At 43.5% G+C, this 256045-nt stretch overlaps 10 protein-coding genes across 29 annotated transcripts; 7 read left to right on the top strand and 3 right to left on the bottom strand.

The window, feature by feature from the left end:
• Positions 1-10648: 10648 nt before the first annotated feature.
• CTNNBIP1 (catenin beta interacting protein 1) lies at positions 10649-33643 on the bottom strand. 5 transcript variants are annotated; one of them, XM_077190375.1, is made up of 6 exons: positions 33508-33643; positions 32279-32408; positions 21516-21605; positions 18637-18758; positions 18117-18207; positions 10649-12594 (listed from the first exon to the last, which is right to left on the bottom strand). In XM_077190375.1, exons 4-6 carry the CDS (start codon positions 18730-18732, stop codon positions 12467-12469), a joined length of 315 nt encoding a protein of 104 aa, XP_077046490.1. In that variant the 5' UTR covers positions 18733-18758; positions 21516-21605; positions 32279-32408; positions 33508-33643; the 3' UTR covers positions 10649-12466. The 5 variants fall into 5 exon arrangements, with proteins under 5 accessions (XP_077046490.1, XP_054503677.1, XP_054503679.1 ...); XM_054647702.2 differs by lacking the exons at positions 32279-32408; positions 33508-33643 and adding an exon at positions 31824-32056; XM_054647704.2 differs by lacking the exons at positions 32279-32408; positions 33508-33643 and adding an exon at positions 31824-31867 and having other exon boundaries at positions 10649-12625.
• Positions 33644-36719: 3076 nt separating this feature from the next.
• Positions 36720-43376, bottom strand: LZIC (leucine zipper and CTNNBIP1 domain containing). The gene is made up of 6 exons (XM_054647934.2): positions 43238-43376; positions 41000-41135; positions 40418-40516; positions 39869-39964; positions 38029-38110; positions 36720-37121 (listed from the first exon to the last, which is right to left on the bottom strand). Exons 1-6 carry the CDS (start codon positions 43336-43338, stop codon positions 37063-37065), a joined length of 573 nt encoding a protein of 190 aa, XP_054503909.1. The 5' UTR covers positions 43339-43376; the 3' UTR covers positions 36720-37062.
• On the top strand, positions 43375-48593 carry NMNAT1 (nicotinamide nucleotide adenylyltransferase 1). Of its 4 annotated transcripts, none has more exons than XM_077190374.1 (5): positions 43375-43641; positions 45913-46080; positions 46531-46714; positions 46856-47001; positions 47376-48593. In XM_077190374.1, exons 2-5 carry the CDS (start codon positions 45963-45965, stop codon positions 47783-47785), a joined length of 858 nt encoding a protein of 285 aa, XP_077046489.1. In that variant the 5' UTR covers positions 43375-43641; positions 45913-45962; the 3' UTR covers positions 47786-48593. The 4 variants fall into 4 exon arrangements, with proteins under 4 accessions (XP_077046489.1, XP_077046488.1, XP_077046487.1 ...); XM_077190373.1 differs by having other exon boundaries at positions 43375-43700; XM_077190372.1 differs by lacking the exon at positions 43375-43641 and adding an exon at positions 43940-44066.
• A 1145-nt stretch (positions 48594-49738) lies between these two features.
• Positions 49739-51905, top strand: RBP7 (retinol binding protein 7). Its single transcript, XM_054647971.2, has 4 exons — positions 49739-50288; positions 50814-50992; positions 51252-51353; positions 51663-51905. Exons 1-4 carry the CDS (start codon positions 50216-50218, stop codon positions 51711-51713), a joined length of 405 nt encoding a protein of 134 aa, XP_054503946.1. The 5' UTR covers positions 49739-50215; the 3' UTR covers positions 51714-51905.
• Positions 51906-54446: 2541 nt separating this feature from the next.
• Positions 54447-88019, top strand: UBE4B (ubiquitination factor E4B). 3 transcript variants are annotated; one of them, XM_077190124.1, is made up of 29 exons: positions 54447-54820; positions 60702-60888; positions 63651-63786; positions 64292-64379; positions 64593-64737; positions 65295-65523; positions 65984-66394; positions 67251-67364; positions 69508-69649; positions 70145-70245; positions 70933-71047; positions 72555-72638; positions 74161-74217; positions 74578-74694; positions 74803-74901; positions 75342-75455; positions 75944-76142; positions 76344-76482; positions 78503-78602; positions 79311-79438; positions 79797-79895; positions 80263-80498; positions 81223-81349; positions 81584-81728; positions 82795-82929; positions 83305-83496; positions 85655-85829; positions 86263-86409; positions 86728-88019. In XM_077190124.1, exons 1-29 carry the CDS (start codon positions 54797-54799, stop codon positions 86784-86786), a joined length of 4044 nt encoding a protein of 1347 aa, XP_077046239.1. In that variant the 5' UTR covers positions 54447-54796; the 3' UTR covers positions 86787-88019. The 3 variants fall into 3 exon arrangements, with proteins under 3 accessions (XP_077046239.1, XP_054503629.1, XP_054503634.1); XM_054647654.2 differs by lacking the exon at positions 67251-67364 and having other exon boundaries at positions 54448-54820; XM_054647659.2 differs by lacking the exons at positions 65984-66394; positions 67251-67364 and having other exon boundaries at positions 54451-54820.
• Positions 88020-91908: 3889 nt separating this feature from the next.
• On the top strand, positions 91909-170123 carry KIF1B (kinesin family member 1B). 11 transcript variants are annotated; one of them, XM_077190116.1, is made up of 49 exons: positions 91909-92049; positions 97075-97255; positions 110694-110770; positions 111857-112036; positions 112389-112454; positions 113220-113398; positions 114068-114179; positions 114306-114383; positions 114541-114606; positions 115353-115370; positions 115534-115609; positions 115908-115986; positions 116279-116421; positions 117568-117609; positions 120065-120198; positions 121214-121293; positions 121642-121717; positions 124077-124156; positions 125548-125654; positions 126078-126161; positions 126326-126506; positions 126880-126952; positions 138151-138247; positions 139005-139153; positions 139381-139559; positions 140544-140681; positions 141406-141654; positions 146675-146793; positions 147858-147943; positions 148091-148220; positions 148575-148734; positions 149349-149439; positions 149980-150098; positions 150619-150674; positions 153312-153420; positions 153995-154061; positions 154842-154926; positions 155187-155292; positions 158851-158965; positions 159498-159631; positions 160103-160164; positions 160871-161016; positions 161276-161515; positions 161924-161995; positions 162600-162721; positions 163483-163632; positions 163968-164160; positions 164738-164856; positions 165615-170123. In XM_077190116.1, exons 2-49 carry the CDS (start codon positions 97150-97152, stop codon positions 165655-165657), a joined length of 5373 nt encoding a protein of 1790 aa, XP_077046231.1. In that variant the 5' UTR covers positions 91909-92049; positions 97075-97149; the 3' UTR covers positions 165658-170123. The 11 variants fall into 11 exon arrangements, with proteins under 11 accessions (XP_077046231.1, XP_077046228.1, XP_054503925.1 ...); XM_077190113.1 differs by having other exon boundaries at positions 119987-120198; positions 138151-138244; XM_054647950.2 differs by having other exon boundaries at positions 119987-120198.
• Positions 170124-170832: 709 nt separating this feature from the next.
• PGD (phosphogluconate dehydrogenase) lies at positions 170833-180448 on the top strand. The gene is made up of 13 exons (XM_054647951.2): positions 170833-170985; positions 171319-171394; positions 171823-172002; positions 172139-172204; positions 173280-173398; positions 174410-174479; positions 174836-174970; positions 175395-175584; positions 177413-177543; positions 178000-178133; positions 178462-178561; positions 179474-179596; positions 180135-180448. Exons 1-13 carry the CDS (start codon positions 170978-170980, stop codon positions 180252-180254), a joined length of 1452 nt encoding a protein of 483 aa, XP_054503926.1. The 5' UTR covers positions 170833-170977; the 3' UTR covers positions 180255-180448.
• A 958-nt stretch (positions 180449-181406) lies between these two features.
• CENPS (centromere protein S) lies at positions 181407-183584 on the top strand. The gene is made up of 5 exons (XM_054647959.2): positions 181407-181550; positions 181641-181764; positions 182110-182143; positions 182339-182405; positions 183167-183584. The coding sequence occupies exons 1-5, from the start codon at positions 181434-181436 to the stop codon at positions 183320-183322; spliced, it is 498 nt and encodes a 165-aa protein (XP_054503934.2). The 5' UTR covers positions 181407-181433; the 3' UTR covers positions 183323-183584.
• A 375-nt stretch (positions 183585-183959) lies between these two features.
• On the bottom strand, positions 183960-187846 carry DFFA (DNA fragmentation factor subunit alpha). The gene is made up of 6 exons (XM_054647954.2): positions 187713-187846; positions 187371-187532; positions 187125-187255; positions 186129-186318; positions 185588-185742; positions 183960-184896 (listed from the first exon to the last, which is right to left on the bottom strand). The coding sequence occupies exons 1-6, from the start codon at positions 187807-187809 to the stop codon at positions 184693-184695; spliced, it is 939 nt and encodes a 312-aa protein (XP_054503929.1). The 5' UTR covers positions 187810-187846; the 3' UTR covers positions 183960-184692.
• A 90-nt stretch (positions 187847-187936) lies between these two features.
• Positions 187937-254951, top strand: PEX14 (peroxisomal biogenesis factor 14). Its single transcript, XM_054647956.2, has 9 exons — positions 187937-188066; positions 191977-192027; positions 219733-219817; positions 240149-240271; positions 246383-246468; positions 247088-247190; positions 248432-248529; positions 251614-251705; positions 253103-254951. Exons 1-9 carry the CDS (start codon positions 188031-188033, stop codon positions 253563-253565), a joined length of 1137 nt encoding a protein of 378 aa, XP_054503931.2. The 5' UTR covers positions 187937-188030; the 3' UTR covers positions 253566-254951.
• The last annotated feature ends 1094 nt before the right edge of the window (positions 254952-256045 follow it).

Below are 256045 nucleotides of genomic sequence, written 5' to 3'. Positions count from 1 at the left end.
CAAAAACACATTTTAAAAGAGCTCTGCATTTCACTTGGGCTGTATCATACATTTTAACAGGAGAAAGCAGAGCACCATGGAGCACAGTGAGAAGGGGACTTCAGTGTTACCATCAGGACTCGTTTAAATTGTTCTGATTCTGCAGAATTAGGAAGAAGAGACACTTTTAAGAGAAGAAATGCTATGTCTGGGTAAACCTTATTTATTACACAATGACACTACCAGCTGAGATGAATTAATCAGCTGAATCAGTCATGCTGAAACTGGGAAATTTCCAAGGAAGGAGAAGGCATTGATGGCATTTCACTTTCTAAGCAAAACTCCTCCGAGTCAGTTGTGACTAAGGCACTGATTCAGTAAAGCAAACAATTCTTCAGGCTGTATTTTAGGATCAATTCGATGGCTTTGCTTCCTTGGGTGACAGAGGTTTGAACAGGCAGTTGAGAGGTTGGTACAGACAGGAAGGGCCCTGCGCACAAGGTGAGGCAGCCACATGAAATCCTGATCCCTGTCACCACGGATGTTCCACTGGCACTTACTCTGGAAGTGCAGCAAATACAACATCCTCTCATTTTGTGTCACAAAACTCAATTTGATTTCAATCACCCAGTGTGGCACCTGCTGAGCACCAGTCCTGTTTGCTGTTAGGCAAGATCTGTCCTGTTCCTCCTGTCTGCCAGAGAAAACTGCATTTCCCACGCTGACAGAGATCCTCACTCTATCCCAAATGCCACATACCATTATTTCAGAGAAATTCAGGGAACTAACTTCAGCAACTTCATTTTACCACTTATCTCCCTCCTACTCTCTGACCTGCTTCTCCGGTTCCAAAAAACCATTGATCTTTATTTTATTGGTAAGCAACAAAACTGGAACAAATGGCTCCTGGCAGAACATGTTTTCTGTTTCAGCTGAAAACCTATCGGCCTGATGTCCTTGAAATGCACACTGTGACTAATGCCTGGCTTGCAAGGACCCAGGAGGACACATTTATTGTGCTTGTCAGAGTGGAGCTGAGCAGCCAGAACAGGAAAGATAGGGTGATAGGGGAAAATGAATGCATTTGCCTGCTCCTGAAAGGCAGCAATGCACTCTGAATACAGGGAGCAGCAGGACATGCTCGGGTGCATCAGCATCAAATCTGGATCTGCCTGTGGGAGCTCAGGATCATAAACTATTCTGAATACATGCAGAATATTAGACTTGACTCTTGTTTAAAGGGGGACGAAAGGGAAAGGGCCCAAACTTCAAATAGTCTAGAGCTGCATTGAGAAAATGGTTATCTTTAAATAAAGGGTCTGGAACCAAGTGTGGGCTTGTTTTTCATCTCAGTGCAATTAATGTCTGCATAGTAGTGTGTTTGCAGATGATGATTTCTTTTAATGGGAAGTTCAAATCCAGCTTTATCTCCTCCACCAGTTTATCACAGCTGCTCTGAAACCACTTCTGAGAAGGGACCAATTGCCACAGAGACTATGCAGTAATTAAGCTCATGAGAGAGCTCCAGGCACACCCAAGCTAAATATTAGATGAGGGCAACCAGAGAGCAGCCTATGAGAAGCTGTAACAGCACCACTCGAGCTGCCCCCATCCCCACTGGAAAAGGAAATAGGACAATCCTGAAATATTTGGGGAATTTGAATTTTGGTTTTTTTCTGGTTCTGACATGGCTGAAGAACAAACAATTATGAGGCTAAGAAAAAGATAATTCGGGATGAAGATAAAGAATTAATTCTGCACAACAAGGTCTATGAAACCCCAGAATACTCTCATAAGGCAAGAGGCAGTAGTGGCATCTTTTGGGTCATTCAAAAGAAAACTCCACAACACAATGCCAGAGCAATGCCCCTGCCAGCTGGAAGACAAAGCACACATAGGTGACCTGTTAATTTCTAGTCTTGCTGTCCCCAATATGCGCACTCTGAACACAGGCATAAAACTTGAGCGTTTTTAGATTCAGTAGATTAAGACTTTATTATTATTATTTTTTAATGCTTTGGAACCTGACTGTATATTTTAGAGGAGAAAAAATTACAGGACTGGTTTTCCCCACACTTGAAAATTTCCAGAACTGCTTTGATCATGTATGAGAATTGATTTAGGGGATGCAAATGAAGGCCTTGGCAATCTGAAGGAGAAAATCTTCTCCCCTGACATTTCTGAACGTTCAGAGAATTCTCAACAAGCCATTGAAGTAGGGGTTCATCAGAGAGACAAAAAGAAAATTCAATAAGCAAAGAAGTACATGAAACCAACCAGCTCCCTCACAAGAAAAGCAGCAGCATTTGCAATCTTTCTACCTTGTTCAATTCTTCTTCCTGCTCAGACTCACCTTCTGTAGCAAAATATGCATCCAGAAACATGAAAGCAATGAAGGGGAGATGCAAGTCCTTCCTTACAAAAAGAGACTGAATATTCTGCATCATCATTATAATATTTTACAACTCATTAGCACCTTCCATCCCAGGATCTCCGAGCATTTACAAGCGTTAATTAATGCACTCTCACAATACCTCAGTGAAGCAAAAGGCAGGTGTCTGGATACTGTGGTGACAGGTGCATTACAATTGAATAAGACAGAATTTCTAGGCTTTCCATTTACATATTTAGGAAAGAAGGGAACAAAGAAGGGAAGGAAAATTAACAAGTGCTGCAATAGCTTGAAATACCTCAAATCAAGATATACTGTAAATACCTTGAAATACCTTGAAGAGACTGGCCTTCAAGTCTTTACCTGAAAAGCAATACTTGTTAAGGACCTCAATAATATTTAGGCTTTAGTAACATAAGTATTTGCTGAATGAAGAACTCTGTTTTTCCCCAGTTCTGTCAAAGATGTCCCTCAGTGTCTTGCCCCTACCCCATTTCTTGGTCTGTAAACACAGTCCAGTAACACACCTGGTCTAAAAGGGTGGGTGGACAAACCAACTCCTGTATTTGCACCAGGTACTGCTGACTGTGTTCCAGTTCTCAGCTTACAGATGTTTTGTATTCGTTAGGCTCATGGTATTCTGCAAACATCTGGTCACACAATGAGGTTTTCCTCTCTGCCTTCCCCCTGCAAGGGAGAAGAGCCATGTGCATGAGTATTCCCCTCCCCAAGAGCCATATGGGAATGTAAAGGCATTCTCTGAATTCATTACCCGGCCCCACAATATGATTCTGCCTTTGTACGGGCAAGAAAATGGATGTTAATTTATTCCTTATTGCTAATTTGAAAAGGAGCACAAACACAACAGTTCCATTGCAGAGACTTCTACCAAGGGTGTACTTTAAGTCCAATTATATGCTATTAGTACATTTGCACTTTATTCCTGTGGCATATTAATTACATGTCTGGTATTCTGATAATTAACACAATTACACTCTTTATTTTCTCCTTTCGTAGCCAATGTTCTTGCATTTTATTCTGAAAAGTAATTTTCTGTAGGTAAAAGGAGCCAAATCATCACATATTAATAAAATCAAGCAACGGGTTTTCTAATGAGCTTATACAGAGAAGTTCCAGCAGTGTTCTTCAGCAAAAAGAAAGGCAGATGCTCTCCTGTTGGGCTGCAGCCTATCTCAGAGATTCCAAAATGAACCAAATTACTGTCCTCTAGTTGTGTATCCAGCATGGCAATCAGCCTGAAGCAGCAGGGCCATAAGGACTGTACTGGCACTGCCACACGCAGCTCTTCCAATGCCATCACACGTTCAAAGCCTCCCTGGTACCAAAACCTCTGATCTCCCACTGGCATCCGTGAAACTCAATGCCATTTAGCAAATACAAGTTACCAAGATGATTTACAACTGCACAGGTCATCCACAAATCAACACTTGGCAGATATTGCAAAGGAATATTAAGGAACAAAACAAAACAAGCAGTCTTAGTGCTGCAAAACATCAAGGTGGGTAGATTTTACTTAGTTAAGTACCTACAGACACCTCAAACATTTGGGGGTTTACCTTCAGGACAAATGATTGTTCCTTGAAAAACAAGTTACTGTTTCTCTGAGGTTTTCTCTAAAAGCAGATCTTGAACCTCCCACTGATCTCATTTGCTATTGGCTACAAAAGCCCCACAATGGAAAGAAAGATTGCAGCAGTTTCCTTCTCTGTTTTTTCGGAAAGGAGGAGAAGAAGGAGCAAAATGTTACATCATTCTGCAGTGGTAGAGAACTTGGTGGAAGGTTGCTCAGCAGCCTGGCCTCCCAGTCCCGTGCCCAGGTGTCCAGCAGCTCTGGCTGCAGTACAGCTGTGTGTGTAGAAATTGGGGTGTCCCCCACAGAACCCAGGTCCCTGCTCCTTCCCACAGGCAGCAGCGGGCACTCCTCACTCCTTGCTCTCTGGTACCCATTTCACCACATTTCACCACATTTCACCAATGAGGAAACCCAAGGCTGCAGCCACAACCCCAGGAACAAGTTCCTCTGCACAAACCCCATTACGCTGCTTGGTATCAGTGAATCAGTTTCCAGGATCTGCACTGTGCATAATTTTCCCAAATTCCCCTGAGGCAATGTTTTACCTATATAACCTATCTCTTAAAAAGTTTTTAAAAGTCCCTTTTGAAATTATCTTGTCAGGAGGAAAACCCAATTTTGTTTTTATTTCTTTCCTCTCTTTTTTCCCCCCCTCTGTCTAAAATTCCAGCTCTCCCAGCTCTTCCTGGCAGTGCCCTGGCTATTTAAGTTACAGCCTCCCCAGACACGAGTGCAGCTAAATCCTTTGTCATCTCCCATATTTATTTCCGTTCTGACAGATACCAGTGCTGACCCTTCCTGCAGAAGCCACTGCCCTCCTGGCCTCCTCTCTAATTGCAGCTTTGCTAATCACGTTTTGATCAGCAGCCCTGGAATCGCTGCCCCGATGGCCGAGAAGGGCCCGCAAAGCCCGCGGGGCTGCTCGGCCGGAGCTGAGGCTCCCAAATCAGGCAGAACAAACCTCGGCACTCAGCAGGTCCCTCCCCAACCAATCCAATATATGCAAATGAATCGGAGGGATTTAGAATAATTACCCCATCCCAACGTGTGCTGCTTTAATGTCTCCGTTGGATTGTTAACTCCATGGTTTCCTCTGCCCAGTGAGGGAAGGTAAAACATTTCCAGTGATTAACCTTTTGGAAAATTATATGCCCACCTCTTTCATGGGATCTACTTCTGCTGGACCCCACAGGATCTCAAGGACCATCCCACTACTCACACAAACATTCAACAGCCACGGATTTCCACTTCACCTGGACCTTTTAACATTCCAGGCTTTCTCTTATTTTCAATCTGGACAAAGAGCCTCCCAACTGAGACTTTTTACTTTTTCTCCTTCTGCTCTACCCACTGCTGTCTGTCAGCAGTGGATCAGCTGGAGAAGTGGGATGACACACTGTCTTCTGCAAAAGGAAGCGGGGGGAGCTTTAAATCCATGTTGTGTTAAATGCCTGAAGTACAGAGCTTTGTAGTGCATGCTAACAGCACACACTGCTCCCTGTTTACTGCTGCTTCAATGAGGCATTGTCCATTGAGTGGAAGTAAAAAGCTTATGAGATGAGACAGGCATATCATCCTGTCTGAAGCCCAGCTTACACAGGCAGCTCGGTGTGGGAGTGAGGAAGAGCCTCTGGGAATGACAGGCGCCTGTGGAACACTGAAATACAGCCCAGCACAGGTCAGGTATTTATTGACCTGATCTAAAACTCAGCCTGATGCCCAGGTTTCACTGAATGGAATGAGGGGTATATGATGACAGCTGAAACTCCAGAGGCACTGCAGTGACTGAGGAGCCTCAAACTGAGCAAGATGCAGAGGAGTGAGTCTGTCTGCAGCAGAGTAAACAGGATAAACCTTTTCCATTTGTTAAAGCCATGATTTATGTACAAGATTATCATACGCCATTCTACAGTCCTAATCCTAGACCTTGAAGCAGCAGCAGAGATTAGAGCCTCTGACCATTTTCTAAAGCAATGTCACTAGAAACCAGTGACACATCTCAGGCAGAAAAAATGCTAAAGCAACCAAAGGGAAAAACACCCTAATTGTCTGTAGAATATCCTTTTTTTTTCCTCCACTGAAAGGCACACAAAGCCACATATCACACAGCAGATATGCACAAGAGAATTCAGGACTAGAACATCTTAGAATCCTTTTCCCTCAAGCATCTCTGCTCCCTTTGCTGCCCAGCTCTCATTCTGCCTAACAGCTCCTTAATCACAGTATCTGTCACACACATAAAATATTATTTAACCTCCAGCACAGAGGAAAATGCATTTATAACCTACTGGGGTTTCCCCTTTAATCTCTCTCTTTCTTCCCTTACTGCTTCCCCTCTCTTTTTAGTAGCTCTGAGAAAGAATGGTGCTAACAACCCTCACAAAGACTTATTCAGGTCCAGACAGAAACCAGCCCTGCACACTTGTCAAGACAGGAGACTAAAAAAACAACACACACGACCTCTTCTTTCTACCCAGGTGACAGAACACACTCAAACACATCACAAAAGCAGTGTGGCCTCTCCTGCAGAGATGCTAGTAAGAATTACAGAACCAATTTAATTGTGACTGAGGCTCAACGGAGCCACAACCCAATCCAGCAGACAAAATGTTATGATCCCTCAGTGACATTTAATAGTACTTGTGTTTCAAAAGTATTTTTGAGTCTTTGCTCTGCAGCAGCCTGACACAGCTGAATTTAATGTTCCTTCTGTTGACTTTCAGCTTTAAGCATGACCAGGTCTAGGATCTGACTATGCCAAAGGTCTCATTCTCTGGGATCCATCTCATCAGTACTTAAGTCAAGGTGCTGTTCCTGACAAATTCTCTATTTAAACCCCCAAGGACCTTCTCTGCAGAAGGATATGAGCCAGCAATCTTTGCACAGGCAGTGGTACCAGGCTAGTCTACTACTTACTAGAGCAGGTACACTCTGAGCTCTGCTGCTTTTGGTCTCTGCAAAACCCTCATTGTTACTGGGATGTAGTTTATCTAAACACTTCTCAGCTATCCAAGTCTCCCCTCCTCCTTTTGACAATGGCACTGAAAGTGAAAAGATTTAATTTAATTCCTTGCACTGCTCCAATCCTCTGACATCCAGAATTTGCTACATTTAGAGAGCAGAAAAAAAATCAGGTAAAAATGATGATGCAGCTACAGCAGCCAGGGTAAGTCCACATGTCCCATATAGTCTCAGAAGCCTGTGACCTCAAGGTCAAGGTCAGACTAAAACAAAGGCACTGCTGGACACCCATATGGTGTGAGAGCAGGTAAGCAGGCACAGAACCAGCACAAGGCACAGCTCCTTTTAGAGGGAGACCCTGAAGTGCTGCTGGCAAGGCAAGGCAAAAGCTTAAGATTCTGTCTAGCTTAATTATCATCTTTCTGCAGGCTGAAAGAAGCTTATGAGAACACAACAGAGAGGCAGAATTCTCCTCCTGTGCTTCCACCTACAGAAACTCATCCCTTCCTGACCTGCCCCTACTTCCCTCCCCACACACCCCAGAGATTCTGCAGAATTGAGCCATTCAAAGATAAATCCACCACAGAGGAGAGACCATGCTGTGAGCTGTGGTAGGAGCTGGCAGGAGGCAGGGCTGTGCCTCCCAGTGCTCAGGCAGCAGCACTCACCCACTGCAGGCAGGGCAGCAGGAATGGCAGCAGGGCAGCAGGAATGGCAGCAGCACTGCAGGAATGGCAGCAGCACTGCAGGAATGGCAGCAGCACTGCAGGAATGGCAGCAGGGCTGCAGGAATGGCAGCAGGGCTGCAGGAATGGCAGCAGGGCTGCAGGAATGGCAGCAGAACTCACTCACTCACTGACTGCAGGAATGGCAGCACTCACTCACTGCAGGAATGGCAGCAGCACTGCAGGAATGGCAGCAGAACTCACTCACTCACTGACTGCAGGAATGGCAGCAGCGCTGCAGGAATGGCAGCAGCACTCACTGACTGCAGGAATGGCAGCACTCACTGACTGCAGGAATGGCAGCAGCACTCACTCACTCACTCACTGACTGCAGGAATGGCAGCAGCACTGCAGGAATGGCAGCAGCACTCACTGACTGCAGGAATGGCAGCAGCACTCACTCACTCACTCACTCACTCACTCACTGCAGGAAAGGCAGCAGCCCTGCCCAGGCCCTGGCTGCACACAGGAGCAGGGGACACACGGTGGTGTCTGTCTGGCTGCTCCAGGCACTCCACGCAGAGCACAAAAGGCTGAAGGCAAATGCTCGCTGTCCATTCCAATCAGGTCAGGGCAGTTGACACTGTGCCCTCTGATTAGGAGGTCACAGGCAGAGCTGAGCATGGATTACAGAGCTCCTGTGTCCCTCCTCGATGGAGGAACTCCCTGCACTCCATTCCATGGCACAGACAGGATCCTCTCCTGCCCTGTGGGATTGCTGCACTTGTAACTGCATCAGGAGGGAGCAGCAGGAACTGTAGATGGTGAAAAACTAAAGTACAGGGGCATCAGTCCACATCTGGGTTGGAGTCACTATTACAGTTGTAAAACAAGGGCTGAAAGTGAATTTCCTGAGTTTCAGATGCCTCTAGAGCACCATTTATTACCAAGGAGAGTCAAGCTGGAAAATGTCAAGGCAGCATAAAGCTCTGTGCATAGAACCATTTCATGCTGATACACGAGGCAGCTTGTGAGCAGGCCAGCTTATAAGGCTTCAAATTTTTTTTCTCTTTTCCAAAATAAACAATCCCCAAACTGAAGTTCTTCAGGCTACAAAGGAAACCAGCCAGGTTGTTTACAACATACAGCAGGAATCCTGCTTAGGGCAAATCAGCTGCAGAGCAAATGAAAGCAGAGCTCAGGAGGCAGGAGATGATTTTTCTTTGCATGGGAACCTACCTCAGTCTGGCAGGGAACAGATCCAACCTCCTACCTTGGAAAGCAACAACAAAGCTCCTCCCTGCTGTACAGCACTTTGATATTTGTAAAACTCTAACTCAGAACTGCTCTGCAGCTCTAATGGAGCTTCCTAAACGCCCTTTTTTAGCCTCCAAGCTTTGGAACACTTGGTTTCTGATGGTAACAGTGAGGAAAAGATGCTACTCACTAGGGACTTCCTTTTCTGCAGACTGAATAGAGCTCGAGATTCCTTAAACTTCCAGAAACTGTTCTTCCTGCACTCTTGGTTCCTGCTGGTCCCAGTGCCCTGCAGCCCTTTTTGCTGTCAGCTCTGCCACAGCTCTTGAGGAGGCAAGAGACCAAAAAGAAAACTGAAGGACTGATCTTAAATGACTCCAAATCATATATTCCTCTCTCTGCCAGGGCACTCAGTGTATTTCATAAATAATTTCTAACATATTTTATACATTGAATTCAAAGCTTTTAACTTCTAGCCTTTATTTTTCCCTTTTGCAGTGCAGAACACTGGTAACCTCAGGCATGGCACTGTTCTATTCTTGTAAGGGATTCTGAGTAGCCATAGGAATTTATCCCACAAATGATCCCCATGTCTCATTTAGACAATCTCTGCTATAGGTGTTGGGTCTCTCTACTTCATGGGCCATTAATTCTTCAGCCTTTAACGGAACTAATGAGGCTGCTGGTGAATTGGAAAATAGACTCTGTGGAACTGAAACAGATGTAATGGTCAAGCATTAGAAACTCTCACACAGGCCATGGAGGATACAACTGCCAGTAACTGCTTACCTTAGGTAGGAACAAAAAATCTCAAGAGATTTTTTAATTTAATCAGTGATCCAAGCTTCTTTCAGGCAGTATCTCCCTCCAAAGTGTTGCTGTGCCTCCAGCTCACAGGTTCTGTTACTCCAGGGTTTATTTTAGGACCTGGGAGAATCAGACTCAAGGCCTGTGTGAATGGTGGAGCCCCATTTTCACTTACAACAGGCCATGCTCAGACACAATGAGCTTCCAACAACGGCAGCACCTGCTGCCCACCTGGGCAGAGAGCAGGGGTGGGATTCAGCTCTGAATCTTCTCCTCAAGCTCTGCAAAACACAGGGTGTTAGGAGAGGCAGATGAGCAGCCTGGCAGGGAAGGTACAACAGCACATTTTGAATCTCTAAAGGAACATTGCTCCCCAGAAGACCACCCAGAGCGTGTGCTTTTCTTGGAAGATGCCTCTAAAGCTTTTACACTCCCTTTCTGAATGCCTTAAGCACTATAGGGTTGATAATTGGACTACAAAGCCTTTTCTAGTTACAAACATATTTCAAATTAGATCTGTGCTCAACTCTGCCCTCTAAAACATTTGATTTCCTGGTTTTATTGGTAATGGTTTACTCGAGAAGGCAAGAGCACAACAGCAAAGCTGGAGAAATTTGTACAACAATAAACAAGTCCCCCATGCTGATGTCCTGTGTCTTTCTCAAAGGTGAAGCCAGGTGTTTTTCATTTGGCAGCTGAGCAGTGTAACAAATCAATATGAAACAACAGTAGATATTAAAAACTGTATTTCCCCCCCTGCCCAAGAGTTACATTTTTAGTGAAGAGATTAAACCACAGAAACAGTTCACTTTCCTTCTTGAGAAGCCTTAGCTGCTGAGGAGTGCCCTGGACAGGCAGGGAGGATCAGTGTCAGCCCTGGGAGGCCACCCCAGAGCCACAGGAGCCCTCAGGTAACGCTGAGGGCTGCCCCCCTCTGCACCAAATTCACATCAAAGCGCTGCTCACGCCACCAAGTCAAAATCTAGAGAATCCTTTGGGCTCATTCCTGGTTTATTTTAATAAAGAAATTTCTTATCTGGCCCCAACAAAAAGGGGTAAAAGATTTACTTTCACATAGAACTTTACAAAGCTGCAACTAAATCAAAAGGAGCATTTTCATAAATAGATGTACAGTTGCTCTCATTACACAGTATTTATTTGCTCAAGATAATTTCTTCCTCGTGCTCACAAGTCTATTCTTCCTTTTGCAGACAGTCCATGGTTTCTCTCCAGCTTTTCCCCCATTTTGAGACCACAACAGCATCCTGTCAGCAGAATTTCTGGCCATGAAAATGGTCATGTTGTCACAGTTAGATTCTAGAATTGTCACTGTAAATAATTAACAACCATAGGAAAAGAACCAGGAACAGGTAAATTGAGTTCAGGTTTAATAGATTCTGAAACATCTTGAAGTCAGTGCAACCCACAGCAAAATCCAGAAGTTTTGTAAAAACCACTTGCACACATGAGAGAGAATGAAGTGCTTGGTTTTAGGCAGCAGTGCTGGAGACTGTGTGCAGATTCCTGAACAGTCAGTGCACCTCAGGAATTCCACTGCAGGTTTTTCAGCCTGTCAAGGTCTGTGTGTGTTTTAAGGCCCTGCAGCTGCAGAGAGTGAACCTGAGAGTGTCACCTACACTCAGTGCTGGACAGCCTGAAGCAGCAGTGCTGCCTCCTGAACAGTCCTCAGGAGCATGCTGCTCTCCTGGCATCCAGAGAATTTCCCTTTCACCAAACAGCTGCAAGGAGGGAAATCATATACAATTTTTCAAGAGACTAGAAACTTCAGTTTATTAAAGCCCAGTGCAAGCTGAATTTAAGGTAATGATCATTAATTGTTCCTAATGTGAGAGCTACTCTTGTGCAGCAGTCAAAGGGTTAAAGTGGAACTCTGCAGTATTTTAAACAAGTTCACACATTCTCTGTACAAATTTGGCAAATTCATGTCACAGCCTCAGATCTCATTCCTGCAATTCCTGCAGAACATCTCCAGCTCCTCTGTGGGAAGCAGAGAGAAGCCCTGGGCAGCCAGGAGTGCCAGGGCTGGGGCACAGCCCCCTGTGCCCACCAGGGCTGGGCATCCTCAGCCTGGCCAGGTGGACTTCCTGAACCAAATCTGCTTTGACACATGCTCCCAAAAGAGCTCCAGGCCATGGAGCAGCTGAGGATGGAAAAACTGATTGCATCAGAAACACTGCAGCCAAAAGGAAATCAAACCATGACTTCAAAGCCAATCAAAAAACCAAAACAACCCCCCAAAAGCAAGCGTTTATATGTGTGTAGATGTAATAAATATTGCAAAGCACATTTGTCTTTCCCCCCCCAAGTCAATAAGTATAAAGAAATAACCAATGCACCAAAACATCAGCTTCCTGCAATGAAAACGCTGGAGTCAGCAAAATACCTGCAAGCCAGCTGAAGGGAAAGCTTTTGCATTGTCACCCAATCACAAGTTGCTTCCAGTTCTATGCAGCCAAATCAAACCCTCTTCAAATTCACAAGTTTGACCTAAATAAGCACCACAGCATGAAAAGCTTCTTTAGAAGTGGGATGTCAAGAGACTTTGTTTAAAATATAAAATAAAACATGAGATAAAAGGTTTCCATTGGTCAAGTTTGAAAAATTGCCTTCCTTTATCCAACCACAGCCTGTCCCTTTGAGCCAACCAAAACCACACCTTTGGGTTTGTCCTTAATGAACACAGCCCGGCTGAGTTGCAAAATCTGACAGGAACAGATGGCTGTGAGATGCATTCTGAGGGTTGGGCAAAGGGAAACAACATTACAAAGGAGAAGGAATACCAAGGAACAATTAGGGTGGGCAGAGGAACTTATTAATGCTCAGCCATCCTCCTCTATCTTCAGGGATCTCACTGTCCTCTCCAGTTCTGTGTTGTTCAGGTGTCCTGCAGTTACTGTCTTCTGTCTTCTGTCTCTGACCTGGAAAATGCCATCACAACATCCTCAGCACCTGCAACAACAATGGATACAGGAAATCTGTGCCATAATTACTTCCTTTAAAGAGCAGGGGAGAGATGCAGAACCCAAAGTGTCATTCTAAACATCCATACAACCAACAGGAAAGGAAATGACAAACCAGGGAGTGCCAAACCACCACCACTGCCTGTCCCACAATTGCTCAGCTCCACAGAATCCTCTTCCAGGGCTTTACAAAGTTCAAATTCAACTCAGATGGAGCACAGCATGCAAAACTCCTCCAGTCTTTTACCTGAAGCATTTCAACAAGCAAATCTCAGTTTTGTGCCCCAAGCAACTTCTGCCCATACACCTGCACACAAGGTAAAAGGGGACTAATAAAAATGCCTCATCTGATCTCATTCTATGAATTCCATTTCTCAGTTATCTAATCTGCTCTTCAGTTGCAATATAGCAGGAAAAGTGGTCAAAATGGTTGTAAATTCCCCTTGCTAATGTCCTTAAAAGCTAAATCAATGCTCCTGAAATGCAACTGCACTTACTTTTGTACACTTCACAATTTATTTGTTATATGTACTCAAAGGAGGAAATATTAAGGACCAAGCAGTAGTAGTTTGTTTTTCATATGTAGGGCCCTTATCTTATATAAAACTACATCAAAAACTGCTCTGATGCACCCTCTTGCCAGCATTCAGAAGCCCTGCAGTCATCTCCCTTTTCATCTCCTGCACAAACTGTTTCTTCCTTGATCAAAACATAAATGATATATAGCACCAGGATCCAGCTCAGAATTAACAAGCTGCCTTGTTGGTTTTAAAACATGCAAGAACTACCAGCCCCTGAAGAAAAACAAGGATTTCACTTGCAAGGATGGTGACAGAGCCCTGGGTGCTGGGGAGGCTGCAGCAGCACCTCTGGCACAGAGGGCTCCAGCAGCCCTGGAAGGTGCAGGAGCAGCTGGAATCTTCTGGCAACCACAGAGCCTCACCCAGCACGGCATCAGCTGCCCTCCTTCACAGACCTGATGTTCCCCTGGGCTCTCCCCTTCCCAGGGTCTCAATGGCAACAAAATTCCTGCAGGTTTCCTTGCCATCCCAGATAACCCCAGAGCTCTGTGCTCCTGCCTGCCCCAGCAGGAACCTCCCAGAGGCCACTGAGGGCACCTGGCAGTGTCTGGAGATGTCCCCTAACAAGAGAACCTGGGTGACATTTGTCCAGAAAAGGTCATCCACGTTTTTCAGCATAAAAGCAGGTTTGGTTCCAGCCCTGCCCTATAACCCAAACTCCCCAGAGCCAAAGGAAACCAAGCTGGTGAGGCTGCTCATGAAGCAGCTCTCCAGTGCCTGTGCAGACACAAACACTGCCAGAGAACAGAGCTGGGCCTTCTGTGTGCTCAGGGAGAGCAGGGAAACCAACCTGAGCTGCTCCTGCAGCCCCACTGGGCTCCCACAACGGATGTTTTGTTACTAACCAAGTAAAGTAATGCAAAAAGCAGAGCACAGGTTATAAAGTGAAACTGCACATGGCCAAGAGGCTGTGACTGAGACAATGGGATGTGAACCACGTCTGCTTTGAGCACATCCTTCACTGAGCTCTGCACTTCCAGCAATTAATGTCCAGAACAATGACAAAGGCACACTTTTACCTGACCTGCATCTACACATGCAGCTGCTCCCTCCACAGCTGTCCCTTTCCTGGGCACACATTTCTACCCTGAAATAGAGACTCACAACATTCCCAGTGAAATACTCCTTATCTTTTATGAGCAAAGCATTAATTGCCACAAACCTTTAGATATTCAGATACTTCTCTCACTGAATCTGCCTCACACTTCCTCACCCTTGTTCTTCCTACAAATTAACAATAATTAACACGTGGGCTTAGGTCCTATCTTAGAAAATAACAGTGACAATCTTACCCCACTAAATTCCAAAAAAATCCCACTGAGATTAAGTTCCAATTGCAGCTGGTTGAATTGCTGAACTTAGAGTTCTTTTACACCACTTGTTCTTCAGTCTTAGCAAGCCAAGATGAGCTGAAGGTCAAATGACTTTACTGCAGGGCAGGGAACTGCAGCCTGAGCTCAGTGTCCCCAGCTGCTCCCTGCCCACCTCCATGGCAGAAAGCTTCCCCAGGGGGGCTGGTGCCAGAGCAGGGACCTGGCCCAGAGCATGAACCCAGCAGGGTAGGGCTGCATTGAAACCACACCACCTTAACACCAGAGGAGATGCTGACACCTCTAACAGCTGCTGCTCCCAAGTGCTCTTTGAATGAGAAATAGATCCGTACACCTGATTTGCTTGTAGTCTCCTGCAGAATTAATTAAACCCCAAAAGCATTTAGAGATCAGAAGGTTTAGCCTGTTGGGAATTTCTAAAGGCTGCCAAAATTAAAAAAAGAAATTCTTCACTTCACACAAGATCTTTGCATACATACATTTCTTCAACCACCTTCCAGCAACAATCTTCTAAACATTAACTCTTCCCTGGAATTCCCAGCATTAGCATCCTAGGCTGGCATTCTAAAAATACCCCATGCACTGCTGAGAGCAGCAGCACACTAAAACAAGCCTTATGTTCAACAGAATAGAAGTGCTCTGAGCAGAGCTCCATCTCCATTCTCCAGCAGCATCTGCCAGGCCATGGGCAGGGTCCCCTGGAGCCCCACAAGCAGCCTGGGGGGTTGTGGTGCCCCAGCAGCCAGGGAACAGCCTCACCCAGGCAGGCACGTGTCTGCATCTCAGCCTTGCCCTCCCCACGGGAGCAGCTTCCTCCAGGAACCAGCACCACACTCCTGTTGCTATAGGAACACCAGAGCTGCAATCACCAAGGTCTCAGCACAATTCCCATCTCGTGCTTCCTCCCTGCACTGCTCCCATTTCCAGAGCTGCCAGAGCAGAGCCTGCAGCGAGCCCAGAGCCAGCCCACCCTTGGAAATGCAAGGAGCTGGGGAACAGGGCAGGTGGGGCTGATGCAGGAGATGCTTCTGGAACAGAACTTCCTGAGAGGCATTTTGCTTGTACTCAAAAATATGTGAGAAAACCTGAATTTCATTAAGTGTGAGCTGTGTTAGCTCTTGCTGCAATGCAGGCAAGACCAGTGTGTGAACATCCCAAAACAGCTCAGGATTACATCCCCTCTCCAGCACACATACTGGTTGAACTGAGATGCCTCAGGGCTCCTCAGTTATTCTTGGAGCCATAAAAACAAACAACAAACACTCCACAGATGTCAGCTAAAGAGCTCCCAGGGTAAAGAAAAACACCCTGGATTTTGCACTTTAGTATAGGTGTTAACAATGACTGAAAAATCAAATGACATTAATATTAGACTCAATTACCATAACTCCTCTTCCAATAAAAATAAGGATAAACTGAAGGGGAGTCTTTGCCTTCAGGCTTGATTAAAAATTACAGAGATATTCCAAGACGCTTCTTGATCCAAATTATCTTCCATTGCTGGATCCTTAGACAACAAACAGAGTCTCAAGGAGGAGCTTTAAATGTCAGAGATATTGGCATTAGCAGTGGCTCCTGGAGGGTTTATGGCACGAGCCTGAATTCAGCAGGGACAGTAAAAACTCCTTCCTTAGTGCACTGCCACATCCTGGCACAATGGACACAGAGGCTGCAGTGGCTCCCTGTGGGCAAACAAAGGGGCTCAGACAGAGCCACAGACCCTGCCCAGGAACCACAGCAGGGACAGGCTCAGCACAGGGACAGGCTCAGCACAGGGACAGGCTCAGCACAGGGACAGGCTCAGCACAGCAGGGACAGGCTCAGCACAGCAGGGACAGGCTCAGCACAGGGACAGGCTCAGCAGCCCTGCCCAGGTCACTGCTGTGGGGCCACAGGCAGACACACAGCTCACAACTCTACACCATCCATCCTCTGCACTCTTATCAAGGAGACCCCACACACCAAAACAACCTCCTGGAACCGGAGCCAGGCTGCAGCACTTGAAGGGACACACAGAAACCTGCAGGTCCATGACAAAGCCCTCAGAGTGCTCAGGCCAATGATGATGTCATTCTGGTTTTTGGGACAAAATGGGGATGTGAAGTTACCTTTGTGTCTTTTGTGCCTGCTGGAGGAAAATGGCTCTAAAGATACATCGGGGACACATCAGGCTCAGAGCAACCTGTCCTACTGTGGAACAAAGGACTCTGAAATCCACTGAAGTGCTAACTTGGTGTGAGTTACTCCCTAAATAACACCTCTTTTTGTTGTTGTGTAAGACAAGCTGCATAAAGGAAAAAAGAAATCCTCCAGAGGAGATTCAATGAAAACAGAAAAGCAGGGAAGAAAATTCCTTTAAGCAATCTTGGAGCAACATAACAGGGAGTGTGTGGACTTGCAGGGCTTTTCCAGCACCAGGCAATGCCATCTAGTGGAGATGGGATCTCCCTTAGGGTGGCACATCCCACACCTATGCCATGGTATCCCCAGGAACTCCATACTCAGCCCTTCCTGTTTCTCTGCCCCAGGACACAGCAGAGGGCACAGGCAGCAGCAAGCAGGGAGCATTATTGTTACTGACTGAGAGAAACCTGGAGAGATTTCTAAGCAAATCAAAGTCCTGAGCAATAAATTATAGTTGCTTCTGTCTGTGGAGCACACTACAGCTTCAGCACCACTGTAGGAAGTATCTGTGTCCCCTGGCTGGACTTCTGATTTTATCACCTTTTCTTTGCCAAAGTGCAGGTAATTCAGCATTGATTTCACTGGGAAAAATGTAACTTTGAAGGATAATGCTGAAAAATGCCAACTGCAGCTAAGTCTCTCTTAACCAAATGTGTCTACCCCAGTTTTTGACAAGAAACAAGAAAATTCTCACTTTAGACTGGCAGAAAAGTTGTGTATTTTGGCTCAGAATTCTTCAAGCATATCCACCTCCATCAGCCCCCAGCTATGCAAGGAATGAGCACAGCAGCAAGTTTGTGCAGGTTGTCTTTGTGATGGATTTCTAGATGTCTCAGATCTATACTAAATTTCTGCTCAGATCTTTCTGGCACGACTCTTACAATGCTCCTTCCATTCCAAACTGCACCTTATGAACGTGACCTGGCACGAGGGCTGTGCAGGGGAGGGAGAGGAACCCAGTAAGAAACATCCAGGTTCAGAAGGGATGAGTGGACCCAGAGCAGCTCCACACAACTGTTTACCAAGACTTCTCACAGAATTAACAAAGCCAGCGCATCCTGGCCTGCGGGATGGGTTTCAGCAGGTGGCAAACGATGCTGGAAGTTCAGGAGGCTGCAGGTGGTGTTTGCTGAGGCTGCTGCCCAGGGAAAGCAGCTCCAGGGCAGAGGGAGGGCACTGGGGGGGCACTGGGGGCATTGGGCGGGTACTGGGCAGCACTGGGGGCACACAGGGGGCACTCACCCTGGTCGATGGAGTGCTGGGGCAGCTGGGGGGCATTGGGGGCACACTGGGCAGCACTGGGGGGGCACTGGGCAGCACTGGGGGGCACTGGGGGGGCACTGGGCAGCACTGGGCACACAGAGGGCACACAGAGGGCACTCACCCTGGTCGATGGAGTGCTGGGGCAGCTGGCTCAGCTGGCTGTTCACCACCCCCGCGTACGTGCGCAGGAACTCCTCCTCGCTGGCCGTCAGCTGCGGGCACAGAGGTGACAGAGGTGACACCTGAGCCCCCAGCAAGGCACAACCCACCCCAGCAGGGACAGGCACCACAGCACCTCTGCTCCTGCACCAGCCCTTACTTGTGCACAGCAGCCAAATGGGACATCATGAACTCAGGGGCAGGATCAGTGCCACCTTAAAACAGCTGCTTCACTTGGCTCTTTCTCCAATGATGAAGAAGTTGAAATCATTTATCTATATATGGTAGTTCCAGGCCTCACAAGCCTTACAGTGTTTAAGCAAAAATCAATTGTGTTTAAGTGATAACGGTTAAATTCAGGATGGCTCAAACAATTCAGCATTAAAAGCAGACCATCACCTGCCCATCTCAACAAGCACTACCCCAGTTAGTCCAAAGTGGCCTGAAAACCCACAAAGGATGGGCTGTGAGGAGAATCTTACGTTTGATCCCATCTTCCTGAGCATGAGCAGCACTCTCACTTTCTGCTGGATGTACATCTCCTCCGGACTCTTCCCGGGGACGCCCTCACGGTTCATTCCCCTCCTGCCAGCTCCTGGATTTCCTGCAGATACAGAATCAGGAAAGCACAAACTAGAATAGGTAATGGGGTCTAATAGGAAATAGAGGAAAAGTTTAATTTCCAAAATACCTGTTTTCCACCCGTGGGCAGATCATGGAATATCCTGGGAGAGTAAGGAATCACCTCCTTCCCCAGAGAAACCCTTAAAATGTCAGCAGCTAAACTGGGCCTTACACATCCAACTGAAACATTCACAGAGGCTCATGCTCACATCCCCACAGCTCATTATCTGTGGTTACATTACTGCTTGAGTAGAAAAGGAATTGTAAGAACTAGATGAAAGAATCACCCTGACAGAACAGTCCGTGGTTTGGGGTTTTTTCCATAAATAAGCACAAGCAGAATGAAAACAGGATGCAGAATGCACAGCCATCAAGCCCACAATGGCTAAACAAAAGCTGTGTGAAATCTAAACTCTTAAGTCTTCCTCCTCTTTTTCTTTTTTCCTTTATGTATCATATAAAAAGGCCATTGTGTTACTGTAAAAATTACTAACATTTATGAAATGGTTTTGGAGAGAAAGCAGAACTAAGAGGAGCAGGGAAAGAGTATAATTTAAAAGCTGAGTTTTTGCTTCTTATTTTAATAAAAATAATTATGTTCTGGAATAAACAGACTGTGCTATCCAAATTCTATAGCACAAAGCATTATTATTATATGAGTATCTGGTAATTATTTAAGTTCCACAACAGGGTGTTTACCATGACAAAAAAAAACCCCAAACATTCAGGCATTCTCTTCAGCTACTCCTAAAAACCATCCTGAACCATGTTTATTATGTCAACAATAGTAAAAACCTTAACCTGAAATGTAGAAAGTAAAGGTGCCTCAATTACACCCAATTGCAGCAGTGTCACAAACAGGTGGCACTGGGAGGGCTTTGAGGTCCCTTCCCACCCAAACCATTCTGTGCTCCCATGAGTGGATGGAGGTGTGACCCAGCCACTCCTGCACCCCACACACCTCACAAGTGGCTCCAGAACAGGTCTTCAACCACTTCTCAGTCCCAGAGCTGGGTTTGGTCCTACAGCAGCCTATAAATGTGATTTCCTGAGCCCCAGTAATGAAGGGAACACACGACCCAAGGCTTGCAAAGGGAGGGCTGTATCCCAGCAGGTTCAAACAGTTTTCCCAGTAATGTTCTCCTGCAGTCATTACTGACCTCTCCTCTCACTTCATTTCCATTATTACTTTTAAGGGAAAGTAATCTGGGTGTGGAAACCGTTTAAAATTACACAGAGGCCCTCCTGAGTGAGTCAGAAGTAATGCAAACTTCAGCAGCAGCTGCTGGGACAGGCTTTGCCACCCACACTAGTGAGCATGGAGATAACAGCAGGAACAAGTGAGAAAGATCCATCACCAGTCCTTCTGGAACATGTTTCAGTGGGAAGATCTGCATGAAGCTGATTTGCTGTGGATGGCTCTGCTTGGAAACCTGCAGCCTGTACATGTGCAAGGTGGTGACTGTTGGGGCTTTTTATACAACCAGCAAACTGCTCTCTGAAGGGGGAATTAAACAAACCCATAATTTTGCCTAGTGTCAACTCAAGTAAGTAAATTGGATTATGCTACTGGGTTTATACTCCACAGTGCAATTTACTGAGTGCTAACAAGTGATGTCAATAGTAAGGCAATGAACAAAATAAGATAGTGGGCAAGAGATATTAAGTTATACACATCCAGAGACTGATAATAAATATTGATCAAGATATCCAGGTAGTCTGAAAGTTTGGGACTGGTTCCTAATATTGTAAATACTTCTCAAAAAATATTGTACTTGAAAAGGGAAGCTGCTGTACTAGTAACCAATCAACCTAGGAAAGAAAAATCACAAGGAAAACTGAAATGCAGGAAGACATCTATTGTTTAAAAATGAAACAAAATGGATGGGATATCAGTAGGTGGCACCATCCACAAGCACCAAGAAAATGCCACAGCCACCCCCATGCAACGAGGAAGACCCCACTTCAGCACTGCTCTGCACATCAGGTATCACCAGACCTGCTTTGGTTACTATTCATTGTTTTCCACCATAGCTACCTTCCAGTTGTTTATTAATTTTCCAACTTTAAAAAGTGATGGGAATTCCTATCCAAGCCTGGCTCTTCTGAAATAACCTTCAGCCAAGATGGGTTTGTCATGAAGCCCCCTATTTAACAGGAAGGATAAAATCCTAAAGCCTCCCCATTCAGTGAATGCTTCACACAATTAGGAAGCAGAATGGGGGGAAAAAAGCACCCAATATGGCTCAAAAAATATGCAGAGAGAGGTAAACTAAGCTTTCAGAGGAACAGCACTTTGCTCTCCCCACACCACACAACCACCCTGCCAGCACAGCTCTTCCTACTCAATGACAGCAAAGTGGAAAGACAAAGGTCTTAAAACAGCACTCAGACCCCAGCATGAGAAATGTGAACATATCTCTGTTTTCTTGTTACATAAAGCTTTCAGAAGACACAGTTTAGGATGACAACATTACCCAGCATATGCTACATGAGAAAATTTCCAAACCCACAGACAAAGCTGGTCCATGCCCAGAAGACAGCATGATCCACATTTGCAAATGAAGGACTGAAAAATCTTTTCAAAATACTTATCAACTTAGTTCTCTGCAGAAAGCTGCATTAACATGCTACACGTTATGAAATGCTCCTTAAGCACCATTTCCCTGCCCCCACAAATCTCTCTGGCTCATGGATGAGTGGCCACTGCCCCATACCCAACCAACAAAACACATACCTGCTTCTAAAAACCACAGGAGATCAGATAATCCACGTGTGCTGTCCTGATCTGTGACTGGAGCTGGGAAAAATGTATGAGGGAACTGCCCTGTGAAAACAAATGAGCAAAGAATTACAGAACATGCTCAGCTGAAGCCCAGAAAGATCCTTAATTCAATACATCTTCACTCCCAGCCTGCTTTAGAACACACTCTAGGTAACATTCAAAAAACTGCACCATTGTCTGGAGCTGTTAAACATATGAACCTTATTATGTTTAAAGTTTTTTAAAATCAAGCCATTCTTCAGCTGCAAGATTTCCACCCTGGCCATACCAATGACATTCCCAATCACTCCAGAATGAATTGCATTCAAGCTTTGCATTCTTTAGGCAGCTTTCAGCACAAAACCCAACTGACAGATCCTGGCCTCAGCAGAGAAGTAATGGGATTTCAGCTGAATCTCTGGGAATTGTGTGCCTGGCACTGCAGGAACAGAGGCCAGAGGCTGGTGAAGCCATTGAGAATGCACTGTTCTATCAGATCTGGAGCTGTTCTCTCCAGCTAAGGGTGAGGCAGATGTGCAGAGCCAACAGCAAAGTTTGGGCTGCCTGTGCTCACCTCTGGAGCTCAATGTGGATCTACTCCCCAGTGCCACTTTCCCATTCCTTTCTCACAAAGAACAGTGACCCCTGCATTTCAAAAGCTGCAATGTTAGTCAGGAATGACTGAATTCTTCACTAAACTCTGTTAAAAGAATAAATGCTTCAAGCTTGTCCTGCTGCATCCAACACACTGCAAATGGACATAATTGGGTCACCTAATTCTTCCTTGTTTGCCAGGCACAGGCAATGAAATTTAGTTCTCATTTACTTTAAAGATGATTCACAAGACAGAATAATAAACAACAAAGATCTGTATATTACAGCCAACACTGCCAGCCCAGCTTTGCCAAAGCAAAGATGTGAGTGTGCAAACACCCTCCCCTTGCCCAGCAGCACAGGAATTGTCCTGCAGGCCAGCACTTCCCTCCCCAGCGCCTGCAGTGGGCTGGGTGAGGATCCCAGGAATTCCTCCAGCTCAGCAGGGCCCAGCATGTGGACTGGGCAGAGCCAGGAACGCCTGACATCCCCATCTGTGTCCTTCCAAAGCCTCTCCTGGGCTGGGCAGAGGCTGTGCACCCCTGGCACACCAAGCACGAGCAGCACCTTCCCACTCAACGCCCTGGGCTGAAGCTGCAGCTCTGGCAGGGCAGGAAGTCAGAGAGCAGAGGAAACCAGACATGGGATTGGAATGAGCAGGTGGAGGAGGTACTTCTACACCTAAAAACACCTGGGCTCCTTTGCAAGGATATTACCCAAGTAATGTGAGAGCTAAGTGCTTCCAATCTTCCCACTTCCAATTTCCTCACCTCTCTTCATTGTTCCTTGTTCTGAAAGGTCTCTAATGAAAATAAAATATATTTTTTCCCAAAATGAATTAAAAGACCACAGTGGCTTTCTCTTCAATCACTGACCCCAGATACAACAGTACATAATGAAAAACACTGTAACTGCAGTTAGTCTTCTTCCCTTTTATTCTTCTTTCCTAACTAGGTTTAGAACATCAGCTATTGGGGTTTCACTTCAAAAAAATGTAGACAGGAGAAATCTGTACTCAGTCTCAGTTTAACTTGTCTGTTTTACCAACAGATGGAAACAGCTCCTCAGGAAACTCAAGCCTCACTCTGCAAGAACTGTTTTGACTGAACGCCTTCAGAAGAAGATTCCAACACACAGCAACTGAAAATTACAGATTTGTAACTCTATTTCCTTCACTTCCACCTACACTGGTACGAATTCAAAACCTGGAAGGGACTTTCTGCTGGACAACGTCACAGGTAAGTTCATAATTAAGAACTCCCAAACTCTTCTGACTCCCCTCCTGTTACCTTTTTAAATAAACAAACAAAAATGTCACATCTCAACAGGAAAAGAGACATGCTAAAGAAAATGCATCTTTATAAATTTTGCATAAAGGAAGTTACTTAAGCATCCCATTCAGTTTTAAAGCCATGCTTATTTAATGCAATGAGAAAGCAACATGAGCTTTTGTTCCTTCAAATTTCATATTCTCCCCCACACTGTAGTCCTATGTAATGCTGAAATTCATAATGACCACATTTTACTGGAATGGGAAAACACAAAGTGCAACTGAGGAATCTGCACAGCCTAAATTAAGGGGGACAAAAATAAAAAGGCAGTAAGCTGTTGGAAAATGTAGTATTTTACATATTCAGTCTTAATAATTTAGGGTACTTGGAGCAGCCATCTGGCAAGTTCTTTAAAGCCTAAGTCACAGCTGACTCCCTCTTTAATATCTTGTAGCATTTCCAGTTATAGCCAAAAGAAACCCAACAGGAGTTAGTTCAGCTACAATTTATTTTTTTGTTGAATCTGACTGGTTCTGTAGAAGGCACTGAAAACCCTCAATTAATGGGAAAGGATTATAAAGCTTAGCTAAGGAGTAATGGTGAATAAACCCGAGCACTGCAGGTTCCCTTTGCTCCACACAAGTGGAGTTCAGAGCAGCAGGAAGGGTCCCTTTGACTCTCTGATATCATTATCAGGGTTAAGCCATTCCCCTCCACAGTGCCACCACCAAGCACTTCAGTGCTTAAGCATGGCCATACTGGGGAGCTTGGAAGTGCAAGGGGATCCTGCCCCTCATTTAAGCCTTGTTAATTTTCAAATGCCATTTTTCAGAGAACAGTTAAGAGCCCAAAAAACCTTCCAAGCTGGAGCCAGAAACCTGAAGTCAGGAACCAGAGCCTGCAAAAACCCTGCTACAAATTTTCCTCTAATTCATTCTGACTCATGACCTTCAGTCACAGGCAGCTGGAGACTGGATTAATTCCCATCTCCAGAGGGATACAATGAAGAATTCATAACAGCTACCTATTTATAGGTGAACAGTGTGAACTGAAATATTTAATACGGGCTTTTTTTTTGTCTTCCTTTCTATGTTCAGTGCTACCTTTTAGCTGACTTCAGAATCTGAACCCAGTGTCAGATTTAGGTCAATTTACTGCTGGAACTCCCAGATGTGGTAGGTTCACATCTCTTAAATGTTAGATTTAAATTTTTAACGAGACACTCCAGCCCTCCTTCTTGAAGGAGGACAGGAAACAGCCCCAAACACTGCCAGTTATTCATGAAACATTTATGAACACAAGCAGGGGTTTTTCTCCCCAGTGCTGGAACTCCTTTCAGAGCTTCAAAATGAGCTTCAAAAGTACCAGTGAAGTGCATTCCACAGAGCTACCCAATATACCAAAACAGTTCTTACATCAACGCTCAAGCTGACTTAAAAAATAAATTTAAAAAAGTCCTACTATCATAATCACCACTTTAATGAAATTAAAATTTGCCTCCTGACCTCCAGACACACACAAACCAGACGATTTCCCCCCCTTCTCTCAAGGACAAGACACCTCTCACATCTCATGCAGTTAAAAGAGGCAGCACAGGGTTTTAGGTAGTTCACGTCAGTCAACTTGAAGCCTCTGAAATTAAACGTAGTAACAGCAACAAAACCTGAAAAAAAGCCTTTCATTTCTCTAAGGTATTCACACTTCAAAGATGAATGTGTCAAAAATTCTTAAAAAAGTGATAGCACTTTATAAAGAGCAGTTTATCCACAAATTGCACCCCAGTCCAAGAGACAATTCCAATTCTTTACTCACGATGGTCCCCACAGCTGCATGGGTAGCTCTGCTCCTGTCCCAACATGGGCTCTTCTCCTATTTAAAACAAAGCTACAAATCCTCTAGGCAGGAAATTAGGCACTAATGACAGATAGCCAACAATTTAATTGCCAGGTATCCCACTGAAGAATTACTGCTAAAAAGTGTTCAGCATCCATCATTAAAATAGAACAGTGCAGCCAAGCTTTGTATAGATCTATCTGTAAATATTTTATTTCAGAAACAGAAAATTTCTGGAGAAGATTTCAATGCCATTTCTGGAGTGACCAACTTCTCCCAGCCCCAGCACACAGTGCTGGGTGCATTTAGCCTGAAATGGCAGAGAGCACACGTGGTGGCACAGAAAGGCTCTCTCCCCTGTGTGTGCACATATATTTACACATTTTTTATATAGGTATTTATAGGCATTTCTCTGGTACTCATCTACACAGGATCTACAGACAGACAGGTATTAGTGAGAGCTCTCAATGTGCTGCCCTGTAATTTTTACTGACATCTGAACATCATTATTGCCAGGTCACAGCCATTTCACACTGCAAATGCCTATAAATCTGTTATTGTAGAAAGATTATGGCTAACAAGATTTTTTTAAAGCAATTAAAATGTGAGATGTTATTAGGTTGGTGACTAGTTAGCATTTTAGTATTTTGCAACAGTGTATCAGAGTACATTGTTAGGACCAGAGACTCTCAGATTAATAGTTCTTTACTACCAAAATTGTGTAACCATTGGACAGCAAAATTAAATAGTGTCCTGGCCTCATACATCAATAAAATCTGCTGTAAAATGTGGCAAGCACAGCCCCTTATGTCTCCCAGTTATCTTGCCTCTTTAGGAAAAAAACCCCAAACTTCTGTGCTGCTTTCCCCATGGATACTCTGAATAATGAAAAAGAGCAAAGAAGAGGTTTCAGTTCTGAATCAAGGTTTCATTTTCAAAACCATTTAAAGAAAACCATTATTAATAGCTCTTGCTGTGAGTTGAACTAAGAATTAATGGCTCTTTGTCTAATAAGGCCACATGCCTTGATCATGTCTGTGGGACTAAGCAGAACACAAACTCTGCCTCCTCAGTGACCCGTGAGCAGCAGCAGTGCTCCTGGAGAATATGGGACCTTTGCTCCTAAGACCTTCATCAAATAATAACACACAAGGCTTTTCCTAGATAGTGTTCCATAGGTTGGTCTCAGCAGAGTATGCCAAGTATGCCAGCTTCTCTCTTCTCTGAAGGACTCACTAGAAACAAAAAGCACAAGAGGAGGTTTTTTGTTCCTTTCTTAGGTCACCAAACAATTCTGTGCTGCAAAGATATCTGATGGACAGAGGAGGGAGGAAGGAAAAAAGTCCTTGTCAGTTTTAAGAGAGGACTTTTAACATTCACTAGTTTAAAACAAATTCCTAATTACACACCAATTTTACCATGAACATTTTGCTTTCCCTATGTTTTGGCCAAGGGGGATTGCAAGGAAGGAAATCTTGCCTTCAAGAGACTTCGTATTTCTCAGGAAAATGGATGCAATTTCCTTCCTGCCTAGCCACAATTCTGAATGTTACCTTAGCTCCACGAGTGGAGTGAGAGCTGAAGAGTCCCCTCAGCACTGAACAAACACAGACCAGGCTGGAGAGAAAACCCAGGGACTGCAGGGCCTGGGGGCTCCTGCGAGCCCCCATCGGTTCTGGGACTGAGCAACTCCTGAGCACAGGGGAAGGACACAACACACATGTCAAAGGCAACCACATGTAAAAACACTAATTTGGATTAATCCAACTGCAATACATAATGATAGGAACAACAGGAGTTAGCCCAGAGACCATTCACAACAAAGCTCGAGAGTGGCTGATCCTTACATGAGTTAAAACCACTGCAAGATCCCAGAGCACCTCAGGAAGGTGCCAGGAGCAGCCACCACCAATTTAAGGCAGAATGGGCAAAGAGAGTGGCTGGAAGAGCAGGCAGATTTCTGCCAAACCACAAGCACCATTAGGTACACCTCTGCTATGGTCAGCTGCTCAACAAAAGGCAGGAGCTGATAGCAGTTCCATCTAAAACTGCAGCTACCAAGAGCAATGAAATGAAGCCATGAAAAACAAGGGCCCAAAGTGTAGTGCCTCATACGTGCTGTTTCACACACAGTACTTTATTTAAAGATTAAAAGGTATTTTGTAAAAGTTACTGAACTAAGAATCTGGACAGCGAAACAGTAACAGAATGGTTGCAGCTTGATGTGAATTGTGAAAAGCTTATTTTACCAAGTTCATTGTAGCTGCTGACCAAGATTTCAGCAATAAAAGTTCTGTTTAGCAAAACCTGATGTTTCTGACCTCTGAAGTTAAGCAAAACCTTTCACGAATTCCACATAAACCTACGAGTATTATTTGGCATCTACAGACATTCCTGAAAAAAGGCAGCTAAGAAGACATGAATGCTCCTATTTTTCTCAATTTGGCATCAACTCTTGAAGTTAATTATATTTTAAGTGTTATTGCTGATTGGTTTTGCATAAACATTCAGTTAACTGTGTTTATCTTGAAGTCTCATATTGCCTCCCCCGACCAACTGAGCAAGCTGCCAAGGCACAAAGAAATTTCCAGTTTTCCACATAAGATCCAACACATTCAAAGTTAGGAAACTCCATTAAAATTACATTAAAATGGCAACAGGCACCAGAGATCCCTGCAGCTGCACTATCCCCTCCTCAGTTCTACAAAAAGCCTTCCTTCAGTAGTTTACCTGAAGTTGTTTCAGGATTTATATTCCTCCTTCACAGCAATTCTGCTGTAAAAATTTAGGTCACATTTCCTTTAAGGGTGCACGTCCATGTGTACTTATTTAAAGCTCAAGGAAATTAATTAAAAGCTCCTCACTGACTTCACTGTGCATTGAATCAGGACCTGGATGAGTTCAGAGGCAAAACAATTACACTTTAATTAAACATCTCCACCTTCATGTGAAGTAGTCAACTAATTTTATGGAAGGATAAACTGAGTCAGAAGGTTTCTGAGCCTGGTCATGGTCATAAACAGAGTTGATTACCTAAGTTGTTTCCATATTTTTAGCTGCCCTTATAACACAGAGAAAATGGACTTGGTGAAAAATCAAATAAATTCCTGGTCTGTGTATTTGCATGGAATAAAATAGAATGTCCTGAGACAACTGGAATGGTTGTACAAATTTACTGACTCCACCTCTGTTCCCCAATCAGTAGCTCATTTAGTCAGTCACAGGAATTCCAATAATGCAAGAAGTTGAAATTATTAGAGGGGTTTTTTGAGATTTTTAGGCTGTCTTGTTTGTTTTTAAATATCATGCCTAATAATATCTATATTATTTTTGAAAACAGAAATAGGCTTGGCAGATTTGATACTTGTAAAACCTTGGATGTATTTAATGAAAAGCAAGAAGCATGACTCCACTTTCTGAATCCAGACTGACATTTAAACCATACAGAAGCTCTGTAGTGTTCTGTCAGATCACCAGCAGTGAGCAGAAACAAGAATGAGCTTTCCTCACTTTTTCAAGCATTTGTTATATAATGCTTCCTCAACACTAAGGCTGAAAATAAATCTGAGAGTCAGGAGAGCGTTCTCCTCATTCTAGTACTAACTAATGGGGTTTGATTAATTTGCTGATCTTTGATGTCTTCTCACCTCTAGTTCTGCTCCCTCTGCTCTCTCTGCGCTCTCGTGCCAATGGAAGCTCATGGACAGTGCACAGCTCTTCAAAGGGAAAAGGAACTGTAAGAGTCCTCCATTCTCAGAGATACAACACTGAACAAAGTGGTCTGGGGGTTTTTCTAAATGAAGTCACTTGGTAAAAAGTTTTCAGCACATTTCAAACCCATTTACTTATAGTTTCTCCCTCATACTTAGAAGTAAGACCATTGAATTACCAACACTGGATGTGGAATAGGTGGCAATGTTTTCATTCCAATAATTTGTATCTTTGGTGCACATCACCATCAAAACCGGGACTAGTCACACAATAGCTTTAGCCCAGAACATAACATTTGGCACATTTGGCAGAATTGCAATTTTCCCAATCACTTCTGCACTGCACACCCGATGGTGTGGTGCAGCTGCAGCAGCTGCCTCTGTCCTTGCTGCATTTCAGCAGGAAATCCAATCTGATGACAGCCTGCAGTAAAAAGAAGTAGAGTTTTGCCTGTGGATGTATAGAAATATTTCTGATACCAAATCCTTTTATTTTGGAAAAAATTCTCCTGGAAGTTTCTCCCAGCATCTCCAACAGCAGCCTCCAAAGCCTATTGCCTTTCTGTGCACAGCACTTGGGTGGATGTTTGATGCTTCAAACTAGGTCAGATGCTCAGGAGGGTGCTTTGTAGTCAACAACCAACTTAGGAACTGAAATACTTGGTAAAAAACATAAATGTTTGTGTTGGTTACAGATGACAAATATTTTGGAGAGGAAAATCTTATATTAAACACATATAAATAGATCTAATTCTGACAAGCTGTTTCCTAGGCAAAGCATCAACCTTGAACAGCTTAACCACATCAGGCACTTTTAGGTGTTAGCTCTGTTTGCCCATATGCAACTGCAGGATGATTTTTAATTTTTGGCAGCAGATATGTATCACAGTCATTGTTAGTAGTTACAAAATCTAGGTTTTGTTTCCGTTCACTTCTGGTTTTGTTTAGAAAACAACACAAATTGTTTTGGAAACATCTCTCTCCTCTTGCAAAGTGAAGCACTCTCAAACCCTGGAGGGGGGAAAGGAAGGAGGGGAGCAGAAAAGAACACAGCTACAGATTTCCCATAAACCTGGGATTCAGAACTGGCTTTCCCCAACACTCCACAGGATGTCCTGTCAGTGACACGAGCAGTAACCAATTTGTTCAGACAGGGACAGGGGCTCCTGCTCACTGTGAGCCACAGCCCTGCCAGGGCAGCCCCAGCTCTGCTGCTGGCACAGGGACTGGCACAGGGACTCCTGCCAGCCCAGGGATGCTTTCCCTGCTGAAGATTTCATTGCACTCCACCTGCACCTCAAGAAGAATCCTGAAAGCACTCTTCTGCCCTGTGTAACTTTTCCATAACTTGTTGCAAGGTTTACAATGAACTAAAAGAGAAAATTGCTTTAAAGCAGATTTGGGTCCAGCCCATTACCAGTTAAGCTTTTCATAAATGGCCTTTGCTCCTGCATTTGTTCAGTCCTTCTTCAGAGATTTATTCTTTCTGTGTACCACATCAACTAAGACAGCACACAGTCCCCCAACAACTCTAAATTACACTGAGGGAGCTGCCAGTTTCTCCCACTATGCCAAAGACACAATAACTGATGATGCTTTTTCAGTTAAGGGCAAAGTGAAGCAACAGAAATGTATCTGAAGTACACCTGTCACCATTTTTCAAATTAATTTGTTTGTCAAGGCAAAAGTGGCTTGTAGCTTGGTAAGAAAACCAGCCTGTATTTTCTGTATGCTCTCTCACCTGAATACCTGTACTTTCAGAATAAACCCCACTGAAGTACATATTTAGCCTCATATTTTCACCATTTACATAGAGGTTCTCTTTCAGCAGGCTATTTCACATCACACATGAGCTCCAAAAATAAGCAAGGACAAAAGAAACTGAAAGTCTGTGAGTTCAGCAGCCAAAAAAAAAAAATAGTAGGATTTTGTAAATGTATTTAAAAATACGTTCTTAAATCTCTCTAATCATGCCTCTCACCATATTGGAGCCAGCTTAGACCAGGACTGTGAACCAGCACACCTAACTTGTCTCCAAAGTCTGCTAGAGTATGGTGTTTTGATTCTTTTTTTAAATCCTCACATCTGCAGAATGTCTCATGCTCATCTCACAGAGCATCAAAGCTCATCCCGTTCAACATGCCAAGATGAGGAACGGACAAATAAAAGATGATATACAACAGAGCAAAATATTCTCGTCTTGAAGAGAAAGCAAACCTGAGTCTGTGAGGCAAACATGCCCTGATGAAGCACATCTGGGTGTCGAGCAAAAAGGAGGATCACGTCTCATCTGTCTCTGATACATTCTGATCCGGAGGGTGATGCTGTCCCTCTCTCACGTATCTTCCCAACAGGTAAAACACTAACGTGTGCCAACAAATACCGCCCATGTACACTGAAAGTTACCGAGTGCTGCCTCAGAGGCTCTAGAAACCCAGTTTTTAGCCAAGGCAGGATTACCCCGAGGGAAGCCCTTTAGTAACCACTGTCCGAGAGGCGTTTTCGCAGGCGAGGGCCGGGATGCCGAGAGCGCCGCGGGCGCAGGGGCTGCCCCGAGCCGGCCGTGCAGCCCCGGCGCTGGGTGGCACCTGCCGTCCGTGCCCGCGGCCCCGGAACACCTCGGGCAGCTCCGGGCACGGCTCCGGCTGCCACCGCAGCGCAGCCGTGCCGGGGTGGGACCCCGGGAACGGGCGCCTCGTGACGCAAGGGGTGATGCCAGAGACGAGAAAGGCACCTCCCGTACCTGTGCGCGGGGCCGGGGCCTGCCAGGGGCCGGGAGCGGAGCGGGGAGCGGGGAGGCCCGGCCGGCGGAGCGGAGCCGGCCCGGGCCAGCGCCTTTGTTCGCGGCCGCGCACAAAGGGCACCGCGCTCACCTGGTGCGGGGCCCGCGGCCCCGGCGCTCCGGCGGCTCGGGCGGCGGCGGGGCGCGCTCGGCACGGGCGGGCGAGAGCAGCGGAGCGGAGCCGAGCGGAGCCGCCTCCTCCTCCGTCGTGACTCACCGCGGCGGCCCGAGGGAGGTGCCTGGGCGGCTCCGGGGGAGGGACCCGCCGCCTCCCGGCGCCCAGGGCAGCGGCGGCGCCGCAGGCAGCACCCGAGAGCCGGCCGGGAGGAAGGGGCGGGGACGCGGGGCAGGGCCGGGGAAGGGGCGGGCAGGCCGGGCAAGGGGCAGCGCCGGCCGGGCAGGGCCGGGGAAGGGGCGGGCAGGCCGGGCAAGGGGCAGCGCCGGCCGGGCAAGGGGCGGGCAGGCCGGGCAAGGGGCAGCGCCGGCCGGGCCCCGTCCCCGTCCGGCCACCGGAGCGCTCTGCCGGACGGACCGGCACGCACTCACCTGAGCAGCATCCCCTGGAGGGACGCGGTGCCGAGGTCCCGGGGCTCCTGCTCTCCCTCCCGGTCCGGGGCTGCCGTGCTCGGGCCGCCCAGATCCATCCCAGCGGGGCGCGGGGCTCAGTAACGCTGCGCTAAGAAAGTTAAAGACACTGCAACATCCAGTACAGCTTGGGCTAATTCAGCCAATACAGAAAATGCCAACCTCCAGCTAGAATAAGTGGTCATTTGGTCATTGAAGCACTCAAAAATAAAGTAATGCCTCACCTACATTGACTGAAGAAGAGTAAAACCCCAGTGAACACAGAGGAATTAATTAAAACTAAAATCCAAAGAAGACAGAAGCCACCAAAGGCTCTTCACCCTGCTCCATCACTCCTCTGCATTATGGTTTCCCACTAGGTTAACAGTAACCCTGCCTCCTTACAGGGTGCATTGGTGAGGCCAGCAAGGTAAGTACAAAATTCCTGGAGATGAAAATGCTTTGTGAACCAAGTGTTATTTAGTAAAATGCATCTGTTCTCCACTCGGCATTTAACTTAATTGCAAAAAGATAGTCACAGTAATGAAATAGGTGGCACTTCCTTTAACAGCTTGATACTTAATGACATCAAAGCCCGATGCCACTGAAATCCAAACCCCACTGCCAGCTAATGAAGGGCTTAACATGAAAGCCTCTGCAAAGAGCAAACCCAAGCCTCTGACAGGAACAGGAATGGTGCAAATGTGCTGGGATCTGAGATCACTGGCACATACCCACAGCACAGCAGGCAGTAATGATTATTAATTATTTAAGAAAAGAACATAAGAGCTCCAGCATAAGCTGAAAAAAATATGCAGAAGCATTGCACTGGGATCCTCCAGTTGGATTACTGTTAATTAGCACAGTACATGAGTCTGAGGGAAAGATCTAAAAGCATCTTATGCTAGTGGGAGCATATAATTAAGCCATCATTTGCATCCTTGCAATAGTATGAATTTCCTTACTGATAACATCACGGGCACAACACCATTTTATGACTAAGTACTGTCTAGCTCTCCTAATTCAGCTGGCTGACTGTACAGCAGTGCAATGCAATCTTACACATCATCAATTTAACATCCTGCATTTATTTAGGAAGAGTTTTAGCAGGGAGAGATACCACAAGGCTTCCTCTAGCCTAGGAGAATTTTAGATTTATTTTCTTCAAACTGAGCTCCTGCCCCACCTTAGTTTGTTCCCTTCAAGCTTACCGAGATGTTTAGCTATCAAGCAAGGTGACATCTTGCCATCAGTCACTTGTATCATCATGAGACATGATGGATGCTCAAGAGGCCTCTCAACTATGCTAGGTCTGCAAGAGATAGAGTAAAATATTGTTCATGTCCCATGGGAATGCATGGAGCCTCCCAAAGCACACAGAATGCAGAACTGCACAGATCAAATCCGTTACCCTCCCAATCATCACGCTGCTTGACCTAACCCTCAGCAAGGGAATGTTAGAAGTTTAATTATCTAAAGGTTAAGTCTAACATTTTTACAAGTATTGGATAAAGACTTGATATTATTTTACCAAAATCTATCAGATTAAATGGATTTTTCTTTTCAATAGCTTCTAATCTCTTGTTTAATGAGGCTGCTGTTTATTCTAGTAAGCCAAAACTTCATGAAACCTTTTCCTCTGAATCCCTGCTTGACTTAGAAAAATTCTCTCAATTCACCCTGTCCTTCCTGATCTCCATTTGTTTCTTAATCAGCTCTGAAATTCATTTAGGATTCCTTCACAGCACAGCTGCTCCCACCCTCCGTGTCCCTCTGTACTTGTTGGCATCCCCCTCTCATTAAGGGCTTCCAGCAGCATCTGCACACACAATCCCTGCTTTCATTATCCATGATTCAACCACACACAACAATAATGAAAACTCTTTCTCTCCAAGATGTGTGTGGGGTACCCAGTGAAGGACTTGTTTTTAGTTTGGAATCTCTTTTGTTAATATTTTATATGTCAGACTTAGTCTGATAATTCAAATCCATCAAAATCATGCATTGATCCCACCTCAGCCACCAGTGATAGAGCCTGAACTGCCTGGCCATAGGGTGTCATTTACACAGAGCTCTCTATCAAAATGAATTTGACCTTTACAGGCAAAGTAGCATGAGAAACTAAGGGATCTCTTAAGAAATCTTGTATTTTTTCTTCAACACAAAGGTAACTTGCTACTTTTCCATTCAAGATCAAAGAAGAGAAATAACACAAGGAGACAAAGATAGAAGAAAGAAAGACAGGATATTTGAAGCTTCAATTTTCTAACACTTTTTCCTTCAGATCAGTACAATCACTGAATTCACTCTATAGAGAAAGAAGATTAAAAAAAGGAGGTTATATACGGCCAAAAAAGGACTCTGGGAACTTTGCTGATGTGTTTAAAGCTACTGTAGTTTACAGTTCTTATATCAGAAGTAAAATGATAAACAAAAAACAAAGCACTTTTAATCTTCAAAGCAACGTATGATCAATAACAACTTCACAGCACTCAATATTTAAGGATCATAATCTGTATTTTACTCCAGGAAAGAAAGATGTGTACAGAATGAGTGATCTGCCCAGGTCCAGCACGGAACTGGGGATGGAACTCACACATCACAAGCTTGTTTGTTAAACACAAACCCATGCTTTCATTTAGCAGTTGTTCTTTTGTTATCAGTTTTTATTTGAGGAAATCATTATTATAATAAATAGATTATGGACTTTTTTTTACAGCCCCTGCAGAAACATTTGAGATGGTGGTGGAGGTACATCCCAGGATTATTCAGCAAAGTATTTAGCACAACACACCAATTAACTTACTATGCCTTAAATCAATCTAACTATTTCAAGAGGTTACTTAACTCTGTGAGGGTCAACACATGAATAGCTTCACATCAGCAGCAGCTTCCTTGTTAAAGCACATTTATGGTCAGGGCATTCTGCAGGACACAGCCAGTCTCTGGGTAGAGCTCTGATTTCTGACCCTTCACAGCTTCTGAGAAGAGAAGTCTGACCCAACACACTGAATCTTGCAATACTGGTACTGATCTCAGTCTCATCTTTGTCCATCTAAACCACCAGGGATCCTTCCAAGAGCAGAAGCAGCAGATGTTGGAAAGATGTTCAGTCAAGGATCAATTTAATTGGAATGTTACAACTGCCCGCAGTACAGGTATTTGCAAAAATCCTGAAATATTTACAAACCAATTTAAAAAAGTTTCTCCTGGAAACTTACACCTGTCAAACTACAAGGAAAAAGATTTCCATGTCATTGTACTGTAAACTTTTTGTGAGTGCTGAGAGATTTAATTTACATAATAATGCTGCAAGCAGGCGTGGGGTGTATGGGGAGAGAGTTCCTTAGCACCAGTAATGAGCAGAAGGGAAAAGAAGGCAGCTCCAGTCCTCACAGACTGTTTTGCTTCCCATAATTTCAGAGTCTAATAACGCCTTTTAATAAGCTGCTCTCAGCTATGAAGCTGCAATCAGCCTTTGTCAGAGAACACAATGCTGTCCCAGACAGAAAACAGTTCTGCTGCAATGGACAAAAGACCTCTCCTCAATAAAGGCTTTCTAATAACAGGGAGAAAGAAGTTTTATCAGTGAAAAACAAATTATGCTATCTCTATCATGTATCCTTTCATTTCTTAAATGCTAGATGTCAACAGTATATCTGTTAAAGCAAAACACAGTCTAGAAACACATTTTCTAGTCTACTCCAGTCCCAGTTTACAATTAGACAAACTTGCTAATTTATAGGGTATTTATGCCCTGTAAGTGCACTCTAAATGACGACTGACCACGTTAATTTTCTGTTTATAGTCAATGCTACCCACTTAGTCTCTGAGCTAAAAATTCAACTACATGGGATTTCAAATCCTCCTAAGCCAAGTTTATTCAGGATCCAGTGGAGACACAGACCCTCCCCTCTCCATAGCACCACCACTGAGATTGAACAACACTTGCACTGATCACATAACGGGAGCTGGTTTTGTTTCTACTTGCAAGCTATTTCATGCCCCCTCTGAAATAACAGCAGCGTGCAGTTACACACCAGAGCTGAAGGAAGAGCATCTCATTGCCATGTCCTATCAATTCCTGTCCTTTCAACACACAAGGTTAAATGACTCCAGAAGCCTCCCCACAGGGCTGCCATTGTCCTCAGGCAGGGCTGGGACACAAAGTGCTCATTCATGTGCACGGCAAACAAGCAGCCAAGGGCCAGTGATCAGCATCCAGGCTCATTTTGGGTCTTCTGCAAACAGTTTGTAGAAAGATGGCATTTCAATAAACTGCATCAATTTTCCAGAGCTTCAATGCTTTCCTAGCACAAACTACTTAGTGGGGAGTCCAGACAAAAATTAAGACAATGTGAAGAATCACCCAAAAAAACCCATCAGGACCACTTCGTAAAAAGATCTGCTTGCTACAACCACATGCAAAAAGATTAAGTTTTAATAGTTAGAGAAATACACATTCAGAAAAGTTCAAAACAGCTGACTCTTTCAAAAGACAGTCATACCATGCTTTTGTTTTAGAGTTCCACTTAGTGTTCAGCCTCAGAGCTTGTATTACTTAAAGGGTACAGACACCAAGGTCCCAAAGTGCACTTAAGGCTGTTTACTTCATATCTTCTGGTTAAGGACCCAAGAGATTTAGGGCTTGGGTTTTTTGTTTTGCTTTGCTTTTTTTTCAACATGTAAGAAATAGAAAAACCAAACGCAGAATGACCAAAATCCAATGCTGCTGATCACTGGAGACACAAGCCTCACGAACCTCTTCATTGTTTTGCCTTTTCTACTTCAACACTTGCAAGAGCAAAGACTTTGTCTCCTGATCCTGAGGGGGAAAAAGCATTTTCAGTAAGTATTAGTGGAAATTGTGAATTACCTTATATACAATTTAAATCAAGCAAAACATTTGAGATCCAAAGAAACCAAACCTACATTGTGGAAACTTGAACACTTGAGCTAATTAAAAAAAAAACCCACACAGGCTTGCCAGGTCTAGAGCAGCCATGTCCTCCTGTGCCTGCCTGGGATGGAGCTCCCTTTCCCCAGCTTCTCCTGTAGAGCTGTGCTTTGTGTCTGTAGCTGGAATGGTGCTGGAAATGCCCCCACACACAGAGCCCAAGTCCCCTTGGGAAGAGAGGGTTCTCACCTTGCTTACACTTCCAGGGAGGGCACCCAGACACTTTATTTGTACCTAGTCTGGCACGTTCCTGCCAGTCACAGCTCTTTCATCCCAGTTTTTACTACTACTACAATGAACTGTGTGCTTATTTAATGCCTTTTGTAACTCAACTCTTGATCCTGTCAACACAATCAGAGGTATGACAATCATAGCAGGAAGAGTGCTTTAAAGCTGTATTTTGACAATGTGGCAGTAACTGCCAAATTCTCTGCATCAAGCAGAGGCCACAGCTCTCCTGAAGAGAGTCTTTAGTGCAAAAAAGATCTGTGTTTAATTCTAAAAGCAGCATCTCTGCCTGAGACAGATTACTCAAGCCTTCAGCATGATGGGCACCCTTGGCATTTCATGGATGTTTGGCATTGGATTTATTTGTTGTGTTACTTTTTCCTCATAATAGTGTATCAGAATTTCATTGTTAATAAAACATATATTAACATTTAATGGCATGAATCTCTCATTCATATATTCTCTTTCATAGGGGAACCAGACATACTTCTATTAATCAGTGTTCAATGAGGCAAAGGAATCAGAAGTTATGAGAATGAAGACTTACCAAGGTCAGTGGAGACTCTCTCAAATTGGCTCAGAGCTGTACCAGCATTTGTTGACAAGAACATCTCATCATCACCAGTGAGCTAAATCAAAAAAAGCCACAACTGTGAAGCTGATACCTTACCTGTGCATGTCCCACCATCTACTTGTGCATCTACACGAGCTAGGACAGGTTACAGCAGTTGTCCTTTTGCAGTTTTTGAGTGGCAGTGTTGTCTGCCACACTGAAACCTAAAACAAAACCAGGAGCTACTTCCCCTAGCACTGAATCTTCCCTCGCTGGCTCCTTTAGCCCAGGAAGGACAGCATGTGCAGTGTCAGACATGCCTGCACATGCAAGTTTCAAGTTGATTTGTGGTGATCATTTTTTATTAAAAGGTCACACTGTACCTGTGTATCTGAACTATGCCAAGGTGTCAATAACTTTTTTGTCACAAGGTCAGTATGGTAATGAACTAAGATCTAAGCTTACTTCCTATCATCTACTGAGGAAAGCAAAAAAAAAGCAGTCACTGCCAGCTTTGACCATGTTAAGAGCCAATGACCTAGAAATGGTTCTCTTCCTTTAAAGTGACATTTCCCCATGTATATTTTACTTTTATGTACGTGCTCTGATGCCTTGTGACAGATGCCCATAAAATATTTACAATAATGAAGCAGTAACCTACATTTGGAAGGTTCAGATATGCTAAGTTAAAAGTCATTTAATTAGCCTCAGATACACATCTTTATTACAGCAAAGCATGTGTGTCAAACTCTTCACAGTGTTTGCGTCAGTTTATTTATTAGAAATATAAAAATCAGGTAGAGATATTCAGGATGATGTTGGAATGAAGGAAAACATCTGGAGGAGCCATACCTGCCTTTGCTGGCTTTGTTTGCAAGCATGCAGCTACTAACACTTTGCAATGTTGTGCAGACAAACGTGCAGCATTTGCTGTCATTGTTCACATCATTGTTCACATCCAGAACAATGTGAGACTGCAGCCCTAGCAAGCCCTCAGTGCAGCAGGCACTGATCATTCAAAGGATGAAGAGGATAGGTCAGTGTGGTGAAGTGCCTTGATGTTGTGGTCCAAGGAACTCATCCCGAGAGGATTAGATAGCTTCATGCATTCAGCTCACAACCTTAACTAGCTTTTACATATTTGCAAAACTTTTTTTTTCCTCTGACACTCAAGCAATAAAATATTGGGAAAGCCTTTGCTTTGGAAACTACTTGGATTGCAGCTCCTTTAAGTACTGCACTTGATCTTTTCCATGACTTCCTTCATTTCCTAAAAAAGCTGAAGTACAGAGATACACAGCAACCCATTTTCTTCATATACCATCCACAAAGTAACTTCTCTTCCTCCCTCTGGTGGCAAACCCAGGGCTTTTTCTGTCACTGGGGCAACAACGAATTTATCACTCATCTCTCCAATTTCCTTTTCTCATACCCAGGGGGAGGCACAATCAACACTATAACAGTGAAGCTGGATACATGTCAGAGGTCTTGGATAGTTTCTGATGAATTGGTGGTAGATGGCCAGTAAAAGATTTGTTCTGTAGCTTTTATAAATACCATCACCTTGTACCAGCTGGTGTGTGATTCATGCATACAGCCCACCAGAGGAAGTATTTAAAAGTAGAAACCGCCATAGAGAAAGGTACCAAACTATTTCATACATGTTCAGCTTCAGAAAGTTTGGCATTAAAATGGAAGGACATTTATGTAATGTCACAGCAAGTTGCATTTTATCATTTGTTTATAAAATAGTAATTTCTTATTTTAATTATTTCTAATTCCTCCTAAATAGGCAGAAAACTCTACTCACCTGACTATCATACCAACCCCTTACCTTCTCACCAAGCTTTCTGAGGGCAGTCAGGATTTCCAGTTTCTGTTGGGTGTACAGATCTCGTGGCAACTTCCCAACCATTAAGTCTCTGTCCATCTGCATACCAGGGGAGAAAAAGTCAAAATATATAAGCTTCCATTATTATATACCCAACACAACAGCCTGTGAAATGCAACAGCCTAAAAATATCATCAGTAGTAATGGACCCACATCATCTGGATCTTCAGTTTAGATCTCTGAAACATCGAGTGCACTCTCCAGCCCTCAGTACAATCACAGACTTTCTATTGCAGCTTCCTCAGTTCACTCTGTTGATCCCATTTTTGCTTTGAAGCAGGAAGATAGAAGATAACTCAGGAAATACACATGGTTGCCCCCACTACCTCAATAAACATTTAAGACTGAACAAATACTGAAAGAGAACTTCTCCATCTCTTTTGGACTTTATGACCAAGTTTTCCAGCACTCAGTGCTTTCCTTGCAATCCTGACACACTTGAATCAGTCTGCCTCAAATAAACAGCTTTTGCAGTAGAACTGAAGCCTTCACCTCTGCCAGCCTTGTCCTCAATTGCCTCGGCTGCTTCTTTGCAAACATTCTAATCACTTCTGGAGTTTTAAATGCTTGGCTGATGGCTGCTTGTATTGCCTGCAAGGAGAAGAGCAAGATATGTGATTCCTGTTAGTCCTGGTCAAACTACAGCAGCAGGACAAAATTAATGAGGGCTGGAAAGCATCATTAGTATCCTCTGCATCATATGATATACAGAACTCATCTTTTTTTCCATAGCCATGGAAGCGAAATTTTTAAGAAAATTACCTTTATGGAGGGCTTAAAGAATCCTCTAATTAATGTAACTACATTGAGAAAGAGCTGTGAAACTTTTCATTACTGTCCAGGTCTTAATCTCCTACAATGTTAAGGTTGTACTTCATCAATGGGTTTTTTCCCTTTTTCAAATTAAGACACCTATCCAAGTTTTTTACATATACAAGTGTATTAAATTAGGAAATACATTAGTTACATAGATCTATATTTCACATAAAAATTCTAGTGAATCACTTGTATCTATTTGCTATTTCATCAACTCCAAGCAGAACATGAAGTTTTTTAGCAACACATCATCCTTACCAGTTGCATGCCACTGAGCTCATCCACCAAAGTCATATCTCCAGACATAATCTTCTTCAGGGAGTCATTGAATTCACTCAGCTGCTCAAGAGTTTCTTTTTTGGTCTCTTCGTACTCATCTGCATCCAGCTCCTCTCTAGGGAGGACCCAAGAAGGCACAGGTGAATCACAGGATGCAGCCTGAGACACCCATGGGGCACTGGGCCATGGCACAGAGCTTGGTTCCCCAGGCTGCACTGAGGGGTTCCCATCCCTGCAGCCTGAATTGATCTGCTCTGCTCTGCTCCCATCCCTGCAGCCTGCTCTGCTCTGCTCTGTTCCCATCCCTGCAGCATGAACTGCTCTGCTCCCATCCCTGCAGCATGAACTGCTCTGCTCTGATCCCATCCCTGCAGCCTGCTCTGCTCTGCTCTGTTCCCATCCCTGCAGCATGAACTGCTCTGCTCTGTTCCCATCCCTGCAGCATGAACTGCTCTGTTCCCATCCCTGCAGCCTGAACTGCTCTGCTCTGCTCCCATCCCTGCAGCCTGAACTGCTCTGCTCTGTTCCCATCCCTGCAGCCTGAACTGCTCTGCTCTGCTCCCATCCCTGCAGCCTGAACTGCTCTGCTCCCATCCCTGCAGCCTGAACTGCTCTGCTCCTATCCCTGCAGCCTGAACTGCTCTGCTCTGTTCCCATCCCTGCAGCCTGAACTGCTCTGCTCCTATCCCTGCAGCCTGAACTGCTCTGCTCTGTTCCCATCCCTGCAGCCTGCTCTGCTCTGCTCTGTTCCCATCCCTGCAGCCTGAACTGCTCTGCTCTGCTCTGTTCCCATCCCTGCAGCCTGAACTGCTCTGCTCCTATCCCTGCAGCCTGATCTGCTATGCTCTGTTCCCATCCCTGCAGCCTGCTCTGCTCTGCTCTGTTCCCATCCCTGCACCCTGATCTGCTCTGCTCTGCTCCCATCCCTGCAGCCTGAACTGCTCTGCTCTGCTCCCATCCCTGCAGCCTGATCTGCTCTGCTCTGTTCCCATCCCTGCAGCATGAACTGCTCTGCTCCCATCCCTGCAGCCTGCTCTGCTCTGCTCTGCTCCCATCCCTGCAGCCTGAACTGCTCTGCTCTGTTCCCATCCCTGCAGCCTGCTCTGCTCTGCTCCCATCCCTGCAGCCTGAACTGCTCTGCTCCCATCCCTGCAGCCTGAACTGCTCTGTTCCCATCCCTGCACCCTGCTCTGCTCCCATCCCTGCAGCCTGAACTGCTCTGTTCCCATCCCTGCACCCTGCTCTGCTCCCATCCCTGCAGCCTGCTCTGCTCTGCTCTGTTCCCATCCCTGCAGCCTGCTCTGCTCTGGCCCTCTCAGCTCCCATCCAGCTCATGCCCTGCTTGGGTTTGCACCCCTCCCAGCCACCTGCATGGTTCTACCCTTACTGATGTTTAAAAAATCCTAGTAATAAACAAGATACCCCACACCTGAAGCAGTATTTAGAAGTATTTTTGGATCTCAACAAAATTTTGTGGTGAGATTGTCTTGCCCAAAGCTGCAGTGAATGGGATTATCTGAGAAGCCGATCTCCTCACCCAAAGCCATCCCCTTAGGAATAACTGATCCTGCTGTCTAAACCTTGCCCAGCTCCCAGAACAGCACCACCACCCCTCGGCAGTTCTAATTGTTCCTGGAAAAGATACGTACTGCTAGGACAAGTTAGAACTAGAGTCAGAAACCAGCTAAACACAGGGGGCTTAAATGCAACTGTTAAACAGATAAAAGCCCGACCTTCCTGATAATTCACTGTCTCAAATTGTATCAACACACAGAAGATTATTACAAAATCACATGAAGAGTTAGACAAACAAAAAAGTAAACAATGCAACCCCCCCCAGGGATCTATAATTATAAGAAAAACCAAAAGAGCCCCAAAAGCTATTTGTTCACTCCTATTAAAAATCCCATAGAAAAATTGTGATTTTTGTGAACAGCTGTTTAAAGTTTAAAAGTCACACTGAAATATAACATTTCAAAGAAAATACATAGTATTTCTGCTAGCATTTTTCCTAGATATATAAAACAATCTTAATAAAGGTTTTTAAAAAGACTTTTTACTGACACCAATATCCTACCTAATTTAAAAACAGAAAGCCACAGCAAAACACAAAAATAAATAAGCCCCCTCCTAAGATTTTTGAAAGGTACCACTTTCTTCTGCCAACCACTTTAGAAAAATACTATCATATAAGAGGAAAGCAACTATTTATATTACCTGCACTCTTCCAGATCTTGAAGTTGTTGCATTAATCTGTCCAACTGCTCCTCCAAGTTTTGTTTTAGTTTACTGGTCTCTGTTGTTCCTCTTGAAGCCATTTTCTGTTTTCACATGAAAATGTTTTTACATGACACTCCTAAGAGAAAGTACATTTTATTGTTTGTATCAACAATTTAAAACGTATTTCAAACACTCCAAATATTAAAATTATGCAATATCTTTCTGACGGAATGTTTAATCACAACACCCGGAGATCCTTGCAGTGGAAATACAGAAATGCCAGGCTGCGTGCACAGCATTATCTTCAGAGCAAGAGGCGGTTCAGCAGGGCACTCCAACAGCCGCAGCACATACAATCAAGCAGCAATTACTGAAATACAGAGGCCTCGCTATATGACTCAGTAGGTTCGACTCTTCAGCGGCCCCTTGGACCGCTGTTCAGGAGACAGCCCCGGTGCAGGTGTGCGAGGCGAGGCAGCCGGAGAACCGGCGCTCCCCGGGGATGGTGCCGGGGCGGACACGGCGGCCAGCGGCCATCCCGGCCCCACAGCCGCCCTGAGGGAGCGCGGCCCTCGCTCCGGGCCGAGCGCGGCCTGCGGGAGGAGCGGGCGGAACTCGGGCGCTGCCCGGGGCCCGCTGCCCGTTCCCCGGCCAGGCTCCGGCCCCGCTCTTCCCCCTCCGCCCGCCTGGCCCCGGGCCCCCTCACCCCTCAGCCGGGCAGGCCGCGTCAGGGCGGGCTCATCCCGCTCCTGCGGCGCCGCTTCCGCCGCGCCCGGGCCAATGAGCGCGAGCGGCCCCGCGGGCCCGGCCGAGGGCGCAGCGCGGGGTGAGCGGGCACGGGGAACGGGGCCAGCGGGGACAGGGAACGGGGACAGCGGGAACAGGGAACGGGGATAGCGGGGACAGGGAACGGGGACTGCGGGACAGCGGGGACGGGCAGAGGGGGCGAGCGGGCACAGCGCGGGGCTGAGCGGGGCTCACCGGGGATGGGCAGCGGCGGCGGGGGTTGCTCGCTGGGCGAGGACCGGACCCCCGTGCAGGCCCGCGGGGGCGGAGAGCTGCGGAGGGCGTTCGTGAAGCGCCCAGCGACGCCCACATCACGCTTATATTCTATGTATATACCCATATATAAACATATCTGCCTCTGGAACATAAATGAGATTGAGCAAAGCATCCTTGCCTGCTTATCCCCTGAAGGTGACTGGCAGGGTGGGCTCCAGAGCCATCCCAAGACCTGCTGTAGGCATATTTTGGTATCTGTTAGTGCAAGGTGAGTTTATGAGGCAATGATTGCCTGTTTCTGTAAACTGTAAAATTAGGAGCATGAAAAGGGACATTTGACTAACTCCCGAAAAAGGCACTCTATATTTCCATCTTAAAATTTTCTACTTTTTTGGCACTTTTTTTTTTTAAGGAAAAAAATCAATCTTTTCCAGTTTTGCAGCAGGTGTCACTCTGTTGAAAGTAGGATTTGTGCATTACAAAGGCAGTCTAATTCCTCTCCTCCCTGTTCCCATAGTAACTCTCCTAGACGTGCCCCTGTGAAGGCTGCATTTCAAGTACCACCAGCCGTTTCACTGCTGAGCTACTCTGCAGTAATGAAGAATATTTTAAAAGTTTGTGAAACTATTGAAAGCACAGAAAAGTACTAGCACTTACAAAATATGAAGCCTTGCAAGTGTTCCTTTCATCCACAGGCTGTTTGATGTTGGGACACAGTCGCTGTTTCAAGGTTTGGCTGTGATGGTGTCTCGGCGCTGTGGCTGCTGTGAACATCACTCAGCCTCTCTGTCAGGGACACACAATGTGAGGATGACCTCGTGGGATTTTTCCCGGTGGTGATGTTGCTGTAGAAACAATGGCAGACAATTCTGTGCTCCTCAGGATGTCTCAGACATCTCGCAAACAGCAGCAGCCCATTGCAGTTCTCCTTCGTTAGGCCAGATGTGGGAAAACATCTTGGCAGAATATTCTCAGGAAAGAATACAGAAGCAAAAATGTGTGTGAGGTGTGAGGAGAAATTGAATGATAAATAGTGAAATTTCCTTATTTTCAGCAATTCTTAAGCAGCTTTCTGAAACTGAAGCTCAGAAGCGGAACAGAACTGTGGTATTTTAGAAAAGTGGAAAACCCCCAGTGTTGAACAAAGAAATGTTGATGCTGTTCTCCTCTAGAATTTAATACAATATAATATGTGACACAGTCTTGGTTTTATAGATCTTGCTGGAAAGGGTCACTGCAGTTGAGTAGCAAGACTAGGAATGATCACAGGATGCTCTATTTCTCCCTGTAAGCACTAGAAGGAAGTTACTTAACAAGGAAGTTCCCTGCCCACATGTCCCTTGGCAGTTGATTGGCACTGGCATCTTAAAATGGTGCAAAGTTCTAATAAAGTTTGTCCTGCAATCAGGACAGAAAATCTCTCTGCATGAAGTTTAAAGCATGAGCTGCTTTTCCTCAGAGTGGGCAGTACACCATCCTCTCTGGGCAGGCAGCCTCTTTGCAGTGATTTCATATTTTAATCACTTAGAAATTGGACAAAGAAGTGTCACATGAACAGTCACAGGCCAGCATGATGGAAGAAAAATACAATTTGATCTTAAAATTTTATCTTCTGCTTATTGGGAGCACAATTAAGTAACAATAACTCTTTCTTATCCCATTTCTTGTAGTGGCTGGCACCAACATTGTCCACTTGGCTCCGTGGCTGTGAGCAAAGGCCATGGAAGATCCTGACACGAAGACTGAAGTGGTGCTGCTGGCCTGTGGGTCCTTCAATCCCATCACCAACATGCACCTGAGGCTGTTTGAGCTGGCTAAAGACTACTTCCATGAAACAGGTAGGATGGTTATTTCTATCATTCAGAATAGCTTTGATAACCAGACACTTCAGTGTTAAGGTGAATATTTTGTGTCTATGAATGCTTGACAGTGACAGATATTTAGCAAATGCTAATTAGATATTGAGGCTGATTTATGTTTATGTCTTATACAAAACCACGTAGGCCATTATGAGAGAACTCATATATGTGTTGCTTATTACTGATTTCAATGAGCTAAAGAACAGGGTTTATAGTTTGTAGAAATATATATCTTTCTAATACATCTTACTGACTCCTTCATTCATAACCCCTGACTGTGCAGGAGTATCCTGTATTTTTCCACAGGGCTGGCTATCAGCTGCCATTGCACTGCATAATGGTTATGTCACAGGTTAAATACAATGCAGGGGAAGTAACATCTGCTCAAGCACTTCTCATGTTCTTGTGTTATGTGGTTTTTTTCCACAGGAAAATACAAAGTAATCAAAGGCATCATTTCACCAGTGGGTGATGCATATAAGAAGAAAGGTCTGATCAGTGCGAATCACCGAGTGACTATGGCAAAACTGGCTACAAAAAACTCAGATTGGGTGGAAGTTGATGATTGGGAAAGCTGCCAGAGCGAGTGGTTGGAAACACTCAAGGTTTTAAGGTATTCTTCAGCCAGCCTCTAAAAAGTCTCACGAACCTATAGAAGGATTAAGAATGGTGTTGACTAACAAAAGTTGGTAGGCCATACTATCCCAATTTTTTCCTACATCTTTAAAATACCTAAAATACATTTGTTTTGCAGGTATCATCATCAAAAGCTTCTCTCTGCTGATGTCACTAATAGTCTGCAGGATGATGTACCCATAACAAAGCTGGGACGGAAGAGAAAACAGGAGCCAAACAGGCATGAGCCCATTAAAAAGAAAAATCAGAGTCCAGCTGTAAAAAGTTAAGTCTGTTTGCAAATTAGATGGTTAATGATCCTTGTTATTTCAAGAGAATTGCACCAATGAGTAACTTTTATGGTGGCTCCTGGTTCTGATGCACTCAGTAACTCTATTCCCTTAGATTCCACAGCATAAGGCATTAGATCCCTTTAATGAAGGGACTCCCATGATCTTTATTCAGAAAAATCCTGTGTTATGGCTACTAATTATAAATTATATGCTCTGAATCTTTTTTTTAAATTTCATTCCATTGTCTCATCTTAACCAAAGATACAGAGAGAGAGGGAGCCGAGAAATTAAACATCCCTGTCAAATTTGCTAAAATCTGCCAAGCCCCAAACCAAGCCCTATTTCTCATTGAATTTTCTCTTTCAGGTGTCCCACAGGTTAAACTGCTTTGTGGAAGTGACATGCTGGAATCTTTTGGAGTCCCCAATCTGTGGAAGCTGGAGGACATCACTGAAATTGTGGAAAAACACGGCCTTGTGTGTATCAGTAGGGCCGGAAACAATGTTCAGAAATTCATCTACGAGTCGGATATTTTGTGGAGACATAAGAATAACATTCACCTCGTGGAAGAATGGATCACAAATGATATTTCCTCCACCAAGATCCGCAGAGCCCTGCGGAGGGGCCAGAGCATCCGTTACCTGGTGCCCGAGGTGGTGCGGGCGTACATCGAGAGGAACGGGCTGTACAGCGCCGAGAGCGAGGCCCGCAACGCGGGGCTGCTCCTGGCCCCCTTGCAGAAACACGCCAGCGACCCCAGGAGCTCACAGCACTGAGCAGCTGACCCACTGCTGCTCTGAGAGAACTACATTGCATACAGGAAAGTGTGTTTTCTAGGGGCTGGCTGGGGCCTTTCCTTAGGGAAAGAGTGGGCTAATTCCGTACATCTGTAGTTAGCAATGGGGCTTGGTGCACTCAGTGATTGGACGTACACAACTTTTTTCAAGTCCAGTAATAAGATTTTCACATTTTAATGTTTTGTCCCAGTGCACTGAAGGGAGTATAAGAATTCACATCGGTACATGAAAATTGCAAATTATAACAAATGAAAATGTTCTGATTGGTTTTAACTCAAACTGCTCTGCTGTTTATAAAATGATAACACAAATATTTTTAATAACTTACAGTGTCTTAACAAAGTTATCTGGTTTCAAGATGTACCATTTACTTACAGTAAATCTATGTCATTTTTTTTTTAATTGTCAACATGTGTCACCTCAAAAAAATTATTTGGCTCTATCCTGGAAAGGTAGAATTTCCTCCTGGCTGAAGTGGTGCTAGGTATAGCATGCTTTGAGCTGCTTGCCTTTGAGATATGCAGCTGCTTGTTTGTTGTCATGCAATTTGCTTCCAGAAATGTCTTGTACTTTACTTTTCTATTCATGTTTCCAGGGCTGTAATGTTAAGCTCAGAATCGTTTCTGATGGAAGGACAAACCTACCTCAGGAACTGGTTTAAAGCCATTGATTTAATAGATAGAAATTAATAATAGTGTCACTGCACAGATTCTGAGACACTTGTCCCTTTATTACAAATAACGCATTGATTTCAAATAATAAAGTTTCTTTTACTTTTGAGCCATAAGTAGAATATAATTATATTTAGCCAGAATTGTTTTCTGTTACTAGAGAGAAAATTGTAGTATATCAATACTGCTCCTAAGTGAAATACTTTTCTTTTCTGGAAATCTGGTTTTGAATCTAACAGGGTATTGTCTATATTATGTGAACATAAGCTAGAGAGGCACTGTGACTGTTGTGGTGATAGAATTCTAACTCCTTTTATTTTATTTGCTGCTATCTCATTTTTGTTTGGATTATGTGCCTTATTAAGAATGCCAAGGTTTGCAAGCCACTTCTCATGAATCAACAACTCTCTAGAGGTCTTTGTGTGAGGTTTAAGTACTGATTTACAGAAAGAAGGACCACACCCCAGCCTATCTGCATAATTTAAATTAAAATGTTATATCTGGACTTTGGCACAGGATTTACCAAGTCCTGACTTCTCTTTGCTCGCAAGAGGCAATAGTATTGCAACAGTGCTTTACTACCATAACCTCAGAACACCAAATTGTGGGTGAAATGTTACTATTTGAGTCAAGAGGAAACAGTAATTTTCATTTCTCAGTGCCATTCCTGTTTTAGTGTAGGTTAGAGAACAATATCCAGCTGCTAACAGGAAAGAAGCTTTGACGTCCTGAGTTCCTACTCGCATGATTCTGTGAGTCATAGCAATCAAACTGCCAGCTCCAAAAATGGAGCTAAACTTTGGGGAAACTTCTCTGCAAAATACTGTCCTTCTTATTCAGCCTAACACAAGTCAGTAAATAAATAAATGTAGTAGGTATAGGTGTGTTTCCTCACCTCGAAATCCCTTATTTCCTCACTTCAAATTCTCTAAGTCCTTTCTCTTCAAAGTCAAGCATTTTTTAGTCACTTTTCAAAACACATTGCTGGGTCATCAGGGATTTCTGTCACTTCTTTGCTGAAGGTGAAGTCCAGCACTGAAGCTTATCTGCTGCATCATGCACTCTGCTGCCTGTGTTCTGCCACAACATGTAGCATCTAATAAAGCATCAGTGGGAACAGCTCCTGTATCAGCTCTCCTTTATGTGTCAAGAACAGAAAGCAAAAGCAGGAGCTACATCTCCTATATACACAAGATTACTTTTTGAATTCTGTTTACTACTCACTCCAGACATAAACCAACATGATGTAGTTCTTATCTCTGTGCCATAGGTATCACTTTAAAATTTGTTGGTATAATACAATCCACAGTTTACCAGTCAGTCTGTGTCTGTTAAGTACAGCCTGTCTTTACAGGGGTACATCACCTTTTCAACAGATATCTGGATTTCAGATCATAAAGCCCAGATTTAATAAACTTACAGGAAAACTTAGTAATGACAAAATCAGTCCCTTTAAAGTATACAAGATGGACAAAATGGTTTAAACCAGTTTTTGGCTTGCATTGTGGCTCTTGGGCTATTAACATTTGCTAACACAAAGATTTCAGACACGTTGAACTTTTCCCTCCAGCACAGCTGAAGCCATTCTACAAATACCCTCTCACCCACTGGCTCAGCACCCTTCCCCTCCAGCAGAAAGGTCCTGGGATGTAATCCCACCCACAGGCTGCCCTATAAAAGGTCTAGCTAGAAAACGACATTTGCATTTTTGACTGGATCTTCCTCCTTCTGTGTGGCAATGCCTGTGGATTTCAGTGGAACCTGGAACCTTGTCAGCAATGACAACTTCGAAGGTTACATGGTGGCCTTAGGTAGGTGAAAATACCTGCTTCTGTCCTTTCTCCCTTCTCCCTTAAGGGGCTTCTTGAATTTTAAGGCCTGTCCTTTATTTCACCCTGTTTAAGGTATATAATGCCTTAAAGAGAGTCTTGTTAATTCTTTCATTGCCTTTCCTCCGACAAAGGATGAGAATGGGCATTCACCTCGTATGGGTAAGGGGGAGTAAAGTCTGAAACCAAGTTTGGGTGTCTCTGTGGGGGAAGCCAACTGTCTCCAGGAGTCTTCTGTCTGAAAGTCCTGGAAATGCTGCTGCATAGGAATTGTACAACATCTGAATAAACTGGTTTTCAAAGAGTAAAAAGTACAAGAGGACGACTTAGTTCGTGTAACATGCAGCTTTAAACAAAACAAAAGGTTCCAGTAAAACAACAAAATGCTGCATAGCAGTGAGGTCAAACCACTGTAAGAAATGCTTCTGGTAGTAATAAAGGTTAATTCCTGGCTGCCAGAATGACTGGTGATAAATACAACTCTGATGTTTTTGTCTTCTGTCCAAGGTATTGACTTTGCAACACGCAAAATAGCAAAAATGCTGAAGCCTCAGAAAGTGATCAAACAGGACGGCGATTCATTCTATATCCATACCACTAGCTCGTTCAGAGATTATTTGCTTGAATTCAAAGTTGGAGAAGAGTTTGAGGAAGATAATAAAGGCTTGGATAACAGAAAATGCAAGGTAAGAGGGAATATATGAGGCTGTGGCAAAATTAAGATGCCACGATCAGTCCAGATATTTGAGCTGAAATTGTTTCAAGAATAAGATTTGTAGTGCAAGACAGCAGCAGGAGCCTGAGTTACAGACAAGGAGTGGCACTTTCAGTCAGGGGTGATATCTAGGTCCTCTTTTATCCAGGAAAATTTTCTGTGAGTATCTTGCAGAACTGAGACAGACATGCAGAAACAACAGAAACACCTTTTTGTTCCCTGTTCTATAGAGCCTCGTTACCTGGGAAAATGACAAACTCGTCTGTGTCCAGACCGGTGAGAAGAAGAACAGGGGCTGGACTCACTGGCTCGAAGGGGATGACCTCCACCTGGTATTGACTTCAGATTTCTACTAATTATATCTCTGTATGGCGAAAATTAGATTTATAATGTGTTCATGGTGTGTCTTCTAGCTCTGTAGGCTGTGTAATGGATGGTAGATTGTGAGCACATTCTGCTTTGAAACAGCTTCATTGTTTCACTGTCACGTGTAGTTAAATTCAAAAGTGAAGTGTAAGCTATTAGTATGGCCAGGGTGGTGTTAAAGGATCTATGTTCAATTTTGGAAGCAGTTCCTTTGATTACTGTAGAAATCTAAACTCTTGGGTTTTCTGTTTGTTTGTTTTTGGTTTTTTTGGTAGGAGCTTCGTTGTGAGAATCAGGTCTGCAGACAGGTCTTCAAGAGAGCCTGAGTCTGTGTGGTGTGCTGGGTCCTGCCTGCAGGGACAGCTCTGCTCAGGAGCCGTGTCCAGGGAGGGCTCTACCAACAAGAACTGGCTCCTGTACCTGTTAACCTGAATGGTCTGAAGTTTCTGGCTCAGGAAATAAGTCTGCTGTTGCCAGTGTTAAAGGTCTGATTTTTGCTAATAAATGCCTCAAACGAACCTTAAGTATCTTGGTTTTGAATATGTTTTTGGAGGAAAAAAAAACCAACCCAAAACATGAGTGATGAGGCCTGGGTCTCTAGGTTATCAAAAGTCAATTAAAAGGAGAAAACCTGCCAATTCTAAGAGGAATTCAAAGAGGCAAATAAAACGGGGGTAATGGGATGCTGATAGAGAAGGGAAGATAAATAATGAAGCCAACAACAAAAGGTATGGATTTATTTTTCAAAATGCTTCTCTTTAAGGTGTAGACTACTACTTTACCTGCTTGTGTCTTTCATGCTGTAGTGTGAGGCACCATATTGTGCCAGAGCTGCTTTGTTCTCAAAAATAATTAAGTTGAGCTTACCAGAGGAAACAAAGCTGTGGTCAAATCCCAGAACCATGCAGATGGGTCTGAGTGATCCATGAAGATTCCAGTCTGCAAAATAATTGAATTCTGTAAGCACTTATACAGAGGGAAAACAATGCTGCTTTAGTTCAGCTTTGTTTGCATACAACTGTTAATTAGAATAAATATTTTTCTTTATCACCGTGTGCAGTATTGCATAGAAAAGTTTTTCTTGCGTGAACATGTAAGTTGTCAGATAATCTAGGTAGTTACAAATTAAATTAGTTGCTGCACATTCTTCATTGCATATTCTTGAAGAACTGTAGCTTAAGTTTAGTAACTTAATTACTTTATATGAAATAAATTGTCCCTGACATTCTGAAACAAGTAGCACCACCTTTCTGATACTTCTTATCCATTCAAAACGCTTACAGACCCCATCAGAGTCAGACAAAAATCTGTTGAAGCATGGAGGGCTTTTGATTAGATTGAAGCTCTCCCCTAATTACCAGACTTACATAAATTTAAGCTGGTTTCCAAAATAAAAAGAACAGGACAAATAGCCTTTATACAGTTCGGGAAATGTGGGGCCCAGCAGTAAAATGCCTGGCGTTTAAGCTGTGGATTCTGACAGCGTCTTCCTTCTGGGACTGAGTGGTTTCATTTGCTTGAAAACAGAACTGCTGTTAGAGCGTTCTGTGAGTAGGAATCCCAATCCGGGGCAGCAGCCCCGCTCACAGCCCTTAACAAACTGCAGCAGCAGCAGCAGGCAGAGCTTTCTGCGCCAGCGGATGGCGCCTCTGCAGCGCGGCTCCTCCACGGAACGGGCCGTGCTCAGTGCCGAGGGTGCAGGGGTTAAACACGCGGAAATTCCGCAGAAATTCTCCAACTGCTTCCAAGCTGCGCTCTCCAGCAAAACCGCTGTGAGACGCAATACAGAAAGGCAGTAATGACCTTGAAGGACGAGAATAGAACTCCCCAGAGAAGCACTTGAAGGGTTTTACTCAAAGGTGTTTCAGACCACTTCAATTATCTTAAAAAAAAATCCCAAGGAGATAAACACAAAATGAAGTGTAATGTAAAAATCAAAGGTAACAGTGTACGTCTATTCTATAAAAAGGCTGGCAGTATATATTATGATCCAAGTATTGGTTTCCTTTCTGAGCACCCTGGTTAAGTCATCAAAATATTTTGTTCAAAATAATTTAGATCAATAAAGTACAATAAAGATGTATATGAAAACATAAGGCCAGATAGCCTACCTGCCTCATCTCTGCATTTAAAAAATGGATCAATTCTACTGCTATATAATTATTTGCAGCGTGTATGAAAATATGTCCTAATAGTTCATATGGATCAGTTTAGTTCCATCTTAAGAACATCCAGTTTTTACGGGATTCTTTCCCTTGCTGACTCAAACCACACTGCCCCATGCACGGCTCACTGTTCAGGTCACATTATTAGTGACTGTTCATCCTGGGCTAAAAACTTGCAGATGCAACCCTCAATTCGTTTATCCTTTGCCAAAAGAGCTACTTATAAATATACTTTTCTCTTTCATCTACGTGTATTATAACTCAAACAAGATGAGCTAGGGATGAATCTCCTATGTACTTACATGCAACCTGGCTGTTTTTTTCTGTGGCTGAGTGTGAGGGAAAAGACTAATATCTTCCAGAAATATAGTATTTTGTGGTACAATGAGGGAATTAGGTGCAGAAAAGTTTGTAATAAGGAAAAAAAAAACCGTAATGTTCAAACTACACTTATAGAAGTCCGAGACCAAGTACCCAACGGGGTCTTGGCATCTTGTTTTTTCCTTGCTGTGTTACTCAGCTCGCAATAATTAGATTTACGTCCCGTGAATTCTCAATCACCAGTCACTGAGAGGGGGTTAATATTTACGGGCCCATTGGAGAGGGAAGGCTTCGGCAGCTTGACCAACCCTGGGGTCGCGGTGTCCCTGAGGGGCAGCTGCCCCCTTCCGGGCCGTGTTCCTGCTCTCGTTCCGGGCCTCGTTCCGGGCCTCGTTCCGGGCCGCGTTCCCGTTCCCGCCTCCCCGGGCCCCTCACGAACCGCGGCCCCTCACGAGCCCCGGGCCCGCCTTTCCCGGGCCCCGCCCAGGCCCCGCCCCTCCCTCCCCTCGGGCCGCTGCCATTGGCCGGCGCGGCGCGCGCGCGGCCCCGGCGTGCTCCGCCCTCCGCGGGGTCACGTGATCCCCAAGATGGCCGCCGCCGCCCTGTTGTTTTGATGAATAATCTCTGCGCGGGGCAGCGGCCGCGGGCGGGCGGGGGCCGGGGCCGGGAGCTCTGAGGGTCGCGGGGGCACCGGGAGGGCAGCTTCCCCTCGGCCGCGGCGGCAGCTGAGGCGCGGGTGGGCGGCGGGGAGCGGGCCGGGGGCGGCGGTGCTGCCGGCGGGCGAGGCGCGGCGCGGTCGCCCCGGAGATGCCCTTGTGAGGCGGCCCGGGGGGCAGCGGCGGCAGGAGAGCGCTGCCTCGGAGCGGCCCCGCGGCGGGGCGGAGGAACGCGCCCCTCCTCCGGGCACCATTAAGAGGAAGGCGATGGAGGAGCTGAGCGCGGACGAGGTGAGTGCGCGGGGCCGGGGCCTGAGGGGCGGGTGGGCCCGCGGGGAGGGGGCGCCAGGCTGTGCTGGGCCCGGCTCGGGCCCGAGGGTGGGCACGGAACCATCCTGAAGAGCTCTGCCTTCGCCCCCTCTCTGTGCTCGGTGGGTTTTTCTCCCCTCCTGTCCCCGGGCTGGCCCTGACCCGCGACCCTCCGGCTCGGCCACGGGGTTGTGTTGCTGCTCTCCTGGTTAATTGTTTATTCTCTGCTTCCATCTGCTAGGTAGCCTTTGTCTGCAGCGTGTTCCCTCTCTGTGTCAATACTAGGCGTTTATGTGTTCTTTGTGTGTGATTCGAAACACCCAACCTTTTAACATAGTAAAACACTTGAAATTTTGCTTCCTTAGACTCTTTGCTGAGAAGCAAGATGGGTGTGTTCGTGGTCTTATATTTAGTATCATTTCTTCTTGAAGCAGCTTGAATCAGGCTTGTCAGTTTTCCACTGTTTCCTTTGATTTTCTTTATTTATTCAAGCTCTTCATCTTTCACTGAAGAATTCTAGTGTTATGCTGTAGTTGGAAAACGTCTATAATGTATATATTCTATTCACATAGAATAAGGTGAACTATTCATTGTTTCTCTTTTAAAGGATGCAGCTTCCCCTGTTTTTTAATATATAATTAAGGTCTTAAGGTTTGCCTATATATTAGAGGGTTTTCAAATTAATTATTTGGGTTATTGTAGCAGGATCCAGGGAGTTTCCCAGTGATCCTGTGTAATCCTGAAATCAAAATGTGTTGTACTGGACCTGCTGCAATACAGACTCAGTGCTATACTTATAATCCAGGGAGGATCAAAAGAAGTTATTTTTATTCTGTCCATATCTCAAATAGTGGGATGGTAGGGCAGGGTGGCTGCTGTTGGCACTCAGATTTGTATTCCAAAAAGTTGGGATGTTTTTGATGACGTTGTCTGTCACAATTTAGTAATCCTCCTGTGTTGCATCACGATCTAGGAGAAAACACTTTTTGCTGTTTACTTGGTGGAGGTCCTCATGCTCTGTGGAAGCACTGAGAAAAGGAGAGCAGTTCCCATGTTGGGAGGAGTGGGATGGGACACTGGTGGTGTAAGTCTGCTGGGAAAAAGGATCTCCAGTTTTACAGGTGTATTTCATGAGTGCTTTGTTTACCTGCAGCTCTTCTCGTTGTTAAAGTGCCCTGATCCTGAGGTGTTTTATGATTAATTTCAGAATTATTTAACCTATGTAGGCTTATTTGTGTCACTGCCTCAGCACATTACTGACATCATCAAAACCACTGCATCATGGATCTGAGGCTGCAGGAAAGGAGTTCTCCAGTGAGGACTCATCCACCTTTTTTGGCCAAATGTTTGTCTCGAGTGACTTTCCATGTCCTTCTTGTCCAGTTCAGCAAGGACCAAACCAAATGGTCTTTTAGGTGATTGCTTGTGACAGTCTTGTATCATTTTAACAGAGTCACAGTGTCACTTCTTGTTATTAATGGATTGCTCACTGAAAAGTCAGAGCCAAGTTGATTTTAATTTTCCTCCACATCTCCACTTTGCTGTTACTTGGCACAGTGGGCCTGGATGAGATTATATTGAAAAATAACCTTCTGAAATATACTTCATGTTACTTCTTCAGATTCAGACTTTTTTTCAGGCAACGACTGAAGGTGAGAAAATACTTAATGGAAGTTTAATTGCAAGGCTCTTACAGATAAGGTTATCTTCTGTTATCAAGCCATAATTAAATATAACACTAACGGGTTGCAGCTTCAAAAGAGGAGATACACAATTGATCACACTTATATTTTAGTTTCAAGAAGATCTTTTCCCCTCCTATTAACAGTGTCTCTCACTGACATTTTCTTACTGTTCTCTTTGTTAATGCACTAAAAGTTGTAATTCATTACAGACCATAATAAGATTTTTAGGAGAGGGGAGAAAGAAATTTCCTTCTTAGTATGTGAGTTTTAGCACAGTAGATAGTGCAAGATGAGAACAGGGACTTCACAGAATTGAATAGGAGATTTATTTACAGTCTCACTAAGCAGTTGCCACTCTAGCAGATACGGATACATAATGTTTTTAAACTGAGAATGTGTGAGCCTGAGGGACTAGTCTTCCTGGTTGTATCTTTATTACCTGGTGCCAAATTAATTTATCAGTTAACCATCTTTAGCAGGGTGCTCTTTTTACATTTTTCCTTGTGGTTCATGCAGCTAACAGCTTTTAAGAAGTCAATTTAGATCAAAAATGTATTTCTGAAAACTGCTATTTATAGATCTAGTCCAGATGTGTCCAGCAAAAACTGTACTATACTGTACCAGTTAAAAAGCAATGTGCTTGTCCCATTCAGCCAATTAGGTGTTTTTTTTTTAATTAGGCTTTTAAACTGTGTGTTCTGGAGCTGTGCTCTGCAGGGAAGATGGGCTGTGGAGCAAGCAATGCCCATGTAATAGGACTGAAAACCTTGTCACTGTTAGGTAACATAATGACACATAACAGCTTTGTCATATGTCACTGGCTCAGATCTGCAATCGAGGGTTGGGGATTATTCAAATGCCCTAAACTTCTCTAAAATATTATTTGAGACCCCAGCTTTGTGCTGCTGGGTGGTAATTTGGAGGCTCATTCAGTCTGAAATGGGAACAGGTTATTGGAAGGAACTCCCATACTTCTGAGGAGGGATTTGTGTGCAGGTGGAGTCTGGATTGTCTCTTGTGTTGTGCAAACAAACTGTGTCTCCTGAGTCCCCAGCTGTGCCCATCTTCCCTTCTCTCCCTTCTGTTCAGCCTGAAGATACAGGGAATTCACTGGATAGAATGTGTCCACCAATTTTATGCCATCTTTTCAAACTTGGCCTGTACTTGGCCTTTTTAGCATAGTATTGCTCTTCTTTTATCTCTTACTTAAAACTTTCTAGTCTTCACATCAAACTTCAGATTCCTGCAATAATTTTATATAAACCTGGAGGAATATGACAGCTTGAGGTATCCAAGAACCAGATCTGGTCCTTCAACATGTGCTTCATGCACCCTCAGTTGTGAAAGCTGTAGTGGTAAAAATATTCACAGTTTGTTTATATTTTAACATTAGTTTGTTCAGCAGTAAGGAAGGTGATTGTAAACTGCCCATCATCCTTAAAGGGGCAGGGGAACATATTGCATGAGTTTTTATTGCAATCTCTTGACTCAAAGCAGCAGTGTCTGAGCAGATGTTTGTTCCAGGCCCTGCTCAGACTGTTTTGCTGGGGGCCTGCTCCCTGAGAAAGGCGGGTGCTTGATGGGCTAAGGGTGACGAATACCAGGCAGGAGATGGGTCTGGGTGTCCTCCTGTGGCAGCAGTGCTGACTGCAGGGGGATTTGCTGTGACACGGGCATGGATCTTGCCTAGGGAGGGCAGGGAAGGAATGCCAAGTGCCACTAGTGTCCTCAGTTATCTGCCTGCCACTGGGAGAGGGTGAAGAGGGGACCTTGTTTGAGTAATCAATGGACTGTACTTGTGAATTAATTCAAAAATGTGTTAGTTATCATCTCTGCCCTCTTCTCCTCACATATCTCCTTCCTTGCTCTGATTTGGAACTCACTAGCAAGCATTAATGGGAACAGTTGTGGAAGAGCTCCATATCACATTAATTATATAAAAAGCAAGAAAAAAAAATCATCTTTCTCCTTCAGACACTGGTGCATATATGGAGTGCATGTGTGTGTATTTGTTGTATTTGTGAGCTGTGAACACTTAATTTGGATTCAGATATGGGGACATGTAGCTGACACTTTCTCAGTTATACCTTTTAGGGCTGAGGTAGTTCTGGAGTTTTTTTAGATAATCACTTGGATGAAAAACTGAAAAATTGAAATATGAGGTATAAATGAAGAAGGAGAAGACCCTAATATGTATTACTTTTACCTAAAGACAAAGCTGAACAATTTATTTCTGCATTAAGCTCCCCTATTTTGCTTGACAAGGAGGCAGGATTAGAGATTCTATTCATAGCTATTTTTTTGAGTCTTAAAAAAAATGTAGCTGCCTTCCACGTTCATGTGGTGACACCTGTCGTGGAGGGAGATGTAGTTCCAGACACTGTTTTCTCACAGGTTTTGAAGTCTGATTTAATTTGATCTGTTCTTCTTCCTGTTGGAGTAGGTTTCACAGGCCATTAAATGATACAGCAATGTAGTGTAGACATTGACTTGACACAAATCTTTTGTTCACTCTTTCAGTTGCCTGGCAGTTCTTTAGGACTATGAGCAGAAATGAAAACTTTTAAGTTGTGTGCAATGCCTGAGTGTCATAATACGAAGAGAATAACAGGAATTGCTGATTTTTGCAGGGAAGGGAGCTGACATCCTCAAATATACTTTTACTTTGGGCCCGTTTCAAGCCAAAGATGTAAGCTTTGGGCAGAGATCCTGTAAGGCAGCCTGTGATAATAAATAATTTATTTTCTGATTTTTGTTTGTGCAAAGATTAAAGCATTATGAATCTAGTTTCATAAGTTTTGTCTATTTCTCATGTATAATATTAGTGTTATGTGATCACATGCCAGTTTTAATAAGTAAATTTGTAACAGTTTTCTGTAGTTGGATTTTGAAGGCAGATGCTTCTATCTTAAAAGGAACATGCAAAAACTGTTTTTAAAATTCTTTGTGATGGAATGCCTCTAGGTGATAAGAGGATGTTTTTTACTCTGTCTTTACTTGTCAAGGTGCTTCTGTCCATCACACAGGGTGCAGTTTTGGTGTTGCAGTTCTGTTTTGGACTAATTTGGACAGTGGTGGTCTTGCATAACTTTCAACTGGACCTTCTTTAGCACGGGTGTGTTGGTATCATGTGGTGTGAAGTTAAAGCAAAGGTCACATTCGTGTTGTCCCTTTTATCACATCAACATGGCTTGTCAAATGCCAAAGTAAATGGGGAGGAGTATTGCAGGTTTTGAAACTGCTGAGCAGTAAACGTTAAACGGGTCTTGCACAACCCCTCAAGGGACAAACACAGCATTCCCAGTGCACGTGGTCTTCCAAGGCAGCAAACACATACTTTGAATTTGAACACGGAGGGTACTGTGTGCTGTGACACAGAGCAGTGGAAGGGCAGCCAGCCCAGCTCCACTGAGCAGGCTTCAGGTAAGGCTGCAGTGTTGTGTTTGCATTTGCAGGAGACAGGGGGGTTCACTGGGCTCCTCTCCCTGACAGGGGGATTCACTGGGCTCCTCTCCCTGACAGGGGGATTCACTGGGCTCCTCTCCTGACAGAGGGGTTCACTGAGCTGAGCTCCTCTCCCTGGCAGGGGGGTTCACTGGGCTCCTCTCCTGACAGGGGGGTTCACTGAGCTCCTTCCTCTCCCTGACAGAGGGGTTCACTGAGCTCCTTCCTCTCCCTGACAGGGGGGTTCACTGAGCTCCTTCCTCTCCCTGCCAGGGGGGTTCACTGGGCTCCTCTCCCTGACAGGGGGGTTCACTCACTCCTCTCCTGACAGGGGGGTTCACTGAGCTCCTTCCTCTCCCTGGCAGGGGGGTTCACTGGGCTCCTCTCCCTGACAGGGGGGTTCACTCACTCCTCTCCTGACAGGGGGGTTCACTGGGCTCCTTCTTCTCCCTGACAGGGGGGTTCACTCACTCCTCTCCCTGACAGGGGGGTTCACTGGGCTCCCCTCCTGACAGGGGGGGTTCACTGGGCTCCTTCTTCTCCCTGACAGGGGGGTTCACTGAGCTCCCCTCCTGACAGGGGGGTTCACTGGGCTCCCCTCCTGACAGGGGGGGTTCACTGAGCTCCTTCCTCTCCCTGACAGGGGGGTTCACTGAGCTCCTTCCTCTCCTTGACAGGGGGGTTCACTGGGCTCCTTTCGCTGGGCTCCTTTCACTGCTCTCCTCTCCCCGCAGATCCGGCGGAGGCGCCTGGCGCGGCTGGCGGGCGGCTCCTCGTCCCAGCCCACCACCCCGCTGACGTCCCCTCAGAGAGAGACCCCGCCGGGGCCGCCGGGCGCAGCCCCAGCGCCGGGGCCCTCGCACAGCCTGGGCCTCAACGTGCACAGCATGACCCCAGCTACCTCTCCCATCGGGGCGGCAGGTAGGCCCGCAGCTCCCGGCTGCTCCTCCTGTGTCCGTGCGCGTTCCTTACTCAGCTCCTCACTGTACTCAGCACTGCTGCTGCTCCTGCTCTTACTGAGAGTCATTTTCAGAAACAAATGTTGCAAAACGGTGAAAGAAGGTACTTCTTGTTTTCATTTTCCAAGTAATAAATGGTTTTCCATGTATTCCATTTACGCTTGTTTTCCAGGTGTGCGTAAACTCTTGACATTTGCAATATGGGTTACCAAAGCTTAAAAAAGTTTGTAATAAAGTTCATTATTACACAATATTATGGAAAAAAATATGTCAAGGAGACAGGAAAATCCCTTTCAAGTTTTGCAACACAGTCTCTATTGATTGGTTTCTAGGTACATTCTAGCAATCGGTCTCAAGTTAATTTTTGATCTTTAGTTGCAAGCAATCAGCAGAATTAAAAATAGCAAGCCGTGACTGGGCATTGTCAGTGTAAGAATAAAGTATTTGCTTTCTGCTTTGTATTACTCTGCCAATTTCACTATTTACTGGAGGGAATACAAGCAGGATATTTACAAATTGTATTTATTTCAGAAGATACAACAAATAACTGATCTGTTAAAATCATACAAATGCAGCAAGCAGGGGAAGTCGGGAGGGTTGCTCTATAGAGAGGGGAAGACAAAATTAATGTATTTATACCACATTTGACCTGACAGAAATTAATTTTGATTTCAAATTATCTGACTTGGGAATCAGGACAAATTGACGTGTTTTCCAGTATTGTGATCTTTATCTGAAAACTGAAATTGTTTTGCACGTTGTGTTACTAAGCTTAGAGGTTCTCAAAACCATCCCAAAACAAATTCAAGATGGTTCTAACAAGGTTTCCAATATGATTTCTAACAGTTTAATAAAAATAACATTTTTCCAATGATCTTTGATGAGCTTGCAGAATTCGTTAACATTTACCTATTTGCTTCTTGAATTTTCTGGTTTTCCCTTTGGCAATTAGAGTATTTTACAAGCTTCAATCTTGTAGTTTTAATTACAGTGCTGTTCAGAAATACCTAAAAGTGACTCCTTCCTGCTTGTTTTGTTTCCTTACATCCAAAGCAGGACAGAGAAAAGCTATCAAAAGCATTTCCTGAGATCAACTCATTGCAGATGGAATTTAACACTCTGTATTGTTCTCATGACTAAAGGCAGCAACCCAGAGGTGGAGGTGACTTCTTTTTCTTAAGAATGGTGCAGAGTTCACTCACTGTGTTCCCTCAGCCTGTGGGTACATGACTGTTTTAATCCATCTGAGGTCTGACTCTTGCTGAAAGGAGCATTTGTTCTTCTGCTGTCTGTGGCAGCTGTGTGATGAGGGGAATTGTGGGCTTAGTACAAGTGAAAACTAACCCAGGAAAAGTAAATGTTTAATTTCCAAACAGAAGAGGTCCTGATCCATCCTAGGGCACAACTGGATAAACAATACTGGCAGCAGAACAGGAGGTGTGGAAATGTGTACCTGGAGGTAGAAATGCTCAGGTATTGGCAGGTTTATTGAGGTTTATTGAGGTTTGAAGTGCTCAGACAGTGAGGACCATGGGGATTTCTGTTTTGAGAATTCCCCAGGACAGTGCCTGACTGTACTGACTGGATTGGCTGATGACCCAAAGCAGGAGTTTCTGGTGTTTGCTTCCTACAGTGCCATTTGTGCAGCTGTTTAATAATGTGTTGCTTTTTCACATCAGGGTAAGAGCTTTGGTTAAATTTGGGAATGGATCAGGAAAAAAATATAAAGGTTTATCTTGTGTGTTTATGTAGCATAAATGAAGACTCAGCTAATGCTGTGTGGTTTGCAGCAGTTCCTTTCAGCAGCAGGCTGAAGTGACTGCAGAGGATTTTAATTCATTTGGACACACAGAGAGCAGCTCCAGCAGAACAGTGTCCTTGTAAGCATCCATTGTTCTAAGGAGTTGCCTGTCATGGTGAGATCAGACATAGGAATCAATTTCATGGAAAATCTCATTATTTTGTGTGTATTTTGAAAATACCTTAGAAAACCTAAAACCAGTGTTATCAGTGGCAGCTGGAGCTTTAGGTGTCAGGTATTTTATTGTATACCTGATCTAGCAAAGTAGAGATGCCAGTAAATTCTGGAAGATCTGTATGAAAAGATGGCAGGTTGAGGAGGGCTGTTAATGAGTGCTGCAGCATCACTGTTAAAGTACATTTTCCTGGCTATAAGAGTAAGACCCCAAGGGAATGCAGAGCAATGCAGTCCTTTGCCCTGGTGGGCCCTGTTTGCTCTGGTCTCTTTTGTCCACTGACTTAGCTAGATTTTCTTTGGGAGGAGGAGAGATGAAGACCTCAAGGAATATTTGTTGCCCCTTTGTAATTGATGATGTAAGTGCATTGTAATGGCCCAGTGTTAAGTCCTGTTCTGATAGGACAGTCTTTAGAGGGGCTCTGACAATGTCTGAATGTAGTAGACACAGCAACCTTGTAATAGACCAGTTTTTATAGGAGTAGATCTCTGAGCACTTCATGGCTGCAAGTTTATCTTTGTTCTTTGTTTAATGCAGGTGAGCATTCCTACATTGCTGCTTCAAGGGACGGTAGAAAATGGGATTGTCTGTAGTCAAATGTGGTATTAACTTTTATTTGGTAATGCAGTGCTAAGAATGGTTAAGAGCTGGATTGAAAAACACTATTTCCTCTCCTTTTCCATCCAAATACTGCAGTATTAGCCTTCTCACTGCTGTAGCAGTAATCTTGGTGGTGCCTTTTCTTTAGGAGTAGCCCACCGAAGCCAGAGCAGCGAAGGAGTGAGTTCCCTCAGCAGTTCTCCATCAAACAGCCTTGAAACCCAATCTCAGTCCCTCTCTCGGTCTCAGAGCATGGACATTGATAGTGTCTCCTGTGAGAAAAGGTAAAAAATGCAGCTTGTAACAGCTGGCAGATATGGCACAATGCTGGTGTTCAAAGCTCTTAGAGGACAAGGCTCTGCCCTCCCCCCCTCCCAGCTGTGTTAATGCAGTAGGGTTAATGCTTAAAAATCATACACTGTTGAGACCACTGTAATGCTTTTTCTAGCCTGGTTTTAATGGGAATTCCTGACCTAAAGTGGTAAAAGACAAAACATTATCTTAGACATTAATAGATAAGCATGTCTGGTGGGGATAATTCAGCTACTCTATTTAAAAGAAGAAGGTTGTGGGATGTGATAGCTGTGTAGTTTGTATTGCCTGCTGAAGAAATTTAGAGCTCTAATGTAATATGAGAAACATTTATCAACCAATGATTTTAATTGCTGTTTGTGCAGTGCTTTCTCTGCTGCATCTGCTTAAGGGGACATTTTTTCAGTCAGCATCTTACAGAGGACTGTCTGCAGCTTTCTACAGTTAATGGGCTTTGTCTCTTATTTCCCCTTGCAGCATGTCCCAGGTAGATGTGGATTCAGGAATTGAGAACATGGAGGTGGATGAGAACGATCGCAGAGAGAAGCGGAGTCTGACGGACAAGGTGAGCCCTGGCATTTTCTGCCATGTCAGTAATAAGGTCACTTGGTAAAGCCTGGCCTGCATGGGGACACTCCTCCACTCAGGGCTGGGGGCAGCAGGGAAAGGAGATCAAATCTTATGAATTAAGCTGAAGCCTCTTAAGGAAGATCTGTACCTAATTGTACATTGACTAATACAAGTGCAAATCAGGTGTTGATGGTTTTGTTCCCCCCAGGAACCTCTGTCAGGGTCAGAAGTGTCAGAGGAACAAGCTCTACAGCTGGTCTGTAAGATCTTCCGAGTCTCTTGGAAGGACAGAGACAGAGATGTTATTTTCCTGAATTCACTCTCTGCCCAGTTCAAGCAGAACCCAAAGGAAGGTGGGTTCCTGAGCAGGAGGCATTGGCTGCTTCAGTTTATTTTTTCAGAAATGTTTTAGTGAATTAAAGGATTGTTCTTGCATCATAGTAGACATCTAACAGTTAATTTGATAAGCCAAAATTTCCTGATTATTTTATGTAATAGACTATATATTCTATGTAAGCTGTAAGATACACCAAAACAATTGTTATTTTGTGTGTGGGGGCTATGTGCATGTTTTGTTTTCCTTTCTTTGACACAACCTGCCCAGCTCAACAGCAGGGTGGGAAAATATGAGTGGAACACACAAGACAAGTTTAATAAATGACTATAGGAGCATTAGGTCATCTATGATCTTCTGTGTTTTCCATAAAGGCTGTACATTTTGTGTAGCTGTAATTCCAGAACTTATATAGACAGTGATAATTACAGATGTGTCAGTGTGTTGTTTTTGCCAAAAGCAGTGCTCAATTCACAGGAGTCTGTTTCTGTCCTTTTTTTCTCTGCTAATATTTACACCTGACTCCTGTGTAGATGAAGACTGAGGTGAGGATATTGATTCTTTTCTTCTGAACAGTGTTTTCAGATTTTAAGGACTTGATCGGGCAAATTTTGATGGAAGTGCTGATGATGTCCACCCAGGCAAGGGATGAGAACCCCTTTGCCAGCCTGACAGCCACCTCCCAGCCCATTGCTGCAGCTGCCCGCTCTCCTGACAGAAGCCTGATGTTAAATATGGGCTCCAACCCTGGAAGCAGCCCCATGTTCTGTAATGTGGGCTCCTTTGGTTCCAGCTCGTTGTCCAGGTGACTTCTGATTGTAACTGAATGCTGCTTTCACTTGAATACTGATTGGTAGACTAGAAGAGAGAAAAGGGCATAGAAGTGTCCCAAGAACAATAAATAGAATGGATTTTTAAAGCTTTTCAGTCTTTTTCATGTGAGTGTCCCTCCATTTCACCCTTTTTGATTGCACTGCCATGGCTAGGAATGTATTTGATAGATTCAAGCCGTGTAACTGTTTTCTGCTGAGAAGTGTCCCTAACTTGCATCACGAAGGCCGTGATTTTTAAAAGTGTGTAGATTGGGACATAGTTTTATTGAACAACAGTAGAAAAGAATAATGTGTGTGAGCTGCAAAAATATTGCTGAAGAGTCATCAGAAGGGCAAGAACTTCTCTTGCTCATTTGATCTTTCTCACCCTTTTTCTGCATATCCTAAATTGTTGCTCTTTTTTTTTCTTTTTCCCCCTGTTAACTGGTTTAGTCTCTATGGGACTAGTCCAGCTCCTCCTACCAATTTCACAAGCTATGTACCAATGACTGGTTCATCTCTTACCCCACCAGCCAGTTCAGTTGCCACCCCAGCAGTGGCTCCCATTTCTGTCAGCTCTCAGCTGGCAGCAGCCAGCCCCTCGTGGACACAGCCTTGCTCCCCGCGGTACCACCCCTACACCGTGGCCCATCCCGGAGGCTCTGCTGCCGCCGCCGCCGCGCGCTCCCCGAGCGTTTCCATCCCATGTAGCTCTCCAAGCCCTCCAGCCGTGGCTGCTGGCCCTCCAGCCATGCCACTCATCACATCCAGACACAGGCCCACAGCCATGGGCCCACCTTTGTTTACTGCTTCGCCCGGTGCCTTGCGCAGGCGTCCTTCCTTACAGAGCAGGATTCCTCCTAGGTATTGCACAAGAGCAGAGTGTGTTTGCTGTGTGCTCTGCAGGGTGTGGCTGCAGGATGGTAGAACTCATGTTTGTGCTGAGCTCACCCTACTCACCCCGAGTTGATTTCTGTGTCTGGGTTTGTGCTAATACCTTGACTTGCTAACCAGGTGTCTTTGACCTGCCTGTGTGCATTTGAGGTGTGATGTAATTACTTTAAAGGTAGCAGTATGGTTTTAATTTCTTCCTCATGGTAGATCCATTTCAGTTAAACTGTAAGCTTTCTTATAGTTCAGTTGCTGCTGTTGGATGGTAAACCACATAAAAGTCCTGCTCCAAAATCAGTTTTCGCAGTAGGGCCTTAGTTAATTTGTTGAATGCTGCTACTTGCTGGACTGGGTTGGATTTGATTCCCTGGTACATAGATTTAAATTACAGATCAGCATGTTTCAGAATGCCAGGCTAAGTACCACTGCTGTTCCTCTCTTGGCTGTTTCTGGAATCCCTTGTTCCTGCAGGAGGGAGAAACAAAGACACACGGCTTTGAGACCACAGCTTTAAAGTCATTAGCTTAGAAATGTAATATTTATTATTCAGTCATGTCTAAACATTCCACTTTAGACATCATTTTTATTTGGTCTCAAAAGTTCTTTTTCAATTTTCAGGTTGTAAATGTGTCGTATTTATGATACCAGAATAACTTGTAGTAGTGTAACAAAGCATGTTAGTATGGTCCTGGTTTTACTAACGTGGAGTTGCCTTTTGTCTGCACGTTTAGAGAAGGTGATTTTTGACAGACCTAAAAAGAAAAGCTGCCATTTACTTCTTCTTCTGGCTTAAAAAATCTGATGGCCTTTTCCATTTTTGTTGTGGTAGTTTACACGACAACCCTTTCTCCCTCCTCCTCCTTGCTGTTTCTGATGTGTCTGAGGACAGTAGTGATGAAGAAAATGAAGACGATGATTTTTCTTGTGTCCAGTTTGGGTCCAGGTATTGAAGAAAGAGAATGTAACCTGCATGTTTGGTTGTTTAGGAACTAACAGCCTGTGTAGGGTCAAGTGATATTCAGAGTAATTTGGGGAACAGCTGAAGAGCCAAGGCTGTGACTTGGCTGGCTTGTTAATGAGTGCAGTCAGTCAGCTCTCCTTTGGAGACATGACAAGGGAAATGCTCATCACACAGTCTTCTAGGCCTAATGAATGTGGTTCTGAGGTGTTTGAGTGGAGCTTCTCTTGGGCTGTATGAGTAGAAGGAACAGTATTCGCCCATGGCTGTAATTTTAAAGCCCTGGTACACCATGTGCATGTTTTGCTTTGAAAAAACTGGAAAATGAGGACAAGGGTTAGTATGCACCTTCCAAGTGCACCTTAATATGCACCATCTCCTCTTTTCTACTTCAGTCTGATTTCAAGAGAATGAACTTGATAACACATCTGTAGGAGGGCTTTGTGTATGTGGAATTTAGGATTATTTTCCCCACTGTTCTGTTTAGTTTTTATCCTGTTGTTGACTCAATCCAAATGTTGGATTGAGTTGCCAAGCTTTGGGTGGGATTTCTGCTGTGCTTCTGAGGTTTAGTGTGTTTATTGTGTCCTGGCATTTTGCAGACAGCAGTAAGTTGTTAGAACATAAACACAGTGGCTGTACAACTATGCAACAACTGGCACACTGAAAACACCAAGGCATTCAATGTGTGTGCAGGGTGCATGAGCTTGGTGTTAGAATAGTTGGAGTTATTGCTGCAGTGAAGTCTTTAGCAGAATGACTGTAGATCTAGTAGGTTTTCATAGAAATTTATGTTCTTAAAAGAGTATTATTTAAGCTGGATGTGAGAATTCAAGAGGTTTAAAAAAGAGACCATTAAAAAAACCCCATGTGCATGGTTTTGTGGTTACTGAGCACTGTTTCAATAGAGCTGTGTTTTACATGGGTTAGTTTTAATTGAATAACTGAAAACATCTCTCTGCAAACAGACATTGCTGCTATTAGAATGTTGTGTTTCTTAAGCATCTGGTAGCTCAGCATGTGAACAGTAATAACCTTTCCTGGATTTATTGGTTGGACTGTAAAATTTGCACAATAGATTTGTATGGCTCAATTATAGAAATTTTACAGTATAAAGGAAATTCCAGTTCTGACAGTTGATAGTTTAAAATACATTTTTAAAAGCATTTAAGGAAACCAGTACTCTTATTTTCCAGTTTAAGATCTGGGGCTTATAAATTGGTCTTCATTCAAATCTATCCTGACTGTTCACAGACTTTTCTTTGAGAATTGCAGCAGACCATCCAAGTAATTGCTGGTTTTTAGATTTCATTTATATGAAGTGAATATATCATGTCTCTAGTCTCTTCTGTAAAATGAGGATATTATTTTTAATTAGCTTTGTCAAGCTGTTATGTAGAGAAGACTTTTGTTGAGATAACAAGTCTGAGATTGAGAGTCGTGGGTCTGTTCTCACTTTTGTATTCAATTTCTCTCATCTCAAGGATGGTTTTGGTTTTGTGGGTTTAGTTTTTGTGTTTACAATTCAGTGTTTTCTTTTCCCCACTGAGGCTGTGCTACTCAATGAAATGATGCATTTTACTGAACTGCAGTGAACTGAGTTGAAATGAAATGATCTTGAGTGAGGGAGTGTCAAAGGCAGCAGCAGCAGCTTGGATGTATTGCCCAGGTCTCTTCTCAGCAGAGGGAGGCTCCTGCCTCCTGTGGTTTGGTGGTGTGAACAGATTTTGACATTTCTGCCTTTCTCAGCAGTGGCATTGAAGGGCTGTGGTGTCCTGAGTGTCAGGTGCCACTCAGAGGCTGTTTGTTTTCTTTGCTGCATTGTGAGACCAGGATTTACTGATTCCCATCAGAGTTATGCACTTTGTGGCTGCCTTTCAGGCACTTATTTAATAAGGCATTTACAGCTCTGAGCTTCCAGGCCTAGACAAGCTGTTACATGGAGAGCTCTCCACAGATCACAGGAATGACCTGAATTATCACAGAAATTACCCAAACCTCTGAGCCCCGTGTGTGGTGCCATGGAGTGTTCAGAGCACTGGCAGAGGAGTGTTCATGAATTGTTTGACTGTGCACAAGTGAAGAACTCTACTGAATGCTTTGTTTCTGCTTTCTGTGTGTTTTAAAGTGTGGGAGGCTCTGGCAGCTCGAGTGTTTCCGATTCCTGCAGCGACCACTTCACCATTGAAAACTGTAAGGAGACAGAGATGCTGAACTACCTCATTGAGTGTTTTGACAGGGTTGGAATAGAGGAGAGAAAAGCACCAAAGGTATGTTTCAGTTGAGTGAGGTTGTGTCAGTGCTATCACAAACACTCCTCTGACTCTTTAGTGGAGAAAGTTGGTGGGAATAATATTCTTGATGGCTTTGTTGTAGAAATAGATTTATTGAATTTATTGGGGCCCTTTGACTCCTGTTAATTCATCAGATTTGAGTGATGCATATATTTTATATCTCTTAAATAAGCACTCTTAGGAATCATCCTTCCCCTTGGATCTACTACATTTTATCCATGTTTATTTCATGTAAAATGTTTTTGTGACACTGGCTCCCTGTCAGTGTTCTGTATTCTACTCTAAGCTTTTGCTTCTGGGGAAAAAACAACCAACCAACACTTTTTATATATAATCTGGAAGGTTTTAACTGGAGTAGTTTTAATCTTAGTGTGCATATTACATTTATACTGCACAAATAAATTCATGCTCTTTCCTGTGTGTTCTGTATTTCATTTCTGATTTGTATTAAAATAAAGTTATTTTTATCAGATGTGTAGCCAGCCAACAGTTAGCCAGTTACTGAGCAACATCAGATCCCAATGCATTTCACACGCTGCTTTGGTGCTACAGGGATCCTTAACTCAACCAAGGTAAATCCAGCTGATGTTAATCATGAGTTACAGTCCCAGGGTCCTTTTCTCCTTCTGAGGGTTGGATAAGAAAACTAAGATCAGTTGTTGCAGCAGGAGAATGATGTGCCAGAGGAACAGTTTGTTGCTTTACAAGGGATGAGTTGGTGGGGAGTAGTTTGAGTGCTTTCTAACTGCAGTTGGGTGAAATCAGCCATGGTGATGGGAGCAGTTCAAATGGGGATCAGGAACTGAGAAGAAAAGAGACCCTTCTTTCAGAATGCTTGGAAGCAGTTAAAAGTGGTGTTAAAAGTAATGACTGCATTAATTCAGAAAATACTGAGGTTAGGTTTTATTTTAATCTGGAAAAACCCATGTAAAAAAAATGTTGTTCCTTCACCAATTGAGCTTAACAAAGAGGTTTTTTTATTAGAAGGAGTAGAAGGAGCAACCAATTACTACAGAGAAGCTGCTGTTTTCTTCCAGCCTCGTTAACTGAAGTGTGATGTTGGCAGCAGCATCTGTTAGAGAATAACCTTTCCCCAAGTAACTTGAGCAGACAAGATTAGGTACTTCTGAAAGGAATAGGTGGATCCAGACATTGCTGATGTGCTTGCAGACACATCCTTGCATGTGACTGCTCTGACGTTTTTGCAAATACTACTGCAGATAATCAGTAGATTTTATTGTTTTTTAATACAAATCAAGGTCATTGCAGCAGCAGTCTCTGCTGGTACCATATATGCTGTGTAGGAATCTCCCATTTGGCTTCATTCAAGAATTGGTGAGAACAACTTACCAGGATGAAGAGGTGTTCAAACAGGTAAGGCATCGGTCAGAAATGGCTCTAGCACATGGTGTTATCATTTGCAGTACCCAAGAGAGTGGATTTCCAGACATCCACTCAGTGTCTTGTAGTCTCTACCCATTACCTCTAGGACTAGTAGCTTGTTAAAGCAATTGGAGTTTGGTTTTGTTCTTTTTTAACTCATTTAGCATTTTGTGAAAAAGGCTGACTTTCAGTATTTGCTGGTTCTAAGTATTAAAAGTGTATTTGCTAATAAGCAGCAACACTAACAGGAGTGGGCTACTTGGAATGTGCAGGCATATAGTAGGAGATTGATTTTGGTTTTCATTCTTTTGTGTGCAATTCCTGGAAATGTAGGTGTTAAGACAGCAATCTTCAGTAGTCTTACTCAGACTTATGGTGTTTTCCATCTTGCAATCTTTACCCTTCTTTGCATCTTTAATAATTTGTGTGTAAGGTGCCAAGAGCACTTTACAAATCCTAGTCCAGTAATTCTTCATATTTACAGAGAAAATGACTGAGAAACATGAGAGGGTCTGTTCTGTGTGTCAGAGTAGCTCACTGAGATGAAAAATAATTAAGATACAAAACTAGCAAACTTCTAGCCTGTATAGTGTAAAGCAGATCTGTAGGGCTGTAGTTGTCTCTAATTAGCACTCCCCTAGTATGGTTTGATTTGGCTCTAAAGGGGCCTCTGAAATGGTGTTTGACCCTTCCAGTTTTGCAAAGAATGACATTAGATAATTTTTATGTGTAGTGCAAGTAACTGTTAATAATTTATGTTTCTGTCTGGACTCCTGTTAGTAGAGGTTCATGTAGAGAACAAAAAGCAGATGTGAAAGTGTTAGAGGTCCTGTCCTGGAGAAGAGAAGCATTCCTGGGGTTGAAGCACATGTTTTAATAACATTTTTTTGTCTCTTCATAGGAGCAACACAATATACTTTAAATTCAGTGGGACTCCTGTTGTTGTTGTTGCAAAATTACTATGGGTTTATTTTGTGAGGGTGTAGTTGTCAGAACAGTGTGATTGGGACTTACTAAATGGGTATAATTACTTCTGATTAATAAGTTCCTGTCAAGTCACTTCCTCTTTCCTAACAACCCTTGACTGCTGCTTATTATCTTTACCCACTTACACATCATGCAAAATTAGAGCTGTATTATTGCCCCATGTGTACAGACAAATAAATTGTTCCCCATTTGGGCAATAGGGACACCTGGACAGAACCCCTGCTCTCATTTGTGTCTACAACACACAGGGAACTTGCTTGCAGAGATTATGCAGGGAACTCAATGGAGCAGCTCCCCCTTGCTTAGACTACAGCAAACAAGTTGGGGTTTAGCTTTGAATACTCTCTGAAGCCTTTGGGCTTAACTGATACAAATCAAAACAAAACAAAGTTAGTTTTTGTTTTGTGTAAGTTGCACTATTTGAAGAATGAACAGGCATTTCATGCTTTGTATGGCAGTAATCTGATTGTTTCCTGTTCTTGAGTAAAGTGATTTACTTGTGTTTTTACAGATCTTTATTCCCATCTTACAAGGCCTGGCTGTGGCTTCCAAAGAGTGCTCCCTCGATAGTGACAATTTCAAATATCCCCTTATGGTAAGGACTGGCCATTTCTAGAAGCAGTTTCTTTATGTTCACTGATAACATGCAGATTCTAAGCAAGGTAACACTTCAACATTTTGGGGTTTCTTTTTGGTTAGTGGATTGCTATTAAACTCTGTCAGAAGATTGATGGGGCATGAGAGTGTAAAGAACATGAAAGATTCAGTAGAGTGCAAGGCCAGTAATGTCTTAAGCTTAATGAAGACTGCTTGTATAGTGGACTCTCAAATGTTTGTGTGTATTTGTATAAAATTACCAAACATATGGATGTCATCATGCACAGTACTGTGGAGGGTTATAAAATCCCAATAAACTTCTCTCAATTTAAGTCTGGGGAATAACACCCAATATCCATACCACTCTATGTTTAGACTCAACTTTTATATGTGAGGAAATTCAAATAGGTTGCATTAAACCCCAAATTATTTGAATTGGAATCTATCTACTGAGAAAAATATCTTAATATTCCCTGACTGAAAAGCTGAGGGAGTTATTTTAAGTCTTTTTAGAATTCCTACTTTAGTCCTAGGTCTGCTTCCCTCCTACTGTTTTTATTGACAAAACAAACCAGTCTTTTGCAAAGTGTGTTTGGCCACCAAGGAGCAAGTTCAATTCTTGGTAAATTGAGCCTTGTCATCTCTACACCTTTGGATCCTTTTAGGATCTTCAGTGTATGACACCAAAAAAGGCTGTTAAATCTCAGGTTTAATTTGTACTTATGGTAATCAGCTGGACTAGGCTGCTGCAAATCAAACTGACTGAGTAACTCTGTTACTTGGCAAAAACATTAATTTTTCTGGTTTTGTGCTTTCCTGCTTTTTTTGTTTGTTGGCTGGAAAGAAGGACTACTTGAAAATGAGTCTGTGTTTTCCTTATCTCTAGTTGGCACAGTGTGCAACACAAGGATGTAATAGTAGTCACTGACTGTAGTGCAATTGAGGACTGAGAACATGGAACCCAGGACAAGTGGGACAGCCAGCAGGATCTTTGTGCTTCCAGAAATCTCTGTTATGTCTGCTTGCTTCTTTCTGTGCTGCAGTTGAAAGTGAGCTGGAGATCTTGGATAGGATTCTTTGTTCCTGGGTTCTGTGTTCATTTGACGTTTTTCCACTCTGATTCAGAAGACAAAGGCCTTGGTGTATGGATTAAACAATTGCTCTATTTATTATTGTTACTGGTTTTAATGGGGCAGGTCAGGAGTCCAGCACAGGCATTGTCGTGTTCTGAGCAAACAACAATTTGCACAGCTAATCTTGGAAATAAGTGCAATAATTTGTTATCCTGTGAGACATGTTGGCTCTTTTGAGACAGCTTGGAGCAGATGTAAAAGCTAAAATGGGAGCAGGGTGTGCTTTAGTTCTCTTTGGACATCTTCACTGTGGTTGTGAAGCTTTTCCACTGATCAAGTGAGAAAGCCTCTGCTCTTTCAGCACTCTGTCATAGTAAGCTTGTTTGTTGCAGACAGGTCACTTAAGAATTACTCAAAAAAGTAATTTTTACTGGGATTTCTTTATAGGCACTATGTGAACTCTGTGAAATCAAGTTTGGGAAAACGCACCCCATGTGCAGTTTGGTGAGTGTCTCCAGTTTGAGTTTTTTCTAGTTAAAAGAACCATTTCACTTCTTTTGGTGGTGGTGTACAGTCCCTGTTGATAATGCTCTCCAGAACTCTAAGACAGAGCTACTGGAGCCTCTCATGCAAAACAATAGTTTAAATTAAGCTGGTAGAGGAGTCTTTTACCCTGAGAATTTATTAAAACTGGGACAAACACGAGTTGCTTGGATTGCTGGAATACTGAGGAGATGGTTCCATTTTGCCATCAGCATGACTGAGTGTTGGAGGTTGGAGGGTGTGTGGCAGACACGGGAAGGTGACAAAGCAGGATGGCTGACATGGCAGCTTTGAAGAACTTGCTGTTTCTCCTATTTTTAGGTTGTCTCTTTGCCCTTGTGGTTGCCTAAATCTTTAAGCCCAGGTGCAGGAAGAGAACTGCAAAGACTTTCCTACCTTGGAGCCTTCTTCAGTCTGTCTGTCTTTGCTGAGGATGATGTAAGTGTCACAGAAGGATGTTGGCATGGTGGGGTTCTTTTGTTGGGAGGGGTTTTTTACTTACCCAGAACATTTCAATACCTTTGCCAATATTCATCTCCCTTTCAGAACAAAGTAGTTGAAAAGTACTTCTCAGGGCCTGCCATTACTCTTGAGAACACCCGGGTTGTTAGCCAGTCTTTGCAACATTACCTGGAACTAGCAAGGGTAAGTATTCTTATTCCTTTAAAAAAAAAGCATAATATGTGGGTTTTTTCGGTCTTGACATAAATGAAGAATGTAATCTAAAAAAATTAGCTTCTGTCTTAAACCACAAACCTTTCAGGACATGGCTGAAATGAATTGGGGAAAAATTAGAGTGCTAGGAATATTTCTCTAAGGCTGTATGCCAATTCAGAAAATATCAGCTCAGTTAGTCACGAGTTACAGATCATGTTAAAGGTTGAGTAAGTACATACTGTGTTAGTAGTGTGTTGCACTACTCTTGTATTTCCATCTTTGGTTTAACTAATGTCATGACTAACATATGCATATAAAGGTGGTGATAAGACTGTAACAGAAGTTTTACTGAATTTTGTATAACATAAAAATACAGACAAACAGCAGGCAGGACTGTGATGCTGAGAGGTGTTTGTTTGCAATTGCAGCAAGAGCTGTTCAAGATCCTGCACAGTGTCCTGCTCAACGGGGACACCCGGGAGGCAGCTCTCAGCTACATGGCAGCTGTGGTCAATGCCAACATGAAAAAGGCCCAAATGCAGGTAAATAAAGGGAAATGCTCTTCTTGTGATTCATCCAGCCACGAATAGCACTAGATGGCTCATGCAGTGGTGGTCTGGAATGGAGGACAAAAGAATTTTGAGTGCCTGCTACCACAGGCAAGAAGCCCTGTCTTCTTTGTTTCAATACATTTTCTATTTCTGAAATGAATCTGTTTTACCTATTCTAACAGTTTATTTCCTCTCTTAGAACTGAGATGTCACTTCATTAACAGGGCTTCTGTAGTACATGTTCAAAGCTTTGTACTTGCCCTGTCCCATTTCTGAGGGCATCGTTCCAATTCACTGTGTTTGCCACTCTGCTTTCCCAGCTGCTAAAGTGCTGGGCTTTGTGTGGTGTCTGTAAAAGGAGCAGCACAGACCTGGCATGGCCTGGCTCCAGTGAAACCACAGGGATGGGATTTTGGCATTGGACATCCCCCTGTGCTTCTCAGCTCACGTCCTCAGCCCTTTTCTTTCTCACCCCACAGACCGACGATCGCTTGGTGTCCACAGACGGCTTCATGCTCAACTTCCTCTGGGTACTGCAGCAGCTGAGTACGAAGATAAAGCTGGAAACGGTTGATCCCATGTACATATTCCATCCCAGGTGTCGAATCGAGCTTCCCACAGATGAGACAAGAGTGAAAGCAACGATGGAGGAGGTTGCAGCCTGGATTGCTGAACTTTGTTAGTACTCTTACTGAGATATATGGGGGTACATGGAAGTACTTGATTCCCTTTTCCTAAATCCCTTTTCTTGATGCTTTTCCTCGTTTGCTTTTCCTCGTCTGCTTTTCCTTGTTTTAAAGTAAGTTGAATCCGAGGTCTCACCCTAGACAAGGCAGTTAATTTTTTAATTTGTTCTCTTGTACTGTTTTTGTTTTTCAGACAGGGACCCGTCTCTGTTTTCTGAGCCGAAATTCCCAACGGAATGTTTCTTCCTCACCCTGCACGCGCACCACCTGTCCATCCTGCCCAGCTGCCGCCGCTACATCCGCAGGCTGCGAGCCATCAGGGAGCTCAACAGGTGGGACTGGGCTGGGGCAGGAATGGATAAACTGCAGGAAATTACAGTAACAGGCGAGGTGAAACTGTGCTGAGTGCAGACCCCCTCGGCTTTCTGGTACTCTGCTGCTTTTGGCCCTTGGGCATTCTGGGGTACGTTGAGGGACTGTGGCTTGAATCAGAAATTCAGATAACAGCGAGATGGAGGGTGTTGGTTACACGAGGCAGCTCCAGTTGGTGAGAAGACCATGCTATTTAAAAGATAATTCTCTTCAGAACATTTTAGGATTCATGACACTGCTTACCACTGTTCATTATAACCAATCTGTGGTGTGGTTGGCAGGGTGTGGGCATCAGTGCCTCAGGCTCTCTGGCAGAGCTGGAGGAGTGTGTGTGAGGTTCTGTGTCTGATAATCAGGTCACTGTGCAGGTGACTTGTGATTTCAGAAATAAGACACTGTGAGTTGTGCCTCAGCTGTTTTGAACATCCCTGAAGACATTTAGCTTTTTCCCCTCAACTTCTGAGACAGGAGAATTTGTCATACTCTCAGGACAGGGGGAAAGAAGCCTTCAGCAGTGAACTCTTAATATTGTTCTCAACATGTAATTCAGCATATGGTTTACTGTTTTAAAAATGATAAATACATTATGGTGTTAAAATGAAGATACTCCTGTTTTCCATTTCTCTTGGCATAAACTCAAATACACTTTTACAGTTGCTAAACCTTGAAGAATAGTCTGTTAAAATTAGAACAGATTTTGTATCATCAGTATTTTCCATTGTTTATAATTGCACTCACTGCAATTTGGTAAATGTTCCTTGGCAGTAATGCCATGAGTTCGTTACAGGATTTTTGGACTGCATTTGAAATGATTTCATTTTTAAAGCATATGCAGGCCAAGAACCTGGGAAGCAGCAGAGAGCAGAGCAGGAAGAGTCAGTATATGTTAAAGGAAAAAGTATTTTCCTATAAACAGCCTGTGGATTACTTGTAAAAAAGCCATATGCTGGCTTGAAAAAGGAATTGCTGCTTTTTCCTTATTTAGAATTGTTTCACAGGAGTTGCTGATGCAGCAGTCCCCATCCAACGGTGCAGAGGGAAGAGCTCTTGGCTTTCCTGACAGCAGTAGGAGCTCAGGCTTCAGCCTTTTCCATGAATTGCATAGCTGCTTGCAACACTGGAAACATCTTTAGATCTTGTTAGTAAAGAAATTACACATTACATATTTGTCTGCTGTAGGCATAGATTGATGTGGAAGATAATTTGTGTTTAGAGAAGGGATGAAAAGGAACTGTATTCCTGCAGTTCAGTGTATGAGTTTTGTTCTAATCAGCTGCACTTCCTGAAAAGGACTAAGATATGTGAATACATAGATTTTTTTTTAATGCAAATGGTGTATGTAATGTACATTTAAGTTCTCTTTTCTGTGGAGCAGCATAAAGAATGGGTAAGGAAGGGGAGGAATATCAACCCCCTTGGCCTTCTGGTCCTTACACCAACAGGGAGATAATGGACTCCTCACATACTGACCTCCCCTTCAAGCCTGGGCTTTCTTGGGAGTGGGGCATGAGAAGTGTAGAACAAAACTCAAAAGAAATCATTTGCAATAGTAGAAAGGGGGAAGATACACAGGATATAGACCTGCAACTTTCTTGTTTCTAACAAGACTTTCTGCTGGGCACCTCTTTCTTCCTTAGCTGATTTTGTCTTCCAGTTTCCTTTTTGATACCAGAAGATGAATGAACTCTGTCTCATCAATGGAACCATCTTTTCCTTGTGTTAAGGTTTAATTTTCATGGCTGTTGGAGCTAGTGTATGTGGTGCCTCTGAGTTGTGGCTGTGCAGGTGTTCAGTCTGCACTTACAAAAGCAACTTATTTCTCTTGCTATGATGATAGATAATTTCTTTGAGAATGATTAGCTTTTTTTCCCCACTTCTCTGTACTTCCTTGGTTTTTAGCAGATAAGTCAGTGAAATGCCTTGTGCTGGCAGCACATTTCCCCTCTGTCATGATAACCAATTCCTGCATCTGCTTTTCAGGACTGTTGAAGATTTGAAAAACAACGAAAGTCAGTGGAAGGATTCTCCTCTGGCCACCAGGCATCGAGAGATGCTCAAACGGTGCAAGACACAGCTCAAGGTTTGTAAGTGATTCAGTTCTCAGCCAAACCCTTCTGTGGCCTCTGTGTGTTGACTTTGTGTCCCAGTGTTTATGTACAACTTCTCTCTTATGCTGCTTGAGAATGGTGGGTTTGAACCTCTGACCCCTGGGAGTGCTGCCCTGGATGGTGGCCATGACAGAATATAACCTCAGTGGTGAATTTGAGATTCAAAGGAACACCAATAAGAAAATTCTGTATATTTTAATTGGAAAGAGACCAAGTAAAGGGACTGGGCTTTGTTCAGGAGTAGCTGTGTGTGCACAGTCCATGCACAAGTAGGGACTCTCAAGTCACTGATCTCCCACAGAATTCCTGCAAAGATGAGTAAGCTGGGTTGCTCTGTTTTTTGTAGGCCTGTTCTTCTTAGATCTTCCCCAAAGAAATTGGCACAAATTTTTTGAGCTGTAGCACCAAAATGCTTTAATCACACATTTTCCCACTTTGATACATTTGTTACTTCTTTCATTGTTCTGATAAAGCTCGTGAAAGGCACATCTGTCCCTGCAACTCTAAATTGTATTTTACTTGCTGTGTTGGGGCCCTATTTTCTTGAAATAAGAGTGTATTGTAAGAAGAGACCACTGTATAATTGTTGTGATTTACAGATATATTGATTATCTTGAAGAGGCTTCACATTCCTTTATGCTGTCTTGCCCTGGATTAACTTTTGTGTGCATGTTCTGCAGAAACTGGTGAGGTGTAAGGCTTGTGCAGATGCTGGTTTGCTGGATGAAAACTTCCTCAGGAGGTGCCTGAATTTCTATGGCATGGTGATTCAGCTGATGCTTCGCATTCTTGACCCTGCCTATCCCAAGTGAGTGTCAGGTTTATCTGTGCAAGTTGGACCAAAGATATTTCAGACCCTGTTGGATTGCTCACTGAATTTAGCAGTTCTAGCATTAGTTTTACTTACAATGTCTGCATTGTTATGCATTGGTGACATGCATCCTTGCATGGAATATTTCTGTTATTCAGAGTTTAATGTTCACTTGGGTTTGGGGGCCCCCTCAGGTGTGTTTGGTACCCTTCAAGTACTGACATGGAGCTCTGTAAAGTCAGGCTCTGATTCTTCTAAAGGGCTCCCCTGGAAGGATTCCATAAGTGAGCACATGACACTTTCTGCTTAACCCTGCTGGTTTACTGTCCTGTTTGTTGTCTCTTCTGTTTTACAGCATAAAATTGCCTTTAACTCCTGAGGTTCCGAAAGTATTTGCATCATTGCCAGAGTTTTACGTGGAAGATGTTGCTGAATTTTTATTTTTTATTGTACAGTAAGTAAAGTTATCTTTGAAGGAAACTTGTACTACCACTTGTCCTTTTAGCAGGGGGCAAAAGCAGTTTTCTAACTATCTGCAGGTAATGTTCTGGTTGTTAACAGCAGCCATAAGGTTATGGCATGGCAGCATTGCTGCAGCTATAATGCATAGATGGCTCCACAGTCCCTTCTAAACCAGATTTGTCTTGGAAGAAAGTTGAAGATTTTTTGGTTCTCTCCCCAGGAATTTTCTTTATGGTTTTCGGTGTGACCTTTTGATTTTTTGATATGTTAAATCATCACTAGAATAATATTTTTTAAAGCCATATCTTAGAAGTAGAACATCAGAGTTGGGGTTTTTAATTTAGTTTTCCTGTTCCCAGATATGCTCCTCAGGTGCTGTATGAGCCCTGTACTCAGGACATAGTGATGTTCCTCGTTGTGATGCTGTGCAACCAGAACTACATCCGAAATCCTTATCTAGTAGCCAAGCTGGTGGAAGTGATGTTCATGACAAATCCAGCTGTTCAGCCCCGCACACAGAAGTTCTTTGAAATGATTGAGAATCACCCTCTCTCCACTAAATTGTTAGTCCCCTCCTTGATGAAGTTTTACACAGGTAAGTGCTTTGTCTGTAGCTTGCTGAGTGCACAATAGTGTTCTAAGCCCAAAGGCTCTGTCAGCTGTTGTAACTGTTTGAAAAAACCCAAACAAACCAAAACAAAAACCCCCCAAACCCCCAATAGATCTTGAGTCGTGTGAAGATGAGGCTGTATGCTCAGGAATTGGGGGAAGTAGCACTAGATGGAACCCTGAGAATTCCAGTCCTGTCACAAGCTTGTTGTGCACTGACAAGTCCAGCAGTGTGAATTGATGTGACAATTGCTATTCTGGTCTTTAGATTCCAAAATTATAAAGCTTTTTCTTTGCTTTGCTTCTGAAGGAATGTTGGGATTTTAAAACTCCTCGTTGTAGTTTTGCTAGTCCTGTAGATTTGGATGTTTCAGAAGAGTTTTTGCACCCATAACAAAAACAAGTATTTTTGTAAGGTACCCAGAGTTTTCTTAGTGAGATTTTAGACTGTGAGATGAAGAGCAGAGTTGATAGAGCAGAATGTTTTGGTTTCTGGGGGTTTTTCTTTGAAATGAGGTTGGGTCTAGATTAGAAAATGGATGGTGCTGCTTCTTCTAATGGGAATTAAGATGGAGACTTCTGACAGGAATTGAATTCACCCCTTAATGTTTCCCTGGGTGCTTGAAGCTCATCACATTGGAGGCAGTAGGGAGAGGTGTGTTGCCAGTGAATCCTGGTGGGAAAGTTTTGGGGCCTGTTGTCTTTTCCAGATGTGGAACATACCGGAGCCACTAGCGAGTTCTATGACAAGTTTACAATCCGCTACCACATCAGCACCATTTTCAAAAGCCTCTGGCAGAATATAGCTCACCATGGTACATTTATGGAAGAGTTCAAGTGAGTAAGAGGTGGTGTGAGGCAGCTTCCTGCAGTGCAGGCTGCTCAGGCAGGGGCCTGAGGAGTTGCTGCCATTGGGTGATGCTGCTTTCCGTGGTATTTTACACAATCAGCTTGGCTTGGGGAACAGGATCCTTGTTGGAAATGTACAGTGCAGGAGTGTTGTTGCTGGGCTTGCAGTCTGCTCTGCACACCCCCTGCTCTGCTGTGATATCTGTGTTTCCATGTTTTCAGCTCTGGGAAGCAGTTTGTTCGCTACATCAACATGCTGATAAATGACACAACTTTCTTGCTGGATGAGAGTCTGGAGTCTCTAAAACGTATCCATGAAGTGCAAGAGGAGATGAAGAATAAAGAGCAATGGGACCTGCTGCCCAGGGTGAACAGAGCTGTTTTTCAAAGTGCCCTTTACTTATTTTTAATTCTTCAATACAAGACCATTAAAAAAACCTTTTTCTAAGGGGCAGCACCAAAGCGCTGCTTGTGAGGAGCAGTTCTCAAAGCTTTTCCTTGCTGCCACTATGGCCATGCTCACTCTGGATGACATTCTGCAAAAATACCATCACTCTGCCTAGTTATGTTGTGGCTGGCAAAGAGAGTGATGTGAAGTAGAAATAGTATGAAGTTTCAAATTACTGTGCACTTAATTCTAAGTGGAGAAACTGAGACTTTAACCTTCCTGAAGGAGGTTTGGGAAGATGCTCGCCAGTTGAATTGACTTCAAGGAATAGAAGCTTTTACTCTGTTAATGCATTGGTCCTTGGTAGATTTGATGCAGACAGTTATAGTCCTGTACCTCAGAGCTTGGCCTGATTAAACAGTAATTGTGTGTTTTGACCCACCAATGTCAGGTATTTCTATTTTAAGGTTATTGATTTAAAAAAAGAAAAAGTACAAAAGGAAAAGCTATAAAAATCTTGTTTGTTAAACATATTCTGGTTTGCTCTTTGGAAGCCTTTCTTCCTGTTTGTGCTTACCAGCAAGGTAAAGCCATTACTGTAGTTACAAAATGAGCTGGTACATCATCTACAGATTGTTCCACTGGGGAGTATTTATTATTTATAATGGTGCATAAATTAGAGGGAATTAGAGAGAGCTTCATTTGACTCTCAGATCCCAAGCTGGTTTTGAAGTATTGGCATTTGGATGGAAGGGAAGCATAACCCAGTTCTGCAGCTGTGAGGAGCAGTTAGAGGATGTAAACAAACTCAATAACCAGAGGGGCTTGTTATGCTGTTTGCATTCATTCTTTAGTGTTGCAGAATTCTGGAAAATTGATGCAGACATTAGTACTAGGTAATAAAAGTGAGCAGCTGTACCTTAGACTGAAAGATGCCCCACATCTGTATTGGAATTACTGTCTTCCTTTCGTGTAGATGCCCTTGGCACTGTGGCTGTCAGGTTTTGCTGGGTTAGGAGATGCCATGGCCGTGTTTGTTTTGCAGGATCAGCAGCAGGCCCGGCAGTCGCAGCTGGCTCAGGATGAGCGCGTGTCCCGTTCATATCTTGCCCTGGCAACAGAAACTGTTGATATGTTCCATATCCTTACCAAGCAGGTCCAAAAGCCTTTTCTCAGACCTGTAAGTCCTGCTCAGATTTAAGTTGGTTCCCTGCTTCTCTAACATCTCTGGATAATAACCTGGGAATGTTTGGTAGCACTTAGGCTCTATTCTCCTCCCCTTTCTTCAGCTCATTAAAATCTAATTGCTGTTGATGTTATTTGATGTTGAGAGCATTACCTGAGTCACTGAGATGGTGTGATCCTTCCAGACAGAAACTGTTTGCATGACATTTTTTAATGGCAAACATGCATAAAGAACAGGCACTTCCTGCAAGCCTACCAAATGAAAATTTTATTAGTTAATAATTCCTGATCTTGCTGTGTGCAGCTCTAGTGATAACCTTCTCTGTCACTGCTTTCACACTGTGATCTGTGTTTTACTTCACGTTCACAGGAACTTGGACCACGACTGGCTGCTATGTTGAACTTTAACTTACAGCAACTGTGTGGCCCCAAGTGCCGTGACCTGAAAGTTGAAAACCCAGAGAAATACGGGTTTGAACCAAAGAAGCTGTTGGACCAACTGACTGACATTTATCTGCAGCTGGATTGTGCTCGCTTTGCTAAGGCAATTGCTGATGATCAGGTGAGCTCCAGAAGGGTGAAGGAGAAGGGCAAAAGCTCTGTGGACAAACAGGACTTTGCAGAACATTCTAGAAGTGTTTCATCTTGCTTGTGTGCTGCCAGACAGTTTGTCTTACATCCCTGCAGTTTGTTTTCTTTCAGCAGATCATCTCTGTTCATATTCTGTCTGCTCTTTGTAGATGGGTGTTCCCAGTGCTTTGCAAACCTGTAAACATATATAAATATCCATGGCATAGGAAATTTCCTGAGTGTGATGTGCTTATTGCCAATAGCCTCATTGTAAATTAGCAGAAATATTTTGTCCCTTTGCAAGTGGGAGAACTGAGGCAGAGTTTTGTCTCCCTCCCCTTTCCTCATCGAAACAGGCAGAGCTGGGACCAGGTGCCTCCCTCAACAAATGAAAGTTCATTCACTAGTTAACAGTTTCCAAATTGTATTCCCTCTGAAATCACTTTATTAAATGGCCCTGTAATAAACTGACAAAGCACAGCATGTATGGGACAATTAACAGCACCTTTGAACTCATGGTAATACTGGGAGCAAGATAAGCTATTGCAGCTCTGTGTCCTTGTAAAGTTGTCAAACTACTGAGTCACATCTGTCCATGCCCGTGTCTTATAATGCAAACTTTTCAAAGTATAGAGGGCAAGAAACGTTCTTGAGACAGCAGCTACTCGAGGTTCTAGAGGAAGCTGGCTAACAGCATGTGAAGCTGTTTGCATGCCTGGTGAAGCAGCAGTTTTGGGGTAGCTCAAGATTGTTTTTCTGTAGTTAAATTTAAGTTCTGATAATTCCAGATAATACCAATAACACATCTGAAACAAACCTTATGTGTTTGCATGTGTATAATGAATATTTTTATGCTGTTCAGTATATATATCATATATATATGATGTTTTCCATCATGCATCCATGCCAGCCACAGCAAATGCACAGACTGACTTAGGGATTCAAAAGAAAGAAGCCTGCGGGTGTGAGAACTGGAAAAAAGCTTCATTAACAAAGTGGCCCTTCATCAAAAGGGAGTGGGGGGAGTGACCAGTCTCTTGGAAACTGTCAGTGACAGGAAAGAAGCACCAAGGAAATGTGCGGTTGGTTAATGGCTGCTGGTATTGGGAGAGAAAACAAAACAAACAAAAAGTTGCTTGATCATGGTGGGATCTCTCTAAAGCATTTTGAGAAATGTCCCATTTGCAAATCCCGGCACGCAGGAGAGGGAATCTGCAAACGTTTCTGGAGCCCTGGGCACGTTGCCACCGCTCTGCTCCCTGTGAGTTTGGGTGGGCACTGTTTGTGCTGCCTGCTGAGTGGCACTGCCTGCTGCAGGGGGCTGCTGTGTTGAACGCTTGAAAAATCCCAAGGGAAATAGAAATCTGTGAGACTTAGTGTGTTTTGTTTTGTCATATAATTCAACCTTGCACTGGAAAGTACATAACACTTTGTATTAAAGGGATTATGTCAAAACATGACATTGTGAACTTGAAAGAAAATGGTGTCTCTGTAGAACACAGGCAGCTACAAAAGTCCTTCTCTAACTTTCTTTTTCACGTGAAAGTAATGCTTGCTTCAGTTGCATTTGGTCTCTCTGGATAGTCCTGCTGCACTGGGTGGCAAATTTCCAGCATTCACTCTCTCTGAGCTGTCTTACTATTTTTGCAACATCGTGGGGTCGGTTTTTCGTTAGTTCTTGTTTGGATTGGGAGAAACAATCACTCCTTTCCCAGTACTGCCTTGCATATTATCAGAGAAGGTAAGAAGTTCATTTTATGCTGTATTTTCAGCCAAGACTTGTGAGAACAAGAATACAGACCAGGAGAATGGCAAGACAGATGTTTTTATCTCAAAACAGTTCTAATAGTTATAGTCAGCCTCTTTGAGCATCTTCCTCATTTTCTTTAGGTGATGTTGCCCTTTTTTTTTTGGTCCTTAATAGTTCTACAGTGGTGATGACTGGTAAAAAAAACTGTAAGTCTTCCCCAATGTTGACATTTTGGTGCTAGATGAATGCTACCTACATCCTATTTGCTTTGATGTAAGGTTGAGGTTTCATTGATCCTTTCTTCTGCCATTTTAAAAATGCATTAAACATCTTTACTATTTTTATGGCATGTAAGGACACTACGACTCAGCAAAGTTGTCTTTTTATGCTTTGCCTGTAGAGGTCCTACAGTAAAGAGCTCTTTGAGGAGGTTATCTCCAAGATGAGGAAGGCTGGCATCAAGTCTACCATAGCAATAGAGAAATTCAAACTGCTGGCAGAGAAAGTGGAGGAAATTGTTGCCAAGAATGCCCGTGCAGAGATTGATTACAGCGATGCTCCGGATGAATTCAGAGGCAAGTGGAGTCTTCTAACTCTGCCTGTCTAGGACATAGGGATTTTGTTTGTTGCACTGATTCCATATGTTAATAGAAGCTATATATTGTTTATGAAGCCTTGCATCTTGCTGTATTTCAATGATGTAGTTAAGTAAATACAGAGCTAAGAGTTTGTTTAGGTTTCCCTGGGATTGTCCTGTCCAGTCCTTGCCATGCTTTGCTAACATGTGCTTGAAAAGAGCACTCCCCCCAGCTGAAAATAGGGTGACAGTAGGGAAAGCTTAGGTCAGAAAGGGGAGAGTGCTGTGAAGATTTATGTCCATTTAACCATTTTCTGTAACTTCAGCAGTGTCCTGGGGACCCTGAGCACTGGTTTTGCACTGTGGGTTGAGGGGCAGATAACGTTTGTAGCTGTTTGCTCCCTTTGATGAGGAGACCCTTGTGCCCTCAGATCCCCTGATGGACACTCTGATGACCGACCCCGTGAGGCTGCCCTCAGGAACGATCATGGACAGGTCAATCATCCTGAGGCACCTGCTCAACTCCTCCACTGACCCCTTCAACCGTCAGACGCTGACGGAGAATATGCTGGAACCAGGTACTGTGGGACAGCTGGGCCTGCATGGGGCTGGGGGCAGCCACCCGTGGGCAGCTCTGGACTTGCATAGCACACTGCTGAGGCCTCCCCAGAGGTAACAGTTCTTTCATCTCAACTTGCACAGAAAAGTTCATTCCCTCTGCTTTCCCTTTTTCTGGAGGGAAATAACACTCACACTCTTGCTTTCTTAACTACTGGGCTGAAAAACATTATGGTGTATAAAGGGGGAATGGCTGTTGGCCATGAGGGACTTTCTTACAGTACTATTACCAAGTAATTTAATCATTCTTTTTTCTCTTTTTTTTTTTACCTTACTAGTGCCAGAACTTAAAGAGCAAATCCAAGCCTGGATGAGAGACAAGCAGAATGACCATTGAAATTCCCTTGCAGTGCAGGCCACCACCAATGGGCAGAGCAGGGTGTGGGCTGTTCTGGCAGGAGTGGAGCAGCCACACCTGGGAGCTGTTGATGGATTGGCACGGCCCCAGCACTGACTTCAGTAATGACCACAGGAGCATGTGGATGAGGAGAAAAGCAGCTTCATTCTTGTACATATATTTAAATGATAACGATGGTCAATAACATGGAGGACAAGCTAGGAAGTTACTTATGTTACAAAACTGTCCTCCAATATGTCACATTTTGGAGTTTTTACAGCTGAATTATTTTAGCAAAGACGAATGGATCAGGGCAGCATCCCTTCAACCTTGTTTTTTACCACCAGATATCCGTTAATTTGATTGTGGTTAGAACCTTGGACATTTTGCTGCTAAAGTAACTTTTTTCTCTTTCCCTTCCTTTCTTTCTGTTCCACCCATCAACCTGCACTGCTGTCTTTTTCTTCTGTAATGCAAAAAAATACAAACCCTGTGAAAATCAAAATCATTCCCCTGCCCTTAAAAGAACATATTTTGTGCGATAACTGTGCCTGCAACAAAGTGTTCATCTTGGGATCGTATTTTTATATTACACATATTTGCCTATTTGATTTTTAATTGGTGTTAGACACAAGGATAATTTCAAAAAAGCGAAGACTTCACACATGGATTTTAATTTCCTTTCCTTGAGATGTCCCTTTCCTTTATGTTGATCAAGATGCTCTGGTACTTGTGAAAAGCCTTGAGATAGAAATATGTTAAAACAGCTGCCGTGAATGAGATGCTTGGGAATACCAGGATTTCAGTGACTTTAAAAAAATAAAATACATTCTTTCAATGCTGCAGATCAATGCTAACTGACAGTTCTGAGCCATTGGAGCTTGTCCACAGAGAGCAGATACTTTTATCTTTGGAGGCTGCAGTTTGGGGCAGGGGTCATTTTTTATGTTGCTACCAATTTGTATCCATGGCTTGGCCTTACCAAAGCAGAAAGGGTGCAGGAAATGTAGAATTACGTTTTTAAAAAAAAATAAAAATTCACAAACATTTTTATATTACTGCCCCCTGCATATGATACTTGAATTTCCTTTTTAAAAAGGATTTGAAACCACAGTGTTTTAAAATTAAGTTGGAAAAAAAAAGGTTCTTTTTCTTTTATTTGTTTTTCGCCATGTCTTCTGTTCAATTCCTGACTCTCTTGAACTACAATAAATGATACACACTCGCACAGAATGTTTCCTTGGTCCTTCTTGTGTCAGTGAAAATATAAAAATTCCAAATGATTGGGTGTCTTTGTTCAGGTTTGCTGATAGTCATTTAGGATCTGTAGGTAACTTAGTAAATTATGTGGGAAATTTCTGCACACACAGATCTCAGTAATCCTTTAAACTCAGGAATGTTCCCAAGCAGGTGCCACTGAGCACCCATTCATAGCTCCATGACAGCTGCTGACAGCTCCAGGGGAATTGGGGTGAGTTTGTACAGAATCCAGCATTGACCTTTTAGGTGTGCAAGTAACTCTGTATTACAAAAGTGAAGGTACAGCTGTGGCTGTATTTTTTGTTTGTGGGTTTTTAGTGGTGCTTCCTCTTAGAGCATGAACTCGAATTTCTTCTCTGCCAGGATGGGAGAAGGTTCCAAAGCTTCTGTGTCGACTGCTGCAACAGAGAAGCTTTTTTGTTGGTTTTCTAGTTATAACCTTCACAAATTCAAATCCCCCTCTTCTTTCCTCTTCAGTAAATCACAGATCAAGGCCTGCTCTGCTTTCACCCCCTGGCAGCCAGACCCAGCACAGATTCTGATGTGTTACAGGTTGTGCTGAGCTGTGTGTTTGCTTCTTTAGTGAAGGGGCAATTTCCTTCTATATAAAGAAAACTCTTACATGTTCAACTGTCCCCTTATTATTGAGGAATTTTGCATGAATCTCTAGGACCAGCCCAGAGTTTATACTTCTTTTTGATGAAGGACAACTGTTCAGTAGTGAATATGTGTTTTTACTGGAGGATGATTAAACTATGGCTTCACATTATGGGTTCTTTTCTGCAATAGTACCATATATTGCCTCTATTGACAGATGATAAAATGAAAATTTTATAGTTTTGGATTTTGCCAGGAGGAAACAGAAATATTTACGTTTGTTGTGGGATGTTTTAATCAACACAATGCCCTTCAGAATCTGAATTTATATTTATTCTGCCATTGTGTCAGACTCTGACCCGAGGAATATAAATAGCAAAGTGCATTACTGAAATGTTTTGTCTAATTATGGCATACATCTATCATTTGAAAACATGTCAATGCAGATATTGCACAAGACACAAAGGCTTGACATAAGTGGCCAAAACAATTTTATCTGGGCAACGAGTATCAAGTGTTTCAGAGGTGTGAGCTCAGACAAGTGTTCTCCCGAATTCTGCATTTATGAGCAGAATAATGAAATGTATTTTAATACAAGCTGCTGCAGTGCCATTCTATTGTGTCTGGACACAAAAGTGAATCAAACCCTTGTTTTTCAGTGGGTAGTGGACATTTGAGTGACTGAAAAGCAAAGCTGAAACTGAATTAAAAATCAGTTTCCCACAAAAGCATATGGGTTGTGTGACAATTCTTAGTTTAGTTAATTAAATGCTACCTGCAGGTTTTGGCGATTTCTTTTCCCCTCACTAATGTCATTTACCTTTTTCAATCCAACTGACCTCACTGCAATAGAGTTCATAAACTGTCAGGGGAGGGATTTATATTTGACACGTCCACGTGTGTGCAGAATGTAAATGTCTCTGAGCTGGGAATGGTTTACCCCACCAACAGCAAACTCATACTGCCGTTATAAAGTGGCCTTTCCTTGGAATTTATCGTGAATCACTGCTCACTCCTTGTCCTCCAGAAACTAGAGAAGTTCCTGGGGCAAGCGCTGCTGCTGTAGCAATTCAGGACAATTGATTCTATTGTATCACAATTTATACTTATGTAATGGCCCAGTTGACATCTGGCAATGAGGGCAGCTGAGCTGGTAATACTAGGATGGCAGTGAGGAGCACTGCAGCAGTGTCACCCTGTGCCCCTGTGCCCTGCCTTCAGACCAGGATGGCAGCCAGGAGCACTCCAGCACTGTCACCCTGTGCCCCAGTGTCACCGTGTGTCCCTGTGCCCTGCCTTCAGACCAGGATGGCAGCCAGGAGCACTGCAGCACAGTGAGCACAGTGTCACTGTGTGCCCCTGTGCCCCAGTGTCACCGTGTGTCCCTGTGCCCTGCCTTCAATGCAGGCCTCCAGGCCTCCCTGCTTCAGGGCCGAGCCTCAGTCACTGGAGTCATTTCCACTGCACCAATAAATGCAAGAAATGGCTGCATTCATTGCCCTGTTTTCCATCTTGGCGTGCTCTGGCTGTTTGTAGCCGATTGTTTCAGGGCTCTGTGACCAAGGGAAGCGTTCAGGCTCCGGGTGAGCACTCCCCAAACTTGGGCATTGGGCTGGGGCAGGAGCTGCTGTTCCCAGGGACACTGCACAAACTGTGCTCAAGTCAAATTAATCACGGTGTCTATTGCCGTGGGGGTTACAGCACACACACAGTGTCTGGGCAGTTTGCAGGAGAATTTGAAACTGGTTTGAGGGTTTTTTTGAGGTGTTCTTGCCCTTTCCATTTTCAGAGAACGGCTGACCTAATTCTCCATAGATCTAGGTAGGAGTTAGCACAGTTACCCCACCCTAAAACCACCATTAAATTATCTGTCCCATCAATAGGAAGTATTCCAAGTTCAGATAATGGTATTTTCTAGGACACAGGAAAGCCTTATTTTTGATTTGTTGTTTCTGTGGCAATATTTCCCTAAGCCTCCTGTTCAGCCATGTATTGTTGGTCTCCTGCATCCGTTGCCATAACTGCAGATGAGACTGGTGAGGGGATACAGTCACTTTTCACCAAAGTAAAAAAATAACTCCTTCTGCCAAAGATCTGATCCTTAAGGGGAACAGAAGGGACAGAGCTGAGGTTAACATAGCTAATAGCCAGGAGGCTGTGAACAGAAATAAACCCTGTTCTGAAACTAGAAATCTCAGGTCCTGAATGTTCTCTTGAACGTCTTAAATCCAATTTGTATATGATGGTGTATGAAACATATGTAATTAAGGCATTTCATGTAAAGTGATTTCCTTTAAGGTGCTTATAAGCTTAAACATGAGCCAGTTTCTAACAGCAGGAATTCCCAAATTACTAATGATAAGGAGGAACTTAAAGCTGAACTATTGCCACAAAAATAAAATTTTCCTATGAGAATATGCATGAAATTATTAAAAGCATGAGAGTTAATACAGCATCATTGACTAAATTTAATCATTTGCCTAAAAATACATTATGAGGTCTAAAAATATGACTCGGGCTGCTCAAGAAACGTTTTGAAGGGAGGATTACTAATCCCTCCCCTCTGAGCATCGCCCTTAGGCCCAGTTTAGGATGCAAATCCCACTGAATCACAGGGAGTCGGGAGCTGGGGAATTCGCTACCTCAGACACCGCGTTCCCACAGCGAGATTTTATCCCGTTTTCCCGCACACCCGCGGTGTCCCAGCCGGTTTTATCCCGTTTTCCCGCACACCCGCGGTGTCCCAGCCGGTTTTATCTCGCTTGCCCACACAGCCCGCAGACCCCGCGCTCGGGGCTCACCGCCCCTCACGGCCCGGGCCGCGCACGGACACAGCGCGGCGGGCGGTGCTGCGGCCCCGTTCCCGATAGGCTCCGAGGGCGCAGACGTGATTTGCATTTTGGGTTCTTATTGGCTGGAGCTGGCGAGGGGCCGCCTTCCCGCGCCCCCTCTGCGCGGCGGAGGGCTCGGTTCGGAGGGCGGTGCCGCTGCGGCCGGGGCACCGCCAGGCGGCGCTGGCGGCTGTGATTGACAGGGCGGGGGCGGGCGCTCGCGGGCTCCGAGGCGCGCCATTGGCGGGCCGTGCCGAGAGGGCGGGGCGGCGCGCGGCGATTGGCGGAGCGGGGCGCTCCCCCCGCGCTCTGGGCGCTCCCCCCGCGCTCCGGCAGTGCGGGAGCGGCGCTGGGGCGAGCGCGGCGCCCGTTCCTCCCGGCCGGCCTCGCTCTCCTCCCTCCCCTTCTCTCCTCCCTCCGTTCCCTCCCTCGCCCTTCCCGCTCCGTTCCCGGCAGCGGGGAGGTCTCCAGGCCTCGGTGGAGGCGGCGATGGGGATGGCCGGGTTTTTGTCGCTGCGCTGCCCCGCCGGCTGCTGACGCCGCACCGCCCGCGTCCCGCGGACACCCCGCGCCAGGTGAGGGGGCCGCGCTGAGGGGACCGCGCTGAGGGAGCTCCGCGCTGGCGGGGCCGGAGCGGGCGGGGGCGGGGGGCTGATGCCGTAATGCGGAGGGGGAGGCGGCGATGCTGCCGTGCTCATCTGAGGGGCCCCGCGGAGGGCTGAGGCCGGGAGCGGGGGGGGATGGATGGACGGAGGGACGGACGGATGGATGGATGGATGGATGGATGGATGGATGGATGCATAGCACTGGATACCTTGGAGCTGTCAGGGCAGCGGCGCAAGGGCGTGGGGCCCCGCTCGGCCTTTCCATCTGCCCGATGCCATCTCCTCGTCCCCCGGGACGCTTCCCTCCCTCCCTGCCCTTCCCTTTCTTCCTTCGCTTCCTCTCCATCCTTCCTTTTTCCTCGGGCGGCCGCTTCCCGGCTTTCCCATCGGCTGGATGCCGGCCGCCGTGCCGCGCTCCGCCGCCCTGCTCCCCTTTGCGGCTCGGATGGGGCGGAGGCGGCAGCGCCGGTCCGGGAGGCGGTGCGGGGTGCGGCAGCGGCGCCCGGCCCGGCCCGGCCCGGCCCGGCCCGGCTCGGCGCGGCCCGGGCAGCCATGTTGGAGGATGAGCCGGCAGTGGCCGTGCCCGGGCGGGGGCCGGCGGAGCGGGCCCGGCGCTGGGGCCACCGCCGCAATGGGGGCAGCGCCCGCGCTGGAGAATCCGCCAGAAGCAGATGATGAATTTATGTCTGCCTTCCGGAATGTAAATACGTTCATACCAAATTCTAAATTCTAAACGACATTTCTGTTCGCTTCCAGCTCCTTCTTGGCTCAGTTCTTTTGCTGTTGCACAACCCAGTGTTGGTAAATAGCCATGTGTGCATGTGATCAGGTTTCAGTGCCTCGCCAAGTTCTGCAGCACTGTTCGATCTGGCATCTCCACCTGGTCCAGATATAGCAGAGCGTGTGTGTGAGTTCAGCTGAGCGATCACTCTGTCAGCACTGCTCGAGCTTCATGCGGCACCTAAAATTGGCTCTGCTGGGGCCCCTTGTTCAGATACGCCTGCTGCCCCAAACAGCTGTTTTGCCAACTTTCCGTGTGCTAATCTCTGTCCTTGTTTTATTTCTTCAGAGCTCTTGCACTGATTAAGTTACAAGCAATTTTTTTGTTTCAAAGTTAGCACATTCTGTGACATGCAGCTATGACACAGTTATCTGGTATATGACTGGTTCTCTTAAATAAAAAGTGATTCTTCTTTGTTTGTGATATGTGGTGGGTTTGGGTGTTTTTTTTGTTGAATGCAGAGATATAAATTTTGGACATTGTTTTGTAACCACTTCGAGCTTGTTGCAGACTTCTCTGCATGTATAAATAATAATTTGAATCTAAATCCCTGCTCTGCTTGTAACTTTACTTAAATAAACAGCAATGTGTTTGTATTTTGACATTGCATAAAAACTGGTTTGCCAAAACTTTCAGATACATCCAAGTATTCAAGTCTTAATGTTTATTCAGATATTTTTGGGAAAGCCCAGATCTAGTTGAGCCTGTGAAGGGTGATTCATCAACACAATTGGGTTTGTCAGCTTGAATACCAGTAAACAGACAAGATATTTAGATGATTTCTTTTAATGACACCTTTTAATATTAAAATCTCACTGTAGGACTTACAGAGTGAGTGTGTTTAGTTTCAAATAGGTGTAAAACTAGGATGTAGGATTTGCTTTTTGCTGATGAAGATCACTGAACAACTCCAATGTCATGTACCACCTGTTTTGGAGCCAGTGGTAGATCACCTCAGAGACACACACGCCTTTCCCTTCTTGGTTCATGACTGGATTCATGCAGGCTGGGCATTAAAAGAGACTCAGCTAGTAGATTCCTTCCAAAACATCAGGGAGATGATTCATTCCAGCATGGATGGCAGCCTCGAAGCCTATAATAATGAACATTTAAAAAAATCGTCTTTTAAGAATATTGTTCTTCTAAATCTGTACCACAAGCTGTATTGCATATTTTGGTTTTCTCTTTTCAAGTTATGTTTCCACTCTGTAGTCAGCATTTTGTAGTAGGAGGTGGTACTACTGGTAAATGTGAACCCTGAAAAACCAGCTGCAGTCTATTATCTGTGATGCTATGTAACTTGGGGCTCATTTTGCCTTATTTTACCATTCTATGGCATGAGGGCAATGCTACCTTTATAAATTGTTATGACCAGTTAAGATAACTGGTAAATGGTAAAGCCCCTCAAAACCCCAACAGCTTAAATGTGTGGAAAGCTTGGCAAATTATATTGGTTTTGGTCAATTTTCTTACTAATGAAAATTAAATCTTGCATAGTGAATTGCTATTCAAAACAACTAAAATCCATGTGCAAATATGAGTAGGTGTTTTGCTTACTTCAGCTATGAAAAACAGCAGAGTTGAGAACAAAAGAGGTTTAAAATTATACCACATTTAATTTTCCGTCAGCACAAAAGTTAGGGTTGGGAAAAATTGGTAACTGCAGAAGTCCAGCAGGTAAATTTTCATGTTGCAGGTGATTTTGTGATCTGCTCTTTGAGAATCTCTTCACAGTTGTGTTTCAAACAAGTCTGTCATTTGGCTAGTGCATATGGAGTCTCTGGAAATGTGATTTTCATGCCTTCTTATTGTGCATATGATGTTAACAGGTACTTGAGAACATATATATATATATATATATATATATACGTAGATGATTCTTTCATCCCACTCTCTGTTTGTCAAGCCTCCCAGATATATCTGCAGAAATTAATGCAGTGTTCTGAGAGATGTTTTTATGAAAACATCAGAAAAAAATCCTTTGTGGTCCTCCACAGTAAGAAGGGAAGATAAGCCCCCTACATTTCATAAACAATATTATAAGAACACAGTGGACAAAGTAAATTGAGTCCCTGTGAAGTTGACAAGAAATGGACGTTTTGCACCTGCCAGGTTATTAACTGGTGTTTCACAAACAGGCTCTGCCTGGTGTGTCCATGACGTTGCTGTTTCTAGCAGCAGGGCTCAGGGTCAGTTGAATAAAGCTGGGCCTTGTGTTGGGATTACTCTTGACACTTGGCTGAGCTGTGAGGGCTCAGGGGCTGGTGCAAGGGGCCTGGGAGGGAGGGAGGGAGAGCCAGAGCCACAGGGTGGATTCTGGGGGCAGACGTTGGTAATGATGCTGTGTTTGATATTTAATTCCACACAAAAGTGGGCGCCTCTGTGCAAGAGGGAGAGAAGCAGTTCTGTAGAACACCCCAGAACATCATGGGAATTCATTCCCAGTACCTTTCTGCTCTAGTCTGTGTTCAGGATTTTAGTGAAGCTTTTTAAAATTCCATACTGACCCCGAGCTGGTGGTGTGGCTGTGTCATTAATCATTGTTCAACCAGTTTGCTGTACCAATGGCATTGAGATTCAGTTGGCTTGCTCCTAAAGACATTCTTCTGGTCTGATGAGATACCTCAGGTACCTTTGAAAATAAGGAATACTTTAAATTGCTTCTACTTGGGGGAGTAATTTAATTTCTGCCTTCACCATGTGATGGCATTAATGAAGTTTTGCAGTTTTATTAAAGACTTCTTGCACTGTGGGAAAATGTGTCATAACTTCAATTAAGCATGTATAAGTACTTTCACCAGGTGTGGAACTTACTTTACAGCTGAAATGCTTTTGCTTTAGACCTGCTAGTAATTTTTGTACTTCTGTGATCACAAGCCTGAAATGAGCATTTCCCCAGATTGGTGCTGTGTTGATAACCAGAGAAGATGTCAGGAATCCTGGGTGCATGGTTGAGCAGGGTTGGGTTCTGCCCAGGGTCAGTCAGGTTCCAGATAGAAATGCCTGCATTGAGTCAGACCAAGGATCAGTCCAGCTCTGAATGCTCTCTTCAGCAGTGGCCATAGCAGATATTTAGGATATAAGGATAAATCAAACATAAATAATGTTTTCTCACTATAGTCATCCATGTTCTGTGTGTCTGCCATGGAACCTTTCCTAGCTAAGGGTAGGGGCTTTTTAGTAGGATTTATTCTTTGAATCTCGTTGCTTTTTGAGGCTGTTAGACCCCAGTACTGCCCATGTCCTGTGGCAGGAAGCTGGATTCTCAGTAGTGCACCAACTGAAAACCTTTCTCTGATGGAAAAGGCTGGTTGACACCAATACAAACAAAGCAATCTTTTGTAAACCTACATTCCAACACAGTCTCAGACATGCCTTGAAGTTTGGATAGTGGGTGTCAGGGATAGTTCCCTGCAACAAAAGTGCTCCATCATGTAGGTGTGGTAGGATTTGAGCAAGTATTTTGATAGTGGAGATGAATTTAATGGTGGACATTTGGCTGAACATAGATAGTAACCCTGAAGGTAACAATTCCTGATTCCTCCTCTTCCTTACAGTGTATCCTTTAATCAGTAGATACACAAGTAGTTGGTGAGTTGTTATTTCCTTCCAGAAGAGGACTTTCCCAGGACTGCAAGGGCTTCTTTAGGGGTCCACCCTTTTCTCTGGAGTCATGTGTATTGAAAGTCAGTGAGCTGTGGCCCATGACACTTGAGTTAGTTTTAATATTATTGCTAAAGCATGGTGGCAGCAAGGATTGGCAGTGTGAGAGCCTGGGTATGGGGTACATGGTCATTGCCTCATGATGAAATTTAAGTAGCTGTGTCTTTACTGCTAAAATTATCTTTGTTAGGTTAAGCCTAACACATGCTGTAACCAGATATTTATTTTGGTATTGGCATCCTTACTTTCTGGAAGGAAACCAAGTATTGGTTTTCTTCCAGAAAAGAAATGTATGAAATTGTATGAAAACCAAATATTTGTACACTTCAAAAGAACTGCTTCAGGTGACAGCAACTTTTGACTAGGGAGACAGTGAACAGGTGCTGATAAGTGTATTCCCAGTTCTGGCTTTGAAGTGACACCTTTTGGGGTAAGGGAGGGTGATCTGCAAAGCAGAAACTGCATTTATGAAGTAATTTTGAACCTTGCTGATTTTATCAACCTCTTGAACACAATAGCTGTAAATAACTGAATGATATTTTTCTCCTTAGAAAACACCAACAGGAAGGATAACTTGAAAGGCTCTTGATCCCTTTGCATTCCCTGAGTGTGCTGCAGCAGCCAGGATGTCGGGGGCTTCAGTGAAGGTGGCTGTTCGGGTGCGGCCTTTCAACTCCCGAGAAACCAGCAAGGAGTCCAAATGTATCATCCAGATGCAAGGCAATTCAACCAGTAAGTTTAATTTAATCTTGGAGGGGAGTCTTTCTCTGTTCCCAAACTAAAATATTTGACTTAAATTTTTTCTTCTGTCAGACTGAGAACTGTATCATTGTATCATCTAGAATTAATCTTTTAGTTATTATGCTTTTCTGAGGCTGTCGTTACAAACTCGATTATCTCTGAATGTGACTAGAAAGTCTAAATCACAAATATCTTGATTTTTATGGAGTTGTTCATGGTGTTTGCTTCTGCTGATTTGAAAATTCTACAGAGGGATTGGAGTACCAAAGTGAAAACCTTTTTGTGACTTCAGTGTTTGGGAACATCACGTGTGTAGACAGATAGAGGAATACATTGCACACCAGCACTTGATAACTGTGGGGGTATAGGTTCTGCTTGGATCTGGTGCTTTAGTTTTTGGTGTGCTTATTCTGCAGTGTGTGCTTTTGGTTAAGAACATAGTTTGGGTGAGAAAGCTGAGATGAAAAGGGTATCAAGTTTTATGCTTTCCAGAGCAGATATCTAAGTGACAGCAAAATAACAGACTGCATAGAATTATCTTCTTTTCTAACCAATTAGAAGTGTTAAGCTTCCTATATAATTGTTGTGAGTGTAATTTGGAGAACACTGTTCTGTGGGAAACTGTGTGTGGGCACACCTTTTTTGGTTGTTGGGTTGGTTGTTTTTCATACTTGAGGTCAAGGCAGTATTGACAGCATTTGAGGGAGCGTCGCTCCTCATCTGCAGACCAACAGCTCTGCCCATAAACTGCTCTTCATGGGGCAGTTTTTCATTTTTAGGTAATCAAGCAGAGCCATCTTGTCTGCAGCTGAAGAAAGCAACACTCCAAGAGCACTGAGTTATTTCACTGTCTGATTACTTGAGTGTTTACTCATGCCTGTTAACACAAAGGAGGTTTCTCACAGGCCTCTCCCTTTTTTTTTAGCCAAGGTTGTACGTCAGCCTGCTTGTGCTTCTGCAATGGAATTTAAATCCTGGTTGTGGTCACTTAAATTATATAGTGCTTATGGTTTCATTGGAAGAGAGGTGTCATAGAGAAGAGAGCTTGTTTTTTGGTGCAGAAAGTTCTTATCTTTTGACCTTATGTGCAATATACCCAAAGAAGCTTTTTTGTGATTGGATTTCAAAATTTCCATTTAAGGTAGGGTGGGAGGGGTTTGAAGTCATCTCATGTAGAACAGGTGCTTGTCTCCCATCATTGAATGCAGTGTAGAATGCAGGAGCTGTAGACTTCATTAGAGGACATTTGTTATGGAAATGCCACCAAGCTCTGGGCTCCAGGAGCACCACTGGGAACCTCTGGAACAGCTTTTCTTGCTGCAGTCATCACAGCAGTAATTTTAGATGCTGAAGGTGTTTGAATGGCAGGAGCCTGTGGAAGCACCTTGTTTATGGCACAGCAGCAAGGGTGACCAGTCAGGGCCTGGCTGATTGTTTGTCTGAGCTGGAGCTGTGGCCTGGGCCTGGTTCTGTTTCTGAACTCTAGAGCTGCACACATTTCCAACAAACTGCATCAGCCTTCAAGAGGAGAAAAATACTTCAGATTTATCTAATTGGAAATGTCTTCACAGCAATGACTTCTTTTGCTGTGTTTTACACTCTGAAGTGCTCTGGTGTGCAGCCTTTTATTTGAGTGCTGTGGCTCTGATCAGGCTGGTGTGTGACAGATGGTCGGGTTTAAGTCATTGGGACATCACAGACTGGGAAGGAATCATCAGTTGCTGTAGTTGAACATTGTTACATTCTGTGGGATATTTTTCCCTGTATTTCCCTCTTAGAGCAGTGGACAGAGGAGCAGTTTGAACTGAAGAGGATTGTATAATAAAGGATATGAATAAGGCATTGTTTGGTGGGGGAAAAAATCAGCAGAAATCTTCTCTCCAAAGAATCTTCCTAACCAAGATGTCCAGCACACACAACTTCCATCTGAAACTCTTCAGCTGGTGTGCTTTTGGGTTATGTGTTAGATCTGGGGGGCACAACTGCTGTCCTGCCAAAGATTCTTTCATTTTCATGATGCTCAGATGTTTGCAGCCCCACAGTTACATTATTGAACTCCTCATTATTAAGGTCTGAACTTGCCGACTAAAAGCTGAGCACATGAAGTGAAATTAGTGCATCTGAGGCTCATATCTGATGCAGTAATTTGAAAATAAAGGGAATTTAGTAGTAATTCTAGACCAAGGAGTTCCTGCTTCACACTTTCAGATGTGCCAGTGAGGTGATCAAGGTCTAGATATCTTGCCTCTGAGAAGGTTATTTTTTCACTTGTGCACTGATCAAGTTGACAGCAGGCAAACCTGAGAGGATGGTGATACACTTGAGTAGTGACTATTTTAAGCCTCCAAGGCAGTTAAAGTTCCCTTATCTTGGAATTAAAGCCTAATGGGCTGTCCTGACACCGGCTTGATGAGACACTGTGAAGTCTGATAGCTAAGAAGGGATTTTGACAGTTACTTGAACTTTAATTCTGAATGTATTGATTGACCAAGCTATTCTGCAAATCCTTTGTGGTTCCTGCGTTTAAACTTTGTCCAAGTCTGAGTTTTGTAAATGTATTGGCAGAGACTCCTGCATTACAGTGAAACTGAGGCCAAGTGCTCAGGATTGTGTTAAGGGAAACTGTACAAAGACACAGATAATAAAGAGTATGACTGGTGTATTTTATAAATAAATAATTTTAGATGAATGTGTGAAAAAGGAGGTTTTTTTACATACATAATGAAGTAGTTTCTTGAAGTCAGAATGCCACCAGGGTTGTTGCCTGCCATGCTGCTTTTGTTGGACAGTTCTTGTGTGAATTTGGCTGTTTATGGTTTGGGGATTGCCTGTCATTCACAGGGTGCTTGCCAGCAAAGCAAAACATCCCTCTGGGTTAGAAAGCTTATGCTCAATTTTGTTACACAGTTCTTTGCCTTAGAAGCAAAACAACATCATTTGCTTGTGCACTCCTGCAGAATTTACTCCTTGTCCTATCTGGCCTTAGTGCCATTCCCTCCTAGGAGATCCAGACCTTTAATCACGATCCATAGTGGGTCTGTTTTTATCATTTTTCACTGTTTAAAAATGACAATGCAGCTGAATACAGTTCTAGGTATGTCTTAATCTCAGAAAAAGAGAATTTGTATGAAGACCTTTAACCCATAATGTTAAGGACACTTACTGTGAGTAATTGGGACTTGTGTTTTTCTTCTGGAAGGATGCAAAATATGGAAATTTTGAAATCAGTACTTGAACATATTTTTTGTCTTTTTTTTTTCTGTTCTGCTGTTATGCATTTTGCACTTAAATCGTCAGTCTTTGTCTTAAATACACATTTCAGAACTGAGATTGTGCAGTTGGGCTGGAGTCACGAGTGCTGAGTGCATTAAGGGGCTGGAAGCTGGCACAAGGCCAGGGCTGCTCGGGTCACGTCTGTGTGCACAGGGGATCCATTGGAATGGTGCTGCCAGGAGCTCTTCAGTGGACACAGGAGAATGGGGGGTAGGGGAGGAGAAGGTAATGGAGGAATCTTAGAGACAGGACAGGGCAGGAGCTGTAAAATTCTGCTGTTTATGTCAACTTGGGAATGCAGAATACTTTCCAAAGAAGGGGTAATGTCACCATCCAATTAGGAATTAAAAAACTCCATCAAACCAGTAACTGAGTGGGATTAATTTCAGAAAAGGCCTTCTTTATAAATAATTATTATAACTTAGAAATCATCCTAAGAAACATAAACTTTGTTTTCAAAAGCACCTGCTAAGCAAGTGAATTCAGTGGGCTGAAAGGATGCTTTCATTTGGAGTTCTGTTCTGAAGAGTATATTCTTTCAATTACTGAATGGGTGGCTTATCATGTCCAAACTCACAAGTGGCTTTTTGAAATTAATAATTAAAGTATAGATCATGGTTTTCTGCATATCTTGACTGAATACGTTTTGTCTTTAATTCCTGCTTTTTCCAGTATTTTTTCAGAAAGGTTCACACCAATGCATCTTGCCCACAAAGTATTAATTACTTATTCCTGTCCAGTTAATTTATGACTGTTTTTGTAGTGAGTGGGAAAAAGATTCTGCAGTGTAATACATGAAAGCTGAGCTATAGATCTAAGGGGGTTTTGTGTGTCAGTAGTTCTTGTGCTCATTCTTGTAGGGCTTTTCAAAGGTAACAAATATAAACAACGTTGGCAGCTGCTGCCTTGGGTTATTGAGCTGAAAAAAGCAGCTGTTTGTGCCTAAAGACTCCCTGAGCATTGTGCTTTTTCTGGTTTAGCTCTTGTTTGTTTGAGGGATTTTTTGTTTTGTTATGGTTTTTTGGTTGGTTGGTTGGTTTGTTTTGCATTTTTTTTTTGGTGGAAGTGATTTGATAATCTGGCCTGTAAATGCTTGTAAATAATGCATAAATAAAAACAAATGAAATTGAAGCAGAGATTCAAGCCACAAGACAGCATTTAGATACTAATCACTAGCAAAGAGCCCAGCAGGCTTTTTCTTTTAAAAATCTAAATATGTGTGTAAAACATGAAACAAATAAAACAAGGAAGTAAGGAAGTAAGGAAGTACCCTACTTGGAATATGTCTGTTGCAATTAATTGTGCACTAGATGAATGAAAATAGGGTTTGGCATCGCAAGTTACAGAGCAAACCAAGTTCTCAAAGCACATCTGTGATTATTGTGTAAGGACACCAGTGGAAGGGTGCACCTGCACAGGCCAGGTTTGCTTGGAAGGGCTGAGTGCACCTGGATCCTCCCACCAGCACTGACAAGGACCTGTGGGGACTTTAGCTCAGCAATGGTCTCTGTGTTCAGTAATGGTGGCAGGTTCTTTGTGGCTGCTGAAGGTATTGGATGTTTAATAAAAATAGGCCTGGTGGAGTGGTCCCATCTGCCAGTGACAATAATCCCATCTGCTGCTGTGGACATATGGCTGTCAGCTTCTCATCCAGGCATCCTTGGCATCAGAAAACCTTGGTAAGACATTCTGGAGTTAATTTGGAGAGGTTGTAGGGAAAAAAAGTGTATTTCTTCTAATGTTGTTTTGTTCTTTGGGGGTTTTTTTTCTCCCTAAGGTGTATAAACTTCAGACGTAGACTTAAGTGTTTAAATTAAAAAAAAAAAAAAACCAACCCAGAAAACCAAATACAGAAACATCTAATTTTAATTTCTCCTTTGTTTTGGTTTTTTCTTTCCTTTTTTTTTTCCTTTTAAGATGTGTGCTGCTTTATGCAGTTGTTCTGGGGCAAATTAAAAATGGGTGGGAAAGCAGGACTGAACTTAAAAGGCTTTTGATTTATTGCATGTTTGCCTACATTAGTAGTACTTGAAATGTAATACAAAAGTCAAAACTATTGAAAGGTTCATAGAATAAGGTAACCTCATCAATAATTCAGCTGTCTTTTTTATTGATATACTTTTGACTCGCAATCTGTCTTATGAAAATAATAATTTTAGGTATCTCAAAAAATAAGCATATTGCCTTTCTGATGCCTCGTGCCTGCCAAAAAGCATTGGTTCTTTAAGCACACAGCTTGGTGTTCTTGGTGTGTTTGGTTGGTTTTTTCCCCTAAACGTTTCTAGTGTTTTTTACTGGTATCTTGCACGATGAGGTTGTCTTGGGCAAATAAACAGCATTGCAGGAATGTCACTTCACCCCTTCCCTGATTTTTCTGGTCTGTAAGTCCTTGTTAGTGGTGCAAGCTCAATGAATGCTTGTCAATATGAAACTCCTGCCCTGCATTCATGAGGGTGTGTTATCAAAACAGGCTGTTTATGGGGAGATCAACGGTGTCCCATGGAGCAGGCCTGAATGCTCTTGTGGTTGAGGTTTGCAAGACAAGTCAAAGAGGTCACAAAGCAGGGGTTACCCAAACCCTCTGATCGCTGTCCTCTTACCAACATGAGCATTAGAGTTCTCTGTGTTTTGTGGCATTAGGGATTTCTGTGTCCACAAGTCTGTCTTAGTCACTGTCTCTGAATGCCCTGCAGTACTGACAGCTCATATGTTTTGCTACAAGCCTGGAATATTTCTTTGGAGAAGAAATAAAAATGTGGATTTTTTTGGTGCTTGATTTTCCTTCTAAAGCCTTTCTCATGATTGAATAAAAATAGTTTGAAGTGTTAATTTTGCACTGTTAAAAAAATTCAGAGGATGACTTTGGGGAGCTGGGGGAAGATGAACATTTAATCATCTTTAAATGCTAGAGATGCAAATGCTGGTTCTGGAGTGAGACTGTGGGATGATGACTAGGGTGTTCCAGCTGATGTTAAATGCAGTTAGACTACATTATGTTATGAAGGTGCTATGGAACCATAGCAGAGGGGTATTACTAATAAACCCTCAGGAGTTTCTGTCAGTGGTGATTCTCCATGTGGAATGCTTCCCCTTCAGAATTAGTGCTCACTGACACAGAACTAGGCCTCCAGAGGGGACTCTTTTTATCAAATGCTTAAATAAACTGCCACATTTTAGTATGCAAGTAGAAGTAAAGAGAATGTAAATTGTTAATAGGAAATACTTTAAGAATTGGATATTTTCATTCACTACACAAATTCTTCCAGAGACATCCACTGTTAAGAACTGACCAAACTGACTTAAGCTGAAATCCTTAAGACCTGGCTGCCCAAGATTCCAGTGCTCTGTGGTGTTCTCAGTGTGTTGCTGGCATGTGTCTGAAGGTCAAAATGGTCTTAGGAGAGGCCCGTGGCTCTTGGCGGTGTCAAGTCAGAGAAGGTGAAGGGAGATACTGTTTTACCTGCCTTGAGGCAGAAACTTGAGCCCAGAATTGAGCTGGAGCTCTGCCCCAGCCCCTCACACAGCCCTGACCCGCTGCCTGTGCCCTCGGACACTCCCAGGTAATCCATTGTCAGTGCAAGTTCGGGAATGGTTCTGGGCCAGCTTCTGAGGCAGGGAGAGCAGTCTGCTTCGGCTGGCCCCTGCTGCTGCGTGTGTTCTCCAAGAACACCAGCTGGAGAGCTGTATTTATAGCTCTGGATCTGTAAGAGCAGCTGAGGATGAGAGCGGCTTTCCAGCAGCTTCTGTGAGCAGCGCTGGCCTTGCCCCGGTGCTGCTGAGCCTCACTCCCTCCCCCAGCCAACCTTTCTCCCAGTGCAGGGCTGAAATTCCACAGTGGGGAGAGAATCCGGTTGAATTCCAAATGAGCTGTTCTTAGCTTCTACTTGGTTTCCTTCCCTTTTAATGATTTGAAAAATGCAAACAATGCTTTGAAAAGCAAGCACTGCTCCATGAGCTGGAAGTGTCCATTTCCCTTCATTTATCTCTTATAATAACAGCCCTGAAAGTCTGTCTTATAAAAGCATTATGGCCATAGATCTGATTGCAGCGTTTGCCTAGGAAAGAAGCCTGTATTAAACGTGTCTTTGTGGTGTTATTCACGTTCCAGCAAATAAAGAATGCCTGCTCCACCCTGCTCTCTGTAAGGAACATGTTCCCATTGTTGTCATTCTAGTCTACAGATGGTACAGATATATTTTCCAGACCCATGTTTTTTAAGAGACTCTGTATTTAATGTTAATTTGGTCTTGTGGAATCAATTCTGAAAGCCCCAGATTTTTTTCATTAATAAAATGGATAAATTGTTTATTCAAACATAATAAAACTACTACTTATATTGGTCCAAATAGAGTTAGAAGAAGGCATAGAAATTATTTTGTATTTTTCTTCCATAAGTTGCCCCTCCCAAAGTTCTGTTGAGACCAGAATGATTTTTGAAAATGTCTGCCTATTCCTTTACTAATGATTAAGGAGAGCAGAAGTGAAGACTCTGCTTTTCTTGCTAGGTGTTATCTCTGAGTGGTGGCATTTGGTAGGAATGTGAGCTTGAGCTAGAATAATGCTGCCACAGGGAGAATTGTTGAGGCTGGTGTGAAGCCTCTCTTGGTGAGAAGAAACCTAATCTTATTTCCTATGTAGAAATGAAAGAGGTTTTGTGCCCTCAGCATTGCCTGTTATGGTAGCAATATGGGCACGGCAGATGTTACCAACAAAGCAGGCTGTGTTGCACAGATCTGGGAAGGTCGGTTTTTCCAGTTCCATACTCGACTTTCGTCATAATTGGGTTTCATTTCAGATTAGGAACTGTTTGTTTTTAAAAACCCTCAGTGTGTCTGTCCCTTCACGCCCCTTGCTAGCACAGCCTGTGTCCCAGCTAATCCCAGGATGAAGCACAGGTTAATTCTGGCTGCTGGTGTTTATCTGAAGGGCAGGCTGCAGGCAGGCAGCTCTGGAGCACCCACGGGGGCTAATGCCATGCATGGGTGACTAATGCCATGCATGGGTGACTAATGCCATGCATGGCACGGTGACTAATGCCATGCATGGCACAGCTGCTGGCACTGAGCCCTGCAAGGTGGCCCTGGGCTCTGGGCTCTGGGCTCTGGGCCCTGGGCTCTGGGCTCTGGGCTCTGGCACAGGCAGAGCCGGGCAATCGCCTCTGATGCGACTTTAAGTGCAGGGAGGGCACGAGAATCATTTCAGCTCTTGCCTCTCGAGTGCTCTGCACTCTGTCTCCCTGTTCCAGGAGCTCATTAGAAGGAGCTGTGTGTGCTGGATATCCCCAGATACTGAACTGCAGATAATTTCTAATCTGAGAATTTGTGACATGCTGAGGGGCAGCACTGACTGGGATGAGAGCAGAGCAGGCTTGGACTGCAAATTCAGTGTCATAATCTGATATGAGTTTGGAGAGGTTAAGAAGCACTTCTAGTCATTCTTTGTGCCTGCAAAAATATTTATGTGACTGAGTAGATGGGAATGGAATGAGGGGGCTGATCTTGGCTAAGTTTCCTTGCTTTTGTGGATTTTTTTCCTCCCCTTTGTAGGCTTCCCACTGTCTGTTTACTTGATTGGTTTTAAAGGAGACTGGAAGTGTAAGTCCAGAAATGGAGGCTCGAAGTGGGAATTGTTTGTGTGTGTTCAGAAAGGAGTGAGAAGACAGAATGCTGCTTCCAGTTGAAAATACCTTAGAAGATTTTAACTTTGCATCAGCTCTCAGCTGTGCTCCACGCTCTGGTTATGATTGTAAAACAAAGTGCATATTTGACCTGTGCTTTTTGAATTTCAGCTTCAGAAATGAAAACTGGATTATAAGGCAAAATATTTGGATGTCCAAAATGACAATAGGAAAGCAATATAATACATACTATGAAATATATGGGTACTATTTCAATAGTGGTCTTTCAAGTATTGCTACAGTGTTTGCTAAAAAACTAGGGATGAATTTGAGCTCATAGATTTGAAAGGTTGAAAGTATATGTTATTTTTGTGCTAGCTGATAAAGCAGATGGTGGATGGTATATAAAATGTTAATTAAGGAACAAGTGGGATGGACTGTGGAAATAAAAATGCCAAAAGATGAAGTTGCTTGTTTAAGTAAGGGTATGCTAAAATCCAAATGTTTTGTGGAGACTGGTCTGTTACTGTTGGCAGAGCACATCTGAAAGTATAATTCTTTCATTTATTGTGCTCCTGCTTTCTCCTTTTCTTCCTCTGTACTGCTCCTACTTTGTACTTGTCCTGTACAAGGCCAAATCAATATCTGGGTCTTATATAATATTAAAAAAAAAGAGATTATTTGGTGTGAAGAAATTTCTTTTAAAACTGTGTGTTTCTTTACCTTTTGGTCAGTGAGATAGAAAATGTTTGTAGTTACAGGTATCAAAAAGTCCACCAAACTTAAACAGCTAAGCAGCCACAAAGAATTGTTTAAATTGCTTGAGCTCCAGAGAATATGTGAATTACTCCTGCTGAGAGGAACTTTGCATGGTGTGAAGCAGCTCAGCTTGGCTCACTGCACAGCTGTAAGGGGAGACTTTAAAATGCAGGCTGTGTCTCTAGGTGGGCATGGTGGTGGGTACTGAATCAGCTGCTTCACGTGGGTTCTGCTGCAGAGCCGTGTTCACACAGAGTTATTTATCTCAATTTATGACGTGTAATTACTTTATTTGTGTACAAAGGTAGAAAACAGATCTATTAAGGAGAAGCTTATTATTCAAAATTTCCAGAAATTCATTATTCAAATAAATAAAAGTAATAATATGGGCATTTATCTCTCTCAACCAAACCAATGATTTGTAGAAAATATTTTAATCCCATGAACATTCTCTTGCCTGTTTTTTGGCCTTCCCAAAGGTAAATGATGGGCATTAACCCCCAGTGTGGTATCCCAGAAGAAGTTTCAGGCACTCATTGCAGCAGAGAAATATTATCCTCAGCTTGTTCCATCCTTCTCACCTCGGGGCTCCAGGCGTGCCCTGTTTCAGTAGCAGGGGTGTGGCAGACGGTGCTTCTGTGAACTGTCCCTTCCCGTGTCTCTCTGGTGCAGAAAGCTGAGCTTGTGGAACGCTAGAAGATAGCCCATGACCTAATCAATTGGCTCTTGGTGCAGCAAGGGGCCTGAAAGAGGGAAGGGATTTCCTCAGAAAGTGGCCAACTGCAGCGTTCCGAGCCGCTCCGGTGCCGTGCTGCTGGTAATTACAGCTGCAGCACAAAGCAGCAGTGTCAGTTTGCAAACACAAGAGTTAATTGCCACATTGGACCTTTGAAATAGCAGATAAACAAATTTATTCTGTAAGATAAAAAGACTATTAATGCGTTCCTGCTGTGATCGTCTGCCTTATTGCCTTTCTCATTTCCTGAGGCTCTGTAATTAAACCATTAGAGTGTGGACTGTGTGGTGAGGCTGCTGTGGGGAGAGGAGATAGATGACGACCTAGTTCATGATTCACTAAGATAATTCATCTTGGCCTTGCATGGTTTCAAAACCAAACAAAGTAACTGAAAAGCTGTTGGTATTCTTGTGGATATTGGAGACACTGAGAACAGAGCTCTTTCTGTTTTAATTGTATTTGTTTCTGTGGTCAGTGCAAAATACAGCAGGTTGAGAAACAGGGTACATAAAATTAGTGTTGCCAACTCAGTCTAATTTATGCATCCCCATTTCTTTTTTTCCCAATTTGGCACATGAACTTTTAGCTTACCTGTACTAGAAGAAGGTATTTAATTTCTTCAGAAATGTTCATTAACTGCTTTATAAGTAGCTAGATTTCTTGGGTTTTCTTGTACCCCTGAAGATGATGCCTGGTGCAATAGCTAACTTCAAGTGAAGTCAGTTATTTCCGTTTGAATTCCTGGTTTCTTTGCTGTCTCATCATCTTCCAGGTGTTTTAATCACATCATTGCCTGCCTGATCACTGCTTTTAAACCTAGACTACATCAGACATCATTAGTGCTGGCAGCACCCACCTGGTGATCCGTGCCCCCAATGAGGAGGGTTTCAGTCCAGCTGAAATCTGTGGAGATTGTAATCTTCGATTTTCTCAGCCAGTCAGCTCTGCTGGATTCATTTGTAGGCTGGGAATTGTGAACATGAAGGATGTAGCCTGTGTGCAAGGAACAGAAATAGGGATGGCCAGACTTCAGGCTTTGTGCAGAGGCTGTGGCTGGATCCCGGGGCGAGGGGCAGCACGCAGAGCTCCTGGCAGCTGGGAGGTTTTCTGTGACCCTTTCCTGCTGCAGTGGAAGGTTTTGGCCAGGCAGCTGCATTCCCAACCTCTGACAGAGCTGCTGTCTTGCACATTAAACTCCTTTTCCTGATACACTTCTCAAGATACGCTTTGCAAAAGCATGCATCCTAAAAAGTGATTTTCAAAGTAGTGAGCTGGACATGGAAGTCAGTGTAAAGGGCTGAGGAAAGTCTGTCTAAGAAAACAACAATAATAATAACAACAGTGGTTTAAAAAGAGAAAAGAGTGGAGCTGAATGGAATGACTTGCATAAATCACAGAGCCTGAACTTTACTTTTCTCCAATGTGATGGATCAAATTTAGGCTGGAGCAAGAAAGGGGAACTAATGGCAAGTTTGTAGTGCCTTTTCAGACACTAAAGTGGAGATTCTATTATTTGTGCTGCTTTTTTGGGTAGGGACTTCCAGATACAAGGCATTACATCTCCCTTATCTTTTGGAGCTTTGATATGAAATTTTTAAATGAGAAGTTGTTGAGTTGTGGCAGTGTGGAATGCCCTGCAAGGAGAGAACTAATTTCAGTTTGGAGCAGGGAGTTGTCTCTGGGGTTTGTCTTTGTTTTTTGTTCTCTTCAGGACGGGTGGAATAGGGAGAGCGGAGCTGTACTGCTGTTCAGGCAGAGCCAGCAAGGGGAGGCTAAAGCCATGGATGATTGCTTGGGTTACAGTTTGTTCTGTGTTGATGCCCGCGTTGCTATCCAAAGCCACAAGCATTTTTTGGCAATTTGATACTGTGCTGGTGCATATAATTCATTGGCTTTGCATGTCTGTCAGGTTTTTTAAGGCAAGAATGTCAGCACAAGGTGCATCCAAGTGAAACGGAGTTGGCCAGGAGAAGCAGAGTAGCAACTGTTGCTATTTGCAATCCAGACTGGGATCTTTTCTCCACACTGGCCTTTTGGACAACAGCCCTGCTCAGGGGCACAGCATCTGGTAGAGGAATGATTTGATTTTAATGGGGATTCTGTAACCACATTTTCAGAGGTTTCAGTGAAACAAGATGCTAAGTTCTTGTTTGAAATGGTAAGAGCTGTGGCTGATAGAAATTTTATTCATCACAGAAGGAAAGAGAGAAGCCCCAATCTCCCAAAGCATAAACTAACTGGAAGAATATGTGAGAAAAAAGCATCTTCTTTCTAGGATGTCTGGTATCAGGATGTAAATCATCCCCAGGAAGACTGCTGACACCTTTATATGGCTTCTTTCCTTGTGGACTTTATTTGCACACATCACAGTTAGTGTCTCACTCCCAGGGGCAAATTGCTGCTTTAGGTGCAGGGGCAGATGCGTAAATCCAGGGTGGTTTATCTAATACCCTCAGGACTATGCTTTTATGCAGTCCTACTTACAGAGATTACAGAGCTGTTGAGAACAGCTGCTGGAAATAATATATTGAAGTATTTCCACCACTGTAGGATCGAAAAGAAGGAAGCAGTAGAGATTCACTTCTGCAGCAAGGGCTGTGCTTATAAATTTCCCTCCTTGGAATACAGAAACTACAGCATTGTGTGTGCCACTGCAATGGGAGCTGGATCCATTGTATATTGCTCCCCTGCAGGCAAAGGTTATACCAAGCACTTTTGTTGCTGGGAAGGAAAAAAACCCTGAATTACTAAACCCACCAACCTAAAGGTGTCTGGAAAAGCCTTTGTTGATTGTGTGGAATGCACAGAATTCTGTTAAGCAACAGCATATTTCTCCTAGGAATTTTTTTCTTGTCTTATTTAAAATGAGTCCTGCAGAAATAATAGTACTAGGAAGCAGTGAGTCTGTTACTGCAGTCTTCCTACTCGTATGCCATGTGGCAGCTTTGAATAAATACTCCAATTCACAGAGGGTGGGGCAGCCAGTTTATTAATTGTGCTCCTAAGTGTCGAGTTAGCTAAGAGTTTGAATTTTATTCCTGTAGGTATTATCAACCCAAAGAATCCCAAGGAAGCACCAAAGTCCTTCAGCTTTGACTACTCTTATTGGTCCCACACATCGGTGAGTGCTTTTACAGGAAAGCCTGGTTTTGTTGTTGTTTGGTGTGATTTAACATTCTCTTCTGACCATGAACCCCTGTCAGATGTTTCTGCAGTCTTTCTCACCCACATTCAGGTTAAAAGCTTGTCATTGTATGTTGTGTTTGGGTGAGAGCAGAAAGCTAAAACAACTTGTACATATTTGAAAGATTACTGAAAATATTCTCCAACAATGTTCTGTTCTAAATATTTTAAGGATGCATATGTGCCACAGTAATTCATTTTTCCTCTTGGACAAATGACAGTTGCTCAAGTCCTTACAGTTCAAGGGGATGCATGGTCTGGGTTTTGTTGGCATATCTGGAAAAGGCAGCACAGTGACCCACGTTTCCAATAGCTGCAAAAGCAATAAATTCTCATCCAGCTCCTGTGCCCCACCCTTCTGTGAGTCTGTGCTAAGCTCTCAGTGACTTCCAGTAATTGTTCTCCAGCAGAACTGTGTTGTTCTGCCACCTCCTCCTCCCCTGCCTTGTTTTCTAAAAGATGTACAAAGAAGGGATAATGCATTTCTCTAAGATTAATTCTAGTCACTTAGATGGTGAAATAAGATTTAATATTTCTGAGCCAATTTTTGGTCAATGAGACTGTTTTCACAATAAAATACTCGCCTCTCTTACTGAGTTTTTCAGAGCAGCCATGAAAGTTGATTTTAGCCCGGTCACAGGAACATTATGAACAGAATGCATGAAAACTAGCAGATAAGCAGCATCAAGGAACAGAAGAGGTCTGATAAAATCTTGATCCCGACGTTAGAATGTTAGCACAGCTAAATTTGTCCTGATTTCAGGAGCAGGTAATGTTAAAATACAACGTTTCAGGAAGCAAGAGAATGCTAGATTAAGAATAAGATACACTCCCAAACAATGCAGTGACATTGTAATTGTTGTTCTTCTCCATCTTGTTCTGCCTTGGGAAAAACCTGTGTGTAAAAATGGCCTAATTTGCCTCTTCCTAAGGGATTGACCCCCAAGATAAAACCAGTTGCTTTTTGAAATCTTACTCAAATGATAGGGAAGTCTGTATTGATGCTGTTTTGGTGTCTTTCCAGCCTGAAGATCCCTGCTTTGCATCTCAGAGCCGTGTGTACAATGATATTGGGAAGGAGATGCTCCTGCACGCCTTTGAGGGCTACAACGTGTGCATCTTTGCCTATGGGCAGACTGGGGCTGGGAAATCCTACACCATGATGGGCAAGCAGGAGGAGAGCCAAGCAGGCATCATTCCCCAGGTAGGACCGGGCCCAGGAAGGGAATCTGGTTTTTATGGCACCTTCAGACACACACTTGTGTTCTGTATTGCAGTAAGAGTTCACAGAACTGAAGCTTACTGCTAATGTTACAGTACAGAATAATGAGACTGGTGAAACCTGGAGCACTTGTTGAAATACTGGACAAAATAAGGTTGATAGTGATGTAGGACTGAGATGAATTATCTTCCAGTGAGGCTGTGTGTGGTGGATGCATTAGGGTAATTTTCTTTCACTGCCCTCATTCTAAAGCCATTTCCATGACATGTCCTGACAGTTACTTGTTACTTCTCAGTAAAGACTCATTTCTGACTTGGGCTTAATTTCTTTCCAGCTATGTGAAGAGCTGTTTGAGAAAATCAATGACAACAGCAATGAGGAAATGTCATATTCTGTAGAGGTGAGTGTGGTGAGGGATCAAAGAATGTCTGTAAGCTGGACATCAAACTGAGCCTAGGTGCTGGGTTATTGATGATGTACTAAGATGCTTATTTCTGATTAGTTTGGGGGTTTTAATTTTATTTTTTAAGGCTTTTTGTCTTTTCTCTTTTGAGACAAGTGTAAAAACCTTTCTGTGACTCCTTTTTTATCCTCAGTGGAAAACCAGTGTTCCTTTACCTGTGTAGTAATCCTGAAAAAAATGATGGGCTGAAAAATTTAAAGATGGTTTACAGATGGTTTTATTTTATTAATAGCTGGAAGACTGCATGTTTGTTGTCAAATACTATAGCCATGGTTTTTAAAATCAAAAGTTGCTTCTGCAGACAAGAAAGATGAACTTTTTTTTTCTTTCTTAAGTTTGCTTTGGTGGTTCATGAGACATTCCTTGGAAGCAGACTCCTTTTACCATCTGTCTTGTTTGATGCTTGTGCTGTGTCATATTAAAGCTGTTAAGGTGATTGTGGACTCCAGTGTATAATTTTTCATTACACACCAGGGTTTTCTGAAATGGTTGAAGGATCTATACATGGATGCAGCTTACATTAGAGGTGTGATGTAGGAGAATTTTGACTCTTGCCTTTGCTAGTGTTTAAGCTGTTAAATGACCTGAGACACCCTTAGCTTTCCTGTGGTGGGCTGGGGGAATTTCTACTGCTGGCAGTCTGAAATGCTGTGGAGGAGACCTTCAGAAACACTGAATTGTCTGTGAAAATTCTGTTTTCAGGTGAGCTACATGGAGATTTACTGTGAGAGAGTCAGAGACTTGTTGAACCCGAAGAACAAAGGGAATTTGCGGGTGCGAGAGCATCCTCTCCTTGGACCCTACGTGGAAGATCTGTCCAAGCTAGCAGTCACATCTTACACAGACATTGCAGACCTCATGGATGCTGGGAACAAAGCCAGGTTAGTGGTGGGAGTGTGGTATATATTCTTATCAGTGTTATGCATTAGCACTTCAAAAAAAACCTCTTGTGAGTATTACTGAAATATGCACTGATCAATGCTGTTAAAAGCTGAAATTGCTTTGTGTGCTGAACTAGTCCTGCAAATCGATGTGTAGACATTTAAAGATTGCAAGGACTTGGGATAAAGTCTAAATAATTATCTGGCATTTACTTCTGCCTTTGCTATGTACTCTGTCACTATCCTAGTTGAAAAGCTTATGTGAATAGTCTCCTCTTTTCTCAATTCAGGTGGTTAGGACTAAAGTTGGCATTCCAGCTTCAGTTTCTGGTTCATTATTAGTTGTTTCCATGCAAGCTCTTGGCTTCATTCAACAATGTGTGAGAAGGACTCACATAAATGCTGCTCAAGTGTTCTTGGGTGTTTGCATGTAAGATGGACTACTGAGTACCCAGACTAAGAAAGCTCTGTCTAAACTGTGATGAAGATGGGAGTAATTCAGGAATGAAAAAATGAAAGGGTTTGGGAATGATGCTAGGTGTGGCAGGGTCTTGGTTACAGGGCAGCACATCACCTGTGCAGCCTCTTGCTTTCATTCCTCTGCAGCTGCATTCAGCCCTGCAGGTGATTGTCCTTTTTAAAATATGCTCCTATCTGTTCATATTTTAGGACTGTGGCAGCCACCAACATGAATGAAACCAGCAGCCGCTCTCATGCTGTGTTTACAATTGTCTTTACTCAGAAGAAACATGACACAGAAACTGACCTTTCCACAGAGAAGGTGGGTTACAGATAAGCGCCTTTCTGAGTGTTTTTCACCCATCTTCCCTGCAGTGACTTTGTAGTTGTGTCCTTGCTCTGCTTCACCAAGAGCTCATTCTCCTGTTCATGTGCTTTCTGTCTTCAGGTCAGCAAGATCAGCCTCGTGGATCTGGCTGGGAGTGAGCGAGCTGACTCCACCGGGGCCAAAGGAACCCGGCTAAAGGTGCGGGGCTGGGAGGGTGCATTGGGCATGGCAGGAGTCCTTGCTGGACAAATAAGAAGTTATAACTGTGGGAGAAATAGTTCAAACCTGAAGATCTGAAGAGATTCATGGTTGAAGAGTTTTTATTACTATGTAATACTGGTTTCTCTTTTCTCAGGAAGGAGCAAATATAAACAAGTCTCTCACAACTCTGGGCAAAGTTATTTCAGCATTGGCTGAAGTGGTAAGTAGAGCGTTTCCTTCCCTGCAACAACCTTTGCATAACTGGTCAAATGGAAACAGTAAAATCTGTGGAGTACAGCAGAATCATTTGCTGTTCTTGGCCTTGCATTCTCAGCCCTATTAGCTGTGTGTATTTTGATAGATGAATAGAGTTGATACTATTCTGTGGGTGTCACACAGGCTGTCAACAGATGGAAGCACTGATTTGTTTAACTGTGAAGAAGCCTTGCAAAAGAAGCCTGTGTTTATGTAGAAGACCTGTTCACATAGCAAGATTTTAGACCTTCAGTGCAGTGCAGCAATTTTATTTTTATTTGAAAGAATAATTGTAGAAACTTAACTGCAGCTTTGTTGTTAAAATTTATAGAAACATCAGTGCAATAACTTGATTTGCAATGGCAAGACTTAATAATGTCTTAAGTGAGCATATATTGATCCAAGCAAAATGTTGTGGGTTTAGAAAAGTACTTTGTCTTTTATTTTTGTATTCAACTGCTATTAAAAAAAACCCCAAAGAAACAAAACAAATCAATGATTGTTGTTCCTTTTAAAAGTGAGTCAACACCTTGGACAGGTTGAATATGCTTAAGTATTTTCTAGATTTTTTTTTTCAATTGAAGCTATTAATTCCATTAATTTGGCTTTTTAAGAAAAGGAAGTACTGTCTGACATGGAAACAATGTATAAATCTCTGTTAAGAAGCTCATCCTTCTTCTTTTTCCTTTTTCCTTAATGCTTTCAACTTAGGATAACTGCACCAGCAAGGTAGGATGGTCTGTGTAGGAGTAGATGTTGGTTTCTTTGCCTAGTGTAAGGTTTGCTGCTTGGAATTGTGTTATAACACAGAATTTAAATGTCAGGAAGATGTTCACATCTTTCTTACACAGGAAATCCTTCCTATTTTTCATATTGTGTTGTTTCTTTGTAGAGCAAAAAGAAGAAGAAGACAGACTTTATACCCTACAGGGATTCTGTACTAACGTGGCTTCTTCGAGAAAATCTAGGTATGGCTGACTTGTCTGTGCCAGTATGAAAAGAAAGTATCACTGAATTTCCTGAGTGCTTTTACTCACTTAAATTTGTATTGAGTATAAGGCTAAATATCTTTAGTAGCCAAATCTGAGTTGTCATAGTTCCACCTTACCTTAATGCTATAACTCTCTCCTGTGGTTTTTGTATGTTTCTTAATACTGCAGAATTTAGTTGAATTCTATAATTTATTGAAAGCATTGATATTTGGTAGATAGGTAGTGCCTGGAGTGTGTGCTGTAGTTCATCTTAAATCTTGCCTGTTCACTACAGGTGGTAACTCCAGAACTGCAATGGTCGCTGCTCTCAGTCCAGCAGACATAAACTATGATGAAACTCTGAGCACTTTAAGGTACTTTCTCTTCCTGTGGGATGGATATGGGTAACTGTTTGCTCTAAAGGCCATACTTTGTCCTTTAAACCTTTGGCTTATTGTGAGCTGAGCTTATCTGTGGGGAAGAGGACTCTACTACTGACAAAAACTCAATTGCCCTACAGAGGAAGCAGGGATTTATTGCCTCCTCTGCTGACATCCAGCTGCAAGCGAAATGTCTTCTGTGCTGCTGCATTCCTGTGTTGCATAAAAGTTGTTTGTAATCAGTTCCATGTTTGTGGTAAGGTTTCATTGTCCTGTGTGGCTGCAGATATGCTGATCGTGCAAAGCAGATTAAATGCAACGCTGTTATCAACGAGGATCCCAACGCCAAGCTGGTGCGGGAGCTGAAGGAGGAGGTGACAAGGCTCAAGGACCTCCTGCGTGCTCAAGGGCTGGGAGATATTATTGACAGTAAGTGGATTAAACACACCTTACTGTCCTGGGCTTGGCCTCTAGCAGAGGAGGGACACCTGAGCCAGTGAGAGAAAAGGATTTAAAACACAGACTTTAAATATAGGTACTGATATTTAAGTTTTGAACTGATTTCAGAGATGGCAGCCCTTTCTGTCTTCAAATGACCATCTTAGGTTTGTGTGTGGAATTCACAAGCCACCTTCAAACTCGAGGAAAAATACAGAGTTTGAATTTTTCTATATTGTAGAAATGCTTTTGTGTAACAGAACTTGCACATTCAGGAGTTGCTCTGCTGAGTTATGGAGAGCTTTTTGTCTGGCTGCCAATAAAAGAGCTGAGACACAGAAACTTAGTTTCATACTGAGGCAAAAAGGCATCTTTCCTTCCTCCTCAGAGGGTCAAGGTTATTAGTTGATACCTGGCTTCAATGCCATCCTGGCTCACAAAAGAAAACAATGGCTAATGTTAGACAGTGCCCTGAGTGACAAATCATTTGTCATCCTGAAGTAACTATGCAACAGCTGCTTGTGAATAACTAATGAATCCTTTTGGGAGATTTTGAGTTAGGTTGGCAGAGCTGTGTTGTACTGATTTGCTTTGCCAGCAACCTCTTAAAGCACCAGAACACACTTGTGCCCAATTTCCTTGTCCTCATTCCAAACAAGACAAATGAACTGAAATTTTAGCTGCTACATTCTTCTATAATATGAACAGTGATTTAATTCCTAGTGAAGGAAATGCCCATAAAAGCACAGAATGTATTCCAGTGGATTAAAAGCTTCTTTGACTAAAAAAATAATAAAGTGTTACTCCAGTTTCTGATTTTTCAGACCTTTTTGTTGGTGAATCAGAAGTCCTGAGTAAGTCACAGACTACTAAAGACATGCAACATGAAACATGTATCTACCTCTTTGTTTGCTTGTTTTCAAGAGAATGAGGCCAGAAGACAATGAAATACAAGAGTTTTTCATGCTTGTTACAGTCTGTGGGTTTTGGTTATAAATCCAAACTGAAAAAAAACTGTGTTACTGAGAACTGTGTTTTGTTTCTTTAAACATCAAGTAGGATTCTCTTCCCTTCCTATGTCATTAGTGAACCTTCAGTTTTGATCCTTCTTGTATTTTCCCTCCTGCTTCCTTTCAGTTGATCCAATGGGAGATGAATACTCTGGAAGTGGAGTCAAATGTGTGTATTGTGTGGTTCTCTTTTTAACCTGCTTTCTCTGGGTCAGCTTTTAACAGAGCTTTGCATGCCAGCATTTCTCACAGGGAAATCCCAGACAGAACACTCACTGGAATGCAGTGCAGGTTCATGAAAACCAGCCTCACCAGCACTTCTTAGATTGAGTCCACAACAAAAAAAAAATGCAGAGTTTAAAGTGCAACATATGTTCATTGTTACTTTCTGGCAGAATACAGAAGGGAGAGTGGTAGTTCTGCACTGTGTTTTCATGACAGCACACAGTTTAGATTTGAACCAGAAAATCTTTCTCTCAAATCTTTCCCCAGTTACTCAGTTCCTGCTCACATGGCTTCCTGGCATTTTAGCAGCTTTTTTCCACTTTGAAGTATTTGCTTTAAATGTTTCAGTTGATGAATTCAAGATGAAGTATTACCAGTTCCTCCTGGACACTGCAATGTATTTTGTATAATCCTAAAAAAAAAAAAAAAAGAAAGAAGCCAGACATCTTATACTGATGAAGGTCTCTTTTTTTGAGGTTAAATATAGTTGGTTGCAGTTTATTAACTTAATAGGGCTAAAACAAGTCAGCAAGGAACATTTTATTTCCCTTGGTGTTTGCTCCTAAGGAAGGGGAATACATGTAGTCTATTGCAAGGGAAATGTCCTCCATGTAAGTTTGGGGTTGGAAGGCTTTTGAAACTCTTTCAGTCAGTCTTTTTGGCCCTCACTCAATATCAGCTGATAGAGATCTGTCTGAAATTTCCTCACGTTGAAGCTCCTGGTGGTGTAAAGGCTCCTGCTGGCCTGTGTGACATTGGGATGCTGCCTGCAGCGTGTGCACGTCACGGTGTGAGAGCTGCGGCTGCGGCAGCGGCGTGCATGCTCCTGACGTTCTGGTTCTCTGCGCTCACAGCCACTGTGGGGCTAGTGCAAGTGCCACTTCCTTTCTCTTCAGGAGTGCATGGCCTTTTGAGACTTCATCCCTGCTCTGTCATGCCTGCTTTCCTCATCCTGGCAGCATTCCCTTCCCTTAACCTGCTTCTCTTCTGTGAAACTCCCAGCCCTGCCTCCTGTATTTGCAGATGGTGGTTTTTAAACTGACTCGGGGCAGTCATCAGTTCCAGGAGGCTGAAACAGCAGGTTGAGCATGGAGTGAACCAGGGCATAAGGCTGACAATGGCAGGATTGTTCAGGGGAAGAGTAGAGGAGATGTAGGAGGACAGGGAAATTTATGCAATGTCTGGGGGAGCATCTCACTTTTGTAAGTGTGATGCCCCTGTTTATAACTTGCAGGGTCTGATTTGACCTGTTTCTTTCATGAAGTGACTTATTTTAAAGGATTTGTCTTTGAAATTAAATTTTAAAATATTAAAACCGAGCTATTCAGTTATCTGATATTTTCATGTTAGAAGATTTTCTTTTGGTGTGTGATTATTCTGAGGATATTGCTTACAGATGTATCCAAGAAGACAAGTTAAATTTATATTAATTTCCCTTGTATATTTGTTCTTAAAACATTCAGGCAACTTTTCTTACTCTCTGGCTTTCAAGGCAGCATTTTCAGGCCTGCAGGTTTTCAGACTACAAAAGCCACCTTGTTAAATTGTGGAGGTTTTTAAAAGACCTTTCGTATTTAAATTAACAGCCAAAAAGCTTTGAAGCACCTTCTGAAGTGTAAGACCCTTATCAGATATTTTGCTGATCATATATGTTAGATTTCCATTTTTCTGCAGATAAGGAAGGTCAAGAAGCACCATAATGATGTTGTTGTGAGCTTATGTTCTCTTGTCCCTGTCATGCACTGACAGGTGATTCATTCTCTGGTGAGAATTTAAGGAGAGGAAGTTCATTGTCCGTGTGGTCTGGGTGCTTGAGCAGCAGAACCACTGCTGTGATAAAGATTTACTGAATCATCATTTCACATTAAAGGACTCTGGAAGAGAATGTTTTCCTGAGCTTAGGGGGTTGGTGTCTCAGACTTCAGCCCAAAATGGCACTAATCTCATGAGGATCTCAGTTTGGTCCTGCTCTGAGCTTCAGGGTGCTCAGGTTAATCAGTGTTCAGTGAGGAGCAGGATGGCTGCTTTTGGCCAAGGTGTAATTTATTTTTTCAATCGTTTTTGTTTAGAAAGGTTTATGATGCAGTCTTTCCTAGTGAACCTCAGGGTCTGAGTTGAGTTATTATGTTATTGTTGCTAGTATTAAAAGATTTGTTTCAGAACTGCCATCTAAAAATTACAAAACTTGCCTTGTTGCTGCTTAAATGCTTTCCTCTTACACTGGTATTTCCTTCCTTCCTTTCTTCCCTTTTTCCTCTTCCTCCCCCCTTCCTGTTTTCCCATTTTCCTGCCTTCCCTCTGTCTGTGTGTCTCTCTCTCAGATCTGAAAGATTTTCAGAACAATAAGCATAGATACTTGCTAGCCTCCGAGAATCAACGTCCTGGCAATTTTTCCACAGCCTCCATGGGGTCCCTCACTGCATCTCCATCCTCCTGCTCTCTCAGTAGTCAGGTGGGCTTAACATCTGTGTCCAGTATACAGGAAAGAATCATGTCAACACCAGGAGGAGAAGAGGCCATTGAACGTTTGAAGGTGGGTGTTAAGGAGGCTAAAGAGTCATGGACTGGGAGGATTTCTTTTCATAAATGTCTCCTGTGTCTGCAGAAATTGTGTGAAACCCACTTGCACTGTAAAGAGGGCACTTAACTGCAGTGGGCTGGAAACTGGGTTCATGCACAGCCTTTCTTGTTAAGATGATTTAGGTTTAATTGCAGCCTGGAGCTACAATTAAGTTATAAATTAAATTCTTGATTCTTATTTACGGGTCATCTGATGCAGTTGTAGTTATGGAAAATTTGATCATAAGTGTAGACTTAGAGGCCTGGTCAGCTCTAGTGTGAGCCAAGTCTGACTTGCAAATGCACTCAGCTGTCAGAAAACCAAATTACCCCAAAGTTGAAAAAAAGGAGGAAGAATAATCCTGCCACTGTTGTCTTCGCCCAGCCCCCAGAGATTAAAATGTGAAGCACAGAATAGCATGTTTGGGCCAGACAAAGGCAGCCTTGTCCCAGTGCTGCACAGAATTAAACCACAGCAAAGTGCACCACAGTGAAGTATTTCTTGATTTTTATGCAAGCCCCCCCAATGTCCATGGGTGGAGGAATGGGGAGAGTTGGCTGTGTTGAGTCTCTGCAACATTCTCATGTTTGCCATCAGACACTGCCACAGGGCTGAGCACACTCTGCATTTCCCTTTCCTATTGGAAACCCTCTGTTGCCATGGCAGTAACAGTGTGGTCTCTGCATTTCCTTGGCATTCAGCTACTGAATCATGTCTGTAAATCAAATTTTTTTTAAAAAAAGGAAAATGAGTTTAGTGGTTCAAAATAAAGTGACTGTGGTTAGATATGAAGTCATCTTTTCTCCTCAGCTTGCCTTCAGGACTTCCTACCCTTTTAAGGGAAAAAAGTAAGAGTTTTAAGGTGCTAAGAATGCTTTTTATATGTGAAATTAATTTGAGGCCTAAACAGAGCACAGACTTCAATTGCTTTGTGTATGTGAAGAACTTTGGAAAGAATTGTAAAACATCTTTTGGTATTTTCACACAGGAGTCTGAGAAGATCATTGCAGAGCTGAATGAAACATGGGAGGAGAAACTGAGGAAAACAGAGGCCATTAGGATGGAAAGGTCAGGAATGGAAAGTGCTGCAATATGGATGGTCTCTGGAGAGTGGAAAATGGAGAAGGTTACCCTGTTCAAAGCACTGGAGAATGGTGCTAGGGATGGTTCTGCTGGCCCTTGTGTTAGAGGTAGAACAGCAGGGGAAAGTCCTGCTCTTTCCTGGGTTTGTCACAGTTAAAGTTGCTGTTCCATAGGCCACTCTGGACTAAAAGTTTACCAACTTGCCCTGCTGTGCCCTGAGGTGGTTACAGTCCTGGGTAGGCTGGTTCAAAGTCTAATCCAGTAATTACCTGGCTTTCATTAGACCTTAGTTGAAGCCTAAAATGGGGGCAATATCTTGTTCTTCTCAATCAGGGAGGCATTGTTGGCAGAAATGGGCGTTGCCATTCGGGAAGATGGAGGAACACTGGGAGTCTTCTCACCCAAAAAGGTAAAGGAAATTGTTAACTCTTGCATGATGTTTCCAAAAAGCTCATTGACGTGGGAGGAGGGTGATAAGAGCTGAGCTGATTTGGATTTTCCTTTAGAAGATGCTGTGCTGCAAGGAGAAGCAGCTCCTTCTGTGTCTTGATTCAGTGGCACATCAGAAGGTGCCGTGTCTTAATTCTGTTGCCATTTTCTGCAGTAGCTGTGTGTGACCTTTGTGTGCTCTACCTGTTCTTCTTTGAGGAGATTTAAGGCTTGTTTAGGTGCTCCTCCTTGAATTTTTTGTTAATCCTTCTTCCCCTTGGAAAAAAAGATAGTGATCTAATGAACCAGTGAACACAGGGGATGCAGGGGAATATTTAATTCAATACTTGCCATTAGTTCTATTTTCTGAAATCAGAAAGAAGCAGAACTGTGCAGGAAAAGGGCATAAATCAGTGCTGTAAGTGTAAAATAATTAGGTTAGCAAAGAACCTGTCTCTGCAGGTAAAGCAGAATTATAAAAGAAGTACAAGGAAAAAAACTTACTTTCTTTTATCTTAAAAATCTTTGAACAAGCAGCATGGGAAATATTTTAGTGTGCAAGTGTGTAGTAAACTTGATCTGGGGTTAAGCAGGGACCTCTTCAGAGGCACTGCACAGAAATGCAGAACCCCAGAATTGGTTAAAATGTTTAATCCTTCACTTAGAATAGTGTTAGTCTGCAATGCTTGGAGTTGGTAGAACTCCACCTTGCTTTTAGCAGCTACTCCAGGAGTGCCTGGGGTTTGTAAAGAGGCAGATTCATTGAGTGTTCTTTACATTTCTTCCTCTTACGTTATGGATCCTCATCTCCTTTTAGATTTTTCCTCAGAGGCCATCAGCTCTTTTTGATGATTCTTTTGGTGCATTTTCAGCTGATCAGGTTTGTGTATAAATGCCACCTGGATAAAGTAGATGCTTGGGTAATAGATAGTATTTATTTTTACCTCTGTAGGATTTATTAGGAGAAGTGAAACTCCCAACCCAGTCCTGTCTGCTTCTGTTCCTTGCTGTCCTTGCAGTTCATGAGCTGTCCCTCTAGTAACTGTGGTGGTTGTGAAAATGTAGGAGATGAGAGCTTAGCTAGGAAATGTGAAGTGTTCTGTACAAAGACTTTACCCTTCTGAGGCACCAGTGTGGATCTCATCATATGCAAAGAGTCAACAGCTGCGTGTGCCAGCATCATCTCTCAAGCTGTGGAGCTTTATTTCTTACAAAGTATTCAAGTTGTGGTGGTGTCCCAGCAGATGACTGTGTCTGGGATTTGGTTTCTCTCCATTTTTCTCTTGACTGAAGAGCTTTGAAGAGCTCCAAGTGCTGATTTGTGCACTGAACAGCAGTGGCAGCGTGAACATCTTCAGCTGCAGCTTTGGGTCACCCCTGGATTTTTAGGGGTGAAAATGCTGTATTTTTTCTCCCCCTTTCTGTCCTTATAATTAAATCTTCCATTGGGCAATTGACAATCAGAGACCTTCGTTCAAAAACAAATTCATCGTGACTGTCCAGTAATTTTTGAGCTTCTGTAAATATCATGCTGTTAAAAGCTCTCATAAGTAAACTTTTTTGCATTTAAGATAAGTTGATGGAAATAGTGTTAATAAGGAATCTGAGCCAAATTTATTTATTCTTCCTAAATCTATTCTGTTTGAGGGTAACAAAGGGACAAGTGGCTTATTAACAGTTTTGTTTCTCTTTTATCATCCTTCTGCTTTACTTCTGTTTAACCATTTTTGCCTTTTCTTTTGTGCTTGTGCTTACTGCCCTCTCACTGGCTAGATTTTCACACCAAGGCCTTGTGACTTGTTTGCTGATTCCAATGGGGTTTTTTCACCAAAGAAGGTTGGTTTAGTAACTGTAGTGGATTTAAATTTAGAAGAAGTTTAGATGAAGAGCTTCTTAGCTGTTGGTATCAGAGAGTACTGGTAGTTTTAGATTTTGTTTTGATTTTAACAGACTTTGCCAAATAAGCACCCGACCTGTGCCCAAGAAAAGTCAAAGTTGATTCCATATCAGTTTCAAAATTTCACTGAAGCAACATTTTCTGCTCTTGGACTTCCCTTATCAAAGTTTACAGAGACTTTATAAGGACTTCTTGTTCTCCAGCTGAAGCTTTTCTTCCTTCCATGGACTGATATTTTGGATAACTAAGCAATCTGTATTTCACTGGTACTTTGTGGTGCTTTGCAATACTTTAGGAGGTTGTGTTTGAAAAAATCCATTATGGAATAATCTCGATACACGTGGCAAAACTGCTGGATTAAAGCACACCCTCCAGAGCTGCAGGAAGGAGCCTGAAAGCAGAACCTCAGTTCTTAATTAACTTTTCCTTTTTGTTCTTTCAGACTCCTCATCTTGTAAATCTTAATGAAGATCCACTCATGTCTGAATGTCTGCTGTACTACATCAAAGATGGCATCACAAGGTGAGAGTTGGTGCTGACACACTGGAGTTGCCTTCTCTGCTTGCTTAAATCCCCAAGCTGGAGACACCGTGAGTTGAAATAATCCTGGTGCCTTGAGCTGTTCAAGTTGCAGCTACAAATGAAACATGAGATTGTGTAGGTGGAAAAAAGTGCAGAAATGCAACTTCTTTTAAGTTGACTTGGTGTTTAAAAACACCAACTAACAAAAAGTAAAAACACCAACTAACAAAAAGTTACATGTGCAGTCACTCAGCTTTAAGAAATTGTTCTGGGCAGTAAAAGAAAGCATGACATCCCCTCTTAAGTTTGTAGTAAAACTTACTGGAAGGGCATGAGAGATTTTGATGGGTGCAGGATTGAAAACCATAGCAACTGGAATATGGCTGAATGTTAGCTTGATTGTTTAAATAAATTGTTATTCGTGCCAGTACATATTTAATGGGTTCTGCATTCACAGATATGAGATAAAATTGAATCGCCAGACTTCAAATTAAAAATTGATTTTGTTCCAAAATTTATTTTCAAAACAGCTGGAAGGAGAGAGGTGATCTTTATTTTTTTTTTTGAGCACCAAGCTGTGTTTGCTTGCTTAATTTGTATATTCCTGGGGAGCAAATGGAAGAGAGTACATGACAGGGGCTGGCATATGGTACTCTACTCTAAGGTGCATTAAGCCCACCAAGAGGAGTGTCCAAGTGTAGAGAATTCAGCAGAGAATGACAGCTGGAATAGCCTGGGGCTTAAGAAGTCATTATAAGTATTGAGCCTAGCTCATTGGCATCAGAAATGTGTAAATTAATAAGTAGAGCAAGTTCATAAACACTAGGATTGGAAATTAAGTTGTCTGTACCCAGAATTGCTCAAACACTTGGGTTTGGAATGGACGTACATCTTTGTGCTCCAGGGGTGCAGCCAACCTCTCTGTCTGGATGCTGATGAAACTGCTTGTGGCATCAAATTATTCAGCAGGAGCCTCCTGAGCCATTTGTGCTCCTTTGTTTGAGTGCAGAAGGCGATTGGTGGGAGGGATGGTCCCTGTCTGCCGGCTGGAACACAGCACTGAGGTTCTTGTTGGGCTCCCCCCACCTTGCATCCCTTTCTAAAAGGGAAGGGCTCCACAAGAGGGAAGGAATTGCATTAAACCCAGAGGCATTTCACAGTTCTCCAAGTGACATGCTTTAAGGGAGGGAAAGCTTTTCTTGTCATCCTGCAGTTCATGGCAGAGCAGGCAGGTTCTCTGCAGTGCACAATTCAGCACTGCTCCCACCCTTTCCATTTGAAGGGTAATCTTACTAGCTCAGACTTTTCCTGGGTGTTTGTGGGCAGTGCTGTCCAGTGCAGAGCTGCAGGAGGTGTCTGGTTTGCTGTTGATGCCCCTCTGTTGGCTGCAGGGTTGGCCAGGCCGACGCGGAGCGGCGCCAGGACATCGTGCTGAGCGGGGCTCACATCAAGGAGGAGCACTGCGTCTTCCGCAGCGAGAGGAACAACAACGGCGAAGGTGAAGCTCTGCTCCTCCTCAGGCTCCCTGGCTGCCCAGGGAATCCCCTCATCTGGAAGTTTTCTGACCTCAAGAAAAGGATCAGTTTTGACTTGATTTCTTGAGTGTTAGGGAAAGAAAATCAAATTTGTTTAGGTGATAATAGCTTCAAATTGTAGGCTGCAGCCAGTGTAACAGTTAAATTCTGACCTGGTTAACTATAAACATGAAAAAAAAGTAGTTTCCAGCTGCAGTAGGTGGAGAAGTCAGTACTACTGATTTCCTCTTGGGTCGTTATTTTTAAGTAGCATGACATCCAGGGGTGAGTGACTTCTTTGGTGTTAGTATGAACATAGGCAGCAAATGAGAGGCCTCTGGGGCTTGCACACTTCTGCTCCTCTTCAGGACTCTCTAAAATCTCACTCATCAATGTTTTCTTTGTAGTTATTGTTACTTTGGAGCCTTGTGAACGATCAGAAACCTACGTGAATGGCAAGAGGGTTGTACAGCCTGTGCAGTTGCGCTCAGGTAAGAAATGTTACCACAGATTTTTTTTTAGACTCTCTGTATGTGACATTGACATCATATGTGGGGAATGCTTGGTGCTGTTCAGGGGCAGTGTCACCTTTATCTTTTAAATAGAACTTGGTACCATCCTTCTGTCAGCTGCAGTTTTCTGTTCCTATTCCTAGGAAATCGTATCATCATGGGGAAAAATCATGTCTTCAGATTCAACCACCCAGAGCAAGCACGAGCAGAAAGAGAGAAAACACCATCAGCTGAGACTCCCTCAGAGCCAGTTGACTGGACATTTGCTCAGAGGGAGCTTCTGGAGAAGCAGGGCATTGACATGAAGCAAGAGATGGAGAAAAGGTAATAAAATAACTTAAAATTTTGACCTGAAAGAAGGAAGAGTCAGCAGTAGGTTACTGGGTTCACAGCATCTGTGCTACCTCTTGTGGAAGTTCAGAAAGCTTCCTCTTATGTTACTGTAGTGTTTCAGTGCTCCAGCTCCTTTGAAAATCACAGGCAAGCACTGGCCACTAATGCTGCAGAGCTTTTGGTAAAGGCTGAAAAGCAGCTTGCAGGGTTTCACTTCAGAAACCCTGAACAGCCAGAGAACAGTTCCTTTTAAGGACAATGCCTTCTACTCATGGAACTGTAATTCAGGAGACTGTGCATGTAGAGTAACACCAACAGGAAACTAATGACCTCTGACCACTTCTGTTCTTCTGTTCATCTTCAGATTACAAGAAATGGAGATCTTATATAAGAAAGAGAAGGAGGAAGCTGATCTCTTGTTGGAGCAGCAAAGACTGGTATGTGTCCTTGCTCCTGATTAACTGCCTTTGGCAAACAGTAATTCCTGTCCTTGCTTATCTGAAAGTTTAGGAAACCTGCTTGGGTTGTCTGCACAATGCAGTTCTCCCTTTGCTTTCAAATTCTTTGTGTCTCCAGTGAATTATTAGCAGTGTGAGTGAGCTCCTTCAGGTTAATTCGGAGATTGTGATTGACAGTAAAGAGGCTTTAATCAATTCTTGTTGGGATAGATTGGATTTCTTGCAAGTTAACCTGAAAGAAGGGCATTTTTGTGCTCTGTGTTTTTTGAAGTTCCTTTTCAGTAGTCTAAACAGCTACTCCTTGGGATGTTTGCCTTTATTTTTGTCTTGGATCACCAGAACATACTAATTTTGTGCTGCCAAAGAGATTTCTAGAACATTGATACACTAGGTTTAGTTTTTGAATGACGTCTGAAAATGTTGCTGCATTGTGCATGTTTTAACCCTTCTCCCTCCCCTGCATGGAGTTCCTCGTGAGGCTCTTGGTGGTGCACAAGCCAGTGGTGGGGATCTGAGTAGGGAGCAGTGTGTTAACTCATTCAGAGCACTGGGAGTTCCAGCACTCCACGTATTTGTCAAATAGGAAGTCTGATAAATTAAGTCTGATATAGGAAGACTTGGGTCTTCTCACAACAAATACCTCTGAAGTGCATTGCAAATAGAAATCCATGCAGTCTTCAAGCACCCTGTGAATTTGGAAAACAAGACCAAACCCAGGAATGAAGTCTAGATTTCCCTAAGAAACCTGAGTCTCCTGATCCTGCTTTAGCTGGTTGTCTTTAGCCAGAACACAAATGTAGTTGGGTCAGAATTCTGATAAAAATTTCAAACTCACGATTCATGTCTGTAGTATGAGATGGAGACTGTGGGGTAAATGCATGCTGGGCTTTGCACTGTAAAGCTCCTGCCCTTCTTCCCAAGCCAGAATGGAGCAAAGTACCGTGGCTTCCATAGGAAGAAGCTACATAATTTTTTTAAATTCCTATTACACACTTAGAGACTTCTGCATCTCTAATTATTTCATCACAAGGGGCTCATTTCTTGGATGGAGTGGCTGTAGACTTTGACCAAGGCAACTATTAGTTCAGAAAAGAAGCTTAAATGTGACTAATATCATGTTTTATCTCTGGAATTTTATAGTTAAAATTTGGGTAGCAAAAATAATAGCACAGTAAAAATGTGAAAATAAAAATAGTTTGAGTATTGAGTAACTTTTGGCAACGTGTCAAATGAGATGCAAGTAATGGAATTCCCTCCCCTAAATTTTAGCTGACTGGCACAAGCTAAGCTTTTGTATGAATTAAAGATGTGAAATTGGCTGTCTGGGAAGTTCATTCCAATAAGGCTGCATTTATAAAGTGTTGTGAAGGGAATTTATTTCCCCAAATACTTCAGATTAAGGGGAAATTCTTTAGAGAGTGGAGTGGTTAATATAATAAAGATGCTGGTTTCTTCAAGTTTGTTTTGTTCTTGCTGGTTTCGGTTAATGGACACAGGTGGAGCCTACACTCCTCAGGAGTTCTTGAAGCACACCTGTCCTATTGTAAGGGATCATATCAAATGTGATCCTTGGTCAGGGAGCAGTGCCCTGCTTACCACAGTGCTCCATAGGAATATTTCAGGTGACAGCAGAGCTTGCTGACACAGCCATGATTTCTGTGTTGCTGTGTGCAGAGCCTGGGGTGGACAGGATTAGTGCATCCCTGCAGCCATAGCTGAATAAAGAGTGGGAAATCTGGGAATGCATTTCAGCTTGTGTGCCTTGAAAGTGTTTACATGGCTGCCACAGCCAGCTGCAGTAACAGGTTCTCTAACTTACTGCTGTGTAAGACTGATACTGAGATATAAATATTCTTGTCTAAACTGGAGTATAACCCCAGATGTAAGAAGCCAGTTAATCCTGTTTACCAGATTGTTTTGTATTTATGTTGAGATTCCAACCAGTCTGGATGTTCATTTGTTAGATGTGCTGTACAAAAAAATAAACAATAGCTCTTGTCCCTCAAAATTGCCATCTAAAATACCTTTGACTTGCTAGTATTACTAGGGAGTAGAAGTAGTTGTTCTCCATTTTACAAATTGATTGTGAAAATGTGTGTAATAGAGCTAAAGTGGTCATAATGCCTCTGCAGTGGCCAGTTGATATTGGAATTCTGATTATAGCTTCACTAATTGGTCTGGTAACCTCTGAGTGCACAGGGCCATGACTCAGTGTCCCTTCATCATCTTTTGACACGAAGACATGCTTTACCCATTAGTAGTTCTATGGTAGTTTTGTAACTCTCAGGGTCCTGTGGAACTTGTGACTTAATGTTGGAGTAGTTCACGTTTTGCCTTCCTGGTTGTGTCCCTGAGTGGCCCAGCTACACTGGGGCTTCCTCCAGGGAAACCTTGGTTGCCACTGCAGTGTGCAGTTTGCCAGATGCTGTTTCCTTAGGCCACAACTTTTGTCAGCTGTAAACTCACACAGAGTTTCTAAACCAGTGTTTTGCTTACATTTTGACCTAAACTAGAAGTTGGTTCTCTAGTACTGTTCTTAAAACTACATCAAGTCACAAGAAGCTCAATAATGTGAATCTGGTGCTGGCTCAATGACCTGGGTTTCCTTTGGTTTTAGAGTAAGTGTCTGTTACTGTTCCTGGTTTCTCATCTGTTCCAAATCTCCATGTGGAATACAGGGATGTTAGTTAGAGCTGCATTAGACACTGAGAGCTGCGTTGAAGGTGTTTGGATCACAGTAATACACAGGACTTCTTGCTTGTTAAAGAGATGTCTTAACCAGCCTTTAAAGAAAAGTGGTCTGTTTTAATTCCTGGTTGCAGTAAGCAATGATGGATATCCTTAACTTGGGGTGGCAGTTTATCTGAACAGACATTCCTAGCATATGGAAACCTGAGGCACTGCTCATTAAAAATCATTTAGCAAAAGGTGGAAAACTTGTAATGAAGAAGCAAAGCGCATAATGGTTAGCAAGTGTGTGGAAGCTCCAGGCTCTAGGTTTTGAAAAGAAGACAAATCAAGGATATCAAGTAGAAAATTTGTATTAAAACAATTAAAACCAGAAAGTCATTACTCTGCATTCTGCTGAAACTCATTCTTCGGACAGACAAGACTGATAATGGTTTTTTTTCTTTAAACTAAGCAACAAGGTGCCAAATGGAAAAAAAAGTCAAACAAACAAACCACAACCCAGCTCTGAAACTCTGATTCTGGATATCCTTCTAGCTTGTAGCAAGTCTTGGAGTATGAACCACTGTCTTCGTCTGTCATAGTGGCACTTACAGTCCTTTTAACATTGAACCTTTCGGCTGCTTCTGTTTCATTTTTTCTTATCGTCTAACACTTCTCTGGCTGCTGTTGTAGTGAAATGGATTCTAAACTTGAGCATCCCTGCAACCACGTGCAACGTTACTAACCAGTGTTAACCCGACTTACTCTGGCTGCTCATGACATCTTCTATGGCTGTTGTGCTCACCTTCCTGGGGAGGATTTGCTGAAAGAAGCAACAGCAGTCACCAAGGCAAATGTGTGTGGTGGGGATTTGCATGTCTTTGTAGCATGTGTGAAGTGCAGTTTACACTTGGTCCTAAGATTTAAAACCAGGAACTTGGTTTTAGTCGGTCTATTTAAAGACTTTGGAAGGGTTTGGGAGGGAAGAGTTCAGATTATCAGCTATTATGAGATGACAAGACTTAAATATAATGTTAATCTTTATTTAGTGAAGAGCTCCAATTTTGACAGTCCATGACTCTTGAAGATGCATTTTAATGCCCTAACACTCAGTCTTCAGGGACCTCCTTATCACTTGTTCTATTTTGATTTTTGATTTAGTTTTCTTTGCCTGCTACTTCTTGTTTAGCTTTTCCATTTTCTTACAATTTTAATTTTGGTTATTTTGGGGCCACTTCTTGATTTTTGTTTTTCCAAAGGATGCAGACTCTGATAGTGGGGATGATTCGGACAAGAGATCGTGTGAGGAGAGTTGGAGACTGATCACTTCCCTGAGAGAGAAGCTGCCCCCCAGCAAGCTCCAAACCATTGTAAAAAAGTGTGGCCTCCCCAGCAGTGGGAAGAAACGAGAACCTATTAAAATGTACCAGATACCCCAACGGCGACGCCTTAGCAAAGACTCCAAATGGGTCACCATCTCAGACCTAAAGATTCAGGCTGTGAAGGAGATATGCTATGAGGTAGCGCTCAATGACTTCAGGCACAGTAGGCAGGAGATTGAGGCTCTGGCCATTGTTAAAATGAAAGAGCTTTGTGCCATGTATGGGAAAAAAGACCCAAATGAGCGCGAATCGTGGCGAGCTGTCGCTCGGGATGTCTGGGATACAGTGGGAGTTGGAGATGAAAAGATTGAAGATGTAATGGCCAATGGTAAAGGAATAACTGATGTGGATGACCTAAAGGTGCACATAGACAAATTGGAAGATATTCTGCAAGAAGTGAAGAAGCAGAACAACATGAAGGATGAAGAGATCAAAGTTCTCAGAAATAAAATGCTAAAAATGGAGAAGGTTTTACCCCTGATAGGGTCTCCAGACAAAACTCAGTCAACTGTAGCTAATGCTAAGTCTGCGAACTCTGCCAGTGCAGTGGATGTGGATAAGAAGCCCACAGATGAGGCAAAGAGAAGCGAGAATGACGATCTTGCTAAGGAGGAGCGTGTGTCTCAGTTAATGGCAGGTGATCCAGCTTTCAGACGCGGGCGTTTGCGTTGGATGAGGCAAGAACAGATTCGGTTTAAAAATCTGCAGCAGCAGGAGATAGCAAAGCAGCTTCGTCGACAGAATATGCCTCACCGGTTTATTCCACCTGAAAATCGCAAACCCCGGTTTCCTTTCAAAAGCAATCCCAAACACAGGAACTCGTGGAGTCCAGGCACCCACATCATTATCACCGAGGATGAAGTTATTGAGGTCAGAATTCCGAAAGAAGACGATAAGAACAAAGATGAAGGCAAAGAGAAAGAAAGCAAAGCCGCTTCTAAAGATCCGCAGCAGCTGTGGAATCTTTACGGGCCACAGAGGAGCCAGGATAACATCCAGGTGAACCGGCAGCAGCTGGGCCCGCCGCCTCAGCCCGGCAGCCAGCAGCAGCCGCAGCTGCGCTGGAGGAGCAACTCCCTGAACAGCGGCTCGCAGAAGGGGCTGCGGCGCCAGGCCTCGGGCTCCTCCGAGGCGCTGCACGGCGCGGAGCCGCCGCACAGCGCGGAGCCGCAGGGCTTCCAGCAGAAACGCCACCTGCACCAGCACCGCCAGCCCTACGGCGGCCCCGGGGCCGAGGGCAGCGCCCCGAAACACACGGACCGGCCCGGCCAGCACGGCCCGTTCGTGACGCCCCCGCGCATGAGGCGCCAGTTCTCGGCCCCCAACCTGAAAGCGGGCAGGGAAACCGCGGTATGAGCAGGGCCCGGGCAGGCCGGGCCCGCCTGCCCCGGCTCGGGCCCGCGGCTCGGCTCGGGCCGGGCACAGCCCGACAGCCCCAGCACAAGCGCCGGGCTCCGGCCCCGCGGCCCGGGCACTTTGCATGAGACTTTCCTTGCAGTTTTAACAGCATCCCCTGGAAGAATATTCTGAAAAATTGTAAGAACTTTTTTCATAGACTAGAAGAGTCGGAGGGAGGGAGGTGGCGGGGAGAACTTCCCTCTAGCTCATTTACCGAGTTTTTTTTTTTTTGTGTGTGTGTGTGTCTTGAAGTATTTTTCTAATGCTGAAAATATTGTCTGGAACTTACCAAGTGCTACCTTCCTCCTGTGTTTTATGTAGACAATCAAAAGAGGAGTTTAGTTTCTAGCATTGAATGTTTCTTGTGACCTTTTTCTTAGCAATAAGGAAACTGACCATCTGTTTATAAATGGATCTGGTTCTTCAGAACAATATTTTCCACTCTTAACTCAATTTTTAATAGCAATAATAATCCATAAACCAAAAGTTGTTGGCTTTTTTATAAAGAAATTAAGAAGAGATATTGGGTCACGCTCCCTGAGTAGATGTCTCTTCTCCTTCTGCTTAAGTTCATAAATATTGGTATGAAATTGCTGTGACAGTTAAACCAGCCTGAATGGAATTTTATGTCAGAATATATATATAATGCTGAAGCAATTATTTGGAAACAAGCTTTTTCTAATTCCCATTGTATCTCTAAATATAATAGGTTTTAATTATTATACTGAGACTGTGGAAAGGAACTAGGATTTTTCAACACTCTGGTGCACTCAAAAAGCTAATTCTTTTATTTTATGTTTTCAGCTTTCTCAGGCATGAGTCTGGGAGATGTTCTTGAAATAGTTATTCTTAGGAAGATTTATAAATCACTACTTTTGGATGAATTCTCCTGTGAGATGGGAGAATTGAACTGTTTCATCTTTATGATACCTCATGTTAGTGCCTCTGGTCTTGGATTAAACTAGAATTCAAGACTCATTTAATAAAGGAGAAGGTTGCTTTGAGGAGAAAGTAAGATGAGTTTTCCTTCTCCCCACGCTCAAAACGCGAGTTGAAATCTTTCATGTCTGTTTTGCTCGGAAGGGGTTTGCACTTGCAGGTAATTTGCCATAACACAAAGGCTTGCCATTCCTGCTTCAGATTGTTCCAAGCAAATTACTGAAGAACTAGTGATTGAGGAATAGGCTTTGAGGTTTTGTTGCAGTTGGAGAGTCCCAACCTGAATGATGCTGGGTTATTTTCTGAGTTTCCAAAAGTGCAAGACAAAGTTGCTCTTACTTTGGAAAATCTGTGGCCTTAACTGTAAGCCAATAGAAATATTTGAGGACTTATTTTGCTTTTAAATTTAACTTGAATAAAATTTTAAAAACAAAATTGGACGCTCTACCACATTTGGTAAGGTAGGTCCGCTTTGCAGTGTATTTGTGCTGTTTTGCACAAGTATCCTGAATTTACTTGAGGTTGCTTATTTTTTTATAAAATATAAGCCCTACTGGTAATTGTTACTTGTGTGTGGCTCAGCATAGCTGTAGGTGAGTGGCAAGTGTCTTAAGCTTATTTCCCATATTTTTTGTCCTATCCTACTTCTCCCCTGCCTCAGCTGGGTGTGTTGTAGGGGCTGTTGCAACACACGTGCTATTTACATATCAAGTAATCCAGTGTCAGCTCTTAATTCTCAGCACATGTATCACTGATGGGATGGTGGCCTCTGCTGAAGGAGATACAAAGTCAGTCCTCCAACTCCTAAAAGAACAAACTGGGAGTTTTCTTTATGGCAGGTTTAGTTCTGTGTCCAGATCTGGCTTTGTAACTTGCATTTGTCTCATGCTTTGGCCTACTTGAACAAAGGAAATAAAGCATTGCTTCCAAAAATGCCTTGATTCTTAAAGAACAGAAGGCTTGTAGATGAGCAATACTTTCTTTGAGCTTGAGTCCAAATTGAAAAATGAGGTTTGGGCTGCAAGTAATGTTTTGCTGTTGTTTTTATTTTAGAATCCTGTTTTAGTAGTGCATTGCACTTTGGTTTTGTGCATGTCAAGCATAACGAGTTCTTCTATATCCTCAGAAAGGCTTGGACTCTGTTGAGCATGCATGCTTGGGGAAAGGCTCTCAGTTCCCTAGGAGTACATAGGCAGCCACAGCAGCCTGCAGGGGGTGGGTGGTGGCAGAGACCAGAGCAGTCCCATCTCCTGGCTGTGTTCTGGGGGATTGTGCTGCTGTATGGAATCACCATGGGATTGAGCACAGAGTCCTTCTGAGTCCATGCAACCACTGACACGAGACTAAAACTGCTGCTTGATCCTTAATGCTGAACACTAAAATGCTTGTGCCAACTTATTTCACTTGAAACTCAGAAAAGAACTCTCTGTAAATGCCTGGGTGGTGCTGGTGGGCAGTGGTTGCCATCAGTCTGTCTCACCCCACTGTTTTAGTGCAGCACTGGAAGAACAGCCCTGCTTGTTGTGCTGTATGATTTGACAAAGCAGAAAAAGGCAGTCAGTGTCAGAATGGAGCCCAGTCTGCTCCAAGGAAACAGCTTTTTTCCTGGCTTTTAGGAGGATATTTAAGAATTTGATATGAATTGCAGTGCAGTGCTTCATCTGATAAGGGAAGCAGTGTGAGAACTGTGGATCTCCTTGCACTATTCAGAAATGCACACAGCTCTCACTCCAAATCCTGTGTTAATGGAGTTAATGAACAGTGAGACAGCTGCTTCCATTGATGCCTGTGTGAAAAGGCTTTCAGGGTGATGGAAATGTGGCATCCATGGTGGAAGTGCCCTTTTACTAAGTTCAGTTGCCTTTGCCAAGTGCTGCTGTGCCTTGGCAGCTGGCTTGGATCCACCTGTGCCTTTGGGATGGCTTCTCTAGGACTCCCTGGGACACTGGACTTGGGGGTGGCATTAAATGCACATCACTAATGCTCCTCACTCACACTGACTCCAACATCCTTCCTCAAGCAATCTGAATTTAGGGATCTGTCAAATTAGAGGATGCTGTTTTTATCAGTACATTCAGCATGGTTTCAGTATCTTCCTCACTGTGTCCTTTACATGTTGAAACTTGTTTTTTGTTGAAATTTTTCTTGGATACTTCCCATTAAATCTCTTCAGGAGCTGCCACATGAGAAATCTATGCTGTGTAACTATTTGTACTGTAAAGAAAGCAGTGAGCTGCCTTTAAACTAAATGGGATTTTCAGATCTGTCTGTTGTTTTGGATTGTCTTAAGAGCAAGTATCTGCCTTGTGAAAAGCAGAACTGGTTTGTATTGTAACAAGTGCTCTTTCAATAAACTATGAAATACTCTTGTAAGTGTCAGACTTGTATCAGTGAAACGGAGATGAAACTTGACTGCAGGCTTGTCCTGCTTTTATTTATCTTGGGGTTGGGCTTGTTCCAGCAGAGTTATAAAGGTTTCTTTAATTGTTCCTCAGTCTGATTCTTGTAAGTTCATCCACTCTGGTGTTTCTGCAGTTATGTGGAAAGCAGCAAAGCAGGCTTGTGTCCATCTCAGACAGCTTATTTAAATTCAATATAAAAGAAGAGAAGAGCTTTTTGTAGCACAAGGAGCTATAAACCATTCCCATCTTCAGTGCTGTCCCATTGTACCATCCTGTGTGCTGTCTATCTAAATTCTGGAAAAAAACACAGAGCTGGCTGTTCTCCCTTCATTTGCTCATTGAAGGCAAAAGAAATGGACTTTTCTGTGCCCCTCAAATCCAGGGGAGACTCAAACATGGCAGTACCTGGGCAGACATCACATCTCAGTTGTTCTGCTTTAACTGCTCCAGTCTGGTCTTAAAAAGCTGTGTCCAGTTTGAGTGTATGGGGTGTGGGTTTGTTGGTGGGTTGGGGTCTTTTTTGTATCCCCCAACCCCCCATTCCCTCTCCAGCTTTTCAGTTTCTCCAAAAGAATCTGGAAAGATTCTACTAAAGTGCTACTTGAAGAGCTTTCCATTTCTACAATTCAGCTGCTCAAAATGACATTATTGACTTCAGACTACAGGAAAATAAAATATTTTGCCTTTCCCTGCAAGCGAGAGAAGCTTATTTGTGTCACTTTGCATCTCACCAGTTCTATCTCAGTTTCAAATGTAACAGCATTCATTATCTGCATGGAATGGGGGAAATAGATCAAAAAAGTGACTTTATGTTAAAAACATAGTTCAGGATTATGCTGGGCATTTCAGAAGAGCAGATAAGTCTGATACTTTATGAGAAGTTTCATGGAGTTTAGAATAGATTTTTGGTGAGTGTAAGAATTTCAGGATGAATATCAAAAGAAAGGATGTGCATTTGTTTTGTTTGCAGTACTTACACTGCTGGGCTGAGGTTACTTCCTGTGGAAGTTAGTAGCCAACTTAGGGTGAATGGAGCAGAAACAAATTAAGAAGGAGCATTTTAGCCAAATTAAATATTCAAGAAGAAATTAGACTCTTATTTGGAAAGGAGATACACCTTCAGATTCTTTCAGGTTCATGAGTAATATTTTCTGAAAATAGCATTAACAAATGGTAGCTGTGCCCTTAGAAAGTGCAGGATTTTGAATACCACGAATTCAATATCCCTGAGAGCAAAAATGGAACTTCTTATGGCCTTCATATGATGGCTGCATTTTCATTTTCCAAAGCCTTCCTGGCTGAAGCTGACACCATCATATTGTGGATAAGTGATGCAGCTCTGTAGGTGGGATGAGAGGAAAATGTAAAGCTTTTATTCTGTAGCTCTTGGACTTAAGAACCTATTATTACAAACTGGCATTGGAGAAGAATTTTAGGATGTGGAACTGTGGAAGAGAGAAGGATGGAATACAAGATGAGTGCCCTCAAGAATTCTTAAGAACTCAACAACACCCTTAGTGAATTGTTGTTGTAACTCTTGTATAAAAATCTTGAGAAACCAGTTTAATTTGTGTAATAATATGCTAAAGGTTTATCTTAAAAAAATAAAATACCCTCGTGGGATAGGCTTTGAGACCAAGAGCACAGTGACAGAGTCTGTTCTAATTTGTATTTGTTTTGCCAGCAAACAATAAAAGGCTCATTAGGTTTAAGTAGCATTTGTTTCAAGGTACGATAAGGTCTGAACAGGAAGAAAATGCTGTTGTACCAGAAGCTGTTGCTGAAGTGTTCCTCGTGGGGAAGGCACTGCACAGACTTCTCTGCCAGGGCCATGGTGGTATTTTATCTTCTGATCCCTTAAATACACGTGAGAGGGTGGTGCTTGCATGCTGTGGGGAAAACCTAATTGAAAACAAAGTGCTTCCCCCACTAATATCTGAAATTAATTTTTTTTATAAAAAGGCAAATCAGTGGTGGTGTTAATCCTTCTGTTTGAGAAAATGAAGGTGAATAATCCTCCCCTTTCAAATTTATTTTTGCATTTTTCTCTATTTCTGCTTCTTTTCTACCTCTCTGAAAGCAGCAGCCAGCCTCCAAATAAAATCCCCTTCTTCCTGTCTTTAGCAAAAACCCCACAAAAGAACATCCTAAAGCTTTCCCTCTTCTGGACACTGTGTACATGTAAATGTGGTGATTTTGGAGACCAGCTCTTCCATCCTGTGCTGGCCTCTGTGTTGTTTGCAGGGGAGATGGCACCAGTGCAGTGCCTGAGCCCTCTCAGGTGTGATCTGTGTGATCTGTGCCTGTCGCTCTGAGCTCTCGGTGTCTCTCAGCTTCCTCCTGCTCTTGTCTGTCCTCCTACACAGCATCTCCTCTCTCCCTACAGGACTATGAGAGCAAACTGCAGGCCCTCCAGAAGCAGGTAGAGACACGGTCCTTGGCAGCTGAAACAACAGAGGAGGAGGAGGAGGAGGAGGAAGAAGGTGAGTCTGAAGCTAAAAATAATTTGGATATGACCAAGTCTAAAGGAACAGCTGCTGTATCATCTCTTGTAATAGATAGAAAACTTGCTTTGGAAAGCTGCAAAACATTGCAAGTTCTTGATCTGTAATCCTCTCAGCATCAAGATTTCAAATACCCATTTATAGAATACATTCCACATGAACTGTAGACATACATCTTCTAATACAACTGCTTCACAAACTAGATTAGTTTTACCCCAAGCTTTGATTTGGTGCTCCTGAAGGAATCTTCCTGGCACTAACAAAGCTCAGATGTCTTAAAACAAAATAACACTGTTGCCTTTGTTTCCTTGTTTTGGTCTTGAAGTTTCTCTTTTCCTCCTTGCTAGGAATTCTTAGAATGCTGTGACATGTCTGTATAACTCCATTTCTGGACAGTAGATAATTTATTACTCTCATTATACTTGCTCTCATTCCACTCTTTCAGCATTTGGCTTTAATAGTTGCCAAATAACTTAAAATAATAGGAGCAGAAAAAATATTGTTTCCTCTGTTCCAAATCTCATTTACATGATCATTAATCTCCACTGCTAATGTTGAGGAAGTTTGAGTTCAGTTTTTCCATGATGAATAATGAAAATATAGAATTTTGTTTTCTGCTCTTCCAGAAAATATGTTGAGAGCTTGATGGCACAGTCAGCAGGAGTATGGGATACTGCATATGATGGTTTTGAGAGGAAGCCACATTGTTTCATTTCTGTTTCTTTGCCCTTCCCAGTGCCCTGGACACGCCATGAATTCGAGCTCGCCCAGTGGGCTTTCAGGAAGTGGAAATTCCACCAGTTCACTTCACTGAGGGACCAGCTCTGGGGAAATGCAGTTTATCTGAAGGAAGCCAATGCAATCAGTGTAGAGTTAAAGAAAAAGGTAGGGACATGCAGAGCCAATTTTTGAGTTTTCTGACCCATCAGTTTTGACTGTATAATCCTGCTGTAAATGCTCTGAGTTTCTTGTAATTGTATGTCTCTTGCTTATTGATTTGGGCTGTAAAAGGGTTCAGACAATTGCAAGTCCTTGCTTTGGGTTCTGTGTGAGTGAATGTGCCACGGCAGCACGTGGCTGCTGAGGACCCAGGTGCTGTGTGTGCCCTGCAGGTGCAGTTCCAGTTTGTCCTGCTCACGGACACCCTGTACTCGCCCCTGCCTCCGGAGCTGCTGCCCGCCGAGCCGGAGAAGGGCCGGGAGCGCCGGCTGTTCCCCCGCACCGTGGTGGCCGTGGAGGTGCAGGACCTGAAGAACGGAGCGACGCATTACTGGTCCTTGGAAAAGCTCAAGTATGTCAGTAGTAGAGAGAGCAGCATTCCCTGTGTCCTAGGAACTGCACTCCAAAATTTCTCCCCTCGCTGTTCCTTATCGGTTTCTGTTTTTTCTCTGTGTCCTCCCAAACTTTCTAGACAGTGTGGGATGTTCTAAATACCAGCTTTTCAGATTGTTTGAACAAGTGCACTTTTCTCCAACTTCTAACCTTAGCTTCACATCTAATTTTTGTAATTTGAGGTTAGACTTTATCTTTTGAATGTAATAAGACTCATCACAGCTCATCTCTCTGCATTACTTTTTTCAGTCCTTCCACTGTAATAATTTCCTTGCCACCTGCTTTATATAACCTGGCAGTATATGACATAATTTATCATAAAAATCTTAAGTAAAGAAGATTTTATTTCTATGGAAGCTACACACATTCTGTCACAAATTCTGACTGCAATCTGAATTATTTTCGTCACATGTAAATGACATTTCTTTTCCCCATTCTCTAAATATTGACTGAAAGATTTTTTTCCTACTAAGAACTTCTAGACGAAGGATCTTGTAGTGTGAAACACTTGTTTTCTTCAATAAAAGAAATGGATAATTAGAGTCTATAATGGAATTGGTTCACTTTGGAATCAAAATGCCAACATTTCTGGGGTGGAATGCAAAGAACTGCCAAAGTTACTCAGTAACATGGTCTGATAAAAAAATTGGAGCAAAAAATATGCCAGAATTAGATGTGAAAGAGGAATATTTAGAAGTGTATTGAAATCCAAGATTTATGTAAGCTTCTGCAGTGACCTTGCCTTGTGCTTAGAGGGCTTAGCTGACAACCAGACTCTCTAAACATTTTGGGGAATTAGCGAAGCACCAAACTCAGGGCATGGTCTCCTCTGTTCTTAGGTGTAACTTGGCACAGGTGAAGCCAGTGAGGCTCACACCTCACTTTGTGTTCTCTGCCTCCTTACCCCCTCTCTCTGAGCCCTTTGCTGCTGCTGTCTCTGCAGGCAGAGGCTGGAGCTGATGCGGGAGATGTACGACCGGGCGGGGGAAGTGGCCTCCGGCAGCCAGGAGGAGCCCGAGGGCTCCATGACGGGCAGCGACCCCTTCTACGACCGCTTCCACTGGTTCAAGCTCGTGGGCAGGTACGGCCAGCGCCTCAGTGCTGCTGCACTGCCGGCTCGGGCTCAGCGTGCAGGGCTGAATTAACCCTGTGGCCTCTGGGCCAGCTGGGTCTTGTCTTTCAGGGATTTGGAATAGACTTTAAATACACTTAAGAGTAGAAAATGCTCTTTAGAATGTTGCCAGTTCAGGTGTCTAGTAGTAGAATGTGCTTTGAGTGAGCATTTAGTAAGTTATAAATTTATTTTAAAATAATATAACCGGCTAAGTTCCATCTAAAGTCACTGGAGCAGAGCTGTGAGAATATGAAGAACACTGGAAGAGTGGTCCAGAGTCTCTCCTATGTGTGATTCAAATAGTTTGGTCATACCTTAGGGAAGTGTCTGATGGGATTCTTTAATATTTCCTGCTGTCGGCCGCGCCTTTACAATATTTTTATTTGCAGAACTGCTGTGTTGGAAATAAGAAATGTAGCTCTGTTACATGGATGTCCTCTCAAGTTCTATATGCTCAGTTCTGTATGCTCAGCCATGTTTCTGTTCCTTTTTCATTTGCTTCCTGCTCCGTTCAAGGGCACTCTTTTCCCTGACTTTGTTGGCAGCGCCCTCGCTCCCGTTTGGTTGCAGTGCAGGTGGTTGGAAGGCGTTGCTCGTTGTGGAGGGGTCTGTGTGCTGATGGCATCAAAGGGCTGTTGGTGAGGTTCTGTGTGCTGACCCTGTTAATCGCTGTCCGTTCGCTGATGTGCAGCTCCCCCATATTCCATGGCTGCGTCAACGAGCGCCTGGCCGATCGCACGCCCTCCCCCACTTTCTCCACGGCCGACTCCGACATCACTGAGCTGGCAGATGAGCAGCAGGATGAGATGGAGGACTTTGATGATGAGGCCTTTGTGGATGACACTGGCTCCGACGTTGGGACTGAGGAGGGATCAGACCTCTTCAATGATGGGCGCGACCCGTTTTACGACCGATCCCCTTGGTTCATTTTAGTGGGAAGGTTGGTGAGGTTACTCTGAGAATGGCCAAAAGGGACCAGCTCTTGCTGCAGACTGCAATGGCTTTGCCTTGTGCTACACAGATGGTCAGTCTAGCCAAAATATCTGTGTCCATAAATTGGAATTGCCAGAGAATGAGTGTAGTTCCACATTAAGTTTTAAATTCCTATGTCTGGAATGAAGACCTAAGTAGTAATTGAGAAAATAACCCTTAGATGCAACAGTGTGAGTAAATGTAGGTAACTGTTGCAGCTTGGAATGAATGGGGGTTTGTATATGGAATTTAAACCTTTATAGAATTCCCTATTTAGCCCTCACTTTATAGAATTCCCTATTTGCAGGGTCACTAAGACAGAATTGTAGCATGTTATTTTTTTCCATGGAAGAGAATCTGACTATGGTGGGAAGTCTTTCAGTCCAAACCCAGAAATCTATTGTTTTTGAAAACAGGTTTAACATCCGCTGCATACAAAAAGATGACATGTGGAGAAAGAAGAATGGTCCTTTCTGGATCAGGAAGAGAGTGTTCTCTGAGATGATTTGGCTTCTCAGATTATGCTTGACTCTCTGTAGCCAGTATTACATGGTGGAAGGTCATCAGCATTGAAATTCACTGTCTCTGTTTATCAGCACTTTCCCCAGGCACTATGCTTGGGTTCCTGAAACAGGTTTGCTTGGTGTATTTTAGAATATTATTGAGCTTTCCAGAACAGAAAGAATTAGGGCATTACCAGACCTCAGTCTGTGATGTAGACCCTTAAGAACAGCAAGTTACATTAAAGAAATGTAGTTCTTCACACTGTTTGTTCAGTAATAGTCTCACTAGCACGTTTCTCATTACAAGAAACAGAAACATTTTATTGAGTGGCTTGGCTCCTCTCTCTGCTGCTTCCCTCTCCCCTGATGATGCTTTTGTGCTTCCTTGCTTACCCTGTAAGCCAACATCCTCATTAAGGTGCTTGCCACAGGCATGGTACAAAAAGGGCTCCATGGCCGGCAGAAGGGAGGAACAAAGAAACAGGGACCAGAGCTTGGCCAGTTCAGTGTAGTGTGTCTAACCTCAGGCATTGTCAGTAGTGAAACTTGGAACTTCCTTGATCCTGTTTTTAAACAAAAATTACTGAAGTTGCAAGAAACTGTGTTAGTCCTCAGTGGTCTCTGTATCTGTGCCCTTACATGCAAAGCTTGGTACCACGTTTTACAAACTCTGATGATGTGGTTCAGGTGGGGAGCAGTTTGGGAAAGCCGTCTGTGCTGCTCTGGGCTGGCTGTCAGCTCCTTGGAGCCCAGGGTGCCCTGTGTGCCCCTGGAGCCTGGGAAAGAGCTGAGCTGTTCCTGCTCACTCCGAGGGCTCAGGAAGCAGAGCAGGAGCTGAGCAGATGCAGAGTGTAATGTGAGCACTCCCTGGCAGGCACACACCTCAGAGTCCCTGCTCTGTGGAGAGCTCTGAGCTGTGGAGCTGCAGCACTCTGGGCACCGCCTGCATGGTGTGAGCTGCATGTACAGAGCTGGGAATGTGTCGAGGGATCAAACTTAGTTCCTGTCATGGGGCTAGAGAGTGACTTTTGCCAGGTTTTGGTTTCTGTTGTACCCATTCTGTTGGCAGAGGCTGTTAGGCTGTCCAGCACCACTGAGCAGGAGCTATTGTGAGTCCTCTGTGTCCTCCAGTGTGAGAATTCTGCTTTTGAACAGTGGCTTACAAGCACCAGGGGTGTCCATCTGCATAGGTATTGTCTTGAGCACAAGGCAGTGTTCAGTTTGTATCAAAACCAGAATTCCTTATCACTTCCAAGTGTGTACTGGTTGATACATTATAGAATGTGAAGGACAAATAAAACAATTTTTAGTATTTTTGGGAGGTTGTCAGCAATAACAAGTGCAGGTCATGAAGGAGAGGAGGAGGAGAAATGGAGCATGTAGTTATCTAACTCCCTGGCCATCACAGTTATTTTCTTTTCTCTCTCTGTGCTATGACTGTCTTTTATTTGTAACTCTTAAAGAAAACAAAAAAGAGCTGGTCCCTTTAGCCATTTCTCCTGGCATGCTGGGTTTCTTCAAAATTGACTCTATTTAATGGTGTGACATATCAAGCATTTGCTTTTTTTTAAGGGAGGTGGGAGAGGACTATGGGATATTTTATTTAAATCCTAATGTGTTTATTTTAAAAATATCTGCCATCATTTTGAGTTCTGTTGGTTTTGTTTTGGTTTTTTAAAAAATTGTGTTTGTTAAATTTAATTTCTGGTTTTGTTGTGAGTATGCCATTTTACCTCACCAATCTTTCTGCTAATCCAGCCCCCCTCTTTCAGTCTGCTGGCCTAAGTGCAGGGGGACACTTGGGGGCTCTTTGGGGAGTGGGAGTCCTCATGGATGTGGGAAGAGGAGGAGGAGGAAAACCTTAAGTCATCATCCACTCCTAACTTGGCACTGTCTCATGAGGAAGCAGCTGCATAACCCAGCTCTGTTTTGGTGCAGCTCATGTGCAGTTGCTCTCCACTCTCCAGAAGAGATGCAGCATTTTCATCGGCAAACAGGAAGCTTTAAACTTTTTTGCATTATGTGTTTTGTTTTTTCTCTAAGTTAAAATTATTCCAGTGAACAAGGTGACTGGATGGAAGCAAACTGGGGGAGAAGAGAAATACATTTTTTTCCTTGGGATGGTCACATGGGAGGGGTTAATCCAGCTGAATGCTTTGCTGGCACGTGTTGAGCAGCACCTTCAGAACTTTTGCCCTGCAAATAAAGATGTATTTTTTATTTTTCATGCAGGTGATGCTTTCACTTTCCATTAGTTTGGCTTTGAAGGGAGAAGGCTTCTGCAATGCCTGACTCTTTTTAGTTAGTGAGACTCCTACTGTGCACATCAGTGCAAGACTCCTTGGCTTCTGTTGTGTTGGGAAATGTCTGTTCTCCCTGGCTTGAAATGTGCTTCTCAAACTGGGTGTGTTCTTCACGTTGAGCACAGAACCACAAACCTTTTGCAACTCCATCCCTGATCCAGCCCAATGAACCATTCCAGTTTCAGGGACTGTTTTCTTGTGTGGTTGGATGCTAGTTCCTCAGATGTGCATCACCTGAACTTCCAAAGCTAAAAATGAAAATGTTAGAGGGAAAAAATAAAATTTAACTTCTCATTTTGTTACTTGAAATTTAGTCTCTTTTCCCTTCCCCTGCTTTATGAGTGCTTACCTCACTTTGAAGCAGACTGAAAAGGAATTAAATCCTAATCTTAGTGAAGTGTTACGTTGCAGTTGGTTTTTGTTGTTGTTGTATGGTTTTCTTCATTTTTTGTTTTACTACTTTGTAGCCATATTAATCATCCTCTTCTCTATTGCATTTTGTCACCACTTTTTTTTAGTAGCATTATTTTTGTGTCCTTGGTTCATGACTGACACCTGTTTGACTTCCTTGTCATTTCAAAAAGAGTTCATTCATCCTTGGCAGGGACATGTGAACCCAAGGAGCAGCACTTCCCTTTTGTCATGCAGGACTTTTCTAGGAATGTTAAACAATAGCAGTTAGAAATTACAGGAATTAATTATTTGTAATACTAAAGACTAATAAAAAGAACTGTAAGGACTGAGTTAGGAAAACAGGTTACTGTTGTTTAATATCATTTAATGTGCATAAATTCATTAAAATTGCATAATTAGAAACTTTAAAGTTACTAACTGGTAAGAGTATTGGTTAAAGTTCTGTGCATCTCAGTACTCTTCTGAATTCTGAAACAGCTCATTTAATAAGTAAAACCTTCCATATTTCCCCCTTGTGGAGAGCTGTTCTTTAGCTGATTTGTTGAGTGTATCAACATTTAATGTCTTGCTCAAGCTAATCCCACTGAAGTGTGATGCTTTAAACACTACTGCAATTCATTGCAGAAGCATAAAATCACTTAATAACTTTAGTCTGACTTTTAATTGAAATCTATACAATTAAATTGGTTACCTTACTGCTCCAAACCAGATCCTGCTTGTATATAACTTAAAAGTTAGTGCAGGGCAGGATCATCCCCTATGGGGCCTAAATGCTGTTTTTCCTTTTGGAAACTGTAATTTCTAAGTGGTTGCTCTAGAGTAGTGCTGTCATGTCTTACTTGTTATGTTCTGTTTTTTCAAAGAAATGAATCAAATGATCCTAAAGAGATTTTCCTGTGAAGACTTTCAGTCTTCCACTATCTGTGCAATCAGTGAATCTTCCAAGAAACCTAAGTGATGACTTATGGTTTATTGTGGGTTTCTGGTTATTCTGCACACAGTGTTATCAAAGGAATATAGAAGGGAGAAGACATTCAGTCAGTCTGTTTTTAAAAGAGTGGGTTTATATGTTCAGTAAAAAATTGAGGCTGTGTGAGCACAGTAGATCAATTCCTTTTAAATTTATCATTTCCAACTACCTCATTCTTTATCATCAGTAGTTCCCTGATGGATTCTGTCAGCTTGCTAACAGCTCCATTCACAACTTCAGTGCATCTCTGGTTGCCTTCCATACAGCCATCCTCTCTCCCTGTGTCTGTAACTCATTCCTGTGAGCCCTGGGTCCCTCTGAGCTCCGACTGAGAGCCTTTGGAAGCTGCCCTGGCCTTGGCCAGAGCTCTGTGTGGGCAGGAGGGACCCAGGGTGTGGGCAGGGTGGACCCAGGACCTCCTGTGTGGGCAGGATGGACCCAGGACCTCCTGTGTGGGCAGGATGGACCCAGGACCTCCTGTGTGGGCAGGAGGGACCCAGGACCTCCTGTGTGGGCAGGATGGACCCAGGACCTCCTGTGTGGGCAGGATGGACCCGGGAGCTCCTGTGTGGGCAGGATGGACCCAGGACCTCCTGTGTGGGCAGGGTGGACCCAGGACCCCCTGTGTGGGCAGGGTGGACCCGGGAGCTCCTGTGTGGGCAGGGTGGACCCGGGAGCTCCTGCAGGTCTGGGAGCTGCAGTGCCTGAGGTCTGACTGTTCCAGAGCCGAGCAGAGCTGCAGTGGGGTTTGGCACACCGTTCCTAATGCTGGCTGTGTTTCTCTCCTCCTGTCACCAGAGCCTTCGTGTACCTGAGCAATCTGCTGTACCCAGTGCCCCTGATCCACAGGGTGGCCGTGGTCAGTGAGAAGGGCGAAGTGCGGGGCTTCCTGCGCGTGGCTGTGCAGGCCATAGCAGGTGAGACACTGCTGCCTTCAGAGCCAGGCTTGCAAACCAAACCATTCTCCTGATACTCAAACCTGAATCACCTTCATGTTGCAAAGAACACTTGTTTTCTGTTGGTATTGAGATGATTTCATTTGTTGTTTCACCGTATGGGCTGAGCATGAATAAGTCTTGAAATAATGTTACTGAACAAAAGATTTTAAAATTATGATGATGTTGTCCACTGAATTTTATACCTGGCAACTAATGCAACACTGCTTTTTAGGACAGTGGAAGATTTAGCTACTGTCAGTAAGTCAGAAAACTAAAACTAAAGGAAAGCTTTTTCCTTCTGGCACCCAGTATAAACAGTGCAGAAGGGTACCTGCTTTGATCGCTTTGGTGACCTGCATTAAAGTTATATGTAGCAAGTTTTAGCTGTGCTCAAACTATCCCTTTAAATAATGCTCAGAAATGTTCTCCTCTGGGGCCTGGGCAGAGCACGTGAAGAAGTTCCTGAACTTCTGATGGTTTCCAGCATGGTGGGAACAGAAATCAGCAGCAGTTTCCCCCTTCATTGCCTCACTAAAAACGTGGAGACTGGAGCTGCTTTAACACAGTATTTAATCACCAGGAATTCTTTTCAGAAGAGAGGAGCAGATATCCGGGGTGGTACCAGCCTCACCAGTGCTGAGCTGCCATTGTGTGTGTGCCAGAGGTCACTGCAGGTCACTGCTCAGTCCCTGGTGTTTCAGAATGCTCAGTGTGGGGTGGGCTGCTTGGCAGGGCCATGCCTTAGCCATGCTGGTGGGAGCACAGATCCTTCCCATCATTTGCCCTTTCCAGCAGTGGCCAAATGCCAACAGTTCTTGCTTCTTTAGGTAGGGTAACCCTGGAAGCTTCACTCTCCATGGGAACATATAATGAAGCTCAGACTCTGAAGATGTGTAAGAATCACCCTGGCAGGGATTAAAACAAGTGAATTGAAATCCAGTTTAATGTGTACAAAAGTCTAGTTTGGTTTGGTCTCCTTAGCATTGCCTGAATATTTCCAAATAAATATTTATCTATGTTCTTTTTTCCCTGTGTTTTTTTAGCCGATGAAGAAGCCCCAGATTATGGATCGGGTATTCGACAGTCTGGCACAGCTAAAATTTCATTTGACAATGAGTATTTTGATAAGGTAAGAATTCTTAAAATTGATTTAGGTATCTTTGAGTGTAGTAGCTTGTGCTTCTAAATAAAGAACAGATGTTGTAGGGAAAGAAGGGGATGGCAAACTCAGAAAGTGCAGAAGTCTGCTACAGCCACTGTTGTATTTCATTTTCAGAGTGACTTTTCCTCAGTTGCGATGACTCGGTCTGGACTGTCACTGGAGGAGTTAAGGATTGTGGAAGGGCAAGGACAGAATTCAGAGGTTACCACTCCTCCAGAGGAGATCAACAGAATGAATGAGCTGGGTAAGCAAGAAATACTTGGTATTTGGAGAACTTTTGGGAAATTTGTGACACTTTCAGTCGGTCATAGAAAGGAGTTCTGAGCGTCCTTCAAGAGTGTCGTGGTTAGGGAGGGGTGTAACCAGCGGGTTGGACATGAGAGATCCTGGTTGAACATGAGAGATTCATTTGAAGAACAGTGCTGAAAAACTTCCCAGATATTTGGATCTTTTGGTTATCAGCAGATTATTTGGGTTTAAAAGGGAAAAAAATGCGATGGGACTAAACTGTCTCCTGAAGAACTATTTCAAGAAAAGAAAGGAGAAAAAAAAAAAGGAAAAAAATTATTTCATGTGGGATTTTTTTTTTCTCCCTAAGACTTGAAGTCAGCCACTTTGGATGGAAAGATGACCATGGAAGGATTCACTGAGGAAATTGGTGATCACCTGAAGCTGGGCAGTGTGTTTACCTTCCGTGTGACAGTGCTTCAGGCCAGCGGCATCCTGCCCGAATATGCAGATATTTTCTGCCAGTTCAAGTAAGAATTTGTCTTCACTTGCATTAGGCAATTAATGGTATAGAGATATGATGAGATAATGATAGAGAGAGCAAAGAACAGTGGGCAGTGGAACTCAGAACTTTTCAGATGGGTGGAGGTGTTGTACAGCAGAGAAAAACACCTTGTCACTTCCTGGAGTTCTTGGTCCTCACTTTCTCTTAAGCAGATGTCAAGGATTAAAGTTTTGCAGAAAGGAATTAGGAATCAAAGTGGACTCATAAGTTTATAGATATCTTGGGGTTTTAAGCTTTTAATGTGAAAAATTTAATACTAGATTGTACACACACCCATTTGAATGAAAGCTGCATGAACCTGGAGGAAATCAGTACTTCTCAAGTGAAAGTGGTCTTAGGCTTGGGTTCTTAAGGAAGAGAATAAAAAGGAGTAATAAAGACATAAAACAAGTACCACAGTTGTGGTCCCACAAGCCCATGGTATGCCCAGCTTTAGGCCATCACTCAACTGCTTCTAAAGTTCCAGTAAAATACATTTCTTTTAGGGTTTTAGGATTTCCTTTCAGGGTTGGATTCAGAGCACAGCAATCTTCATGAAACCATTCTGTGGTGGCTGATTTTTGGTTTCTTTTTTTAAAGCTTTTTACATCGACATGATGAAGCTTTCTCAACAGAACCTCTCAAAAACAATGGCAGAGGGACTCCCCTTGGGTTTTACCATGTTCAGAATGTAAGTAAAGCTTCCTGTGAGCAGTAACTTCCTCTGTCAGCACTGGGAGTTGTGTGTGTCCTTCAAGGCAAGCAGAATTATTAGGAATAGACAGTACTAGGAGTGATCAGGTGAATGATGTAATCCCCATCACAAAACAAAACACAGAATGATTCTTTGTGGCAAATTTAACTCTTCCTTCACCTCTACTTCCTGCCATTGAATTCTGTGTTTCCTTTCCAGGATGAAAACAGTCTAGAGTTCAGGAAATAAAATATACATGTGAATAGCAGTGCTCATGATCTCAGATGAGCTGGATATATCTATTTTTATGAACTGTGTAATGCTTTGCTTACATACAGCCTCCTCTTCTTCTACTTGAAATGCCTGATACTGAGGCTTTAATTTCCTCCTTTCTTGGAGAGTAGAATTAATGCCTAAACCAGAAGAGAATGCAGTTGCTTTTACTGTGAGTGACACTAAGTGATATGAAAAATACAGACTCCTAAAAGAGATTTCCTTTTTTGAATGTCTCATTTTCTTTCCTTACTCTTGAAACAGATTGCTGTGGAAGTGACAGAATCATTTGTGGAGTACATCAAAACAAAGCCTATTGTCTTTGAAGTCTTTGGACATTACCAGCAGCATCCTCTCCACCTGCAAGGACAGGATCTCAACAGGTATTGGTCACTAGCCTGGCATAAAGGCACGTGGGGATCATGCTCAGGTCATGCAGTTTTTGTACTCCTCAAATTGTGCACCACAGCCTCAGAAGCAGAATCCCTGTGGAGGTGAAAGTGCTGGCAGAGGCCTCTTTACCCAGTGCAGTGACTGATGGAATTGTTCTGCCCTGTCAGACATGGAAAGCTGTTCTGCCAGTGCACCCTAAAAACCCCCAGTGATTGGAGACTGCACTGGGAATACTGGGAACTTCAGCAGTGCTCTGTGAGCTCTGGGAAATCTCAGCAGTGCTCCTAGGATTGGTTAAGCTAGAATAGAAAAAGAGCACAGGTTAGTCTGAGAAGTGTGCTGAGCCCCCTTGTTTTCCTGACAGGGGATATTTACCTGTCTTCATAGAATTGGGAGGATATTTTTAGAGACAGTAATAGGTGTGTGTATCCAAAGATGCATGTGTGTGCATTTGTGTATATTTTTTATGTTTAACTGCCTCTGTATTGATAACTCTTTATTTCTCTGTAGCCCTCCTCAGCCTTCTCGAAGATTCTTCCCTCCCCCTATGCCACTGTCAAAGCCAGGTGAGAACAGCTCTGTAATTCTGTACATCACAGGTCTGCTGCTGCAAGTGGAGGTTGTGGTGTATTCCTGAGCCTTCCAGGACACTGAGAAATGTAAATGGAGTGAGTGCTACAGGGGCACTGAACGTCTTTGCTGGCTCTCTGCCCTCTCTATGTTTTATTTTTATTTCTTCTCAACCTCCTCTGCAAGGAGTGCTGCTTAGTTCTTTAGGGGGTAGAATTCCATTCCTGAGGTATTGACCATATGCCCTGAGATCTGGCTATGGCTCTTCCCCTGCTTACTGGGCACTTACTGACTGGAAATTTGCTTATTCATTAATTGTTTCATCTTTTTGCTCTCTCATGTTCTCGTTTAGTGAGTGAGTCTTGTTGAAATGATTCTTGGTTTTCTTTGCTTAATTGGAATAATGCATGCTGAACTCTTTTGTGATTTTTTTTTTCCATTTCACCTTTCATTTCCTCCTCCTCCCTCTTTCTCTCACCTGCATATTTCTACCACCCTTTCTGTGTGTGTGTTGCATTCCCTCTGCAGACCATGAAAGGAAGATTGAGTTGATTAGGTACCTTATGTCTGGCTATGTAAACGTGCATGTGCTGAACACGCTGTCCGAGCATGCCACCGTGCTGGCCTCCTCTGCCGTGGCTGCTTTCCAGGATGGAGCTGACCAGCTGCCACCTTTTCTCTTTCTGCCTGTTCCCAGTTGTCAGAGTGAGAGGGCTCCTAAACGAGATGGTTAGTAGCCAAACTTGGTTAGTAGATGGTTAGTAGCCAAACTTGGTCTGTGATAGATGTAGAAGTAGTTCCAGAATGTGCTTCCAAATTCCTTTTTCCTTCCCCATGTAGTAGTGTTAGGAGTAGAAGCTGCCATGGTTGTGCTCATGGAAGGATGATGCTGTGCTTAAATTTAGGGCTCTTTTAGACAGAACCATTGAGACAGTCTGTGGACTCCAGTGTGCTGGGAGTCACAGGTTTTTGTGTGTCACTGCATCTGTTCCCTGAAACTTCCAGGACCTCTGATTTTTCTGTGTTCTGCATAGAGTTTTGTGATCCTGGGATGAGAGATGCATATGAAAACACAGGCAGGTATAGAGGAAACATTCTGCTGTGTTCTGTACAGGTTTCCTTTTCACTCATCTTCCTTTCCTGCCACTAACAGTGCTGTTCCTCACTTCCATTTGTATTCTGTTTTATTTAACTCCAAAAAAGTCACGCTGATTAATAATTGTACCAGAGCAAGTCTGTGAGAACACCTAGACTCAAGCTTTTATGTTCAGTTAGATGTGTCTTTCTGTTGTTTTTCTCTTCTGATGCTTTTGAATCGCTCTGCTTGGCAATAACCTGGAGTGACTTGTGTGTTTGATGTTCCCCTGGCTGGAGTGAGTTCATGGGCAGCTGCATGAGATGATTGGGTGTAAGGGAGTTACTACCCTGAGTAATGTATGAGAAGGTAAATGATGAGCCTCAAGCTCGCTGCCTCCCAGGGTGGAGCTGTGCTGTGAATAACTGACTCCTGTAAAATCTGTCCCTCTGAGGCAGCTGCTGTTTTACCCAGAAAAGAAACAGATCTCAGAAGAGAGCACCCAGGCACTCCTGCAGGGACCTGCTTTATCTGGGGGCTGTTATGTCCTTCCAGTGCACAGGAAATGAGGTCAGGGTAGAAGCTGAAGGATGCAGAGATGTAAAGGTGGGAGAACCTAAAGAATACCTGAGCAAGGGGGGATTGGGTCTTGAGAGGTAGAAGGGAGAATAATTATGTGGCTTAATAAAAGCAGTGAGGTTAGTATGTGAAAGGAGAAAAAATGGAAGATCAGAGTTACAAAAATCCCAGTCAGAGTGTAAGGAATGAAGCTTTTAAATTACATTTATAAAAATGTAATGAGTGAACAGACAGGAGAAAGCATGTAATGGTAAGTACAAGGTATGATGTGTGAGGGAGTATTAGGTTATTTCTAGAATTTAAGCTGTCTCATTTTTTTTTTTAAACATGGTTTATCCCTACATTTGAATGAAAGGAATTAGAGGGGATCTGGCTGGTTATAGTCACTAATACCAAGAGATAAGGAGCCCAGAAAAATACTTAGGCAGGATTAGGGCTCTGGAATAAGTCTTGTTCTTCCTTTTTACATATACAATATCTTAACTGAGCGATGCAGGGGTCTGGCAGTTTGTAACATGAAGTGATGACTGAAGTTTTAAGTTCTTTTCCTATTGTGTGGGGAAGGTGAAATGGGTACTTTATGGGTGAGTGATGCTGCAGATGAACAGACCTCAGGAATTCTAAACCACCAACTGTCAAGCCATAAAGCAACTGATGCACATTTGAGGAAACTTCTTCTCTGTGGATCTAGAGAAACTGTGTATTTTTCCAGGCTCTTTGGATGCACTTTTGTTCCATTATTTAACTTCAAAATTTTTTTCTATTCTTGTAACTTAGATTTAAAAAACACTTAGAGAAATAATGATTCCTGTAAGCAACATAATTTTCATGGTAAAAGCTGTGGTCTGCTTACATACACAGAATATGTAGGACCTCTGAAATGGCACCTTTCTGTGAGTCCTGAATAGGCTTTACTTGGTCAGTCTTTGTAAACCACTCTTTTTTTCTTCTTTCTTTCTTTTTTTTTTTTTCTTTTCAGTGCCAGCTACAAAGCTGAATACTATGAGCAAGCCCAGCTTGGGCCACAGTGTGAGCAAATACGACCTCCTGGTGTGGTTTGAGATCAGTGAACTGGAGCCAACAGGGGAGTAAGTCCTATATTCATATTGTGGTTAATATTGTGTTTCAAGAGCCATGGTTTATGAGATTTCTGGGTTTTTGCCCTTTGTTCTGTTCAGACCAGGTTGATGTTTAGCAGTCACCATGGTAAGGGCCTGGCTGGTTTGTAGTGATGGGTGTCCAATCTGCTGGCAGGAGTTGTCCCCATTAGAAGGCACTAAAGTGATGGAATTTCTTGCACACTTGGAGGGGTCTTTCCCTGGTGAAGCTCCAGGCACAGGCAGCAGGAAAACTTCCCTGTGTAGGCCATGAGTTTGGATTCTTTGGGACACTGGAGGCTTGATTCCAGTCACATAGCAGCCTCTGCTCAGTGTTCATCTCTGTACAAAGGTTTTCCTGACAGGTCTTCAGGGGTTACATTGAGAAGTGAGTTGCAGTTTTCCATCAGCACTAGGGGTACAGTGGGTGACACTTCCACGAGTCACTGATCTCTAATGCCAGAAGGAGCCTCTCTGGGGAGTGGGTAGAAAGAAACTCTGGTGCCTTCAGGGGCTGCAAGCAGAGGAAGCTGCAGGTACATCTCTGGTTCCCTGTCTCACACAGGTACATCCCTGCTATTGTGGATCACACCGGGGGCCTGCCCTGCCAGGGGACCTTTCTGCTGCACCAGGTACTGAGGGAAGCTGTGGGACAGCCAGCAAGTGCCACCCTGCAGGGAGGGAGGGAGGGAGGGAGGGGATGCTGCTGCCTGGGCTGTGCAGCTCCTTTCCCCCACAGCTGTGCAGTGACAGGCAGCATGTCCCAGTCTGTGCTTGCTCTGCTGGCTTTGGGCTGGAGGAGACTCTGTGGCCCCCAGGATATTGCTGCTCCTGTTGTGCTTATCACTGGGCATCCCACTCATGAAACAGGAAAGCCTTTTAAAAAGCAGGACCCTCTGGGACCAGATTTGTGCCTTCAGTGTTCTCCAGCATCTCTAAGGACACAGAAGGATGATGTGGACTCAAATTCCATTTGCTCTCTCTCACTGCTTGTGGTTATGACACATCATCTATGAAGTGACTGTATCTCAGTGCATCTTAAATTCCTCTTATAATCCTTACTAATATTTTGTCTCTAGCTAGATTATAAAGATAACCCCAGTTAAATATGGTTTATAGGTTTAAAGTTACATTTTTCCTACTCTGTGGAGTGAGGAAGGGGAAGTATTTAATTTCTTTTACATATGAGAATATAACATCCCCTTGAAGTGAATTTTAGGGCCCTGAAACAAAGAGTTGCTTGTTCAGTTACAGATGACATCTAATGATATTATTTAAATCACTTAAATGATATTAAATTATATTAATGATATTATTTAAATTATATTATTTACTTCACTTTTAGAGTACAAGTGCAAAATAGATGTGTGTGTGTGAGCACTTGAGCAGGGTTTTGTTTCTGAACTGCACAGGGAATCCAGCGGAGAATCACAGTCACCATCATCCATGAGAAGGGCAGTGAGCTGCACTGGAAGGATGTGAGAGAGCTGGTGGTTGGTGAGTAAATGTTTGTGTCTTGCTCTGTAAGGAAGAAAAACCATTGCTGGTAATTCCTCTTTGTGTCAGATTCTGTCATTTTTATGAGCACTGCCTGTAGGAGGAGAATTTTGAAAAAGATCCAGAGGAAGAACTTAAGTTTTGCAACTTCCATTTACAGCTGCTTGTTTTTTGTGTAGTCTGAAATTGTATTTGGGAAAACAAATTCCTTTTGTGGTGCAGTTTGAATTTTAATTGATTCCTCCTCCTTCCCTTTCTAGGGCGTATAAGAAATAAAGCAGAGGTAGATGAAGCTGCTGTGGATGCCATTCTGTCTTTGAATATTATCTCTGCAAAATACCTGAAATCCTCTCACAGCTCCAACAGGTAAGTGAATGAAGTGAGCCCTGCAGCAGGAATCTGAAATTTATTTGACCTCTTATGTATTGGCAGTATGTTTGGAAAGCTGGGAATGTGGCTAATTATTAAATGTAGAATTCCATGGGCACAGAACACACAGAAACAGGTAGAGAATGAACATCACTGTCAAATCTTGATCCATGGGAAGGGTTTGCTGACGATGCATCTGAATTATTTTCCACGTGTATGGACCATAAAGGGCAGGTGGAAAGGAACAGCTAAGGGGACCTCAGGACTTAACCCAAAACTTCTAAACTGACATCAGGGTTTGGTGCTGGAATACAGCATTGAAGCACAAGGACAGTTTTGGGAGGTACATCTGTAGATGTGTACATGTTATTCCTGGAGTGAGCATGTGACAGTTTAAGCCAGAGCCATGCTTTGTAAACTCAACTTCATAATTCACAGCTGTATGACAAGTTGAGTCCAGTTCCATGTCCCTGCAGTGTGGCAGCAGCAGCAGGGCCCTGGCTGAGGGGTTTGTGGCTCTGTGTGTCCCTCATTGCTCTGAGGCTCAGACTCCACATTGTTCTGCTGCAGTGTCTGCAACCAAGTGCAGCAGGGCAGAGGGGGCATTGGGCACAGCCTCTCCCTGCTCTGACAGCAGAGTCACTTGGCTTCTCCCTGGCTCTGCTCAGCTGATGCAAAGGAGGAACATCCCTGCCATGGGGCTCTGAGTGGCTTTTTCCAGAGGGGAGGAAAGTTTGAGTCTATCTTTGCTGCACCTGCTGAATGCTGGAGGTGGGATCCTTCCAAGCACTGGAATTCTTCCTTCTCTCTTAGAGGCCTGCACTTTGAATCCCCTGTGGCATTAAAGTCTTTTTGGGATGCTGCTCCTGCCTGTGGGCTCTCTGCCTCCTGGTGTCTGTAAAGGCAGGCAGGGACTGGGGGATTGGCAGTTATTGCCTTCCACTGAGAAGTGGGTATTTTATTGTGTTTGAGTTAATGGATCAATGTAACTGGAAAACAGGGAGACTGCTGCTGGTTTCCTGTCTGATACTCTTGGATTTGCAGTTGGAAAGCCCTGTGCTTTCTGTTCTGTTTCAATCAATTCCTAAGTTCCTACAGAACTGTAGCTCTGGAGTTTGCTGTAAGGGGGGCACCTTGGGTGAGGAATGAGTGGGATGAAGCTGTTGGCCATGTCATCCCAAAATGCCAAGGTTGAAGTTGTGGGATGAGTGCATGGCAGCGTGGTGGAAGGGAATTGAGGCCCTGGTAAGGGATATGTCCTAATGTTTGCTCATTGTCTGCAGACGTGTTTGCTGCTTTCTCTGGGGTTTTCACTTTGTTTTGTTTCTTAGTCCACTTGTTCTGTTCCTCTCAGCTGTTGCTTTTCTGTTCTGCTTTTGGCTGCACTAACCAAAGCACTTTCTATGTTTTTACAGGCTCTTTCTTGATAAGGATATGCCTAGGTATTTTCTGTTTGCTTCCTTTATACATAAAGATTCTTGAAATAGAATGCTTTATGTCCCATTTGTATTGCTGCCACTTCCTTCAGCTTTTACTGAATTCTGTTAGCACAGCTCTTCCAGAAGTAGTCTTCCTCTTCCTCTTCCTCTTCCCTTTCCTCTTCCCTTTCCTCTTCCTCTTCCTTCCCCTTCTCCTTCCCCTTCCTCTTCCTCCTGCTCCTCCTCTGTGTCAGAGGCTTATTCAGGTACAGTTCACTGGGGGACTTGAGAAGGTGAACTTTCCTTCATGTGTGAGAGTAGGAGAATTTCCTTTGTCAGTCTTTCTGATTTTCTTGGTGTGCCATCAAATACAGACCCTTTTTGTAGTCCTTGCTATTTTCTTCCCTTGTTCTGTTTCAAAGAACTAAATTTGGAATTTCTCACTGTCTCTGACTCTGCAACGCTGCTTGTTTGAAGGACCAAGCCAAGGGCTGAATTATGAGGTTACTTGAATTGCTCTGATCAAATGGCAGTGACTGCCATGTGACTGCTCTTCAACCTCTGTTCTGGGGCTGGATTTGCATATGAAATTTAACCATGTGGTTGCCACTCCTTAGTTCAGCAGCTGGCAGAGGAGCCAGGCATGCAGTGGCTGCCCAGGCTGGATTCCCAGTGGGATCACAGCCCAGCATGGCAGCTGCACAGTCTGGGGCACTTTGCACTCTGCTTTCTGTGCTCTGCCTCTGGAAAAGAGAAGGCAGAGTCTTCAGTGCTCCCAATTCACCACCTTTCACTAAAGCTAAGATCCACTTCAGAAGCAGTTTTAACCTGTTTACATTTAACCTGTAACATTTGACCTGTCTCTCCTCTACCCCATGCTTTGTGTGTTCCGTGCTCCCTTTTCCTGCGTGTGCTGTTGGCTGTGCTGAAAGGAGTTTGCTCACTTCTGGTTCTTGTCTCACTCTATAGCTATTGTAGCAAATTCTGGTTTGGGCAGGCAAAGCTGTGTATATTTACCTTCCTGGCTAGAAGAGATCCACTAAAATCCACAGCCTCAAAGCTGTGCTTGACTTTGTCTTGGTGTTTGTCTGAACATCATTTTGCTCCAGAGGGTGGTGGTGTTTCTGCCCTGAGGAGCATTGACACCTGTGTCCTCTCCATGAGGAGAAATCTTGTTTGGCAAATGGTGCACAACTGATGCCAGGGCTACATACTGTGCTTTTTTTCTTGTTTCTTCTACCTCCACCCTGCTGTTTGTCCTTTGTCTTTAATTTCATCTTCTATTTTTCTGAGTTGGGAATAAGTACAGAAACTCTTTGGATATATAACTTATTTTAAAAAAATTATATACATGAAGCACTTTCTTGCTTTTAGTACTACATCATTTGACTCAAAATGAGATAAAAATAGCAAGAGGATTTGGGAGGGAAATTATATAGATGAAGATGAAGATGAAGAATGCATACCTTCTGTATCTGTCACCAGTGTGGAAAGAGGTGCTGAGTTCCTGAACAGGGGCACAGGTCTTCTTTCCAAAGGGACCTTCCTGAAATCAGTTGCTGCCTGTGAGAAAGGAGAAAGCTCATTTCCCCAAGCCCCTGCTAGAGAGGGGAGAGTGTAACAATGCCTTTGGATGTGGTGATTGAGCTGTGCTGTGTGTGATGCTGTCTCTCACTTTTTACTTGAACCTTCTGGGTTGCTGGGGTAGACCTGTGGGAGCTTTCATCTCCTCTCTTTCCTTGTGCCAGACTGAAGAAACATCTTACAGAAGTCCTAAAATATGGTGTAGAAAGAATTTTCCCATGTACTTTTAAGATCCAGCTTAAGATCCAGGGCTGAATTTCAGCAGCAGAAATGAATTTTCTCTGTTTAGAAACAACTGTTCAGTGCTGACTTCCCTGTAGAGTTATGACAGCTTTTGTTTTCTGCATTCCCTCTTTTCTCTTTTAGATGAGTGTTCTCCATGACAGGCAGTGGTCTTTATGCCCACTCTGTTTGAGGTGGAAGTAAATGATCTTGGAAATAAAGAGAAGGTTTTTGCTTGGAGGATGATGTCAGAAAGAGATGCTTTACACTGAGTGATGAGGGGGCTGCAGAGGAACTCTTACTATTGACCTTTCACTGTTCTTCTTTCCAGGACTTTCTACCGGTTCGAGGCAGTTTGGGATAGTTCCTTGCACAACTCCCTGCTCCTCAATCGAGTGACACCGTATGGAGAGAAGATCTACATGACCCTTTCTGCCTACCTGGAGGTGAGACACCAGGGCCTTCCTGCTGGCTATGGACTGTTTGAGACAGGACACAGAGTGTACCCAAGAGAAATAGATCCAAAAGTGATTTCAGTCCTGAAGTCAGTAAGAGTATTTATTCATTTCCTGAGGACAGGGTGGAAAAAATGTAGTCATAGTTAACATCTTGATGTCAAGGTATTACTGCCTTGCAACACAAGAGATACTGCTGGTCTTGCCTTTTTGTGCCTTGTTTTTTCTATCTTTGTATCTGAAAATCCTCTGGAATCAGTGAATATTGCTGTGTAAGTACTGGTGTTACAAACAGTGGCTTAGCTCTTGGCTTGTGTGCAAGACACTGTTGTTCTGTGTAATGAAATCATCTCATGGGATGCACTGAGAAACCTGGCAGTTCTCTTTCCCAGATACACACATGAAAACCCTTCCCCAAGGACCCAAACAGGTTTCAAAAGCTGTCCCAAAGGCTAAGGGCAGCAGTGTAACTCGGCACAGTTGGCTGCAGCCATTCACTCATCCATTGCTGCTGTTCCCTCAGCTTGACCACTGCATCCAGCCTGCAGTGATCACCAAGGACGTGTGCATGGTGTTTTACTCGCGCGACGCCAAGATCTCCCCGCCGCGCTCCCTGCGCAGCCTCTTCGGCAGCGGCTACTCCAAATCCCCAGACTCGTAAGTGCACTTACACCTTTGGTATTTTTGGTCAGTATTTGTGCTTCCTCTTAGAGGATTTAGTTTACTTATTTTTTTCCTTGAAACTTTACCTACTCATAGGTTCTCCAGTCTGGTTTTGAATGTTCTTTCTCACATTTATTTCAGTGGGACTCTGATGGCTTCTCTCTTTTCCATATAAACAGAGCTGGGAAGAGGGATCCATTTTTCAAGTTTGCATCCTGACCTGGAATTTACTGCATCATGTGCTCTTCAAGTCCAGTGCAGGGTGGGGTGGGAACATGGGGGAAATGCCTTTTTTTAGGATCTTGCAGTTCTGGCTATTTTGTGCAAGAGTAGTATTGAAATCTAGTTCTAACTAACACCTATACTTTAAATTCTGCTTTGGGAACCACTGAGCTGAAGCTGAAGCATTTTATTTCTGAATTAATAAATAGTGTATTTTTGCTTCTTCTGCTTTCCTGTGAACAGCAATCGAGTAACTGGGATCTATGAACTGAGTTTATGCAAAATGTCAGACACAGGAAGTCCAGGTAAGCAGCAACTGGGTGATAAATATGATGATAAATATGAAATATTGCAAAAAATTTCTCAGGGAGAATGGAGTAAACATTTCTGTCCTGATCAGAAGCAGTTCCTGTGTTTCATAGGAGCAATGGAACGTTGCTATTCCATAAAATACTTACTCAGGCTTTTACTTTAGACTCAGGTCTGTGTTTACCATTGGTAAACAAGGATTCACTGGAAATCTGATGTTTTCTGACGTGGATAACTCAGGACACTGAGTGCATGTATCACATTATGCCCCTGAGTCTTAGGGCCATAACCCATGGCTCATAACTAACACTTGAGACTGGGTTTTGCAGCAGTAGAGCTTTTTCTTGTCTTTTGAAGATGCTGCGAATTTCTGATGCCAACTTCACCACTTGGAAGGAATATAGTTCATGGTGTATCTGTGTAGTTTTCTTTTAAGATGTAGAAACTGAAGTCCTTGTGTTGAATTAGACTGAACAGGAGTTTACATTATATCTTGGTCAATAGAAAATACCTGAAAAAAGTAAGAAAGCTGGACTAAATAAAATATCTTCAGTTGTGTATTTGCAAGTAATGAAATCCTTATGTTGTATATTTCCAGCCAAGCAGCAGAAGTTCTGGTTCTTTGCAGATTGCTGATTATTTCTCTGTGACACCTCTCTGGCTATGGTTTTAACACATCTCATGTTGTTTTTTACCACTCAGGAATGCAGAGGAGGAGGAGGAAAGTCCTGGATACTTCTGTGGCATATGTGAGGGGCGAAGAGAACCTGGCAGGTTGGAGGCCCAGGGGGGACAGCCTCATTCTAGAGCATCAGTGGGAACTGGAGAAACTGGAGCTGCTGCATGAGGTGAGTAAAGAGATGGAAGTCAAGATTTAAATAAATTCTCCTGGCAGAGAAGATACAAAGTGTGTGGCTGGCTGCTGAGTAGAGTCCTCAGCTCAGAATCTCAGTGTATTCAAAATAGCAAATTCAATTTCTAGTGCCACTGTAAACTCCCTTCCCTGCAGAAAGTTATGGTATGAATAGTAAAGGGTTCCTAAGAATTCAGTGTCTGTGAAATTTGCACCTTCCTGGAGGGGACGATGCTGATTTCTTTCCTCACTAGGTGGAAAAAACCCGGCATTTTCTTCTGCTTCGTGAGAAGCTTGGTGACAGCATCCCCAAGTCCCTGAGTGACTCATTGTCTCCCAGCCTGAGCAGTGGAACCCTCAGCACCTCCACCAGCATTTCCTCTCAGATTTCCACCACGACCTTCGAGAGCGCGGTGACGCCCAGCGAGAGCAGCGGCTACGACTCCGCAGACATCGAGAGCCTGGTGGACCGGGAGAAGGAGCTGGCCACCAAGGTATGGCCCAGGGCAGCCATCCTGCTGGCACTTGGGCTGCCAGAGGGAATTGCAGGTCAATCACGGGTCCTCAGATAGCTGGGGGAATACCCAATAGTGTGAGAGTTTCATTTTAACATCTTGGTTAGTGAAATAAGCCACTTTCACCGGCCAGTGCTGCTGGGGAGGTTTGGGCTGGGGCTGTATCTCATTCCCCTGTGTTAGTGGTTCTATAAAAACTTTCTAATTTTATCAAGTGAAGTGATTATTATCCTCTTCTGTGATTTTTCATAGCAGTTTAGGATTTGTTTTTTCTTTCGTGACCTGCCAAGTGTGTCTTGGCAAATCACCTGTTCAAATTTCTCTGAAAATCTAAATCTAAAGTTCTTCTCTGTGTCTCATTTGTTTCTCCTCATGTACCCCCTTTAGTGTCTGCAGCTTCTTACTCATACCTTCAATCGGGAATTCAACCAGGTGTACAACAGCATCAGCGATTGTAAGGTAAATATTTCATGTAATATTTAATTGTAATACACTCTATTTCTAGTACAATAGCAGCATGTTTGTGAGTCATGGAATCTGCTGATACTATGAAAAGATAAACCACTTTATATTAATTTATTATTTTTTATTTTCAGTCCTTTGGAAGCATTTGGCTATTTAGCATCAGGTTCCAAATGCTATGGCAGGAATTGGCAATGGTGTGGACTTGCAGAGTAGTACAGTGCCCAGTTTATTAGCAGACTCTTACTATCTTTCCCTACATACACTTTCCCCATGTAAAAGGATAAATCTACTCTTAATAATTTTGCCAGTAGGCAAAGGGAATACCAGGTTTCAAAGTGGATGATGTTTTATCACTGAAGAAGTCAGAGAATAATCAGAAGTGTAGGCCATTGATAATAACAAGCTGTGTCTGCATAAACGCTGCTGTATTTCTGCCCCCGGATGGGCTTTGGTAGTTTGTGTGAAAATTTGCCTACTGACGAGGGGAATGGCTGATGAAAAAGCCTTTCTGTTCTCTGAGCCATCCCTGCTGAAAGCCATTCTCAGCCAGGATGGGCACCAGTGCAGCCCAGCTGCTGAGATGTGTTTGTGCTTGCAGCTCTCGGATATTTCTCCAATTGGGCGGGACCCGTCCGTGTCCAGTTTCAGCAGTGCCACCCTCACCCCTTCATCCACCTGCCCTTCTCTGGTGGATTCCAGGTGTAATTCAGTTGACCAGAAGTAAGTAATGTATTAAAAGGAAACATCACTTTTCACTGCTTCACACATCTCTTTGCTGTTTTCTGATTTGTTTTTCCTCTTTTCTTCCTTTTCCCTGCTTTCAGATATTTCTCTGTACAGCCCCCTTGCCTTACTTCTCCATTCACTCTGCACAATTCTTTTTCCTTATTTTGTTCTTTTGAAGTGGTGTTTTTTCTGCTTGTGTTGGGGCAACAGTCAGATGCTTGTCATTCCAGTGACCAGTGCATCTGCAGTGTGCAGAGTCCACAAGTTTTTTCAGAGGTCTTTTGAAAAGGTCTACTAATAACGACCCAGAATAAACCAGTTAGGCCATTAATCTCTGTTTACCTTTCTCAGCTGTATCTATGCAAGATATTTTTGATGAAATTGGTAATAACCATGTAGTAAAAGACATAATTTGGACCTTCTCAGTTCAGCATCCCTGAGGGAGGAGTGCTGAGGAAGTAGAACATTTTACATATAACAGTAGTAGGAAGTATGTCTGTGTTGTGACTACGTTTAGCAGGAGAAAAATGGTAGAAGTAGTGGGGAAGCAACTTACCAGTGGTTATTATAAGTTTTATTCTACAGATATCAAGGGAAAATGCTATTCAGTATTGTACAAAAGGATTCCAATGTCATACAATAAATCTGGGCTGGAGGAAGGAACTTCAAGCTGGCCTGAAGATGCAGTTTAAATTTCATTGCCACATTCAGTTGCTTTGTTGCAATTTACTTTTTTTTCTCTACTTTTTTTAAAGGACACCAGAAGCAAATTCTCGTGCCTCCAGTCCCTGTCATGAGGTGGAGCAGTTCCAGATAATTCCTGCAGTAGAAACTTCCTACCTTGCCAGAGCTGGAAAGAACGAGTTCCTAAACCTTGTTCCTGATATTGAGGAAATCAGACCAGGGTAGGTTTTTTATTGTTGTGTGATCATGGCTTCCTGAGAACTCTCACAGGGGCTGTCTGAGATTCTTGGGTTCTGTGCCCCATTTGAAGAAGGAAATTTAACAGGTGATAGCAGAGCTGCAGAGTCCTCTGTGATGGATTGAGGAAGACTGTCAGACTTCTGCATAGATGTTGAAAACACCATTCAGCTGTTTTAGAAGAACTTTTTCAGAACACTGTTGCAGACAAAACAGGACCAATGATTAAGGACCAAGTGTCTTACACAGTGTTTTGCAGTAAATAGGGATACTCAGGGGAAAATCTATTTCTGCATTGACGTGGGTTTATTTTTTCCAGCTCTGTGGTGTCAAAGAAAGGATACCTCCACTTCAAGGAGCCGCTCTCCAGCTCCTGGGCCAAGCACTTTGTGGTGGTTCGCCGTCCCTATGTTTTTATTTACAACAGTGACAAAGATCCTGTAGAAAGAGGAATCATAAACTTATCCACAGCTCAGGTGGAATACAGTGAGGATCAACAGGCAATGGTGAAGGTCAGTCTGAGAGCTGTTGTTTATTTATCCATAAAGCAAGGACATTACAAGTAGCAGTGCATCTGTACCATCAGGTGTGTCATCTCTGTTCTGAGGCAAATGGATCTGAGCTGTGGAGACATTGAGGATCCTGCCCACAAAGTCCCCAGTTAGTTCAGGGTTTCTTACAGTTTTGGACACAGTTGTACCAGAGAGTGACCCTGACTGCTGCCACACATCAGATTAGCTTTTAGGAGCATGTGTTGGTACCACCACCCTGCATGTTGGGTTTGTGCAGCTTCCTTTGTATGGTTTTTTGGGCTTGTGTGTTTTGTTTGTTTAAAAACAAAACCCCACAAAACAACGCATACAAACATCCTGCAAGGAATCAAGTGAACTCTCCTGGTCCATCTCTTAAAGCCCACACTCAGCAGTTAAGACTCTGTTTTGTAGAAGGTAATGAGTAGTAATACCCTGGAAATCACCAGTGAGACAGGAATGAAAGGGGGACGTGACAGAGCAGATTCTCTCAGAGAGGAAATGTGCATCAACCTCTGTGCTTGCAGACTTTGTGTTTAAATTGTCCTTGATGTTGCAGACACCCAACACGTTTGGAGTGTGCACCAAGCACCGTGGAGTCCTGCTCCAGGCCATCAATGACAAGGACATGAATGATTGGTTGTACGCCTTCAATCCTCTCCTGGCTGGCACCATTCGGTAAGGGCCGCTCGGGGCTGCAGAGGGCCATGCTCAAAGCAGGAGGAGGCACGTGGCTGCTCACAGGTTTTAGTTCTGCTCTCAGCAATTTGACAAGATGTGGGAACTGGAGGAGGGAGGAGAGTAGGTAGGAAAACCCCCAGAACACTCAGAAAACAAACCAGCCCTGTATTTCAGGAACTGCAGGGACTGTTGTTTTGGCTTGTGCCGTTCTGTACAGCCATGTCCAGTTTGAACATGTGTGGGATGCTGCATTTGGAGAGCACAAGATGGTTTCCTTGTATTGCCATTTAACCAATTTTTAAAGTTTCTCACTTCCTCTGTGCTGGACTGCCTTTTTAGGTTCTTGATTATGAGCTAAAGCAGAAATTTTTACTTTCCCTTTTATAACTTATCTGGCAGCCTTTCCATTATCACAGACAGCCCCTGCTTGCTGGACACATCTTACTCCACTGCAGTAGCTCTTCCTTTCAGCAAAAAACTCCAAAACCTAAAAAACAAAGCTGTTACCATACAGCATCAAATAATTTCTGAGCAGTGAAGCCCTTAAATGATCCCTCCTCCCGTTAAAGAAGCGGAACAGAGAATTCTTTTTCATTACAGCCCTGGATACATTTTACTTTCTTAACATATGGAGTAAACTAGGACTGTACCAAAGAATTAAAAAAAAAAAAGAATAGTGGATAAACTTTGGGGAGGGAGGAAAAATGAACTTTACTAATTCACCAACTACTTTTTCCCTTTTGTTTTTGGTGCAGGTCAAAGCTGGCTCGAAGACGCACGGGCCAGATGAAGTACTGAGTCCATGTAATGTTCTCATCTGTTCCCCACTCACTTCCCATAGATAGTGTTACCTCTCATTTTCTCTTTGTGATTCTTGACAGTTTCTCTTGTATGTAATCCTGTGGCTTAACATCCCCCACCTTCCCCACTCCTTCAGCACATTTTCTAGGTATTCTAACCCTCCCTTGTTTCTTTTCACCTGTACCTGAATTGTACTAGTAGCATGTGGCCAAACAAAAAGAGAAAGAAAAAAAAAAATCAAAAAAATCGAGTGATTATGCACGACTCTGAAAAGACAAAAAAATAATTTTCCTATAACAATTGTTTATCCATTTCAACTGACCTTTTGGTGTCTGTCCCACTGTCCACTGTCTGTCTAGACTGCTACAGGGTTTTCATTCAATTTGTGACTTGGCAGTGGTCATTGGTTCCCTCAGGGCAAAGTTCCAATGCCAGGGAAAGATAAATTGTTCAATGGAGACATTACCCAGCCAGGAACTGCAGTAGCTCCTCAGGCTTTCTGGATCCAGCCTCGAAGTTAAACTGTTGAAAGCTGATATTGGACAAATCTTATCTGGACAGACTGGATTTTGGACTTCGTTTCTGAGTTTCCAGGGTCCAGCAGGCTAAGGCACGAGCTAGGAAAAGTTAGGGAACAAAGCAGGAGGGGCTGGCTACAACAATCTGCTTTAAACTCTTGCTGTGGGGCTTGCAGGTGAACAGTGCTTGGGTTTAACTCTTTCCCAGAAGAGTTTCCATCAACACAAACTCCTCAGCCTCTGAACTGAGCTGAGCAGGCTGTGCTGATGTGAGGGGAAATAGACCACAGACTGAAATATGAGATAAAATCCCCAAAATTTCAGATGCTCAAGCCATGTATTTGACAGATGGGGAGTGTTAAATAGAAATGAAAGTTCCTGGTCCCTGGATCACCATGGAGGGCAGAGTCCTGACTGTTCTGCAGGAACAGTCAGATCTCACCTCTCTGGGAAGGGTGCAGGACTCCCATGGCTGTGTCAGGGTTGTTCCCAAGGGCCTGTGTGTGTCACCCCACCTGTCCATGGGAACACTTCCTAGGCCCAGCACCTGCAGTGTTCTCAGGGAGCCGTAGGACACTTTCAATTCCTTTGGAAAGAACTGCTGAGTGTCTCCTAATTTCCCTGCTGCAATTTTCATCAGCTAAACCCCACTGTATTCAGAGTTAACCCCTCTGGGGAACAGAGCAAGTGGATTCTGGTCCTGGTCAGTGGCAGGTCATAGTTGGCTCCTTGGACATCAGCTGGGTGCTGTCAGTTCTTGACTACAGTGTAAGTTCCTGTGGCCACAGCTTTGGTCCTTGCCCCAAGAAAGAAGAGCAGAATGAATTTCCTTTAGGGGAAGTGAAGTCCCCTCTCTCAGTCAGCTGTTGGGGAGGTTGGGGATGCTCTGTGTTCTTTCCTGCTGTGTTGTCCTTTCTTGCTGTACCCAGGGCACTGGTAGGGCTGGCTGTGGTCCTGGGCACTGTAAAGGGATTTCACCTGGAGGCTCCAGCCTCGCAGGGCAGAGGTGAGAGGGTTTGTCCCACTCTTGCAGAGGCACAGCAGGCACAGTGCAGGCCAGGAGGCTCTTTGGGTTCAGGTCATCAGCCAGGCAGGCCCCACGTGTGTGGGACTGGAATGTGCTGGGAAAGGGCTTTGCTGAGTGGGGCCTCATTGTCCAGAGCAGTGCAGGGCACAGTGAGAGCTCCTGGCAGCCCAGAGGAGCAGGGAGGTGGAGCTGACACTTGCTAGGACATACCCTCACATATCTCCAGGTAGTTCTCAAGCTAACTCATATGCTCATGCTGCCTCTGTGGTCCTCAGATTTATTTCAGAACTGGAAGCCAGAGTGAGGGAGCATCCTGGGGACCCAGGAACATGATAGGGTTTTGGGGTTTTTTGGTTTTTTTTTCCCTTTTGTTTTTGTCTCGTTTAACTGTGTGTGACTCTTAATACAGTGATGATATTCCTTTGTTATGCAATGATGATAAAGCACTTCCAGTGTGTGGATAGAACTGCTTGTCCTGCAGGAGGGCTCCTCACACTGCAGCTAAGCTGATCTCAAGAATTAGGTTAATTCTAAGCATTAAGTTATTGCTGCCATCACCACTGTTTATAATGACAGTGGGACCTGTTTGAGGAGGCAGAGTGATTGAGGTGGGGGTAGGTTGTGACACACTGAGATCATTTTAACTTTTATCTGTTTCTTTTTTTTAACTAGAAGAAAACTAGTTTTCTAAGTCTTTGCTTTGGATAAGCCAGAGAATGAACCATGTGGTTATAGGCATTGCACAAAATCATGATAAAGGGATCTTCATTTAAAAGCAGGAAGAGACAGATGCTTATCTTACAGAGAGCTTGAAGTGTTACAGTTGTTGCATAAATGTCACTCTTTGTCTTAAAACTCCAAACAAATTCTGGTGACTTGAGGTCTGAGTGGATAATGGATCATCAGAAGACCAAAAGTCTGGTTTTAAGCATCAGCATCTCTTAAAGCTGCATAATCTGTAAAAAACCAGGTCCTTGTTGTGTGGAGTTCAAATGGGCATTACTGTTTTCAGGTCTGACATAAAGGCAGACAAAGTTTTTCTGCAATTACTGAAGCCTGCTTTGAGACATTTGGGTTTTGCTACTTAAAACTGGACTGAAACCAAGTTTTCTTTAAAGAGAACAAACCAACTAAATAAATAAACAAAAAAAGTGAATTTCCATTTACTTCAAAGCTTAGCCCAACATGTTAGAAATTCCTTTTTGGAAACAGAATGAGGAAGGAAAAATATGCTAAGTTGCCTTCTCCTGACACTCCAAAGGCCATTCTTGGTTCCCTGCTGTGTGTGTGGAGTCCCAGAGTCAGACAGCTCTGGGGGCTCAGCCTCTGTAGAGGAGGCATGCTGCTGTGGGCCTGCCAGCCCGTGAGGACACACACCACAGGGGCCTTGGTGGGCATTCCCTGGCAGGAATGAGTGTCAAACTGTGCTGCATTTGGGTTTTTATGTTCCTCACCAAAAGGAAAGAGAAAACTGTCCTTTTTGTCCATTGAAAATTATGTTGGATCTTCCTGGGTATTGTAAAATTAAGCTAAACCTCCTATACTGTGTTTTAGAAATGCACTTTAAGTAACTTTTTAAAGAAGATTCCTGTATTCTGGGAATACAGAGGAGAAGGGAGTACTATATGATTTCCAGACTGCCAAGAAAAGGTTTTTTGTGTCAATGTCTAATAGTCCTTATTACTGATTAGCATGGTATTTCAAAGCAAAGACTTTACTTTTTGCTGCTTGTTATCTAATTTACAGGGATTTAATTTTATGTAATGTATTGTATATTTATACATCTGTAATTAATTGCACATTAGATAAGAAAGAGGATTAGCTTTGGTCTGACACCCACTGGTACTGAACAGCCTGTGCACGTGGATCTGCCTGTACCCCTGCACGCCCGATGGTGGCAGCTGCTGCCGTGGTGGCTGTTGTGCTGAGGGGGAGCTGTCCTGAGCTGTCCTGAGCTGTCACCTGCTGCTGCTGGAGGAGGAGGAAGGGTCCTGCTGCTGCCCGGGAGGGCTTTGCTGCTGTCCCTGCAGACGGCTCCGCGCGCGCTGCACTCCCCGTGGTAGTCACTGACCCAGTCTGTGGTCTGGCTGTAGTGTCTGTAGCAGGATGTATTAACTCCGTGCTTCCTTGTTTCAAAACATCAGCTGTTCAAGAGCAGGACTGACTTTTGTTCAGAAGGCCATTTATGTGTTCAATGTATTTGGAATCAAAACTAGTCCAACACTAACCAGATGATTGTGTCCAATGTCATTGGGAACAGGATTTAAATTGCTGGGGTCAGCTGTGTATTCAGAAAACTGGTGTGGAGCTCCTAAGTCTTCAATTCTTAATGTTGCCAAGTGAATGGGCTGCCCCTGAGCAGTGCTGAATTTTCCTCCTGCTTGCCTGGAAACCAGGGACTGGAAGCAGAGGGAGTCTTGAATGATCAGCACTTCCCAGGATCAGGTCTGAATTTTCCACTTTGCTTGTTCACATTTCATGTGCGGTTGGTTCTGGCTCCCGAATTCGGACATCAGACATGCTGTCCACTGGAATACGTCCCTTGGAATTGCAGTCCCCATGTCCCTGTAATCTCTCTGTACACAAGGTATACAAGGCAAATGCTGTATAAGTGGCCTTCTTGAACAAATCTCTTTGCAAACTGATTTCATCCCAGCGAAGGAGTGTATCAGCAACACTGTACATTAATTTCAGGTTTTCATTTTCTTATTTTATTTTGTAAATATATCTGATATTTGGAGCTTGAGTATACAAAATGTAAATATAGTTCATGTATTTGTACTAATTCTGATCCATTTGCTGTATAGCCTTAGGTGTGCAATGCAGATATCTAACTGTGTATGGTAACCTTGCACCACTGAATTGTTAGTGAACGAGGTGAAACAATAAAGGTACAACCAGTGCATTAGCAGATAGAATGTGTGCTCCTGTCATTATGATTTAATTATTGTATCTTATGTCGATTACTTGTTTTTAAAACCTGTGCTGAAGAAGCTGATGCTTTAATGAAATTTATCTCGACTGCTCTTTAAGAAGGGGTGCCCAAAATGCGCCAAAAACTTGATGGGCCAGATTGTTGCGGGTCATCTTGTTTAGGAAATAACTTATACAGAATTGAATAGAAACTATGGTCGCAAGGTGTGTGTGTGTGTCCGATACATCGGAGCGAAGGTGGGGCAGCTTTGCCTTCCTGGGCTCGCCTCGGTGCTGACGGAAGGACAGGTTTGTCAAGTTCGGCCTGGCCGCACAAAGACAAACGGGTAGCGGCGATAGCTGAGGGCTGACTGCCGCCTGGGACAATGTTCAGCGCCAGAATCGAAGCCAGTTTATAATAATTACTAATGACAAACTGCGCAGTTCCCGGCGGGATAAGGGGTGCGTATCGCTGGGAACAGAGGCACAGCCGACGGCACGGGGCAGCTGCCCGGCTTCTCCGCGAGCGGGCGCGGCTCCCGGCGCTCCCGGGGCTCCTCGGGCCTCGCAGACGGCGGGGAAGCGTCAGAGCCCGGCGGGAACGGCGCGGGAACAGCGCGGGGCCCGGCCCGCACCCGCGCTACTGCCGCTTTAAGGGGGCGTGGCCTCGAGACATCGGGCCATGGGCGGGGGGCGGAGTCTCCCCAAGAGCCAATGGGCGCGCTCGGCCCCGCCCCGCCCCGCCCGCGGCTGAGGAGAGGAAGCGGCGCGCGCCGCAGGCCGAGTCTGCAGAGCCCCGAGAGAACCGGAGAGGAACGGAGAGACCCGAGAGAAACGGAGAGACCCGAACGCCGCTGCCATGGCCGAGTGAGAGCGGGGCGGGACCGCGCGCGGGGCGGGAGCGGGCCCGGCGCGGCCGCGGTGCGGTGCGGCTGCCGCCGGCTTGCGGCGCCGGGAGGCCCCGGTGCGCTGTTGGCCGCGGAGGCTCTGCCCGGTGGCTCGCACAGCCTCGATCTGTGATCGCTGCAGTAGCAGCTGGCAGAATGAACTCACATCTCCATGGTCGTTAGCAAGGGCTGGGCTGGGCTGGGCTGGGCTGCCCTGGCAGCTGGCATGGTCAGAACAGCCGGGCAGGCACGGATGCTACTGCTGGGTCACTGCTAGTGACCTCCCTGGCATTTTTTTCCTTTCACGTTCCAGAGCTGACATTGCTTTGATTGGACTGGCCGTGATGGGTCAGAACCTGATTTTGAACATGAATGACCACGGCTTCGTGGTAAGTGAGGAAACAAATTGTTTAGGAAGGCTGACTAGTAGCACTTGGGATTGGAGCTGAGCATTTTGTGGGTGCTTTCCCCTGCAATTGTGGTGATCTAATGGGTGCTATTTCCTCCTTTGAGTTATACCCTGTGCTGGCCTTTGTCCTGTTCCCAGAGAAGAACAGCGGTGCATGCCTGTACTCAGCTGGCACCTGATATGTTAATTATGCATGACTTTTCCCTGAAGTTTGCCTTGGCCTTGCCATTAACCACAGGTTCCCGAGGCACTTGCAAAGACATGCTCAGGTTCATCCCTGCCCTGCGCCTGTCACGAGGGGAAGTGGGAGAGCTCAGGATGTTGAACCTTGCTTGTATAATTTGTAGTCTGAGCTGAAGTTCCTGTTCCATTGGCAGCTTTTATTAACGTGTTTCCTTGCCCCCCCAGGTCTGTGCTTTTAACAGGACAGTTTCCAAAGTGGATGATTTCCTGGCTAACGAGGCCAAGGGAACCAAAGTGATCGGCGCTCACAGCCTGGAGGAGATGGTGTCCGTGCTGAAGAAGCCCCGTCGCATTATCTTGCTGGTGAAGGCTGGAAGTGCAGTGGATGACTTCATTAATAAACTGGTGAGGCAGACTTTCATTCTACCTGAGACTTCTTGCTGTCTTTTGGAGCAGTTTCCTCTGGAAGTTCTCAGTTATTCATCATTAGTGAGGTTTTGAATGTATGGAGGAAACCTAAATGCTGATTTCTTTTTGACAGGTGCCATTGTTGGAGACTGGAGACATCATAATTGATGGTGGAAATTCTGAGTATAGAGATACCACGGTAAGCCTGTTTCCTGCCTGAAGTGAATGAATAAAATACACACAACTTTTCCACTTCTGATCATCGGAATAGTTGCTCAATAATATGCCATCAGCCCTGTGCTCTGGAAAAGCCAAACTGATTTCTGCAAAATTAAATCATGCAGCCTATTAAAAAGCAATTAAGGACTGTGCTATAAGAATGTTTTTATAGAAGTTACCCAGACCACCAGAAAATATTTTTTTCAACATGTTTTAAAGAGTGAAGGCCTTTAGAAAATTTTATTTTACAATCTTAGGGAGTTTGCAGGGAGATTTATAAGTCTAAGGATATTTATAGATTTGTTGGTATTTCCTAATCTTTCATGATTGCAGGACAATCCAGTAAGACAGAACTGCTGGTTTGGCTGTTTTGGTAGTGGAAGCAGCAGAGTAATTGTCTGCTTGTGATCAGGCTGTATCTGTAGAAGTTACCGAAGCTACATTAGCATCTCTGGGGTGTTCATGTGAAAATATTGCATTCAGACTGGTGTTTCTAAATCTTAGAAGAGGTGCTCGTGTTCGCCTTCCTGCTCCGACATCCTGATCTTGGATAAGTGAGCTGGCCATGCCGGAGGGAAAGGCTCAGTGAGGGTCAGTCCTTGGGGAGCTTGCAGCTGTCCTGGGGGATCTCAGCCTGTGCCTCTCTCCAGCTCAGAGGAAATTTCTTGCCCTTAGAGTTTTCTGTGCTTGCACCTTCACTCTTGCAGTGAACTCAGCAACTCCACCTTGGGCCTAATCTGCCTCCCCCACATCTTCACACAGAGCCTGTGTCACCTGACACCTAATTCCAGGCCTCTTCTGGCCTCAGTGCTGCTCATGTCTGTCTGGTGCTTACAAGAACTCGTTTTTTCACCATGTCACTTTTGCAAGGATCAAAAGCAACAGGAAGTTTCCTAATGCTCACTTTGGTGTATGAACAAGTTTTCTTTAGGTTAGCTTCTTGCACACCCAAAGCAGAACTGAAAACCTAATTTTACATCTGAATTGCTGGCCTTTGTGTGTAAGGCTCTGGCATGAAATGAAATTAAATAGAGCTGCTCTGCTCTTTGTTCCAGAGGCGTTGTAAGGAGCTACAGGCAAAGGGCATCTTGTTTGTGGGAAGTGGAGTTAGTGGCGGGGAGGAGGGTGCCAGATACGGACCCTCTCTCATGCCAGGAGGAGCCAAGGAAGCCTGGTAAGCATCAACTGCTGTATTTTCTTGTTCAGAATGGTTTACAACAATTCACATTGTGCACTGAGGGAGGGAAAGAGCAGGGTGTGGGTGTGGAGAGAACAAGATATGTTGCCATCTCACTTCCTCAAGGCTCCAGATTTCTCAACCTGCTGGGGTCATGGGGCAGTGCTAAGCCTTCATGCAAGGCAGAACAAAGGCAGGCTTTTCTTCCAGGAATCCACAGGCAAAAGTAGCACCTACAGACATCTGAAGGGAGAAGGGAATTTTGCTTAAATTTTAAGCAAGTATTTTTTCTTATTTTTTTTCTTTTGAGGCTGTACATACTTGGGAAGCTGCTAACCATGAATGAGGCAGCAGCAATGGCCCTGTAGTGACACATGATAAAAGGAGCTTCAGTACATGTTTGTGCTGCTATTGAATGCATCAGTTTATTTGCAAGTTTCTGCATGCTGCTGTGCTGTTTTGTAGTCATGCCTCAGTAAAGGACTGCACATGAGTGCTCATATTAGACTTGATCCCTGGTTGCCTATTCTCTGTATAGATATGGAAAGAAAAGGTGTGTCTGGGCTTTAAGTGAGCTTTAGTATCTCTTGAGTCCCTGTCCATTTGCATTAGTGTTTCATACCTGTATCAGCCTGTTCAAGTTTGATGGCACAAAGCCATCAACAACAGTAAGTTTCTGCCCAATCATCTTTTGCCTTGGTAGCTAAGTTGGGACAGTTTCTGTGCTCACATGGAGAGGATATTTGGGCTCCTTGAAGTGCATCACGCTTGTCCATGCAGTGTTGGAAGCATGACTTGACTGTTCCAATGTCTTGCAAACTCCAGTTGGGAAAACCAGGTTTAATTGACATTGCTGTGTGGGTGGGTTATCAACCTGCCAAGTGCCCTCAACCCAGGCTGCCTTTTGGCAGGTTACAGAAGGCATCATACCAGTAGGTTTGATTTGTTTTCTCTTGTGGTGTTTGTATCCCCTGCCTGGCTGCTAAGGTGTATTCTTTCTCCCCACAGGCCCCACATCAAGACCATATTTCAAAGCATTGCTGCTAAAGTGGGATCTGGGGAACCTTGTTGTGACTGGGTAAATAGTCATTTGATACTGACCCTAACTTGGGGTTAGATCCATGCTTAGGCAGTTTGGTTGCTGAAGCTCAGGGATGTTTGTCCACAATAAACACAGCACCCTCAGTGGCTGATTTTCTGGCTGTGTTCATTTCCAGTCTGCCATCTCTGATAACTCATACTGTGCAATGCAAAGACAAAGTTTTATGGCTGGGTCATGTGCTGGGGGAGCTAAATGGACCTGTGAGCCACTGGTTTCTGTTAGCACTGTCTTTGATTCCTTCCTTTAGGCAGAAGGAAGCCATGGGCAGGTATTAAACACTGGAAGTGATGACAGTGCCGTTGCTGAGGGGATTTTTGGATGTTTCTGAACAGGTGGGAGAGGAAGGAGCTGGACATTTTGTGAAGATGGTGCACAATGGGATTGAGTATGGAGACATGCAGCTGATCTGTGAGGCCTATCACCTGATGAAAGATGTGTTGGGCATGGAGCACGATGAGATGGCCAAGGTGATTTGCAGTTTTTAATGTTTTTCCTTTTTTGTGCCTTGGTGTCTGTCTGCCACTGGTGAGGTGCTGGGCTTGGGTAAAGCTGCTGCATGTACATGAAGTGAATTTTTCTGACGTGCCTCCTGCAAGGCTGGGGTACAATATTCCTCATGAGCTTTACATGAGATAGGAGCAGTGAGCACACACAGCTGAATGCTTACAAAAGTTGTCTAAACCTCTTCCCATGCTACAGTTGATTTCTCTCCAGGAAGCACCTTCATGTATAGAGATGGGAACTACCTTGCTTGAAAAGAGCTAGTGAAACACTGAGCATTATAATCAAGCAGGCAAAATGTATGCATGAATCAATTAAAAGATACAGTAGAGACATAGCAAATTGCAGTGTGTATGAATATATATGTATATACTTTTTCTCCTTTTTCAGGTATTTCAGGAATGGAATAAGACAGAGTTGGACTCTTTCCTGATCGAAATCACAGCCAATATTCTCAAATTCAAAGACAGTGATGGCAAATACCTCCTCCCAAAGATCAGGGACAGTGCAGGGCAGAAGGGCACGGGGAAGTGGACAGCCATTTCTGCCCTGGAGTACGGAGTCCCGGTCACCCTCATCGGTAACTGGCGCTTTCATCTTCCCTGCCTCCATGTGCCACATCACAGTAACAACAGGGGAACAGAGAGCCTCAGCAGTGAGCCCACAGCAGGGCTGGGCTGGCAGAAGAGGCTCTTGTAGGTGTAGCTGTTCCAGCTTTTCTGCCCTGACAGCTCCTGGGGTTTTTGCTGGGCTTGTTTTTACCCTGTTCCCTCAGTGCTGGCAGTCCTGCTGTCACCTGTGTCCCTGGTGTGTGCAGTGCTGTGAGGACTCAGTGATGTTCAGGGGAACATCAGGTGTTGTGCTCAGAGTGTTGTAATGCAGGAGCTGGAAAACATCTGCAGTGCATTTAGAGTGCCCTAATACCACAGGTCCAGAGCAAGCTTCCCATTGAGTAAATGAGATGACTCAAAAGTTTTCTGTGCTCTCAGATTTGCTTTAATTTCCATGCTTTCTCTACCTCTTTTTCTTTTGTATTGGCTGGTCAAGTCCTGAAGATAAGAAAAATTATATTCAGTAGCTAAAAGAAAGTAACTGCAGTGTAGCTGTCAAAGAAACATGGCTGCATTCCAGCAGCAAAACAAGTTCTCTGAATGGTTTTCATGTTCTACCGCTGCTGTAGTCCTTCAGTTCTAGGCTTGAAACAGTGTTTCCTGCTTGTACTGCTAATATTTTCCTCTTTGGGATGCTTGCAGGGATCAGGGGTGGAGGAGACACTCCCTGATGAGTGCTCTGCAGTGCCAGGGAGCACTGTTAGGTAAGGGCTGATAGGGAAGTGTGTGCCATAGTCCTTGTGCAAACGTGGCCGCTCTCAGGGCAGTTGCTGTGTGGTTTTACTGCATGAGCATGACTTGCAAACTTCTGCTTGTAAAAGCAGAGTCATGCCACTCCTGCTTTTTCCTGATTTTCCTATCGTACTGCTCCTCCCCTCTGGAGAAGGAAGTTTTTGCAGAAATGGAAATGAGCAGGTTCTGATTTAGGTGTAATATGTCCTCCTGCTGTAGGGAGGATCCAGAGTCTTGTGAAAACATTACTCACTCTTCTTTTTAAATTGTTGTTGATTTTGCACTGTGGGTTGTATTTTTTTTTTAAATATATCACAACTCAAAGGGTGGAACAAAATGACAGTATGAAGACTTGCTTCTCTTTCTATCAGACCCTGAAAAGCAAACTTTTTTCTCTCTCATTTTGCAATACTGTCTTCAATTGCAAACAAGTACACCTCAAACCAGCTTGATTAGGAACTCACTGAGCCATCCTGACATGATATTTAGTAACCAGTTTAGTGATGTTAGAAAACATTTTTATGGACTTCTGAATACTAGTGCTAGGGGCCTACCAGAACTATGAATCTTATGTCATCCTATAAGTTAACTTGCTGTTTTATTCTTGATTTTAATTGCCCTTATTTTGCATATGTGCATTTTAAAGCACATCCAGTTAATGTATGCTGGCCATTTAAGGAACAGCTTTTTATCTTAAAAGCATGATACAATACAAGTCTTCAGCCTCCCTGTTCCCTGGATTGCAGTGCAACACTGTCTCTGATAGATAGGAGAAGATTTTAAAGTAAATTCTCAAAATTGAGAGCTGGTAAATGTTCCTGAGGATAAATTTTCATGTGGATGACTTGTGGCTTTTTTCATTATCATTTGAAAGCTGTATCAGTCAAGACTTACCCAATGGTTGTACTGAGTGGCAGCGTTGCTGTTGGAATAATTCATTTTTGCAGCAGTTATTTTGCTTGTGTACATGGCTCATCACTCAGAGGCACCCCATGGTGCTTGGGTATGTCAGCCATGGCCAGGGATGCCCAGCTCTCTAATGATGTCCTCTTGCCACACCCCAAGGTGAAGCTGTGTTTGCACGGTGCCTGTCTTCCCTCAAGGAGGAGAGAGTGCAGGCCAGTAAGCTGCTGGGAGGGCCCAGGGGGACTCCCTTCAGTGGGAACAAGAAGGCCTTCCTGGAGGACATCCGCCAGGTGAGTCCTCGTGCAGGGTTAGAGCAGGTTTGGGCTGCTGGGAGCCCTGGGGAGGAGCCCTTGTGTTCACATTTCATGAGAGCTGGTTCCTGCTTCCAGCACTGTGCATTGTCTCCTGATGGCCACAAAGCACAGTGTGACCCATTCCTAACCAAAGGAAGGGTAGGAAGGATCCAGAAGGAATTCAGCTCTAAGGCACGGTGGGCAGAGACAACTCCATGGGGCACAGAGATCATAATTCATGCACAGGAGCTTGTCCACCCCTCAACACTCCTGCCTTTGCCTGGGTATTGCTCTCTTGATCAATTTTGTTTCTCACATAACTGGAATGTTGCTATTGTAGTCATCCCTGCTGAGATGGGGGCTGAACAGAGTGCATATCCTGTGAAGTTAGTTTGTTGTTCAACTTTGTGAGACGTCTCTTTGAATGTGAATTTGATTTTTTTTTTTTTTTAGGCCCTGTATGCTTCCAAGATTATCTCATATGCTCAAGGCTTCATGCTGCTGAGACAAGCAGCCAAAGAATTTGGCTGGACACTGAATTATGGGGGTATTGCACTGATGTGGAGGGGAGGCTGCATCATCAGAAGGTAATTGAGATGAGGAGGTAACCTGGCTGCTGAGGGGAGAGAGAAGAGCAGGCAGTTCAGTTTATGAGGTGTTTGGCTGACAAGCCTAGAGATTTCCTTGGAAAATCCATGGATTTACTCTGCTGGTAAGATTCTGAGAGGCTGTAGACAACACCAAGGGATTCTAGATGAACCCACTATTCTGATGGCTTAACTGCTGAAAGTGTTTTTTTATCTTTGCCATGTTTGGAATCTTAGTCTGGCTGAGTCAAGTTGTAGCACTGTAAGTTTTGAATTCTGGGCCTTTGTTGGGAGCTGTGACATTTATTCCCGGTTCACTTTTTCCTAGTGTGTTCCTGGGAAAAATCAAAGATGCTTTTGATCGAAACCCTGAGCTCCAGAATTTGCTGTTGGATGATTTCTTCAAGAGAGCTGTAGAAAACTGTCAGGTAAGTTCCAAGGAAAGGAGAGCATAAACCCAATAATTTACAGCCAGGACTGTCATGGTTTTTCTCTTTGAAACTCACCAAGCTATGACTGGAAACTGAAGGTTCCCTTTTTACTGATGCAGAAGAGCCTTAGGCAGAAATCCAGCAATTCAGAAGGACCATAATGTGAGGAAAAAAGGCCTGGCCTGTGTGAACATTGTCTTCACTGCCCTGTGTCTTATGCCTGCTGTGCAGTTGGATTTCAGCTCAGCAGACCATAAAGCTCTGTTCCAGTGCCATTGTTTGCAGTAGCCCCAGAACAGCAGTTCCAGACCCACCCATTCTTTAGGCCTGTGTCTGTGAACACTGTCCTGATTTGGATGGAGCTGAAGGGTGGAATTAAAACCACATTATCTGGCCAAAAAAGAAGTCTCATATTATCATTAGTAGTTCTTGTAACTGAATCTGAATATAATCCCTGCAAATTACTAGACCAGATGAGCAGTTGAACTGGGGATTATCCACATCTGTCTGAAGTGTCAGTGCTGCCCTCTTGGGCCCTTGGGCGAGCTTTGTTCTGTGAGAGGTCCTGGAACATTCCCCTCAGCACATCCCCACTGAGTTGGTGCTTTTGAGATGCTCTGACCATGTTTATGTGAAAGAACATCATCCTTGCTTGAGGCTGTGGTTTGTCTGCATGTCTCAACTGTTCTCATCCTGCTGTTAACTCTGTCTTACCCTCCATTATTTTAGATCAACCTCGTTTATGTAAAAATAGGAATCTGCTGCTGTATTTGCTCAGACTTGGTTATTAGATTTCACAGGCTGTGAAATAGCACTCACAGTTGTACTGGAGTAGTTCATGTGCCTGCAGGTACCTCTGAGCCAGCAGAAAACGGCTCAGTTTCCTTTCCCCCTTTTCCCCTCTCGCAGGAGTCCTGGCGCCGTGTGATCAGTACTGGTGTGCAGATTGGAATCCCTATGCCCTGCTTCACTACAGCACTTTCTTTTTATGATGGATACAGGCATGAGATATTGCCAGCTAACCTGATTCAGGTAGTACTGAAATCTTGTCATGCTGTTATTTAAATACTGCTGTAAAGGTCTCAATGGCAAGATGTCCTAATCAGTCACAGTATAGGTTGCCTAATAAATTTCTGTTGAACCTGGAATTCATGTCAGTGAAGCACTTAGAGACAGCTGGATAAAGAACACCAGAGATATTGGTATGGCAGTGCCCTGTGTGTTTGTGTTCCCTGTGTGAACCAAGGGTAATGATATCTTTGAACCCAAATGGTTTGTAGAGAAGTATCTTTGAATGTTTGGATGTATGGAAGTGCTGTTTTTTTAGATTAGTACCAAGCAGAAATACTGTACTTGCATTTCTGCAGAACTCTTAATTTAATTATTAGATATTAGTACATTTTTCATTGCAGTGGTTTTGCTAATAATGAGAAAATAATTTTGAGTGTTACAATATTGGACTCCAATCTTATTTCTACTGTTCTTCGTTAGGTAACAGTAGGTGCAACTTCCAGGACTCGCATGACACTGACATTTGTGTGTCTGGTTTGTCTGTGTGTTCTCATTCCAGGCTCAGCGTGATTACTTTGGTGCACACACATATGAATTGTTATCAAAGCCAGGGGTATTTATCCATACTAACTGGACAGGCCATGGAGGAAATGTGTCCTCTTCTGCTTACAACGTCTAATGGAAATCCTTCCACTTGGAGCCCACATACTGTAGATCTCCAGCACTTCTTCTAGAATATCACTTTTTACTGTACTCCACTAGAACTTGTGTTTGGACACTTTTGTAATAACTTGGGGGTGTGTTTCATACCTATATGTATATCTCTCTATATGTATCATGTAAGAAAACTAAATAAATTTAGTTATAAATGTATTGAGGTGTTTTCTTTTCACTGATGCTGGCCAAAACTATGTAAAATGTTTTTTGTGCAGTCTTTAATAGAATTTATAGTCATGTTAGGTTTATAATATTGTAGTGCATAAGTTCCTAGGGGTCAAGACAGAGATGACTGCAGTTCAGGAATTGCTGAGATGGAGAGTGGCAGACAACACAGGAACTTACACAGGTTCCAGGCAGGTAAAGGCCTTTCTCCTGTTGCCGTGGTTTATTCCTAACAAGCAGTAACCTGGCTTTGAGAGATTTAATTCCTGGGCATTCAGTCTGTCACACTGAGCTCTGTGTACTTTTGGTGGAAGGGCGGGATGGCTCATGGAGAAATGAAACTCGTACTCCTGTCACCATTCTCCCTCCAACTGTTCTCAGTTTTAAGCTCTGGCATAAACACTTTGCATTTCTGTGTGTTCGCACTTTCCCCCCCCAAATCTCCCTGATTCTTTGCCTCTTATTCCACCGGGGCAATTAAAAATACCCACAGCAACATGCAAAGTTGGCTCTATTTTATATCCTCTCCCTGCAATGCTACTGCCAGTCATCTTCAAGACATCTGAAAATTCACCTGGGTGTCTGAATTCACCTTTTTATTTCTCAAAACCTCTTAAATTTTGTGCTGCGCACATTGATTTTTACATTAATTTTTGACCATATATAGATTTTTACATTAATTTTTGACCATATATATTTCTGCTAAGACAGCTACTTAGTCACTAGTTGAATATCTGTATGAGGTAAAATGTAACTTTCAACGGAAGGCACCTTTCCTGCAGGTCACGCAGTAAGATTTGGGAGCTCTGTGGAAAAAACGCGAGGAACAGCGACGCTGCCTCACGGGGCCCTGGGCGGGCTCCACACGGCGGCGGCCCCGCCCCGCCCCGCGTGCCGGGGGCGGGAGATCGTGAGGGCAGCGATGGCGGCCCCGCCCCGCCCCGCGTGCCGGGGGCGGGGGATCGTGAGGGCAGCGATGGCGGCGGCCCCGCCCCGCCCCGCCCCGCGCGCAAGGCGGGAAGCGCCGGGGCGGGAGATCATGAGGGCAGCGATGGCGGCGGCCGGCGGCGAGCAGCAGCAGATGCTCACACAGGTACCGAGCGGCACACGGGGGCCGAAGCCGTGAGCGTGGTTCGGGGCGAGGCCGGTGTGTCACTGCCTGCCCCTGCCTTGGTCCCTGCAGAGGCTGAAGGCGGCGGTTCACTACACAGTCGGGTGCCTGTGCCAGGAGGTGGAGGAGGACAAGGACGTGCAGTTCAGCAAGCAGAGCATCGCAGCCATCTCGGAGATCACCTTCCGGCAGTGCGGTACAGCTGGGTTACTTCGAGTTGCCTCGTGTTACCCGGGTTACCGCAGCCTTCAGCGTCTGTTCAGGAGCCAGCGCTGGAGGCACAGGGCTTCAAAAACAACAGCACCCAACTCGGTGTCACCGGGGCGTTCTCTTGTATTATTTCTTTTTTTAAGTACAAGAAATACTAATTCGACTTTTCAGACCTGAAAAAAGCATTTAGATGTGTTGTGTGGCTACCTGCTTGTGTACGAGTACTGCCTAACAGCCAGCTATGGTCACTTCTCATAACTGACTTGGATAACTTGTGTATCTCTGCCCACTCAGTGTTTTAAAATATATGACATCTTTGTGTTTTCTCTAGAAATCTTCGCAAGAGACCTTGAAATGTTTGCAAGGTACGCACTGATTGTTACAAAGGCTTTCCTTTTTTTTGTGTTATCTTTAAAGCGCATCTTATAATTCAAGCTTTAAAAGGGCTTTTTAAATAGTGTGTTAAGTTATGAAATAGAAGTTCCCAGTACTTTTTGATCTTGGCCTCTTATGGTAAGTGTTGGCAAAAATGTTAAGGAGTGTTTTTTGATGTTATGCAGGCATGCAAAACGAACCACAGTCACTACAGAAGATGTGAAGCTTTTGGCTAGAAGAAGCAATTCTTTGGTGAGATGCACTGTATTTTCTGTCTCACAACATTCTTAAACCAGTTAATTCCTAAAATGAACTTAATTCCTTAATTTTCCTTAATTCATTTGAATGAAGGTTATACATGGTGAAGCAACTGTTGCATAAGCAATTTCACTGTCTTCTGAGGTAGATAGGCACAATCCAGTGATTTTTAAATTTTCGTTAACTTTGCTTCACTCTGCCTCACTGTGGTGAGATGTAACACATATCTGATTGCAGCTCAAGAGCAGTGCTCTCGTTGCACCAGGGCTGCTGAAGTTCCAAGTTCAGACATGCAGTAAGCAGACACAGCATTGTGAATCACTTTGCTTTTTCCTGATGCTGTGTTTCTTTGTTATAGCCTAAGGTCATGAATAGCTTGACTCTGCCTCAAGGTGCTGAGTCTCCCAACATCAATTCAGGGATCACAGAATCACTGTATTCCCTCCTGTGCTGATCTAGATGATGTTCCATGGATAAAACTCACTAATCTGTTAAGACATGCCTATACATTGATCCATGAAAAATGCTTCCAATACTAATTTTACGTTTATGTAAGGAGATTTTTTTCCTTCCATATATGATTTGAAATACACGACATGAACTTGCCTGAGAAGGCAAAGCAAATGTTTTTGAAGTCTCTCATTTTTCTTATAATAATTTTTCCTGTAAATTTCTCTTCAGTATTTCTTACTAATGTCTTGTGAATGAATGAAGTTCCTCAGTAGAAGACTGATTGTTTAGCTTATTGTTCCCAGCTAAAATATATCACTCAGAAGAGTGAAGAGCTTGCATCAAGTAACATGGAGCAGAAGGAGAAGAAGAAAAAGAAGTCCAGCACAGCTAAGGGAGAGAGAACTCCTGGGGAACAAGAAGCAACTGTGACTGAAAATGAAGATTCCAACATGGCATGATTTACCTTTCCAGTAACATTTCAGGTCATTTTCTCTTACTGTCCTAGACAAACCAGAGTTAGCCTGTTTATTTTGCAGGTTAGCTTCAGTAATGAATCTTCAGCTTCAGTGGATGCAATTGGACTTTTATTGTTCAAAAATGAAAAGTCTGTCAGAATTCAGTAGCTTACAGTCAAAGTGCCTTAATTGCTCACAAAAGGTATCTGTTCTTAAAATTAAAATACTTTAAATAAAGGTTTTGGAATAGATGATTCTCACTGAACCATAACTCAGTATGTGCAATGCCCTTCACTCTGCTACTTTCCCTGGGCCATTTAAGGCTGTGCTGGATCAGAGGATGTAGAATGCTGCTACAAAATACATCTGTACCTACTAAAACTTCCCCAGAAGTTTCATCTCACTTGTCAGATGTTTTTCATATACATCTGCTGTTCTCACACAAGAGCAGATTGTGCCAGGTGAGAGTTCACAGCAGTCACCATGATGAACACACATTTTGTCTAAACACTTTGTATAAGTTAAAGACAGTACTTCTGTGTTCAATTTCTTCATCCTCTTTCCTTAAGGTGACACTGTATTTATCAGCCTATTATTTTAATTATAGCAGCTGGTAGAAATATCAAAACTAGTCCAACAGTATGATAAAAATGTTTTATTGATGTTAGAAAAAAAGACTTTAACAAATTTAAAAATAAGCCAGTTAATATAAAAGCATCATGATGCTACACTAATGATTAGGAGAATAACACAGCAGGCCAAATGCAAGTCTTCTGTCACACAGCCTTACAAAGCAATTATTTCTACCTTTGCTGTGTTTTACATGATAGTTCTTAGACAGCATCCAAGAGGCAGGAGTTCCTTACAGGAAAAGCACTGAAGTTGAAGGACTTTGAATTTACTTTAACTGATTAAATCAACATGAGAATTCAAGTTCCTAGATCCCAGGCTGGAGCTTAAAGCCAGGCAGCAGCTGGTTATCCCCTCTGCCCTGATCACTGACTGTGCTTCCAAGTGTCTTTCTACACTGAAAATGGTGGGAGAACAAAGTAAGCAAACTGCCTGGGGCTTCAGGAGCTGTATCCACCATCATCAGATGGAAGCTGCTGGCTACCAACCAGGTATTGAAAGCTGAACACTTACATGCTGTGCTTAGCAATACCATTGTTCTAGCATTCTGCAAAAAGTCAAAATCCCTTTGCTTACACAAGTCAAATCACCAGAGGAGTTTAAGCCTCAGGACAATGTCCAGATTTCAGTTGTTCTATAGCCAGCCCACAGTATGACCAGCAAACTATGGTTCCAGGATGTGTCTTTGCTTGTATTGATTCTAATGCAAAAGCAAAACCCAAACTGCAAACAGCACTGCAGTCTCATTTTTTGCGTTTTGCACTGGGCCAGTCCCCCCAGGGCAGCGCTTTCTTGCCCTTGGACGTGCTCCGTAGGGAGTGCAGGGTCTGCACTTGCTGCAGGCGCTTGGAGAGCTCCTGGTCGCAGGCTGACTGCAGAGCTGCAGCTTTCTGCTCGTCCCACCCCAGAGCCGAGGCCAGGGCTGCTGCGTCTGCCTTCAACACCAGCTGGAGCAAGACAGATCGTTAACAGACTTTCCTCCTGACTCCCCTGCCACTAACCCTCTGCTGAACTAACAGCAGCAGGAAGGAGGCACTTTGGAACTGCAGATGTTGCCAGCTCTCATCACCTATCCTGTGGGCTAGCACATTTCCAGGAATTTGCCAACACTCAATGCTTGGAGCTCTGTTCAGGTGTGCAAAGGAAGAGAAAGCAGTTACTTACTTTCTACAGCAGGGAAAAGCAAGAGTAGCAAGTTCATAGCTTGAAAGAACACCTTCCTCAATGGTTACAGTTTATCTAGACTTTCCCTTCCAATCTATATTTACAGTTTTTTCCAAGGTAAGGAGGTTTTTATTTTGGTTTGGGATGGATAAAAGAAACATACCTGGATGCATAAGCCTATAAAAAACCCCAAAGAACCTTGCTGGTAAGAGAGCTGACTGATTTGTCAGAGACCAAACCCAAAATTATTTTGTGGCTTTTCAGAGGACAGAGCAGAGTGTGTGGACCAATGTCGGTCACAGAGGAGCTCCAAGTCAGGGGCAGTGTTACTGAGGAAGAGAAATTAATTAAATTTCAGCACTTTGAAACAATCTACTGACATCAGAGCCTCCTGAAGCAAGGGCAGCTTCCCCTATAGCCTCTCTTTTGGAGGGAGAGCTTTGCCAGAATATGGTTTGTGTCGTTCTCACCCACCTCTAGATCCTGACTGTCCAAGCAGAGCTCTGGAGCAGGTTTCTCTTTCAGAGCAGCAAGAACCTGGTCACTGAGTGCTGTTGTGGCTGAAGTATCTGTGCTGCTGGTACCTCTGTCAACCACATCCATCTCCTTCCTTGGTGCAGCCTCAGGTTCTGAAAAGGAGCAGACTCAGCACAGCTCCCGAGGAGCACAGGACAGGAAAGGTGGCCTGGACTGCTTTGATGGTTGTGAGATTAATAAAATGTACATCCAATCCAGGTGCATCCTGGAACTTAAGAAATCCATCATTTTTCATTTTTTTAAGGAAGACTCCAGGATCTAAGCTTTTCTCCCAGTATTCTGCTTTCAGGCTTTGTAAGAAATGAGACACAGCAGCAAGAGGGCTCTCTGGTCAGAGAATTCTTACACTATATACACTACTACTGCTCTTGTATCAACCCTATTTAACAGCAACTGATCAAATTACCCACTCTACTTTATTTATTCCACTCAGCCAGGAGTTGAAAACCTCCTTCTCTAGCACACAGATGCTCCCTACCTGCAACTTTGCTTAAGATGCTGTCTTCAGTTTTCAAGGCCTCTAGGTAGAGTTCTAGGAGCTGCCTTGACTGACGCTCTTCTTCTCGTCTGTCCAGCACCTGCTGCAGGGTGTCCTGCAGCACCTGGACTTTGGTTTCACTTTGGGCAAGTTCTTCTGCCAGGTCTGAGCGTGGCACATCAATTAGCACCTTAAAACATGGAGAGGGCTCCTGAGTAATTCATTTCATGGCACTTATTGCAGTACAGACAGAACGTACAAACCCTCCTGAAACCAAGCATATTCCATAAGGTTTCTTGTCATAGCAAGTCCCCTGAGTTCTGAGAGGCTGCAGTGGTACTCCACCAGGGAGCATTTTTTACTGAAAGCCAAAAGGCATCCAAGAAGGTGTGGAATCATGTGCAATTTTAGCAAAAATCTTGAAAACTAATGGCAAAGCACTACTTCTTCACAGTGCATGGAAATATTCAAAGGAAAGGCAGTAGCCTGGCACCTGGGAAGCTGCACTCTGGGGAGAACAAGAGGGGGCAGTTACTGCCATGCCTCACCACAGACAAGGTGTTATGCAGTCAGAAACTTAAATCAATCAGCTCTGGAAAGTGACAGCAGTTCTTCAAAGCCCTCTAGAGCTGACAGACCAGGCCTGCTGCTCAGCCTCCCCTCTGGACATGTTACACAGGTGTGGTGGTTTTGCACGGGAGGCACCACCACAATACGTGTCTGGCTTTAAGGAATGAGTTGATCTCAGTTGCCATTTGGCCAAATCTCAACTTATTGCCAGAACTGGAACAACACACTGTGAAGGATAGTTGGGGATTAAAAGCATCCTTGGACACTCGAATGTTTCCCTTCAAGAAGAAGTTTGACTCTGGCACCAAGAGCCAAAAGCAGCATCTGAATTAAGCCTGAGCTTTTGTTTATGGAGTCTCTTCTCTACTGAGATAAATGGATGATGGGCAGATGCAAGGACAGGGACTGGGGGTTTCCCCACTGTACCTGCAGGTCTTCTTCAGACATCAGGATGATGTTGGACAGGTCATCCTTCAGCTGCCTGGCCAGTTGCTTCCACTTCTCAGCAGCACTGTCCACTTCATCCACAGACTCCGAGAGCCAGGATGTTCCACTGTCTGACACAAGAGTCACCAGTTTCATGGGTCATTCCTCATCACCTGACCCTGCCTAATGTCACTAGGTGTGTTCCAAACACACCTCCCCTTCCATGCTTCCTCACTCACAGCATACCTAAGTTTTTGCTGGACCATTTCTCGTCCTTGGCCAGTGCCACAAACTTGGTGTTAGGTGGCAAACACAAGAAGTAATCTTCATCATCCACAATGGTCCCATCTTCTGCCAGTACCAAGGTGATGGGTTCCCGGGCCTTGTCAATAGCCAGAACACCACAAGCTGCAGAACAGAAAAAAATACTTAACAGAACGATAAAAGTGACATAGCACTGCCTGTTTATTACCCCCAGCACAAAGGACAGGCAACTCTCAGTGACTGAGGTTGGAGACCAGGACCTGTCTCCTCACAGTGCCGCACATTAGCCGGGTCCCAGCGGGTGCCACAGCGGGCCCCCCTCACCTTTGTCGCGCAGCTCCCGGAGGCAGGATGCGGCCACGCCGTGCTGCTCCGGCCCGTCCCGCCGCCGCACCACGCACTGCTTCAGCCGCGCCGCCATCAGCTGACGCTCGGCAGTGCCCCAAGGGCTCTTCCAGGAGGGGAAGGCGCTGCTGCGGCGGGATCGGCCCGGCCCGGCTCAGGCCGGGCTCTCACGGCACCGGCGGCGCCCTCGCGGGACGCATCGCTGCGCCGGCGATCGACTCGGCGTGCCTGCGGCTCGGCGCGGCGGCGGGGGCGGTGCATCGGGCGGCCGGGGATGTATTAGCCGCGCCTGGGAAGATGGCGGCCGCGGAGCGAGCGGAGCAGCCGGGGCAGGTGAGGCGGCCGGGCCGGGCTGGGCCGCGCCGGGGCTCCGGGACCTCCCCCCCTGCACCGCGGGCTCGGGGCTGCACCCGGGCCCCGCGCCCTGGGCGAGCAGGGGCTGCGCGGGGCTGGCTGAAGGGTGTGCAGGCCGGGCCCAGGGCACAGGCGTGCTGGCATTGAGGGTTTGTGTATGAAACTCGTCAAGCACTCGAATAGGAGAAGAATAAATACAAACACGGCCAGAGAGAAAGGAGACAGTGCGCAGCTGGGCTCTAAAACTCTGTGGAGCCCTGTGCAGGGTAAGAGTTGGACTCGATGATCCGTGTGGGTCCCTTCCAACTCAGACAAAAACTATTCTGTGATTCTGTGACTAGTTAGACGAAAATCTCTTCTGTGCCTTGCAAATGCGAGGAATGGAAGGAGATCCTTGAGCCAAGAGCATAAAAGGACAAACCTGAATGGGGAGAGCAAAAGAGAAATATAAGTTCACTGGTTTGAATGCTCAAGAAACACTAAAAGCTTAAGATATTTTTGAACTGGGACATGAAGTGAATGGGGTAGCCAGAGGAAAAAACAGAAGCGTGATGGAGTTGTATGTAGTGTATATTCTTATTTTCTTGAAGGGCTCTTCCAAGCTGGGTTGTGCGATTCTGTAGCATAGGTGTGATGTAGGTGTATAGAGTTTAGGCTTCCTCTCACTCACACTGTCCTGTTCATGATCTAGAGTCACTTGTATTTCACTGCAAGCTCAACCCACCTCAAATTCCATGCCTTCCTGGAGCTCTGGCATCTCACCACCGTCCCAGACATGTTCCTGAGTATGTGTGCTGCCCGTAAAGTCCTTTGGGGCATTTGGTAAAGTCCTTTCAGTGCCCCCAGGGCCCCACTGCAGCAGCAGGAGGGGAAAGGTCTGGCTGTGTGGGCAGCTGGGAAGAACACAGAGCAGCCTGCCAGTGACACACTGTTACGTGCAATCACTCAAATCTGTCCCAGTTTGGCAAAATCTCCATGAACCTCTCTGTTGATCCCCTTATTTTGGACTGAGGAAGCTGAGTTTGTAGGGAAGGCTATTGAACTAAACTGAAATAGAAATAAGTTACATAAAATCAGTACTCTTGGCCAACCAGCAGAGATCTGGGTTGTGAAAGGCCAAGTTACCAAACTCACAGGAGGCAGGGCAGCTTTGCATCACCCAGGTGTTTTTGTCAGCCCCAGTCTGAGGTGCAGGCATTTGCAGCCCATCCCTCACACTTCAGGTGAATGCTTCCAGAATGAGGAAACCTGAACAGTCTGTGACTGGTCCATAAGGCACCTGGGCAGTCTATGGGGCTGGCAGTTTCTGAGAAAGAAATCTGGTTAATTGGCAAATGTGGTTGCCTAAAAACATTCAGGTCCTTTGAGTTTGGATATCGTATTTTCCCACTGCACACTTAAACCCCACCATTTATTTATGTTTCTTTACCTCAAAATAAGGTTCGATGTTTGGAAATTGGAGAATCTTGCTTTTTAACCTCATAAATGTAGCCCAAAACACTCTGGGTATTAAAGGTAGAGAAGAAGAGTCAGGTTCTGTCCCACTGTGTGCATCAGTGCTGGATCCTCATGCCAGAACGAGTTGCTCACACCCCTTTTGGTGTCTGTCCTGCATTCGGTGTGTGAAGAGCCTCTGGTCTGGCTGCTGGGCAGAAGCCTCTGGACAGGGCACTGGTCAGGAGGCTCTGGGCATGGGGAGGAGGGCACTGGTCAGGAGCCTTCAGCCCATCTGCTGGGCAGGGCACTGGGCAGGAGGCTCTGGGCATGGGGAGGAGGGCACTGGTCAGGAGCCTTCAGCCCATCTGCTGGGCAGGGCACTGGTCAGGAGCCTTCAGCCCATCTGCTGGGCAGGGCACTGGTCAGGAGCCCCTGGGCAGGAGCCCCTGGGCAGGGCACTGGTCAGGAGCCTTCAGCCCATCTGCTGGGCAGGGCACTGGGCAGGAGCCCCCGGCCCAGCTGTCAGGCAGACACTGCCCCTCAGCCCTGCTGCCCCTCAGCCCTGCTGCCCCTCAGCCCTGCTGCCCCTCAGCCCTGCTGCCCCTCATGCCTGGCACGCCCCAGGAGCTGCTCTCCACCTCCTCCTCTCCCTCCTGTGCCAGTCAGGGGGCGCAGGGGCCGCTCCTGCTGCCCCAGGCTGGTGTCCCCATCTTGTACAAGGTGTCCCAGCCCATGGCAGGGCCTTGGAATGAGATGATCTTTAAGGTCCCTTCAACCCCAACTGTGGTGTGATTCTGGAACTCTTACCATCTCCTGCGTGTCTCACACTGGTGCACATTCCTCAGCCAGAGCTCTGCCCTCAGATTCTGGGGGCTTGGATGGAATTTGAGAGAGTCTTACAGTTTTGCCTGGAAAAAGGAGATGTGATTGAAGGACATACGGTACAGTGGGTGACTTTCCAAGGGGACAGTTTTGGAATTAAACAAACCAATGAAAATATCTTTACACGTCTCACAGAATGTAAACACCGCTCCTCTTACACAGCCTTTGCAGGTCTGACACTGTTACCAGTGCTTGTAGAAAGTTGTCCCCATTGCACTCTAAACGTTTAGAGAATTTGATAAAATATTTGCTTTCTGCCCCTGGTGGTGTTTGCTTATTTATTGCCAAGCTTTCAACATGAGACAGTGAGTAGTGGCACTGCCTCACTTAACATGTTTATGTTTGGGCCCCATCATGTTTCCTATTACAAATCAAGTTAATTTAGATGCTGAAAAGGGAGTGTCAGATGTCTTATGGCTTATTATCTGTTTTTCTTAGTTTAATTTTCTCATTCTCATGAATTAATATATTGCCTCAAGCAGTGTGGGGAGAGGGGAGTACTGCAGCTCAAATGAAATCGTTTATGTAGATAGAATTATGTTCTAAAGGCAATAAATATTTCTACCAGAGATTTTAAAATACTTTGTTTTGTTTAGAAATCATGTTCCTTGGGCCTTTAGCAATGTCTTTACTAAAAATAAACAAAAGAAAAGATCCTGTCTCTCTGTTACTGTTTTTTTAATAGTAAAAGAAAGAGAAAAGCAAGATGATGGTGTAGCCTGTGAACAGGATAAGCAATTTCAGATTTGTCTTGGCTATCGGTGTTTCTTCAGTGCCAAATACTTTGCTGTGGGAATTTCCTGAGGATATGAATTCAGTGGTGGGTCCTTCCTTCCTCCCTCCCACCCAGAGGTTATGGCAAGTGATCCCAGAGAATCCCTGCCCACCTGTGAGGTCTGGCTGGGTCCTGGTGATGATCTTTGCCTGGATGCAAATGAGTTGCAGTATATTTGAGTTTCTGGCACCCTCTTGTGGTAAATACTTATTTTATATATATTGTTTTTGTGTATTTTGCAAATGGGAAAAATAAATGTTGCGATACTTGGAAGGTGAGATGAATGCATAAAAATGAGGAATAGAATTGGAGGACAAAACTTCATCTCTTAATTATGTGTGGGAAGCAAGGATGGTCCTGGTACTGCTGGCAGTTTGTGAGGTTTAGGTAAATCATGGTTATTTAGAAATCTTTAGAAGAATGGTTCAGAAAACGAAGGATGCATTACTGGACCCTGGATGGTTCAGAAAACGAAGGATGCATTACTGGAAATGGGAGAAGTATTTAAAGGTTTGTGTTTGTGTGCCCACTGCTCTCATGCCATCTCTCAGGAGTCTTGCCAGCTCTTGGGGCTCACTCTCTAAAATCAGTTCTGCAGATTCTGTTAATTCCCTTGTTTTAAAGGGGCAGTTAATACATTTTGCTGTGGTTCTGACCTTTTTGTGTCCAGTCCTCCACAGAACTGCTGCTGATAGCACAGACGAATGTGCCTGCCTAAGTGCTGCTCGCAGGATGAGTGTTTCTGACGGTGCCCATCGGGTGGCAATGTGACCTCACTCTTTTTCTGCTTCACAGGCTGGCTCCTGCCCTGCGACTGAGAACAACGCCGCGTCTCGGGAGCCGCTGGTGAGTGCCTCGAGAAGCACCAGAGAATTCCTTGTTGATAGAACACACGAGTTGTTCTCTTTGCCGCATCATTTTCCAGCCTTTGTTTTGCTTTTCTGAGGAGCTGGTGCTTGGTGTAAACTGCCTCGGGTGGCCGTGCTGTTCGCACCTCAGAATTCTGACCTGTGGCCACCACCTCCTGTGAGCCTGGGTTAGATCTGGGTCACCTGGGCCGTGGCCTGTCCCAGGGTGTGCTCTTGTTCAGAGCCTCTTTAGGAAAGAGTCTGAGGAATGCCCTGTGCAACAGATCCATATGCTGTACTCTTACAAAAACCCCTCTGCTGCTCAGAGACCTCATTCAAGCTGTCTTTATATTCAGAGGCACTCAGAGTGAGCTTAGAAATGTTTGTCAGCTGGCAGTGCATGTAATCCAATGTTTTTACTCTAGAAGCATTTTGGAAAGGGCCCTGGGATTTTTTATGTATGAGGATAACTCAGAGAACCCTGTTTTGTTTGCTCTTTTATGGTGATGCAGAGTGGGAAGTGAGCCACTACTCCTGGAGCTGCAGTATATGAATTTTACAACCTTGGGGTTTTTCCTTTCCTTCCTTTCCTTCCTTTCCTTCCTTTCCTTCCTTTCCTTCCTTTCCTTCCTTTCCTTCCTTTCCTTCCTTTCCTTCCTTTCCTTCCTTTCCTCCCTCCCTCTTCAGCCATCTATAAGTCCTTGACAAAATTCTTAGCCAATACTTTCCTCCTAAATATATAGATCTCTAGATTTCTTCTGCTGCTTTCATTTGTTGATCATAGCTATTTGCAGGAAGAAGACTCAAGTACTTGTGACACTGGCCATATCAAAGTATTTTTACCAAGTAACTCTGACCTAGAGAACCCAGGAGATGATTTTTTAAAAAAGAGAGATGTGAGTAAAGACTGTGAACCAAGAAGAGTCAGTATAATGCATCTCAGGAGAGGTCTGTTTGTGAATTCTGTTGCAGTGGCAGTGTCTCTAATGACATTGTGCCATCCCTTAATTGCATGGACATCTGTACATGAGATTGCCTGAAGTTGTTATTGACACCATGTGCTTTGTGGTGGATTTGGTGGTTTGCTTTTGGAGGAGTTGGTTGTCCCTGCCTTAGAAAGGTCAGGGCAGGCAGCAGATCATCACAGCCTGCCCTGGCCAACAGCTTGTTCTTTCTCAAGGCAGATTCTAACATTACCTTAGATATAATTAATTTCTTACTGTATATACGACTGCAGAATTGCTTAGAGGAAGTGTATAGCAGTTGAATATATTTCTGTTTGGGTGGATATTCTTACAACATAAAATTATTTATACACTTAAAGAACTCCAACATAAACTTTATTCTTACGATGGTGAGTCTGGCATGTCAGCTAATTAGAGCCCTCTGAAAGGTGGAGGTTTCCTTCTTATTTTTTTCATTAACTTTTTTAAAATAATAAACTCTTACAGTCTTTGTCACGTTTGTTTAGGAGTTCACATTTGTTTAGGAGTCAGTATTGCTTCCATCTGCTCCTCTGTAGCTGCCTTATTAAATGAGCAGTTCATGTCTGTGAGCCAGATGACCTGACTGCCACCATCCTGCTGTGGCTTCCCCGTGGCCAGGAGCGTGCAGGCTCCCTTCCACACAGGCAGGAGATCCTGGCCCATAAACCAGACTCGAGGCACATGGTGCCTGTCATAAAAGTGTTCAAGGAAACACCAGAGAGCCCTGGCACAGACCCAGCAGTGGCTCCATGGGGGGCTGTGTGCTGGGGGTATCATCCTGGACTTCACCTTTGGTGGGGAGCAGTTGGAGAGTCCAGAGGAGGGAGGAAAGAGTCTCATGACCAACTTCTGCTCTGCACCCCCTTGCCCTTTTTGACTTTATTGGTGAGTGGAAGGATTCAGTGCTTCACAGGACTGACCTGTTTGGATCACACTAGCACACAAGAATGAGAAAGCAATAGAATTGAAACACTTTGCATTGTATCAGCAGACAGACTGTTGTTACAGTCTCAAGCTGGTTTTGTATTGGATTTATGATTCTACTGGACACTATGCTGCAAGGTGCTAAATGCAGCATCTTGCCCTGTGCATGGGGACACTGTCTTCTGCCTACCCTGTACCCCTGCCTACAGCCTGCTGCTTTCAGCAGGGCCCCAGGAGAAGCCAGGATTCCTAGTTGTTTGCACAAGGACTTCAGCATTTTCCAAGATCCCGTAGCAGTCTGACACATCACATTGTGTCCTGCATTTGGGTCTTCCAGGGCACCTTGCAATGGTTTATGGCCCTACAGAGGCCTTCAGAATGCAGCCCTGCAAACTCCTGTCACAATCCAAACTGCTCTTTCTCCCACCCACTTTTGATATTGTGAGCCACCAAACTGTGGATCACAGACTCCACAGTGTCCTTACAGTAGGCAGTCCCAGCTGCAAAGCCCTCCCCAGCAGGAGGTCACTGTGTCAGAGCAGTGGCAGTGGCAGTGGCAGTGGCAGGGGTGGGAGGGCTGGCACAGCCATAATTCCTGCAGCAGAGCAGACACTCATTTCCCTGGCTGTCGGTCGTGGCCCATTAAAATCTGCCGTGTAGCTCCTGGTGGGAAGTGTAACCTTGTGTTCACAGGGTGTCAGCATCTCGCTCTGCTGCTGTTTACAGCCACGTTTGTCATCACCAGCGCGGGATCAGCTTCTCCTTGAGCCCGGCTTATCAGAGAGCACTGCTGCATCCCCTGCTGCTCGGAGCAGCCACCTCTGATAAGCCTCTGAACACTTGTGGAATTGGAATAGGTTTGTCTTTTTACAGCCACTCAAAGTCCTGGGATGTGCAAAGGATGTAACCACATAGGACAAACTCTTTCTGTGAGGTTAAACCAGCAGAAAATGCCCTTTACATCAGGAATCTGTATCCTTGGTCTAATGTCTCTCCAGAATGTATTTAAATCTTCTGTTTAGCTTGTTCTGTTTCATTGCTAGCAGAGTCTGGTAGCTTTTTAACCATCCTGTGCTGCTTTTGAGGTGTTTTCAAGACCTTGAATGTTTTTTGCTGTTGGCCTTTGCTTTCTGCCCAACCGGCTGCAGCCTAAATTACAGCTCTGAAGGTTGTGCCTGGAAGAGCCTCCACAGGAACCTGGGCAGGAGGGAGAACCTAAGGAAGGAGAGTTGTCAGTGAGGCCTTTTGACATCCTGTTTGTTTGTTTGGGGTCTTTTTTCTGTCACAAAACACATTCATTCCCTAGCTGCTGCTTGGTATCTGGAAGAAGTACTAGTTGTAAATATGAAAGTACTGGTTATAAAAGTAAAACACTCTCTTGGTTGCTCACTAAGTTGCAAAATCCCTGGGTCAGGATTCTTTTGCAGATTATTTAATTTTTTTTCTTTTATTTTTAGCATGTTCTGTTTCTTTCTGTTTTTTGCTGCAGAGGAGAGCAGTTAACACTGAAATGTGGACATTTTATTCCTTTTTTTACAGGCTGTCGAAAGGTACAAGTTAACAAGAATTACTGCTGCCTCTATAGCAATTAGTGTAGAGTTTGTTGGAATGTGCTGGAGCCCTCGTGGCTTTTCCCCACCCTTTGTTGAATTGATTTTCAAATATTTAAGGGTCAGGGTAATGGCCAGAGCACTTTTAACTCCCCTTTTTGTGCAAACATCACAGGGTACATTGCAGTGAGTGACAGTAGAATTATTAAATCCTTTCTGGTTTGTTGTCTCATTTTACACCTTATCTGTTCTGTTAAGCTTCCTTTCAAGTAGAGTGTGAGTACAGAAAATTTCATTTAGGTTTCTGAGAAAGGAGCTTTGCAATTGAGATTTTACTTTTAGCTCTAACTGTTGTCACTAGAAGTTGGTGGAGACTGATTCTAACAAATACTATTGTCTTTACCATTTGAACAAAACCATGAGTGGTTGGAATGAGGGGAGGCTACAGATTTATGTCCCAAGATTTGAGAGAGCTTGTTGGGGTTCATATTCGTTAATGTTACTCCCCACCACACTTGGTTTTCCATTTTCCCACCCTTTGTTGTTGAGGACAAGATTTTTACCTGTTTACTGTACAAATTTTCCGTCTGCCGCAATGGGTTTGTTCCTAGTGGTGGCGTACACTGAATGATTCTCTAAGGGTAAATCTATCCAGAGGGGATTTCCAGCCAGCCAGAGTCAGCAGGCAACCAACTTACAGCCCCCAGAGAAATCTTAGTCAGGGTAATTTACCACTGTCAGCAGGAGAGGGAAAGAGACCTCAGCTCCAGGACCTTCCGCCCGGGCAGAGCCTCGTGTGTGGTGAGGCTGCAGATGGTCTGGGGAGGCCCTGCAGGTGCTGGCCAGCAGCTCCACCAGGCTGTGGAGGGCAGTTCCTGTGCAGATTCTGGGTTTATTGGGCCACGAACAGGGAGTCAGGGCTGGATGACTGCCGTGCACAATAACCTTTGCTTTGCTGCAAAGAGAGCTCTGTGGTTTACTAAGCTGAGCTCTCTTGTGTTTGACCTTCTGATAAGTTCAAGATTATTGGGTTTTGTCTGTTTTTCTCTTTCTTCTGGGTGTTTATTGACTTCTTTTGTCGTTCACGCAAAGTGCACTTGCTTAATCTGTCGATTCCTTTTACTCTGTTGGTTTAGACAAATATATTAATGTGTTCCAAGCACACAGATGCAATTTTACTCACTGAGCATAATTAAAGAAACACTGTCATACCAGGTTAAACTGCCCATTTGAGCTCCGTGGAAAAGTTTAAATGACACTTCAGAGTGGTGGATGAGGCAGCACACCCAGGACAGGGACAGTCTGTCACTGACAGGAGTTAGTAGCTCATAATCCTTTTTGTGCACTTGTGCAGGAAAGCTCTGAAAGCAATTTCTATTTGCTTTTCAGACAAACCAACATCACTGGTCAGAAGACTTTTAAAATGGTTTTAAAATAGTTGTAATACACTAAGTTGTTCTTTGTGAACACACAAGGAAAATAAAGTTCAGGGAGTTAGGTTAGAGTCCTCTATAATGTTAGGTATGATTTGACTTCCAGAGATCCCAGGTCTCTCACTGAAGGTAAAATGGAAGTTACAATGCTTTGAGACACTGGAAAAACACACTGGCACATAGTTAGGAAATACTTAACACTTGGTATTTTCCCCTTGAAAAAAATAAATTTTTATGTTCATGTGATGTTTTCAGGGTCTGAATGTGCTACACCTACAAACAGTATTTCACAGCTCATGTCCTTCTTTGCTCAGCTGGCAGGAGCATTGGGAGCACTTTGCTGTGTGCACCCCAGCTGATGGCAGAGAGGCACCTGCCCTGGGAATGGCTGTGGGATCGGGGGGGATGCAGGCATCATTCCTGCTCCAGATGTGGGAGCTTTGCTATGTGCAGAGCAGCTTGTAGAGGGCAGCAATTGCCCACAGTTCTGTGTGCTTGAGGAGAGGAGGGACCAGCTGAAGAACCTCACCGGAGTGACTGACTGTGTTTTTAGCTTCTTGACATAACTCTGTGGAGGAACTTGTTCTTTGGAGTGCCTTTTGACTCCACAGAAGTAAATTCCTACTCTGAAAAATGTTGCTAGAGATTGTTAATTCCTCTCCTGCCTCTAACACCACCAGAGAGTTGGACTCCATTTGCCCAGGCACTGCCTGTGTCATTGTTACTGCAGTCAAAACCAGTCTGGAGACAGCCTGGGATCCATACAAGATTATAGATGCCTATGTGGGATAACTTCCCTCATTTCTTGCCTTCCTCCTTCCTTCTTGGTCTTCATCTCCTACTTTTACCTCGGAGATCGTGCTGTTTGAAAACATTTGCCATGTGTGTGGCATCTTTGTTGTGCCTCAGATATGTTCATCACATTAAAAGTGAGGTAGCAGGGGCACAAAAGGCAGAATATTCAAGAACCTGAAAGAACTTTCTCTACAGCACACAGGAGTACATTCTTCAGATTCTTCTGATGCCACCACCTTCAGAACCAAGATTTGCCAAACTAGGAAATTGAGAGTTGGTATAAATCTTGGATTTGGAGTCCCTCACCATCATACTTTAGAAGGAATTTTCACTGCCTTTCGTATTTCTTGTATTTCTCCATATGTCACTTACATTGCAAATCTTTGCAAACAGCCTAACAATTTTTGGGTTTGTTTATTTGTGTTTGTTTTGTGTGCACATTTACATAGCACCTCTCTCTGTTACATTGTGCAAACCGTGTCCTCTTCCCAGCTGTCACCCTGTAACACCCTTCAACAAGTGTCAGTCTGGAAAAATAACAAAGAAAATATGCATGGCTTTTTAGTAAAATGATTTTACAGCTGGAGAGAAGCAAGAGAGGGCTCTCACAATAAGTGCCACTTCTTTACATTACTTGTTTCGTCTTCTGGTTATAGCAGAATTCTGCTCTGCTGTCAGTGTTGTGGTGTTTTGTCAGACACCTGAATGGCCTGAGTGTTGGTATTCCTTGGGATACAGTTCAACAGCAGAGGACATCTTGCTGCCATGGAGACTCCCAGCTATACAGTGAGAATTTCCTGTGTCTTCCAGCTTGCTTCTGTTTGTTTTGTGTGCGATCCTAAGTGTTTCCTTTCCTCCTTAAGCATCTGCACCCTTCAGATGTTTGCAGACAGTTATCACATAATTTCTCCTTCCCCCCACCCCCATCCTGGTCTCTTAGCCAAGCTCTACATATTTAGCTCATTTAATCTTTCCTCATAAGTCAAGCCCATAATTGACAGCTCTGACACAGGGAGTCGCATTGGTTGCACATGCTGCCAACAGGATATAAATACTTTCTGTGCAGTGATTGAGAATTACAGACAAGACTGAGATGAGCCTGCCCCCGGCCCCCCCAACACTGCATTTTTGAAAACCCCTTTTCTGACTCAGGTTGCCACAATTCCATAAAGATGGACTTAGCTTCCAGTCTAATGGTCAGCTGCCAAACACCCAGTAGGCCTCAAAGCAGTGGAATCAGGTCCCTTGGGAAATCCAGTACTGGTGCCCCATGGGATTCCAGCTGAAATTCTTCTGGGTGTGCTGACTTCCCCTCCAGGCATGCAGGTGCCTCAGGCTGCTGAGGGCCATTCCTTCTGGGAGGCAGAGCTGAGCTCCCTGAAGGGAATGGCTCCTTCCCTGTGTGCCAAGGGGAGGCTCACCCATCCTGGGCAGGGCTGTGGGTGGGTTTGGGGTCCTGCCTGGCCTTGCAGGAGTGGGAACCCGGGAAGGTTCCCCCTGGAGGAGGAGGCAGCTGCATGTCCATGCATTGGCACACACACATCTGTTTCCAGCCAAACGTATTTGGAGGTTGCTTTATATGAGCTGTCTCCTCAGGTTTGTTGCCTTCTCCTGAAGATGATGGGTGAGCAAAGGAAAGTTGTGGAACTGGTAAATGAACTGCCTGGCTTCTGATGTGTGCTGTGTGAGGCTTCATATGCTGCAGCTTCCCCAGCGGGCTGGCTCACAAACCTTACATGTATTATTGCCAAGCATGCAGCATAAAGAGAGCATTTATGAAAGGGAATATCAGAGGAAACATTATAGCGGGGACCTTATAGCCTTTCCATTATTATGGTTTAAATCTTGACGTGGTCTTTATTTGCAGTGACACTGGGACCAGTAAAAAGTGTTTTTTTCTCTTCCCCTCCCCTCCCCTTTCTCCCTCCTTTTCATTCTTTTCTTCCACATCCTGTTCTGAAGCTGTGGTGCAGAGATACAAATCGTTAGACATGCGAGTCCTCGGAGAGCCAGGTTTCAGTTTGTGTGGAATCAGCCCCTTTTGACTCAGAAGTTGGAAACCAGATGACTCACAGTGATGCATGTTTGTTGTTTTTAATAACTGTCATTTTGCAAAATATGGTCAAAGCTTCAAACCATGACTTCTGGAGTAGGGGTGGTGTGTATTTATTTTTAATTTGGGAGGCTGTAAGCTGGAATGAGTTTGTTGCTGCTGTCTTCCATTCAAATCTGAAGTAGAATTACAGCATTGAAAATGTGAAAGGTTTTAGGCACAGTTTTTTCCTGTTACCTGAAAAAAAATTACTTTATTAATCAATTACTTGAAAAGGCTCCAGGTGCCAAACATCTGGTGGGATTGTAGGCCCCTGGTTTATGTTTATGTTTTTTAATATATACCCAAAGGGACAAGTTTCTTAAAAAGGAAGCAGTCAGATGTTTTGACTTTGTGGAGTTTTAAAAAATAAATGCAATTCCTGCTTTATCATTTCTATTTCTAACAAAATTGTCATCTATCTCCTTTCATTTAAAGTAAGGTAGCGAGTATAGTATTTTAGTGCCAAAATTCTCTATTGGTAAAATCTTGTAGCAGTGTGGAAAATATGAAAATAGCTACACATTTAATTTTCTAGATATTTATTACTGCTTGTACAGCAGTTTGTAAACTCTAAGCTCAGTATTAAGTGCTTTATGACTTTTTTTTGGTGTTTTACTTCTTAATTTGCCTCAAGAAATATTGTAATTTGTTGAAGTTCTGCAGGTTTGTTTTGCAGGTCAGTTAATTTGAAGTGTGGATTTACCAGTAGAGGGGTACCAGGATAAAGATTTGACTGTAAGTGTGAAGTGGCCTTGTGACAGAATTTGCCCTGGCCGTGGGTTTTCCTCCAGTTCAGTTCTCAGATTTGGGTGCTTTGTAACCACGTCTGTCATGATTTATATTATGGTCTGTTGCAATTGCTGTTGCACAATGAAGGGCTGTGCTCCAGTCCAAGGGAGGCAGACTCTCAGCCTACCTTCAGCCTGTTGCTTCTTGTTAGAGAGTGAAAAAGCAGCTACTGATTTAAACCAGAGAGCTTTGGGTTCTGCTTTCAGGCTGAGATGGGATCTCTCTCTAGTGGTGCTAGAAAAAGCACATTGCCTTTACTCTGAGGAAACACACGTCTGTGTGCTGGCTACTGCTGGCCAGCTGTGGTCTGGTTCCTTATTCCTGTCAGGAAAGAAACAGCTTTTGGTCTTTATTGTTTTAAAGTGAATGTACTTGCTTGTGAAAGACAGTGAAGCAGTGGCCTTGGAGGCTTGAATTGTCCTCTCACTGAAGCTGTGACAGCAGCAGAGCAGGATTCCCCACCAGGACGCCCCTCGGTCCCAGGAGACCCAAGGAGAGCTCAGTCTCTCACCCATTCCGTGCCTGCCTTCCCTCTGAAGCTGCCAAGAAGGATGCCAATTTTTCCATTTAGCTGACTATTGTGTAGACCTTAAAAGGGAAGGTTTTAATGCAGTTGGCTGTGATATGGACTGTTAAAGGGAAATTATTTATTTTAACTGGCTGCTGTATGGATTATTACGAGGGCATTCTTTCAGCTGCAGCTGTATATTGACTGGTGGATGTGCTGGGCTGTATTGGTAGTAGCTGTCATATTGACTGTTACAGAAAAGATCTGTATTTAAGCCATAACACTGCACTGGGATCTCCCAGGCAGGATATTAATGCTAATTCATCTGCTCACCCCCTGCTGTGAGTGTTATTTGTTTAAATCTGTAGAATCCCACAGCGCATTTATATCCTCGCTAGAGTGAGCTCCGCTCCCTGTAATTATTTAACATTATATGCTGATATAAATTGTAACAGTTAAAGAATGGTAATGAGTAGCAAAAAAACACAAACTTAACCTTAGAAATGGCAGAGTCAGCTCTTAAAACAACAGCCAGCAACTTTCACTGTTCCCTGTCTTTTCCCAAGTCCATATGCACAATATTGTGCATACATTATGTGTGTGCGTGTGTGTTCATGCTCGCACTGGCAGCGGTGCCAGGCAGGGCTGTAATTATGCAGAATGTACTGTGAAACTTATGCACACTCTTAATTACATACAGTGCCTACGTACAGCAAGTTTTATCTCTCTGCAGCTCAGCTCCTTGATGAGTTGCTCTGATAGGTGATTGGAGTTGAGGCCACCACGTCGACAGAGGGAATGGAGCCCCTGGATTCTCCTCCCAGGGAATTGTGTCCCAAGGTTAAGCTGGAAGCCATCGGGTGTCACTGTTGCTCTGTGTAGGCTCACCTGGCAGTGGATTTGTGTGGCAGTAAAAACTGGACTTTGGAAGTAGTATTTTTGGCTATAAACATCCAAGGCATTTACACATAATTTATATATAAAGTGCATGTCCATACACACCATTTAAGTGTGGGTGGAGTGAGCGGAGGTGGCTCTGTTGTGTGTTAGCTGACTTTTTTCTTTGCAGTTTCTGTTGCCTACTGTAGCATTCGTGTCCCAAAATGCCACACAGGCTGGGCAGCTACTGCTGAATAGCTCTGCATTCTGCTCTGGAAGTGACTGTGGTTCAGCAGTAGCAATGACCTGATTTCTGTATGTAATTTGCCTGTGAACATTAACCTGTGAGCAAATTTTTGGATTTATGATGTGACAACTGTGGTGTAGAAACAAAATTATATTCGGTTTAGATTTCTTAAGAGCTTGGGAACTACAGGGATTAAAAGGTACTGTAGACATTTTTAAGCTGTAGTATGTGGGTCAAAACTCATTGAAAATTCAGGTTTGCATTCAAATGGTTCATCAATAACATACGAAAAATCCACCAACTTAAAATGGAGATGGCAGAGAAAAGCCATGTAAATAGCAAAGAAAATGTGTTTTAAAAAGACTTTATAGTCTGCATCCCTTCTGGTTTCAGGTAGGGAGTAGAAGCTGGAGTAAGAGGAGCTGAGCTTGTGCTTGATTTGCAGAGTAGCATGATGGTCGGTTGGGCTGCGTTGGCAGCATGGACCTGTGCCAGACTTCACCACAATTCATACTGTGTCAGTTTAATAAATGCACTACTTAAATTATGAAATTACAAAAGAAAAAAGAGAATGCACTTATTCAGACTCTTAATACATTAAAAATAAGGCATTAAAACACTGCCTTTTTTTTTTTTCCTTCCAGAATCAATAATGAACAGGAAGGGTTGTAGACATTAACAGTCATGGACATTCAAGCTCTTATACATAAATTATCTTAGAAAAATGCACATACGACTTGAATAATGTAAATACATTAATGCATTTAATAATTTAAACATTAAAGCGCATTCAGGAATTCGTGGCAGAAGCTGTTCTGAGATAAGGAACGGTCCTGGAAGTTGTGTGTCCCGAGATCGATGGCTGGCTTCTCCTTGAGAAAACTCTCTGGGGAAGTCAGGCTGTGCAGCTGCAGTGACCGCCTGTCCCGAGAAATCCCAGGGCATTACCAGCTCTCCTGCTTCCCTTCCACCTGCTGTTCTCTCCCTGCCACGTGCACGAGCACTGCGTACAGAACATCTCAGGGTCCCCAAAAGGCCAGGGTGCACTTCGACATTTTGGTTTCTTCTGTAAAAAAAGCCAGAAACAGCTTCAGAGCAATGAAAGTTGGTAAGACTGTCAGTGGGAGAGAGTGAGGCTTGGGGAAGTAGTGCACTCCAGGAATGCTTGGCTCTTTCTTGAAGCCCTGAAAATCAGAAGGGTGGCTTCAGTGTAATGACAAATAAGGGGATTTATTCTGTTCCTGCTCCTCTGCTCTATGGGTTGAACCACCTTCTGCACTGCAGAAGCACCTAACAGGAGCACCAAGATCCCCTCATACAGTGCATTTTCCTGAAGATTTTGAGCTGTGTTGTTTTTGCTGATGTACTTAAATTTGGAAGGTGTTGTATCCACCCCTCATGCCACTTTTCCTGGGTTTATAGCCTTGCTTTTCTTGCCTCTCCTGCAGGCAGGTGCTTTGGAGGTCATTTGCACCCTACAGCCCCACTCCTGGAGTGGTATAAGGTATCGTGTTCAGGCCTAGATACTGATGGAGCTAATGATGGATCTAATAAAAAAGAGCTTAGTCTGATCCCAAAGGGAGAAGAGTTGGGTTGGTTAATTAAAGGAGCCTGGCACAGAGCACCTAGTAATTATAGGTGCAAGAAGTCTGAATTTGAAGAGGATGGTGCAGCTGGAGAGGGAGGCACCCAGAGCTCTTCAGGCTGTGGGCAAGAATGCAGCAAAACCAGATCTGGAAGTCAGACCTGGGCAGAATTCCTTAGTGAATTCTTATTTATTCCATTTTTTAATGAGGACCTGAATGTCTCGTTATGTATTTATGTTTTTGCATGCACATGTGTATGTACAATTCCAGTTACACCCTATGGCTGGGAGGGTGATTTTATTAAAGACCAGAAGATTGAGAGACAGATGTTTTAAGAGACACAGGCCTTGCCTAGTAGTTTGGGATAATTAATGCTGAGTGCTGCATTGGTTGTGTTATCAATGCTGCTGGGTTGTTATCTCCAGCATCACCCCAGCACCCAGGAGCCTGTATCACTGTGGGGCAGAGGGGCTGGTGCCACCAGGACCTGCTGGGAAATTGCTCCTGAACTCTTATGTAGGTGTAGGGTGGGGAGCAATGCTGTGTCATCACACTGTCATCACCAGTGCTATGTCTCTTTATAGTCAAGTTCCTTAAAGCAGAATTTCTCAAACTTAGGTTAGAACTCCAAAGGGATGCAAAGGCTTCAAAGGAAATCACAAAGTCACTCTCCAGTAAACAGCTTTCTACTTGTAATTACTGTTTGGGGCTCTGTTCCTCCTAGTTTGAAGAGGTAGCATTTACTTCAGTAACTCTTATTTTCCTGAAGGAACTTGATGCCATCTCAGCTGAGGAATGTGGGATGAGCCACCACAATAAATGAGTGAAAAAGGGAGTCAAGCTTGCATAAATTTTGAGAAGCAGTGCTTTAGCAAATTTTATTTTCTGGGGTTAAGTTCTGGAAATATTGCCTGAAATGGATCTATTAACTTCACCTGGTGAAACAGAGACAGTTATTTTGTCCCCAGTGGATTTCTCAATAGACCCCATCTGGGGAAGGTAGGACTGTCTGTGCAAAAGGTATCATTGGTTTTAGTGCTCAGGACTAAATCAGTCAAGGAAGCTGTAGGTTTTCTTCTTCTGTCCTTTCAGCTGGTGTGCTGTATAGTGATGGGTGGATTGGACTAGAAAATGATCAAAAGATGAAAAGCACCAGTTTTTCCAACTATAGGAGAAGATGGTGCACAGAAGAAAACTGCTCTGAGAATTCCACTTGTGTGCTGTCCATATGTATGTGCTCCTTGGCTGTCCTAAGTGTAAAATATACAAATGTTAACTTTAGACACCTTTTTTGAACTGTTGAAATAAGGAATGTTCATGGTCATTTTGTCCAGTTCTGGTGAGTCTGTAGCTCTGATCACCTGTACAAGGCAGACCTGAATAGCTCGGGCAGGCAGTGCCCTGTGAAAGGGAATAAACCTCAAGCCTCCCACACCTGCAAGGGCGCAGCGTCGCTGGTGGTAGGAAGGGGTGTGTCTCCTGCATGTGGGAAGCTCCTGCAGGGGATTTTTCATAATCCTGCTGAGGAAAGGACTCAAGTGATGGGATGCTCTGGACGTGGCCTGCAGGGAAAGCAGAGGAGTGGGTGGGGATCACCCTGGGCTCTCATGGCTTAACAGCCATGTTTAGCTGGATTTAGGAGGTATAAGCATTTATGGTAAATGCTACTGCTGTATCACAGCCTGCTTTCTGCTTTACTAGCTTTGTCTCCATGGGGGTATTCCATACATTATCCCATTTCACAGCCTGAACTTTTCCCCCTACTTAGAGGATTACGTGGGGCAGAGATGTAAGAAGAAAGGGAATCTTGACACTACTCCACCTTTTTATCTCTGTAACTCCATGTATATCTATCTGTCTGCTCTCACAGGGGCCAGGCCTTCTGCCTTCCAAAACCCTGCTTGGAAATTGCTGATTCAAGCAGGTAGCAATTTTAGGGCTCCTTACGAAATAAATGCCTCCTGTGTGCTCCCCTGGCACTGGGATTTCCTCTCTGATTTATCCTGCTCAGGTCTGCTAATGTCCCTTGACTAAACGGGGCACGGTGTGATGGTGTGAAGGTCATTTTCTATATGCAATATACATTTCTGCAGTCATGGTGGGAGGGTAGGACATCTGAAGCAGCAAATCCTGCTGGGAAAAGGAGGAAGAAAAGGATAGTCTGGCTCTTCTTTTCACAGCGTCTTGTGGTGGGATGAAGGTTTTGACAGCCTAATTCAGCATTTAGAGAAAGAACCAAGCAGAAAGATTCCCCCTCACCCACTCCTTGCAGCCCAGCTGTGACAAACTGACAGATAATTAACAAATCAAGACCTCCTATTAGCCTTGTCCCTGATGCATTAAAGCAGCTCCTATGTTGCATGTGTCCTTTAGCTAATGCCTGTGCTTTCTGGCTGCAGAGTGAGGTAGGAACATCTCCTCAGAAAGGGAAAGGGGCCTCTGAGGTGTCAATGCACAAATGTATCCAGGAGTAGAAGTTGTCTCTAAAGGAAGCAGTGGACAGCAGTACCATGACTGCATGGAAGTCACTCTAATGGTGCAGTGTGTCTATGGAGTATCTTTTGGAATATAGGACTGAAAGGGATGTATGGAATTCGTATTGAATCCCTCTTGTTTTTACAGAAAAGGACATGTGTTGAAGCAGCAATTGACAGGGCAGGTTTTTTGACTGGGACTAACCAAGCCTGGAAATATGACGTGCCAGGAAATCTGGTTTTTGCTAGAAACAGACCTAATGTTAAGATCTTAATATTATATTACAAGCAGTGAACTGATGCCTGTTCCTCTCTGTCCTCAAGTTGCTGGAACTGTGGGAAGCCCCAGATAAGCTGCTGCTCTTCACTTTAGCTCCTCTCTTTTGGAGAAGGATGACGAGGAGTGTCAATATCCCTCTAGTTCAAGACATTAAATAGACACAAGCCGTTGGTTCAGCTTAACACATGTTAAAGGGGAGAGAGATACCTAATTGCATCAAAGCCACTCTTAAGTTCATGTATGTGGAGCCCATCAAGCTGAAAGCATCCAGACAGCATCTGCTGTTATCAAATCACTCTTGAGTCGAGCTAATTAAAATAGAGCTTCATTTTTCTGAACCGTTGTTTGGCAGGAATTTGAAACAGGTCTAACCCAATTTCTGTGTGTTTATGAGCCTTTATTATATCAAAAGTACTTTTCTGTAAATGTACAGGGCAGTGTTAAATGAATTGATCCGCAGTGTATCACTGTAGATGCACTATGGGCTTCCTAATGATTTCTCTTTTAGCTTTTTCCAGATATACCCCAGAAAAGCTTGCTTTGTCCCTTATCATGTCATCTTCCTTCTCTCTTTTCCTTTCTATCTCACTCTCAAGAAGGTAAATGTCCTTGTATTTCTTTCTTTCATATCCTCCTCCTCCACTCTATTGGGATTTTTGTATTATTAAAACATTTACACATTTGCTGCCACATGCAAATGCAGAATAATAAACCAGGACTCTTTATACTCCAGACAAGAGCAGGAGGTCTCTCACCGCTGATTTTTGCCCTGCTGGTTACAGGGGATGGAGAGGAGGGGAATCTAAATGTTGCTGTGTTGGATCTGTTTGATACAGGATTTTTTTCTTCAATTTTTATGTTAAACATTTTATAAGCATTTATATTTCACCATTCCAATTCTGGGTATCATATTCCTCTCTGTAATTTGCCACAAGCACAAAAGTTAAAGAGATGTAGAAATTTCTCCCTAAAGACAAGTTGCACTCTGTGGCATATGAAAGCTAATTCATGAATATTCTCTGCAGAAAGGCAATACGACAAATATGGCCAGTCTGTTCAGAACATTTGAGTTGGAGTGGCAGCCCAGGGAAACAGTAAAGTCAGGAAATAACTATTTTTCTGGTACCAAGTACAGCTCAAGTTGTTCATATGATATTCTCGAGTCTTACATTTATTTCTGAGCAGTGGATTAATATTACAAAGAAAGTAAGTGAAGGATTAGCACTAAGTAAAAATCCGGACAGTGATGTGTCATGAAATATCCCTGCGAAGGTGATAAAGACTTTGGACTTTTAAGAATAGATGGAAAAATACAAAATAAAACCTATTTTTCTGTATAAACTATAAGGAAGCTTGCTCCTTTTAACACAGTTAATCCACCTTGGAATGGAATTCCAGTGCATTTTATCTTGCATTTAATGCAGTTAGTTCTGGATGTGTATATTCAGCTCCTCTGTACAGCCTAAGAGCCATGCACAGAAATCTGTACTGGGGGCAAGTGCAACGTTCTGCCATAAGCTAACCTGTGGGGAAGGTTCTCTTAGATGTTCCCAAAATTGTGAAATATTATTGACTTCTGTGCTTTTAGAGAGCTTCTTACTCAGAAGTTTGCTCTTCTGTTCATTGACAGTGACTCTCTCCTGATTCCTCTTTTAATAAATTTAAGTGACTTTAATGCTGGCAGAAGGCAGCAGAGTCTCAGTGTTCCGAGGGCACAGCAGGGATCTTGTGCTGTGTGCTTTTTCTGTGAGTCTTGTAATCAGACCTAATCTGAGGGCCCTGCTGCTGGGGGCTTGCCTGAGCTATTTATTCCCTTCCCATCTCCTTTTCTGAGCCCGTCAAGGTGTGCAGTGGGTACTTTCCTTTCCAGCAACCATCTCATCAGTGTGGCCCCTTTCTCAGCCAGGGCACAGGGGCCATGGCTTTGAGGGGAGAGTTTCTGGTAGAGCACAACTGTACAGGTAAATTCAGATATTCTTACACACAGAAATAATTCACACAACAGCAACGACATTTCTGCTCCCATCATGGTGAGTACAGGATGAATGTCTCAGATCAAAGAATATCCTCATAGGCTTTCCAGCATTTCCTGGATGTGCAGTTGTTGCTGTAGTTTCTACTGCAAAAGAAGTTCGCTGTTCTAGCAAGAAACACTCTCTGTGTTTTACAGCACCAACAACAAAGTCAAGCATTTGATCTAAGGATCCAAAAGCCCAGGAAATGCATCTCTGGGGTTCCTCGTCAATTTGGGACCTAATGAAATATAGAAAATACTCAATAAAAGCACCCTTATTACTTTAAATGTTTAAATGTGGAGTTTTTAGCCATCAGGTTAATGTTTTTGTATCTTTTTTTGATTCGATTGTGAGCACTTTTCCAGGTATCTCTGCCACTTGAGCACTAATTGGATTTCCACAGATAAACGGTGCTAGCTGCAGCCCTTACATCACAGTGTTTTTACTTCATCATCATTTTATTTGTTTTTACTGTAAAGGTTAATAAATCTTGGTGTGTTTAGAGTATGAAACAAGGCAGGCAGGCAAAGAACTGCAACGTGAAGGGGTGAAGTTTTATATGCTGCTTGCTCAAGTCAGAGGGGTGGGAGGAGGAGCAGCTGCCCTTTGTGGTGGTTCTAATGGGCTGCTGGGTGTGTTAGTCACCCAGGGAGTGATCCATAATCCTTAAGATAAAAAGCGTTGATCTCTCCACTAGTTCTCAGACAGAGCTCTAAGGCATTTGAATTGGGTTACCATTGATTTAAGGTGGGGAGAAGACTGTAGTGTGGGTCTGCTTAAAAAGGGATATACGGGATTTATTTAGCTTATTTAATTTTTAAAAGAATATTGGAGGCCTTTCAGTGCAAGTGTGCTAAGTTCCCTATGGATTCTCAAGGAAGTTAATACAGTACTTGCCAGTATTTTAGTGAAGAACTTACTGAATGGCAGATTTTAGTCAAAATTTAGGCTGTAAATAATTTTCTATGAGAATTTATCAAGGTCCCAGATGTTTGCTGTCTCATTCATTTGTTCAGGACAGTGTTTATTTTTTTATCTTTCTCATGGTTTCCCAGGAAGGTGAGCTTGACTTCCTACCACAGCAGAGGTTTTCCAGCCACAAAGGCAGTGTAGAAGCCCTTTTTGGCCCTAGAGGGATTGAAATTAGTGCATTTCAAACACTGAATTTTGGACTCTGTGGCTTGATAGAAATTGATTGACCGATCTGTACTTGAGCCAAAGCAGCATTAAAGACTGAATGTACATTTTTTCTGTTACAAAGATATAAAAATGCTTTGTAGCTCCTTTGGATCAGGTGCAGACTCCTGAAAACTGCATTACAGCCTCGGGTTTCCAGTCGTTCCAGTCTGCAGCAGCAGTGGCCGTTCCTCCCTTGGTGTTAATTCCCTGCTGTGGACCCAGATTTCAGAGAGATTGTTGATGCTTTCTGCAGCATTTGTCAAGGAAATGGCTGCTTTCTTTTTTTTTCCTGAAGTGAGTAATTGTTTATTAATTTTTCAGCACATAAAGAGCATAATTATAATAGTCCCTGACATGTGCTGGCTGTGCCAAGGTTTAAGAAAAATAAAACCCAGTAGAAGTGCTGTTTTGAACTGTCTCTGATTTTTCAGGCCTTCCTGCTTTGGACCCAAATTTCTGTGTAGGAATTTGGGACAAGCACACAGATGTCAGTTTAATTCTCCGTAGAATTAATTCTCTTGCATGTTTTAACTCAGTTTAGGATGGTGGGATCTTACTCAGGTGTTGTGAGAAAGAAGAGCAGGTGATCAGTACACTGGATTTTTTGGTACACAAAATTTTTTGATATGCACAGTGCTGTGTAGGTTGAGCAGCATCCTGGATGTGTCCTGACACTTCTATGCTTTGTTTCTTTAAGCAGTGAATGTAACATCCATGAAAAATGCTAGATTGACCCCAGGGGAAAATGAAGTGGGCCCATTGTTTGCAGAATATTTATGGTCTGGACAGCTACCATGGAAATGTTCCTTATGTTTGCTATTTTACTGTATTTCACCCCTGTTATAGAGGAAGCAACCTAAGAATTGACAAGGAAGCTCAGTTGCTTTTGGGGCTGGCCATGCAAGTTGCTGGATTTGCAGGAGGAATTGTGTGGTGGGAGCTCCCTTCTGCTGAGAACTGGACAAAGACAAGGGACGCAGCTGCTTTTGAATCTATAAAATTATTGCACTTGCAGTCCCCACAGACGGGGCAGCTCTGGCCAATCAGGATTCTTGCCCCTTACTTCGTTTTTCCCTTAATGGGGCAATTAACAGCAGGAACAAAGTGCATGGTCTGCTCAGTCTTTATTATTATTTGTGTTGTAATAAATGTTAAGGAGGCCACTTGCAGACCAGCACCAGGCACTGTGCAAATGCAGAGGAAAAAGAACATTCTTGTCCCAAAGAGCTCTAAGTAAAGAAATAAATTTACAAAAAGGTCTTACAGTATTTTAAGTCCTCCTCCTTTTGCTGTTTCTTCCCAACTGCTGTGGTTTGCATGATTTATTGTGCACCTGTCACAATTTCCAACTTCTGTAATGTTTTCAACATGAAACCTTTTGTGTGTTAGATTCTGATGATCCAGATAGTTTCCTCCAGTATCTCCTGTATTTATTCTCTCATTCATACCTTCCTTGTCCTAATGTCATCACAGCCCCCTGACTTCAGCCCTAATTGTTTGGGGCTTTATTGCCAAAAGGAAAACATTCATTCTCTATTCTACATCTCCTATGATTTAAAAATTCTGTGAAATGGGGTTCTTGAAATAGGAGGTTTGAGGAATCGTAACTTGCTGTTTTTTCTTGTCATTTGAGTCTTTTCAGTCTAAAACATCTTTATAGCTTCTTCTGCAGATGGGTTCTACTTTCAATCCTCTTGGACTAAATCTAAACCAATGTATTACTGGTTTTGTCCAGTCCCTTGACTGTGGAATTAGAAGGATCTGAGTAAGTGTGAACAGTGCTCCTGTTCTGGTGCATCTCTGCTTGATTCAGCTTTCTGGAGTCTCCCATTCAATAGTGATTTTAAGTACTGGGGCACAATTGTTAGCTGTGACACAGACTTGTATCCTCACATCATTCTCCAGCTCCCTACCATGTGAATGAATGTCCTGCAGTCCTTGTCTGCCCTGCAGTTAAAGGAATGAAAACGTCATAAATTACAGCTTCATTGGGTTTTACATTCTACACATGCGAAGGGAACAGGGTGAAAGGGATTTCTTCTGAAAGCTGCTGTGTTTGAGCTCTGCAGTGATGGCAACAGGGATAGAGAGAGGGGTGAGGAAGGTGAGAGTTGGAGGTGCTGCCATCTGCTCCCCTGGAACCTGGATCACACAATTTTTTTGGTTGTGGAGCCAGGGCCCGGTCCTAGTTCTGCTGTAGTGAGCACCTTGGGCCCTAGGTTGCCGCATTCCTTTGGAGAGACTGAGCTCAAACAGCATTCATTTTACAGCCCAGCCCCAGTGATCCCTAAGCTTCCTCCTGCAAGAGGGAGAAGCAAGTTGTGGAAATTGGGCACTGCCATGGAAAGGGATAAAAAGCTGATTGTCTTTCCTGAGCTCTGAGCGCCTGCCTGGCGTCTCTCATGGGTCCCCTGGGGTCGGTTTGGTGACCTTGTCGTGGCTCTCCAGCCCTGTCACCTGTGCCGTGAGCCACAGCCCGGCTCTCAGTCCTGGTCCCACCCTGGGCTCGGCAGTACTGCCCTCCTCGTGTGAACACAGCTTCAAAGGATCGCTGCCAGTCGGACTGCGGGCGATACCCCCGCACCCCACCCTGCTCATCTTGCTGCAATTCCTTCTTTGGTGCTACTGGCGATTGCAGGCAGAGCCTGCAGCTTCAGCTTAGGCAGAAGGACAAAAAGGGATTTTTCAAGTTTATTTTCCCTCCGAAAGTGAGATGATTTCTCTTCAATAAAAAGTTAAAATGTTAGAACTCTAGAAAAAAAGGTTCATGCTGCTCGCTGGTTAAATTTATTATGGCTGCATTATCAGTTTAATACATTTAGTTTGCTCTTCTGCTCATATGTCTTATGTTTTTCCAGCATTTATCACTTCCCTGTAACAGTTTTTATTGTGTTAACCCTGATGTTATGAAGTCTCATTTGGAGTTGTATTTCTGAAGTAAAAAAATACCTATCTAGCACATTTTCTCTGCAAATTAAAATAGTTATTATATGTTTCTTTTAATGTATGTGTAAAACTTTCTGATTCTTTTTAGATTTATGCATGTAAGTTTAGCTTGAATATTATTGCTCTTAAAAAGACAGGAATTTTGTCAAGATGTCCACTGTGTTCTCAATTGAATTATAAAAAACTGAAGATGACTGATATTTCACTTTGAAAGGTGACTACTACACAGATGAAGTTGCTACTTTTCACAAGGGTTTTTACTCCATATATCAATGTGTTTTAAGAGAGACTTGGGTCAATAATACCATGCTTTAGAATTCCCTAAATACATATTTACACAATAGACCTTAAAATATATTAGTCTATCATGTCAGCTCCTGTACACTTCTATCCGGGATGTTTTATGTCCTTAACATATGATACAATAAAACTTTATTTTATATAGCATTTTTCATACAAATTGTATCCTAAAATGCGTTGTATGGGGTTAAACGAGACTTTCACAAGGTTAAAATTAAAGGAAAAGCTGAAGGGTGCAGGAAAATGAAGGGCTTTGCATGGGATAGATGTATTTAATTGAACAAAGGGAACCTGAGTGGAGAATACACCGAGCTGAGAGCGTGTAAGCGTGATTGGAGCTGCAGAGCAGGATCCCTGGAAGTGGCGAGGTTATGTGAGGAAAGGCTTATTCTGTGTGAATGAAGGAGGTGGAAAGGTCACGCCTTCAGGAGCAGCTGGAGGAAGTGTGGAGTAGCTCCTGGAACAAAGAAGTTGAAAGCAGGGACTGTGTGGAGTCACTTCTTTGTAGTGGGAGTAGCAGAGATGAGGGGAGAGTGCGCTGAAGGGGAGGAAGGCAGCGAGAGCGCGGTGAGCCAGCTGAGCTGCAGGGTGGGATGGATGGCAGCGGGGTGGCAGAACACCGGGGATCTCAGCTGCTCCATCGCTGCTCGCTCCAGCCTGGCCCCGGCACTCCGCAGGCACAACACACTGACAGCTCACATGCGTTTTTTCCTGGCTTTTATAATTTTTTTAATTTTTTTTTTTTTGGTCACCCTATTCATGTAAATTAAGTAAGGCTTTTTTGTATGTGATAATTATAGATAAATGTATTTAAAGTAGATCTGGATTTTGTAGTCCTCAGGAAAAAGAGGAAGAGCAATTTTTCCCCCCGTCCCTGTCATGTGTTCGTTTTAATGAGCAATTTTAAAAAATTGAAAATAAAAGAGGAAAATGAATAGGTGTTGAACCAGCCTGTGATATGTAAATGCCAACTAGTAATTACCTAAAACCTCAATTTTCTTTCTGTTTCATCTTGCAAAACATTTCATTTCCACTGAGTGAAAACACTTAATTTGGGGCTCTGACGGCGGGAGCGCGGCGGCGGCTGCGCCGCCAGGGGGCGCGCGGGGTCCGCGCGCGCGGCCGGGGAGCCGTGAGGGAGCCCCGGGGCCGCGGCGGCCGTGAGGGAGCCCCGGGGCCGCGGGGCCTCGCCCTCACAGGGTCGGCTTGGAAAGACCTCCGGGACCGTGGAGTGCGGCCCGTGACCCAGCACTGCCCTGTCAGCTACACCAGCGCACTGAGAGCGGCGTCCGGGCTTTCCCTGACCGCCTCCCCGGGCAACCCCTTCCAATGTCCAATCACCCTGTCAACAAATTCTTCCTGGTGTCCAACCTGAACCTCCCCAGATGCGGTTTAAGACTATGTTTTGTCCTGTCGCTTGTTTTCTGAGAGAAGAGCCCAAATCCCAGCTGGATACAGCCTCCTGACTGAGAGCTGTAGAGAGCAAAAAGGTTCCCCTTGAGCCTCGTTTTCTCCAGGCTGAGTGGGACCCATGACTGGGACACGGCCAGGGCCAGTTTCCTCACCCTTCATGTGGGTGCTGCTGAGTTAGGTGTCACTCATAGTCCAAGTTCTGAGCACCTAGGATTTCCGCACCTTTTTTTTTTTTCCCCCCGTTTTGGCTTTTTTTTTTCTTTTTTACTTTTTTTTTTTGGTTGGTTTTTTGGTGGGGTTTTTTATTGGCTATTTTATGGTCGGTTTTTTTTTTTGTGTGTGTGTGTCTTTTTGTGTGTGTGTGTTTATTTGTTTGGTGTTTTGGTTTTTTTCTTTTTTTTGGCTGCTATTCTGTATTCTCTTAGTTCCAGGTTCTTCATTTCTGATATGACTCAAAGTGTGTTTCTTCCTCGCCTTTGTTCCCATGAATCTTGCTTTTCTGCCTCCCATGAATCTTGCTTTCAACTGTATTTTTTTTCTCCCTCACTGTTTTACGTGAGGGCTTTGCCATCGTTGTCACAGCATTTTTAAACTTTTCTCCATCCAACTTTGAGATCTGCCGAACTTTGTAGGTTTCTGTGTTATATCTCAACCGAAATAATTCCTGGGGCTGTGTACGTGTTCATTTAAATCTCAGTGAAATCACAGGAGCTTTGAGGCGTTCCTGCTCCCCCGGCGGCCCGCGGTTCCTTCCCTCACGAGCACAAGCGCAGCTCCGCGGCAGCGCCGGGGTGCAGAGCGCGGCGCGGACACGGCTGGTCCCGGGCCCGCCGGGCGGCAGCGGTGCCTCCTTACTGAGATATATGGCTTCATAATTAGCCCCTTGCATTTTACCCGAGTGCTGGCATCAGCGTTCTATGATGTGTTTCCCTGATTAACAGCTGCTTTGCAACTATTTCCGTGTGCCACCGATAACCATATTTGTCAAGTTAGTCCTGGCAGGGCACTGATTTCTTACTAAAACACAGCATTTCTGTTGCAAGGGGCTTTCTTGTTCACTGTTGTGCTAGGCTTTTAAGTCAGCCCTTGTTAAAACGTAAGTTGGCTTCAGCCTGATGCTTGTTAACAGGATTCTGGGTATCTCCTTTAGAGTAGGAGTGCAGAAACCTTTCACAGACAATTTAATCTTCCGAGCCTTGCAAACATACAGCCGTACACTGAGGGGGTGTTGCTGTAGGCTAATATATTGATCAGTTCCATTTGCCCTATAGCTGTGGCCTTCTGCTCTGGCTGAAATAGGTTGAGTGTTTGTTGATACTGCCATATTATTATTTTTTAATACACTGGAAAAAAATTAATTTCAACTTCTTTTACATACGTCATGTATATTGCCAGTGTTGATTGCTTCCGCACATGTAATGTAAACTGTCTGTGCATAGTTCATGGCCTGGGCCGCCTCTGCTTAATGAAAAGAAGTGTTGCTTTTAAACAGATACAGATCCACTCAGAAAGACAAAATACCATCCCTTGCAACGTATAATTCAGACCCAACCTTTACATCACAGGTCATCTCAAAGTCTCAGTCTATCAACAAATGCTGTTTAGTCATAACCTACAGAGGGTTCCCAGTATTAGGAAATCTATTAGAGCTCTTACAGGCTGCACTCCCGGTGGCTTTTGAGTCTGTTTTCCATGTGGAACTCTCTTACCAAATCCTCTGTAACTTTTATTGGTAAAGATCTTTTACATTACTGTTATTTTGCTTTTTATTTCTGAGTTGGTAGAGAATAGGCATTTGCCACAGTACTTTAAATTTTGTGGTTGATTTTTTTAATGTAAGCAACTGATAAAGTAGCTTAGATTGCTTTCTTGGAAACCCTGCAGCTTTGAGCACAATAAGAAATAAGACTGCCTTTATCTTCCCCATTAACACAAAAGGGAGGGAAATTAGGAATGAAGGGCCTTGGCTGCTAAGTTAACGTCCAAGTGCTGTGCTTTGACCCAGAATTTTGCCAGCTCTCTGCTCTTCCATAGCATCTGCAATAAAGTTCCTGTCTTTATTTTATATTTTTGACATCGAAGCAGAGTATTTGGCCTGAATTTATGTAATTTGTCCAGTTGCAAATATAACCTGTGAATAGTGACATTGATCCTTTAATTGAAAAATCAAACTGTAGGACATGACCTGCTGCAGGATTCCACCCATCTCTTCCCAGTCAGAAAGATGTCTTTGTGAATCCTGTTGCTTGAGACGGTGGCGGGAAAGCAAGTTTATGGGATTGCCTGGCTTTTTAAAAACCAAATACACTCTCTTTAATACAAGTACCTGATCCATTAGATAAAGCCACTCTGCTCGACAGTGCGTGCTGGCAATCTAAGAACCAACACAGTGATACAATGCTCATTATTTGTCAGTGTCCTAATACCATAAAAATTTGGAGAAGTGTTACAAATGCTACAGAAATAGTATGGAACAATGTTAGCAGCTGAGTCAGAGTGCTATTTGCCACATGATTTTTTTGGCTGTACATAGGACTGCAAGTCTTCTCATCTTCCTCCTCCTTTTTCTGTTGTTTAAATTATGGAGTGCAGTTGCTCTTGTTTGTGCAAGGAAAATGATCCATAGAAGGTAGGGAAATTCTTGTGTATGTTTGTTGAAAATATTGGCATTTTGACATGGCCAAAATTGCTTTGTAAGTTACTCGTGTATACGAGATTAATTATAAAAATGAAGACATTTCATCTCAGCCTATAGGAACGAATGTTCAGAGGTAAATGCAAACACAGTGTGAGAAACATGGGATTACTGGAGGGAGGAATACATGTCCAGGATTCTTTTTATGGAGTTGTTGTTGCTTGTAATTTCATTTTGTTTTAAGATTAAAAAGGCTGTGAATAATGGAGGAAGTAATGCAGGGGAGAGATAAAATAGAAGTTTATTTTGGACTGAAATTTACTACCGAAATGTTTACATCTTTATAAGGCAAAACTAAGCTTTAATAAAGGGTTGGAATCAATGAAATGTTCACATGGTTGTGATTGAATTAGCACAATGAAAAATACTGCTTATTTCTCACAGGTTTTGTAATACTTAAAAATTGATAATTAAATATTAGAGCTTGCAGAACTGCAGGTCTGCAGGCCGTTTGTGTCTATCTCACTAAATGTGGGAGGGAGTGTTGAGGAGTGTCTGAAGACACAAACAAGTAATTATTGTTAGAAGGAGAGTGGCTTTGATATGTTCACGTGTCTGTCGGTCTGCTCATTTGGGCATCTTTCTTATTCAGCATATTATCTTAAGGTTATTAGTTTGGGTGCTTTATATTTCTGCATCTGGCACAGCAATATCAGCACAGTTTAAATCTGCGATTTGCCTGTCACCTGCATTTCAGCTGGAGGCAGATCAAGTGCACATAAATGAAGCCAAAGTATACTTTATGTGGGGTGGTTTTTACTTTGCTGTTTCGTGGTTCAAAATTACTGAATGGAACTTAAGGAAAAAATGCAGGAAAACAAGAAAATGAAAAGAATTAAAAATACCCCATTCATTTTATCCTCCCAACTTTGAAGTGTGCTGGGACTTTGTCAAATTCCCGTTAAAATAAATATGCCAATTTCATCTCTCTTCCAAATTCATTTATCATGCTTTTTTAAAAGGTGTTTTCTGCTTTACCTGATGTTTAAATTGGATTCACTCGTTTATGCTGTTCTTTGCTGTATCCCCCATGTTTTTCTTAAATGAATTAGTAATGACAGCGTACTCCATCATACCCTCTCTACAGCCACTTTAAGGGAAGCCTGGTGATCTAAACCTTTTAACCTATTAAAGATGATTTTCCCCAATTGAATCAGACCCACCACAGGTGTAATAACTAATCATTTAAACTACACCTGCTATTATGTATTTTTAAGCCATTATGCATGTTGGATAGATGATAATTCATGTTTATTGCATTGTCCAATGGATCCGTTTTGCCTACACTAGCCTGATTAATGTATTTAAAGAAATAAGAGATGCAATTTAAAAGAAAAAAACATTGATGGAATGCACTGAGGAGTACATTGAAAGTGCCATTAAACCCATCAGAACTTTGCTCTCTGACCAGAAATGCATATTCAAAGTGTTTGATTCAAACACAAAGTGAAACTTAGTGATTTCGGGAGTGATGCTGTATTTTCCCTTCTTTTTCTGCTGTCAAAGTTTTGGAAACCTTTTTGGAACTGAATTCCAGAAACTGTATTTTAAGATAAACTCTTAAAGACCTGAATAACATGGGGCTAGCATATTAGGATGGTTAATCTTAGCACTAGAGAAGGAAAGTAATCTCTTCCACTAGTTCACATGGATGTGCTGTTAGCACATTATTCCTCATGATGCCACAATCAGAACAGATGTTTTTGTATAAAAGTGGAGGGAATCACTGGTGCAGTAACATGTAATAACGTGTATAACAATATAGGGAAGTATGTGGGAAATGGAACTACCACATGAAGAAAAAAATCAAATACCTTTCACTGGCACTAAATGGAAATGTAAACACCTAGTGCTGTTGTTGTTGATGCCATTGAGTATTACCCCAGTCTTTACCCTTTGCTTGTATAAGTGCTCTGTTCTAGGTGCTCTGTCACCTTAAAGAAGGATGCAGAAGTCAGTTTGTAGACAAAAGTCATCTGTGGCTTTTGCTGGTGTGCAATATAAATTTAACTACTTGCCTACCCATTTGTGTCATTCCAAGTGACTTTTTTGATTGTTGTTATGTGATCCAAAACATGTGAAGTTGCTTCTTCTCTAGTCATGAGAAGCTGAGGTTTATTTATTGCTTTCAATAAATTAGAATGATGGCAGAAAAGGCCTTAATCTCTTAGAATCTGCAGGGAGCTTTAAGTCAGATAGAAAGGAAGCATTCTTACAATAAGCCAACTGTTGCAGATCACATGCATTGACTCAAGGCTGCCTTTAACTGTAGGAGCCAACTTAGGTAAGGAGATCACAATGTAAATAACAGAAACACGTAATAATCTTAAAGGAGTTTTTTGTACAGGTAGAGCTGCTCCCAAAGTAATTAAACAAGAAACTTCTAAGCTAAACACCATAATTGTGCTGTCTGTTTAGAGTTAAACCACAAACTCTGATACTTGCTGAACCATTTCTGAAAGTTGGTGTTGTCTCCAGGCAATCTCCATGTGATGGGTGTGTTGTCTTACCTTGCAGTCCACGGTGCCTAATGTAAAATAGGGATTTGACCATGCCTAACTTGGATCTTTTCTCTCTTTTTTTTTCTCCAATCCTCTTACCCTCCTCAGATTGTGACAGCAGTGAAATTTTTACAGAATCCACGAGTCCGCCAAAGTCCTCTTGCAACCAGAAGAGCATTCCTGAAGAAGAAAGGTATGAACTCTTTAGGTTGTGATCTCAATGATAATGAGGGTCCTTGAATTAATGTAAAGTCAAAATGTATTGCTGTGGAATATTAGATGTTATGGACAAAGCAATTAGTCTGCCCCAAAAGAAGATCTGAGGTTTATAAGAAATATCAGCCTCTTTTCTTCCCAACTGACGAGTGCAATATTTGCACCAGATGTGGAATTGTAGAATACAAAAGACACATGGGAAATTTCTGGTTAACTGTTATCAGATCTTTTCTGCAATGAGGACAGTTCATGCTTGTGGACTGGCTGGTCAGTTCAAACCTTACTGACACTGGCATTAGAATGGCCAGTCTCTGGGTGAAAAGGTCAAATGTTTCCAAAGAGAGCCAGAGAGAGGCAAAGAACCTGGTAAAAGTCAACAAGGTCAGGTTAAGGTCAAGCTTGGGGTCAACCTGACTTTCAGGCTGAAATGGTAAACTACTGACTGAGTTTAGCCCTTTTCTATAGCAGGGATAGAACAGATCCTGACAAATCCTATATCATCTTAGTGAGGCACAGCATACTTTGGTCATTGCCTACAGAAAATTTATTTTACTTTCTGACTCATAGTGGAACTATCTTTTGTTCCTATTTTATTTCTAAAGTTTTTATTCCACAACTTGCAGTGCATTCCAGGTGATGTTCACTCTACATTTTGCTACAGTCCCGGGACCATATTGCTTACCAGAAGACATAAATAACAACAGCTTTAACTTGAAGTTAATTACGTGTGTTGTAGAGCACTGTAAGGTGTTGAAATGATGCTGAAAACACAAATTCCAAACTTCAGAGGGGAGTGACCCACATACACAGTGAAAGTACTTCAAGGTACATCAAATTCTAGAGCTAAAGATCCTGAGCTTTGAAAAGTAGGGAAGGCTATGAAATACGTATTTTTCTGTTTGGAGCTATGAACTGCCTATTGAGATGCCTGAGACCTGAAGTCATGAGATGGAGAGTTCAAATATATGCACCAGTTTGCTCATCCTGAATAGCAGAGAACCCAGAAGGGAATGGCAGCCTTGTGTTTTGGCAATGATGTCATGACAAGTAGTTCAGGGGCACATCACGTTGAGTGTGATCCTCTCGCTGCTTGTCCTAGTGCCAGTTAAGAGGACATTCCAATCACGTAGGGACGTTGCTTGCCCTGCCCTGCCATCAGGATGACATTAAAATTTGGAGCCTGTTGGTTGCTGTGCACCATGAGTTTTTCCTTGAAATATGTGGACCTACGGGGAGTAATTAATCATAAAAGCTTGGGGATTTCAACTCTATCATCGAAGCAATGAAGCAAGGGAAAGCTGAGCCTAAAAGCTGTGCTGATTACCCGGGGTAACCTGATACAAAATCTATTGTTGCCGAGAGATCCTTAGCCCCCAGTATATCGTGCAATATTATAACTGCCTGATCTTCTTCTGCGCTGACAATGACCAGTTAGTCCTCATTTTCTCTCTCAGCACAGCTGGGTTAGAATTTCATTTGCAGAAGGTATTTAGAGCAATTTAGAGACAAATGTCTCTGGTGTTTGCTCTGCACTTCCCCACCGCAGGCTTCGCTGAACAGTTTTTCGTATCAGGAGCTCCATCTAATCTGTTTAATTTTAATAAATCCCTGACTGGGAGAAGAGGAAGGGTGGGGAGATGGAGGCGCAGAGAAACTGTGGCCGGACTAATACTTCTTATGAATTACTTGGCTAATAATTACTAAAGAGCAGAAATGGTTTGGTAGAACTGTTTGTTTGTTCCTGTGTGTTAATTAGCCCTCCTTCCCTCTGTGCTAATTGTTTTTTTTTCTAAACTTAACCATAGGAGATAGGAAGGAGTAGGGTCCAGTAGCACCTGCAGCCAGCAGCCACTGGAAATATGTCCACATGGAATGTGGCCTGTGCTCCGTGCTGGCGTGGTGCCTGTGTGGTCTAGCAGATGGAGTCAGTTCTAGAAACAGAGATGTTGTGGCTGGTTTAGGCCTGAGCAGATGAGGGACTACAGGGTTTGCTAGGCTGTTCCTCCTGTTCTCTGAGGTACACTCCCTGTCATCCTGGTGATAATGTTTATCCCCAGGTGAGGCTGTCTGGTAGAGAGTCCTCACTGCCAGCTGGAAAAGGTCCTGCAAGCCTGACTTGGCTTAAGAAATTTCACTTCTGAGACTCACAGAGGTGGTTCTTCCTAGAATTACAATATTTTCTTCTGTTTCTATAAGCATCTCCTTCCTCATAAAGGCCAATCAAATTTTATTTCCTTTTAGTATAGGAGCTGGATTTGGTTTTGTACATTTCAGTGAGATGAGAAATGAAAGTTTCTGCAGGATTATCAGCTGGACTGGGTTTGGTGAAACAATCGTTGTAGAGGCTGAAATCAGGTGTTCCTGGTTCTGTGCAGTTCAGGTGGTGCTGAACTGCTCTCTCTGGCACATGGGGTGGTAGAGTGTTGATGACAGTTGGGAGAGTGAGGGTATCCTGGATTTGTAAAAGGGCTTTCAAAAGTCAGATGAGATTTCTCTATTGTCTTAAGCACTTTTAAACTCCCATATACAGAGGCATTAATGAGAAACATGAAGTTATTAGAATCATTTATCATTTTCTTTGAAGCTTACACTGGCATTTTGTGTAATTTATGACATTTCCTCCTTTTTATCATGAACTTCTTCAGATGAAGGGAAAAACAGCTGTTTCCCCTCAGAGTATCTGAAAGAAAAGAAAGGAAAAAAAAGATGCTGTTTGTTTTTTGTCCAACTCGCTGATTCTGCTGATGACATGCCACAGAATCAGCGGCGCCTTGGGAGTAATTAGACAGCATGTGGGGCTTAAACCCTTGTGGAAATGTGTCTGTCATTTAACTGTTGTGCCTCAGATGTCCTGCACTGCTCAGTTACCCATCCGCTAACTCGTGTGCCTTGTTAATTTTGTGTGCTCTGAATCTCTTTAAGTTCTGGCAAGACAGAGAAAGGGGGTGGAAGTGCACTATACATGGGAAGCTCTGTTTTTAGGGTGCTGGGTTTTTGAGGCAGAGAAGGGGAAAACTGCCAGGTTACAGGCTTGTTGTGTCATCTTGGATGAAGAACTGTTTTCTTAGTTGCTTGTTCTCTTCATCTGTAAAATGACTACAGTAATGCCTTTCCAGAGTGGGATTGTGGGAACTGATGAAAGCATATGAGGAGCTCAGAAATAATAGTGATGGAAGAACAGAGGTGCATTAAAGCAAGTTAATGTACATTTGTTGAGTTATGTTGGGAAAATGTCCACTCAGAAGGTTTTCTGCAGTGCATCAATGTTCCAGAAAATTTTTCCAGTGTCAAGATGCCAGACTATGGTGATTTCTGAAGAGATGAAAAAATTGTTTAATTCTACATGCCCTTCCCAGTCAGAGCTCAAAGGCACTTGATCCCCTGGAAACAAATGCTGTCAGCCCCAGAATCTCCAGTCAAAAACTGACTTGATTTTCTTCCTCTTTCTGTAGTCTGCATTCTTGGAAGTTGAACCTGCCTTTTCCCCTTTGTCAAAGAAACCCAAGTGAATCACCTTCAGGACCTGAAGGATGGGGGCACAGCCCACTGCTGGAGGGCTTAAAAAAAGCAAATTCTTCAGCAGATTTCAATTTAACCCTCTTTTATTACTCCTTTTTTTTTTTTTTTTATAATTTAAGTCCATTTCATGAGGCAGTTTGCATGTCCTTGAATGGAATCTCGTTACCATGAAAGCTTTTTTAGCATTGATTTCATAACAGTCTTAATTTAATAGTGCCGTCATTACTGAGAAGCTCTGAGAGTGAGGCCCCAGCTTTCCAGGTCAGTGACCTTTTAATTACAAACCTTGTTCTGATGGCCAGGTTATCGACTGGACAGCTCCCAGCTCCTGCCCCCAGCATGAAGATGAAAATAACTGCCTTTCCTCCCCCACTTCCAGAAAAGGGAGGAAAAGAAAAGTAACCTCTTGTGTTTCCAAAATTAATTTTCTCCTTCAGCTTTACTTTGTAATTAATTCTTTAACATGTCTCAGTGAAGCTCAAACAGTTTTTGCAAAGGCTTTTCTTGAGAATAAAATACAATGCAAGCCAATGGAGTCCAGTGCCAACTCAGCTGGAAAAATAGAGTTAGTAACCTATGGTGTCAAAATACCTATTTAGGCCAAACTGCTCTGGCTCTCCAAACCTTATTCTTTTCTAGAAAGTACCATGTTTGATACACAAAAGTGGGATTAGACCATAGGTGTTGACTGTTCAAGGAATGCCAGGTGACTTGTCATTCTCTTGAAACTTCCTGTCAGGATATGGATTGGAGAGATGGGGAAGAAGAGGAGTAAGGGCTTTATTTCACTGTTGTGCTGGTGTTGGCTTCTCCACAGTGGCTGGTGTGGGTTTGTGCTGAGGACAGCGTTGGTAGTACAGAGGTGTTGTAGCTGTGTCTGAGCAGTGCTTGCACACAGAGCCAAGGCCTTTTCCACTTCTCACCCCACCAGTGAGGAGGTTGGAAGTGCACGAGAGGATGGGTCAGCTGACCCCAGCTGACCAAGGGACACAGGTATAATCTGTTCACTGTTTCCAGCACAAATCCAAAACATAGCCCCATGCTAGCTACTGTAAAAACTGCACTATCCCAACCAGACAACTGCACAACTGATTGTGTGAGTGAGGCTTGTCCTGTTTTGTCCTTGCATCTCAGGGAACTTGTTCTCTAGCTGCTCACACCAATGCCTGCACAGACCTCATCACTTGAACTTGCAAAGCTACAAGCAGGACCTGGAGTTCAGATACTGATAGCAAAAATTTACTGCAAGAGCATGCTTAGTGTTTTAAGTTTCTAGTACAAATCAGCACACAGCAAGAGAAAGTTCACTAGCATAGGTAGAAGCAGGGAGGTGCTTTCTGATTATTTAAGGAGTTTGCAGCAGGTGTTCAAGTAGCATAAAGTAACTCTAACATCTTGTGTAGACTTATAGAAATGACTGTAGAGGTTGCATGGAAGTCAGCACATTCTGCATTTTCATGATGCTTTTCAGGATTTTGGAGCACATTGTAGCCATTAACTATGGAAACTTTGCAGCTAGTTGCATGGAGAATGTTGGATGGTGTTTATAGGCTTAGCTATCATTATCAGAATCATGGTTTGATCTAGATCTCACTGTGCTTCCCACTAAAAAGCATCCACCTCTGAGGTAGACAACAGCAGCTGTTCAACATCACTTTGTGATTTTTAGGAGAGGAAATGAAGAATACTTTATCTAAGTGATCTTGCAGAGGGAGCTTTAGGGATAGAGAATGTAATTACTGAGTAAAAAATTTACTAAGATTCTTGAAAAGCACCATGGGATATTTAATTACTAAAGATGATTGGGCCTCTGTTTATGACTGTGCAAGACAGCTAGTGTGCCTTGTAATATTTTGCTAGGATAAAGAAAAACATGTCCTACACCTGTCATGCAACCAGTTTGTTCTTTAGGTGCCTCCCATCCAAGCTTTGGCTCTACACAACCCTGCATAAATGGGGAAATGTGATTGTCTCCCAAAGAGCTTATTAGGGAACTTAAGAATGAAGAGTGAGAGAATGAAAACTGTCATTGCTAACAAACTCACACCAGTTCCTGTCTAAATCAGCATTAGGGGTAATCACATCCATTTGTGGCACTCTGCTGTGTTTGCCCAGTGCTGATAATGTTCAACATACACATTCCACTCCTGGAGTATCATAATGCAGAGGAATAGATGTGCTTGCGATCCAGAAATTAGTTCCACCTTTCTGTGTTTTGTATTAGTTGCCTTCTTTTTTCTTCCTGAGAATGATTGAGAATCACTATCCATCTGCTGAGAAGGAGATGTCTTCCTGTCCTGCCACTCTTTTGCATGCAGATCTGTCACCTGCTGTTCAGTACCAGCCTATTCATCATGCTGACTCTTTTCCCCCATCAATTTTACCACTGTTTGGGATGTCTGAACTTGTCATGAACTGTACGGAGTTTCTTGGCTTCTTTGGTGACAAGGAATGTACAGTAGTGCTAAGAAAATGTGGTAAACTGCTCAACCTTAGGACATCCTGGGAATCACATATGGTGCTTCTTTGGAGGGTTTTGGGAAGAATATAGTTGAAGAAACCCTTCGCTATCATTCCTCAAGATTTGAAAGGAAATTTGGAGAAACCGGTCTGTTTAGTCCCTATAAACATGGAGAAATCAGTTTATTGCTCACCTCTGACTCTTGTCCCAGCCACTAGTCATTTATGAGAGGGCAGAAAACCACCTGACATCAGGTTAGACATAACTGCTCATGTGATGCAGTGTAGAAAGGAAGCCAATCCTTTCTTGGCTTGAAAATTATTGATAAATTGGAACAGACCGGTTTGATGCCTAGGAAGTTGTGCATGCTGCAAAATGCTGTTTGTAAGCTTAATTTTAAGAAATAATTGGAATGTCATGGGTTTAATGATGTCTCTCCACTTGGCTATCTGACAGTGACTATTTAATGTAAAAGAGCCGTTAAAAATGGCTTTGCAAAATTAACTCCTATTGCTCATTGAGTGTATTTTGAGTCATATCTGCCTTGTTTACTGACAAAGTAATGTTTCCATTCCTGGTAGTACTGAAAAAACAATATGATTACAGCAGAGTGAATTGAAGTCTACCTAGAAGATAATGCTAAAATAGTCAATTATATTCCAAGGCCTGAAATCATTAGCCTTAGTGATGGGCAAAAAAGACCCAGCCCCTAAGTCTGACTTGTAAATTTAAATACTTATTTATAATGCTTTTGGGTGAAAGTAAATGCCAAGTCCAGGAGAAAGTCACTTCTGTAGTTACAATCTGAAAGCAAGCATGGGAGATCTGGGACATGACTGCTTCCTTGGCTTTGGGTAAATTTCTTGTTTGCAGCTTGCCCATCTGTAAAATGGGGTTAATTACCACTTTTGCCTTATTGACTCAGTAAGATTTATGTTAGCAGTGTTCATAAACTGCTCTGATATGCTTGTTCCAGAGTTCTTGGTGCTGCCGTGTGTGATTTTTGAAGGTGCTGCAGTAAAAGCCACACTTTCAGAGAGATTAGGAGTTTACTTCCATCAGCTGTGTATGGGAGGGGAAAGCTGCAAACTTGAGAATGTCAGAATGTCAAGGCTCAGGCAGATTGCGTGCAATCCTAATCCAGCCCTGCAGCTTTGACCTTTGAAGGAAGATTCACCTTGAGATGGTTGAAGAAATCTGTGTATGTTTGTATAAAAATATTTCTTTGACAGAAGGAATTTGTTTTTCATGGTCATCCAGCTCAGGGTTTCCCCACAGTCTTCCCAGAACAAATAAATGAATTCAGCTTCTGAGAATGGACCTGGTATTCTGAGTCTAAGGAGACAGCCTTCCCTCTTGAGGCTAAAACAAGGAGTGTAGATAGGATAATCTGTGGTGTTCTGCTGAAATCCATTTCAGACCTAATGATACTTTCCTGCTAGGAAAGGTAAAATAAGTTCCTGTATGAGATAATTCTCTAGGATCTCTTAGACAACATTTCTGTTCTGTTTAAAATTATGTCTTGGGTCCCCTTGAACACGAAATCCTACAGTTTGCTTTTCTGCTGCAAACTCTTAATTTTAGTATAGAGTGCAATCATTCTTTTCTTAACTAAGAGGTTAATTTAGTTTTTGGTTCATTCCTTGCTATTCTTTCTCCTGGAGCCTAGTCCAGGTGACTCCACTTCTCCTGGAGCAGAGCAGAGAATTCATTCTCATGAAACCTGAGGCGCTCTGAAGTAAAAGCTGTTGACTTTGTCAAGCCGTGCAAATGTGCATTGCTTTTAGCAAGACAATAAAGGGTAAATGGGGTGATCTCTGCTCCTGCAGAGAGGTCAGGTGGTTAGATTACACAATCTTCTAGAGCATCTTGCAGCAAATACATGGGTTATATTAAAAGTTGCAATCATATCATTTTTTAAAAGTAAATTGCTGACCTTATGCAGTGGAATCAGCTTTATTGAATTTCGCCAAAAATGCGTTTATAATCCCCCCACCCCTGCATACACATGATATTCATGTCCTTGCTGCCCATGTGGAAATGTCCCTTTTTACGGTGATAAAATTAAATTTGTCTTTGTCTCTGCCTTGCCTCACCTTTTAAGATTCCATCCTTTAGAGACACCAGTGGATATCCATAGCAGAGAATGAAGATGGGCAATATCCCTGCACGGCTGGCTGGCTGATTGTGAGCCAACTACCACGGAACAAATAAATAAGCATTTCACATTTAGAGGACAAATCAAGCTGAGGACAGGTATAATATGGGTATTTTTCTAGGAGTGTTGTGGCCTTAGCATAGGTAAGAATTTGTTTTGACTTGGAAGTACCTACACTTTGCTTCTGGATTTTTTCTAATTGCTATGCAATATGAAATGTAAAATCCACTAACAGTTGCTGTGTTGCTCGTAGTACTGTGTTACATGCCCTTCTTCAATAATAACTAACCATAAAACTCTCTGGGCTTTGGCCACCTACAGCCTCCTTCCTGAATTCACTTGAGAAAAAGGTGTTACACAGCATGCTCAAGAATTTAACACACCTATTTCCCATATTCCTATGCCACTTTGTTTGCATCTTCAAAGTACTCTACAAATATTAGCTGACTAGGCTTGTGACACCCTTTATGAAATGGCAAGATTATAAAGTTAATTTAAAACATTTCAGATTACATTTTTTCATCTTCATTAGACCTTTATATTCTTGAAAGAGTTTGCAAACTCCACGTTTTAGTGGGAAACTGAAGAATTTTAGGTGGGGACACTTAGGCAGATGTATTAACAGTTAGATCTGAGATAATTCTGACTGCCAGCCATAGATCTATAAACACAACCATACTGTGCTATATTGTCAGTGTGATGTACTGTATAGAATTTTCAGTAAAATTACTTAAAGCATTTTCATGTTTATCCACCATTCCAACCCCAGCTGCTTTGAGGGTTGGTGGAAGAGGTTAAGCTGGTTTTATTCAATAAAATCAACACAAACCATCTAAGTAAATGAAGGGGCAGATTGGCCTTTGCAGTGTTAGCCTGGATCCCTTCTTACAACATCCCCCAGCTTGTGTTTTTTATGTAGTGTTTAAAAGACTTTTGCTCAGAGGTACTGGAAAGAATATCAGAATATCATTACTCCTGCTCTTCAAGTAACCAGGAGAATGCAGCTGTTAAACTCAGGATATAAAATACATGTTTAAAAGATGACTCTGTATGTGTTTAAAAAAGAGAGCGAGAGAGGATTCAAGGGAACCAAAAAATAGCAGGTTCCATTACTGTAATTAAATGGCAGCATTTAACCTATCAGGCCGTTGCGTGTATGTGAGAGACGAGCAGGGAGCTGCATTTGAAATGATCTCTGTCTTCCTTGGGGGATAGAGTAGTTAAATAATTTGTTTGCGAGGTGTGAGTTTAGTGTCGGGTAAAGCGAGCGCTGCTGTGTGTGTGTCTCGTGGAGCTGGAGTGCTGAGGGTGGCAGTCAGCACTGGATGCACTCTCAGGAGGAACACAAGCTGCTCTTGCCCGTTTGTTGGCTTCTCTGCACTCAGGGCCTCACCTGCTCCCACATATTCCATCATAAAAGGAGAGCTTTTTCCATGCCAGGACACCTGAGACAGACAGCAGTAGTAGTGAAAGAAAACCAGGGAGGAAATAGAGGAAGAAAAGAATCAGAGTCAGTTTTGTGAGCTTTTTTCCCAGTGGCCGCTGTAAGGGCTGAGTTGTTGTATGTGGTCATTGGCACTCAGGAGTCTGGGGGCTGTGGCATCCCTGGGGACCAAGGACGAAGCTGCTGCTCAGGGATCTGCCCCTTAAGCAGCACATCAGTGTTGTCCCTGTGCCTGGCACAGTGCCTGTGCTTTGAGACTGGAGTGCAGGGCCACGTGGAGAGAGAGGGAGGGATCTGCTGAGGGCAGCCTTGGCCCTTCATCATTGACCTGGACCCTGAACAGCCCTTTGGGCAGACCTGGACAGTGATGTTGGTCCTTTTTGGCATCCCAGGGAGGAGACACAGTCTTACATGGTGCTCAGAAGGGGGAATCTTCCCATTTTTATTAACTCCCTTTTTATTTGTACAGTGATTCCTTTGTTTAGGAATATTTCCTAGCCCAGGAACTCCAAGAGCTGTCTTCATCCTTTGAACTGCTTCAGCTGCCTCCCCTACTGATCCAACTTGTGTTATATTGCAGGAACATGGCCCTGAGTGTTTCTTAATGTTCACTCCAGTTTCTGTGTGAATTTTGTATAACCACTCCCATTTTAATTCCTGGGCTGGAAGTTTTGTGATGCATTAGAAGACAACAGACAGTGTTAAAAACACAGATATTTCTGTATTTCCTTATTGAATATTCAACTCTAGTGACTGGATTTTGAGGGGAGCATTGGGCTAAAAGGAGACCAGAGACATGCCCTGTATTTTAGGACCCAATCAAAGCAATGCATGAATTTGAGTCCTTGATGAGATTTAGAAATCTGAAACGATTTCCATAGACAATCTACCAAAAAAAAGGTTTAAATATGTTATTTGAATAAATTATTTGTTATGTGCACTCAAGTGCATATAAGGCATGTATAGATTCTCCAACCTGTCAGTCTTCGCACATGATGATTGTGCCAGTCTGAAATGTTTTAGAAAAGATACAGTGTAATATTACTTCTCTTTCACAGACGTAGAAACTGAGGCAGATGGAGGTTAAATGGCCTACACAAGGTCAATAGCAAGGCTGGGAATAGAACACAAATGTGTAGAGGCTTTTTATTATACTAATAAGGAAACTCTGGAGGTGTGTTTGGCATGGTAATCGGAACCCCAGAGAACTAGAAGCAGTTACTGTGTTCTGTGCATGTCCCGAGGGGGCAATGATGAAACTCCTTTCCTACCTTACCACTCCAGTTCTCCGTGTGTGGTCACCAGAGTTTTTACACCACTTAACCTCGTTATTTTTAGTATTGTTAGCATTAGTCGTCCTTTGGGCGTTTAATCCAGGCTCTTTAATTTTCTCTGGAGCCCTGGAGAGGCCCTATGGAAGCCACAAGGGGAGAAAAAAAAGCAATAAACAAACCAAAAGATGAAAAATGATCTTTTGAAACTTCTTCTATTTTGTTGACTTGTCCCCTAATGTTTTTTGTCTTTGTTGTTCTTTCATCATGAAGGACCCTGCTTAAATGTCTAATCTTGGTTTCTTAAAAGTTAATTTACTATTGTTTCTTTCTTCCCCACCCAAGATTAACATCCTGTGTGATGACATAGATGGCTGTTGTCTAAATGGATGTGATGTAACCAACAAAATTGTGTAGGGTGGGTGGAGAAATATTTATATACTTGTGTTAAAAATTACAAAGTAGGTTTGTCTTTTAAACAGAAGGTATTTCAACACTGTTACTGGCAGCATCAGCCTTTAATTTTACAGGTGGCTACCTTTCTAGTAACATTCAGCAAATATTTTAATGGCATGTAAAAAATTTCTCAAAAACAGAATAATGAGGAACGAGGGTGATTTATAATCTGTAATGAATTCTTGCTGACGTTGTCTTTTTATAATAGTGTAGTAGCATCTCTGCCTTTCTGAGGGAAGTGCAAACCAAATTTACCTGAAACATTTGTACCATAATAATCAAATATGTAGCATTTAGATGTAATTTTCTTAATTCAACTTATCTTCTTAGTGTGATGTTACCTGACTCACAGGTGTCTAACACTAATTCCACTTTATAGAAATGAGTTATAGGAGCCAAGATGCTCTGTAAGGTTGTGAGAAAATGCCTGTCAGAAAAAGGCATGTGCTCATGGCTCCACACCCAGTGTTGGTTTCTTTACATTTCCATATCTTTTTCCATGCACAGTTCCATGTATTTTTACATGGAATTTTCTCAAAATGTGCAGCTGTAGCTACGAGTTCTCCATGCTCCCCATAGCAGCTTCCTGGCAGAGGGAGTGTCCAGTGTGCCCTTCACACTGTGTGTTCATTGTGTGTTCTTCAAGCACTCCAACTTCATTTATAGACACTTAATATGATTTTTCCTGTGATGACTGTACAAATGTGTTTGTTTTGTTCCTTTCTAAAGTTTAAAGTAAAAGAGGAAATAAATAACATGGAGAGAAGTTGCTCTTCACACTGCAGTTCATCTTCGTCTGCAGAGGCTGCTCTGTGACTGGTTTTGTCTAAGGCAGAAAATAGCCAGTTGCTCTTGTTAGTGGGTCTGGGGCAATCAGTAATTCCAGAGTAATGCAAGGAAACTGAAATGCTGCATCAGGACAGATTTCCCCATTCTTATATATAAAACAAAGGCATCCTTCAGATATTCTGAAAAATCTGGTTAAAATTTCATAGAATGGCTTGAAATTGTTGTTCTATTACGATTGCTTTCTTTTGAATGCTGATTTTGGCAGAAAGAGTGGCAGGTTCTAGAATTGCAAGCCAGCCCAGTCCAGTAATCCCAGATCAGCAGTGACTGATCCAGAGTTCCACATTTGAGATCAGACCTGATGGAGTCTGTGTTCACCCCCATACCCCAGCAAGGCCTGGGGATTCTTCACTGCTGTAACAAAGAAGTTGGAGTTACAAATGTCTGGGTGACTGCAAATCCCCCCTGGCCAGCTCCTTCTGGATCAGCACTGGAATTCTTGTGACATGCTGGTTCAAGTTGTTGGAAATACAATTTAAAATTGGTGTTCCGAAGGTAAATCAAAACCAAACCTCCTGTATTGCTGGTGTTTTACCTTACTTGCATTTAAGACCACCTCTGGCTTTCTATTTAGAAGCTCCTAAAGATAATATCACAGATCAAAGAGTAGCCAAAGGCTAATCATTTTGTTATTATTGCTCAACAAGCTGCTTAACAAAATATATTTTGTTCACACAAAATAAATGGATCTGAAGCACAAATGTTTTCTGTCACTGCTGCTATTAAAATATGTGGTAAGCTTTATAAGCTATGGTAGTGCATGGGTTTCTTAAGGGCCATGTATCAAACTGGGCTGCTTTTGGAAATGAACATGGAGAAGAAATTAATAATCTTTCACCCTTACAGAACGTTTCATGTTGTAGTTCCCAATTTAATAGGAAATTGCATAGGCCTGATGTGTACTCTGGGCAAGTTACTTCATTTTGGAGTGCAGGGTTTTTCTTTGCAGCCTGTCTTTCCTTCACACTGTTGGATGCTTTGGGTCTGCCTGCCTTCTATGGTCTGCACAGTTCCTGGCCCCATACCTGCCCAGTGAATGCCTTTTGGGATCCCTGAGGAGTATTATGGTACAAATAATGAGGATCAGGAGCCATCACTGTGAGACTTGTTTCTCTGCAGGAATAGCAGCAGCAATTTACAGGTCACAGGTTGGCTGTGCTTGGAAATGCACCTGTTTAGTGTACCTAATACTTGTTTTCTCTGAATGCCTGGTCTTATTTCTAGGGAGTTGTCAGTTGTGGTAACGAGTCATGACAGCACTATGGTTACTGGAGTAGTGTCTCTTCCATTAGCTGGATTTTTTGATCTCTAAGGACTCCTTTTAAACAGATGTCAGAGCTCTGGTTATGGACTATTCTTGATAAGCTACCTTAGAACTGGTATCCTGGCATAGTCTTCAAAGCCTTCAAACCCCAAGTAAATACTAATTTGAAATAATTTCAAATATGCAGAGGTTTTAGTTCTTATGTAGTGTTCTCACATCATGAACTATCTAAATGTTTGTCCTGTGTTTCTGTGAGGCTTCCAGGTTAGTCACACATGTTGTGCCTCCAGCTCTAGCCATGCAGCAGGCAAGTGGGCATAATCTAACAGTGTCCACTCAGAGGAGACTTCACACAGCTACTGTGCTTATGCTTGTGTGATGATAGAAAGGAAAAGCTGGAGGCAAGAGACCTAAAAATAAAAATAGCACCATCACAGATGATGAAAAAATAAAATCTCCTTCCATTTTTAGGAGAGGTTTTTGTTTATGTTACAGAAAGGCTTGTTTCTTCTGTCTTTTTTGCTGATCATGGTTTTTTGAGAATGATTCTGTAATAGGCAGGTCTTCAGAAGAAGGTACCCAAGTTTGAATTTATTCTGTGGTTTTGCATATACTTGTTTGTGTAGGAATGTAAATGGGTTTTGTACCAAAACTTCTGGTTCTGTAGTTCAGGTCGGTGAGGACTTCTGGACCTGTCTTGCATGATTTAGAGTCGTGTTGCTATCTCCCTTTTTTTCTCTATTTTGAACTGTTTGTGGAGCAAAACTTATACCTGTTGAATTATGCTGTCTGCTGCCTGAAGATTTGTTGTAGATTAATTGAAGAAAGAGTGTCCAGATCCTTTGGGGCTGTGATAGCACTCCATCTGCTGGGACTTTGGCATTGCAGAATCCCAAGCATGAGTCCAGTTTTCGTCCTGCATGTTGTTCCTTGAATTCTCCTCTTAGTGCCTTGACCCCTCAAATGTACAGCTTAGTATTGGGAGCTTTTACTAAAGGTGTCTCTTTCTTTCTTTCTTTCTTTCTATGGAACACAGATAACATACTTCATATAGGCAAGGAGCTTACTTTACATTAGAAGAGGAAGACCTGACCTCTCTTGCTGCAAGTGAAACTGTATTTTCCCTGCCTTGAAACTACCAGTGAAATGCATTTTGGACTGACTTATAATGCTGTGATTTATGCTGTGGTATGCTTTGTGATATTACAATGTCCTTTTGCCTTTGTGTTTGATTTTCTCCCCTCTGATAAATTTTACTGGGTATTTACCCAAAATGCCCATAGGAGAGTGAGGCATTCTCCCTGCTGTTTGCTGCCTCAGAGAAGGAATCCCATGGTTTTTTCCCCTCCAATTAACCTCACTGCAATTTCTTTCCCTCCCCCCCGCCTTGTTCTGAAATAGTATTAACATGGGAGATATTTTTAAATAGAAAACTGGAAGAAAGCATATTTCTTATTCTTATGTATACATGTTACACACAAATGTGAATGAGTGACCAGAAGCACCTTCTTCATTTTCCATTTTGAGCTTCTCATATATATAAAACTGAGAAGAAAAGTTGTAGTACTTGTTCTGTTTCTTCCATTCCAAGACATGCTAAGCAAGTCACTTGCCCTTCTTTATTCAGAGTGAAAATACTTTGATCCAGTTTTCTGAAGACAATACTCATTTCATAAGAATATTTAATCAGTAGAAAATAGAGAGGATTTAGTTTGTTTGTTTAGTATTTAACCAAGTGAATAAAGCAGATTAGGGGAAGGGGGGACACTGGACCCATAAACAAGGTGATATATAATATTTTTTTTCGTTCTCCTTTTAAATAAATACCGATCAGCTTTATGTTCAGAGACAATAGGAGCCGTTGGCTTAAATTTGCAGTTTACTGTATTTATGGCTGTAATATCAAGGTGCTGCCGTCGTAATTTCATGCCCCAATGAGAAGAGCAAGGTCGAAGCAAATGCTTCCATCGGCATCTGCTAACACACTAACTCATAAACAAGGCCCGGCTGGATCAGGTGGCACGGAATAATACAGGCTAATGAAATACAGCACAGCTTTCCATTACTGTTAGTTTTTACAGTGTCGTCATTACGTGTAATTTATGTTTAAAAAATTCAATTTTATACAAGGCTCTGGGAAATAGGGGTCTGCAGGTCACCCGACGACTTTTAACGGCTCTGAGAGTCCTTATTGCACTCTACTGTTCCAACAAAATGTTAATAATAAATAATAAAAAAAAAAAAAAAATCCTCTTTTACTTTTTCTCTGGTTTGCATATCTTGCTCTGTCTTTTTAATTACAAGTGGCTGAGGAGAGTTTGGGGCTCTGTGTGATGTCAGGAGTTATCCCCTTTGCTGGTGCTCCCAGAGGGGGGTTACTATCTGCTTGCTTTTCTTTTGTCTGTCTATCAATCACCCAGGATCCTGTAAATGGAGTAAACACAGCTGAGGAGAGGGAGATACTTAACAACCTCTCTCCCAAACCCTCACCCTCTGACATTGCCCTCCTCTCCTCCATTACACTTCATTTTATTATAGACTCCAAAAAGCTTAGCTAGGAAGAGAAACTGCTGCTGTGTTTATTTATTTATTTATTTATACTTGTTAAGCCAAAATACTTTTTATTTTAACCTTTTCAGTCCTGGCTGACTCACTGTGTAATTCCTAGCATTGTTCTGTTAGTCTGATTTTCCTTCCTTATTTTAGTGTTGTGCAGCTGAGGTTAGAGCACCCTTATCAGTTCTGATTGCTGCTTAGTCACCCTGATGGGTTAAAGTGTATCATGTTTCTGAAAGATTGCACTTGCATAATTAACAGTCTCGTAGATGAATAGAGCTGTAAGAATTCAAAGCCCTTTCAGCAACTTTTCGAATTACTTTTATTTCTGCATTTCTCAGCCTGACAGTTGAGACCAGTCCATGTTCCTTTGATGTGTGGGTTTCTTTGCTAAAGTTTGAGCTGGAAGTGCAGTACGAGGATGTTTACATTCAAATGCAATGTTTCAGTGTAAATTGAGGGGAAAAAAAATCAGAGTGATGTTTTTGAAACCTTAGGTTTTATTCAAATATTGGGTTGGGCTCAGCCTCGTGAATGACCATGTGTGAAAGAAAATAGATCAGGAGACTTTGCCTTTTTGACCTTTTTGAACATTCAGCTCAGCACAGAGTAGGACGTAGGAGACAGATTTGATAACAGTCACCCAGCCCTGCATGTAACTGACTGAACAGGTGGAATCATTAGTCTGGATCAGATCCCAGAAGGATTTTATGATGATTCTTTTAAAATGTGGCCATGTTCTTTCTGAGCAGAGTTGACTCAGTGGCTTCCAGGAACAGAAGTGTAATGTCATTTCAGGGTGCCGACCAGCAGATCTTCCTTTTACTCATGTGATACCAGGCACTAACCTCAGGTGGTCACGTAGTTTGTTGTAGATAAACAAGTTGTCCTGTCCTACTTTGGTTTTGCCTTCATAGAAAGTGTGTGGGGAAAAGCCAGCAGCTGCCACCCCCTGCCCCTCTCCTGCCTTTTGTCCCTGCTGAAGGGTGCGTGGGGGCTGCTTCAGGGTGGTCTCCCGGAGTGGTAATAAAGCTGGCTTTGGAAAACCACAAAGAAACTGAGTTTTTCCTACCACCTTTCTTTATTATGGCAGAATTCTTAATTTCACCGAAACAGAAATGTCTCCCCAAAACTGATGTAGCCTTCAGATTGTGAAAATCTTGTGTGAATTACTGGGCTGAGCAATGTAAGGGGGAATATAATGAAGGAAAATATATTTTCAGTGCATAGGATGGGAAAAGAGTTGTCACTAATGTGCCAGAGCCTGCGTCAGAAGAAGAAAAAGCAGTGGCTTATCTGGTTAAGTTCATGGAAGGATTTTACATTGCAATTATTGCTACTGTGCTTTGACAGAAAATAGGTAAAACATCTCCTGAGTTTTGTTTTCTGTCTGCCGGAGGTTCAGTTCTGACCTTGGAGCACTTCTCATGTCCCTATGTCTCACCTCTTCCTCATCTGTGAAATAGGGGTACCAGTACTGTAAGTACTCTACTTCAGAGTGGTCATAAGAGGAACAATATTTTGATGTACATAAGGTCCTTAAATAATAAGAGATATTATAAAAGGACATAAACAGACAGTGAAGTCTTCAAACTTCTTGTACAAAAGAGCTCTTTAATACAGCACCCAAGGTGCAGGCACCAAGAGCTGCTTGTGATGATGCATTCCATTCTCTGGCTTGCTCTGTTGCTGTGTTTGACTACAATTTACAGAGGCTGACTGATGCCTGCAAATTGAGTGGCAGCAGTGACAATCAAAAAACAGGGTCAGCAAGAGCCTTTGAGTGCAAAACCGTCAGGGGTGCTGGATTATTCAAATCAACACCCTGAAGCCTGAAAAGGAATTTTTAAAACTTTGTGAAAATTATGACTAATTCTTTGCAATGGCTGTGGTACTGTAGAGGAGTGAGAAGGCTGGCTGGGGGAAGGGAGCAGGTTTGCATTCTGTGGGGCTCTGAAGACGGTTTCCGTGCATCCTTCTCCTCAGCTCAGTCCTTGCTCAGTACCCTCTGCGGTTAGATTATTCCTTGCAGATAGCAATCAACTGGAAGGAAGTGTGTGTCTAATTTGCATGAGATTATTTAAAACAAAAAAAAGGTCTGCATTAGTCAGGGTGATGGTAAACAACGCAAAGAGATGCCTTTTATAATATAGCCGTGGCTCAGCTTTCAAAGCCAAATATAATTCACTTACAATTGGCAGTTTCCTTTATTGTTCCTTTTAACCTTTTGCTTTCTGCATGGACTTGATCTTACTGCAGCCGCAGAACAACAGAAATGTTTGTTTTCCAAAGTGTTGGAAAGTGGATTTAGAGCAATTCCACTGTTAGCTGAGGTGATTTTCTTGAGATACCTGTTTGGGAGCTGTACTAGACACAAAGCCCCAGTTTTTGTGACACTGCTTTTGCATCCAAGGGCAGTGGTATTATTTTTGGGTTGCCAATTTCCTGCTAGATTAGAACAATGAATGAACATGGATACTTTTTCATGTAGTGCAGTGATAGGACTGTGATAAAATAAAGCAAGATGAGATATTGGAACAGATGACACTTAGATCTGGCTTTGAAATTCACACTTTTGTATGTAATTAATACATCCAAGTTGAATAATTTGGGCATGGAAAATTCATACTGTGTGCATATATAGGTGGTGAATTTGAAAAAAAAATCATTCCAAAGGGAAATGTGGTTAAGTTAGCTATAATTGCCTGAGGAGAGCCTTAGAATATCTGGTCCATTTTTGTTACTGTGTGTGAGAAATGATCAGCATGAAGGCAGGTGTATTTCTGAGTGCAGAGATGACTTGTCATTACTGAGTGTCCACCGTGCAGACTTATTCCATATATATGCTTAAGGAATCAGCTCCAGGACTCCCTTGATCTTGAGGCCAAGATCACAATGCCTTAAAAGCATCTTGTCCAGAGGAAAGAGGTTTTCCAGGTAATCCCAGTCTTCTCCTCTGATATTCAAGAAGGGATGTAGTTGTGATGTTCATCTCTCTGTAATATTAAAAAGCTAGGTTTTTTAAAGTATTAAGTTCAGGAATTTCATCTACCAGCAGTGCTTTATGGATCTCAAGCAGGGGTGATTGAGAGAAAGTATTTCCCTATTTTTTTCCCAATGCTGTCCCGTTCATTCGATTTTCCTCATTTTGCTCAGTCCCTTCAAGAATCATGTGAGAATCAAGTAGTCTGCCTCTTATTTTATCAATCTCTTTCCTTAAATCCATATTCTCACTTCCCTCTTTCTGAGTGCTTTTGCATGCCCTGGATGGATGGTGAAAGGTCCTGAATCCCCTCACATGTTCCTCATAGCAGGGACACTGGGTTTTTATGTGCTTCTGTGCAGGAGAGTAAATGCTACACAGCTGTCCAGCTCTCGCTTCATGATTGCCATCTGAGTACTAAATTCTTTTTCTGAGGATGTTTTCTCTTGTTGGAAAAAATAATCCAGCTGTGCTTCCTTCTTCAGAGATGCTGGTCATGGTGAATCCTTTAGCTGCTTTTCTTTTCCCCCTTGTTGGCCAAATAGTTTCCATATGTTGTGGCCAATTACAGATGGTCATCGTGGCATTTCCTGATGGCAGGAGTCACTGCAGCAACATGTACCATGTGTGCAGTGTTACTCCAGCTCTGTGTGAAATGAAAACCAGACTGCCCTGGGGCAATCTAATCATGCACCAATGGGCCGGGGCAATGCTCAGCTGAAAGTTGGGCTTGGCCTTGTTTTGATCTGTTTTGTTATAGTTTTATTTCCTCCTTACATTCTGTGTCCCATTCATACTAATCACAGTCAGTCCCGATTTTTTTTCTTTTTATTTCTGCATTTGTCATAAAATAAAGCAAATTATTCCCGTCTTCGGAAACGATCTAGACTAATTAGTCGTCTAACCCAATAATTAGTTTTTTGTTTCCCTGTCTGTTTTCATGCATTATTGTTAGTTTTTTCCCCTCTTTTTTTTTTTACACCATTACAGATTAAAATGAGCCACATTTGCAGTTGATGGTATCTTTTTTTCGGGGGAAGAATGGAGAATTGCAATAGAAAGCTACTTCAAAAGCAGCAATAAACTCAAGGATAAATTAAGGAAATTGAATGAGCCACATTTGGAAGCAGCGTTGAGGCTAATATTCTGTCGCTTAAGGTTAAATTGCAACAGAGAAAGAGAGAGGGAGACATTCCAGTGAATCCAAAATTGGGGAGGCATTACTGCTCAAGTCAGTGCCAAAATTCTTTGCAGCTTGAAAGGGTTCTGCCTGGCTTGAGAATTTAATTATGTGTGCATAAAGTGGGTAAAGGTGCTAAACTGATTTCATTTCCTCTGCTCCCCCAGGCCTGACAGATGAAGAAATCGACCTGGCTTTCCAGCAGTCGGGCACGAGCACGGATGAGCCACAGTCCCCAGGTCCTGCCACACACCCGGTGCCAGCTCAGCCTCCTCACCCCGTGGTCTACAGTAAGTGCCACTTTGAAAAATACCTGCTCCCAGTTGCTTTCTGCTGTGATTCCTGCAGCCATTCACAGATTCCTGTGCTGCATCCTGGATTTCAGTTCAATTGATGACATAGTTTTTGTCAGAATCAGACACCAAATGTTATTTGAATGCACTTGGTGGTTGCTGATGCCTGTGACAAGATCATGTTACACAAGGAAAATGAGATACAAATGATCACTGTCTACAAACAAATGTCATCCATACCAGCCTGTGACACCTCTTGACCTGAAGGTGGAAAGTCAATGCAAATTAGATTCTGACACACTGTAAGGACATCAGAAAAGCACTTTGTCAACACGGGACTCAGCCTCCCCTTCTCAAACTTGGAAAACTTTTCTCTCTGATCTTAAATAATCCGAGGTGACAGCGGAAATTCTGTGTAGACTATGTGGATATGACTGTATGATTTTTGTGTACAAAATAGACTCTCAAAGAAATTGTAGCATCCCAACATAATCTGTGTAGACTCAAAATTTACATATATATTTGCATTTTAAAACAAACCTCGCAAAAAAGTATCTAAGCTCCAAACAATAAAAACCAAAGTACACACCATTAAAAATCCATCAAAAGAAGCTGTTCAGCTCACATGTGTGTCTGGTAGTTTGAAAATCACTTCACTTACCTGCCAAGTATAAAGAATAGGATTTTGTTGCTGCTCTTAAACAGCTCTATGGCAGATATTGACTGATGTAACACTCCACTTAGAGCTGTGTATTAGTTTATGGCACAGGTTTGCTATTGCTGGAGACAATACTAGATTACTTTTGGAGATTTTAGCTGCTCTGATCTGGCACAGTTTGAGACAAAAAACTTTTGTGACAATAGTGGGCTCAGAACCGGAATATTTCTGGCTGTTGTATTGTTTGTGCTCGTGAGCTCTAGGGCTGAATTCTGCCTCCTGGGCTAATTCCTGTCTGCTGTAGTCCACAGAAAATGCCAGGAAAGCAAAATCTGCTGTCAGGCTGTAGAAGCAGGGCCAGATCCCTCTTGGTGCTGTCCATTGCTCATTCAGATAACTCTTACTACATCCTAGTACTGGAAGAGTTAATTTTCCCTTATTTCAGTGTTCCACTAGTATGAGTAGAGCAGGGAAGAAGCATGCAGTTCAGCCTGGGAAACACCGTCATCACTGTTAACCCTGGCAGCTTTATCACTCTTTGGTTGTTTTCCTTTTGCTATTTTGGGTTTCCTCAAAGCAGCAGCTCCCATTTTCTTCTTGCTAGGTAAGAATCTTAACTAAAATTTCAACATCAGAATGTTCCCAGTAACAGCTTGAAAGAGAATTTTGAAAGTATGAGTCTGTAATGCTTGGAAATCAAAGGTGACTAAAAATACCACCAAATAAAAGCCTTCACAGAGATTCTGATTGCAAACTTGTGCTGTAGCTTTGTGATCTGGTTGGTGCTTTTTAAATAATTTGAACCCAGAGCTTTTCCCTGGGAGGCAGTCCTTTTCAGCAGCCCCCAGATTTAGGGAAGGGGTGACAATCAATTCATTAGGTATTGTTCCTTCCCACTCTAGCCATTGGTAGTAGACCTTCGATTTAAGCTTAACTTCTAAATGGATCCATAAAATGAATAAATAGCTGGACATACATGGTATTTGTTCCACCAAAATACTTGTTTTGATTACTAGATTGATTTGATTACACAGTTCTCACCTGTGCCCTGTTCTAGTTCTTGACTGGTGTAGTCCTGGTGGGTGTTAATGATGGATCCATCTTTGTTGTCTTCCGATTAAGTGCTTTCCATGGTAGCAGAACTGCAAAAGGAATATGTGTATTTTTCTAGGCCTGTTGGATAAGACTGTGCAGTGGCTCAGTGCTCCTTCAAGGTGTGTTGTTTGCTGTAGGTTATTTTATCAGTTGGATGCTAATCCTGTAATGAATACTCCTGAATTGCTCCAAATCTGCTTCAGGACAGTTTTTTCTGTGATAGTTACTAAGCCAGTTTATCTTTCAGTCTTGTCAGGGGCTGCCATGTACAGAGGAAGATAGATGCTACTTCTCCTGTCTATCTGTTATGCTTATCATCTCACAGAGTGCTTGTGACACTGAGCTGGAATGCTGCTGGAGTAGAAGTTTGAAAGAATATCTGAATGACCAGGGGGACAGAGAGGCTGCTCAGTCCCTACATTGACTTGGTGATGGCAACAACTCATGTTGAAGAGCTTACATTGAAAAAGACTGCAAGCTGTATTTGCCTTCCCCAAAGAAGACATTGAGTTTCTTGTGAAGCAGCATCTGATCTGCTAGAGTTTAGGTCTTCAAGACCTGAACCACTTTGTGTTTGATATCTTTGCTTCTTTTGAAGGTTTTTTGTTTTGAGTAGTTCTGACACCTCTACGCAAAATGCAGAGTGAGGAGGGTTTTGTGCTGAAAACAGAGGCTTGTGTTTTAAGAAATCTAATTTCTCTCTGCACCCTCTTCCCACAAGGTGTTGCTGCTTCATATTTAAAAATTACACTGGACCTGTGGGTTACCAGTACAGAAGTTCAGGATGGTTCAGAACCTTCTCAGGCATTTCTTCAGCAGGAATGAAGCAACAGCCAAGCTGATGATGCCAGTAATGCAGGTGTGAGATGCCCACTCCTGTGAGTCACAGCAATAAATCCTGGGTACCCCTTTTGAATTTGCTTCCTTGATCTCCTGCTGTTGCCACCACAGTTTGTTCTATTTCTTAAATTCATACCACTTAAATACTTCCTTTTGTACAATTGAACTTAATGTTCTAATGTTTTACTGGAAGTATCTGTAATTTTTATACATACTTCCTAATTCTTGAAGAGTTAACAAGAGAAAAATGCACTTGTAAGCCATCAGAGTGGCATAGGTTTTGTATGCTGAACCCCTTCTGGTTGAAGAGAAAGTATAAAAACTTCTTTGGGGAAGAGACAATAATTAAATTTCTAGTATTTTAGGTCAATACCATCTCTATCACTTCTCCTCTTGTTCTGGAGGAGTAATTCCTTCTCTCCAGTTTGTACTTTTGCCAAGAGGTGTCAAAACTGCTTTAAAAAAAAGCTTAAAGAAAGCTCGAATTTGATTAATATAGAGAAACAAGACTTTGCCTGACTGATAATAAAACTGATAAATGACATTTGAATTACTTGTAGCAGTAATTTATTACATAAAATATCTTTTATTTGACATGCGATTAGTTGCTGGAAGCATCACTCAATCTGACTAGTTTAAACATGCTCTACAATGAACCCCCAGTAAAAAACCAGGGCTGTCTGCTATTGGTGTTATGAAATACACTAATCCAGCAGTGAGGACAAAAATCTGACTTTAAATATTTAAATGATTAATTTGTTGTTTGTGTTTTTGGTTTTTTTTACCTTTCTAACCCATATAATTACAAGCAAACTCAGGGGAGTTTCTGAGCAAGGTGTGCAAAGCTGCCTGTTTATCATCCAGGTATTGTCTGTGTTGTTCCCCATGGTATTTATGGGCTCCATTTATGGGGGTTTGTGCAGATTTTACACCTGCTTAAAAATCAGCTCCAGTGACTTTTTTCTTGACATTTGGATTTTCTTTTCCCATCCTTGTGTCTTCATTATGTGGCAGTCTGTGGAATACAGGCTGTTTCCTTGTACAATTAAACTAGAATCCAAACTCTTCTTTTTTTTTTTCTTTTATTTCCCCAACACCTTTCCATCGATTCGCTGTTTTCTTTTGGAAGATCACATCAGTTTCTACAGTTTTAAATCTGGATACTAGTGAAGCTCACCTTAAGTTGGATGCACATGGCCTAATTAGCTGCTGTTAGGAAAGTTAATTCTTAGGTGAATGGGGATCTTAAAAATAGTGTTTATTCTGGAAATGCAATTTACAGTGACTGCTGGGGAAATTAAATATACTTAGCAAAACCACAGATTTATATCTGGAGAAAACATCTGTGTCTCTTCCATTTGACTTTTGAAGGTCTCTGGTTTGTTACTTCTGCAGTGTCTAAAGTAACTGGGCTGTCAGTGCTTTTTCACTTTATCTGAGTTTTATTTGTTTTACAAGTGGAGAAATTGAGGATATCCAAACAGTCAGTGTGAGCATGGAGCTTAAAATGAAGAAACCCCCAAGTCTCTCTTCATGCTTTAGATTAGATAATTGCAGAGAAAAATAAAGGTTGGGTGTGGAATTTAGGCAGAGCTGTGACATTCTTGGTAACATTGTGAAGTTGCTGTGGTCAGTGCAGAGCCTTTACTGCATCCCTCACTTGCTCAGTTCTTCTCTCCACCCCCTGCACTTTTTTTTTTTTTTTTTTGTCACAAGACAGATTTCACACATCTCTAAAATGAGTAAAATGGCATTTCAGCTTCTTGTCTTTATAGACTCTCTGAACTTTAGGAAAGATCATTCTGGTCCCTTTTCATTAATAATGAAAACCAGGGGGCAATAAAATGTTCTTAGCTCAAGCATTATAGGAATGGAGGGAGAGATGAGTGAGGTGAAAGGGCAGAGTAGATGGATTCCTACAGGTGTGTCTCCTTCCTGCTCGGAGGTCAGTGGAGCTGGGAGGGTTTGGGACAGCCCATCAAGGACAGCCATGGGCAGGATTCACAGAGCCCTGAGATAATTAACCCTGCACAACAGCAGCTCAGCCTGGCACACATTGTGTTGTCATAAAAGGGTATTTTTAGTCAGAAGTTCAGGGGAGAGAACTGGACAACCAAGAGACTTCAGATACCAGAGTGACAGTGGGGGCACAGCACAGAGGGGAGAGATGGCTGGGGTTCACAGCAAGATTAGCAAGAGATCATTTTAAATCCTGACATGTACACAGCCAGTTACTGCAGCTTAGCTGACGTGTGTTAACTCATTAAGTTAAAAAGTTATGATAATTTGATCATGTGCCTAAGCTCCAAAACTGCAACTGCAGCAACCCAAAATACTCCTGGTGACACTATTCACCAGTTCTGACAGAGATGCCTTAATTTGTTCAGATTTCTAGCCAGAGGATAATTTCAGCTAAAATGTAGCAAGAAGCTCTGAGAGCCAGTGTTTGGGAGTCAGACCCAGATACTCGAGACCCTGAGTGCTGGGATTAGGGGTAACTTTTGGAATGAAATGCCTGTAGAAGAATTCAGCAGCAAGCAAAAGCAGAAAGGAGACCAGAGGCACCCATTTCAGCCAGTTAAGCCTCCTAAACTGAGACTTTGGAGAACATAATGCATTTATGAGACATTGTAGTCACATGTAGATTTGGAGACCACACCGGTCTCCCACCTCACAGTTCTGCCCACATCCTGCCACTGCACTTTAGGCAGATCGTTCTGCATCCTCTTTATTATTAAAGCAAACCGGGGGCAGTGCAGGGTTGGTTCAGTGAACTGTGAGGGAGGTGACAGGACAAGTCTGCTGGAAAACTACAGGGATCTTCTGATCTTGCTGAAGGAGCAGGGCACACCATATCTTTGCTTTCCTCTGTGGAGCCTCTAGGCTTCTGTGCACAATTGTGTGTTAAATATATCAAGCTTTTATCTACTTCTTTACCTCTCTGTAGATACTTAATTGCATATTTTCTCTCTGCTCTTTATGTGTGCTTTGGTCCTTATTTGTGATTTAAGCTCGAAAGACACTGGATCCTTCCTCATTGAAATGGTCCATAATTGCTGACACAGTTTTCATAAACCCATTTATTGCCCTGATAGATTTCTCTTCTTTCTTGAAACACTCCCTTCCTTCCTTCCTTTCTCCTGCACTCTTTTGGGTCTCTGGTTCTGTCCCCATTTTCAAAAATTATGATACTGGAGAACAATATCCAGGTAAGGAGTTAACCTTAGCTATTAGCAGCCCCAGAGACACTTACCTGGGTTCAGAGTGCCTTCTACAAGGAAAGAGTAGGGCCAAACAGCTTGATGGACCCTCTTTAATTGCTGCTGTGATTTTTCTCCCTGTGACACTGCAAGGCCAGAGTCAATACCAGAGGTCTGGCCAGCTGTTTAACTGTCCTCAGCCAAAGGCCTGCACACTGTGTGTTAATCATTACTCTTTTCTCTGATAAAATGGATGTACAAAAATGTTGTCACCTGCAGTTCTGACTATGATTATGTCTTGATTCTGAACTTTAGGTCCCCCTGGCTCCAGATGGCGAGATTACGGGGCTTTGGCTATCATAATGGCAGGAATTGCCTTTGGATTCCACCAGCTCTACAAGGTAATAGGTCCCTTGCTACTCCCACACTGTGCTCTTAGAGAAACATGTTATGCTGCTTGTGTCCAAATGCTGATGTTGGTTCCAAGCCAGTGAAACATCTCTGTTCTCACTGGCACTGCCATTGGTATATTTGAGAAATGTAGACACTTCACATGGAAATGCAGAGTCAAAATGTGGCGAGCAAACAAAACTAGCTTTTAGCTGTGGATCTCAAACTACTAGCAATAAGGTAATTTCCACTGCTTATTCTCTGGTTGAAGCATATTCTGTTCCTAGGATGCAGCTGCAGAAGGTTCCATGGTAGCTAGAGGAGAGTTGGGACCTTTTATGTCCAGCCCAGCCTCTTCAGGGGCAGAATGAGGCAGATTTCATGGCTGTGTCCAGACTTAGGAACTGGTTTTCAGTACCCTGACAAATGTAACCACAAAACTCTTCTTTTCCAACTTCTTTTAGCACTTGCTGTAGAGGGAATTTCTTTTCTCAGCCAGATGTGTGGATAAATGATCGCTGTGATAAAGGCTGAGATTTAGGGGAGTGGGATTTGAGGATGTTTCAGGTAGATTAGAAATAGTGCTTTGCACATCGCTGTTTCCTGAAAAAGTTTTTGTACTCCATGCAGAAATACCTGGTCCCTCTCATCATGGGAGGCAAAGAAGACAGGAAACAACTTCAGAGGATTGAGTCAAACATTTCTGAGATGAGTGGCAGTGTGACACAGACAGGTAAAGATTAATGACTCCATCAATTCACCCCTCAAAGCTTTTCTCCCTGTATCCTCCATTCTGCCAAGACCCCCACCCTTTTCTTTCCCTCCATCTCCACTTTATGTGGTGACTTCATTTATCTGCTCTGAGAATCTGTTCACATTTGCAAATGAAGCCGCCGTCATTTCGGTTTAATTTGAAATTGCTTGTTTACTGTCGGCACGGCCTCAATTAATTATGTTTTTACGGAAAGGCTCCCAACCTCAGAATATTAATAAGGGGAATAAAATGACAGCCTTTCGGAGGGCTGTAAAGTTCATTTTTAATTTCTGCTTCTCTGATGTTTTCAGGGGCTTTTTTTTTTGGTGGTTTCTCCCCACCTTCCATCTGAAAATCCGAGGAAGGGTCAGGAGAGTCTGTAATTACTGTGCCTCTCTGACCCTAGCCACCTTCTATGTTATTGACTCTATAGGGTGTCTGTTCATTACCCGAGGCCCTAATGATGGTCTGTTACCTGTCACACCAATAGAGTTTTTAATTTTATTTATTTTATCAGCTTGTTTACTCCCTGTAAGCTTTGGATAAAGTGCCAAAGTAGAAAAAGTTCTACAGCTGGGGTCCAGCAGAAGTTCTTCAGTGTTTGTTGGGGTGTAGGAATACAGGGTGCTCTCTTGAAATAACAGGGGAAAAGTGCAAAGTATATTCAGCTGGGATGAAAAAACTGTGATTTTCAGCAGTAAGTTTATAAAAATATTGGGGTTGAAGGAACTAGTAGGTTGAGAATGGGAGGATGCTAATTACACTTTTCATTGAAGGGTGAGAAGAAAAGCATCTTTCATTTCTCATGATACCCTAAGGTCAACCCTGAGAGCAGCCTCTTCCCAGACTGGAGTTAGCCCCAGTGTTTGCCTGCAAGAGCCCCGAGATAGATAAATGATACAAACATTGTGTAAGTTCAGGGAGATGTACAAATCATAAACCAATATAATTAAAAGGGAGAGGTTTTAGACGGATATACTGTGGGCTATAGACATCTATACAATGGAAAGATAAACTAGAAATACTGGAGGTTAGATGCAGTGCAGGTAGATTACCCGTAGTGCAAATAAATCATATGGATTAAAGTGAGCAGGCGGACATAGATAAATTAAATATAGTAGGAATAGAGGCATCTTTGTAGCTAGACAGCAGGAAAGGCGTGGGTGAGTGTGTGTATGTGGATGTATCTCAGTTTAACTCTTCTGCTTTTTCCCTTGCAGTGACTCAGTTACAGACAACCTTAGCAGCTGTCCAGGAGCTGCTGATCCAGCAGCAACAGAAAATCCAAGAGCTCACCCAAGAACTGGCTGCTTCTAAGGTACCAACTTCACCTTTAGAGCATTGTCAGTTTTGGAGCGTGCGTGGCTTCTCTGGTGGGCACATGGAAAGCTCCTATTGGGGTCACAGCCCAGCCATCAGCTCTGCCATATCCCCAAACAGTTTCTCTGCATGTGACTTCTTCGTGGGTGATGTGGTCAGAGCACTGGATATGAGAAGGGTACTCACAGAAATACATCTGATTTTGGAGAGGGCTTTACTGTTTTGGATGAAGCTCGTGTGTCTGAGGCCTCAGGTCTGTTCTCAGCTCTGTATCTTCTGTGCTGCATTTGGGATGAAATTATTGTGGAGTTAGTCCACTGACCAAAAGAGACAAAGACAGTGGTGCAGAGAATATTTTTGTGTATGTAATTTTACATGTTTGTATTTCTCCTGTATTTTGTACGTCCTGTTGAGCCAAACATACACTTGAAAGACTGTATTTAATCCACTTGTTCAGATCCAGATAATAGCCAAACATTCTTACTATTTGGCTCTTGTTTCAATGATTTTGGTCAGCTGAGTGTAACAGGTGGCCCCATTACAACCCTGTTAATGACACACAGTGACCCATTCTCCTTGACTCTTGACTTGACCTTGGCAATAAAACCATCAATTCTGACTAGTTTGTGTTGTTACATGTGTAAATAAAATAACCACTTTTAACCAAAATTGATTTTCTTTCTGGCAGTGAGAATTAGTGCTTTACTCCTTGGCCCAAGCATTCTATCAGACAGAAACTGTTGATGTGTGAGGCAGGGTGAATGTGAAGCAGTCACATGGAGATGAAGTCTTCCTTTGACTCACAAACTTGGATGGTTCAAGGCCAGGATTGTTCACAGTTATCTTGTTGTGTTCTCTGTACAGGGAGAGTTTTCTGTCAAATTCTTTAGGCACTGTTACAGCCCTTTACCTGTAGCAGGAACAGTTGTCTTCTCCCTTAGCAGACTTTAATCTGATGCAGATCCTTTGATGGTGTGTAACTGGTGGGCCACAGCTGACTCTGTGCTGTGCACACTGTACAGGAGGAATCCCTCAGTGGCACAGCTGTAAATGCAACCATGAAAGCCAGTTTATGGTCACAACACTCTGCTTCAATTTTCCTTGGGAACTGTGGCCTGACAGTGGCCTGGAGCCAGTCCGGAAATTGGAAAACTGTTTTCAGGTCTTAAGTGTTAAGATTAAGAACACATGTTGAGCTTTAAGAAGGAAAAAGGCCATAAGTCTTGGTGGTTTAGAGAGTCTTGAAGAAGTTTTCCTTCCCCCCTCTCTACCCCCTGCACTGAAATGGTAGCACACATTGTTATGATATCTAAACCTCATGTGTACAAAGAAAAACTTGGGCAACCCCACAAACCAAAGAATAAAAGCTGTGTTTTCTCAGCTGTAATGTAAGTTTTTATATCTGCTTTTCAAACTCCTACTGGCATGCTGTAAAAAATTAAAAAGAGGGACTTTAAGTAATTAAAAAACCTACATAAAAATTCAAGGCTTGAATTTTCTACAACTGTTTTTAAAGAGACTGGCTAAAAAGCCCCAGATGTCAGATTTTATTTCTAAATCCTAGGCATCTGGCACCATATGTGTTTTGGAAATTTGAGTCCTTTGCAGGCCAGTGAGTGGAAATCACTCCCTTGTTAATGTGCTGCTGTAGCTTTCAAGGTCTTAGAAAGCCAGAACAGTGGCTCCTGGATTCTTGCTGTCTGAGGGCTGGGAGTGTGAATCCTGAGGGAATGCATCTGTGTAAAACACAGCTACTCCAGCCTGAGCCTCTCCCAGCCCTTTGGGTTTGAAGCCCAGAAGTCACTGTGAGCAGTGCTGGCTGCAGGGTTACTCTGCAGTAGCTCAAGTCTGTTTAAGAACAAGCAGTTCTGGCTACATCTAGTGGGAATTGCTGAGGAAAAGTTTTTAATTGTTCCAATTCTGGCTTCCTTTGGTGATGAATTCATTAGAACTATCTCTGCAGTGATACTCACCAATATGTTTGTTCCTAATGCCTTTTAGCAGAAATGACTGTGGGGTGTGCCAGGCATGAGTATTCTGTGGTCTCATGGCTGCAGGATGGAGCAAAAGGATGGGTAACCATAGATCATGATCTGTGCTTAGAAAACTCCCATTTCCCAAGTTCCCAAAAGGGTTAAAAGAAAGAGTGCCAAAAGTATTATCTGCAGCATGTTATCCTCAGTTACTCACTCTAATTTCTGCCTGATATCCTGTGGCAATTCTGATGCAATTCTGACAGCAGCTGTACCAGGCTTCCATGAGTTACTTATCCCCACAAAACTGCACTCATTGCCTTGAAATATCCAAGAGACAGTGCCTAGTCCAGCTGCTTCTGGAGGTATGACCTGGGAACTCAAGCATAGACCCAATTCTTCATCAAGGGAAAATGTTTGCAACTTCAAGTATGTATTAATCAGCCCACCTCTAAATGCCAGACTGTAGATGATGGATTCTTTCTTTCATGGTTTAGGAGAAATGAGCAAATGGTTTTAAAACAGTTGTTGATATATAATATTCAAATCTGTTGCCTCAGCTAAGTTCAGTCACATGAAGGAGTAAAGGACCTGATTCAGTGCAACTCCCACTGCTGTTCAGGATCCTAGTTCTAGTTCTTCTCTAGAAATCATTCAGTAGGTCAGTGCCAAATGATTTGTCTCTCTATGTATTGTTATGCTGGTGGAAAACCTCCAGTGTTGGCCCAGCTGTGCCTGAATTCTCACAAATGCTGGCCTCCTGAAAAGAGAAATGTCCCCTTGAGATGCTTTAGCAATGGTTGTGCATGGGAGGCAGGACTGGAGACAAGATGAATTAGTCTCCCAAACACAAAGCAAATGTTGAATAGTCTTGGCACCTTGAGACAATTATTATTTCTGGTCATCGTGGGGATCTGTTCAAGTACTTCTTAGTGTGGAAGTTGTTTTGCTCAGATCTGAGAGATTTGAAGTGATGGAGCTTATGTATGTTATCCACTGCACTGGAAATTCCCACATGGGAGCAGAAGAACAGCATAGGAAAATGTGACATTGCTGAACTATCTTGCAGTTCAGATATTGATCTTTATGTCTTGCTTTTCATGTTCTAGGCCACAACTTCCACCAATTGGATTCTGGAGTCACAGAATATTAATGAATTGAAATCTGAGATCTACTCTTTAAAAGGACTTCTCCTGAACCGGTATGGATGCAATGTGTGAGCAGAATGTTGTGGGGGAAGTGCTGCTTTCTGGGATTCCCTCAGTCATGGAGAGGAAAGGCATTTCCAACAGGAACTGCCTCTACATCCTGTTCCTGCTATTTTAATAAGACCATTTTGCACTCCACTATCACTTTCTGTTTGCAGGTCTCAAAATGCTTTTCAAACTGGCCTTAAATCACAGAGTCCTTAGGGTATTGATAAGATTTTTCCTTTTTGTTTGCACTTCCCCCAGTCAGGATGCCTCTTGTCTAGTTTGAGGAATTGACGGCATCTGCACCTGTATTCTGTTTATAAAGTCACTTCTGGGTGCAGTTCAGCTGCCTTGCTCATGGTCAGGGCATAGCCAGGATGAAAAGAATCGTGCCACAGCAGAGCACTCCCAGAGGATGGGGTGAGCTCAGCCCAGTGGCTGCTGGGGGCAGCAGGGGAGGTGAGAGCAGCTCCTGTCCCACTTCAGTCTCAGGGAGGGCAGTGCTGAGTGTGAGCACTGGGTGCCAGAGAGCAGCCAGCTTTCCCCTGCTCTGCTCTTGTTGATGGCACTTGCCAGCTCCCCTGAGGGGCATGAGGACCCCCTGGCACACAGCAGACCTTCCTCTGACACATCTGCAAACTCCCACAGGCAAGGATGCATGGGAGTGCTACATCAGACATGCTTTTGTGCTTTGCCCTTCATGATGGATGACTCTCTGAGGGCACCAGTGCTCCCCTTGCACTTAGATTTGTCCTGTTTGGCACATGGGATCTGCTGTTAGGGCATTGGCCTGCTAGTATCATATCCTTAAAATCCACCTGGAAAGGACTTGGGGCCAGCTTTCCAGCTGGTGCAAGCTGGTATGATTCCATTCAAGTTAGAGGAGCTGAACCAGTTTGTGGCAGCCAGGGCCTGGCCCAAACATGTCAAGTGCATGCTGGGACTGGGAGAAAGGCTCTGGATTGCAGTGAGCCAGAATGCAACAATGGTGTATCACAGTGAGGTGAGAGCCAGGTGGTGAAATTCCCTGGCTCAGGCACCTGGTGTGTCTGACTTCTTCCTCCAGTGGGAATTTTTCTGTACCAATTAATTAGTGATTGTCTTAAAAAGGGACACCCATGTCTTTTCACAGGCAGCATTCCTGAGTGCTAGCTTACTTGGTGAAATTGGCCAAATCAGATCATTTCAGTGCTTCGGACTGCCCAGCTGGGATATTTTCCTTGTGTACAGGCTCGATTGCTGAGTGCTTGTAAAGCACTTTAAGAATCTCTCTGGAGAAGTGAAGTGGCCTTGGTTTTGCTCATTTATGGCAAAGAGACTTGCAGTTTCAGTCTTGCTGAAACCCCTCAGTATTTATAACAAAAGCCCCTTTCTTTCCTTTTCTTTCCCTCTTGCCCTCCCCAAGGAGGCAGTTCCCTCCCTCCCCTTCAGCTCCTAAGATCCCGTCCTGGCAGATCCCGGTGAAGCCAAGCTCACCCTCCAACCCCGTGGTTGCCAACCACAACAGCAGCAGTGACATCTCACCGGTCAGCAACGAGTCCACCACGTCCTCCCCAGTGAAGGAGAACCACAGCCCCGAGGGCTCCAAGGTCAGCTGCCACCTGCTCAGCCCCGAGGAGGCCACCAAGGCCATCGACGTCACCAGCCAGGTGCGCATGGAGGTGCAGGGGGAGGAGGAGAAACGGGAAACCAAAAGGAACGATGAGGAGGAAGAGGACGATGAGGATGATGATGTTAGCCATGTGGATGAGGAGGAATGTCTGGGTGTCCAGACTGAGGACCGGCGAGGAGGGGATGGTCAGATCAATGAGCAGGTGGAAAAGCTACGAAGACCTGAGGGGGCCAGCAACGAGAACGAGATTGACTAAGACACCCTGGCTGCTGCTGCTGCTGCTGCTGCACATCTCCCCCGGCCTGCTGCACTGTCCCCAGTGCCTCTCCCATTTCATGGAGAGAAAAGCTACCATTCCCTGCAGTGATTCCCCCCTTGATTGACCTTGAGCAGGGTCGTGATTGCTCGGTGATCAACGCTATTGCCCTGTTTCACCACAGGGCTTTGCAGTCTTGCAGTGGCTCCTTCTCGCCCTTCTTCCTGTGAGCTGGGGTCACTGCTGGGCTGCCAGACCGATGGCCTTACCATGCACCACAGCTGCAGAATACGCCCTCTTACAGAAGCATTGGCCTCTTGCTGCATCCTAGAGCCCTTCTATCCAATTTCAGAAACCAGTCTGTCCTGAGCTCCTTGATTTCGCAAGCCTTTAATCCCACATAAGGCCCAAACCAGTTCTCTGTTTCCCAAAATAACCCTGTTTTATTTCTCAAACCAATTGATACTCTGTTGCAAAAAAAACCAACCCAACCAACCAAAAAATCCCCGCCAGAATATTTTAACCTCAAATTCCTCACCTGATCTCAGTCTGGGCTCTTCCAAGCTTTATGCCAAGCCTCAAATTGCTGAAACTACCTAGCATGTAAAAACACTAAATTTCTGTGGGGTCCAAAGATTGGTATTTCCACTCCACATCTTACATTCATCGGAGTGGCCTGTTGGTAGGGACAAGTCCAGGTGTCATAGCCACAGTGAAATCCATGAGAACAGGTGGTTTTGTTGGTGATTGCTCCCCAGTAAAAGGCTTTAGAAGAAGCTGATTCTGTTCATCCCAGTTATTACCCTTCCTCCTCCAAAGACAGGGAGCTCACATCAATTTTTGACATCTTCTATTTTATTTATAGCTGCCCTGAATGAATGAATGAATGAATGAACAAACGGATGGGGTGAAATCAGATGCTGAAATAGTTGGTTAATTCTGAATATTTGCAATGGTTTTTAGCCTTTTTTTCTCCCTAAATGAGAAGAAAAATGATCATAAATGGTACCTCTCCAGTGACAGACACTTGCTTCAGCAAAGCATTCTCTCTAGCAGAGAGAACAGCTCCAGTTCTGAGGTTTAACCACTGGCCCTTCTTGCCCAGTCCAGCCTTTTTTTTTTTTTGCCCCGTTGGGCCGTACACAAACCAGTGAATTTTAAACCTCTGGCAGTTTGCAGCATTGTGTTTGCAGCTGGTGAAGTGGTGGTGTCCAATGATCCTATTCACTGCATCAGAGCATCTTAGCAGAGCAATTCTTGTAACAACTGAGTCTCACTGTCCTCACCAAGCAAGTGTGCTCGTCTGTGTGATCATGTATAGATTTCAAATATAAAATATGATTGTATATAATTGTAATAAATATGAGTTACCACTATTTAACACCAGGTTATTACTGGATTACTGTGGCTCTTTATTTTTGGGAGAAATACGCATGTAGGGTGGTCAAGGGAGGGGAAAGGGAGGGTTACAGAAATCTGGTCCTTCTAAAATGTTTTCCATAGGACATTTGTGGTTGTTTTTCTGACTGCTCCTAGGCAGTATCAGCAGGAGGCAGTGGTGTGGGTGCAGTGTAAGGTGCAGTGCACACAGCTCCAGGAGCCTGGTGCAGAGGCTGGGGTGGAGGTACCCCAGGGCTGCAGGGCAGTTCCTCTGTGCCTCTGCTCCCAGCAGGAGGCTCTGCAGGGTCTGGAATGAAGCTCCCCCTGCTCCTTCCACCGGCAGCAGGAGGTGCTGAAGGGAGCCTGTGAGATATCCCATGGCCCCTCAGTGTTATCTCCAGGAGGGAATGCTGGGCTGGATCCCATGACTGCTCTAACCCTGCCATCCCAGGCCAGAAGCCACCGAAGGAGATGGTGTGCAGCAAGTAAATTGTAGCTACTACAGTCCCATCATTGTTCAACAGCAGGATTTGGCTCCCTTCTGAAAAATGAGGGATTTACTTGATTCCCAAGTATTTGGGTGTCTGGTACACAGTGACATTTTCCTGCTCGGGGGAGTGAAAGGGACCTTCATATTACTGTATTTAGACCTGCTGCTGGATGTGATGATTTCTCATGCCTTAAATGGACGAATATCTTCCCCAGGAGTGAGTGAGTGTGTGTGTGTCTCTCTCTCCCTCTCAGTCTCTCTCTCCACTGTTTAACGTTCACAAAGAACGTCACGTTTAGCTAAAACAGGGCAAATTTGAAAATGTTTAAAAAGAAAGGCTTTTCTTAAGAGATGAATGACACTTTTCATTTCTCCAAGCCAGGAATCCTTGTGAAAAGAAAACACAACAACACAGGGATGTGGTGGAAAAGTATTGTCCTGCCTGTATACATTTTATATACATAGAAGGTTTTGAAAATAGAAAGTGCCTGGACAACAGCAGTTGGTGAAATGTGGAAAATATGTTGCTGAGGTATGTGCCTTGCAGAGTGACTTACAGGGTTTATAGTACAAGCATCCCTGTGGGTTCATTTTTCCCCCCTTTTCCTCC

The sequence above is a fragment of the Agelaius phoeniceus genome, chromosome 24, assembly GCF_051311805.1.
Source record: "Agelaius phoeniceus isolate bAgePho1 chromosome 24, bAgePho1.hap1, whole genome shotgun sequence".
In the NCBI taxonomy this organism is placed as follows: domain Eukaryota; kingdom Metazoa; phylum Chordata; class Aves; order Passeriformes; family Icteridae; genus Agelaius; species Agelaius phoeniceus.
The sequence above is the reverse complement of the archived record's forward strand: the minus strand, read 5'-3'. Positions and strand labels throughout refer to the sequence as shown.

Coding starts and splice junctions, on each gene's coding strand:
- CENPS (XM_054647959.2), top strand. CDS start 181,434: ATGGCGGCGGCCCCGCCCCGCCCCGCCCCGCGCGCAAGGCGGGAAGCG. Junction 181,551..181,640: donor AGCAGCAGATGCTCACACAG/GTACCGAGCGGC, acceptor TGGTCCCTGCAG/AGGCTGAAGGCGGCGGTTCA. Junction 181,765..182,109: donor GATCACCTTCCGGCAGTGCG/GTACAGCTGGGT, acceptor TGTTTTCTCTAG/AAATCTTCGCAAGAGACCTT.
- UBE4B (XM_077190124.1), top strand. CDS start 54,797: ATGGAGGAGCTGAGCGCGGACGAG. Junction 65,524..65,983: donor GGTTCCAGCTCGTTGTCCAG/GTGACTTCTGAT, acceptor TAACTGGTTTAG/TCTCTATGGGACTAGTCCAG. Junction 76,143..76,343: donor AGCCTGGATTGCTGAACTTT/GTTAGTACTCTT, acceptor TTTGTTTTTCAG/ACAGGGACCCGTCTCTGTTT.
- KIF1B (XM_054647950.2), top strand. CDS start 97,150: ATGTCGGGGGCTTCAGTGAAGGTGGCTGTTCGGGTGCGGCCTTTCAAC. Junction 126,953..138,150: donor TGTTGGAGCAGCAAAGACTG/GTATGTGTCCTT, acceptor CTCTCCCTACAG/GACTATGAGAGCAAACTGCA. Junction 159,632..160,102: donor TACTCCAAATCCCCAGACTC/GTAAGTGCACTT, acceptor TCCTGTGAACAG/CAATCGAGTAACTGGGATCT.
- RBP7 (XM_054647971.2), top strand. CDS start 50,216: ATGCCTGTGGATTTCAGTGGAACCTGGAACCTTGTCAGCAATGACAAC. Junction 50,993..51,251: donor TGGATAACAGAAAATGCAAG/GTAAGAGGGAAT, acceptor CCTGTTCTATAG/AGCCTCGTTACCTGGGAAAA. Junction 51,354..51,662: donor AAGGGGATGACCTCCACCTG/GTATTGACTTCA, acceptor TTTTTTTGGTAG/GAGCTTCGTTGTGAGAATCA.
- PEX14 (XM_054647956.2), top strand. CDS start 188,031: ATGGCGGCCGCGGAGCGAGCGGAGCAGCCGGGGCAG. Junction 240,272..246,382: donor TCCTCACCCCGTGGTCTACA/GTAAGTGCCACT, acceptor TCTGAACTTTAG/GTCCCCCTGGCTCCAGATGG. Junction 248,530..251,613: donor AAGAACTGGCTGCTTCTAAG/GTACCAACTTCA, acceptor TTCATGTTCTAG/GCCACAACTTCCACCAATTG.
- CTNNBIP1 (XM_077190375.1), bottom strand. CDS start 18,732: ATGAACCGTGAGGGCGTCCCCGGGAAGAGTCCGGAGGAGATGTACATC. Junction 18,208..18,636: donor TCAGGAAGATGGGATCAAAC/GTAAGATTCTCC, acceptor CTGTGCCCGCAG/CTGACGGCCAGCGAGGAGGA. Junction 12,595..18,116: donor CCAGCACTCCATCGACCAGG/GTGAGTGCCCTC, acceptor GGCATTTTCCAG/GTCAGAGACAGAAGACAGAA.
- LZIC (XM_054647934.2), bottom strand. CDS start 43,338: ATGGCTTCAAGAGGAACAACAGAGACCAGTAAACTAAAACAAAACTTG. Junction 39,965..40,417: donor TGAGGACAAGGCTGGCAGAG/GTGAAGGCTTCA, acceptor CCTGGTATGCAG/ATGGACAGAGACTTAATGGT. Junction 38,111..39,868: donor TCAGAAAGCTTGGTGAGAAG/GTAAGGGGTTGG, acceptor TTTTTGATTTAG/CTCACTGGTGATGATGAGAT.
- PGD (XM_054647951.2), top strand. Junction 174,971..175,394: donor AGCACGATGAGATGGCCAAG/GTGATTTGCAGT, acceptor CTCCTTTTTCAG/GTATTTCAGGAATGGAATAA. Junction 178,562..179,473: donor GAGCTGTAGAAAACTGTCAG/GTAAGTTCCAAG, acceptor CCCCTCTCGCAG/GAGTCCTGGCGCCGTGTGAT.
- DFFA (XM_054647954.2), bottom strand. CDS start 187,809: ATGGCGGCGCGGCTGAAGCAGTGCGTGGTGCGGCGGCGGGACGGGCCG. Junction 187,256..187,370: donor ATGGTCCAGCAAAAACTTAG/GTATGCTGTGAG, acceptor CTCTTGTGTCAG/ACAGTGGAACATCCTGGCTC. Junction 184,897..185,587: donor TGGACAGTCAGGATCTAGAG/GTGGGTGAGAAC, acceptor GTCTTGCTCCAG/CTGGTGTTGAAGGCAGACGC.
- NMNAT1 (XM_077190374.1), top strand. CDS start 45,963: ATGGAAGATCCTGACACGAAGACTGAAGTGGTGCTGCTGGCCTGTGGG. Junction 46,081..46,530: donor AGACTACTTCCATGAAACAG/GTAGGATGGTTA, acceptor TTTTTTCCACAG/GAAAATACAAAGTAATCAAA. Junction 46,715..46,855: donor GAAACACTCAAGGTTTTAAG/GTATTCTTCAGC, acceptor TTTGTTTTGCAG/GTATCATCATCAAAAGCTTC.